The 288,358-nt window shown below is 37.2% G+C and overlaps 4 protein-coding genes across 6 annotated transcripts; 2 read left to right on the top strand and 2 right to left on the bottom strand.

Moving 5' to 3' along the window:
* Positions 1 to 15,227: 15,227 nt before the first annotated feature.
* On the bottom strand, positions 15,228 to 67,724 carry CARF (calcium responsive transcription factor). 3 transcript variants are annotated; one of them, XR_014297028.1, is made up of 17 exons: positions 67,634 to 67,724; positions 66,945 to 67,169; positions 61,289 to 61,409; positions 59,479 to 59,608; positions 58,462 to 58,546; positions 55,312 to 55,501; positions 50,631 to 50,751; positions 48,069 to 48,212; positions 46,171 to 46,404; positions 44,343 to 44,505; positions 43,292 to 43,355; positions 37,807 to 37,937; positions 37,050 to 37,419; positions 34,834 to 35,011; positions 32,275 to 32,303; positions 16,366 to 16,471; positions 15,228 to 15,255 (listed from the first exon to the last, which is right to left on the bottom strand). XR_014297028.1 is itself a non-coding variant. In XM_082658936.1 (14 exons), exons 1-14 carry the CDS (start codon positions 67,700 to 67,702, stop codon positions 34,893 to 34,895), a joined length of 2,166 nt encoding a protein of 721 aa, XP_082515062.1. In that variant the 5' UTR covers positions 67,703 to 67,724; the 3' UTR covers positions 34,749 to 34,892. The 3 variants fall into 3 exon arrangements, 1 of the variants encoding a protein (XP_082515062.1); XM_082658936.1 differs by lacking the exons at positions 15,228 to 15,255; positions 16,366 to 16,471; positions 32,275 to 32,303 and having other exon boundaries at positions 34,749 to 35,011; XR_014297029.1 differs by lacking the exons at positions 58,462 to 58,546; positions 59,479 to 59,608; positions 61,289 to 61,409; positions 66,945 to 67,169; positions 67,634 to 67,724 and having other exon boundaries at positions 50,631 to 50,768; positions 55,312 to 55,318.
* Positions 67,725 to 84,506: 16,782 nt separating this feature from the next.
* Positions 84,507 to 111,043, top strand: WDR12 (WD repeat domain 12). The gene is made up of 13 exons (XM_082657682.1): positions 84,507 to 84,727; positions 88,272 to 88,366; positions 91,425 to 91,519; positions 93,002 to 93,108; positions 94,023 to 94,138; positions 94,693 to 94,847; positions 96,187 to 96,232; positions 97,900 to 97,985; positions 107,494 to 107,634; positions 107,752 to 107,857; positions 108,019 to 108,151; positions 108,905 to 108,977; positions 109,821 to 111,043. The coding sequence occupies exons 1-13, from the start codon at positions 84,687 to 84,689 to the stop codon at positions 109,896 to 109,898; spliced, it is 1,272 nt and encodes a 423-aa protein (XP_082513808.1). The 5' UTR covers positions 84,507 to 84,686; the 3' UTR covers positions 109,899 to 111,043.
* A 20,053-nt stretch (positions 111,044 to 131,096) lies between these two features.
* On the top strand, positions 131,097 to 184,579 carry ICA1L (islet cell autoantigen 1 like; the record flags this gene model as incomplete). The annotated part of the gene is made up of 13 exons (XM_082658383.1): positions 131,097 to 131,113; positions 145,647 to 145,815; positions 148,194 to 148,266; positions 152,796 to 152,919; positions 154,082 to 154,280; positions 156,043 to 156,168; positions 157,646 to 157,744; positions 159,006 to 159,091; positions 161,741 to 161,784; positions 173,296 to 173,370; positions 176,273 to 176,527; positions 179,696 to 179,785; positions 184,464 to 184,579. Exons 2-13 carry the CDS (start codon positions 145,654 to 145,656, stop codon positions 184,577 to 184,579), a joined length of 1,449 nt encoding a protein of 482 aa, XP_082514509.1. The 5' UTR covers positions 131,097 to 131,113; positions 145,647 to 145,653.
* A 10,425-nt stretch (positions 184,580 to 195,004) lies between these two features.
* FAM117B (family with sequence similarity 117 member B) lies at positions 195,005 to 280,999 on the bottom strand (the record flags this gene model as incomplete). The annotated part of the gene is made up of 8 exons (XM_082658554.1): positions 280,387 to 280,999; positions 230,878 to 231,029; positions 221,696 to 221,788; positions 220,458 to 220,571; positions 206,010 to 206,153; positions 204,183 to 204,408; positions 201,482 to 201,602; positions 195,005 to 195,323 (listed from the first exon to the last, which is right to left on the bottom strand). The coding sequence occupies exons 1-8, from the start codon at positions 280,982 to 280,984 to the stop codon at positions 195,005 to 195,007; spliced, it is 1,767 nt and encodes a 588-aa protein (XP_082514680.1). The 5' UTR covers positions 280,985 to 280,999.
* Positions 281,000 to 288,358: the final 7,359 nt, after the last annotated feature.

Consider the following 288,358-nt stretch of genomic DNA (forward strand, 5'->3'; position numbering starts at 1 on the left):
GAAAGTAATCCCTTTCCATCATAAAGAACAGCTATCACAAAAACACAGCCTACCTTCACTGAAAGAGGAAAGGCATTCTCGTTAATATAATGAAGAAGACAAGAATGCAAGCAAATTGGGCTTCCCTGGTGGCGCAGTGGTTAACAGTCTGCCTGCCAATGCAGGGGACACGGGTTCGAGCCCTGGTCTGGGAGGATCCCACATGCCGCGGAGCAACTGTGCCCGTGAGCCACAACTGCTGAGCCTGCGCGTCTGGAGCCGGTGCGTCTGGAGCCGGTGCGTCTGGAGCCTGTGTGTCTAGAGCCTGTGCTCCGCAACAAGAGAGGCCGCGACAGTGAGAGGCCCGCGCGCCGTGATGAGGACTGGCCCCCACTCACCGCAACTGGAGAAGGCCCTCGCACAGAAATGAAGACCCAGCACAGCCAAAAATGAATAAATAAATAAATGGAAAAAAAAAAGAATGCAAGCAACTGCTGCTACTTTAGACTGTTATGGAGGTTCTAGCCAGGTATGATTTTCTTTTTTATTAAATTTATGTCTTTTATTTTTGGCTGCACTGGGTCTTCATTGCTGTGTGCGGGCTTTCTCTAGCTGCGGCGAGCAGGGGCTGTTCTTCATTGCGGTGCGCAGGCTTCTCATTGCGGTGGCTTCTGTTGCTGCGGAGCATGGGCTCTAGGTGCATGGGCTTCAGTACCTGCGGCACACGGGCTTCAGTAGTTGTAGCTTGCAGGTTCTAGAGCGCAGGCTCAGTAGTTGTGGCGCATGGGCTTAGTTGCTCCGCAGCATGTGGGAGCTTCCTGGACCAGGGCTCGAACCCGTGTCCCCTGCACTGGCAGGCAGATTCTTTTTGTTTTTGCGGTACGCGGGCCTCTCACCGCTGTGGCCCCTCCCGTTGCGGAGCACAGGCTCTCCGGACGCGCAGGCCCAGCGGCCATGGCCCACGGCCCCAGCCGCTCCACGACACGCGGGATCCTCCCGGACCGGGGCACGAACCCGTGTCCCCTGCATCGGCAGGCGGACTCTCAACCACTGCGCCACCAGGGAAGCCTCAGGCAGATTCTTAACCACTGCACCACCAGGGAAGTCCCAGGTATGATTTTCTATCTGGAAAATCCAGGAAAATCATCCAAAAATGTGTCATCTGCTTTGGCTCAGGTAAGTTGGATTTGCGTCCCTGGGAAGAGAGAATGCTTCGGCTTGGCTGAAACTGTTCAGTTTTGAAATATATTCAGGAGTCCCTGCCTCTGGGGAGAGAAGAAGCTCGCAGCTCGGCGGCTGTCAGCCACTGGCCTAAAACTTTTTAAATGGGCAAAATATTTGAATTGGTCATTCACAGGAAGGGAAATACAAATGCCTGACAAATATTGAAAAGATACTCAAACCCATTTGCAATTAACGAAATGCAAATTAAATCCACAATTTTAAAAAAACCATATACTTATCACTTCACAAAAATAATAAAGTCTAACTATCAAAAGTACTGTTGAAGATATGAAACAACTGGTATTATCACACACTCCTAGTGAGAGTATACTTTGGTACAATCAGTTTGGAAATGAGTTTGGCACTATCTGGTAAAAATAAAAATATGAATATTCAATGACCCAACAGCTACTTTGTATATAGGCTTGAGAAACTGTGCACGTGTACCAGAAGGTATGTACGACCTGTACCATTTGAATATGAATTTATGTATTTCACCAATTTACAAACTAAAGGAGAAAAATCATATAATCATCTCAGTATATGCAATATGTGACAAAATTCAACATCCATTCATAATGTAAACTCTTGGCATACTAGAGAAGATCTGAAATCTAAAGAGCTCCAAATGTGTATGAACTACAGAATGTAATTTTCCTTTCCAATTAAATATCCTCTAAACTATCTGGTATATAAAAGTCTAAGATAATACTTCAGGGACAAGGTTCCTTAAAGACTGTCCTTCTATTTACTACATCTTTATAACATCTTTTTTTAAAAAAAAATGTATTTATTTGGCTGCGCCAAATATCGTTGCAGCACGCATGTGGGATCTAGTCCCTGACCAGGGGTAGAACCCAGGCCCCCTGCATTGGGAGCATGGAGTCTTAACCACTGAACCAGCAGGGGAGTCCCTATAACATCTTTTTAATGAAAAATTTTGTTGCCAGGGATTTCAAAGATCAAGGTGGGTTGAAAATAAAATTAAAATGTTAATACTACCCTGGAAAAAAATTAGTCCCCACATTAATATATTAATGCATATCCTGCAGTCCCTTATCTGAAGGATCACCATTTAATTTATATATGGTAATTTATATACAGTAATTCTCTAGATTGGCAGGAAGCTTACTCTTTCTTATGGTGAATTTTGATAGTTCATGAATTGTTTAATTTGGGGTTAAATCTGGCTATAACACATACTGGAGTAAAACAATCTTAGGTTTAGAGCTTCCGTTCTTGGCTTCTTCGTTGTAAGGTAGTTAATCTCTCTGAGTTTATTTCTCTTCCATAAAATTGGGATAGTAATACCCAGGCCAGGGCTTCCCTGGTGGTGCAGTGGTTAAGGGCTTTGAGCCACCTGATACAGGCCAACCTCCTGACCTCTGGGAAAGAGAGGAGGGCTGGAGAATGACTTCAATCACAGGCCAATGATGTAATCAATCGCTTCTATGTAATGAAACCCCAATAAATGCTCTGGACACAAAGCTCAGTGGCGCTTCTTGGTTGAATACATTGATGTGATGGGAGGGTGAAGTGCCCTGATTCCGTGGGGAGAAGGCATGGAACTTCTGTATTCAAGACCCTCCCAAATCTTACCTTATATGTCTTTTATTTGGCTATTCCTGATTTGTATCCTTTCTGATAAAACGAATTGTAAGCACAGTGCTTTCTTGAGTTCTGAGTCATTCTAGGAAATTATCAAACCTAAAGGGGTCATGGGATCATCCCAGATTTGTAGGCAGCTGGAAGTGCAGGTGACCTAAGGATCCCACTTTTGACTGGTGTCTTGTTGGGGACCATGCCCTTTAATTTGTGTGGTCTGTGCTAACTCTGGATGTGAATTTTAGTATACCAGCTGTTGTCAGAATAAACACCAGTAATGTAAAATGTATTAAGAGATGCATGAAAGAATGGTTATCGAATTATTAAAGGTATTTATCTCCAAACTAATTCCAGGTGATTTTTATTGTTTTAAAACATCTTTCATGTCTTAATCAAATTTTTTATAATGATTATATGTTATATATATAATGGGGAGGAGCTTTTTATGCTGTGAGGGGAAAAGTAAGCTCTGGAAGACATACTATTAGGTGAAGAAACTAAGATGCTGAACAGTAGGTATTATAAGATCCATTTATACTTATATATGTATATATATATATATATATCCATGTATATTATGTATATTTAAAGAATATGGAGATATGTACATATTAACAGAATGAGAATAGGAATAATGTACTATAAAATGCTGTTGACAGTGGTTATCTATAAGGAAAGGTGTCAGGAGGGAGTCATTTGCTATGCATATTTCTATATTGTTTGAATCTTTTACAACTAGAATATTTATGTTACTCAACCAGTAAAAAAAAAAAAAGACAAAACAATTCCACAAAAATGTTTTTAAAAAGGCCAACAAAAATTGATTTTTTTAAAAAAGTAGATTGCATTTCTAAGAATTTGTCCATTTCTTCCAGGTTGTCCATTTTATTGGCATAGAGTTGCTTGTAGTAATCTCTCATGATCTTTTGTATTTCTGCACTGTCAGTTGTTACTCCTTTTTCATTTGTAATTCTCTTGATTTGAGTCTTCTCCCTTTTTTTCTTGATGAGTCTGGCTAATGGTTTATCAATTTTGTTTATCTTCTCAAAGAACCAGCTTTTCGTTTTATTGATCTTTGCTATCATTTCCTTCATTTCTTTTTATTTCTGATCTGATCTTTATGATTTGTTTCCTTCTGCTAACTTTGGGGTTTTTTTGTTCTTCTTTCTCTAATTGCTTTAGGTGCAAGGTTAGGTTGTTTATTCGAGGTGTTTCCTGTTTCTTAAGGTAGGATTGTATTGCTATAAACTTCCCTCTTAGAACTCCTTTTGCTGCATCCCATAGGTTTTGGGTCGTCGTGTCTCCATTGTCATTTGTTTCTAGGTATTTTTTTGATTTCCTCTTTGATTTCTTCAGTGATCACTTCGTTATTAAGTAGTGTATTCCTTAGCCTCCATGTTGTATTTTTTACAGATCTTTTCCTGTAATTGATATCTAGTCTCATAGCGTTGTGGTCGGAAAAGATACTTAATACGATTTCAATTTTCTTAAATTTACGAAGGCTTGATTTGTGACCCAAGATATGATCTATCCTGGAGAATGTTCCATGAGCACTTGAGAAAAATGTGTATTCTGTTTTTTTTGGATGGAATGTCCTATAAATATCAATTAAGTCCATCTTGTTTAATGTATCATTCAAAGCTTGTGTTTCCTTATTTATTTTCATTTTGGATGATCTGTCCATTGGTGAAAGTGGGGTGTTAAAGTCCCCTACCATGAATGTGTTACTGTCGATTTCCCCTTTTATGGCTGTTAGTATTTGCCTTATGTATTGAGGTGCTCCTATGTTGGGTGCATAAATATTTACAATTGTTATATCTTCTTCTTGGATCAATCCCTTGTTCATTATGTAGTGTCCTTCTTTGTCTCTTGTAATAGTCTTTATTTTAAAGTCTATTTTGTCTGATATGAGAATTGCTACTCCAGCTTTCTTTTGATTTCCATTTGCATGGAATATCTTTTTCCATCCCCTCACTTTCAGTCTGTATGTGTCTCTGGGTCTGAAGTGGGTTTCTTGTAGACAGCATATATATGGGTCTTGTTTTTGTATCCATTCAGCCAGTCTGTCTCTTTTGGTGGGAGCATTAAATACAGTACAGAAAAGACAGCCTCTTCAATAAGTGGTGCTGGGAAAACTGGACAGGTACATGTAAAAGTATGAGATTAGAACACTCCCTAACACCATACACAAAAATAAGCTCAAAATGGATTAAAGATCTAAATGTAAGGCCAGAAACTGTCAAACTCTTAGAGGAAAACATAGGCAGAACACTCTATGACATAAATCACAGCAAGATCCTTTTTGACCCACCTCCTACAGAAATGGAAATAAAAACAAAAATAAACAAATGAGACCTAATGAAACTTCAAAACTTTTGCACAGCAAAGGAAACCATAAACAAGACCAAAAGACAACCCTCAGAATGGGAGAAAATAATTGCAAATGAAGCAACTGACAAAGGATTCATCTCCAAAATATACAAGCAGCTCATGCAGCTCAATAACCAAAGAACAAACAACCCAAACCAAAACTGGGCAGAAGACCTAAATAGACATTTCTCCAAAGAAGATATACAGATTGCCAACAAACACATGAAAGAATGCTCAACATCATTAATCATTAGAGAAATGGAAATCAAAACTACAATGAGATATCATCTCACACTGGTCAGAATGGCCATCATCAAAAAATCTAGAAACAATAAATGCTGGAGAGGGTGTGGAGAAAAGGGAACACTCTTGCACTGCTGGTGGGAATGTAAATTGATACAGCCACTATGGAGAACAGTATGGAGGTTCCTTAAAAAACTACAAATAGAACTACCATACAACCCAGCAATCCCACTACCGGGCATATACCCTGAGAAAACCATAATTCAAAAAGAGTCATGTACCAAAACATTCATTGCAGCTCTATTTACAATAGCCAGGACATGGAAGCAACCTAAGTGTCCATCATCGGATGAATGGATAAAGAAGATGTGGCACATATATACAATGGAATATTACTCAGCCATAAAAAGAAATGAAATTGAGTTATTTGTAGTGAGGTGGATGGACCTAGAGTCTGTCATACAGAGTAAAGTAAGTCAGAAAGAGAAAAACAAATACCATATGCTAACACATATATATGGAATCTAAGGGAAAAAAAAAAAAAGGTCATGAAGAACCTAGGGGTAAGATGGGAATAAAGACACAGACCTACTAGAGCATGGACTTGAGGATATGGGGAGGGGGAAGGGTAAGCTGTGACAAAGTGAGAGAGTGGCATAGACATATATACATTACCAAATGTAAAACAGATAGCTAGTGGGAAGCAGCTGCATGGCACAGGGAGATCAGCTCGGTGCTTTGTGACCACTTAGACGGGTGGGATAGGGAGGGTGGGAGGGAGGGAGACGCAAGAGGGAAGAGGTATGGGAACATATGTATATGTGTAACTGATTCACTTTGTTATAAAGCAGAAACTAACACACCATTTTAAAGCAATTATACTCCAATAAAGATGTTTAAAAAAAAAGTAGACTGCAATATAAAAATGGTCTAGTGAAAAAAATTGATATTTCACACAAGAAAAAGAAATATTTGAAAAACACGTCACTAATAAAAAATGTTAATCTTAACAAAAGTGAAATATCATTTCAAATTAGAAAAGCCTTAAATTATCATATTTAATTCTCATGAAGACATGATCAGATGTACCATCAAAAATTACTTTGAAACAGCGTAAAACAACATAAAATGTACAGGAAGAAACTTGATAATCTTATCACTAGTGTGAAAATGCTTATGTTCTTTAAATAGTATTTCCAAATCTAGGAAACTAAACCAGAAAACATAGTAGTCAGAGATACAAAAAATGATTTTTATATAGAAAACATAGTAGTCAGATACAAAAATGATTTTTATACAAAAAATATTTGGCATTAAAAATACTGGAAATATCTAAATGTCCAAAAAATGTGAGGAATGAAATATATAGATATGAAAAACCTATATTATGCAATATTATGCATCCATTAAAATGACAATTTTGAAGAACCTTTAGGCAATAAAAAAATACAATGTAGTGTTCAGTTTTAATAAAGCAGTATTTATAACTGCTTATGATCTAAATTATGTTTAAAGAAGATACATTCCTCAATTTTAAAAATAATTATTTTTTCTTTTTCAAGGTTCCTCAATGAAAGCTATTTTAATATTTTTTATTGTTTTAAAATTATATTTACTCAGTAACATTTTAAGGCAATGTTTCAGACAACTGGTTGTCCATTTAATCTTTGGTTTCCTGATAGAACACTTACTCAACACAATAAAAATATTTTAATTTACTTGATAAAGCACTGAACCTTTAAAGTACACCTGGGGTTAAAGCTCTAAAGCTGACACTAACTGTATGATTCTGGGAAAATTATTTATTCCTTCTGAGCCAAATTCACTCATCTGTTTAAAGGAAAAAAAAAGACTGGGTCAGACTTTCAGGGTCTTCTCTAGGTCTAAAAATATTATGATCCACTATTATTTATTGATACCACTGATAAAGTATAAATCTCTTTTTTCTACTCTAGTTTGATGACTTATTCAAATGTGATAGATTTGTTCAGGAAGATTAATAAATTTGAGGAGGGCTGGATTAGGATTTTAGGGTTAGAATTAACTTTATTAACCATCTGCTATCGTACAATCATACAAACTGAGACCAGGGATGGCAGCTGACTAACCCATGATAATAAAATAGAAAAACTGAAAACCAAGCACCGAAAGTAAAAATCTCCCAGAGCTAATTATTAAGATCAATGGTTTCCCATTTAGACACTCTTTGAATAAAATACAGCAAATGCCAAGAATTAGTAATATTTAAAAATTAACACATTTTTTATTAATGCGGTTGAACAAACAGTCATATATACACTCGAATCACATTATTCATTTGTTTAGTGACAATGTTAGATTCTCAGATACCTCAGCAATTAATCTACAACACCTCAGGGGTTTCAGCCAATAGGAAGGGAACTACTGATAAAGACAACTAGCAAATACAAATAGGGAAGAAGCTAAATCTCAGTTCACAGTAAAATTCAAAGTGATATTTTATTTATTTTTTTGTTTGTTTTTTTGTTGTTGTTTTTGTTTTGTTTTGTTTTTATGCGGTATGAAGGTCTCTCACGGGTCTCACGAACCCGTGTCCCCTGCATCGGCAGGCGGACTCTCAACCACCGCGCCACCAGGGAAGCCCCAAAGTGATATTTTAAATTGTATCTTCAAATGTTTACTGATACTTGACAGAATTACCCTCTTTTGAGTCTCAATTTCTCGTTTATAAAGTGTGAACATTCACTGTTGCCAACAGGACTGATATAAAGACAGATAATTATGTAAAAACACAATGCATAGCATATAATAGCTATTCAATGTCAGTTCCTTTCCCCTTGCCCTTTGCATTCTGAAAATTATCATGATCAAATAGGACCAGAACCTGTAAAATTATATGTCAGGAAATTTAATGATACAGAAAGAGAAAAGAAATAAAATACTGCCTAGCTATGAAATCTGCATCATACCCATTTAATGAACAAATTGTTCCATTTAATAGCTTTTTATTACTGGTCTGCATCCAGTCCCTTTTTTTTTTTTTTTTCCCCCGGTACACGGGCCTCTCACTGCTGTGGCCTCTCCCGCCGTGGAGCACAGGCTCCGGACACGCAGGCTCAACGGCCATGGCTCACGGGCCCAGCCGCTCCACGGCATGTGGGATCCTCCCGGACCGGGGCACGAACCCGCGTCCCCTGCATCGGCAGGCGGACTCTCAACCACTGCGCCACCAGGGAAGCCCCATCCAGTCCCTTTTGATACCCATATTCATACCCATGTCATGAGAAATATCATCAACTCTGGGGCCTATGTGTATAGCTTCCATAAGCCATGGGCTCCATAGAGCCAAGATATTTCAGAGAACCACTGAATTCTAGCCCTCATTCTCACTCTCCCAGGTTGCAGATGAAGAAGTAAATTGATTCACCCAAGATTACTCAATTAAGTAAGGATCAGAACTAGTTCTCTGCTCCTATTATTTCACATATCACCCAAACTACTTATTCTACCAGCATCCATTGCTGAGTTTTCTACTGTAGTTTACTTCCTGTGAAAATACTTTTAGCCAAAGGGTATAGACAAAAATAGAAGAATTAATTGGCTACAAAATTGCAGGGCAGGTTTAGGTGAAATTAGAAATAATCAATATACAGCTACAGGTTGTAACTAAATGAAATTCATGACCATTTTAAACCATCTTTTCCTCCTTTATATTCTTAAAGTAGAAATGGGTAAAGCTCTAGCTCCTGTGCTTACTACTACAGAGTTAAAATCAATGGAACTGTAAACTCTAGTGTAATTAAAAATTAAAATGACTTCAGTGTTTCCATGGAAATAAAAAGACCTGATGAATAAAAAATCACTATTACACAACTGATATAGAAGTCTGTTACTCTGAAAGTCACACATTGTTTCTTAGCTACTACAAGCTACATGTTTTTGTTTTCTTTTATTCTTGCCTATATCCTTTGGTTAAATTCTTCTTGAAGGTCTAAATACACCCATATTTTGTATTAATATAATTCTGATATCAAAACATTTCAATGTATTTTCAAATGTTAATCGAACCTGACAAAAGAGGAAAGATCGTCTTAAGACAGTTAATATATTTACATAATTCTAATCACCTTCTTAAAGCCAGAATGTGTACTGTCACTTAACCATATTTTAGGTGAAAGCAAAATAAGTGAAAAAGTTTAATAATGTATTAAATATAAAACTGAATAAAGTATAAAAAGATAACAAAAAGTTGATAGTTTAAGGTAGGTAGTTCCAAAAAAAAAAAGAATAGAAAGCAGAAGACTAGAAAAAGACTTTTCTGAAATATTTTTATAATCAAGCCTAGAAATTCTGAATCTCCTCATGTGGGGGAGTGCTACATGTGAATATGGTATATTAAAGGGCATTTAGGCTGTAGTTACCTTATATTGCAGTGTCTCTTGGAGACCCTTGTTTATAATACACTGAATATGTATTTGTTGACTAAGGGACTGAAGAGATTGCTTCAATTAGCAACTAATCTGAGGTATTTCCTACCCCTATGTTCCTTCACAGGTTCCAAAGTGGACTCAATTGACCACTGTGAAGCATTGTTGGTGTTCCTTTTAATTTCTTAGCCATTTTTGCTGCTCTACCAAACCTAAGTATTGGAGGCCCCAGGGCTAGATCCTGGTCACTCTCTTCTTTATCTACATTTCTTCTCTGTTTTCTGTTTTTAAATACCATCCATATGTTGATAAATCACAAAAATGTTTATCTAGATTTGTATTTCTAAGTGCCTACTAAACACTTCCACTCAAACTAACCAGTCCAAACACAGCTCCTGCTTTTCTCTTCTGACTCTATTCAACCCGTCTTCCTCAACTCAGTAAAATTCACTATCATCCATACAGTTGCTCAAGGCTAAAACCCTGGAGACATTCTTCGCTCTTCCCCTTCTTCCACTCACCATCCCCACACCCCCTCCCCAACAGCCCCTCAATCAGCAAGTCTTGATTCTCTCTCTAAAATATATCGTGAATCTGTCCATTTCTCTTTGCTTGCTGTATCGCTATAATTCTAGTTCGAAGTCACCTAAGCTCTCAGTTGTGCAATTGCAATAACTTCCTAATTGCTCTCCCCATGTCCATTCATGTCCTTCTATAATATATTCTCCTACAACATATAAGGCAAGGTTCATCACTTCTCCACTAAAATTTTCTAGGGCTTCCCTGGTGGCGCAGTGGTTGAGAGTCCGCCTGCCGATGCAGGGGACACGGGTCGTGCCCCGGTCTGGGAGGATCCCACGTGCTGCGAAGCGGCTGGGCCCGTGAGCCATGGCCGCTGAGCCTGCGCGTCCGGAGCCTGTGCTCCACAGCAGGAGAGGCCACGACAGTGAGAGGCCCGCGTACCGCAAAAAAAAAAAAAAAAAATTTCTAATGGGTTTTTGCTGTACTCAGAATGAAATTGACCCTATGATTACCATGGACTTCAAGGCCTTCTGTACATGACTGACCTCATCTCATATCATTTTCCCTATTGCTCTCTAAGCTTATGTCACACTGACTTTTTTCAGCCCTTTAACACATTTTTGTTTTTTTTTTACCTCAAGGCCTTTGCATTTACTGTTGCTTTTACCTGTGAAGGTCTTCCCCCTGCTTTTGAATTTTGGCTTCTTTTCATCTGTTGAATGCTATCTCCCTGAAAATACCGCCAAATAACCTGTCGATAAAGTAAAACTAAATTTCCTGCTTACTGTAGTAAGGAAAAATACTACCTTGACGATCTTAACAGTGTCTCTGAGGGGGAAGAACAAAGGAGAGATGTTTGTGAGTTTTGGGGGGTCTAGTTTAAGTTGAGTTTTTCAATGCAAGGATTTGACAGGTATTGGGTAAAGTCTGCAGGGCTGACACGGAAACCTCAAGCCAAAGTTACCGATCAAAGAGTCCTTCTCACAGAAATGGGCCTGCTTTAGTACCTTTGCCATACTCAGCCACTGGCTGGGAGCAGCCTGTGAGAAGCATAGCCTCTGAACAAGCACCATGGTAGATCCAGAGCATAGCAGCTGGGGCCACTGGTCGATTACTCCACTTGAAGCAAAAGCTCTGAGTGGGTCATTTTCATAGCTGTCAAGGCTCACCTCTTGTGCGGAACAGACATCTCTACCCACAGCTTCAGGGTACAGGTCTTCTGTGGTTCTTGTGGGCCTGTCCTCCTGAGGGGAAACTCAGATGGGACCTCTGACACTGCTGTTGATCTCTGGGGTCATAAGTGGTACACATGCTCTCCGTCACCATCAGCTATCACCTCATCAGGTCTTGGTGGCTTACAGGTGGTGTGACTCAAATCTTAACTCCTGAAAGGTCTTAGCAATCATATTGTTCTCATGCTGACATTGCTGCATGAGTCTATTCACTGTTACAGTGGGACACAGGAGTACCAAAAGGTGCCCAAATGGATCATCTGGGTTCCACATGTAGTCCCCCTGCCCTACCTCCTCCAACTGATCAGGGTCCATCACCCCTGCCAGAATGCTGATGCCTCTTCTTACTTGCTGGGGCCTGGATACAAGGACTCCAAAATGTACTGCCATCAGCATACCTTATAGTTCAATAAAAACTGTGTTCCTCCTGGCAAGAGTATGCTCCCTTTGGGGACCAGGACCTCCAACCCTGCAGGGCTCAGAATTAAAGGGGTGGGAAGCACAAAACCTCCCAGTGTGTCATTGGGAATGATGGTAAATGGAGCCAGTCCTGCTTCTGCCCCTTGGTTATTAATTAATGTCCCATGTATTCTTCCTGTTGGGAACACAGCACCATAAAGAAGTCTCTGATTTAATGCACCAAGGATGGCACTCAAACTTTCAGAACGTTGCCTCTGAGTTAATGCTGTAGTTCTGCTTTTAGAAGCCCATTTCAGCATTCTATGAACTCACCATCTTACGTACAGCAATTTCTTCAAGAAACAAACCATATAAATTACTTTGCATACATATTCATACCTCTTTGAAATTATACTAAATACAGTCCTAATTGCTGCATTAACCTAGGTGACCAAATTTGTTTTCCCCCAGACAAAACTAGAAGACAGAAAAGCAGGAACTGTTTAGCTATTTTTCTAATGGGCATGCCTGCCATTTTATCTTTATACATTTTAAGGAGGCTATGTATATAACAAAATTCAAAGTCATTTTCACATCCTTCAAATCTATATCTATTTTTAAATGTACAGTAACAACAGTTAGATAAAACTATTTAGTGACCAGTGTTTTGTCTCTCATTTTTTTCTTTAGATTTTGTCTAATTATTCAAAGATTATGTATCAATTAACTCAGTTTAATATTTGTCTAACCTATTTAAGTTACCTAAGGATCTAGATATTACAATTTTAGTTAAATATAAAGTTCTTAAGAATTTTGATATTATAGAAATATCATAAGATAATAAATCTTTTTAAGATACCCATCATTATAAGTTTACCTAGTTAATCATGATTCTAATTTTTGTTATGTTAAACAATTTGTAGAAATAATAACTATGGGCTTCCCTGGTGGCACAGTGGTTAAGAATCCACCTGCCAATGCAGGGGACATGGGTTTGAGCCCTGGTCCAGAAGATCTCACATGCCACAGAGCAACTAAGCCCGTGCGCCACAACTACTGAGCCTGTGCTCTAGAGCCTGCAAGCCACAACTACTGAGCCTATGTGCCACAACTACTGAAGCCAACGCACCTAGAGCCCATGCTCTGTCACAACAGAAGCCACTGCAATGAGAAGGCCGTGCACCGCAATGAGGAGTAGTCCCCACTCACTGCAACTAGAGAAAGCCCATGGGCAGCAATGAAGACCCAGCGCAGCCAAAACAAAATAAATAAATAAATAAATAAATAAATAAAAGAAATATTAACTATAATGCTACCTCATCTGTCCCATCAAACCAATGCAAAAATACAGAAAGTTTAAATTATGAGATGTTCAATCTTCTTGTATAACCTAGAATACTGTGTTGGCAGTAATTTCACATATTAAAGTCAGGAAATAGATAAATGTTTTTCAGTCCTTCAAATCAGTACAATTAATTCACTCTAATTTGTCCAATGATTCAACTATTTATCAGGAATATTCTATTAAAATTTTCTATATAATATATAAACTTCATATTCATAAATAAAATTACAAAAAATCTTTAAATCGTGTTTCAAAGCCCTTCATCTTGGAACCAAGACCTCTTTTTTCTTTCCTTATAGTTTTAACCAGAAATATCTCTTAAAAGCAATTTTAAAGAAAAGAAACAAAAAGTTTCATTATTTTTCTTTCCATTTTATAAATTCTTCATTAGACATTCCTAGAGTGAGCACATAATGACAGAATAATTGTTTTCATCAACTAATCTTTAATGTTTCCCTACGGAGAGAAAAGGAAAAGAGGAACAGACAAAAAATGAGAGGGAGCCAGCTTTAGTCAAATACAAAATTATTATTGTAAAAGACTAATTATCTTTCTTTAATTAAGGAGAAGGGAAAACCAATTCAGGAAAATTATTTTGAATATGTGCATGGGGAGAGGGAGGGAGGGAGGGAGAGAAGGAGAGAGAGAGGGAGCAAGAGAAAGAGAGAGAGGGAGAGAGAGGAGAGAAAGAGAAAAGAGAGGGAAAGGGTCATTATAATTGATTTAAACATTAATTCAGATCCCTTGACAATCTGATTTGTATGATTAAAAAGCCAGTAGTTATTGATACTTAAAGTATAGAAATGAGAGGGAGGGGAGTTCTCATATTAAACAAAGTAATCTTTCTCTTTTCAATAAAGAAGACCATCTCCTCCTGAGCTGTTCTGAAGGGAAGAAGAAAAAGTCGAAGGTGAGACAGAAGAGAAGGAAATGGAGGAACACAGGATGAGGAAAGTAGAATAAAGGACATTACATTCAAATTGTGATTTGAAGGGATCTGGAAAAGATGGTTTTAATTTTTTCACATTTTCTCCTTGTCTTTGCCAAGGAATCTTTTAAGGAGGCAATTTCATAATCCCTTGAATATATTTTGGAAGTTTCCCCTTGCCTTAAAATGTAGACAATTGTATGTTTGGGATATTTCTTCTTTTTTTGGTTCAAAGTGCCTCCCAAAAGGAACAATTTTGTTCATAACAAAAGTTCCCCAAAGTAACCACTGTAATTCCAAACATCATTAGAAAGTTAAGATGACACATTCTGATCCTAGTGTAAATACAGACAAGAGGCAGGAGTTCAGCCCAGAGTGGGTACAGAACTAAAGATAAACCTATGAGTCTAGCAACAGTAAGTCAAATCTTGTGCACCTTGTATCTTGGGGACCCTCCCCTACAAAGAGAACTAGACTTCCAATGGACAAAATAAAACAAGAGTAAGTAAAGTTCTGATAAGATTTTCATAAATGACCTTGAGACAGTTTTTCCAAAGGATGCCAGTCTGAAGAGAAACCTTCTGAACATACAAAACTTACTCCCATCTTCATCCCTATGAACTTCCTCTTATAGACGCACAATGAAGAAACGACGAGGACAAACAGTAGTATTGTTAGTAATAATGCAGATTTCTACCCAAAATAAGAGTTTTTCAAACTGATCAATCAATGGATTTTTTAAAAGAGTTTCTAATTCCTAGATATTACTCTCAAACTAAACAAACTAAACTTAGCATTTGCATTTGGAGTGTCTGATTAAAAAAAAATAAGAAATCAGAACTCAAACCCAATATGAACTTACCTCACCGTCGTCATTGGACAGACCCTGTGCAGGAGGCTTAAAGGGCCTCAGTAAAACATGCTGTTTCCAAGTTGACCAGATTTTGATGAGACCTCCAAGACAGTCAAATATTGGCTCCTTTAAAATACCTCCAAAATAACCTGTTGATAAAGCAAAACTGAGTTTTTTGCTTACTGCAGTAAGGGAGAATACTGTCTTGATAGACTTAGCAGTGTCTCACAGGGAAGTCAGAGGTACAATATTTATGAGTTTTGCGGATCTGGTTTAAGATGCATTTCAAAGCAGAGGATCTGAGCGGGATTAGACAAAGGTTTTACATAGTATTTTTTTATTGGACAAAGGGAGGTAAGAGTTTAGAAGTATTTCACAGTCTTCTGCCTTTCTAGACTAATCTGCTAGTCCCTACACAACCTGAATTGTTCACCCACCTGGAAATTCTTTGATTTAAAATGGTTTTTCTTTTTTTACAATTGATAGTATCAATACTTATCACACCACTTTACAATTCATTGATTGCATTAACTGTCTGCCACTACACTGTGAGTCCCTGTAGGACTAAGATTAGGTTTTGTTAATCTTTCTTACAGCCAGCAGGTAACACAGTGTCTGGTTCTCAATAAATACTCAGTCACTGTTGCCCAGGAGTGGAGAAAAACACACAAACATGCTGAGGTTATTATGAACGTAACCTCAGATGAATCCTTAATCAAGTAGGGCTATTAATAATATTCTTGCCTAGTCTAATTACTCTCCTACTAGCTTTTCTCAACTCCCTAACACACTTCCCCCCCACACCAATCTCCACACTCCCCTAAGGCCCTTGCTTCTTTTTTCACTGAGAAAACTGAATTAATCAGAAGATAATTTCCAGATTTTCACTTGTACCCACCTACTAGCATCTTTACCCATGTAGTCTGTCTTGTCATCCATCCATGTAAGAGGTACCCATGCTTCTTCAGGCAGAGCAAGCACGTCCCATTCTTGCAGTTCTCTCTTACTGCACTACTCTTCATGTATCTGCATGACTAACTCTCCTACTCCCTAATTTGCTTACATATACCTTCTTAATGAGGCCACTCAGATTGCCCTATTTAAAATGGAAATTCTCTCCACACTGAATCCTATATTTCCCTTTCTCTGTTCCATTTTCGTTCCGTATTATTTATCAACCTAACATATAAGTACTTCATACACATATAATAATACATATAAGTACATACAATATACTTAATATGTTTATATATACTTACTTATTATGTTTATTAGTTATTGTCTATCGCCCCCTACTGGAAAGTAAGCTCCAAAAGGCAGGAAACGTGTTTTGCTGAACGTCCATCTTTAAGATTTTAGAGGGTTCTTACAGAACAGAAATGTAAAAAACACAAGAGTTTCTAAAAGCAATTACAAATGCAATAGTCACAGCCAGAAAATTGTTATACAATTTTACTATGGTATCCAGTAAATTATCTTACCACCTGCATTTGATCACCATATATATTTTCAGAAATCTGTGAAGCTTAATTTTTTTCATCCAGATTTTAGGAAAGCTTTTTGATTCAACAGTCTACTTTAATATATCATTTAAATAAGACTTTTAAACACACGCTAAGCAAAATGTAAAATTCTCAGCCTGGCCCTGTAGAATTATTACCATTTAACCTGTCTTATCTTTTTAATCTTTTCCCAGCTTCTTTCCTTCCCTGGATCCTAAAGTTCTCACCAAAATGAACTTACTAGCACCCCCAAATGTGCATACTTGCTCCTTGAATTTTATATATCTGCAGTTTAATCTCATGTCCATATCCTGTCATGAAAGATTCAACCTAAAGATCCTACCATGAAAAGATCACTTGCTTTTCTGGACTGTGTAGCAAAAGTAACGTGGAGTAGTATTGGTCAGACTTTGTTAATAATATGAGCTTTATCACTTAATAGTTTATGTAACAACCTCAGGCAAGTTACAGAATTTCTGAATTTCAGCTCTCGCATTTGTGGGAGACACCATTAGTGGCCTAAATGATATTCAATGAATTCTTTCTCTCTTATTAAAACACAATCTTGGGGCTTCCCTGGTGGCGCAGTGGTTGAGAGTCCGCCTGCCGATGCAGGGGACACGGGTTCGTGCCCCGGTCCGGGAAGATCCCACATGCCGCAGAGCGGCTGGGCCTGTGAGCCACGGCCGCTGAGGCTGCACGTCCGGAGCCTGTGCTCCGCAACGGGAGAGGCCACAACACTGAGAGGCCCGCGTACCACTGAGAGGCCCGCGTACCACAAAAAAAACAAAAAAAACAAAAAAAACACAATCTTTCTTGGGGTGGTAATGTACCCTTTAAAAAGAGCTGCAGTAAAAGAAAAATAAAATAAAAAATAAAAAGAGATACATTTCCTAGCATCCTTGTAACTAGGGTGATTATACAACACTTCTAAACAGTAAGTTAAAAGTAGAAGTTACTGTTGGATCTTCTGAGAAAGACCTTTGGCTTACTCATCTAGCTCAGACCTTTTGCCTATTCTATTCTTCCTGCCTGGTCTCTGATCAATGCTGGAGGTGGAGCAACCACCTCTGGCCAGTCTGGAAGACTGCCTTTGGACTTAGTTTCACAGAAAAAAAGAAAAACTCTTTATTTGGTTAAGCCAACATAATCATGTCTCTATTGTGACCAGTCAAAGGTGCTCCCTAACAGGACTTCCCTGGTGGTGCAGTGGTTAAGAATCTGCCTGCCAGTGCAAGGGACACGGATTCGATCCCTGGTCCAGGGAGATCCCACATGCCGCGGAGCAACTAAGCCCGTGCACCACAACTACTAAGCCTGCACTCTACAGCCCACGAGCCACAACTACTGAGCCCGCGTGCCGCAACTACTGAAGCCCACGCATCTAGAGCCCATGCTCCGCAACAAGAGAAGCCACTGCAATGAGAAGCCCACGCATTGCAACGAAGAGTAGCCCCCGCTCACTGGAACCAGAGAAAGCCCACACGCAGCAATGAAGACCCAACACAGCCAAAAATTCATTAATTAAACAAACAAAAAAGATGCTCCCTAACAGATACACCATCTTGAAAGTTAAGGATAATGCTTATGTTTCAGGATTTTAAAGCTCATTATTAATAAAGTTAATTATAAAAATTAACATATATTCAGAAGCACGTATCAGATTGTCTTTAAGATCTTAACATGGGTTAACTCACTAAATCCTCATAACAATTCAGTTAGGTAGCTACTACTACTATACCCTCAGATTAAAAAAATGAAAAACTGGGCTTCCCTGGTGGCACAGTGGTTGAGAGTCCGCCTGCCGATGCAGGGGGCGCGGGTTCGTGCCCTGGTCCGGGAAGATCCCACACGCCGTGGAGCGGCTAGGCCCGTGAGCCATGGCTGCTGAGCCTGCGCGTCCGGAGATTGTGCTCCTCAATGGGAGAGGCCACAACATTGAGAGACCCACGTACCGAAAAAAAAAAAAAAAGAAAAACTGAAAGTCTAGTAATCTGTCCAGCTAATAAAGAGGAAGTAGGATTCAAATCCTAGTGTATGCTCCTAACCACAAGTCCAAGCTATAATAAAAAAAAAAACACTTACTTTATGCCAGGCAAAATGCCAAGTGCTTTAACCAAAAAATATAAAGCACTAAGTCCAATGTCCAGTGCTCATTAAAATGTCAGTTCTTTTCCTTGTAAGTAATGTCTTCTTCCTCAGAATTCTTATATAATTTTATCTATATTCCTATTATCAATTTTACCATTTTCTATATTGTATAAAGTTAAATATCTCATGTAATAGACATTTAGTTCCTTTGAGGCAAACTTTTAAGTCATTCATTTTGGTATCCTAGATGGCACCTAACTCTGTCAGTGATGGTACACACAAGGTTGAGAGTCATTATGACTGGAGGAGCCATGACAGTGGGGACTGGAAACTATACCATCAAAGGTGTTGCTACACAAACAGGCTGTTCTTGGGAATTACTTTAGACCAATAATATACCCTAAGTCCCACAATAACATACATGTTTGTCTCACCCAATTTGTGATACCCTTTTCTGTCTCATAACCTATCCTTGCACTTCTCTTACATTCTCCTACTTCATCTTCCAACTTTATTGCTCCTGCAGAAACCCAAATGTGACATTATGTTGGAACTGCCTAGAGAACTTCCACATCTACTCAAAATGGAAAAAAAGTAACCAGATTTACCCTCCTGCTTGAAACAACTACAAAACTGGATAACTTCCCTGGTGGTGCAGTGGTTAGGAATCCGCCTGCCAATGCAGGGGACACGGGTTCGAGCCCTGGTCCAGGAATATCCCACATGCTGGGACACAACTAAGCCCGTGTGCCACACAACTACTGAGCCTACACTCTAGAGCCCGCGAGCCACATCTACTGAGCCTGCATGCCACAACTACTGAAGCCTGCACGCCTACAGCCCATGCTCCACAACAAGAGAAGCAACCACAATGAGAAGCCCCCGCACCACAACAGGAGTAGCCCCCACTCACCACAACTAGAGAAATCCTCCGTGCAACAAAGACCCAAAACAGCAAAAATTAAAAATAAATAAATATATTAATTAAAAATAAAACTGGATAAAATATATGAAACAATGATTCTCAAAACATTGGACATCGTGCAACAGAGGACAGAGATCCCTGAGAGATGGAAAACAAATGAGTTGAAGCTTATGTTACCCCAGATTACCACCTGAAGAGAGTTTTCAGGCTGCAGCACCTGGAAATGTAACGTAGGCCGAGCCTCTCTGGGTAGAGGAGATGGAATCTGATATTAAGGAAGACCAAAGCAGCCAGAGTTTGTAGGATCAAGTACTGGAGAAGAGAGAGCTACACAGATTTGTGAAAATGACTATACTACCCAAAGCAATCTACAAATTCAATACAATCCCTATCAAACTACCAATGGCATTTTTCACAGAACTAGAACAAAAAATTTCATGTTTGTATGGAAACACAAAAGACCCTGAATAGCCAAAGCAATCATGAGAAAGAAAAACTAAGCTAGAGGAATCAGATTCCCTGACTTCAGACTATACTACAAAGTTACAGCAATCAAGACAGTATGGTACTGGCACAAAAACAGAAATATAGATCAATGGAACTGGATAGAAAGCCCAGAGATAGGGCTTCCCTGGTGGCGCAGTGGTTGAGAGTCCACCTGCCGATGCAGGGCACAAGGGTTCGTGCCCCAGTCTGGGAGGATCCCACATGCCATGGAGCGACTGGGCCCGTGAGCCATGGCCGCTGAGCCTGCGTGTCCGGAGCCTGTGCTCCGCAACAGGAGAGGCCACAACAGTGAGAGGCCCGCGTACCGCAAAAAAAAAAAAAGTTACCAGGAATGCAAAGAAGCAGGAAAATATATAAAAATAATGAGAAGAAAAATCAGTCAATTGAAACTGCTTCAAAAAAAAAAAAAAAGAATTAGTTTACAAAGATATTAAAATAGTTCTGTAGCTTCATTCCATATATTAACCTAGAGGAAAGATGCAAAATATCAAATAGAGACATGGAAGATACAAAAAATTCCCATGTTAAATTTTTAAATATGAAAAATAGAGAGATCTCTGGACAAGATGGTGGAGTAGAAGGACCTGAGCTGACCCCCTTTCACGAAAACACCAAAATCACAACTAACTGCTGAAGAATCATTAACAAAAAAGGACTGGAACCTACCAAAAAAACCCTTCTACTTCCAAAGACAAAGAAGAAGCCACAATAAGACTTCCTTAGGCTCTAGTGCTGGGACACCTCAGGCCAAACAACCAAGAGGGTGGGACACAGCCCCACCCATTAGCAGACAGGCTACTTAAAGTCTTCCTGAGTCCATAGCTGCCTCTAAACACACCCCTTGACACAGCCCTGCCCACTAGAGGGACAAGACTCAGCTCCACCCACCAGTGGGCAGGCACCAGTACCTCCCACCAGGAAGCCTGCACAAGCCTCTTGGACCAGCCTCACCCACCAAGGGGCAGATACCAGAAGCAAGAGGAACTACAATCCTGCAGCCTGTGGGAATGCAAACACAGAAAATTAGACAAAATGAGAGCACAGGAGGATGTTTCAGATGAAGGAACAAAATAAAACCCCAGAAGAGTAACTAAGTAAAAATAGGCCATCTACCTGAAAAAGAATTCAGAGTAATGATAATAAAGATGATCCAAGATCTCGGAAAAAGAACAGAGGCACAGACCAAGAGGATACAAGAAATGTTTAACAAAGAGCTAAAAGATTTAAAGAACAAAGTTGAACAAATAAAATAACTGAAATGAAAAATACACTAGAAGGACTCAACAGCAGAATAAATGAGGCAGAAAAATGGATAAGTGAGCTGGAAGACAGAATGGTGGAATTCATTGCCACAGAACAAAATAAAGAAAAAAGAATAAAAAGAAATGAGGACAGTTTAAGAGACCTCTGGGACAATGCTAAGCAAACCTACATTCCCATTATAGGGGTCCCAGAACGATGAGAGAGAAAGAATGAGCCTGAGAAAATATTTGAGGAGATAATAGCTGAAAACTACCCTAACATGGGAAAGGAATAGTCACCCAAGTCCAGGAAGCACAGAGAGTCCCATATAGGATACAACCAAGGAGGAACACACCAAGACACACAGTAACCAAATTGACAAAAATTAAAGGCAAAGAGAAAATACTAAAAGCAACAGGGAAAAGCAACAAATACCAGGGAATCCCCATAAGGTTATTAGCTGATTTTTCAGCAGAAACTTTGCAGCCCAGAGGGGAGTGGCACAATATTAAAGTGCTGAAACGGAGAAACCTACAACCAAGAATACTCTTGCCAGCAAGGCTCTCATTCAGATTTGATGGAGAAATCAAACCCTTTACAAACAAGCAAAAGCTAAGAGAATTCAGCACCACCAAACCAGCTTTATAACAAATGCTAACGGAACTTCTCTGGGTGGAAAAGGCCACAACTAGAAACAAGAAAATTATGAATGGGAAAGCTCACCAGTAAAGGCAAACATACAGTAAAGGTAGGAGATCATCCACACACAAATATGATATCAAAACAAGCAATCGTGAAAACAGGGGAGTACAAATGCAGGATATTGGAAATGCATTTGAAATTAAGAGACCAGCAACTTAAAACAATCTTGTGTGTGTGTGTGTGTGTGTGTGTGTGTGTGTGTGTGTGTGTATATATATGTTACATATTGATTTGCTATATCAAAACCTCATGGTAACTGCAAACCAAAAATCTACAATGGATATACACACAAAAAAGAAGAGATATAGATATACAAACACAACACTAAATATAGTCATCAAATCACAAGAGAAGAGAATAAAAGAGGAAAGGAAGAAAAAGACCTACAAAAACAAATCCTAAGCAATTAACAAAATGGCAACAAGAACATATATATTGGTAATTACCTTAAATGTAAATGGATTCAGTGCTCTAATCAAAAGACACACACTGGATGAATGGCTACAAAAACAAAACCCATATATACGCTGTCTACAAGAGACACACTTCAGATCTAAAGACACATACAGACTGAAAATGAGGGGACGGAAAAATGTATTCCACGCAAATGGAAATCAAAAGAAAGCTGAAGTAGCAATACTCATATCAGACAAAATAGACTTTAAAATAAAGACTGTTACAAGAGACAAAGAAGGACACTACATAATGATCAAGAGATCAATCCAAGAAAAAGATGTAACAATTGTAAATATATATGCTCCCAACATAGGAGCACCTCAATATATAAGGCAATGCTAACATCCTGAAAAGGAGATATCAACAGTAACATAATAATAGTGAGGGACTTAAAAACCCCACTTAACATCAATGGACAGATCATCCAGACTGAAAATCAACAAGGAAACACAGGTCATAAATAACACATTAGATCTGATGGACTTAATTGATATATATAGAGCATTCCATCTGAAAGCAGCAAAATACACATTCTTTTCAAGTGCATATGGAACATTCTACAGGATAGTTCACAGGCTGGGCCATAAAGCAAGCCTCAATAAATTTAAGGAAATTAAAATCATATCAAGCATCTTTTCCACTACAATACTATGACATTAGACATCAACTATAAGAAAAGAAATGTAAAAAACCACAAACACAGTATGCTATTAAACAACCAAAAGATACTGAAGAAATCAAAGAGGAAATCAAAAAATACCTAGAGACAAATGAAGGTGAAAACATGATGTTCTAAAACTTACGGGATGCAGCAAAAGCATTTCTAAGAGAGAAAATTTCTGGCAATACAATCTTACCTCAGGAAATAAGAAAAATCCCAAATAAACAACCTAAACTTACACCTCAAACAATTAGAGAAAGAAGAACAAACAAAACCCAAAGTTATCAAAAGGAAAGAAATCATAAAGACCAGAGTATAGGGGCTTCCCTGGTGGCTCAATGGTGAAAAGCTGAAAGCGTTTCCTCCAAGATCAGGAATAAGACAAGGATATCCACTCTCGCCACTTTTATTCAACATAGTTTTGGAAGTCCTAGCCATGGCAATCAGAGAAGACAAAGAAATAAAAAGGAATCCAAATTGGAAAAGAAGAAGTAAAACTGTCACGGTTGCAGGTGACATGATACTATACATAGAAAATCCTAAGGATGCCACCAGAAAACTAGTAGAGCTCATCAATGAATTCGGTAGAGTTGCAGGATACAAAATAAATACACAGAAATCTCTTGCATTTCTATACACTAACAATGAAAGATCAGAAAGAGAAATTAAGGAAGCAATCCCATTTCCATCACATCAAAAAGAATAAAATACCTAGGGATGAACCTACCTAAGGAGGCAAAAGACCTGTACTCCAAAAACTATAAGACGCTGATGAAAGAAATTGAAGATGACACAAACAGATGGAAAGATATAGCATGTTCTTGGCTTAAAAGAATCAGTATTGTTAAAATGACTATACTACACAAAGTAATATACAGATTCAATGCAATTTTTATCAAACTACCAAAGGCATTTTTTGCAGAGAATGAACGTCTTAAAATTTGTATGGAAACACAAAAGACCCCAAACAGCCAAAGCAATCTTGAGAAAGAAAAACAGAGCTAGAGGAATCAGGTTCCCTGACTTCAGACTATACTATAAATCTACAGTAATCAAAACAGTATGGTACTGGCACAAAAACAGACTTAGAGATCAATGGAACAGGATAGAAAGCCCAGAAATAAACCTACGCACATATGGTCAATTAATCTACAACAAAGGAGGCAAGAATATACAATAGAGAAAAGACAGTCTCTTCAATAATTGATGCTGAGAAAACTGGACAGCTACATGTAAAAGAATGAAATTAGAACATTCTCTAACACCATAAAATCAATTCAAAATGGACTAAAGATGTAAATGTAAGACTGGATACTATAAAACTCTTAGAGGAAAACACTGGCAGAACATCCTTTGACATAAATTGCAGCAATATCTTTTTGGACTCATCTCCTAGAGTAATGAAAATAAAACAGAAACTAATAAATGTCACCTAATTAAACTTAAAAGCTTTTGCACAACAAAGGAAACCATAAACAAAACAAAAAGACAACAAAAAGAATGGGAGAAAATAGTTGCAAACAATGCAACTGACAAGGGATTAATCTCCAAAATATACAAACAGCTCATGCAGCTCAATACCAAAAAAACATAACAACCCAATCAAAAAATTGGCATAAGGGGGCTTCCCTGGTGGCACAGTGGTTGAGAGTCCGCCTGCCGATGCAGGGGACACGGGTTCGTGCCCCGGCCCGGGAAGATCCCACATGCTGCGGAGCGGCTGGGCCCATGAGCCATGGCCGCTGAGCATGCGCATCTGGAGCCTGTGCTCTGCAACGGGAGAGGCCACAACAGTGAGAGGCCCGCATACCACAAAAAAAAAAAAAAAAGGGCAGAAGGTCTAAATAGACATTTCTCCATAAAAGACATACAGATGGCCAAGAGGCACATGAAAAGATGCTCAACATCACTAATTATTAGAAAAATGCAAATCAAAACTACAACGAGAGGTGTGAGTACATCCTCACACCAGTCAGAATGGCCATCATCAAAAAGTCTATAAACAAAAAATGCTGGAGAGGGTGTGGAGAAAAAGGAACCCTCCTACACTGTTGGTGGGAATGTAAATCAGTACAGACACTATGGAGAACAGTATGGAGGTTCCTTAAGAAACTAAAAATAGAGCTACCATATGATCCAGCAATCCCACTCCTGGGCATATATCTGGAGAAAACCATAATTCAAAAAGATACACGCACCCCAATGTTCTTTGCAGCACTATTTACAATAGCTAAGGCATGAATGTAACCTAAATGTCCATCTACAGATAAATGGATAAAGAAGATGTGGTATATATATACAATGGAACATTACTCAGCCATAAAAAAAGAATGAAATAATGTCATTTGCAGCAACATGGATGGATCTAGAGATTATCATACTAAGTGAAGTAAGTCACACAGAGAATCTAAAAAATGAATTTAAATTGAATCTAAAAAAATGATAGAAATGAACTTATTTACAAAACAGAAACAAACTCACAGACTTAGAAAACAAACTTATGGTTACCAAAGGGGAAAGGTGGGGTGGGGGGATAAATTAGGAAGTTGAGATTAACATATACACACTACAATATATAAAATAATCAACAAGAACCTATTGTATAGCACTCAATTAGCACTCAATACTCTGTAACAACCTATATAGGAAACAGAATCTTTGAAAGAACAGATATATGTATAACTAAATCACTTTGCTATACACCTGAAACTAATACAACATTGTAAATCAATCATACTCTAATATAAAATAAAAATTTTAAAAAAAGCAAACTACAATGTCTTTGTTGAGAAATACACTGGGTCATTAATTACCAAGTTTTACTAAAAATCAGCCAATAACTCAATTAATAATTTGGCATTAAACAGATTAGACATTTCAGAAGATCAGTGAATTTGAAGACAGAGCAAAATGAAATATACAACATGAACACAGAAAAAAAGAATGAAAAAAATTAAAATGAGATATGGGATAACATCAAGCAGACATATATATATGTATATATATATATTTGGAATATATATATTTTTGGAATCCAATATATATATATTTGGAATCCCTGATAGAGTATAATGAAGGAAGACAAAGTTTTTTAAGGAAAAAAATGGTTGAATAATTTTCCAATTTGATTAAAACTATAGATCCAAGAAGATCAAGAAACCTAAATACAAGAAATGTAGGGGCTTTCCTGGTGATGCAGTGGTTGAGAATCTGCTTGCTAATGCAGGGGACACGGGTTCGAGCCCCGGTCTGGGAGGATTCCCACATGCCACAGAGCAACTAGGCCCGTGAGCCACAACTACTGAGCCTGCGCGTCTGGAGCCTGTGCTCCGCAACAAGAGAGGCCGCGATAGTGAGAGGCCCACGCACCACGATGAAGAGTGGCCCCCACTTGCCACAACTAGAGAAAGCCCTTGCACAGAAACAAAGACCCAACACAGCAAAAATAAATAAATTAATAAACTTCTACCCCCAACATCTTAAAAAAAAAAAAGAAATGTAAAGGAAACTACATCAAGGAATATCATAATGAAGTTGCTGAAAAACAGTGATAAAAAGAAAATATTAAAATCAGCCAAAGAAAAGAAAGACATATATTAAAGAACAAAGATTAAAATGATAGCAGATTTCTCATTGGAAACACAGTGGAGCAGCAATTGTAAAATAAAGGAAAAAACTATTAACTTGGAATTCTTTATCCAGGGAAAATATCATTCAAAAATGAAGGCAAAATAAAGACTTTTTCAGACTGATAAGTCTGAAAAATTCATAAGCAACAGATCTACCAGAAAAAAATGTTAAAGGAAGTTCCATTTAAAGGAATGTTAAAGGAAGTAAAAGGAAAAATGACTCCAGATGGAAACATGGATCTACACAAGGGAATGAAAAACAATGAAAATAATAATTATGTGGGTAATATAAAGATTTTTAATTATTTAAATCTCTTTATAAGATAACTGATTATTTAAGGTGTAAATGATAACAGTATACTGTGGGGTTGATAAGGTATATGGAAATAAATGTATGACAACAATAGCACAAAGGTGAGAAGGGAAAAAATGGAAGTATACTATTTTAAGAGTCTTACACTTATGTGAAATGGTGGAATAGTACTTGAAGTTACACGGTGATAGTTTAAGATGTACAGTATAAGCACTAAAGCAATCATTCAAATAATGAGAGTTACTGCTAATAAGTCAATAAAAGAGGTAAAACTGAATCATAAAAAGTTCAATTGCACAAAAAGAAGGCATAAAAAAAAGAAAAAAGGAACAAAGTATAGATGGGACAAATAGAAAACAAATAGCAAGATGGAAGACTTAAACCCAACCATATCAATAACAACATTAAATGTAACTGAAACCCAACAATATATAGAACAGGATAAGGCATCCTGATGAATGAGTACAATCTATTCCGGGAATGCAAGGATGCAAGGCTGTTTTGCCCTTTGAAATTCAAAGTCTCTCACCATATTGAGAAACCTAAAAAAGGAAAACCAAATAACCATCTCAATATATCCAGAAAAAGCACTCGATAAAATCAAAATCCGTTCTTAATAAAAACTCTCAGCAAGCTAAGAACATAAGGAATCTCACTCAATTTGATAAAGGACTTATGCAAAAATTATGGTTAACATCACACTTAAAGGTGAAAGATCAGAAACAAAGCAAGGATGTCCACTCTAGTCACTTCCAATTAAAATTGTACTTTAGGTTCTAGCCAGTGTAATAGTTAAGAAAAAGAAATAAAAGGCATCCAGCTTGGAAAGGAAGATATAAAACAGCATGACTGTCTATGTAGAAAATCTGATAGAATCTACCAAAGAGCTATTAGAACTAATATATGAGTTTAGTAAGGTTGCAACATATAAGGTCCATATAAAAAATCGACTGTATTTCTATATACTAATGCAAAAATCAGATGTTGAAATTAAAAGTAATACTATTTATAACATCTTAGTGATAAATCTGACAAAAGACATGAGACTTCTACACTGAAAACTCTAATACATTGCAGAGAAAAATTAGAGTCAATATTAAAATTTCGATTACCCCCAAATTGACCTATATATTCTACATAATTCCATCAGATTTTTTGCTTTTTAAGAAATTGACAAGGTGATTCTAAAATTCACATGAAAAACAAAGGACTTTAGAATAGCCAAAACAAAGTTGAAAAAGAAGAATAAGATTCAAGGACTTACACTACCTGACTTCAAGACTTATTAAAAAGCTACAGTAACCAAGACAGTGTATAAAGCTACAGTAACCAAGACAGTGTGATATTCAGTATCAAGATAGAACAGAGTTGTTCAATCCCAGTACTACTCACATTTTAGGCCAGATAATTTTTCATTGTGGGAGCTGTCCTATGTACTCTACGATGCTGAGCAGCATTTCTGGCTTCTATCTACCAGAAACCAGTGGTATCTCCCCTGTTCCGACAACTAAAATTGTCTCTAAACTTTGTCAAATGTACCCTGGAGGCAAAATTGCCCCAGTTGAGACCACTGAGATAGACGACAGATCAATGGACGAGAACAGAATCCAGAAACTGACCCACACATATGTGATGAATGGATTTTTCATCAATGGTATAAATTCAATTCAATGGAGAAAGTATAAATTCTTTCAAAAAATGATGCTGGAACAAACAGATATTCATATGCCAAAAACAGTCAATCTATGCCTTGCCCTACGTATACAAAAATTAATTCAAAATGGATCATGGATCTAAATGTAAACCTAAAGTTATAAAACTTGCAGAAGAAAACAAGAAAACCTTGGGCTAGGCAAAGATCTCTTTGATACAACATGAAAATATCATCCTTAAAGAAAAAAAAGATAAATTAGATGTTATCAAAATTAAGAACTTCTGTCCTTTGAAAGATTCTGTTATGAGAGTGAAAAGATAAGCTACAGATCAGGTGAAAATATTTGTAAATCACATTTCTAATACTGGACTTGTATCTAGAATATACTTTTAAAACCTCTATAATGAGAAAACAACAAATTTAAAAATAGGTGAAAGATTCAAACACTTAAAGAAGAAATACAGATGGCAAATGAAACATGAAAAGATGCTCAACAATACTGGTTATTAGAGAAATGGAAATTGAAACCACAATGAGCTACTACTACACACCTATTATAATACCTAAAATTTAAAAGCCTGTCCAGGGCTTCCCTGGTGGCGCAGTGGTTGAGAGTCCGCCTGCCAATGCAGAGAACACAGGTTCGTGCCCCGGTCCAGGAAGATCCCACATGCCACGGAGCGGCTAGGCCCGTGAGCCATGGCCGATGGGCCTGCGCATCCGGAGCCTGTGCTCCGCAACGGGAGAGGCCACAACAGTGAGAGGCCCGCGTACCGCAAAAAATAAAAAGATAAAAATAAAAAAATAAAAGTCTGTCCATACCAAGTGTTGCCTATTAATATAGAGCACCTGGAACTCTCATACACTGCTGATTGGAATGTAAAATGGTACAATCACTTTGGAAAATCATTTCAGAGTTTCTTAAAAAGTTAAATTTATACCTACCATATGACCCAACCATTCTACTCCTATATTTACCCAAGGGAAATGAAAGCATATGTCCATACAAAGATTTACACAAATGTTCATAGCAGCTTTATTTGTAATAGCCAAGAAACGTAAACAACCCAATGCCCATCAACAGCTGAATGGATAAACAAATTATGGTATATTCATACAATGGAATACTACTCAACAGTAAAAAGGAATGAACTATTCATACATCTTGTGACACAGATGAATCTCAGAATAACTATGCTGAGTGACAGAAGTCAGATTTTAAAAAGGCTCATACTATACAATTTCATTTTTATAAAATTGTAGACATAATAAATTGACCTCTAGTGACAGAAAGCAATTCAGTAGTTGTTTAGGGATGGTGGGGTAAGGGTGGAGGCAGGAAGAAGTGGGAATGGATTACAAAGGGGCACCAGGAATCTTCTGGGGGTGATAGATATGTTCCTTATTTGACTGTGGTGATGGTTCCATAGACATATACATACATCAAAACTTACCAAATTGTATACTATAAATATGTGCAGTTTATTTTATGTCAATTATATACTTAAATAGAGATATTTAAAAATTAAAACTCTGCTGGTATCTAACTCCCATTCTCTCCTCTGGTTTTAGAATTCTTTTGATAATTGAGATATAATTGACATATAACATTTAAGGTGTACAATGTGTTAACTCGATAATTTATATATTGCGATATGATTACCACTGTAGCTTTAGCTAACACCTCTATCATGTCACATAATTATTATTTCTTTTTTGTAGTGAGAACAATTAAGATCTAGTCTCTGAGCAACTTTGATGTTTATAATACAGTATTGTTGACTATAATCACCATGCAGTACATCAGATCTCCAGGAATTATGTATCTACTAGTTGCAGGTTTGTACCATTAAGCAACATCTCCCCTGCACTCTTACACCCATATCACATTCTCAAAGGTTTTCCATATTAATCATACAGTTTATTTTTCTCATGAATCAATTTAGGGTTCATTAACAAATGTGATTTTTTAAAAATTCTGAGTTAATTCCTTAAGTTTTTAGAATTCAGTCGGCAATGGATGTTATATTATTCAGCAACAGAATTCATAGCTAACATGTATGTGGCAAAAGTATACTAGGCTTTGCCATTACCATTATGTTAAATGAGTAGAATTACAGATATTTAGATAAAAATAATACACTATTTAAGATGTCTAAAGCCTAATCAGTTGATGGGGAAGAGACGATGCAGTCCCCCTCTGGAGAGAGAGTAAGATATTCTATGGTCCTGAAAAATAGGTAGAGTGGAATAAAGGAAAAAAAAAGCAAAGAGGGAAAAAATTAATGATTTTGTGACTTTCAAAAGTATGTGACTTTTTAAATCACATACTCCTGTCACTACTCCAAAAATATAAAACTGTACTTGAAGATGTTATAATGCCAAAATATGGGGGGAAAAAAGAATTACTTACACCCTATTAAACACATTGTTTTAAAATGTTGATAGTTGGCTGAGTTGAGAGCACTGAATGCATATATATCCCCAAACATAATGATAACAGGAGTTACTGGTAGTTATGCTTAAAAACATTCAGGTTCCAAATTGAACATAAATCTCTAGCCAAAATTCTCAGGTACTAATGTGTTTATTCAGCATCTTCAAGATGAACAAAATTACCACTATGCTCAGGAAAAGTATAAAAAGGAAACTAACAAGCTTAAGAAAAAAGTAACAGTATTTTTTAATGAAAAAAATTACATTATAACAAGGACAGTAAACATTAAGTTACTATATATATATATATACACACACACACATATACACACATTTTTTAATTTTTTAAAAAACCTGGTACAAAATTAAACTGCATCTTTCTCATATTCACATGATTAAGTATGTATTTTGACAGGATATAAAGATGAAACACAAGCTGGTAGGCCTCAAGATTAGAAACTCTAATGCAGGACCATATCACCAAGACTATTTTCTATCAGTTTTGTGACTTTTAGAAAACATTTACCTTGTATAAGACATAAAGGCTTTTTCTTTTAAGTATGTTAACTGCTTACACAGAAAATCAATATTGAGGGAAGGACCCACCATGCCTGTGTTTATCTATAATTCACTGTAGTATATATAATGTTCACTTGGAGGCTTAGTTATAATGATAACTACAATAAAGAAAGAAGCTCAGCTGTAATTATGAATTCTAACTGCTTGTTTTGAACATCCAACTTTCTACTACAGATATTACACCTTGTAATACATGACACAAAAGACCATATGTCAAACTTTGCTGCAGAGCTGTTAGGAGAATGCCAAATACAGATACTGAAAACTTTATGCGCTGTATTTAATACCCTGTGCATTTTAAAATTAACTGAATATTTAAAAAACGTAAACATACTTTTAAAAAAGCAACGCTAAGCACCTTTAAAATACAATACCAATATACTGTGACTGAACATGCATTTGGAAGACAAATTAATTTTTAAAAATTAATTTAGAAACCATTTTTAAAGAGCTACTCATTAAAATACTTACATGAAAATATTGATAGTTCCAGTTCCTACCTAAAAACCAAAAGAGTATACAATTAGGGATTTAAACCTTCACGCTCTTTTTTTTTCTTTTTGTTTGTGGGGAAGATTCACTGCAACTTTCTGTCCTCGTAAAAAAAGTATCAGAAGAGACATTCACATAGAATTAAGTGAGAAATGTTTTTAAACTATGTTTTGTGCTTGACCAAGTGCTAAAGTCTGGATCCTCTGACAGCTCTCATCCTCCTAGGTAACTGACTAGAGTTTGTATCTTAACAAGCATTTCTCCTTAGCAACATCAAAAAGGAATGTCTCCAAAGGAATATAGTTCAATAAACTATAATAAACTATCGTCATTAATGAAAGGTAAAGATCTATTATTTAAAATCTTGAAAAATGTTTCCATAAAAACTAGAAATAACAAACGAAATGAATATTACCCACAATGCAACACTAAACTATAAATTAATTGGGACTTATACCCTTTAAGTACACACAGACTAAGAGAAAACTGGGCTTGAGGTAAGTAAGAGTTGTGGGGGTTTTTTTGCTGTACGCGGGCCTCTCTCACTGTTGTGGCCTCTCCCGTTGCGGAGCACAGGCTCCAGACACGCAGGCTCAGCGGCCATGGCTCACGGGCCCAGCCGCCCCGCGGCATGTGGGATCTTCCCGGACCAGGGCACGAACCCGTGTCCCCTGCATCGGCAGGTGGACTCTCAACCACTGCGCCACCAGGGAAGCCCAAAAGTTGTGTTTAACTTAGCATAACATAGATTTGGCAGCCTGCCTCTATAAATGCTGACATCAAGTATTTTCAATTCTTAGGAAAAATAAAAGCAATTCTTATTAAAAAATTATATATGTAACTGAATATTAACTTTGCATTAAATATAGGTATAAATAACTTTTATGTTAAATAGGGTATAAATATAAAGAGCAAGGAATTTTATAATTCCATCTGCTTCTAACATAACAGTGCTTTATACTTAGATACATGTTGTGTACCTGAAACAATTAAAGTGAATTAAGAATGGGAGATTGAACTTAGAAAAGCCAAAAAGACTCATATTTATATGAAGTATTAAGGTTAAATTTCATATTCTGCATGCTTTGAATATTAAACATTAATATCCATTGGAAATGCTTATTACTTTTAAATAAAAATTTAAATATACCCACAAATGATCTCTGGGGGAAAAAAAGGCTTTAGGTTGATTTCTTGACAGCTATAATTGACATTTCCAGTTCGCCAGCCTTATAGAAACAAGTAGCTTATAACGAATATACTGATTAGTACTTATTCAGTATTTGAAGTAAATATACTTACAAAAAGACTCATATTCATGTAAAGTATTAAGGCTGAATTTCATATTATATTCTGTATGCTTTGAATATTAAACATTAAAATCCATTTGAAATTCTTATTTTTAAATAAAAATTTAAATAAACCCACACATGGTCTCTACAGGGAAAAAAAGCCTTTAGGTGATTTCTTGACAGTTATAATTGACATTTCTAGGTTACCAACCTTCTGGAAAAGAGAAGCTTATAATGAATATACTGATTAGTACTTGTTCAGTATTTGAAGTAAATATGCTTATTTAACAAGCAAATATAACACACCAGTTGTTTTAAAGTTTTAAATATGAACTAAAGTTTCAACTACAAATCTTTACCTTTAAATACTATAAATTTTAATACCATCAATTCATTAAGAACTCTGGCACAGAAAAATAAATACAACTCAAATTCTTTTCTAACCAGAGCTGAATCTTCAATACAAAATAGGGGGAAAAAAAAAAGAGAAAAATCTTCTGCTGATATCAAAAAGTTCCCCTAATTATCTGTTAACACCAGGGAATTCTATTATTCTTTCTGAATTCTCTCAATTTCTACATTTTTCAACCCATAAGTAGTATTTTAACTACAATACTGTATAAATTCATGCAAAAAACATTTATTTCTCTTGCTTATCTGATTCAAGTTAAAACTCTCAGTACTTACCAAGACACTGTAAATTTCTACTAGATGACCATTGGTATACTACTGGTTTGTAGTTTTAAGTATAAAAATTAGAATGGAAGAAGCTAAAATGCAACCACATAGTTTTCACAGATGTGAATGTTGGGCTTCATGTTATGATGTAAAATCTGTTGTTTTTCTTTCCAAATGAGACAGACCTCAGATATTCTCTCGTCTGCCAATTTAAAAATTTTCTTCACAACTTTAAAGAGGGAATAACTCTTTCAGAACTCAAAAAAATTCACCACACACACACACACAAACTCACATACTTTTTTTGTTGTTCTTTTTTAAGAACCAAAATTAATATCTAATTTCCAGAGGATGAATTAGATATGTGGATACGTTCAGATGACCTTTTGAAATACTGGCCTTATCAGATAATCAAAAACCATAAGAATTATACAAAATAAGAGGAATAAAATATCTCTTAAGGTAAAAATAGGGAGTTAGCAACAAATATGTCAGTTTTAAATTAAAGCTGCTCATTAAACCAGTCTTCAGTCCACTTATCACAATGCTGCGCTTTGATAATATTCACCTTCTTTTTTATGACATCAGAAGTCACCAGAGTTGTAAATTCTGAAAAGCTTCAATAATTTATGTAGCAGACAATTTCTTACAGTCCAATTTTTTTTTTGCTTCCATAGATAATGCTGGTTCTTTGGGTTCTTGCTTAACTTGGTTCACAGAAATGGTACCTTCTGGACTTTCTTCAACTTTAAAACCGAACATAAAAGAAAAAATCCTAAGGGTTAATATAATTTATAATACTGGAATCTTTAGAATTATATGAATTTAGAAGCAAGGCAAAAAAAAAAACAACAGTAGTTTGGAAAAAGAATCAAGTAATTTAGAAAATCAGTTGGTGTATTTGAGAACTCAATGCTTCTGACATCTTAACGGTCATTCATATTAAATTCCTTCAGTACGGAAAAAAAAGAGACCAAGAAAACTGCAAAGTTACACTCTTCAAAAGATTCTTTGACCAAAAATCAGTCCATAATTTGATAAAATTATGAGGAATATCTCATATTTAAACTCAACTGTCTTTAAAAATATGTGTGACTAAAAGTCAGGAAGCCTCTCATTATTTGAAAATGATTTTTTTTTTTTACAAACAGCAAACATATACTACAAATCCACTGATGTGTTACCATTCTCATATGGTCTCCATACTCACTCAATGTTGTCTCCCTAAAGAAACCACACTACTTAAATACTTCAGAAAAAATATGCAACATCTTAAATGATAGCTCTGACTTAGCTGCACGAGCTATGTGTTTGCTTATGTGAAACATTTCAGAATGTACTACCATTCTAATTTCAAAGTACTTATGACCAAATTAATGTAAATGTAGCAAACCAGCAACACTACTGTGATCTGGCAGGTGGGATACCTAAGATAAAATCTTTCTCTTTCTCAGGAATATCAGTTTTTCAGTTGCTATGGGGAACCAAGGTCAAGGGGACTATACTTGCTCAGAAAAGTGTGTTGAACACACCTAATGCTTGTCACATACAGGTGTGTTAGAGTTTAGCCTACACCATATCGAGAAAACCAGTAGAGGATGGATTTGAGTGATCCTGAGAATTCATATTTAGGTGAATTAGTCCCTAAAATCATGATCTAACTTGATAGATCACGCAAGTTCAGATCCAAAGAGGGTCTCCTTTAAGGCAATCTGAATTACAGCTCCCAGAAATCCTTGGCACAATGGAGGGACGAGAGATCTTAGAACTGGAAGAAGTTTTGGAGGCAGACAGATCCGGGTTTAAATGCCCTCTCTGTCACTTACTAGATGTGATTTTTTAGGCAATTACTTAACCTCCCAGAGCCTTGGTCTCCTCATCTGTAGAATGGGGACAATACTAGCTATTTCATGGGGTAGTTGTGAGGATTAGTTCATGTATATTCCTTTTCTCTCTCTTCTCCTAAAGTTCCTAAAGACAACTGCCACAGCCCTCTGGAGAAATTTTCTTAAAAGTATGCTTCCTATAAATTTAAAAGCCAATGATTTTTTTCTGGAAGGCACTATCTCACACATGGAGGGAAAAATATATGTTCTAAGGATAATTTCTATGAAGACTTTTGTTCTTCAAAGCAAACTGCAGATCTTTTCCCACAAAAACGCCCAATCCAGAACAATTTGTGTGAAAAGAAATGGCATAGGTCAAGTAGCAGTTAACAGAATTTATTACTATGTTGACTGGGTTCATTCTAAAGTGAAGGCAACAAAGTCTTGGATTAAAACCAAGTCCCCAAGTCTTACTAGTTCTCTTTCAATTTCTATAGAACTCAACATTTAAGTCTATAACTCAAAATCCTCCTTTTAACCTTTACATCTGCCAACTTCATCTCATTTTTCTTTGTGTGTGTGTATCAATTTTTCCATAATAACCTTTACACTAAATAGTTTTCCTTTTAGAGTTTCTCTAATATTTTTTTCATGCATTCAAAAATGACCTTCCTAAAAAAAAAAAAAAAATGACCTTCCTGATTTCACCTCACCACAGATTTTCCATGTAAAACTAGGTAATTAGGGAATGAATAATTTTGATAAAGAAAAACACTAAAATGTTTAAAAGTTATTAAATTCATGGTCACCAAATTTCTTCCCTTTTTCTCCTGGTTTTACTTGATTTATTAATATATTATAAACCCATTGAGTAGAAATGACAGTTTTTTTTCTCTAGTGTAATAGTAATGATAGTCCATAAAGGTTAAAAAAATAAAATCATGTGATTTTAACTTACTAAGAGCTGGGTGGCTGTCTATAATCTGTATTGGAATGGTCTGAACATTTCCCAGCAGAATCCGATGAACATTTCCTTCCAGATTCTCTGTATCCTCAACATCTCCAACTTCCACCAGCTGATCCACTGCAACCAGATTTTGATCGGGTCCTGGAAGGTTACCCATGGTAGAGGAAATACTATTGTTTTGGGTTAGGCATGTATCTGTTTGAAGGCAATGAGTTTGGCCAAGCAGCAGAGAATTATTATTCATTACAGCACTTCCTACTGAATCCAGAAGTCTTGAAGGACTGGAGGAGGGGTGATTATTTACTGATATCAGAGCTGGTGATCCATCAGAAGATGTGAATCTTGGTTGCAACTGCAAACCCTTTTGAACCGAAAAGAGTTACATCAAAATGTTTGAATTTACTATGTATGTTTTTCTTATCAAATATATTACTCTTTTGACACAAAATTGGAATAAAAGCTAAGAGTATAGCTAATAACAAATACTAAGTGAGGACAGAAACAAGAACCAAAGGAAAATTAGTACAACTAATTTTATCGCATGCATAGTCAATTCAAACTTTTCCAAAACATATTGTTTGAATTATCATCTTAAATCAAGAAACAAAGAAGTCAGAAAATTAATGATGAAAACATCTTTGATCATCTTTATAATTCTATAACAATTCTGTTAAATCCCTAAGAAAAGAGGGAAGATTGAGGAAGAACGATAAGGGCCCCAAATTTGGCTATTACACTGGATACTTACCTGTAGTTGTGTGAATATTTTTGGCTGAAATGAAGAAAGTGAGGAGAGCAAGTGCGCTGGCTCTGGAGACAAAGAACCCCTTGTCTGATTTGTTTCCACTTTGCTGGAAATTGCTTCTCCTTGTGAATTTCCTAAATTATATAAAAAATAAACTATTAAAACAAAGTAATTTTTATGGCTTCTAGGATATACTTTATTACAATCCTTACTATCAGAAATGGAATAGGAAATAAGGTCAAAGGTTTGAAACGGACTTTAAGAAGTTATCTAGTCTACTATTTCCAGAACCTGGTAGATCATCAGAATCACTAAACTTTAAAAAATAAGTTCCTAGATTCAACCTCCAGTAATTTTAATTCAGTATATCTAGGAAGGGATGTAAGAAGCTATTTTTTTCCTTAAAAGATTCTATACCTGTAGTTCTAATCTAGTCCATTTTTTTCATGCTATAATGCTGGACCTAAGCTTCTCCAGATGTGGAACACCTATTGAATATCTCAGTTACAAAGACCAAACTTAACTCATCTTTGATAACCCTAGTGCCTAGGACAATGCCTGGCATAAAGCAGGTCTTCAATAATAATAGTACTAAATTTCTTTCAATAACTCATTTTTGAATAAATGAAGAAGAGCAAAAATTTTTCTTTTCTAAATATCTCAATTTTAAAGTAATTGCCCTTTGGGAATTTGAGTCCTTCTCATGTAATTCTTATATGTTAACCCAAATATATTCATCTCTTTAAGGTAATCAAAAACCAATTAAAACCAATCATCAACAACTATTTATTGCTCTCATACTGCATATCGCATCCGTGTAACCGAGTAATTTTAAAAAATGGTCCTGGTGTCAGACAACGATGGATTTAAGTGCTGGCTTTTCTCTGTAGCCTTCAACATTCTATTTAACTCAGTTTCTAAACTTCAGTTTCCTCATGTGTAAAATCAGGATAATAAGAGAATTTTCCTCAAAGGATTAACAGTACTCTCACTTTTCTTGGCTGCTTCATTTCTAACTGTCCCACCTCACTATGCTGCAGTTACCTGCTACTATGATTATACCTGGGACTATTATTCCACATGTAAAATCTCTAATTCAAACATCCCATTCTCTGATCACAACCTCTATTCTTCCAGGGATTTTGCTCAGGTACTCTACTACAATTCTGCTTCAACTTCACGTGAACCTCCAGTTAACTAATTCCTCAGTTTTCTTCAGATCCATCACTGTCTTCCTTAATAAAATTCTCTCCCCATCCAGCTTAGAGTCCTGGGCTTATAATTTTAGTCACTCTCTTGCAAATACCTTAAACTCCCTTTCCTCTCTGTCCTTGGGTCATAACGCCCTGGTAAAATCCTAATTCTGGATGAAAATGGCTTCCAGGGCCTATACGTGTAAAGCTGAATGTCACTGAAGAAGAAATTCGCTGTCACTACTAATACCAATTCATGATCATCAGCCTCAATAGGACCTTCATGTATATGACAATCTTACAATGTTTCTCTCACTCTATATCAGGGATGATATTAAATCTCCATTTTCCTCAAATCTTGGTCACCCTTCCTGTGATCTTTTCTCATTCTTAACACTTACTTAAAGAGAAAAGAGAAGCTATCAGATAGAAATGTACTCAACTTCCCATCACCAAACCTATCAAGTACCTTCATCTTCATCTATCTCTTCAGGTCTCTCCTTTCCTAACATACCTTCCCTCAACCCCATACCCACTTCATAGCAAACTTTTTGAAGTGGTCCACACTGTCTCTGCTTCTTTATTCATCTCCCATTCACTCTTCAGCCACGCCAATATGGGTTCCTTCCAATCCACCTCATTGAAATGATTGGTACTCACACTTTTCCAAACTTGATCACAGGATCTTTTTCTCTCCCCTGCTACCAATACCCAACTCTTATGCCAGGATTGCTGAGCTCAGTAAAGCCACTGTCAGTCAGTTGCTCATGGAAGAAACTCAGGAGTCATCCCAGATCATTCCCACTCTTTCACCTCCTACACCTGTTCAATCAATAACCAAGGCCTTCGAATTCAATTTTTTAAATAACTCTTAAATCTGCCTAATTCTAGTATAAATGTCACCAACCGTAATCTATACCACTATCACCTTTCACTTGGACTGCTGAAAGGGCCTCCTAAAACTGTTTTGTTGAACCAGTTTTATCTCTAAGCATTGTCTATACTTTACACTAGCTTTCTTAAGTTCCTTGGACACAGCAAGCACTTTCTTGCTCAGCCTTCAAACATGCTATTCCTTTGATTGGCAAATTCCTATTCATTCTTCAGTTCTCAGTCTAGAGAATAGGGAAGGGACACTTGAGAAAGTAACTTTTAAACTAAGTTGCATGTCTCTATCACCATTCCCATACAATTTGGCACAATTCTCTCATGGCACAATTCATAAAGGTAATTCATTAGAATATACTGTAGTGCCTTTTTCTCTTGCTAAACTTTAAATTCAATGAAGCAAGAAACTTACTTTTTTTTTAGGCTCAGCATTTATCACACTGAGTTAATATACACAGAACAAATGAATAATTCTAAAGACTTTGTGAATTTTTTTTTTATGTTACAGTGAAGGTACTATGATTTTAATTAATTACATATTAAATGCTAAAAAAATGGAACTGAGGAGGGAATTCCTTATTTATAATAAAAGGTCAGTTACCAAAAATTCTATTCTTTTTTTTTTTAACATCTTTATTGGAGTATAATTGCTTTACAATGTTGTTAGTTTCTGCTTTATAACAAAGTGAATCAGTTATACCTATACATCTGTTCCCATATCTCTTCCCTCTTGCGTCTCCCTCCCTCCCACCCTCCCTATCCCACCCCTCTAGGTGGTCACAAAGCACCGAGCTGATCTCCCTGTGCTATGCGGCTGCTTCCCACTAGCTAGCTACTCTACATTTAGTAGTGTATATATGTCCATGTCACTCTCTCACTTTGTCACAGCTTACCCTTCCCCCTTCCCATATCCTCAAGTCCATTCTCTAGTAGGTCTGTGTCTTTATTCCCATCTTACCCCTAGGTTCTTCATGACTTTTTTTTTTCCCTTAGATTCCATATATATGTGTTAGCATATGGTATTTGTTTTTCTCTTTCTGACTTACTTCACTCTGTATGACAGACTCTAGGTCCATCCACCTCACTACAAATAACTCAATTTCATTTCTTTTTACGGCTGAGTAATATTCCATTGTATACATGTGCCACATCTTCTTTATCCATTCATGCGATGATGGACACTTAGGTTGCTTCCATCTCCTGGCTATTGTAAATAGAGCTGCAATGAACATTTTGGTACATGACTCTTTTTGAATTATGGTTTTCTCAGGGTATATGCCCAGTAGTGGGATTGCTGGGTCCTATGGTAGTTCTATTTGTAGTTTTTTAAGGAACCTCCATACTGTTCTCCATAGTGGCTGTACCAATTCACATTCCCACCAGCAGTGCAAGAGTGTTCCCTTCTCTCCACACCCTCTCCAGCATTTATTGTTTCTAGATTTTTTGATGATGGCCATTCTGACCGGTGTGAGATGATATCTCATTGTACTTTTGATTTGCATTTCTCTAATGATTAATGATGTTGAGCATTCTTTCATGTGTTTGTTGGCAATCTGTATATCTTCTTTGGAGAAATGTCTATTTAGGTCTTCTGTCCATTTTTAGATTGGGTTGTTTGTTCTTTGGTTATTGAGCTGCATGAGCTGCTTGTATATTTTGGAGATGAATCCTTTGTCAGTTGCTTCATTTGCAAATATTTTCTCCCATTCTGAGGGTAGTCTTTTGGTCTTGTTTATGGTTTCCTTTGCTGTGCAAAAGCTTTTAAGTTTCATTAGGTCCCTATTGTTTATTTTTGTTTTTATTTCCATTTCTGTAGGAGGTGGGTCAAAAAGGATCTTGCAGTGATTTATGTCATAGAGTGTTCTGCCTATGTTTTCCTCTAAGAGTTTGATAGTTTCTGGCCTTACATTTAGGTCTTTAATCCATTTTGAGTTTATTTTTGTGTATGGTGTTAGGGAGTGTTCTAATCTCATACTTTTACATATACCTGTCCAGTTTTCCCAGCACCACTTACTGAAGAGCCTGCCCCTTCTCCACTGTACATTCCTGCCTCCTTTATCAAAGATAAGGTGACCATATGTGTGTGGATTCATCTCTGGGCTTTCTATCCTTTTCCACTGATCTATATTTCTGTTTTTGTGCCAGTACCATACTGTCTTGATTACTGTAGCTTTGTAGTATAGTCTAAAGTCAGGGAGCCTGATTCCTCCAGCTCCGTTTTTCATTCTCATTGTTGCTTTGAATATTTGGGGTCTTTTGTGTTTCCATACAAATTGTGAAATTTTTTGTTCTATTTCTGTGAAAAATGCCAGTGGTTGTTTGATAGGGATTGCATTGAATCTGTAGATTGCTTTGGGTAGTAGAGTCATTTTCACAATGTTGATTCTTCCAATCCAAGAACATGGTATATCTCTCCATCTATTTGTATCATCTTTAATTTCTTTTATCAGTGTCTCATAATTTTCTGCATACAGGTCTTTTGTCTCCTTAGGTAGGTTTATTCCTAGATATTTTATTCTTTTTGTTGCAATGGTAAATGGGAGTGTTTTCTTAATTTCACTTTCAGATTTTCATCATTAGTGTATAGGAATGCCAGAGATATCTGTGCATTAGCTTTGTATCCTGCTACTTTACCAAATTCATTGATTAGCTCTAGTAGTTTTCTGGTAGCATCTTTAGGATTCTCTATGTATAGTATCATGTCATCTGCATTTGTGAGTTATTTTATAGGCAAAGAGACTCTTAAAGGTTAATAAGCCAAAGAATAAAAAAAAATTGTACTGTATATAATTATTAATTTATCCTAAAGCATCTATTTAGGTGTTAACTTTTTAGAAGCCATTATGCTAAGAACTAGGTATATTAATTTGAATAAAATATGATTCTCAAATCATAATGAAAGATACATATGCATAAACCAAGGATACCATGTTAAATGCAGAGATAAATACAAAAGAGTGAATATCCATCTGTACATAGGGGGTGAAGTTAAGAGAGCATTTAAAGCCAAAGAGATTGCTATGTGAGTAATGAGAGGAGTTCACCATACAGAAGAGGAGAAAAGACATTTCTAGAAGAGACATTTCTAGACAAAGACATTTCTAGAAGAGAGAACAAAAAGGTTGAAATAAGCTTGGAATATTGAGAGAGCAAAGGAGTAAGAACATATGAGAAAAAACAAACCATACAAAAAAAAACATACCAAAAAAAAAGGAAAGCTGATTATATAGGAGGAAATTTAAATAGCTGGAAGTATTTTCATAAATCCTAACATAGTTGCTCTTGCCTCTTTGGGACATGGTTTCCTTATCCATAAATTAGATGAGATAAATTAGATAACATCTTAAATGTCTTCCAATTTTAACACTGTTTGATTTTATATCTTAAAAGTATTCAAGATAACCTACCTTCTGCAAGTGTAACTGTCACAGTCTCTCTGAGAATATTCCCACTACCTGTAGTCCATTGAAGCTGAAATGGGAACATTTACTTCAGTAAAAAGAACAAAGCATTTATTCTGAAAACTATTTTAAAACAGCAATGCAACTGTCATATCTTATTCAGTCATAGTATAAATGTGCTTTATTCTGTAATTACTCTCTTTATTTGTTCACATTCTCAAAGTATTAAGTATATTTAACTATGCAAATAAATTAGCTTCCTAAGGTCAGATAGCAAGAATTTGGATAGCAAGTGTAGATGGCAAAGACTACTGCTAACTAAATCTGTTTTAGTTCCTGAATTTTGGATAGTGAATAACTAAGAGTTTTGGACAGAAAAGAATAGTAGCTCTAGCTTACAAAAGTCTCAATCTATTCAGTTACTGAATTTAGAGAGTAAAAATGTATAGAGAAAAGAATATTGCTACTTGAGATTTTAATGCCAAAATCACTGCTTGTATTACAATTAGCAGTTCCTGGGTAACTACATTAATCTCTTCAGATTAGGCAAAATTTTCATAGAAATGGCCACTTTTCTGGAGAAAGCTACAGTATCACAATGTGAGGTAAACTTTATATCCATAGACAGCATATAGAACCAACATCATCACTTTGTGTATTCAACTCTGAACTATTCTATTTAAACTTGCTTCTATTGAAATTTTAAAAACAGGTGGAGATATACACAGTATGTACTCAATAAATATCTGTTAAATGAATAAGATATACTTTTTACAGAGATAATATGTGTTGATTTTTAAGTGAAGATTACTATTGTTATTATAGTCAGGGTTGGAAATTCGCTGATATTTCTTCTTGTGAGAGTAATAAAAAATATTTTAGTCAAATCATTATCTGAGAGTTCATAGTGTTCACATTTTGAGAAAAAGATACTACCATTTTTCCTTATATCACAGTTATAAGGAAATAAGTTATAAGTTATATGGCCTAATAGCAATCATGCATCAGCTGAGAAGGATTGTTGTAATAAAACAAGGAATTACAGTTGTAATCATACCGTTGCTGGAATAATCTCTGAGTTATATACATTATCTCCATTTCTCAAGGATTTCTGTACCTCATGGATGTGATTTTTTATATCATTTACAGTTGGAAAAAAGGATAAATTATGTCTTTCAGGTATCTCATCAGGTTTGAACAGTTCCCTTTCCACAAATTTTCTATGGAGAATATAAAATAGAATAAAAACATAAACAATCTAGCAATCTAATTCAGCTCAAATGACAGAGTTCTCTTTTAGTATAAACTTCTAAGTATGGTTTACAGCTTTATAAGTAATTTATATTTTTCCACTTTTTTCCCATACATTAAGTCATGGAATTCATGCAGATTAAAGAAATGTAATATTTTCATTGGTTAAACACCTATATATCTTAGAATGAGCTTTGATATTTTTATGAATTTAACGAAATCACTATTTTCAATTTAAATATAATATGTTTTTGAATGCCAGGCACTGCACTGAACACTTCACATCTAGTATCTCCTTTAACCCACACTATAATCCTGTGAGGTAGGTATAATTATCATTCCTACTTTACAGATGAGAGAACAGAGGGCTACAGAAGTTAAGTATTGCTTTGGCCAAAAAGTTCGTTCGGGTTTTCGTAAGCTGTTAGGGACAAATCCGAATGAACTTTTTGGCCAACCCAATCATTTCCCCAAAGTTATACACCTAGCTAGTAAGTAAGAGAGACTGGGCCTATACCAAAGTTATACATATAAACATCATGTTTCATTGCTTTCAAAAGTCATCAATTAATATATGAAATACGTCTGCTCAAATTTTACAAGTAGACAAATGAGAAGATAGAAATAAAAGGCAGCATTGTCATACGATGATTATAAAAAATAAAGATGTAAAAGAAATGATAAAATTCAATATATATATTCTTTGTGCATTACATTCAGTAGACCACATTGAAGAGCTGTATTATACCTCTGTTTCTACAATATAGGTTTAGTAAAATAGTGGATGGCTTACCAAACTTTGGCTCTGTTCTAAGAATGCCCCAATGGAAATAAACATAAAATGTCTAAGAAAGCTGCTAAATAGAAAAGTCATGTATTAATTAAGAAATAATCCTGGGAAATACTCATTGTGTTGTTCAGATCAGACTACACAATAACCAGAAGGAATAAGGTCAATTAAGTAGCAGAAATCATGCTGGAGAGCACAGGCTGTAGTCAGACCTAGATTTCAGTTCTGCCTGTATATCTTTAACCACCCTGAGTCTCCATTTCCTCATCTGCAGAATGAGGATAAATACACAAACTTCATGAGTCATAAGAATAAATGAGATCATACCTATAAGTGCTTAGCACAATAGCTGGCACATACATACTAAGTGCCACCTAATAATTATTATTATATTCTGAGTATCAATAAAATTAGACCAGAGTACTATCTATAAAATTTCATTAAACAAAAAAACTATCCACATTCTTTTGTTGTAATAAAATTTAATTGCATTTCAAACAGGTTAAAACAAGTATCTTGGCCCACGTTTTAAAATCTTTTCTACAAATTTTTTTTCTGTAAAGGTATTTAGTACATAATTCAATGTATATATCATTTAGAAATAGTCCAATTTGCCAAATCTGAATATGGAATATCTCAAATGAGTAATTCGAATCATTACTTATGGCTTGCCAAGCATCTGCAGAAAAATGATCAGTTCATAAATAAGATTATTTTAATAAATTAATAAACTATATTCCTTATCTACTCTGATAGCCTATATCCTGGAAAATGTCTATAATATTAAGTGTATTATTTAAACCAACAAACAGAAATGAAAAAGAACAATTTGTTTCTACTGTACCTTAGCTGTTTCCTTACTGCATACACTTGTTGTATTCCCTGTGATACTAGTTCTTGAATTTTATGTGCTACTTGAGGATGTAGACGTGAGGGTAATGTACAGTTCTCATCTCTAACTGCAGCTTCCTCTTCTTCAAGAGAAGACATAGGAAAAGGGGAAGGTGATAAAGGGAGGCAGGGAGTCTCTAATTCGTGATACTGATGAGCTTGCTGAGTAGGTAACTGTACATACCACCTGACAAGAAAAAATATTTAAAATTATATTACTAGACAAAGGCAAGAATCAGGGCTTCCCTGGTGGTGTAGTGGTTGAGAATCTGCCTGCCAATGCAGGGGACACGGGTTCGAGTCCTGGTCTGGGAAGATCCCACATGCCACGGAGCAACTAGGCCCGTGAGCCACAACTACTCAGCCTGCGCATCTGGAGCCTGTGCTCCGCAACAAGAGAGGTCGCGACAGTGAGAGGCCCACGCACCGCGATGAAGAGTGGCCCCCGCTTGCCACAACTAGAGAAAGCCCTCGCACAGAAACAAAGACCCAACACAGCCAAAAATCAATAAATTAAAAAAAAAAAGCAACAATCATAGTTACTTATGTTAATACTCATCAGGAGAAGGAATCATCGTTTAAGAAAAATTATATGATTATATGATATTAAATAAATGTAAATTTAAAATTTTTACGTAAATTAAATAAAAATAAAATAAATATAAATAAAAGTTAAAATGTTCTGTCTTAACTCTTCTAAGATTGGCTTTATACCCAATTAAATAAAAATCTTTAAAAACCTTTATAGACTTTTACTATGTCCTTAAAGTTAAGGAGGGTGCAAGATTTAGGTATACATGAAAATGGTATTTAAAATTTCATATTAAGTAAACTTTACCTCAAAATAATGAGATTTTAAAATCATCTTTTGAATTGTGTATTTTCCCATTCTTCTACCATTTTGTTCCCAAATTACAACTTCTGTGTTGTACGTATAATCCTCCTAACCAAAGAGTGGATAAAATTTAGTGCCTACGAAGATCGAGCTATGTGAGGGAATGTTCTCAGACAGGAACTCAACATACTGCCCCCATAGCACTCCAGCTCCTTTTGCCCCAATGAGCAAGAGAATCAACTAAAAGGTGAACACAGATGTCTTACAGCCATGCAGTAAAACAGATTCTAGGAAAATGAACTTATCTGATAGGATACAGTTTTAATAAATATCTTTATACAAAATGCTTGCACTGTCTGATATTGCATGAAACGGAGCCTACTTAAAAATTATACAAAATGTTCTCCAAACTGAAGAGTCTAATTATTGATTGTATTTATTTTTCATATATCTGAAACTTTTTCTAAAGATCACATAAAAACTGTATTCCATACACTTAACCCCCTTATAAATTCTTCACCATTCTTCAGCACATAAATGAAAGTAAGAAAGAAAGCTAATATTTCTTATTTAAAACCTGAAGCATGAAAGATATAAAATGGAATTTTATATAGGGCTTAGAATTCATATCTGGCTGCCATAAGTAATCAAAGATGGGTTTTAAAAATATATGTAGGTGACTGCAAGTTCAGTTCCTAATAAGTATCTGAAAAAACGTACTAAATATATAATAAAATGTGTTGCTAAATATGTATTTATCATTTGGGGAAAAAACTTCCACACTGTATAAAGAATTCTTTGCTTAAAATTATCCACATTTGGACGATAAACTCAATGGCTTATACAGTGGTAAATCATTTTAATACCTAGGGAGCAACTAATAAGACATCTATCTACCTTATAAAAACCATTTCTTAATGAAATAATTGGAAAACATAATAATTTCTCTTATTACAGAATTCTTCCAAATGGAGCGAAGTAATTTGTAAAATAAAAGAACAATATAAATGTCATACCTAAGAACACCACCAGCATCTACCAAGTTCTTCTTTAGCATGTTAAAGGCTTTTTCCTGCTCCATTCGGATTATTTTCCTGTCAATTTTGGGGTCTGTAGGAACTCTATATTCAGGAAATTTCTGTACCTTTTTAATGTAAATCCTTTTTATAAGAAAAAGAAGAATTGTTTTCATTATACTATAACCTCAAGACTAACTTATCAACCACAAGTTTACTTTAGCATTAGTTTAGCAGAGTTTAGAGAAAATTCGATTAATCTAGAAAGCATTCAGATAATTATGTGAAAGATATGCCATATTTTCCGTGTATAATACTCAGCAAGTTAATAATCATTACTTTAGTAAAAATGTCTAAATATTATGAATATTAACTTTTTTTTTCTGGATCTGTCTCTTCTCCCTTCTCCCTGAAGCTGTAAACACCTCACACCTGGATTACTTTACTACCTGCCTTCTGGAGCCTCTAGGCCTCCAGTCTTCTATTTCTTAAATCCACTAGATATATCAATGCCACAATAATTCTTTGCATTTGTACTTCTCTGTTGAAGAATCCATCTGTTCTTTAATCAAGCACAAATTTCTTAGCATTCAAGGCATTCTATATGATTCTAATTTATTTACCCATCTTTTCATCACTTCAAATATAAAATTGCTTTTCCTGTTAAGTTTATCATCTCAATGTTCCTTCCTCCTCTGATACCAAATACACAATCATGCTATATCTTTCTTTATATCATTCTCCTACCCTACCATATCTTCCTTCTAATTCTCTATCTACCAAATTCAATCTAAACTTCAGTATCCAGGTTAAGTTCCATTTTCTTTCCTGTTAATGAGTTTGCTAGGATATATTCCTTCTCTGAAGACAGTTAGCTAATCCACATATTTAACATTATATACAATACTATTATGTTCTCTTATAGTTTGTTGCTTCCTGATCTACCCCAACAATATTTTAAGTTTCCCATGATTAAGTAAAATCATATACCTCTTTTAGTCTCCCCTCCTTCCCATGGCACCCAATGTTGTTGCTGGGCACAGAGCAGATACTCAAAAAGTACTTATAGAATGATAGAGAATAAAATTATCTCTTCACGTATAGATTTTCTCCCAAGTTATATCTAAAGTTCTACATTGCTCATATTTAAAAGCAATGTTTTGTTTAATGATCTACACTGCTTATATTTAAAAGCAAAGTTTTGTTTAATGGTCAGGTTTAAATATTGTCTAAAGTTATCATTATCAGATTAAACATGAAAAGTCTTCTTAACTGGCTTTAAAAACTTCTTGAGAATGCTGGGGTTTGTGATATGAGATGTAATGCTAAAATAAAATGTTTCAAAGCTCAACTAAATCCAACATTTACATGTTATTTAAAAATTTTATCTTATGATTTAAAACACTTTCAATGTGTGAAAAAATAATATTAGTAAAGAACATTACAAAAATCTTTAATTGGTGCACATTATTCATTCTCAGCCACAGCAATGACTACTCAGTAGTCCTATTCTACCTAAAACTTACTCTGCTGGTCTTCTACATTGCTGGTATGAATATAATTGGTAAAATCACTCTACAAAGCAACTCTGCAACACCTGTCAACATTTAAAAAGAATACAACACTTGCCCTAGCAATTTCATTTCAAGGAATTTATTCCATCAATATACTTACACAAGTGTACAAATAGGTACAATGTTATTAGCTGAAGCTTTGTATATAATAATAAAGAATATTTTCCAGAGCCTACATGTCCATTGTTGGAGGACTAATTAAGTAAATGATAATTCATCTATAAATGAAATATTATATAGCTATTAAAAAGAAGGAACCATGAAAATAACATAATTTGTATGTCAATTTTATCTCACTTTTTAAAATCAGTTGATCAATCAATAAAAAGAAGTAATCGGTTCATTTAAATATAGACATGGAGCCAACTTTGAGATATACTGAGAACGAAAAAAATAGAGTAAAACAAGGTCCTACTGTATAGCACAGGGAACTATATCAATATCCTGTGATAAACCATAATGGAAAAGAATATGAAGAAGAATATTTATACGTATAACTGAATCACTTTGCTGTACAGCAGAAATTAACACAACATTGTAAATCAACTATACTTCAATAAAAATTTTTTTTAAATGTAGAGGAATATATATCTCTACATTCACACTAGTATGAAGCATAATAGCTGTGCAGCAAATAACTACAATAGGCATTCAGAATGGAAATGTATCAATGTGAATTCATAGCCGGAAAGAAGGTATGCTACTACCCAAATTTAAGGAAAGAAAATATTAGTAATCTTTACTGAGATCTTCAACATTTATGACAGTAGAGTATATACCTATATGCATATACACAGAATATTTTTGCAAGGTTACTCAAGAAATTGGTAAGAGTTGTTGCCTTAAAGTGGGACACAGGAAGCAGGGGTAAGAGGAAACAGATTTCACTGTATGCTTTTGGCACTGCTTAAACTTAATAAAAATGTGCATATTAGCTATTCAAAAATAAGTACTTAATAAAAAAGAAATAAAAGAAAATAAAGCTTACCGGGCTGGACAAGTAGCTTTGTAGAGCTGACAAGACCTGCTTTCCTGCTCACTGATTTTTTTTAACTGGAAACCTTTTCTTCTTGGCCCATACTGACACTCCATTACCACAGCTCTACTCCCTGTGGGCCAAAACCAACTATTGATATTTAATTCAAGTATCCATCTGTTCTGGACACTAGATTAACAATAACTTGGTGGTGGCAATGACAAAATCTATACTTCCAATTATACAACCTTAAGGAAAGAAAACATCAGTAAGACTTACTAAGATGTACAAACACATAAATTTAAAAGTTTATTGTAATAGTTACCAAATGTACCGCATTATGGTAAGGAAATTAGCAAATACCACATTTACTGACTGTCAACTGGTATTTACATATGTATGGTTTTTAATAATAAAATTTACTACTTTATAAGTAGAAATTAGCAAATGCTACATTTGTTAGTAAATATTAGTATCATTTAAAATTTTATTTCCTTTTATAATTCCTTATTTCTTTTTGAGCTGTTAGAATAATGTGATTACCAGCCTCTAAGATGGCTCCCAATGATCTCTGCCTCTTAGTACTCATGTCCTTGGTAATCCCCTCCCCTTGAGCATGAGCTAGACTTACTAACTTACTTCTACTGAACATGGCAGAAGTGACAGGATGTTATTTTTGATATTAGGTTATAAAAAGACTGTGACTTCCATCTTGGGTACTTTCTTGCTCTTGCTTGGATTGCTCTCTCCTGGTGAAATCAGATATCATGTGGTGAGACAGCTCTGTGAAGAGGCCCACCTGGCAAGGAATAAGGCCTGCCAACAGCCACATGAGTGAGCGTGGAAGCAGATCCTCCCCCAGTCAAGTCCTGAGACGACGGCAGATCCAGCCAACATCTTAATTGCAGTCTTGTGAGAGAACCTGGGGCAGAACCACCCTGTTAAGCTGCTCTTGGATTCCTGACCCATAGAAACTGTGAGACAATAAATGTTTGTTGTTTTCAACCACCACATTTGGGGTAATTTGTTACAGTACCATAGATAACACAAATAAGCAGAAGTGAAAACTATACAATCTAGGATTTTAAGTTGGATATCCTAATCTATGTAGGGTACAGCAAACTTTTCAAATATAAAACCCAAAACCCCAGGGACTTCCCTGATGGCCCAGTGATAGAATCCACCTTCCAATGCAGAGGACACAGGTTCGATCACTGGTCGGGGAATTAAGATCCCACCTGTCGCAGGGCAAGCAACGACAGAGCCCACGTGCTCTAGAGCCCACACGTCACAACCAGAGTGCCCACAAGCCGCAACCACTGAGCCTACATGCTCTAGAGCCTGCACAGCAAACTAGAGAGAAGCCCACGTGCCACAACGAAGAGCCCGCGTGCCGCAAGATCCCGCGTGCCACAACTAAGACCCAATGCAGCCAAATAAATAAATAAATATATATTTTTAAAAACCCTGAAAAACACCAACCATGAATAAAAGTGTTGATAAGGCTGATAACTAACTTCTTCTAAATGATGGTAAAAGGAAAATCACAGTTTGAGAAACAATATTTTATAATACATAAAACAAAGAATATGCAGAATATAAAGAACCATAAATAATTTAAAAATAAAAACTAACTACCAAACAGAAAAATGGGCAAAGACTATGAATAGGCAATTCAGAAAGGAAACAAAAGGATATTAAATAAACAAAAAGACGCTCAACTTCACTAGTAAACAGGGAAATGCAAATTGAAACAATACTAAGGACTTCGCTGGTTGCACACTGGTTAAGAGTCCACCTGCCAATGCAGGAGACATGGGTTCAAGTCGTGGTCCGGGAAGATCCCACATGCCACGGAGCAACTAAGCCCGTGCGCCACAACTACTGAGCCTGCGTTCTAGAGCCCGCGAGCCATAACTACTGAGCCCGCGTTGCCACAACTACTGAAGCCCACACGCCTAGAGCCCGTGCTCCGCAACAAGAGAAGCCACCACAATGAGAAGCCCACACACTGCAATGAAGAGTAGCCCACACTCGCCGCAACTACAGAAAGCCCATGTGCAGCAACAAAGACTCAACACAGCCAAAAATTAATTAATTTAAAAAAATAAAACAATAGTAAGATACTCTCTCACACTCTTCAAATTGGTAAACATAAAAAATTTGACAATACTCTAAAACAACTGAATCCACTGATCAATCTTACAGTTAAAAATGCTACATAGGTAGTGATAAGAAGTACACAGCACATCTATGAAGTATTCTCGCAAAATACTTTAATCAAGATTAAATCTTCATTTAATCAAACTCATACATCTAACAGACTACAGGAAATACAGGAGATAAAAGAACATGTTAAAAAACACCAGAGATAGAATCAGCAAAATCCTGAATATGGCAAAGTGTACAGGACAAACTACCTGGGGGAAAAGAGGAGAGAAGTTTTTAGATGAGAAGAAACTTAACCAAATTTGATCCATAAACTTGGTAACTTAACCAAATTTGATCCATAAACTTGGTTTGCATGTGAATTTATACAAACCTCTGCAAAAAGAATTATGGTAAGTGGAGAAATGTGAACAATGGACAACTTATGATATTAGGAAACTACTGTTCGGACTCCTTTGGTGGTCCAGTGGTTAAGACTCCACGCTTCCACTGCAGGGGGCGTTGGGGAACTAAGATTCCACATGCTATGCAGCATGGCCAAAAAATTAAAAATTACAACATTAAAAAAAAAAAAGAAATTACTGTTAATTTTTTAAAGTGGGATAATGGGATATCCTTATATTTCAGATATATACTTTAATACCTTAAATACCTTATATACTTTTAGTAATTATTGATGAAACGATATCTGGAATTTCCTGTAAAATCATCTTTAGTAACTATAGATGAAATGATATCTGGAATTTCCTGAAGAAGTGGGTAGGGGTATAAATGACACAAGATTGACCACATGCTGATACTTGTTGAAGCTGGATGATGCATACACGGAGTTATGAGATTTCATACATTATTACCTCTACTTTGACATGCATATGAAAATTCCCATAGCATAAAGATTTTTAAAAATCTGACAATGTCAAATCATAGAATGAATGTGGGAAAGGGAAACTTTCATACATTGCTCAAAGGACTAAAAATTGATACAGGTTGTCAATTCCTCACGTATGATTCTCATATTTAAAAAGCATGGAAAACAAAAATTTTTGGAATACATTTGGCTGCAAAACCTGACCTGAACTTTATGAGGCTATTTATAGTCTTTATTCCTTTTAGTGTGGCTATGCATAATGAATTACTGTGTTTGATTATGTGATATTGTCTATGGAATACTTGCTAGGAGTATTCTGTAATATTACCATATTATAGTCCAAAAATACAGAATTCTGAAATACATTTGGGAAAAAAAAGTTTAGAGATTTTGGACCTGAACACCACCTTAGAGAGCAACTTGAGATAATCTTGTAAAGTAATTCCACTTTAATGCACACACTCTAGTAAACTACTTACAACTTTCCAACAGAAAACATGTATCATGGAGGTTAGACCATAGAATTCTTTGTAATATTGAAAAATTGGAAACAACCTAAACGATCATTAGTAGAAAAATAACTGCAGTTTGGTCATACGCTGGAATGACCAAATTTAAGTAATAGATTATTATATAATGTTAAATTATATAATAATTAAATTGCGTTAACTAGAATTTATAGTTATCAATATGGATAGATTTCAAAAATAAGAATGAGTGAAAAGTTTACCTAAGAAAATCTATAGTTTATTACTTACACATACTTTAAAATGTTCAAAACAATAAAATATATTATTATAAATACAAACATGTATGATAAAGTATAAAAATACACACCAAATTCATGTAGTAGCTGCCTGAGGGGAGTTAAGAAGGGATTTTAAACTGGGGAGGAGAATAAAATCTGGGCAGAAGGGGTTACATTTATCTCAGCTTCCTCTAAGTAGTTCTCTTTACCCTCAGAGGTCCAGGATGAGGCTGCAACTCTTCTAGTTAAACCAATGCCCCCATATTTCTCAAATAAATCACTTATTCTTAGGTTCTTTGGGGTCTGACTAGTCCTAGGGTGACTCTCTGGAAATTGTCTGAAACTCTACTGCTTTAGTAAACACTAGCCCAGTGTTTGAGAATGCTGTATGTAACATACCTGATACTTGAGAACCCTAATATTAGAATTCTATATAATAACTCCAGATTGTATACCAGTTCTATACAGTAACTCCTGAGTTATACACTATATAAAATGGACACCGATTTTTTTCCCAAAAGACAAATCAAGAGAGAAGGAGAGACTATCAGGATTGGATGGGAAAAAAAAAAAAAAACAACCAGCTATACATATTTAAAATAATAAAACTGCTCTATGGTTTGATTTTTATTAAATAGGTCTACCCGGAATTTAAATATTTTTTACTTTCTATTTTTCAGTATGAAGTATTATTTATTTACCCTAATATACTAAAATACAATTTTACAACATAAAATAATTGGTTATATTTACTGTAAGTTTTCTTTTTAGTTTAATATGCATTTTCACCAATTAACAGTCAGTTGTCATCTACCAAAATGAAAATGTTATCACCTTAGGAAAACCACATTTTCACAACAGATCATGGCTGCTGCTGAACTTTTTAAAATAAATCTTTAAAAAAGTACCTGCATTGACAAATGGGATTCCATCATATGGGACATACTGGGATTTCCACATCAAGCGTGTAGCTGGCTTGGCTGGGCTTGGAGATTGGCGGGTCCCCCAAACACTCTGTGTTTGCTGCTTGTGAAATGTTAGGACACTTTCTAATTCAGTCTCACTTACACAGTAGCCACGGTATGAATCTCCAATTTTCTGCATGTAGAAATTCACACACATATCACTTATTCAGATATACATTTCTTACTTCCATTTTATGGTTCCACTCTTGTTCTTTATTCTTTAGCTCCCACTTTTAACTTCCACCTTGCTAATATATTTTTAAGTATTTTTGTAAGCTGTCTTAAATTCTTCCTGAAATAAGGCAAGGTATAAACAAATCATGTAAATAAATTGATATTATCTATCCACAACCTTGTGAGTATCCCTCAACTAGAAGAAAAGCTTTTTCTATACCCAGAGAAATTTTTTAACTGTGATCTCTTAAACTGAAATGCATTTAGACCTAGAATTGATTCCAGGTATGTTTCTCCCTTATAGGGAATAAGAGCAGAGATGTGGAATAGAGATCTTTTTCCTCCTAATTAGACTAAACATTTCACCTGGCAAGAATACATTTAACAAAAGGAAGGTATCAACATACTGTTGTAGGTATACTTTGAGCCATAATAAAAAGAGATATTCTGATTCCAAACAATACATTATCTACAATTTCCCCTAAAAATAACGAAAATGTCTATGCTTATGAATTTTCTTCTAGTCTAGATATTTCCTCATCAAAATATCCCTACAAATAAAAGTAGGAACATTAACTCTAGCTATAGCATGTTTTTACAAATAAAATGAATACAGCATATAATGTTGTTAATGAAAGGAAAAAGTCAGAATTAGTACAATGCAGTCAGACCCATATCAGGAGATAAAAGTTTAATGCAGTATTGAAATTTGTCCAACTAACAGATTTTGGTCAAATCTAAAAAATGCCTATAAGAAAAACACCTTTAAATGGAAATTCAAAAAGTAAAAAGGACTACTAAGCAATATTTTTAAGCAAAATGCAGAAAATATTTCTTCAGCCATTAACCAAAAATGTTTTTCACTATTGATATAGCTTGGAGAAAAAGAATCCTTCAATCTTTGAGATAATTCAGGCTGCTGGACAGTTTTAACTAATTTCTTACAAGATATATGATGTTAGATTAGCTACACAATGTACCATGGTGTAAAATGAAGTAATTTGGCCACATAATTGCTAATGCTTTAATGTCCATAGCATTTCATAAAGTTTATAATAATGATGTTAAAAACCCTCATCAAACGACAAGAATAGTACCTTTAGGAAACCAGTGAAAAACTATGACTAACAAAAAGTGTGAAGGGAAAAAAAATCTTACTGTCTATACATACATACGTACGTAACACTTAGAAAAGCAACAACAGTGATGATGTCCTAACAAATGTAATACATCATTAGACTTCATGATTAGAAATTTTCTCAAAACATTAAAACTCAAGTAATGTTTTTCCTTGCCATATTTTAAGATTTGTTTAAAACAATGAAGCATTTTAATAATTAAATACTCATTACCATATATGGTTTATATGTAGAAGTGCATGGTCCTTTTCCACAAAAAGTGTATAGTCTAAAAGGTATATAATAGTGAACAACCCAAGCTAGCAAATAATTAAGAATGGTAATGGTAATAATTATCAAAGAATTTTAAGAGATAAATAAGGACTTCCCCAGTGGCGCAGTGGATAAGACTCCGCGCTCCCAATGCAGGGGGCCCCAGGTTTGATCCCTGGTTAGGGAACTAGATCCCACATGCATGCTGCAACTAAGAGTTTGCATGTCACAACTAAGGAGCCCATGAGCTGCAACTAAGGAGCCTGCCTGCCGCAACTAAGAGCCGGCACAACCAAATAAATACATAAATAAAATTTTAAGAGATAAATAGGTAAAAGATAAAGTAATCATTAGACTATTACAGAAAAGACATACAGGACTTGCATTGGGATTTGAAGAATAGTAGTTAGAAAGGTTAGTAGAAGAAAAAATAACATATTAGGAAATGGAAATAAACACAAGTGAAGGAGGAGATAAAGGAAGATTCTGAAGTGTGTTCCAAGTAGGAATACTTGGCTAACATGAATGAAAGATGAATTGGAGAAAAGCAGGAAATAAAAAAGGATAAGATAAGGTGATACCTGATTATAGAAGACCTTGAAAGCTAGTAACAAGTGGCTAAATGATGTGGAAAAATAACACTGAGCTTATTGGGCAGTGAGAAAAGACAATGAAAGTAATATTTAAAGATAAGTAGTTTTAGAAAACTACACAGTAAGGACTAGAAATGGAAAAGTCAAAGAGATTAATGGGAAGGCTGTTACCATAATTGAGTTCAAGATAACAAAGGTCTGTGGGAAAAGCTCCCTTTAAACCACTTTAAAGAAAAAAACTAAAAGAATCAGGTGACTATCTGAATATGGGAAAGGAAGAAATTAGTCTAAAACTTTGTATCTAAGGAGATGGTATTTGTTATTACACAGACAAGGAATTTAGGAAGTAGAGCTAGTTGTGGTATGGCAGATAATTTCTCTTTAGATACGGTGAATTTGAGGTGAAATCTAAGTAAAGCTTCAAGTAAGTAGCTAGAGATCTGGGACAAAAGCAAGGGCAGAATTAAAGAACTGGTGATAGAGATTTGGGAATCATTTTTATAAAACTGAGAATTGAAAGTCAACAAAGCTGTTAAGCTCTACAAGGGATAAAATGTAGAGAAATAAGACAAGGTCAAATGGTGACTCTTGAAGAATTTCTGCTGAGAATATGAAAAGAAATAAATGCCAAGCAAAGAAACAGAAGGAATGATTAAAGGATAAAAAGTAGAGAAACATGATAGTGAAGTTTTATGGAAGACAAGGGAAAAGAGTTGTAAGAGAAGAAATGAAATGACAGTGAAGTGTGAAGGGATTTATAAGATCTCTGCTTTAACAGAGCTTACAAGCTCTAAGGAATAAAAGAGTTAGCACAAACATGAACAAAATATTACAGATACAGCTTCTATTAGTTGTACTCAAAAGTGGACATTTTGGGATGAATTGTAGTTATAATCAACTAAGTGAATCTACATAAGGATTATTTTTTAACTCACCTCACAGCTCCTAAGACGACAGGCCCATATAGGTGTGTTAGAAGAAAGTGGCTGGAGTGGAGCCAAAAAGGGTTCTTCAAGTATTCTGGGATGGGGGGGCATATATAAATATATATTACAAGTTACACACACACACACACACACACACACACACACACACATACACACACACAGCATTCAGTTGCTTTATCCTCTTAGCCAGTCAAAGACAATACTGAGGTCATCAATTAGAAATTGTAATAATAATGGCAGATCGGTCTGATGGATGTAATTATGCTTTTTTTAATCATTACTATTTCATCAATTGCTAAAGCAAAAGTCTAACTTTGTTCTTCCAAATACCTGTAGTTTCAACAAATTCAAGTGTTTTATACATCTTTCTCAGAGCTTATTTTGTATTCTCACATAATTATTTTTCATTTAACAAAAAATGAGTCAATAAACCATCTTCAGGTGACTTATTAACAGTAACAAGATATTACGTCAAGTTCTAAAGTTAAATGTCACAAATATTATGTTACCTTTAAAATATTTTCATAGAACAATTAAAATATAATACAAAACCCATGTCTATATTTCCCTAAATTATTATAAACAGTGTTATTTTTAGGCAAAAGTAAAAGCTGAAATAGACATTAACAAAAAACATTTTAAACACTTTACCACAGAGGAATTAAATGCATAAAAATGTGATGAACCATTAAAAATTATAGGACCTAGAATGGATATTTCTTTTTTTAAAAAACTGTATTAGTGCCAGATGTTTACAGATTGCTTCAAAAGATAACAGGCAAATGTCACTGAGGAAAAGTAGCACGTTGGCCTTTTATAGATTCTAAAGTAGCTCCCTTATTGCCAAGATGTTATTAAAATGATTAAGGATGTATTTGATGATGGTTTATTCTATTTTCTGAATTTCTGATCTTTTCTATAGTCAGCCAGCTTTAAATGTGATAATGTAAAAAGAGATTTCCATGGTGATGTTCAAAGATGAGCTCCTCTTTCTCATTGACTCACCTGGTCACTGTCTTTTTGGGCAATGTGAGGGATGCATGTGGATGAAGAATGTAACTACTGTTATTGTCTGCTAGAGAATCCACTCTTACAGTTGGTAAGTTTCCGTCACTGGGTTTCTCTTCAGAGACATCTTAACAATAAGAACAAGAACAAAGCAACATCAATATCTTGAATAAGACCATGAGAATGTAATGAACTGGAACTAATACATTTGAAATAGGAAAGATATACTCTGAAGCTAAAGATAATAAAACTTATATTGAGAATTTCTCTGATAAACTTGTTTACTTTTAAACTGTAATACTGACTACTAAAGTTTTGGAACTTACATTGAACAGCTAGGATATAAAAGTGGTAGAAGTAATTGTTATATTAATAGTATCACAATATAATAGGAAAATGTAAGACTAATTCTTTTAGTTTTTATACCATGTTTGTAATGTTTTCTGCAAACTATGTTTTCTTTTCCTTAAGTTGTAACAACTGTTATCAAAGACAAAGAATCATAACACTAAAGTAAGAATTATTTGCCCTAAACCATTATCTATGAAAACATGACAACAGTGTAGCTATGATGTTAGAAAAGAGATTCAAATAGATGGAAAAGGAAGGGAAGAAAAAGGAAAAGAACGAATAGGGATAATATCAAATAGGTAGAAAAAGAATAAAATAAAAAGAAATAGGGGGACTTCCCTGGTGGTGCAGTGGTTAAGAATCTGCCTGCCAATGCAGGGGGCACGAGTACGAGCCCTGGTCCAGGAAGATCCCACATGCCACGGAACAACTAAGCCCATGTGCCACAACTACTGAGCCTGAACTCTAGAGCCCATGAGCCACAAGTACTGAGCCCACATGCCACAGCTACTGAAGCCCGCACGCCTAGAGCCCACGCTCTGCAACAAAAGAAGCCACCGCAATGAGAAGCCCGCACACCACAACAAAGAGTAGCCCCTGCTCGCTGCAATTAGAGAAAGCCCACATGCAGCAACAAAGACCCAACACGTACAAAAATAAAAAATAAATAAATACGGACTTCCCTGGTGGTGCAGAGGTTAAGAATCCGCCTGCCAATGCAGGGGACATGGGTTCGAACCCTGGTCCGGGAAGATCCCACATGCCGCAGAGCAACTAAGCCTGTGCTCTAGAGCCCATGAGCCACAACTACTGAGCCCACAAGCCTAGAGCCCATGTTCCACAACAAGAGAAGCCACTGCAATGAGAAGCCCGCACACCACAACGAAGAGCAGCCCCCGCTCGCCACAACTAGAGAAAGCCCATGCACAGCAACGAAGACCCAATGCAGCCAAAAAATTAATTAATTAAAATAAATAAATTTATTTAAAAAAATGGGGAGTATGATTCTTTCTGAATCTGAAGGAACAAAGAGGAAAAAAGCAAAGAGGATGAGAAGAATAGTTAAAAAAAAAGTGTCACATGTCTAACAACATTGATAAAAATATAAAATAAAAATTTCTCCAGTAGTTATTAGCACCATGTTCTTGTTATTGTTGCTGTCATTATTACTGTTATTAAAATTAAGAAGAATTTATTTTATGCTCACTGGTCATTTGGGAGGAAGCAAGAGTCAACCAGCTTCACAGAATTCCAAAATGAAATAGACAGCTAACCTAGACAGGAGTTGAAAAATGAACTTGAAATTTATTTGGGCTAAGAAACTTTTTCTAATCATTCAGTTCACAATCTTACCCAAAGAGATCAATTTTAGCACTGACTTTCATGAGGTGATTTTCTGAATATACGTTTGTTCTTTAAAACGTTCTTAAATCCCCTATATCCCATGATTACTCACCCTGAGGACTATTCACATCCACAAGCTGCCCCTGAGGTACAATCACTTGTGTCGTTCCTGTCTGGGTAGATGGAATTACACGCAGCACCTGTCCATTTTCTGATGGGCTGGCAACAATCATCTTGGAGGCATTTTAAAAAAATCAAATGCATAAGTCTACAATGATTCAAAAGAATCATTACTTAAAAAATTAGTAGACATGCCTACCTCTACAGCAGATACTATCATTTTCTTCGCTTTATAGATGAAAACACTGAGGTACCTAAAAATTTTTTCCCAAAGTCTCACAATTGATAAGTGGTAAAGCTAGGATTCAAAACAGGCAGTTTGATCCTATGTCCTATGATCTTAACCACCTATGATCTTAATCATTACATGGACGTGAGGTCTAATTACTTAGTAACCTGAACACGTAAGTCTCTGACTACACTAAATATATTTACTTTTTTCTACTTACTGTATTATCCACACGTTTGACCTATTTGTGTGATAATCACTGGTCTCATATTTTAAGTCATTTTCATTTAAAAACAGTAACTTAGATGTCTAATTAAACAGGATTTATTTTTATATCTCTGCATTTTTATATATCCTGTCTTGGTCTATAAGGAATACTACAGAGTGACCCAAAAGTCTGAAAACATAGGGGAATTGTATATTTATTATTTCCTTTGGTGTTTTTGTTTGCTTTTTTCAGTTTAACAAATGAACTTCTTGCCTCAAATTTAGAGGAATGTCAACTAAGAAAGCGTCTAAAGTTGAAGAAAAACATTTTGAGCCTATCATTTAAAAATATAACTAATATATTATTTAAAATTAAGTTTATCCTATATTTCCAGACTTTCTGGATACCTTATAAACTTTATTACCTAAAAACTACTCTTCTACTAACAGTTTTACTGTTTTACCTGAAATCCCCTGTCCTCAGTTTTCCCTAGGGCAAATAACTGTCCTTAATCATTCCAACCCACTTTCTCAAACTTCCCTTTTGCTATGTAAAACATGAAAACTTTGCTGATGGCCTGATAGAGACGGCATCACTTTTAGAGAGGGTCATTTGAAAAACTTTAAATTTGGGAAAAAAAAAAAACCACCCTTAAACCTCAACAAAACAGAAAGCTTTCTATAATCATAAACATTTCCCAGAAATTAAGAGTAGAAATTTTTTCCTTCCCTCAGTGTTTGTCAAGTTTCTTGAGATAAAAAAATCTTGCCATATCTCTTATACCTCTTATTACTTCAGCATGAAAATCAACTGTAAATTCTGAGGATGATAATTCCTTTTCATTTGTGGAGTTCATACTAAGCAGCAGGACTTTACATGGATCGGGTTGGCCAAAAGGTTCGTTTGGTTTTTTCTGTAAGATGGCTCTAGTAGCACTTAGTTGACTTTAACTTCATTCAAAACAATTTTGTTAGATTTTATGTGACAGCTGTCATATCAGTGTGCATTTAAAAAAAGACTGATCAAAATTGGTGAATTTTTTTATAAATGTTTATTGGCATCATAATTTTTTTTTTGTTTTTTGGTTGCGCCAGGTTCTAGTTGCTGCCAGTGGGCTCCTTAGTTGCAGCACGTGGGCTCCTCAATTGCGGCCAGTGGGCTCCTTAGTTGCAGAATGTGAACTCTTAGTTGCTTCGTGCATGTAGGATCTAGTTCCCTGACCAGGGATGGAATCTGGGCCCCCTGCAATGGGATCTCGGAGTCTTAACCGCTGTGCTGCCAGGGAAGTCCCAAAATTGGTGAATTTTTGTGTAGCCATTTTAATACTGAAGATGGAAGGAAAAAAACCCAACATTTTTGGCATATTATGCATTTTATTATTTCAAGAAAGGTAAAAATGCAACTGAAACGCAAAAAAAGATTTGTGCAGTGGCATGGAGAAGGCGCTGTGTCTGACTGAATGTGTCAAAAGTGGTTTGCGGGCTTCCCTGGTGGCGCAGTGGTTGAGAGTCCGCCTGCCGATGCAGGGGACACGGGTTTGTGCCCCGGTCTGGGAAGATCCCACGTGCCGCGGAGCAGCTGGGCCCATGAGCCGGAGCCTGTGCTCCGCGACGCGAGAGGCCCCAATAGTGAGAGGCCCGTGTACCGCAAAAAAAAAAAAAAAAAAAAAAAAAAAAGTGGTTTGTGAAGTTTCATGCTGGAGATTTCTCGCTGGATGATGCTCCACGGTCAGGTAGACCAGTTGAAGTTGATAGCGATCAAATCGAGACATTGAGAATAATCAACGTTATACCACACAGGAGATAGCCGACATACTCATAATATCCAAATCAAGCGCTGAAAATCATTTGCGCCAGCTTGGTTATGTGAATCGCTTTGATGTTTGGGTTCCACATAAATTAAGCAAAAAAACCCTTCTTGACCGTATTCCCGCATGCGATTCTCTACTTAAACGTAATGAAAACGTTCCATTTTTAAAACAAATTGTGACCGGCAATGAAAAGTGGATACTGTACAATAATGTGGAACAGAAGAGATTGTGGGGCAAGCGAAATGAACCTACACCAAAGGCCGGTCTTCATCCAAAGAAGGTGACGTTGTGTATATGGTGGGATTGGAAGGGAGTCCTCTATTATGAGCTCCTTCTGGAAAACCAAATGATTAATTCCAACAAGTACTGCTCCCAATTAGACCAACTGAAAGCAGCACCCGACGAAAAGCATCCGGAATTAGTCAACAGAAAATGCATAATCTTCCATCAGGATAACGCAAGGCCGCATGTTTCTTTGATGACCAGGCAAAAACTGTTACAGCTTAGCTGGGAAGTGCTGATTCATCCACCATATTCACCAGACATTGCATCTTCGGATTTCCATTTATTTAGATCTTTACAAAATTCTCTTAATGGAAAAAATTTCAATCCCCTGGAAGACTGTAAAAGGCACCTGCAAGAGTTCTTTGCTCAAAAAGATAAAAAGTTTTGGGAAGATGGAATTATGAAGTTGCCTGAAAAATGGCAGAAAGTAGTGGAACAAAAGAGTGAATACATTGTTCAATAAAGTTCTTGGTGAAAACGAAAAATGTGTCTTTTATTTTTACTTAAAAACCAAAGGCACTTTTTGGCCAACCCAATATTACGTTATTTAAACTTCATCACATGTATACAAACTATATACATTTTATACATGCGGAAATTGCAACACAGTATTTACAAAACTCATTCAAGGTAACTCAGAGCTATATAGTCCTGAGCTGAAATTCAAACCCAAGCAGTCTGACTCCTTTTAACCACTACTTTGTACTGTCTCCCAATATCTGATGATGTTACTTAACCTAAAAAAAGACAAAAATAAAACAATACGAAAACCCTACTGGACTTCAAAAGGCAATAGTAATAATACTGTTGTTAATTCTTTACTCCCTGTAAATGAGATTAAATATGTGTGAAAATTTTTCATTCATTCTTAGAAAATAAGAGTGCTGTGGTTATTTTTAAATCCAAATAAAACACATATAATAAAGGTATAATTTATTCAATCATATGAAAATTTCATAATTAAGACTGATCTGTGGAATATCCCCTTAATTTTGAAACTGTTTCCCAAGCACAGTGGAAAAGCATCTCCTCCATTTTCTGTTTCCTTAGCTTATTCCACCTGTTACCTAAAAACCTATTTTTAATTCATATAATTTGACAATGGTGATGATAATACTACTTTTTCTATTACCAAAAAAAGTAATTATCTTTAATCTTTGCTATGAAAATAAACATAGTTTTGAAGAGTCATCTGCTGCAATACATTTTCTTTGAGGCCGACCATGAAAATCACCAGAAAATCTTGGCTAATGAGTAGTTTTATATTTACTGTGCTCTTTGTGTACAATATTTCTAGTAAATGAAAAATATCATCCCTGCTTCACTCCAAAACCTCCTCTCATCCACTGCAGATTTACCCACTACAGAATCTTTACTAGTTCCGTGAAAGTTTCTATGTGAAAAAAATCATACTTCAAAACAAACAAACAAAAAAGTCATTTTTTACAAAAAGCTCCACTTGGTGGAGACTTTGATAATGGGAAGACTATGCATATATGGAGGCTGGGGGTATATGGGAACTCTCTGTATTTTCTTCTCATTTTGCTGTGAACCTAAAACTGCTCTTAAAATTAAAGTCTATTAAAATAAACAATAAAAACAAAAAATCTCCACTAAGTTTCCCGGAATATCACCACCTTCTGATCTTTGGTTCTTTGGAGAAGATAGCTTCTAACACTCCATGTTCCTTACATTTATTTTCATGCTCATGCCACATGTTTCCTATTTCACAACTTCAAGCAACCCTCTGTATCATCTCCTACCGCAAACAATGTAAAATCACCTTTATAATCACTTCAGATAGAACGTTTAATACAATTACAAAGAGAATGGGAACTCGAACTTTTTTCAGACCCAGACAAATAAGCAACTTTAACATGCTTTTTAGGAAAGGTACCATGTGTAAAATGATAACCCTTCATACATTTAGACTCTTTTATCCTTCCATTAGAACACACAGACTTTCTAAATGTTCTGATAGAAACTAGAATAAATGTCAAATAAGAGGGGAAATTACAGAAGTATTTCATTTTGAACATGAAATATTAAAATGTATTGGTTCACATCTAGATTATTTGTTGCATATTAACCTCTGCTGGTGATGCAGTATGATTACAGAAGCTTACCCTAACTTTGCATTTCAGTCCTGAAGTAAGCCCAGAAATATGTTGAGCCTGAACATACACACAAAAAAGTTGTCTACAGTCAGCCACCTCTCAACCAATTACTCTCAATGCCCAAATTTAGCTGAATTATAAGGGAGCAAAAGGACATAGATTAACTCTAGAATGCTCTAGACTAGAAACAAAAATAAGAATTTTGGGTTATATGCTTGCCTACTTAAGTATAATTTATAATTGAAGTTATGATTTTAAAAATAATTTTTATTATTGAATTAAAATTTGTTGTAGAAAATTTGGAAAATACAGGCAAACAAAGAGATACATTATTCTTCATATTATTACTGATATAAATATATTATTAGTCAGAGAGCAATTTAGAACTTTTTCTCATTAATTTTATTTGAATCAAAACCATCTATCACCACATCTATTCAACTGTGAACTTGGTCGTACATATTTTTGGCTAACAGTTTAAAGCAGCACTGTCAACTTTATGCATTGTTATTCACATGACACCTACATATCTACTTACAAAGATCAGTAAGGGTATGTCTAAATTCCATTATTCCACTGGTACTTCCATTGCTTTCTTTTTCTTCAAGAAAGCATACCAGCATGTGGCACACAAATCAGTAACTGAGATGTTGATAGAGCAAACAACACTGAGTTCAGTCAAATGTATATACAAAAAATAAATGTAAGTTATATGTAAGCTCTGGGACTTTAGCACTGGTGACAGATTATATTACATTTCCAACTGATCTCAAAGTACCAGTTTGCCTAGACATAGTAGCTGGGACCTACTGGTTTGAAGTACTCTGTAGTCCTGAAAGGAAATCTTTTAAAATCCTTATATAACTTAAAAATGAATGTCATGGAAACAGTATTTTCAAAGCAATGTAAAGCAATAGTGTCAAGAAATTAAGGTCATCTAGTAAAACTAATACATTTTGCCAAATAGCAGAAAACTGGTTATTTTAAAAACGTACTCACCATTTGCTCATTAGAATCCCCCAATGACTGCAGCTCATATTGAATAGGTTGCCCATTTTGGTCCACTAGGTGGAATTGCTCTGCAGAAAGAGTCTGCGTCTGAGTCAGGGGCCCTGGTATATTCTGTGATGTGAGTGAATTATCCACTGCAGTAGTAATGGGTAAAACTCTAGGGGAACCATCTTGTCCAAAAGAAGGCTCACTGGAGTCCATACAGCTTAGATGCTTTTGCAAAGAAAAAAAAAAATCACTTGAGTGTTTGTAAAATAAGTTACAATTTTTAAAAAATAGAATGTTTTTAATAAAAGATGGAGACACATTCATTTTTCAGTTAATTATTCACTTTACTTTTTGCAAGGGTTATCAATTCACAGACTGATATAGACAGAAGTTCTTAAGTGAAACTGTTGATTTTTATTATATTTTATTTCAAATAGTCCAAAGGAATACAATGTGAAATGATGAAATATTTATAATTCAATATGCAGATTTTTCTTTACATATAAACGTTCACAAATACATTAAAGCTCTATATTATAAAATTAAATGATAGAATTATTAAAAATTAAATGTTAAAATTCTTGAATACATTAAATATAACACTATTCCTTAAACATAAAAAATCCAATTGCATGCCGCTTTCCCTTTAAACGGAAAAAAGTTCCCAGTTGAATCCCTACTTCAAATACCTGAGAATCGGTTTTTGACTCTTCGGAATCATTATGGTTGACTCTTAATGAATCAACAGACTGTTCCATGCTGGTATCATATTCAATTCCATTTTCTTCTATTATTTAATACCTGAAAGATTTTAAATATCTGATCAACTAAAGCACTTAACATTTTAATAGAATGTTTGTCTTAAATAAATTTCTCATCTCCCCTACTGTGTTACCCTATACAATTTAGGTTAAATCATTTACACCCTATAAGATCAATAAAACGAACATTCTTGTTAAATAATTTGCAAAGGCACCAGAATAAATTCAAGACAGAGCAAAAAATTAGTGTTATGTAGTTTCCTCACCCTATCCTTAATTGCACTCATGTACTGGTTTATTAAGGTTGCTGCTATGTGACAGGTACTGTTGTTACACCCTTTCAAATTCTTCTAAAATTCTCATTTTACAAAGATGTAATCTAAATAAAAGCTTTTAATTTTATGAGGTGTGCCCTATCATAGCATTAGATAATTTTAAAAGAGATCTCTTGGTACAGGAGGAGATTATATACATACAACTCTTACCATAACATACAATTATACCACTTAATATTAGCATGACAAGCTTTGAAAATGAAGAAATATGTATTCTAAAAAGGTTGAGCCACTTAGGTCTAGTACAGTCGTTTTCCAGTGGTGGTGATTTTGCCCCCACACATACCCCCAACACCCCCTAGTCGCCTGGGGATACTGGGCAATGTCTAGAAACTTTTTTGGTTGTCACAACTGGAGGGGGTGCTACTGGTATCTAATGAGCAGAAGTTAGGGGAACTGCTAAACACCTTGCAACGTACAGGACAGCCTCCACATAAAGATGTCAATGGTGCTGAGGTTCAGAAACCCTGGCCTAGTATAGTATAGTGACTAATGAATTCTGTATGATCTAAAAAGAATGATGTTTTATGACTCAAAATTGGAGTAAAGTCAAAATGAAACTGCTGAAGAACACCACTGAAAAATTTATAATATAAAATAAACTTCATAAAATCTTTTTTAAGAACCCAACCCTATAATTTTATTTTTCGAAAGACAGCATAAATTATTTTTTAAAAATCTTTAAAATTTTATTTTTAAATTTACATGCATTAATTGAACTCTTTTTTTGATGTATAGCTCTATGAATTTTAACACAGATAACCGTCATCACAATCGGGATACACGATAATTCCATCACTCTAAACCCTAATTTACATTTATACCTGTATTTAAGACTTATTTAGTATATGTACTTGGATACAATGAAAACTTATTTTTCTGTGATAGCATCCAAACATATATTTGTAAAATTAACCATTTCAGAAAATCTGCAAGGTTTGCTATTTCATATCTTTAAGATATTATAAATAATTCTACTCAAATATAAATTGTAAAATGCTATAAAATCAGTCTTATTTTTAATATATAACTATAAAATATCTTAAAATTGCTTCTCCTTAAAGATTTTAAATTATCACTTGTATTCTAATTTAATGTATTACAAAAATTCCAAAAACCTGTAGTTACCTCTAGGGCTATAAAAGTAAGAGCAATTTTAGTTTATAACTTTCTGTTCTGTTTTGAATTTTTTATACTATACATATATTACTTAAGATTAATATTTTATAGAAGGGGTTTAAAAAATAGAAAGGAAGTTTCACTAATGCCAATACAGCAGATTAGACACTGTAGAAAGCTCTCTTGCTAGAAAACAAAAAAATAGAAAGTTGATGTAAAACAAAACATTTCGTGGCTGGGAGCTACTATAGGAAGTAACAAAAATGAGAGGCCACTCCCTGCCCTCTCCCACTCTGCCCACCCCCCCACTCCCCAAAATAAAAGCAAAAGCTGTGATCTAAAACCTAAGTGATGAGCACAAGCAAGGAGGAAAATTTCAAGGGCAGTGCTGCTAATAAACACTGTGCCTGGGAAATGGGCTTGGATAAACAGCTGGTAGGGGAGGAGAACTTAAAACTCCCAAGGTAAGACTAAGAATCTGAAAGATCCTGGTAAGCCAATAATGTACCCTGGCTTCTGGTGAGAACAAATGCAGTTATTATTTGGAGGAACACAAACACAGTTAAGACTTTAGTTTCCTTTCACATTAAGATCAATCAAATATAAGCTTACAATCAAAGAGTGCCAAAAACACAAAGAAATAAGCCATCATAAGAAGGAGTCAGCAGATTTAGATCCCCCTAAAAACTTCAAATATTGGAACCATGTAATACTGAATATAAAACAATTATTTAATATTCAAAGAAATAAAAGAATGAGTCATAGGAATAAGGAAGCAACAAGAGACTATCAAAAGTTTCATGTGAAAGAGAACCAAACAGAACTTTCAGCAATGAAAAATGTAATTACTGAAATTAAAAAGTCAATGGATAAATTAAGTAGAAAGTTAGAGGCAGAAGAAAGAATTACTAAATTAGAAGACAGGCTTTAAAAGTTACCCAGGGCTTCCCTGGTGGCGCATTGGTTGAGAGTCCACCTGCCGATGCAGGGGACACGGGTTTGTGCCCCCATCCGGGAAGATCCCATATGCCGCAGAGCAGCTAGGCCCATAAGCCATGGCCGCTGAGCCCGCGGGTCCGGAGCCTGTGCTCCGCAATGGGAGAGGTCACAACAGTGAGAGGGCCGCGTACCGCAAAATAAATAAATAAATAAATAAAAATTACCCAGAATGCATCATAAGTAAAACAGAATATTAAAAAATACAAAGAACACACTTCAAACTAGGAAAATAGAAGAAGAAAGTATAGCATACCTATAATTGGAGTCTCAGAAGAATAAAAAGAAAAAATGGACGAGAGACAATATGTGACGAGATAATGGCTGACCATTTTTCAAAACTGAAGACATGAATCTACAGATAAAGGAAGCACAAAATGTACCAAGATAAATCAAAAGAAATCCATACCAAATGTAGCAAAGTACAAAATTCTAAAGAAAAACAGAAAAAATCTAAAATGCAGCCAGAGAGATACGATCACCTACAGAGTATTAACATTAGATATACATCAGACTATTCAATAGCAACAATGGCCATAGAAGTCACAAGAATAATAAAAAACTAACTTTCAGTATATAATTGTATATGCTCAAAGCTACTTTTTCACAAGAGGGTGAAAGACATTTTTAAGATTAAAAAACTGAGTTTATAATGAACAGATCTTACACAAAAGCAATTCCTAAAGAAGTAGAAAATAAAAATGATACCAGAAGGAAGTCCTGAAATGCTAGAAAAATGGTAAGCAAATAAATTAATAACTCTAAGAAAAACCTAAATAAACACTGTCTGTATAAATAATACTATTACAATTTTGTGTATCTGTGTTTTAATGATAGAAATAAAATACTGGAGAACTAAATAAAATAATTAACTCAAGGGGGTGATGACAGATAAACACAATACATCAAAACTTATAAGATGGGGCTTCCCTGGTGGCACAGTGGTTGAGAGTCCACCTGCCGATGCAGGGGACAGGGGTTCGTGCCCCGTTCCGCGAAGATCCCACATGCCACGGAGCGGTTGGGCCCGTGAGCCATGGCCGCTGAGCCTGGGCTTCCGGAGCCTGTGCTCCGCAACGGGAGAGGCCACAAAAAAAAAAAAAAAAAACCTTATAGGATGCAGGGAAAGCAGCTCGTTCTTCACAATTTCAAAAATCACTATAAAGCTAAGGTTTACGAAAGAATGTGGTACTGACATAAGGATAGACATGTAGATCAACAAAATAGAATTGAGAGTCCAGAAATAAACTCATACATCTCTGACCAAATTATTTTCAACAAGGGTTCCAAAAGCATTCGATGGGGAATGAAGTCTCTTCAACAAATGGTGCAGGGACAATTGAATAGCCGCATACAACACAATTAAAATGCACCCCTACCTCATAATATATGGTTGACCCTTGAACAACACAGGAGTTAATGGCACCAACTCTCTGCACAGTGGAAAATTCATGTACAACTTTACAGTTGGCCCTCCATATCTGCAGTTCTGCATCTGTGAATTTAACCAACTGTGGATTGTACAGTACTATACTATGTATTTACTGAAAAAAGTCCAAGTATAAACGGACCCACACAGTTCAAATCCATGTTGTTTAAGGGTCAACTGTATACCAAAAATGAACAAAAAGGGATCAGAGACCTAATAAGAGCTAAAACCATATAATTTTTAGAGGAAAACAAAAGAATAAAAGCTTAATGACCTTGGATTTAGATATGACACCAGAAGGATAAATGTCAAAAGAAAAAAATAGATAAATTGGACATTAGCAAGATAAAAGCTTTTTGCACAAAGGATACCATGACATGAGTAAAAAGACAAGCCACAGATGGGAGAAAATATTTGCAAATCAAATATCTGATGAGGGTCTAGAATATACAAACGTCTCTTACGACCCAACAGAAAAAAGACAACCCCAGGGACTTCCTTGGTGGCACAGTGGTTAAGAATCCGCCTGCCAACACAGGGGACAGGGGTTTGATCCCTGGTCCGGGAATATCCCACATGCCACAGAGCAACTAAGCCTGTGCACCACAACTACTGAGGCTGCGCTCTAGAGCCCGCAAGCCATAACTACTAAGCCTGCATGGCACAACTACTGAAGCCCACGCGCCTAGAGCCTGTGTTCCTCAAGAAGAGGCCACCGCAATGAGAAGATTTCAAAAATCACTACAATGAGAAGACCATACACGCCGCAACTAGAGAAAGCCCGTGCGCAGCAACGAAGACCCAACGCAGCCAAAAAATAAATTAAATTAAATTAAATTAAAGATAACCCAAACACACCTACTAAAAAATGGGCAAAGGGGTTGAATAGACATTTCTCCAAAGAAAACACACAAATAGTCAACAATCATATTAAAGATGCTCAAGTTCATTAGTCATTAGGAAAATGCAAATCAAACCAACAATGAGATACTAGTTCATATCCACTGTAAAGGATTTTCTTTACAAAATAAAGAGAAAATAAAGGTTGGTGAGAATGTGGGGAAACTGGAATCCTTGTGCATTGCTGATGGGTAAGTAAAATGGTGCAGGTGCTGTGAACAATTTGGCAGTTCCTTAAGAATTTAAACACAGAATTACCAAATGAAAACAATTCCACTGTAGGTATATACTCAGAAGAATTGAGATGTAGAGAACAAATGTATGGATACCAAGGGGGAAGGGGTGGTGGTGGAAGGAACTGCAAGATTGAGATTGACACATATACACAATTGATACTAAATATAAAATAGTAACTAATGAGAACATCCTGTATAACACAGGGAACTCTACTTAATGCACTGTGGTGACCTGAGTGGGAACGAAGTCCAAAAGGGAGGGGATATACATATATGTATGGCTGATTCATTTTGCTGTACAGTGGAAACTAACACAACATTGTAAAGCAACTATACTCCAATAAAAATTAATTTACAAAAATAAAGTTTAAAAAAACAGATAAAAACACCTGAAAACAGGTGTTCAAACATAAACTTGTATACAAATGTTCATAGAAACACTACTCATAATAGCCAAAACTGGAACAACCATAATGTTCATCATGTTCATCAGCTGATGAATAGATAAATAAAATGTGGTATATCCATAAAATGGAATAGTATTTCACCATAAAAAGGACTGAAGTACTGATATATACCTCAAAAAAGTTATGCTAAGTGATAGAAGCTGGACACAAATGGTCACATATTGTATGGTTCCATTTATAAAACATATCCAAAATGGGTAAAATACAGACAGAAAGTAGACTGGTGGATGCCAAGGCTTGGGGGAGGGGAGAAGAGGGAGCTACTGCCAACTGGGTACAAGGTTTTATTTTGGGGTGATAAACATTTTTTGGAACTTGATAGGGGAATTAAGATTTTGCAAGCCACGTAGCACAGCCAAAAAAAGAAAGAAAAAAAGATATGCAGCTAGCAAATAAACAATGAAAATATGCTAAACAGCATTAGCCATTAGGGAAATGAAAATTAAAACCACAATTATATACATCTATATACCTATTAGAATATTTACAATTTAGAAGATTGATTATATCAAATGTTTATGAAGATATGGAGCAACTGGAACTCTCATGTATTCCTGGTGGTAATGTAAACAGTATATTCTCTTTTGAGAATCACTTTGGCAGTTTTCTAAAAAGTTAAACGTGAACCTAATTATGATCCAGCCATTCCAATTTATGTATTTACACAAGAGAAATTAAAGCATATGTGCCGGACTTCCCTGGTGGCACAGTGGTTAAGAATCCGCCTGCCAACGCAGGGGACATGGGTTCGAGCCGTGGTCCAGGAAGATTCGACATGCTGCAGAGCAACTAAGCCCGTGCGCCACAATTACTGAGCCTGCACTCTAGAGCCTGCGAGCCACAACTACCAAAGCCCACGCACCTAGAGCCTGTGCTCCACAACAAGAGAAGCCACCACAATGAGAAGCCCGCACACCGCAATGAAGAGTAGCCCCCACTCGACGCAACTAGAGAAAAGCCCACGCGCAGCAATGAAGACCCAATGCAGCCAAAAATAAATAAATAAATATTTTAAAAATCCTATTTAAAAATAAATAAATAAAGCATATGTGCCCATATATCCCATAGAGGATAGTCTTCTTTTTTTTAACATCTTTATTGGAGTATAATTGCTTTACATTGTTGTGTTAGTTGCTTCTGTATAACAAAGTGAATCAGCTATACATATACATATATCCCCATATCCCTTCCCTCTTGCATCTCCCTCCCACCCTCCTTATCCCACCCCTCTAGGTGGTCACAAAGCATGAGCTGATCTCCCTGTGCTATGCGGCTGCTTCCCACTAGCCATCTATTTTACATTTGGTAGTGTATATATGTCAATGCCACTCTCTCACTTCGTGTCAGTTTACCCTTCCCCCTCTGTGTCCTCAAGTCCATTCTCTACGCCTGCATCTTTATTCCTGTCCTGCCACTAGGTTCAGGAGAACCTTTTTTTTTTTTTGATTCCATATATATGTGTTAGCATATGGTATTTGTTTTTCTCTTTCTGACTTACTTCACTCTGTATGACAGACTCTAGGTCCATCCACCTCACTAGAGGATAGTCTTTTTAACAAATGGTGCTGAATAAAGGGACATCCACATGCCCACCCAAAAAAAAAAAGTGAACCTAGATACAGACCTTATGTTCTTCAAAAAAATTAACTCAAAATGCATCATAGACATAAATGTAAGATGCAAAACTATAAAACTCCTAGAAGACAACATAGGAGAAAACCTAGAGGACCGTGAGTATAGTAATGATGTTTTAAGTATAATATACAAAAGGCATGATCCATGAAAGAGATTATTAACAAGCAAGACTTCATTAAAATTAAAAACTTCTGCTCTGCAAAAGACAGTATCAAAAGTATGGGAAGAAAAGCCACAAACTCGGAGAAAATATTTGCAAAACATGTATCTGATGAAGGATTTGTATCCAAAATATGCAAAGAACTCATAAAACTCAACAATAAGAAAAAAACCTAATTTAAAAAGTGGTCAGGGCTTCCCTGGTGGCGCCGTGGTTGAGAGTCCGCCTGCCGATGCAGGGGACATGGGTTCGTGCCCCGGTCCAGGAAGATCCTACATGCCGCGGAGTGGCTAGGCCCGTGAGCCATGGCCACTGAGCCTGCGCGTCCGAGCCTGTGCTCTGCAACGGGAGAGGCCACAACAGTGAGAGGTCCACGTACAGCAAAAACAAAAACAAAAAAAAAGTGGTCAAAAGACCTGAAGATACACTGCAGCAAAGAAGATATACAGATGGCAATTACACATATGAAAAGATGCTCAACATTGTATGTCATAAGGAAACTGCAAATTAAATCATCACTGAGATATCATAACACACCTATTAGAATGGATAATATTTTTAAAAAACCCTCTATTAGATGTTGCCAAATATGTGGAACAACAGGAACTCTCATTGATTGATGCTTGGGATACAAAACCGTACATACAGCCACTCTGGAAGACAGTTTGACAGTCTCTTACAAAGTTAACCATAGGCATACCATACAATCCAGCAATTGTACTACTACGTATTTACCCAAATGAGTTGCAAATTTATGTTCCACAAAAACGTGCATGGATAGTTATAGCAGCTTTATTCACGATTGCCAAAACTTGAAAGCAACCAAGATGTCCTTCAATGAGTGAATGGGTAAAACAACTGTGGTATATCCATACAATGAATTATTATTCAGTGATTAAAAAGAAACAGGCTTGGGAATTCCCTGGTGGTCCAGTGGTTAGGACTCAGTGCTTACACTGCTGTGGGCCTGGGTTTGAACCCTGGTCAGGGGGCTAAGATCCCACAAGCCGTGAGGGGCAGCCAAAAACAAAAAGAAACAGGCTATGAAGGCACAAAAAGACAAGAAGAAACCTTAAATGCATACTGATAAGTGAAAGAAGCTACATACTATATGATTCCAAATATATGACATTCTTGGAAAGGCAAAACTATAGACAAAATATCAAGATCAGTAGTTGCCAGAGGTTGGGGATGTGGGAATTCATATAGGTAAAGCGCAAGAGATTTTTATGGTGATGAGATAATACTTTATGATACTGTTATGATGAATACATGACATTAATCCATAAACCTGTACAACACAAAGAGTGAATCTTAGTGTAAACTATGGACTTCTGTTCATAATAATGTATCAGTATTGGTTCATTAACTTTTAGAAAATGGACCACACTAATACAAAATGTTAATAGTAGAGAAAACTGCATGCTAGGATGGAGGGGAGAGAAGGTAGGGGAAGGAATATGGAAGAAAGGAAGGAAGAAATCTTTATATTACCTGCTCAATTTTTCTATAAATCTAAAACTTTCAGAAAAAGATAGTCTTAAAAAAAAAAAAAAGGAGCAAACAGAGTGTCTGTAAACTGAAGCCAGTAACAAATCATAGTATATGAACTCCAAAATTATCTTGAAATTTTAGGTTAAGTTACCATACTCTGAACAATGTTGGAGTTAGGGTGGACAAGAAATATATTATTTTTTCATCAACTTTTAAAACAAAAACTGAGAGGGTTTTGTCAGTAAAAATGTATAAAATAGCTGAAGACAGTGTTCTGTAGTCATATGCTCTGGGTTTGAATTTCAGCTTCATACTTACTTGTCAAATTAGTTAACTACTCTGAGCTTTAGTTTTTGTCATGTGCAAATTGGCAATTATACTGCATCTCCCTCAGAGGGTCGTTACATTAAACAAAATAATGTGTGCAAAGAGCTTGGTGCAGTTCCTAGTACAGGGTCAATACTCAATAAATTATTTCTGCTACTTATAATTATGCAAACTAAGATAAAAAATTCACCTATCTATAAATAAATTACTTGGTTCCTAAGGACAAAAATCTGTTAAATATCAGTCATCTCATTGATGTAATAAAAACTTACCTGGGCTTAGTATAAAGCTCCTAAATATACTTTTCTATACTGTCTTTGAAAAATTGCAAAAAATTTTACTTTCAGATGACTAACAAGTTCTATTTCAATATTACTGTTTAGTTTAAAAATTCACACATCTGATGAATGTAGTAGAAAAAGAACACAGGGTCAGTCTAGATTTGATGAAAAAAAACAATGTTAACTTCCCTGAACTTCAATTCCTAGTTTTTTAAAGATCCCATTCAGTTCTTAGATTTTATGTTTCTAATAGCTGATTATCTTGATGACTTTTAAAATTCATTTAACTATCATTTATTGACTGACCTCTAATGTACACTGAGTATAAAAATAAAAGAACTCTATTCAAGAAGAAAACTTTTACAGAGTTAGATCCAATTGAAAATAAAGTCCTACTGAGACACTTATTAAAACTGAAATAATTGCTGTCAAGAATGCAACTTAGGGCTTCCCTCGTGGCACAGTGGTTAAGAATCTGCCTGCCAATGCAGGGGATATGTGTTCGAGCCCTGGTCAGGGAAGATCCCACATGCCACGGAGCAACTAAGCCCGTGTGCCACACCTACTGAGCCTGTGCTCTAGAGCCCGTGAGCCACAACTACTGAGCCCGTGTGCCGCAACTACTGAAGCCCATGTGCCTAGAGCCTGTGCTCTGCAACAAGAGAAGCCACCGCAATAAGAAGCCCACGCACTGCAACGAAGAGTAGTCCCCGCTCGCCGCAACTAGAGAAAAGCCCTTGTGTAGCAATGAAGACCCAACACAGCCAAAAATGAATAAATAAAATTAAAAAAAAAAAGAATGCAACTTAATTTTTTAAAGTGTATTAAATACACTGAAATATTCACTGTCTAAACATGATCACATTAAGATTAGAAATATTTTTGAGACTTTATTTTGATTTTTAAATATAAGCACTATTATGATAGAATACATGACTATGAATTTAATTATCATAACTACAAAATAATTTGTTTATTGAACGCTTATTATACTTAATAATTATTAGCCAGAATTATTAACAATCACTCTGCTATTCTGTGATATAGGACCCATTAACAACATTTTACAGAAAAGGAAACTGAGGCTCACCAGTAAAGGTTATAAGGTTTTCATTTATTGAGCACTTACCATAGTAAAGCACTAGGCTCAGTGTTTTATACATATCATTTTATTTAATTCTTTCAACAACCCTGTGATTCAGTTACTTGCTCCAATTTACACATAAGGAAATAAGATTTAAGCAGTTAAGTAAAGCCAAAGATTACAAATATACTAGGTGGCTGAGCAAGAACTCAAACCTACATGCATTGATCCCAAAGCCCACTCTTTATCATTACAATGGGAACTCTTTCAAGGTACCAGACAAACCTCCCTCCTTCATTAGTCATGGCTTTAATATATTTTTTTTGGTAGGTTAACAAATTAAAGATGCTAAAAGAAATTCTTTGTTCATTTTTGTTCTCAACTTTTCCTGGTTGAAATTTAATTATAGGCAGTACCTAACACACAAAAGCCCTCCTGCAAGCAATCTAAAGATCTCTGACCTCCCGAAAAAACTAGCATTCTAACTATGCAGGAATTACAGCCCCTGAGAAAATATTCTGTAAACAGATCCAAAAATGGATCTCGGGACAGAAAGGTAAAAAGTGAAAATGGCTTAGGGGAAAAAAATTCTAAAAACTTACTCTCAGTTTCCTGGTAGGTGCCCTGATTCCATTACAAATTATCCCTACTGATCTAAATTTTTTTTCGTTTTATTTACTTTCTCTTACCCTATCTGAAATTTCATCAATGAAATTTTCATTGGAGTTATCAAGCATTTTTTCTTAAAAAGAAAAAATTCTGGAGAGATTATCAGTCATTATCAAATTTGTGTAAATTTATATAAATATAGCTTTCTTCCTTTAAGATGAGTTAAAAACAGTTACCCCGAAAAGTTTAACTTAGAATGCAACCTCTATCCATTCTAATAGGTGCATTTGAGGCTCAGAGCACTTAAAAGGGATTCTGCAGACCTGAGGTAGATGCTGCAGTGAACAGGGAAGGCAGGATGAATGCCCTGGGGAAGTTCACTAGTGAAGGGGTGGGATAACACAGGAAGCTTGCCAAATATAAACCACTTACTTCAGAACTTTGCCCAGACTGGGAATCTGCAAATGGAAGAAAGAGAACTTCTTTCCTACTATCTTCTGGAAATTCAAAACTCAAAATTTTCCTTTCAGTATGCAGTACCTCTATACTATGTGTTAAACAAGGTTTTAGTGTTTATTATATGGAAAGGTGGGTTTCAATATCTGTTGACCTAACTCATTGTTGAACTGGAGATTAAAAGTACATTTTTAAGTTACAGACATCCTTTTCAAAAAATAATTTGAATGAAGTGAAAAGTATTACTCCTTCCTCCCCTAAGTCTTCCATCAATTTGCATTACACTCCTCAATCCTGACAACTGTAGGGTGACTTAAAATACCCAGTTTTCCCACCTAACCTCAATGTCAGCGCATGCTATAAATTATTATCCCTAACTTTCAATTAACTATGTCAAAGTAAAGTTCCAAAGAATGTAGATATTAAGATTAAATAACTAGGTATAAAATGTTCTTTTCCAACTGGTACCCATAAACGGAACAAAGTACCTATATATAAAGTGTAACTTGACTTTTTCATTAATATGTAATAGACAATAGTTAACTTTTATAGAGCTGTTACTTTCTATCAGTTAAAAATAAAATTATTACCTTCATGAAGGAGCTTGAGTTTAAATTCAGGTCTCAAGCATTCTACTATCCCCAGAAATGCCCTCTCTTTTCCACTGAAGTTCTTCCTTTGGGGGGCACTAAATCATGATGGTTGGGGCTTCAGTTATGTGAAAGCTATAACTATGTCTTCACAGCAGCATTTTTTCTGTAATGAGAAGGTATTCAATGTATATTTATTTTCCAACACATAAAGCAAGCTACTAGATTTTGTTCTGCAGGTTTTACTATAAAATAGCCATTACCAGCCTGGTATAGTTTACCCAGCAATTGACTCGGTTAAAGTGAAGTAAAGACTAGGACTGTCTTTATGGAAGACTGCATGTGTCCAGGGGTTGGTGACTTAACCGGTGTTGGGGATTTGGACTAAGGCCTTGTTTCAACTCTCACATTCTGTAACTACTACAGAAACAAAAACATCCACAGTAAATTGCATTTTTCTCCACAATGAAAATATTTACTAACTGAACATATTTTGGAGCCACAGAAGCTTGAAAATAAGGGCTTCCCTCCTCATATCCCATCCCCTATAAAATCCTAGAATTAAATTGATAAGCTTATTTCTTAAGTAGTATTGGGATTGGATAAAGAGAACAGAAAGAAAAGAGAAAGCATTAAATATATAACCTAGAGGGTTAGTAATAATTGGAGTTCAGAAAACATACTAAGGCCATTAAATTTTGCTGGCAAACTGCTTTCTAGAATGTTTCACATCACATTTTAAAAAGTGAATTTTACCTTATACCTAAAGCAAAGATTAGGAAGAATTAGAAGTTCAATGTTTTAATTTATAGCAAAAAAGGGCTTTTATTGTTTATACATATTGAATACATGGCAGAGGGGAACACACTAGTCAGGCTGTAGTTACTCAAATCTCTGTAGACCAAGTTGGGGCTACTGCTGTTTTTTGATTTTGTTCAACAGCAAATCTATTTGTTCAAAACATTAAAGGTAATTCTCAGCTGTAATTTCTTAAAAACTGTCTTAATATTTGATTTTTTCTTTTTTTAGTTTTCCCGATAGACTTTTGTGTGGTAAAATTTATCTGTTAAAACCAATAATCTAAGAGTAAATCCCCAAACAGGCTAACTGAAGGATGAAGCCACTTGAAGTTTAGAGTTTCTCTTAATTCTAGGCACTTTGGTTAATGTCTCAAGATTTAAAGGATATTGAAATCTTATATTTAAAATCAGTGTCTGACCTTATTAACTACATTAAAAAATACTGCTCAAAAGTACTTTAGAAAATAAAATTTCCCTCATCTTTTAGGGTAGGTAAACAACACAATGTTCCTTCTATGATGTATACAAAATTGCTATGAATCAGTGGTGTCAAAAATTAAATGAAGACTCCTAATTCACAAATATTTTATAGAGTAATTTATTTCTTAAAAGATGGGTTTTGCAAGTTGTATTGTGTTAGTTAAATCACCATCAAAATGTTAAATGTATGCAAATATATATAAACAATCTATTTCAACTTTTCATTTTTCAGTGAAAAAAATTTTAAGCTAGTGTTCACAATGTCTCTTTTCCTTTATCTAAGGTTTGCCCTCTCTATAAACTTCCCTGTAATCTTGGTTTCTACCCATTTCTTACCCTGTACATACATACCTCTTTTTACCTCTTTGCTCTTTGAGGGATTTACAAATTATTTCATTTAATCCTCACAATGACTCTAAGGTAGAGCTTATTATCTATTTATAGATAAGAAAACCAAAGCTGTCTAGTAACTTGGTTAAGATCACAGAACATTAGAGCTCAGATTCAAAACTAAGTAGGAAAAAATCACCAAAACCAATTAGGACTCCAAAGCCCACACACTGTCTTTATATCATACTACATCATGCCATTACATACAGAAAAAAAAAACCTACAATAAAGAGAAACATTTTCCAAGCTGTAGTTCTCCAGATAATGCGTCTTCGTAAGAAACCTAGTAAATGAATCATGTAGGAAATCATTAGAACCAAAAGCTTGAAGTTAATATTCTAAGCAAAGTTAAGAAAAACACTCAGAGTAAAAATACTAATTACTCTTAGGTATTACATAGAGGGAACACGAAATACAACACATAAGCCACGGTTGAAAAAACACCAAAGCCATCATACTAGGTGTTCAGGTATCTTGGAATGCTTGTTAACTAATTTTCCCTTAACTAAAGGTCTCAGTCAAATGAAGAGTATTTTAGTGAATTCAACATTTCTGCTTTGTAAATTGAAGTTTTATCTTATTAAGCACATATTTAAGTTCTGTATCTTACTGATCATAGAAAATTTTTCCATTCGAATTAGGATCAACCTGTATTGAATATCAGGTACAGTATTTTCTTATTTTGATAAATTTTAAATTAATGATAGTTAAAAATGAATTAATCTACTGATTACACATTTAAAAATATATTTTAACCAATGATATATTAACAATTAAAAATTACCTGAAGAACCTATTAGAAGCTTTATTTCAGGTTCTATGAATTTTAATTCAGACAATTTTACTGCTGTAACTCAAAAATTACTTATGATTAAAAGCAAAGGATGTTTGAAACTGTCAAATTTCTTTTTACTTCTACCAGATTCAAAATATATGGATTAAATAACAAGACTTCAATTAAGAAAGAGAAAAAAAAAAGTGTTTCAAACTTCAGGTGGTCTAACTTATGCATACAATTCTCACAATTACAATGAATCACATGGTTAAATAACCATGGCTTCTATTTGCAAGCCCAATCCTTTCCTAGGCCCTCAGCACAGACGTTTTCTCTTTTTACTCCTCTAACCATTAAGCTAGTCTTTCTTACTTGTTCATGTTGCCATAGCTCCCAGTTAAACTGACATCTAAAGGATAACGATGGTAAAAACAGTTAACATCTACTATGTGGCACTTAATCTCACAGTTGACCAAGGTGTGGCACAGAGAGGCTAATAAATAAGCAGCTGAGGCAGGATTCGAACCCAGGCATTCGGGTTCCACGGCCTGAATTCTAAGAAGGTGAATAAACTGAAAATAGTCTTAGGTTCATTGTCACTGCGCACTATTAACAGATTATTTTACGTTTACAATTGTTTAAATCCCTTCTCATAATCTATGGTTGACTTAAATATCATATGTCTACTTAACTGTTGTACATCTTGAAGCAACGTAACAAAGGAAAGCTTTAGCTATCTTCACCTGCACACAGACCGCTTTGCCCCAAATTCTGCAATCCAGTTCTGCCTTACTCTAAACTGCCGTCTCTTTAAGAAGTCCCCCTCTTGAAAGATTTCTGGCGAACGCCTTAAAAAGCGACTAGGAGAGCTGAGTAGTATCTCTCCAACCAACCTCCCTCAGAAAAACAACTAAATTCCATTAGAATTATTCTCGGGACCTTTTGAGAATAAGACATAGGCCTTTGGGTAACTTCAAGACGAAAAAAAAAAAGTCAAAAAGCGTTGGGAGAAGGTGTGGGAGGACGCCTTTCCCCTTCTAAAAGGAAGGTATAAAGGGGCTCATAAAGAGAAAAAAGAAACCCTAAAATGCGGGGCGGCACACAGGACCACACAGCGAGCGCTCCCGGCCAGGGGGTCCGAGTCCTCCTCCGTGGTGGTGCGCCCTTGTGCTCAGCAGCCCTCCTTAAGACACCTAACCTCCACCTTCTCCAGCCTGCCGGCTCGGGGCCCACGGACCCCGTCCGGGCGGGGGACGGTAGGCCTCGTCAGGAGGGGCCCCGAATACAGCCCGAGGCGGGGCGCGAAAGGCGCCACCAAAGCCCGTCAGCGGCAAGGGGCGGGGGCCGGCGGTTGCTCAGGGACCGGGCGGGTCAGGAGGTGACGGGAGGAGGAGGCAGCAGGAAGAAAGGGGGATTGGGAAGCAGCGTCCCGTCCGTCGGCGCGGACAGCTCTGCCAAACCTCCGACTCCCCCAGTCCCGCCGCCGCCGAGCACCCTACAGGGCGAGAAGGGAAGTCCACAAAGTGCTGGAGCAGAGGGGAGAAAATTCAAAACGAGTCTACTCAACCTCGTCTTGGCTCCGAGGCCCCGCCATGGAGACCAGCACAGTGCGCACGCGCGCCCCTCCCGGAGCGCGCAGCGCAGTCGCTTGAGATAAGACCACTATCAGCCACCGTCGCTAGTTTCCCTTCTGATTCGTTCTTTTTTTCGTATCCCCGCCTCTCACCTGGATCTAAAGCCTGAAGCTAGTGTCGAGAACCCTAGAAAAATCTCGGTAGCCTGAGAGTCTGATTGGGAGTATGCTTGAAAAAGTAAACCTGGAAAGGCTTTAGTGAATTAGAGCTGAAGGCAGAGGAAATATAATAGATAATTTGGCTGGAGTCGGGAAGGTTTAATGCAAATAAGATAGCCTAAGGGCAGCGTGGGAAAAAAGACTACAATACCCAGTGGTTACAGTGTGTGAGAAGCGCTGCTTTCTGGGGGTTGTAGTATCTAGGAGCTGTGTTTGAATTATCGGGACTGAGGATAACCTGTTAAAATTAAAAAAGAGAGAGAGAGAGAGGAGAAGCCTATTTGAATCGGGCCTCTCTGTATCTTCACAATCGATTGTAAGCTTAAATATATTTTTTAAAAATACAGACAGATTAAAGGGACGCACCGCCTTTAAGACTATGCTTTACTAATCGATGACTCCTAAATCTAGGAATAGGTAGTTGATGTTTGTGGGCTGGGCCTTGTGGAAGAGAAGCCTCGTGGTGCCTCCTGGCTGAGGAGGCCCGAGGAAAGAAAGCGGAAGCCCAGTGTTCGACTGCTGCTTTTCTCTGACACGTGCGGTCTAACTTTGAGCTGCCTCTTTTTGCAGTCCTGAGAGTCCAAAGCGCCGGTTGTCTGTTACCCATACGTTTTCGTAGGCAAGCCATGGCTCAGCTCCAGACACGCTTCTTCACTGACAACAAGAAGTAAGTAAGCGTATTCCCTTTCTCTCCCCTTCTCTCCTCCCCACTCCCGCCTCCCGCCCCCCAGTCCCGGGATCCTTTCCACTCCGGTATGACCTTGTGCATCCCTGGTTATCTTTGCCATCAATTCACTTTTTCCCTTTTTTTGGCTGGATTCCTCGCTTGAGCGAGTTTTCGTTCAAATGGAAGCGGTACCTTGCGAGGATTTCTCAAGGATCACCGAGCCTTCTTGCCTAGACTCAGGCTGTATATAATTTGAATTGTGAGTGTAGAGGGACCTGAAGGGCTTCAGGTTTGCTTCCTGAATGAAGTGCATTATGTAATTGAACAGTGAACAACGGACCAAGTCGTTATAGGCTGTCTGCTTAGTGGTATTTCACAGTGTCTGAAAACACAACTTCATTTTCCTACGTGGGTGATAGACGATGCTTTTCTAAACCAGGCTAGAAGGTGGAGCTCTCAATAGGGAGTTGGTAGAACTGGTTTTTGATGAGTATGAAGTCAATTCAGTTACAGATTTGTGTATTTATATACATAAATCTACACGTATACGTGTGTATATATATGTACCTGTATGTGTATACCTATATGTATGTAAACATTTTACAAATGGTCCCCAGGTATGTAGCAATCATTTGAAACCTAATTATATTCTGCTTTGTGGCGTATATTACACTATTAATTAACTTTTTTTTGTTTCGCCTGGTCCCTTCAACTATATTGTAAGCCTCTTGATTGTAGAGATTATCTTATGCTTCTTGGATTGACTGAGTCAACAAATGTTTGTCAAGTTCTTCTGGAACTGATGATAAATAATAAATATTTGTTGTATTAACAAGCTAATGTCAGCTATAAACTAAAAAACTCCCACCTCAATTAAGATTATATTTTTGATTCTGTGTTTGTAGCTTTATGTGTTGACCTGGTACATCATATTCACTCCTCTTGTATTGTTGCTTACAGTACATTTAAATTGTATTATCAATACAGATGAGTATATATACTTAGTCGAAATGCTTCTAAAGGAATATGGTGATGGAATAGCATGATCACTGTATTTTTTCTAATTAAAAGTTTTATGGAGATTATTGTTGATTCACATGAAGTTTTAAGAAATATTAGAGCACTGTATTTTAACTCCTGTGATAAATGGATAAACATCATATGTGTGTATGTGTGTTTGTGTTTATATATTTAGGTTTTCCAAAAAGGTAACAAAACCTAGAAATTAAACTTCTCGCTTCTTCCTTTCACGCAATACGTTCTCATCAGTAAAATGAGAGGGGAAAGTAGATTTATTCATGTATATGTGTATAATTTACATATGCATGTATCTTCCTATATGAGTATGTAATTATGCTACTTTTCCCTACTCATCTTACTGGCCAAAATATCATAGTAAACCAAAACTTTAAATTTCTAGGCTTTGTTATCTTTTGGAGAACCTAAATAACTTTTTACTTTTTTCAGCATGATAAATATATAACTACAGCCTTACTACTCAAAGTGTAGTTTGCAGACCAGCAGCATTGGCATCACTTGGGAGCTGGTTACAAAAAGCAGAATCTCAGACTGTACCTCAGACTTGCTGATTTAGAATCTACATTTTAGCAAGATCTGAAACCTCCATCCCCCTCTCCCATTGTGACAAAAAGAGACTTATCATAGCATGTCTTGGTGAGCCCTGGAAGTTCTACCTTAACATCTTTTGAAACTTTTACATTCCCCACAAATATAGCCTAAATTCAGACCTTATGAAGACTTTTTTGGTTTTGTTTTTTGTAACAACTTTATTGAGATGTAATTCATGTGCAATAGAATTCACACATTTAAGTGTCCAATTCACTAGTTTTGAGTGTATTTGCAGAATTATGCAACCATCACCACAGTAAATTTTAGAACATTTTTCATCATCCTTTAGCTGTTACTCCCTCCCCCCACACCCAAATACTTCCAAATCCCCCCAGCCCAGGGCAATCACTAATTTACTTTCTGTCTCTATAGATTTGTCTGTTATGGACATTTCATATAAATAGGATTATACAGTACATGGTCTTTTGTGACTGGCTTCTTTCACTTAGTATGATGTTTTTCAAGGTTCATCCATGTTGTTTTATATATATATATACATATATATATATATATATACCTATATATATAAAACAGGGCTCATCAAGACATGTTGTAATAAATCTCTTTTTGCCACAATGGGAGCGGGGGTGGGGGGAAGGCTTTTATATATATATATATATATCAGTACTTCATTCCTTTTTACTGCTCAATAATATTCCGTTGTATGGATATACCAAGTTGTGTTTCCATTGTTCAGTTGATGGACATTTGGGTTGTTTTCACCTTTTAGCTATTAGGAATAGTGGTGGTGTGAACATTTGTGCACAAGTTTTTGTGTAAACATATATGTTCATTTCTCTTGGGTATATACTTACGAATGGAGTTGCTGGGTCAAGTGGTAATGCTGTGTTTAACTTTTTGAGGAACTGCCAGATTTTTCCAAAGCAATCATACCATTTTACCTTTCTACCAGCAATGATAAGGGTTTAATGTCTCCACATACTCACCAACACTTAATATCTGTCTTTCTTATTGTAGCCATCCTAGTGGGTATGAAGTGATATCTCATTGTGGTTTGACTTGCACTTCCTTTATGACTAACAGTGCTCAGCATCTTTTCATGTGCCTGTTGATCATTTGTATACCTTCTCTGGAGAAATGTCTATTTCGATCCTTGGCCCCTTTTTAAAATAGGGTTGTCTTTATTACTGAGTTATAAATGTTCTCTATATATTCTAGATACATGTTCCTTGTCAGATATGTGATTTGCAAGAATTTTCTCCCATTCTCTCTCACAAGAGTTTCTTAATCTGCCTCCTGCTGTGTGTACCTGTAATCCAGTCTCTGCAGTGCTGCCAAGAAAGATCTAACTAAACAAAATTCTGATGATGTTATTTGACTTGGACAGTGGTTCCTCCATTGCCTAGGGAAAGAAGTAAAAAGTACTTCACAGAGCATCTAAACTACTCCATGCACATCTCTTTAGCCTTATCTTTGGTCACTGTCTAGAGTAAAGTAACACTTTCTGGAATAAGCTGGGTGGGCAGCTCTTTAATAACTCTTAGCTATTTTTTTTGCTGCTCTCCCTGCTTTCCTGCACCCCTTCTTTCTGCCTCGCCACACTTCACCTGGCAGAAACTCACTTTTCTAGATGTAGTGTAAGAGTGATGTTTTTTATGCATCCTTTCAGACTCTGTTCTCCCAGCCCCCTTTTCTCTGGTTGAAATGACCTACCACTTCCTTGTTCTCCCATTTTATGTATTACTTATGACACTGTTCTTACATACTTCCCTCGTATTTGATTACCAGACTTTAACCCTTTCCAAGAACAGAGACCACAGGTTAATTCATTTTTTGTTAACCCCATGTAGCAAAATGTCTGGCATGTATTAGATACCCAATAAATGTTTGTTGAATGAATAAATGCACATTTGTTAAACATCTATAGACTTGATTTATTGTTTCCTTTTTGTAGATATGCGGTAGATGATGTTCCTTTCTCGATACCTGCAGCCTCTGAAATTGCTGACCTTAGTAACATCATTAATAAATTGCTTGAGGCCAAAAACGGTGGGTATATATACTCTGAAAAGTTAGGAGAAAGCACAGTGACACTAACTAGACTGAAATACATGACATGTTATTTATAGCCCTTTGGGGGCATTATTTTATAATATTGCATGGATTTTATCATGGTAAAATTTATAACATGGATTTCCCTACTGTATGATAGTTTGAAAAATGCTTTGAAATAAGTTTTCAGGAGAAAAGAAATTCAGTTTAATCTGCTTTTAAGGCAATATGGAGAGAAGGTGGTTGAGATTTAGGAGTAAAGATTTTAGTGTAAAAGTTGTGATGTAGAGGTAATGAAGACGTGAGGGCTAGATTGGGTAGGCATAGAACAAGCATCTTGGTGCTTCTACAAAGCAAAATTACAATATCTGAATTTGAGCATTTGTTTTGTATAATAACAAATGCCAGTATTAATACTAGTATTTTATTTAAGTATTTAAAATTCATTTTAAAATAATGGATAAAACAAACATAAATATGCTACAGTATCAAGTAAAACATTTATAAAGATATAAATTAAAATAAATTAAACGTATGTAAAAAAAATTATGGGCTATAAATTTATATGTAAATTTAATATAAAATTAAAATGATTTGAACATTGTAAAATTAATATGAACAATGTATGCAAAAATATTGATCAAACAAGATTGGTCATAAGATGATAATGGTTGAAGTTGGGCGATAGGTATAGGAAGGTTTATTATTCTCCACTTTTGTATATGTTTGGAATTTTCTATAATAAAATGTTTCTTTAAAAAGTAATGAAACCATATATATAGTAGAAGATTTAAACATGAAAAATGGAAAATAACATAAAGCATAATCTTTAAAAACAAAATTTGTCAATGGAGCCATCATTTAGAGGCAAGCTTTTTTTTTTTTTTTTTTTGCGGTATGCGGGCCTCTCACTGTTGTGGCCTCTCCCATTGCGGAGCACAGGCTCCTGACGTGCAGGCTCAGCGGCCACAGCTAATGGGCCCAGTGGTTCCGCGGCATTTGGGATCTTCCTGGACCGGGGCACGAACCCGTGTCTCCTGCATGGGCAGGCGGACTCTCAACCACTGCGCCACCAGGGAAGCCCTAGAGGCAAGCATATTTTTATGCAGATGTTTCTGATGCTTTTAAAGCTCTTTTGATTCTACCCTAGTTGGAGGAATGGGGAGGTGAGAATTGTAAACTATATTTTACACTTCCTCTTCCAAAAATCTTATAACTTTTTTGTTAAGCTTAAGATGTTTTTGAACAACTTTTTTGCAGGGGGACAAGGTCTTTTCATTGTTAGCAAGATATAGTTCTTGATACAGAGATATTCACATAGCATTTCCTATCGGTTCTTATCTTTCATCATGGATGTACAATAGTGTAGAGATTCTGATGCATAGTTAGTTTTCTAAACTCCAAAGATGTCATATATTCTACTTGTTGAAAAACTCTGAACTAGCATAAGAATTATTTTCTTGCAAGACACTTTGCAATATCAGTATATGGTTGGTTGTTGTTACCCAAATATTTGCATATTTTTCTAAACTTGTAGATGAACATTGATTTGTCTTTTTGTGTAAATCGATTAACTGAGTCACTGCTCTTGAGTTGAAGATGCAAAATGATTCAGATTTTTATTTTATTTTATTTATTTATCTTTGGTTGCGTTGGGTCTTCATTGCTGCACGCGGGCTTTTCTCTAGTTGCGGTGAGCAGGGGCTGCTCTTGATTTCGGTGCGCAGGCTTCTCACTGCGGTGGCTTCTCTTGTTGCAGAGCGTGGGCTCTAGGCACACGGGCTTCAGTAGTTTTGGCTCACGGGCTTTGTTGCTCCGCATCATGTCGGATCTTCCCAGACCAGGGCTCAAACCCATGTACCCTGCATTGGTAGGCAGATTCTTAACCACTGCGCCACCAGGGAAGCCCAGGTTCAGGTTTTTAAAAAAGTAACAAGCCAAAGAGTCAATGAGGGAATTTTTCTTTAAGAAGGATTTTATTATAGCTAATAAATCAGAAAGAATGAAGAATTTTTAGCATTTTGTAACTCCAAATGAAATAATGGATTTAAGAAGTGAATATCTATAGCTACTAAAGCCATTTATTAGGTAAAAGGCTAACAAAGAACGTTATGGTGGATGGGATCAGACTGACATCATCTGAACTCAGAGGTAGATCTTAATATCATAAAAGGAGACACAGTGAGATAGTGTGCTTTCTAATGTGATACAATAGGAAATACAATATGGTGTGTAAATATCTTGCCAGAAACAGACAGACCCAAAGTCTAATCAGGCATTTGGGTCTGCCTAATGTACAGGTTGTATGTAGGTGGTAGAGGAACATGTTAAAGGATACCTTGGAGATATAATCAACCAAAGCCAGAATGTAAGAAGTATTACAAGAAGACCCAGTTTCTTCAGCAAATAAAAGGCAATGGAAAAAAAGGACAGAGAACTGTTAAAGATATTAATCAAATATAATGTGAGGACTTCGGATGCTGATTCTAGAAAGCTCACTGTTAAAAGACATTTATGAAACAAGGAAATATGAACATTGACTGGCTTTATGGTATTAAAAGGAATAAGTAATGTTAAATTTTTAACATTGTGACTTTTTTAGTCTTTATATTTTAGAGATTACACACTAAAGCATTTACAGATGAAATTATATCATTTCTGAGTTTTGCTTTAAAAAAAACCAGCAGGAGAGTGGAGGGAGGAGTATAGATGATTGTCCATGAGTTGGTAAAAGCTGGGAATGAGGATTCATTATGTTATTCCTACTTTTGTATATATTTGGGATTCTTCTTAGAATACAAAGGTTTCCTTAATCAACATGATTACACCATCAACAATAAAAATACTATACCAACAGAACAAAGTATTTCTCTTCTTAAAAATCACATAATATACTGGAATACATGGTCTGATTGTGCCATGGAGAAATTCTGGAGAAACTTGGAGGCCACACTAGGATAATAGGTACCTGTTTGTTTTGGGGGGTCTCTCATTTACCTCTGCCAATACCACTTCAGGTCCTAACAATGATAATTTTATTATGTATTTTCTTTAGAGTTCCACAAACATGTGGAGTTTGATTTCCTTATCAAGGGCCAGTTTCTGCGAATGCCCTTGTTCAAACACATGGAACTGGAAAACATCTCATCAGTAAGTTCAAATGCTTACCTGCTCTATTTTACTTAAGGTATTACCAGATAATGTAGGAAAACTTCATTTAGAATCAGCCTGAATCTACAGGAACCAAGAACCTTTTGATTACTGTTTTTTCCTAGAAACTGAACCTCGGTTTCTATATCTTCAATGTTTAAATTCCCTCTTTTTTTCTAAGAGTATTATTCAAGAAATGCAGATGAATGAACAAGGAAAGATAACTTCATATTTGTGGAACAGTTGTCAAGAAAGGGAATAGCAAATATATGTTTACTACTAATAAAGGTATATAAAATGATTGTGTACATATATAAACTTATGGGTTAGGTTATTGTGAGTTATAGTGATTGCCCCTTCCTCTAATTTTCAAACTTTCCTTATTATTACTTCTATAATTTAAAATATTTATAATTGCTTTTATGATTAGGGGGCAATTTTTGGAACTGTGGTGAAATATACTGTGGCCTCTCCCCTTGCGGAGCACAGGCTCCAGACGCACAGGCTCAGCGGCCATGGCTTACGGGCCCAGCTGCTCCGCGGCATGTGGGATCTTCCCGGACTGGGGCACGAACCCGCGTCCCCTGCATCGGCAGGCGGACTCTCAACCACTGCGCCACCAGGGAAGCCCTTAACCATTTTTTTTTTTTTTTTTTTTTTTTTGCGGTACACGGGCCTCTCACTGCTGTGGCCTCTCCTGCTGCGGAGCACAGGCTCCAGACGCGCAGGCTCAGTGGCCATGGCTCACGGGCCCAGCCGCTCCGTGGCATGTGGGATCCTCCTGGACCGGGGCACGAACCCACGTCCCCTGCATCGGCAGGCGGACTCTCAACCACTGCGCCACCAGGGAAGCCCCAGCCCTTAACCATTTTTAAGTGTACAATTAAGTGGCATTAAGTACATTCACAATATTATGCAACCATCACCACTGTCCATTTCTAGAATTTTTTCATCATCCTAAACAGAAGCTCTGTATCCATTAAACAGCATGCTTTTATGATTTTATAAAGTTTCTTATATTCTTTTTTTTCTACTTTTAGCATAAGTTTTCCAAGGTCATTAATATTTCTTGATATTACTCTTAGCATATGATTAGGTCAAATAAAGTTTTTCACTTTTTATATGGCTCCAAATCTTCTGGATTCTGAAGGGGAATTATTACATGAAGGAGATAAATTACACCGGGGGTCCTTTATTTTCATAACGTACCATTTAAAAACTGCACCACCTGATTGATTTTTTTTTTTTTTTTTGACGATACGCGGGCCTCTCACCGTTGTGGCCTCTCCCGTTGCGAAGCACAGGCTCCGGACACACAGGCTCAGCGGCCATGACTCATGCGCCCAGCCGCTCCATGGCACGCGGGATCCTCCCAGACCGGGGCACGAACCCGTGTCCCCTGCATCAGCAGGCAGACTCTCAACCACTGTGCCTCTGGGGAAGCCCTCTCTTGATTGATTTCTGGTTTCTCTCTGTGACTAGGAAGAGGTTGTGGAACTAGAGTACGTGGAAAAGTATACTGCACCTCAGCCAGAACAATGCATGTTCCATGATGACTGGATCAGTGCGATCGACGGGGCAGAGGAATGGTATTGCCAGATGAATGTTTTTGTATCCATTTTAAGTGTACTATATGAATATTTTTCTCTGATTACTTGTTCTTTGTGAAAGTAATTTTGTGACATATATATATATATATATATATATATATATATATATATATATAGTGACCATGCCAAAGACCTTTAAATTAGTGTAGTCAAGAAGAAACGTATCTATTAACAGGTTTTCTTTTCTGTCTAAAGATGTTGTAGTGACATTTGTCTTCTGAATAGGTCGTGTGTCTTAGGGCATTTATTTGATTATGTTGCTTTTAAGACCAAGAATATAATTTGTTTCATAGAGGGAAAAAAACCTTTTCTAGCCACAGATCTCCCAGCCTACTACCCTGAAGATGCAGATCATGCTATTTTTAGGGCTGAAAAGGGCAGACTGGAATCAAGAAGGTATGAATCGTTCAGAGCAGACCCCCTCTGGCCTTATTGTAGAAAAACACCTCAAGAATGGATCTCAGTAGGAGCTTACTTTCAAAGAATGTCTCCCTGGAGTTATTACATAGTTATGTTTTTACTGGTTTTACTTTTACTTTAAATGGTTCTACTGGTTTTTTATTTAATGGTTTTCACTGGTTAAATACAAAGGACTATTAGGCTTTTCAAACAATTCATTTAGCTTCCCTGGGAGTGGTATTATTTTACAACAATCATAAAAATGAAATCTAGGGTTTGTCAGTTACATTTTTATTTTAGGAGGTCAGGAAAAGCCAAATGTAACATCTTCTGATTTATTCTAGTGTGTTTTGAAATCTTAATCTTTATATTAAAGAAGAGTTTAAAAATATAATCCTCAAGGTTTACTTTATCAGTGCTTTAGAAATATAATTGATTTCAGGATTTGAGAAAAGCTGTTTTTTGTGTTTCATAGGATTTTTTTCTCCTCACAGGATCTTGACTGGTTCTTATGATAAGACTTCTCGGATCTGGTCCTTGGAAGGAAAGTCAATAATGACAGTTGTGGGACATACAGACGTTGTAAAAGATGTGGCCTGGGTCAAAAAAGGTTAGGACTCTGCCTAAATGGAGAGGAATCCTGGATAGGGAATTGGAAATAAGCCATTTTCGATGCTGGGGCAGAATGGGGACAGGATAAGAAATGTCTCATGCCTCAGTTTTTAAAGGGTCTTTCAAAAATATACACATTAAAAAATCCGTAAATCAGTAGAAGTGAATCCTAAAATTATATCACATAATATACATTTTCAAGTTAATATTGAGTGTGTTAAATGCATGTCTTTTATAGTTTTGTTTTGTTTTTTGGCTGTGCCCTGTGGCATGCGGGATCTTAGTTCCCCAACTAGGGATCAAACCCGCTCCTGCAGTATAAGCACGGAGTCTTAACCACTGGACCTCCAGGGAAGTCCCTCTACTATTTTTGAAGAATCTTCCCTTTTATACCATCAGTTAGCTTCTTTTTTCAAAGGTGGCTATATGAGGTCTTTTACCTTTTTAACATCTTTATCAACAACTACAAAAAATTTTGTTCTTTAGTTTTGGAACACTATTTAAAATTTTTGTACTAATTTGTTTCTTATCCTTGTGTTCTCCTTTCTTCAGACAATCTGTCTTGCATACTACTGAGTGCCTCTATGGATCAGACTATTCTCCTATGGGAGTGGAATGTAGAGAGAAACAAAGTGAAAGCCCTGCACTGCTGCAGGGGTCATGCTGGCAGTGTGGAATCTATAGCTGTTGATAGCACAGGAACCAAAGTAAGTAGCTATTGTGTTATTAGTACTGTGTTCAATTAGAATTTGAGCTTCTTGTGCAAAAATGTCTTTTCTACATAAAGTTACTGTGATCGTCCTACTTCCATAACAATTGGTGACTTAAGAATATGATTTCAAACCAAAAGTAAATACTCATAATGAGAGATATGAAGAGTCACTCCCTGACTCTGGGTATCTCTGGTTTAGAATTTTATATAAATAGCAGAAATTTTAAGAACTCAGGTAAAAAAGTAATTTCTTTATGTAACCTCCTCAAATCATAGTGATTGACATTTTCAGTCCTTCAGCTACTCATAGTGCTGTCATTAATTGAAAATGTCTAGCTGATCCCCTAAAACTTAGCATGCACTAAAGTTAGCATTAATCGAGGTTGTTTTACTATTACTGCTGATCTACTCTGTATCACAACAAAATGGTAAAAGTTAGTCAAGCTATGAGGGCAACGCAGTATTTACTTAAGAGGGGTTACAAACTCCCTCACCATTTGAAAATTCTCCAAACCACATGAAGTATTCTAGATTTAAGAGTGTTTCTTCAGCATTTCTTTGCCAGTTAGTGTAACAGAGGACGTTTCTGCATTCAAAGTTAAAAATTTATGAGTATTCATATTGAGGCATAAAGAAGGTTTACATGTTGTTGAGTCCAAACTTAAGTGAACTAACTGTACCCTGTCCTTTGGCTATAAGAGATAGAAACTCATCCTGAACATTTTTTAGCTTAAAAGACCCAAGGAGGGAGTGATGCACCACATCATGAGCAGGGTGATGATGCATTTGGATGTCAGGAACCAATGGAGTAGAGGCTTGCATGTGGCTAGCACACCTCCTCCCTCTCGTCTCCCCAAATTGACTTCATTCTCTTACCTCAGTCTGGCTTTCTCCACATGGCAATAAAACCTGGCCTTCAGTATTCCCAGGTTTTACATCCTATACTGTCTGTCCCTGGAAAAAGATTAACTTCAGCTCTCTAAAACACAAGTTTTCAAAAAAAAAAAACACAGTTTTTTTCAAAAAAAACACAAGTTTTCTCTTTCCTCTGAAGGAGGAAGAGACCTACTGCCACAGTGTAGGTCAGTTGCCCACCCTGATCTAAGCAACCATGGCCAGGGTACGGGCCCTATAAGAATGGCAGCTCTTTCAGTTGCCATGAGATTGAGGGTACAACTTCCCAGAGACTAGGAAGACAGGCAGATAGGTGATGCCATAGTAGTAAGGATTTCAGGGCAAAGTAAAGATTTCAAGTTAAATAGCAGAAGAAAACCAGGCAAACAATATGATGGATTATATTGCATACTCTTTCGCTTCATATATTTTTTTTTTAGTTTTGCAGTGGCTCCTGGGATAAGATGCTAAAGATTTGGTCTACAGGTAAATGAAATGTTTCTTCTACGTTGACTTATTAATGATATTTCAAGAATTTCAGTGAAAAAAAGACTTTTTAGCCCATATTTTTCTATAAAAAATGGACCAGAGCTTTTTAGGTCACAAATAAAGTACTATAGTATAGAGAAAAATTAGCATATTTCTTTGTGTTTCAAAATGTTTTTCTGCTCTACCACCCCCTTATTTATTGGATGATGTCACTGAATCCCTGCAAGTACCAATAACACATCTGGTGCAGTGTGACATAACTACCTTAGTTCTCAGAGTTCCCTTATTCAGGAACGTGGAAATAAACAAATTACCTTCTGAGTCATTTTGATATACTTTACTATTAGAGACATTTCTTAGTTTAGCTGGTTTACTTTAAAAAAATTTTTTTTAATACAATTTTACCAAACTTAATTTTCTCACTTTGAAAACGTAGATTAGAAAGAACAAATAGAGGAGACAAGGGGACTCTTAGAGGAAAGTACCTTGATAATAGTAAGAAGACACTGCTAGAAGAAAAGAAGGGGGAAAACCCACATATTTTAAAAAGTAGTAGTACAGAACTATTTATTGCATGGGTAAGCAGATCAAAATACCTCTGTTGCTTCTGAGGAAATTGCTATATTACTGTACAACACCCTAAATACAGTTAAGCCCAGCTTAAACAGTTTTAAATAAATATGTGTAAAATGGCAGGAAATATAAATCCATTTTAGTTAAAGCAAACAGTTTTGAGGCAGAAAGTTGTTTGTGTAGGAATTTTTCCTTTTGTGAAATACTTTTTGATAGTGCTGGGTAGATGAGATATTATCTATGATTAGTTGTTACCCTTAAGGTGCTTATAGTCTAGTTTGGGAAAAGCACATGACATTTATAAAATAGTTACAAAACATTAAAATCTATGGTTTTTTTAATCTGGGTTTGCTACCTAGTCAAATGGTGGATAACGAAGATTTTAATCAAAAAATAACTATCGGGCTTCCCTGGTGGCGCAGTGGTTGAGAGTCCGCCTGCCGTTGCAGGGGACGCGGGTTCGTGCCCCGGACCGGGAGGATCCCATGTGCCGTGGAGCGGCTGGGCCCATGAGCCATGGCCGCTGGGCCTGCACGTCCGGAGCCTGTGCTCCGCAACAGGAGAGGCCACAGCAGTGAGAGGCCCGCGTACCACAAAAGAAAAAAAAAACTATCTATGAAACACTTTTAATTTATTGTTAGAAAAGTGAAATAGTCAAGAAGAATAAACATGGCTGGAATGTATGTCCTTTTAACATGTGTTTACTTACCATGTCATTCCCTTCTTCATAATATAAATGCAATCTGGTCAGAACTCTCCTACAACTATAATAGTAAGCAACTTTTCATAGATATGGTAAACTGATGAATAGCCATAATGATAATCTTAATAAGATACCAAACTGGGTAGGTTTTAGGATTTTAATGTATAACACTTTATTTTTTGCTTTCTCCTTTTCGAAGATTGGTAAGCCAGGTATTGTTTTTAGATAGAATTTCCATTAACCAAAATGAGGAGAAATGTTAACTCCCTAACCAGTTGAGATAACAGAGAAAGTATATACCTAGAAATATAAGAATTATTTGAGACTGTTTGTAATTAATATTTACCTTAAATTTTAACTCTACCAAATCTAATTCTCTGTGATATAGTCCCTACAGATGAAGAAGATGAAATGGAAGAATCCACAAATCGACCAAGAAAGAAACAGAAAACAGAGCAATTGGGACTAACAAGAGTAAGTATTTGTGAGAACTGACAGTATTGGGCTTAGGGTTTTTTTTTTTTGATAAATTGATTGATTGATTGATTGATTGCTGCAATGGGTCTTTGTTGCTGCACTCTGGCTCTCTCTAGTTGCTGTGAGCAGGGGCTACTCTTTGTTGCCGTGCGCGGTCTTCTCATTGTGGTGGCTTCTCTTGTTGTGGAGCACGGGCTCTAGGCACACAGGCTTCAGTAGTTTTGTCATGCAGGCTCAGTAGTTGTGGCTTGCGGGCTCTAGAACGGAGGCTCAGTAGTTGTGGCACACGGGCTTAGTTGCTCCGCGGCATGTGGGATCTTCCCGGACCAGAGCTTGAACCCGTGTCCCCTGCGTTGGCAGGCGGATTCTTAACCACTGCACCACCAGGGAAGTCCCGGCTTAAGTCTTTATTGACAAATATATGTTAATTTAATATAATTGTTCATACTTAGTTTCCTTTTGTCTTGTCTTGCTGCTTCAACCATAAGGCTTTCTTTCAGTAGATTTGTAAATTTTTATTATAAATACTCTGCTGCATTTATTTGAGTTATTGAATGTAGTTGCATTAAGCTAGGTTTACAGCTTGATAGGTTGATTATTTAGCTATTATATTTGGCCTCATGGTGAATTTTTTTTTTTTAACATCTTTGTTGGAGTTGCTCATGGTGAATTTTAAAGTAGGATCTTTTAATTGTTGAAGCTTGCACTAAGTTTAGTGAAATATCTCATTACCTGACTGTTTAATGATAATGTTGCAGACTCACAGACATAGAAAACAACCTTATGGTGACCAAAGGAGAGAAGGGGTTGGGGGGGAGCAAATTAGGAGTTTGGGATTAGCAGACACAGACTACTATGTATAAAATAAGTAAACAACAGGTCCTGCTGTAGAGCACAGGGAACTATATTCAATATCTTGTAATAAACCATAATGGAAAAGAATCTGAAAAAGAATAGATAACTGAATCACTTTGCTGTATACCAGAAACTAACACAACATTGTAAGTCAACTATACTTCAGTTTAAAAAATAGTAATAGTAATAATGTTTCATACACTGAGGATGTAATTCTAGTACATCTCCTAAATCAGTAGAAACCAAGAGTTTAATTGAGGTTTTGATTCTATCATTTTGCTATAGATCCAATTAAATCAAACTCAGAAAGTTAATCCAGATTCTTATTTGCTCTGTTCCATTAGAAGGATATTTATCATAATATGATCTGACCTGTATTAATATATTTAATGAGAAGAACAATACTGAGTCAGATTTAGGAAATCGTATGTTTCATTCATTTTCTAACAGCTGTAATGGATGTGCATTAAATCAGGCACACATTTGCACATTATTTCTTATAGTCACCAATAACAAGATAGATATCTTATAAAAACTGTTGAAAATGAAGAATAAGTGATTCCTCAAACTCACGTAAACTGCAGTAAACAATAGCACTTACTGTTTCCAACTGAAAGTAGTGGTTTATAATTTATACATTTAAACAGACTGCTGAATTGCAAGTTGAATGATCTGGCGGCAATTCAGCTTCCTTATCACTTGTCTCATAAGACACATTAAAGCTGGAAATGCCTTACCAATTGGATAATGTGCCAGTGGTAATTTATTGATGCATATCCCTGATCAACCTGTAAAGAATATATCTGAGTAGAAAAAGACTTCTTGAATTATCAAAATACTTTACTTACAAGGTAGCTTTTTTTTTTTAACCTTTATGTTAGTTGAAGTTTGGCATACGTATAATTAAGTATACAGCTCAATGCATTTTTGCAGTTGTGTATACCCAAGTAATCACTATCTAAATCAAAACATCAAGAATTACCGACACCCTAGAAGATGCCCTCTAGGCTCCCTTGAAATCAGTAGCCTCCTAAAAGTGATCACTGTTCTGACTTATCCTAGATTAGTTTCACCTAGTTTTAAGCTTCATATACAGGCATACCTCATTTTATTGCACTTTGCAGATAATGCATTTTTTTACAAATTGAAGGTTTGTGGCAACTGTGTGTCAAGCCTGCTGGTTCCATTTTTCCAGCAGCCTTTATTCACTTCGTGTCTCTGTGTCACACTTTGATAAGTCTCAAAATATCTCAGACTTTTAAATTATTATTATATTTGTTATGGTGATCGGTGATCAGTGATCTTTGATGTTACCATTGTAATTGCTTTGGGGTGCCATGAACCACGCCCATATAAGACAGTGAACTTAATCAGTAAATGTGTATGTTCTGACTGCTCCACCGACCAGCCGTTCCCCCATCTCTCTTGCTCCTCTCAGGCCTGCCTACTCCCTGAGATTCAACAATATTGAAATTAGGCCAATTAAAAACCCTACAGTGGAGTCTTAAGTGTTGAAGTGAAAGGAAGTCTCATGTCTTTCACTTTAAATCGAAAGCTAGAAATGATTAAGCTTAGTGAGGAAGGCATGTCAAAAGCTGAGAGAGGTCAAAAAGATAGGCCTCTTATGCCAGTTAGCCAAGTTGTGAATGCAAAGGAAAAGTTTTTGAAGGAAAAGTGCTACTCCAGTGGGCACATGAATGATAAAGTGAAACAGCCTTGTTGCTGATATGAAGAAAGTTTGAGTGGTCTGCGTAAAAGATCAGACCAGCCACAACATTCCCTTAAACCAAAGCCTAATCCAGAGGAAGGCCCTAACTCTCTTCAATCCTTTGAAGGCCGAGAGTGGTGAGGAAGCTGTAGAAGAAAAGTTTGAAGCGAGCAGAAGTTGCTTCAAGAGATTTAAGGAAAGCAGTCTTTATAACATACAAGTTCAAAGTGTAGCAAGTGCTGATGTAGAAGCTGCAGCAAGTTATCCAGAAGATCTAGCTAAGAAATTAAACGAAGGTGACTACACTAACAGATTTTCAAAGCGGATAAAACATCCTTCTTTTAAAAGAAGATGCCATCTAAGACTTTTATGAGAGAGGACAAGTCAATGCCTGGCTTCAAAGCTTCAAAGGACAGGCTGACTCTCTTGTTAGGGGCTAATGCAGCTGGTGACTTGAAGTTGAGGCCAGTGCTCATTTACCATTCTGAAAATCCTAGGGACCTTAAGAATTATGTTAAATCTACTCCGTCTGTGCTCTGTGAATAGAACAACAAAGCCTGGATGACAGTACATCTGTTTACGGCATGGTTTACTAAGTATTTTAAGCCCACTGTTGAGACCTACTGCTCAGAAAAAAGATTCCTTTTTAAAAACATTACTGCTCATTGACAGTGCACCTGGTCATCCAAGAGTTCTGATGGAGATGTTCAAGAAGATTAATGTTATTTTCATGCCTGCTAACACAGCATCCATTCTGCAGCCCATGGGTCAAGGAGTAATTTCAACTTTTAAGCCTTATTATTTAAGAAATATATTTCATAAGACAATAACTGCCATACTTAGTGATTCCTCTGATGGATCTGGGCAGTCATCTGAAAACCTTTGGAGGGACTTCCCTGGTGGTCCAGTGGTTAAGAATTCACCTTCTAATGCAGGGGACGCGGGTTTGATACCTGGTTGGAGAACTGAGATCCCACATGCTGCGGGGCAACTAAGCCCGCACCCCACGACTACTGAGCCCACGTGCTCTGGAGCCTGCGCACCATAACTAGAAAGAAGCCCGCGTGCTGCAACAAAAGACCCCGCGTGCCGCAACGAAGATCCCGCAACTAAGACCCGATGCAGCCAAAACTTAAAAAGAATTAAAAAATAAATTTTTAAAAAAGCTTTAAGAAAAAAAAAACCTTTGGAAAGAATTCATCATTTCTAGATGCCATGAAGAACATTCATGATTTATCGAGGTCAAAATATCAACATTAACAGGAGTTTGGAAGAAGTTGATTGCAACCCTCATGGATGACTTTGAGGGGTTCAAGACTTCAGTGGAGGAAGTAACTGCAGATGTGGTAGAAATAATTTAAAAAACTAGTACTAGAAGTAGAGCCTGAAGATGTGACTGAATTGCTGCAATCTCATTGTAAGACTTTAATGGATGAGGAGGTGCTTTTTATGGTTGTGCAAAGAAAGTGGTTTCTTGAGATGGAATCTACTCTTGGTGAAGATGCTATAAAGATTATTGAAATGATAACAAATGATTTAGAATATTACATAAACTTAGTTGAAGAAGCAGCAGCAGGGTTTGAAAGATTTGACTCCAATTTTGAAAGAAGTTCTACTATGGGTAGAATGCTATCAAACAGCATTGAATACTACAGAGAAGTTGTTCATGAAAGGTCAATCAATGTGGCAAACGTCATTGTCGTCTCATTTTAAGAAATTACCACAGCAACCCTGGCCTTCACCAACCACCACCCGATCAGTCAGTAGCCATCAACATTGAGGCAAGACCCTCCAAAGGCAAAAAGATTATGAGTTGCTGAAGACTCAGATGATGGTTACTATTTTTAGCAGTAATTTTTAATTAAGGTATGTACGTTTTTAATACATAACGCTATTGCATATTTAATATACTACAGTATAGCATAAACATAACTTTTTTTTTTTTTTTTTTTTTTTTAGTACGTGTGCCTCTCACTGCTGTGGCCTCTCCTGTTGCGGAGCACAGGCTCCGGACACGCAGGCTCAGCAGCCATGGCTCATGGGCCCAGCCGCTCCGCGGCATGTGGGATCTTCCCAGACCGGGGCACGAACCCATGTCCCCTGCATCGGCAGGCTGACTCTCAACCACTGCACCACCAGGGAAGCCCTAAACAATAACTTTTATATGCACTGGGAAACCAAAAAATTCTTGTGACTCACTTTATTACAGTGTTTGCTTTTTTGTGGTTGTCTGGACCCAAACCCTCAGTACCTCTGAGGTATGCCTGTAATATCTGTGAGATTTCATTCATCTACTGCATGTAATAGTTCTTTTCAGTAATAGATAGCATGCCATTACATGAATATACCAGAATTTATTTGCTCTTGTTTTGATGGACATTTAGATTGTTTCTAGTTTTAGCCACCATAAATAAAGTTGCTGTACTTGTTTTTTGGTGCACATATGTCGTCATTTCTGCATATGTAGAATTGCAGGAGTAGAATTGCTGAGTGACAGGGTACGCACATGTTCAGTTTTATGAATGTTTAATACTGCCAAAACATTTTCCAAGATGGTTATATCAGTTTATACTCCCACTGACAGTATGAGAGTCAAAGTTACTCCACATCCATATCACCACTTGATATGGTCAATTTTTTAGTACCATAACTGATTTTATTTTATCACATAACATGTTTACATTTACTTACTGTTAAAAGGTGTCTTATTTTGTGATTTCTGGTGGTGTGTAGTGTATTTTAAGTCCCAGCCCTTTGATAGCTAATTTTGAAGTGCCTGTTCATGTTTTTAGCACTTTTTTTTTTGCTGCACCACACGGCATGCGGGATCTTAGTTCCCTGACCAGGGATCAGACCCGTGCCCCCTGCAGTGGAAGCTCAGATTCTTAACCACTGCATTTTTTTTTAAGTGTGTTGCTTATCTTTTTCTTATTGATTTGTAAGAGATCTTTTTATATTTTGTTTTTATTTTTTATTTTATTTTATATTGGAGTATAGTTGATTAACAATGTTGTGTTAGTTTCAGGTGTACAGCAAAGTGATTCAGTTATACATATATATGTATCTATTCTACTTCAAATTCCTTTCCCATTTAGGTTATTACAGAGTATTGAGCAGAGTTCCCTGTGCTATACAGTAGGTCCTTGTTGGTTATCTATTTTAAATATAGCAGTGTGTACATGTCAATCCCAAACTCCCAATCTATCCCTCCCCCTTCTCTTCCCCACCCCCCAGAACCATAAGTTCATTGTCTGTGAGTCTGTTTCTGTTTTGTAAATAAGTTCATTTGTATCTTTTTTTTTTAGTTCTGCATATAAGCAATATCATCTGATATCTGTCTTTCTCTGTCTGACTTACTTCACTTAGTATGATAATCTCCATGTCCATCCATGTTGCTGCAAATGTCATTATTTCTTTATTTTTAATGGCTGAGTAATATTCCACTGTATATATGTACCACATCTTCTTTATCCATTCATCTGTCAATGGACATTTAGGTTGCTTCCATGTCTTGGCTCTTATAAACAGTGCTGCAGTGAACATTGGGGTGCATATGTCCTTTCAAAGCTAGTTTTTCTCCAGATATATGCCCAGGAGTGAGATTGCTGGATCATATGGTAGCTCTATTTTTAGTTTCTTAAGGAACCTCCATACTGTTCTCCATAGTGGCTGTACCAACTTACATTCCCACCAATGTAGGAGGGTTCCCTTTTCTCCACACCCTCTCCAGCATTTATTTGTAGATTTCTTGATGATGGCCATTCTGACTGGTATGAGGTGATATTTCATTGTAGTTTTGATTTGCATTTCTCTAATAATTAGCGATGTTGAGCATCTTTTCATGTGCCTCTTGGCCATCTGTGTGTCTTCTTTGGGGAAATGTGTATTTAGGTCTTCTGCCCATTTTTTGACTGGGTTGTTTTTTTGATATTGAGCTGCATGAGCTGTTGGGAAATTTTGGAAATTAATCCTTTGTCAGTCACATTGTTTGCAAATATTTTCTCCCATTCTGTGGGTTGTCTTTTCATTTTATTTATGGTTTCCTTTGCTATGCAAAAGCTTTTGAGTTTCATTAGGTCCCATTTGTTTATTTTTGTTTTTATTGCCATTACTCTAGAGATGGATCGAAAAAGATATTGCTATGGTTTATGTCAGAGTGTTCTGCTTATGTTTTCCTTTAAGAGTTTTATAGTATCCAGTCTTACAATTCGGTCTTTAGTCCATTTTGAGTTTATTTTTGTGTATGGTGTAAAAGGATGTTCTAATTTCATTTTTTTACTTGTAGCTGTCCAGTTTTCCCAGCACCATTTACTGAAGAGACTGTCTTTTCTCCATTATATATAATCTTGCCTCCTTTGTCTTAGATTAATTAACCATAGGTGCATGCATTTATTTCTGGGCTTTCTACCCTATGGGGCAATTTCTACCCTGTTCCATTGATCTATATTTCCATTTTTGTGCCAGTACCATACTGTTTTAACGACTAGCTTTCTTTTTGTATTTTGTATTCAAGGTCTTTGCTGGATATAGGTATTATAAGTATTTTCTCCCACTCAGTGCCTTGCTGATAACTTTTATTTTTAGGTGTGCACGTTCATAAGCTTGCTTCCACTGTTCATTTTATTTGAGAGAAATCACAATATATTCATTTTTTTCATTTAGGTTTTTATAAGCTTTAAATCTGTGCATTCATAAATTATTAATTGAAGTTATGCTAGAAACCCTTGAAGTGCTATTTGCAGTTGAAATTAGAAATAATAGGAAAAGTTGGGTTATTAAGACCAAAATAAGACAAATATCAAAAAGTTATTTTCTCTCTGGATTTCTTTCTAGTACCTGGCTTGTATTAATATGAGTAATGCTCTCAATCAGTTCATTTACTGGTCGTTTGTTTCATATATTAACATAGAATAAGGTTTTTTCCACATTTTCTCTCAAAATTGCTGTTTTTCCTGCAGTACTATTCTTTTTTTGAGCATTTGTTCTTTTTTAAAAATTCATTCATTCATTCATTTGGCTGCCTCAGGTCTTAGTTGCAGCACGCAGGATCTTCATTGAGGCATGAGGGCTTCTCTCTAGTTGTGTGCAGCCTCCAGAGCGCGGGCTCCTCTGTTGCTTGCCCCACGGCATGTGGGATCTTAATCTCCCGACCAGGAATCGAACCTGCATCCCCTGCATTGGAAGGTGGATTCTTAACCACTGGACCACCAAAGAAGTCCCCTCCAGTACTATTCTGCTGAAGTTTGTTTGCAGTAACAATGCCAAAGTTGACTTTTCTATCTTAAAAAAAAAAAAAATGTACATGTAGGAAAATTCACTCTTTTTGGTGTATAGCTTTTGAGTTTTGATAAATACATAGAATATGTAACTACTACGTATTCAAGATACGGGAGAGTTTGCCATCCCCTGAAACTCATGTTGCCCATTTGTAGTCAGCCTTTCCTCTCTATTTCTATCACCTGACAACTACCATCAGATCTCTGTTCCTGTAATTTTTCTTTTTCTAGAATATCATATAAGTGGAATCACACAGTATGTAGCCTTTTGGATCAAGCTTTTTTTTCACATATCGTAATGTATTTGAGGAGGGAAACAAAGAAAGATTCATCCAGATTATTGGGCATCATGGTTTATTCCTTTTAAATGCTGACTAGTAGTCTATTGTATGGATATACAACAGTTGGTTTAATCATTCACCAGTTGAAGGATATTTGGGTTGTTTCTAGTTTGACAGTTATAAATAAAACTGCTATAAACATTTGTGGACAGTTTTTTATGTGAACGTAAGTTTTCATTTTTCTTAGGTAAATACCTAGGAATGGGATTGCTTATTCATATACATTTACCCATCATTTTACATGCCATTTCCTATCCTGGAGCCTCTGATTGATTGTTACCTTACTTTTTGTTTTGGATCACAATAGAGGTTGTTCTGTTCCTCACTCCTCTATCACGTTCCTTTACTACTTCCAGGAAAATTTTAGGGCTGGAAGAGAGACCTTAGGGATCATTTGGTCCAGCAGTTGGCAAATAACAGCCCCACAGGTGATTTGGCTGTGGCCTGATTTTGTACTACAGAGTGCTAAGAATGATTTTTCCATTTTTAAGGGGCTTTAAAAACAAAGAACACGGAACAGAGACTGTATGTGGCCTGGAAAGGCTAAAATTTTTACTTTCTGGATCTTTATCAAAAAACTTTGCTGATCTCTAATCTAGTACAACCCCCTTAACATTTAAGAAGGTTAAATGTAACAGAGTTACACAAGTAGGTCAACTGTCCCCCATTTCAAGAGTTTTCCTTCCTTCTTTTACATGTTCTTTGTATTTAAGACAGACAGTATACCTAGTTTGATGATTTTAATTTGAGAGGGACATTAGAGATTTTGGAATTCTAATAAATGAGCCATGGGCATTATTTAAAGATTGGATGCTGAAGAAATGAGGTGGTGAGAATAACCTACTGCAATTAATTAACCTGGAAGATTTATGTAGAAAATAGCAGCACCTTACCTCAAACCTAGGTCTTTCTGACCCCAGAGCTTTTTCTTCTAGCTTCTACATATAACATCTTTGTCAACTGGGAGAATTTAATTAGTGTTAATATTCCTCAAAATGAAAAGTAGAGCAGAAGGGGAAGCAACAGAATACTGTGGAAAGACTACAAATTTTGGAGTAATATTTGGGTTCAATCTCAGATCTGCCATTTATAAACAGTATGACCTTGGGCAAGTTATCTTTCTCAACTTCAGTGTTTTCATCTATAAAATAAAAACAGAAATATGTCTTGGAGGATTGCTGTAAAGAAGAAATAAGGTAGGATGTGAAAGCTAAAGCACCTGACAAAATATCTGGCAAATCAGCTTTAAAAGTAATAACTATTATTATTGCTTCAATCACTCTAAACCAAAAATGCTTTCCCTTTTGGGTGTCCTTCATTTCTAGACTCCCATAGTGACCCTCTCTGGCCACAAGGAAGCAATTTCCTCGGTTCTGTGGTCAGATGCTGAAGAAATCTGCAGTGCATCTTGGGACCACACAATTAGAGTGTGGGATGCTGAGTCCGGCAGTCTTAAGTCAACTTTGGTAAGACAAATTCAGTGTTTCTCTGATTAAGTTTGAGCTTTTAAGCCCGGTAAACTTCTAGGAGATGGTTACTTTTCGCCCACCCTGGTTACATGTTCTTTCCTCTTTTTTTTTCAGACAGGAAATAAAGTGTTTAATTGTATCTCCTATTCTCCACTTTGTAAACGTTTAGCATCTGGAAGTACAGATAGGCATATCAGACTGTGGGATCCCCGAACTAAAGGTGAGTTGTGTAAACCTCTGAAGGAAAAATATGAGTGAGTAACATCAGTTTCTCTTCTCACTAGAGATGTGTATAAAAAGATACTTTTCTAGAAATTTGGGGGGGGGGTTCTGCCTACTTCTGTTTTCTAAAATTTAATAATGGTTGTCTGTTTTGTTCAGATGGTTCTTTGGTGTCGCTGTCCCTAACCTCCCATACAGGCTGGGTCACATCAGTCAAGTGGTCTCCTGCCCATGAGCAGCAGCTCATTTCAGGCTCTTTAGATAACATGGTTAAGCTGTGGGATACGAGAAGGTAACTCCTGTTGATGACTTACAAAGGAAATCTATCAATTGCCCCATTGTATACAGAGAAAATGAAATGAACACTGAAATGACTATCCAAAAGCAAAAGGGTTAAAAGAAAGGTCTGGGTCATATATCCTGAAATGATACATATTGATATCAAAAAGGAAGGCCAGGATCAAAGGAATTTTCTTAATGTTAATATGTTGGGGTTTTTTGCATTCTGAATGAATTTAATTGTGATAGTTTATCTTTTGCCAAAAACACAATTTATGAAATCCATCTTTCTGACCTTGTTATATAAAATAGGAAAAAAAACCCAAACCTTAATATAAATATGATAATTATAGAATTCGAAGGGGAGTGGCCTGAATGAATGGAACTGTGGTCAAATTGTAAATTATATGTTAATAGGCAATTAAGTAAAAATACAGAATTTTAAAGATAAAATTTAAAGGTTCCTTTCTTATTCATCAGTTAGTGTTGCGATACTAATATATGCAGAGGGCCCCCAAGAGAATGCATATACAATTTATTTACATATTTCTACAAGTAGAATGGAGAGGCAGTAACCAAAACCACAGTCTGCTAATGATACAGGAAAAACAGAAGTAGTCAAGTAAATGCTCAGAATTTTAAGATTAAGTGATTATTGGGGCAAGGATGGTAAACTAAAATTTGCAGAAAAGTATAAGTGACTAGTCATATATGTTTGTTTAATACTATGAAATGCATATAACATGTTAATATTTTCATCTTTTAGTTGTAAGGCTCCTCTCTATGATCTGGCTGCTCATGAAGACAAAGTTCTGAGTGTAGACTGGACAGTCACAGGGGTAAGAATTTATTAGTTATTTGGTAGAGAGGAAGAAACTACATTATGTTTTTAGAATAAATCTGGTATTTGTGTTTACAGAGTTACTAGTTTCAATATATCTGATATTTATAATTCTGTATTCTAAGTTCCATTAATATTCATAAAATCTCATATCTCATTTAAAGAAGAAAAACATTGTCCTTTAATATTAGGAGTAGTAAAATTTGAATATTTTGAAGCACTTTTTTTCTCATGAGTATTTTATTGAAATGTTTTAAGTCCCTAAACTTGCTACTTCAGACTAATTGGATCAAAGTATTTGCTACTTAGAAAAATCTTAGATAATATGGCTGTATTATAAAATATTCTTAAAGAATTACAATTTAATTATACACACACACACACGTAAAAGCTCTTATTGCCTAAGAACGCTTTCCAAATGCAGGTTTGAGGGCTATCTGAAAAATCTGTAGTATCCATTTACCTACAAACAATGTGCCATCTTTTAAAAACGTAATTTTCTTAAGCAGGTAAAACTATATTACCCTTCAAACTTTTAAATTTTATTACATTTCTTAGCAAATGCTTCATAGAAAGTACAGTAGCATATTATGCCTCAACCAAATTAAAATCACCACTTTTAAAGTTTTAATATAGTGTATATATATATAGTATATTTGTAATATAGTAGTGAAATTTGATGCAATTGGCCCGTTTTAGTATTAACTCTCAACGCAAGTTAATTGCTCATCCATAATTCCTTCTGTAATCAGAATCATCAGTATTTAATTAGGTTCAGCAGTCATATGAAATAATTGTATTTACTTCTGTGTTTATGTTTTTTTCCTCTCCCTTTACGCAGTTACTTCTGAGTGGAGGAGCAGACAATAAATTGTATTCCTATAGATATTCACCTACGACTTCGCACGTGGGTGCATGAAAGTGAATGATAAATTTGGCTACAGAGATTCCTTCTGTAACTGAAATTGATAGAGAATTCTCAGATTACATCGATGCAGATGCAGGAAGCAGCCTTGTAGATTAAAATTTATATACTGTTTCACCCTTGATGATAGTTATCACTCTCTTTTTCTTTATTTTGTATTTATTATATAACAGTTATGTTTATTAAATGTAAAACATGGCCTGCATTCTCTACCTTATGAAAACCCTTGAAATTAAACTGAGTTTTTAATTTATCTTTTAAAGGTATTGGTTTGAATTAAGAATTGCTTTTGAAATGCTATAAAAGCATTATTAAAAATTCAGTAATTGTTCAGATTTTTATCTCTAAGGGAGAAACTTCACTTTTTAAAAAGTTAGCTGTTTAAAAAAAAGCATCTAAAAAAACTAATAAATTTTAATAGAGAAAAAATTAGAAATACAATCTGTGTTTGGTAAAATAAGTTATGTCTAACTATAATAATGTTCTTTGTAGGTATTCAGGACATTAAAACATGTAGATATTGCCAGTTAATTAAGAATTTGTTGAAATGTTTTAAGTGAAGTACTTTGTATTAAAGATAAGTCAGGGAGGGGACTTCCTTGGTGGTCCAGTGATAAAGAATCCGCCTTCCAATGCAGGGGACGTGGGTTCGATCCCTGGTTGGGAAACTAAGATCCCACATGCCACAGGGGAGCTAAGCCTGTGCACAACTACTGAGCTTGTGCGCCACAACTAGAGAGCCTGCATGCCACAAACTACAGAGCCCACGCGCTCTGGAACCCACACACCACAACTACAGAGCCCACGTGCCCTGGAGCCTGTGTGCCACAACTAGAGAGAGAAAACCCACGCACCACAACTAGAGAGGAGCCCGCATGCCACAACTAAAGATCCCGCATGCTGCAACTAAGACCGGATGCAGCCAAAAATAAATAAATAAATAAAATATTTTTTTTAAAAGATAAGTCAGGGAATTCCCTGGAGGTCCAGTGCTTAGGACTCTGCACCTCCAGTGCTGGGGGCCTGGGTTCAATCCCTAGTCTGAGAACTAACAATCTGGCAAGCTGCGTGGTACAGCCAAAAACAAAATTTTTTTTTTAAATAAAGGGAAGTCAGACTCCTTTAAAAATAGCATATAGATTTCATGGTAACCAGGAATCTCTCTCCCACACTTATCCTTGTATATAGATAAAAATTAGATTCTTCAGACAAAACCTTTCAGTCAGTATTAGATAAAAATATTCTGGGCTTCCCTGGTGGCACAGTTGTTGAGAGTCCACCTGCTGATGAAGGGGACGCGGGTTTGTGCCCCGTTCCGGGAAGATCCCATGTGCCGCGGAGCGGCTGGGCCCGTGAGCCGTGGCCGCTGAGCCTGCCCGTCCGGAGCCTGTGCTCCGCAACGGGAGAGGCCACAACAGTGAGAGGCCCGCGTACCGAAAAAAATAAATAAATAAAAAATATTCTAAAATTTTTTTATCATTAGCATTTATCTAAATTCATATATACAAAATATTTAAAGTAAATGTCTTAAAATGTGACTTTAATGGATTAGTATTTCTCAAGCAGAGCACCTCAGCCTCTAAGTAATGTATGGGAAAATCAGTTTGGTCTCATCATTAGACTCTAATGCCATATATCTCACGTGAGGTTCCTATCACAGAGGTCTAGGAAACAACCGCCATAACTTCGCTGCAATTGAGAGCCAGATTAACAGTGGATTAAACCAGGTGGAAGATTAGTTCTCTTGTATGTAGAGGTCCAGAGGCAGTCCAGTGCTGGTATAGTGGTTTTTGTTCCATACTCCTTAGGGACCTGGGCTCCCTCTGCCCCTATGATACGGTCATCATAGCTCACAAGAGCTAGAGCTCCAGGTACATCATTTCTTAAAAGACAGTAATATTTTAATGCCCAAGAAGTGAATAAAGGTAGTTGTAAAATTCACACACAAAGTCTGTTTTTCCCATTTTGTGCAGAATGGTGTAGATTTCATCATATTTGCAGTCTCTGGAAATATAACTTTCAAAGGACAAAGATGAATTTATATTCCTGTTCTGGATGGTCCCTGAATGAATCTTAAGGGCAGAGTTATTTAAAATAACTTTCTTAATGCACCCAACCTGGACTGCTCACAGGTAGTATGCATACACTAGGTGGTTAAAGTAAAGAGTCCTATTTATTAGATGAAAGACTAAGAAGGAAGTGGCATCAAGTCCTGGTCCTTAGCCTATTCTTAACTCTGGTTCCAAGGCAGGATACATTCATGGTTCAGGTATTCTCCTTTGAGATGGATGTAACATTAGTGTCTAAGTCTGTTAGAGGATTGTCTGATTGATCTCTACCAAACTTCTCTTTTTGTGTAACACAAGTGATTAGATCTTATTCCCCAAACAGGAAGAACATGGGAGGCCAACAGAAGCCTAGAAGACTTAAGTCCTTTTAAAACAGTGCTCTCCTACCTCCCATCCTCCATCTTTTCTTCAAAAGTAGGAGTCTCCCTTTCAATAGTCCATTTTCCTCCATTTTAGTCACACCAGAGACAGGGGCCTTACATGGACTTATTTGCTCCTAAGATTTGCTTCAGGAAATGAGTGGAGCTGCTTTTCTCGTGCTGGGAGAAGTTTGGAACCAGACAGTGCAGAGTTCAGGACCTGCAGACCAGTACAGGGTTATTTATGCTGTCTTGCCATAGTAATGCAGTTAATAAACCTGTTGATATTTGTTCAAATTCCTTTTCTTACAGTTTAACAACAAACTTCCTAATTTTAAAATTAGGCCCAAAATGTACCCTAATTGCTGAAAAAGGCATTTAAAAGAATAAGGCTGACTTTCCACCATGTACAGGGTCTCTGCTGGGGTGGAGGAAAGGGAAAAAAAAACCCCAAATGTGTAAGACATGGAGACTACCTTCAAAAAGGTCACATTCTCACATGGGAGACATTCAATTAAAAATTGGTTACAACAGTATCCTAAGTGCAAAGAAAGATGTAAATCTAAGGTAGAAAGGAGCAATTAGCTTTGTGGGGAGCGAGTTGGCTGTCAAGAAAGGCATGTAGAAGAGCGACATTTGAGCCAGATTTGGATAGAAAATTGGTTGGGAAAGTGAAGATGCAGGTTATTTGTGGCAGGGGAAGCAGCACAGAAGCATTAGAAATGATAGCTCAGAAATACTGTGAGGAAGAAAGCATAATATTTCTTCATATGCTAAGTTTAATTTTGTTTTCCTCTTAAATAAAGTGGCCTTCCAGGTCTTATCTAAGACATGAGATCTTATATTGGAAAAAAAACCAAACAAACCTGGCTGTTACGATTACCTAGAGATTATTAGGGTAGAAATCTGAGTTACTTAAGATTTTTAGGAGTTCACCGGTGGCGCAGTGGTTAAGAATGCACCAGCCAATGCAGAGGACACGGGTTCGAGCCCAGGTCCCGAAAGATTCCACATGCCGCGGAGCAACTAAGCCCGTGAGCCACAGCTTCTGAGCCTGCGCTCTAGAGCCCGTGAGCCACAACTACAACTACTAAGCCCACGTGCCACGACTACTGAAGCCCGCGCGCCTAGAGCCCGTGCTCCACAGCAAAAGAAGCCACTAAAAGGAGAAGCCTGCGCAAAGCAATAAAAAGTAGCCCCCACTCGCCGCAACTAGAGAAAAGCCCATGCACAGCAACGAAGACCCAATGCAGCCAAAAATTTTTAAAAAAAGATTTTTATTCTACATAAAATGTTATAATAGCTTAACTGTCAGTAGCTGCCCAATGTTTGGTTTTTTTTTCATATTCTCCTTTGAATTTAGAATGACCATTTTGGAACTGTTGTCAACAATGCATAATAATATACTGGAATGCTTCCTAGCATTATCGGGGGAAAGAACAAATGAAAGTTTTAATTGACATAAAATACACATAATTGAACAAACAACCCTGCAAAATGAAACATACTATCTGGGAATTTCTGATAAGAACATTGAAATCTGTTTATAAAAATTCTTCTGATATATTTTTGAAAAATCAGTTGCTTATAAGGAGAAATATTAATCTTTGTGATGTACTACCATACCTCCTATTCTTAAAGGGGAAAAAATGACACTTTAACACTATGCATGTGCATGGGTATTCAATTAATATCTTTTTATTTAAAAAGCCACTAGTTGGAATCAGGTTTCATTAGACAAGTAATATCCAAACTTTGCTAATCAGAAACTGCCAGGTATAAAAATAGCAGGAATTTTTAAGTCACTTTAATACTGACATTTTTTGACTATCATAGACTTCTAGTAGTAACCATATTAATAATGTTAATTATTTTGTTATATAAGCCAAATATATCTTTAATATAACTTAGTAGAAAAGGAGTTTTTTGGTTTAATAGAATTAGATTGGCTATCGTTGGCTATTAGTTCCACTGGTTCGCAGGTTTGAGGAAGTATATTGTCTAATGGCAGTGTCTATAAAAACAGCAAAAAATTATCCCACCATAACAATCATCTGACATTTTATTTTATTTTATTTGGCCGTGCTGTGTGGCTTGCAAGATCTTAGTTCCCCCACCAGGGACTGAACCCCAGCCACGGCAGTGAAAGCACCCAGTCCTAACCACTGGACCACCAGGGAACTCCCATAAAAGATCTTTATTTTAAAGGAGAAGAATATATACGTTAGGTCAAGTTATTTGACCAGATTTCATGCAACCAGTAAAATGGCAGAGTAACAATCTGACTTTGGATTTATCTGAGTCTAGAGCTCAAGCTCTTAACCATACATATTCTGCCTATTCTTCAGTCATGCATGAGAACAATGATTTTATACATGCAAAGAATAAATGAGAAAATGTCTTCACCTACATGAAAGAAAGTTTATGTATAAATTTAAATGGCAGTTATTGGTACCAAACTACCATGTTATGTTCAACTTTGCACGTTTTTGCCTTAAAAATTAATTTCAATTTTAGTATACCACTAAATGTATTAGCATAATAATATGTAAATATGTACTTTAAAGATCCATTTCTGTATTTTCATATAGGAATCGTATATAAGCAGAAAGGAACTTTAGAAATTATCCTGTTATTCATATCATTTTAATTATCATGTTATTCATATTAAAGGAAATCACAACCCAAACAAGTTAAATACCTGATGTGAAGATATACAGTCCATTAGTGATAGAGATAGGAGACATGCTTCTGGGTAATAAAAGACTACAGAGAAATGATCTTGGTTAGGTACAATTTGATCGAAAGTTTAGAAACATGTCAAACAATTCTATGTACAGTCATATGCCTGGGACTTATTAATACCAAATAAAGTTCAGTGGTGGTTTCAGGGGGAGGAAATACTTTTTATATGTCTGTAACATTTCACATTAAAAAATAATCACTTCAATAATACTGTCTAATTCTAGCCTTACTTGAATAAACAAAACTGCAGTATGGGAGAGCCAGCACGCTTACCTTGTCACGTTTAAGTAATTACTAGTACGAGCACCTGGGAAGATAGCGTCTCCCTACTCTGACTGCCACTTGCTTGAAAAAATCAGATTACGGGGGGTGGCGGGGGTTGATGAATTGGGAAACTGGGATTGACATGTATACACTAATATGTATAAAATGGATAACTAATAAGAACCTGCTGTATAAAAAAATAAATAAAATTTAAAAATTAAAAAAAAATCAGATTACAAAGTAAGTGGAACACCTTGAAGAAATGGAGCTATTTCCATGACAGCAGGCTCCATGACATCAGGTTCAACAGATCCCTAATCCTTAAGAGTAAAACAGTACAAAAGGGTAGAATTATTAATATGCTTTCTAATATAAGTTGAGGTTTTATTTAGGATATTAACCAGAGGTTTGATTGATGGTGCAGAAATAAAAGTAAAGATCATTGCTCTAAGGAAATCAGGACTCCAGGTTGGGATACCAGATTTGCGGATCTCCACATTCCAAGCCACCTAATGGTCTTTTCTAGTTAGCTTGTGGAAGCCTACAATGGAGGAAAACACTGTTTATACTAGGATAAATCTAATAATATGTTGATAGGATATTAAACAGCAGTTCACTAAATGTTTGTACTTCTTAATGAAATTAAACCCTCCCATATAAAGTGTTTTCATGGTGTTAAATCCTTTCATTTTCTAAAAAAGTTTTTTTAAGAAAAACTAAATTTTAACTACTGCAGTTGCCTCATTTGTTAAGGGACTCGTACAATGCTATTTAAATAGTTCCTACCCATCCAACACCGTGAGTGAGAAGACCTGATTCTTGCCCAGGAAGTGTCAGTAGCTCTACCTTGTTTGCTGACTCCTTTCCTATACTGTGCCCCTACCTGCACACTTTTCTTAGTGACCTATGAAGGAAAGTGATTATGTGTAAATGCTACATTATGTGGCTCAGAGACATTGTATATCTCTGTTAATTTTCCCCAGTTAAGTGAACAAAACCAACAGGTCTAGCCCCAGAGTCATTACCCTGACTTCCTGCTGTGTTCCTTGGAGGCCCTTTCTCTGCTTCAGATTGAGTTAAACTTCATCCTGTTGGAAAAAGCACTTCCTAAAATATCCCAAGAAACTTACTATCCTGCATAGTAACAACTGGGAAGTTATCTTGCTTACCATATTAGAATAATTTGTTTTAGGTAATTAATACTGTATACTTCAGTTGTCAATTAGCTATCTTTTTTCTGTTCATTTATTGATTAAATAAACATTCATTCAGAACCGAGTATTAGGCACTGTGCCAAGAGATAAGGCTATGGAAATGCATACGAGGAAGCATCTAATGGGGGAGACAGGCAGGTAAGTACTTACAATACAGTACAGTTGTTGAATTTGAGAATAGAGGGACACCAAGCTTGGCATGAGTGAGTCAGGAAAGATCCTAGGAAGTACAGCAATCGTCATATTTGCCAAATATTAATTCTTACCCTTTTAACGATCTGGACTTTGAGACTCCGAGGAAAGCTTAGATTCTTTCCTCTAAAAAAAAAAAAAAAAGCCAAAATTTTGCATATTATTTCATGTATTCACCTTGACACCCCATATATCTCAGGGTAAGCATTCCTGGTCTACAGACTTAATATTTTCAGTCCAAATTAACTCTGTAGCATAAATAGCCTACCTGTTTCCCTATTCTAAACCTGCTTTTTTCAGATCTTTAAGTTAAATACTTTGTAATAACATTCTAGAATCTCACCACATCTTTATGTCTTTCATGTTATAGACTTTAGTTACCACCTCAAGCGTCGAAGCGTTTTTCTTTGCTAGCCCATGTCACAGTTGTGATTAATTCGTATTTTGTAAAATTTTAGTTGATAATTTTTGTGTCACCTTTAAAAAGAAAGCACTTTGGGGACTTCCCTGGTGGTCCAGTGGTAAGACCCCGTGCTCCCAGTGCAGGGGGCCAGGGTTCAATCCCTGGTCAGGGAACTAGATCCCATATGCGTGACGCAACTAGGAGTTCGCATGCTGCAACTAATAAGTCCACATGCCGCAACTAAAGATCCTACATGCCGCAACTAAATATGCGGCAACTAAACATGCCGCAACAAAGATCCCCAGTGCCACAACTAAGACCGCGTCACAGCCTAAATAAATAAATTTTTAAAAAAGAAAGCACTTTGGGTTTAAATTATCTTCCACCAATAACATAATTTTACTTTTGCCTTATTTCCAATTTTTTTCCGAGGTTTTTAGGTGCAAATTTTACTTTTGACTCGAAGATTCATTTATGACAAATTATGCTTATGTAAATGTACACTTGAGGTCAGTTATTAACAGTTATTAACTTAATCCTCTTTAAACCTTTAAAATAAGTTACATACAGCACGTGAACGTTTACCGCGTGCGGCCACTGGTGCTGGGAAGCGCCTGAGAGTTCAGGAATGACCGAGGCTCAGAAGCTTCCGTCCTCCGAGGGGTGGCAGCCCAGGGCCCGGCAGGTGCGGTGGGGCTGGGAGGAGGCGGGGGACCCGGGCTCCGGGCTCGGGACTCAGAAGAGGAGCCGAGAATTCCCCCCACTTCCCCACGCCTCGGAGGTCTCCCACTCAGTACCTTATACCGATGTTCTGACCGGTTTGGTGTTTGTCATTAAATGAAGAGGAATTCGGGAAAGGAGGAACAGAGAGGGTCCCGGAGTTTCTTCAAGAACCGGCCGAGAGCCGTGGCTCCCGCGGGGTTACGCGAGAGCCTGAACGGAGTGAACGCGGACGCCGGGGCAGAGGCGCCGAGGGCAGCGCGGCTTTTGCGCTCGCCAAGCCGCGGGGTTTAAATCTCCCGCCTTCCGCAGCCGGAGCCCGACACCTCCACGCTCTGGTGCGGAGGGGCACCGGCTGCGGGTGCGGCTCGGCAGCGGCGCAGGGCTCGCGAGCGGCGGCAGCGGTAACGGGCGCCGGGACCGACCTCCGAGCTGCCGAACGCGACCCGAGGGGGCGGAGGACCGGCGCGTCGCGGCTCCGGCGTCGAGGTGAGTGTCTGCGGCCTCCTCTGGCCCCCTCTCTCCGGGCGGAGGAAGGGCCGCGCCCTCCCCGGCGGAGGCTGAGAGGCCAAACCCTTGGTTCCCATGGCGACGCCCCAAGGTGGAGGGGCGGCGGGAAGGGACCGCCACGCGCGCACGCGGTCTCTCGGGGCTTCTCGTCGGCCTTCACGGTTCCCTTGGGGACCCCGGCCCCTGCGGCCTCCGCTCCCGGACGAGGTCCTGTCCGAGCTCCTCCGGGCTTACCCTGGGCAGATCGGACCAAGAGTAGTTTTAGGCGTGGCAGCGTCCCCTCGGGCCGAAGGGAGCTTCCACCCACGCTCGCCCCGGGTAGCGAGCGAACGAGCGCAGGGGCCTGAGGCTTGTTTGGGTGATTTCTCTCGAAGGTGCGGATCGCTTCCATTAGAAGCAGATGCTCACGGCCTTTAGGTGCTTTCCTGCTGACCTCCTTTTTATGTTGTGCTTATTTTCATGTTATTATTTTGTAGTGGGAATGTCTTCCTTACAAACTAAATGGCTAGCAATGGGTAAAAACAAAACACAAGTAAATATGCGGTTTAAGACAAAGTGCAGAAGGCGCGAGCTCCCGAGAGGTTCCGCGCACAGATCTCTCTGCCTGAGGCCTTTATCCCAGCGCCACGCACCGGTCCGGCTCATGGAAACTGGATCATCTGGTCAGATGCCCAGATGATGTCAGCTGTCAGATACCTGATGCTCTGAGAAAGATGGAGAGTGGAAAAAAAATCCATCCTGGCAACTAACCCGCGATGCTGTGGATTTGCCAGTAGAGGGTGTGGGATTATTTTTCATGTAATAGATGATTTTGATGCACAGAGCATGAAAGCAATCATAAACTCTGGGTCACTGTGAAATAGCTTATTGGGAAGATAACGTTTATCCATCGTTTGGGGTTTTTTCTAAGTATTTATGTATTGATTTATTTGGTCACGACTCAGGCAACGTACTGTAAGGTGATATTACTTTAATCATCTTCACATCAATATTTATGGAGTAACCACAGGTGCCCATCCTTTAGTAGGAGTTAATTATACATTTATTGGCCAAATAAACATCCAATAGTATGTATATATTTTTATATGACCAGACTTTTTAGTCGTTTTATATTCGTTGTGTATGCCTAATGTACTCAGTATTCTTTGAAATTTCTGTGTTTATTTAATAGTGCAAAATGATTGTACATCTTGACATTAAAACAGTTATGTGCAAGACATTGTTCTAATTACCAGTAATTAACATTAGAGTTAGGTGGTTGCTCAGAGATCAGCCAGTCCAAAGTGCAAAAACTACAAACATTAAGACTGGTGGAAAAACTAGGAAGCCATATTTTTATTAGAAATATTTATTATAAAAATAAAATTTATACCAATGACTGAACTAGGACAAAATATCAAAATATTAAATATCAGATATTAAACAGTATTGTTTTGTTCTACTGTGCTGTCAAACTTTATTTCATTGTGTGGTACATACTATATTAAAATTTTTCCCCTTTCCTTTATAGTTTACCTTTCTCAGTACTCACTGTGCCTCGTTTAAATTTTTATTATTTAACAACAACAGGTGAGGTGTGTGAAGGACTTTTCAGTATGTCTGTGACTGGAAAGATTTCCTCATGTGAACTGGCTTTTGTTATTTAATAACATCCTTATTCCCCTTTTCCCTTGTTTGTTTTTCATTCATCTGTTAGGTTTCTTCCTTTTTTCTGAAGTCAGACTTTTCAAACTTCTTGCATCCAATATTCACCTTCTATGTAATTATTATTATTTTCCTATTGTAGACTCATTTGCAGATAACACTTTAGGTTTTAAAAGAATTTTTTTGTGTGGATTTAGTTTAGATTAAAAAAAAAAACCAAAGCCCCAAAACTGAATTACCACAATAAATAGTTACAACAGCCAACATTAACAACTGTTCACATTGTGTCATATTTCTTTCAAATATTTTTTAAATAAAGAAATAAAACATTTCCAATAAAGCTAAAGTTGTTTTTGTATCATACCCATTCTCTTCCTGCCCACTATATATTGCTCATTTATATTATTCTTTTTTTCTTAATCTTGCTAGAAGCATGTAAATTTTAGTAATTTTTTCAAATGAACCAACTGATTTTCTCTATTTGCTTGTTTTCTATTTCACTGGTTTCTACTCTTATTTTTATTATTTTGTTTCTTCTACTTTGGGTTTACTGTGCTCTTCTTTTTCTAACTTCTTAAAGTGGAAGTATAAATAATTGATTTTGTACCTTTTTTACTTTCATATATTGATAGGTATTTAAAGCTATAAGTTTTCTTCTAAGCATGCTTTAGCTGCATCCCACAAATTTGGGTGTTTTCATTATCATTTAGCTTAAAATATTTTAAAATTTCTCTGTCACCTGTTATTTATTTAGATGTGTTACTTTACTTCCAAATATCTGGGAATTTTTTTTTTAAATAGATCACTGCTATTGATTTCTAAATTAGCATTGTTGGTGTCAGAGGACGTACTCTGCACTATTTCAAAACCTTTAAATTTATTGAGATTTTTTGTTTGTTTGTTTTCTGCCTATCCTAAGGTTTGTCTTGGTGAATGTTCCAGTTACCCTTGGGGAAAAAATTTGTATTCGGCTGGTGGTGGTGGTGGAGTGGTTTATATAAGTGTCAGTTAAGTCAAGTTGGTTGAAAGTGTTGTTCAGATCTTTTAAATCTCCACATGTTTTATGTCTCCTTATTCAGTCAGTTACTCTGGGGGGAGTGTTAAGTCTCTAATTATGATTGTAGATTTGTCTTTTTCTCCCTTTAGATCTGTCAATTTTTTTTCTCATATTTCGTGGCTCTGTTATTAATTACATACATATTTAAGATTGCTATGTCTTTTTGATAAATTGACCCTTTTATTATTATGAAATGGTCATCTTACCTCTGAAAATACTTTTCACCTGGAAGCCTGTTTTGTCTGACATTAATATAAGCTTAATGTTTGTCTCATATCTTTTTTATCCTTTTCCTTTTAACTCATCTGTATTTATGTTTAATGTGTGTTTCTTATAAACTACATATAGTTGGGTTGTACTACTTGTTATCTAGTCTTACAGTCTGCCTTTTAACAGTATTTATATCATCCACTTATGTTTTTGTAATTGTTTTCTGTGTTTGGATTAAGCACAAAATATTGGTGTTCTTTTTCTGTTTTCCTACTTACTCTTTGGTCCTCTTTCCTGCCTTCTTTCTAGTAAATTGAGTTTTTTTTTTAATATATTCTACTTTTTCTCCTCTCTTGACTTTTTAGTTTTACCTCTTTGTGTTATTTTTTTTTATTGATTGTGCTAGAGATCACAATATGCATCTTGAATTTATAAAGCCTATTTTCAAATATATTCTAGTACTTCATGAACAATGTAAGAGTATTACAACTTAGACTTCCATTTATCATCTTTTTATCTTTTCTTCTGTTATACATTTTACTTCTACATATGCTTTATATTTTTTATTTTTAAAGAATCAATACTCTTTTAGTGAAATTTAAAGATGCACATGTATATTTTTGAAACTTGCTTTGTGTTTATCAGTATATATTTACCCTTTTTGATTTCTCTCTTGCTTCCTATAGAACTGAGTTTCTATATATTATCATTTTCCTTCACCCTAAAGAATATTTAGGATTTTTAGTACTGTAGGTCTGTGTGGGACAAAGTCTTTCAGTTTTTATCTGTCTGAAATTTTATTTTCCTTTCATTTTTGAAGGATATTTTTATTGGGTATAGAATTCTTGGCCAGCTTTTTTCAGGACTTAAAGATGTAGTTCACTTGTCTTTTGTCCTCTTTTTTTTTTTTTTTTTTGGTCAAGCAGTTTCCTTCTCTTCCTACTGTTCTGCCAAAGATGAAAGGAGTCATGAGTCCTAGGCAGGACTATTCACTTTCTGGATTTAAGTTCATTAGCTTTTTTTTTTGGCATCCTCAGCTCTCTGATTGGCTTTAAGAAAACACATAATTTTGTAGGTTATCTATCAATAGTTTATTCTCATTGTTAGGATGGGAGTTCTCTTAACTTTCTGAAGTAGAAGTGGAATACCAGTACAATACTGATTTAATTAATATTACTTAAAAATCCCTTTATTACTCTTATTTTCCAGATTTTTGAAAATTGGTGAGTTGTAGTGAACAAGCACTTTCCTACATTACTGGTACTGGGCATAAAAATTGGTATAATCTCTATGGAGGACAATTTAGCAAAATGAGAACAATTTAAAATGCATAAACGCTTTGATTCAGCCCTTATGCTTCCAGGAATTTATTTTATAGGTGTACTTGCATGTATTTAAATATATATATATATATATTTTTTTTTTTTTACTAATTTTAGCATGGTTTGAAATAATAAAATTCTGGAAGCAATCTAAATATCCATCAATAATAGACCAGTCAAGTAGATTATTGTACATCCATACACATGGAATGTTATATATCCATTAAAATTGTATTTCAGCTACGTAGAAAATTCCATGTTATATTCTTTTTCCTTTAGTACTGTACAGTCTCACTTTTATCCATTCTCTAATGTGGCTGAAGAGATGCCTGAGGCCAGGATAAACTATTTAATTTGTAGGTGGCCCTCTTTTTTTCTGTCTAGATGCTAGTAGCATTCTTTCTTTACCCTTAAAATTCAGCAACATTCCACAGCATGTCTTTTTTTTTTTTTTTTTTTTTTTTTGCGGTATGTGGGCCTCTCACTGTTGTGGCCTCTCCTGCTGCGGAGCACAGGCTCCGGACACGCAGGCTCAACGGCCATGGCCCACGGGCCCAGCCGCTCTGCCGCATGTGGGATCCTCCCGGACCGGGGCACGAACCCGTGTCCCCTGCCTCGGCAGGCGGACCCCCAACCACTGTGCCACCAGGGAAGCCCCCCACAGCATGTCTTATTCTTGATCATTCTCTATTAATTTTTCTTGGAACACGGTGAACCCTTTCAATTTTCAGTTTTTTTTTTGTTTTGTTTTGTTTTTTTTCAATTTTCAGCTTTATATTCTTGAATATTTTGGCTGTTCCATATGTCTGTCCCTCTCTAAGAATATTTCTTATGTTAGATCTCAATTGTTTATCTTCCAAATCTATACATCATATTGTTCCGTCCAACCACTTTGTTTGAATCTAACCACCTTTATCTTGTAATCTTCATTCTGAATGATTTTCCCAGGCTCGTCATCCGTGTTATTCACTTAGTTTTCTGAAGTATCTATTCTACTTGGAATTGTTTCTAATGCAGTTTCAAGTTCTGTGGTATTTTTTTCCTCTTCTTTTTCTTTATATCTTTTGCTTCCTTCAGCTCTTTTTTAAAAATCTCTTTTATGGAATATTATTCCATTTATCTACAGGCAGAGCAGTTTTTCTTTAAACCTGTTTTATGAAGCAATTTTTCAAATTTATATATAATTTTCTCTTTCTCACGTTACGGTCCCTCCTTTTCTTATAGTGCTACTTTTTCATGTTATTTATTTTTCATGTTATTTATTGCTGAAAGGAGTAGTTCTATTTTGCCCTACTTTTTGCCCAAGAGTAGTATAAGTAGTTTTATATAACCCTGTACCATGGAATAACTAGCCCTTGGAATAACTGCCTTAGAGGCTGAATAGGTAGGTGACTGGGTACATTATCTTGATCTCTTCTTTAACTGGCTTCTTGGTGACAGTTTTTGGGTTTTTTTTTTTGCGGTACGCGGGCCTCTCACTGTTGTGGCCTCTTCCGTTGTGGAGCACAGGCTCCGGACGCGCAGGCCCAGCGGCCATGGTTCACGGGCCTAGCCGCTCCGCGGCATGTGGGATCTTCCCGGACCGGGGCACAAACCCGTGTCCCCTGCATCGGCAGGTGGACTCTCAACCACTGCGCCACCAGGGAAGCCCTTGGTGACAGTTTTCATATGCTCTCTTGTAGCAGTTTCCCACAGCATATGTTAATCACTGGTTCCAGAGGCAGGTCAATGCTGATATATCTCTGATTTTTCTAGGGTACTTTTGTCTACTATAGAAGGTTGACTACCAGCTTGTTGTTTCTGTTTCCCTACAGCCATGCCTTGCCCCTTGGCAGGGAAAATTAAAACTATCCTGGCCATTCTAGGTTTTAGGGAGCCCAATACATAATACCTCTCACCTTTTTGTTCCCTCTTGAGATTGAAACCAATTCAGATGTAGTCAAAGACCTAGGCAGATGGAAATAAAATATCAGCTTTATTATTGAGAGAACTGTTAGAGGGTGTGTATCATGTCAATGGTCTTTTAATATTTCTGTCCCCTAGTCCAGACCTGGAAGAGTCCACTCAAGGGAAAGTTTGGGTCTTCATACTAGACACACTTACCTAAGACTTTTGCCTCACACTGATTAGGTCACAAGTGATGAGTAAAAGGTTAAAAAAGGACTAAATTCACTAATTTTATGACTTGATACATTAGCTCTACCCAGTCAAGAAATGTGGACCAATGGTTAATTCACCCGTCAGGCTTCTCGCTGTAGGGGAGAAAGGGCAAGAGGCTGGGAATATTTATAGAAAATTTCTCCTCACAGAAACCAGAAGAGCTTAAAACGAAGCATTCCCCGCCTTAAACATAATGATCTCTTCTTCAGTAGTCTTCTTTGCTAGCCTGTGATAATATAGGCACCAAGTAAACTGCCTACCTCTTCCTTAAATCTGGCTGCTATGCCTTTAAGAATTCATGTTTTCAAGTTAATTAATTATTGGAATTGCTCTTCAGGACCTAATCTATTTGCCAAAACCAAATCTGCTTCAGTCTAGATGAGATGCATGGTCATCCTCTTTGAATCTGATGCAAACTTCATTGTATCTGACATTTACTCATTGGCATCAGTGCTATGAGATGTGGCAATTTTTTCCCCATGGGGGACCTGATTTAATGAATAGAAGGTTTTATTTATTTATTTATTTATTTATTATTGAGATATAGTTGATATAGAATATTATATAAGTTACAGGTGTATTATATAAGTATTCTATATGATATAGAATATAAGTTACAACAATTTTTAAAGGTTATACTCCACTTATAGTTATTATAAAACATTGGCTGTATTTCCTGTGTTATACAATATATCCTTCTAGCTTATTTATTTTATAAATAAATATTATTTTATTTTATAAATAAATACCTCTTAATCTCCTACCCTTATTTTTCCCCTTTCCCCTTCCCTCTCTCTACTGGTAACCACTAGTTTGTTTTCTGTATCTGAGTCTGTTTCCTTTTTGTTATATTCACTAGTTTCTTTTATTTTAGATTCTACTTATAAGTGATATCATACAGTATTTGTCTTTCTCTGTCTGACTTATTTCACTTAGCATAATAACCTCCAAGTCCATCCATGTTGTCGCAAATGACAAATTTCATTCTTTTTTGTGGCTGAGTAGTATTGTATTTATGTACACCACATTTTCTTTATCCATTTATCTGTTGATAGACACTTAGGTTGCTTCCATATCTTGGCAATTGTAAGCAATGATGCTATGAATGTTGGAGAGTACATGTCTCTTTTCAGATAGTGTTTTTCTTTTTTTCTGATATATACCCAGGAGTGAAATTGTTGGGTCATATGGTAGTTCTATTTTTAGTTTTTTAAGAAACGTCCATACTGTTTCATAAAACAGAGGGAGAGAGACAGAGGGAGATTAGACACATACACAGAGGAGAAGGTGATGTGAAGACAGAGATTGGAGTTATGTTGTTATTAGCCAAGGACTGCCAGCAGCCATTAGAAGGTAGAAGAGGGAAGAAAGTATTCTTCTCTAGAGTCTCCCAGAAAGTACAGCCCTGCTAATACCTTGATTTAAGACTTCTGGCCTCAAGAACTGTGAGATAATAAATTTCTATCCTTTTAAGCCACCAAGTTTGTGGTAATTTGTTACAGCAGCCATAGGAAATTAGTATATTGATCATACCACTACATTCTTTTATATTTTCTTATCTCTTTGTGGATTTCTTTTCATTTGTTCCACTGCTCTATGGTTCTGGTGCCAGTACCATTCTGTTTTAATTAGTAAGGTTCACATTCAGGCTTATTTTTTCAAGATAATTGTCATTTTGTTAAAGTACATGTCCATTACTTTTAAAAGTCAAATATTAAAGGATTATAATGTTTAAAAGCAGTTCTTCCAATCCTGCTCCAGTTCCAATCTCCAGTGTCGTGTACCTTCAACCCTTTTGCTTTCTCTAGTATTTTCTAAATCACATGTTTATGTGCTACGTTTTGATTTATTAATTTAAAGCATTATCTACTAGGACTTAGCTCTCCTTCACCATCACAATCTAACCCCATATTACAATTTTTATTAAATCAAATAAGTGTTTATGTTACTGTGAACTAACAAGTATTTTTAAAACTTAGTCAAAAAAATATTACTGAGACTGATGTCAAAGAGCATACTGCCTATATTTTCTTCTGAAGTTTTATGGTTTCAGGTCTTATATTTAACTCTTTAAATTTATTTTTGTGTATCATTGAGAAAGTAGTCCAGTTTGATTCTTTTGCACATAACTGTCCAGTTTTCCTAGCACTATTTATTAATGAGGCTGTCTTTTCCCCAATCTATATTCTGCCTCCTTTGTCAGATTAATTGCCCATGTAAGTGTGGGTTCATTTCTGGGCTCTGTGTTCTGTTCCGTTGATCTGTGTGTCTGTTTTAGTGCCAATACCATACTGCTTTGATGACTGTAGCTTTGTAGTATAGTTTGAAATTAAGGTGCATGATACCTCCAACTTTGTTCTTTTTTCTCAAGATTGTTTTGGCTATTCAGGGTCTTTTGCGTTTACATACAAATTTTAGAATTATTCTAGTTCTGTGAAAAATACCATTGGTATTTTGTTAAGATTGCATTGAATCTGTAGATTTCCTTGAGTAGTATGGTCTTTTTAATAATATTAATTCTTCTAATCCATGAGCACAGTTTATCTTTCCATCTGTTTGGGAAGTCTTTGGTTACTTTCATCAGCATCTTACAGTTTTCTGAGTACCAGATTTTTACCTCCTTAATCAGATTCATTTCTATGTATTTTATTCTTTTTGATGTGATTGTAAATGGGATCATTTTCTTTCTTTTTTTTTGGCTGCATCGGGTCTTAGTTGCGGCAGACAGGATCTTCATTGAGGTGTGCGGGATCTTCCATTGCAGTGCGCAGGCTTCTCTCTAGTTGTGGCATGCGGGTTTTTTTCTCTCACTAATTGTGGTACATGGGCTCCAGGGCGCACGGGATCTGTAGTTGTGGCGCATGGGCTCCAGAGCACATGGGCTCTGTAGTTTGTGGCACACTGAGGCATGCTAGTTCAGTACTTTTGGTGCATGGGCTTAGTTGCCCCACGGCATGTGGGATCTTAGTTCCCTGACCAGGAATCGAACCCATGTCCCCTGCATTGGAAGGTGGATTCTTTACCACTGGACCACCAGGGAAGTCCCTAAATGGGATCATTTTCTTAATTTCTCTTTCAGATAGTTCTTCGTTAGTGTATAGAAATGCAACAGATTTCTGCATATTAATTTTGTATCCTGCAACTTTACCAAATTCATTAATGAGTTCTAATAGTTTTGTCATGGTATATTTAGGATTTTCTATATATCGTATCATCTTACCTGTAAACAGTGACAGTTTTTCTTCTTCCTTCCCAGGAATGATTTGGATTCCTTTTATTTATCTTTCTTCTCTGATTACTGTGGCCAGGACTTCCAATACTATGTTGGATAAAAGTGACAAGAGTGGGCATCCTTGTCTTGTTCCTGATCTTAGAGAAAATGCTTTCAGCTTTATAGGCACATGAAAGGATGTTCAACATCACTAATTATAGGGGAAATGCAAATCAAAGCCACAATGAGATATCACCTCTAAATAACAAGTGTTGGTGAGGATGTGGATAAAAGGGAACCCTTGTACATTGTTGGTGGGAATGTAAATTGGTGCAGCCACTATGGAAAACAGTATTAGGGACTTAGATAATTCCTCAAAAAATTAAAAATAGAATTACCATATGATCTAGCAGTTCCACTCCTGGGTATTTATCTGAAGAAAATGAAAACACTAATTCAAAAAGATACATGGACCCCTATGTTCATTGCAGCATCATTTACAATAGCCATGATCAGGAAGCAGCCTTAGTGCCCTTCAATAGATGAATGGATAAACAAGATGGTATACACACACACACACACACACACACACACACACACACTGGAATATTACTCAGCCATAAAAAAGAATGAAATCTTGCCATTTGCAAACATAACAAAACAGAAACAAAGTCATAGATACAGAGAAGTAGGTGATTGCAAGAGGGGAGGGGTTTGGGTGGAGGAGAGATGAAGGAGGTGAGGGAGATTAAGAGATACAAATTTCCAGTTGCAAAATAAATGTCACAGGTATGAAATGTACAGTGTGGGGAATATAGTCAATAATTATGTAATGTCTTTGTATGGTGACAGACGATAACTAGATTTATCATGGTAATCATTTTGAGATGTATAGAAATAGCAAATCACAATGTGTGTAACATAGTGTCGTAGGTCAATTATACTTCAAAAGGAAACAAACTCATAGAAAAAGAGATCAGGTTTGTGGTTACCAGAGGTGGAGGGTGGGGAGAGAGAAGATGGATGAAGGCAGTCAAAAGGTACAAACTTCCAGTTATAAGATTAAAAGTACTAGTAATGTAGTGTACAACATGATAAATAAAATGAACACTGCTGTATGCTGTCTGAAAGTTGTTGAAGAGTAAATCCTAAAGAGTTCTCATCACCAGGAAAAAAGTCTTTTTCTGTTTCTTTAATTTGTCTCTATATGAGATGATGGATGATCGCTAAACTTGTGGTAGTTATTTCACGATATATGTAAGTAAAATCATGCTGTACACCTTAAACTTATTCAGTGCTGTGTGTCACATATATATTTATATATATATAAAACTGGAAGAAAAAAAACCAACTTAGTTGGTTTAGTGCCCTATAACCATTCCTCCTTTTTTGAATATCATGTCCCTTCATTTTTATTGGAATTAATACTGGCTTTTTTTTTAACCTAATTTTCTGAATAACCATTGATTTTTTTTCCCAATTGCTCTAACATTTCTGCTATATGGCTATGAGTAATATGCTCAAACATATCAGTTATGTTTCCTAGTGATCTGCTTTCTAGAGTCACTTAATCTTCCTGCTTGAATTTGAGCTGCTTGTTCTGTGTAGCTGTCATCTTAGGCCTTCCCTTCATTGCTTTTCCAGATTTGATTTAGTTCTTCTCATCATGCATTGCTGCTTTTGAGAAATCTGCTCTTATTCTGACTCCCAATGCTTTGTATGTGATCTAATTTTTATCTCTTAGAACTTTCAGGATCTTTTTATCCCTGCTTTTCTGAAAGTTTACAGTGATGCATTTGGGAGCAAATCTCTTTTTGTATGGAGATTTGTGTCCTTCAGTTACAGGAAATTTTCTTCAATTATTTCTTTCCTTAGTCAATCTTTACAATACTCTTTAGACAAATATTAGACTTCCAGGACTGTCTTTAATTTCCTTAACTTTTTTTTTTAATGTATTTATTTATTTTTGGCTGCATTGGGTCTTCGTTGCTGCGCAGGGGCTTTCTCTAGTTGTAGCGAGCAGGGGCTACTCTTCGTTGTGGTGAGCAGGCTTCTCATTTCGGTGGCTTCTGTTGTTGCGGAGCACAGGCTCTAGGCGCGCGGGCTTCAGTAGTTGTGGTGCGTGGGCTTCAGTGGTTGTGGCTCGCGGGCTTTAGAACGCAGGCTCAGTAGTTGTGGCGCACAGGATTAGTTGCTCCGCAGCATGTGGGATCTTCCCCGACCAGGGATGAAACCCGTGTCCCCTGCGTTGGCAGGCGGATTCTTAACCACTGCCCCAGCAGGGAAGTCCCTAATTTTTTAAACTTTTTTATGGTTCTGCTTTCTGAGATATTTCTTATATTTTTCAACCCTTTTATTAATGTTTTAAAATTTTCAACTATTCTATTTTTTTCCCAATGATTCTTTTTTATTCCTTTCTAAGTGATAGTCTGTTCATGGAAGCAGTAGCTTTACTTATCTCTCTGATAAGATAATATTTTATAAGACAATATTTGAGGGATATTAGTTAGAGAGTTATTTTTTGTTTTGTCCCCCCCCGCCCCGCCCCCCCCGCAAGCCTCATATTGTCTTTGTTTCTTTTCATATATTTTCTTTTTTGTTGTTGTTGGTTTAGGTCAGAGGTCTTTCTTGACGGAGAGTTTCCTCAGATATCTGGCTACCTTTGGCTCTCTATATTTAAGATTATAACAAAGCTAATTGGAAGCTTAGTATGTGGGAGTGAGCTTATCAGCTGGTGAGTTTCGCCCTAGGGTGAAAAGGCAAAGATCTGTCCTTTTAGAATGTCCAAATTAAGTACTCCTTTTCTCTGGAGCTTTTAATTTTTTTCAGAGAAAAGAATGTTCCAGTCTTCTCTGAGGAGTGGAGAGGTGTGTGTGTAGTGTTTTGCTACTGGTGAGCAAGGAAGGGGAAGAGAGCTTGAAATTCAGTGATTTGGCATGTAAACTTCCACTTAATCATTTTGTTTTCAGGCCAAGCCCTCTGCTGTGTTAGCTTGCCAAAGACCAGAGCTTTCCATGTTTAATTTCTTCAGCTTCCATTTAACGACATAGATTAAGGGGGCGGGGAGGTGCCTCAGGGTCCAACCTGCTGTATACAGGCTTCAAAGAATCCTCCTTCCACTTCTAAATGGTGAGTCTTTCAGATAATCTGCAGGGTAATTGACTCATTCCTCATTAGCAGTCCTCTGTTAGTTGCTTAGGATACTACTTTCTCTGCCTTCTTCTAAAAATTTATTGAAATCTCTCATATGCTCTAGTCACTATGGTTATTTTCTCTATGCTTATCAGTTAATAGATAACTTTTTTGTTTTGTACCTTTACTGTTATTTCGGTGGGTTTGGGAAGGGAACACAGATAAGTGCATGTAGTCAAGGGCACCCTTGTAATATATTTTGTATTATATATATATATATGTATATATGTATATATATATAAATATATGTAATATATTTTGTATTTTATATATATATATATTACAATATATTGTAATATATTTTAATACCTGAAAGGGCAAGTTCTTTCAAGTTTTTCTCAGTGTTGAGTTTTAAAATTATGTCAGTCAAATAAAAAAAGTTTAGGGTTTTAAAGTTTTACATCCTATGCATTCTTGTTTATTGAGAGGCTGTATGTAATAATGTGTTATACTTATATACAACTTTATATTTTTAAAAGCAATTTTGGGGCTTCCTTGGTGGCGCAGTGGTTGAGAGTCCACCTACTGATTCAGGGGACACGGCTTCGTGCCCGGTTCGGGAAGATCCCACATGCCGCAGAGCGGCTGGGCCCGTGAGCCATGGCCGCTGAGCCTGCGCGTCCGGAGCCTGTGCTCCGCAACGGGAGAGGCCACAACAGTGAGAGGCCCGCGAACCGCAAAGAAAAAAAAAATCACTGGTAAAAGCAATTTTGTATGTGTTATCCCATTTGAGCTTCATTTTATGAGAGGTTCTGCAGTTGGGAACATTGAGCATAGCAGAGGATTGGGAGAGGTGTTGGCCTGAAATTTGCAATAAAGTTGGGAATATAATACTCAAGTTTTATAAGCAGTTAGCTTTAATATCATTAAAAAAATTTTTTTAAATTTATTTTTGGCTGCGTTGGGTCTTTGTTGCTGTGCGGGCTTTCTCTAGTTGCAGCGAGTGGGGGCTACTCTTCGTTGAGGTGTGAGGGCTCTCATTGCGGTGGCTTCTCTTGTGGAGCACGGGCTCTAGGCGCATGGGCTTCAGTAGTTGCAGTACGCGGACTCAGTAGTTGTGGCACACGGGCTTAGTTGCACCGAGGCACATGGGATCTTCCTGGACCAGGGCTCGAACCCATGTCCCTTGCATTGGCAGGCAGATTCTTAACCACTGTGCCACCAGGGAAGTCCTAATATCGTTTTAACAGAAGAACTTAGTGTGATACTTTAAACTATCAAAAACTTTTGAAATATAGTTTTTCAGCCATTCTTTCAAAAAGATAAAATATTTTCTTCTCTAGTTCACTTCCTCTAATATATTGTTTATATTTTGAATGGTCTTATTGATTTTCATCAACATTTTTCAAGTCTTATTTTCTTTTTTTTAAAAACATCTTTATTGGAGTATAATTGCTTTACAATGGTGTGTTAGTTTCTGCTTGATTTATTTATTTAAGTATAGTTGGTTTACAATATTGTGTTAACTTCAGGTTAGTTTCAGCATAGTGATTCAATATTTTTGTAGCTTATATTCCATTATAGGTTATTACAAGATAATAGGTTTAATTCCTTGTGCTATACGGTAAATCCTTGTTGCTTATCTATTTTCTATATAGTAGTTTGTATCCATGAATCCCATACCCCTAATTTGTCCCTCTCCCCCTTCCCTCTCCCCTTTGGTAACCAGAAGTTTGTTTTCTATGTTTGTAAGTCTATTTCTGTTTTGTATATACTATCATTTGTATTTTTTTTAGATTCCACATATGAATGATATTGTATAGTATTTATCTTTGTCTGACTTATTTCATTAAGCATAATATTCTCTAGGTCTATCCACGTTGTTGCAAATGGCAGTATTTCATTTTTCTTTATGGCTGAGTAATATTCCATTGTTTATATATGTGTGTGTGTGTGTGTGTGTGTGTGTGTATCACATCTTCTTAAGTCAGTCATCTTTTGATGAGCACTTGGGTTGCATCCATGTCTTGGCTATTGTAAATAGTGCTGCTGTGAACATTGGGGTGCATGTAGCTTTTTGAATTAGTGTTTTTGTTTTTTCCCGTTATATACCCAAGAGTGGAATTGCTGGATCATATGGTAGTTCAGTTTTTAACTTTCTAAGGAACCTCCATACTGTTTTCTGTAATGACTGCACTGATTTGCGTTCCCACCGAAAGTGTACGAGGGTTCCCTTTTCTCCACATCCTCTCCAAAATTTACTTGTAGTTTTTTGATGGTAACCATTCTGACTGGTGTGCGGTGACACCTCATTGTGGTTTTGATTTACATTTCTATAATAATTAGCAATGTTGAGCATCTTTTCATGTGCCTGTTACCCATCTGTATGTCTTTGGAAAAATGTCTGTTCAGGTATTCTGCCATTTTTTGATTGGATTGTTTGGTTTTTTTGATATTGAGTTGTATGAGCCATTTGTATATTTTGGATGTTAACCCCTTGTTGGTCGCATCATTTGCAAATATTTTCTCTCATTCCACAGGTTGTGTTTTTGTTTTGTTGATGGTTTCCTTTGCTGTGGAAAAGCTTTTAATTATCTAATAATCTATTTTTTTAATTAAAAAATTTTTTTTAACATCTCTGTTGGAGTATAAGTGCTTTACAATCGTGTGTTAGTTGCTGCTTTATAACAAAGTGAATCAGCTATACGTATACATATATCCCCATTTCTCCTCCCTCTTGCGTCTCCCTCCCACCCTCCCTATCCCACCCCTCTAGGTGGACACAACACACAGAGCTGATCTCCCTGTGCTATGTGGCTGCTTCCCATTAGCTATCAATTTTACATTTGGTAGTGTATATATGTCCATCCCACTCTCCCACTTCATCCCAGCTTACCCTTCCCCCTCTGCGTGTCCTCAAGTCCATTCTCTACGTCTGCATCTTTATCCTGTCCTGCCCCGAGTTTCTTCAGAACCTTTTTTTTTTTTTTTTAGATTACACATATATGTGTTAGCATACAGTATTTGTTTTTCTCTTTCTGACTTACTTCACTCTGTATGACAGACTCTAGGTCCATCCACTTCACTACAAATAACTCAATTTAATAATCTATTTTAAATGTTACTCATATCTTCTTTATGAAATGATATGACTAAAGTGGCATAAGTAAATTAATTATATCTCTATAGTAAATTCATAATATGTCAGTCTAAAAAGTAAATAACAATCCTGAAGCATATCATTTTTTGAAAAAAATAACATCTAATTTGTTTTTTTATGTAACCTCTTCTCTATAGACTAAAATTATGCTGATTAATAAAAGTATAGACTACTTATAAAAAATAAATTTTATTGTGACTAGAAATTCAAATACAGTTTGCAGAATTGACTTTCTGTTTTGTTAATGAACTTTTTCTGTTTTCATTCTTATAAGCAACATTCTTTCTTATGTACCTAACTAGTTCTTGGAAACCTATAGGTTTTTGGAAGCAGGTTACCTGAAAATTAGGAAACTAATATTGTATGTTTCAGTTAACTCACTATAAAACAGAAGATAACTTTAATCATACTTTCCTCACCTTCAAAATGCAAAAGAACACTGCTTCTGGAGTCAAAGTCTTGGATGTGTGCTAAGTATCAATATGTTCTTAATGTATGTGTATCCTTGAGAAAGTTCCCTTAATTTCACAATGCCTCGGTGATCTCCTTAAAAAACTGGAATAATAAAATCTGCCATTTCTAGTTGTCAGGGTTGTCATGAAGATTGAAGGAGATAAAATGTATGAAAATGTTTTAAAAATTGTCAAGAGCTCTACAAGTATAATGATTACTATTTTAGTCAGTAGTAATACCAAGATTATCAGGAACTTTTAAATATCTTAAGCCCCCTCTAAGACTTTACCTTTTACATAATTTTGAATTATTTTTGAAAAACAATTAAGCTCTAGTCATGTTATAAGAATATTAGGTGGACATTGTATCCTCTCTGTGGGCAACTTACTTTCTTAGTATGGGATTTTGGGGTGTATGATTGAATGGCTGTAAGTAATTACCATATTCTTTCTGTTTTAGATAAAGACAGGTCTGCATCTAATTTTCTCATTCAGTGTCTTATTGGTGTTATGATTGCAGTGTCAAGTGTAGCACCCAGAACAAAGCTGGCATTTAATATGTGTATGAAACTGACTTCCTTATTGGGACTCTTTGGAAATTTCAGCTAATTATAATTCTGCCTACTTCTATTGTCTCAGAGTATTTGTAAATTTCAACTGCCCTAGTCCGGTTTTCATCTCTCAGTAACCAAACCCACATTTGGCTAAACAACAGTTAAGCTCACCTATCTGAAAGGATTGGTATTTATAACCTGATGCAATTCTAGTCTAATATTAAAGCTGGTACTTTATAAATATATCCTTTAGGAAAGTTCGAGGGGCGATTCTCAATCTGTGACTTAAAAGTTTGTCTTTCATATCAGTAACCCCTAATGATTCCAGTAGGCTTCAGTTTGTCTCCATCTGTGCAAGGGGACATACAAATCACCCTGTAACATAATCTACTCATTGATTTGCCAGAGCCAAAAGCTATTCCTGAATTAATGGACAATTGATGAAAGATTAGTCAGGCAGTACCTTTAAAAATTACATATATGGGGCTTCCCTGGTGGCGCAGTGGTTAAGAATCCGCCTGCCAATTCAGGGGACACGGGTTCACGAGCCCTGTTCGGGGAAGATCCCACATGCTGTGGAACAACTAGGCCTGTGCGCCACAACTACTGAGCCTGTGCTCTAGAGCCTGCATGCTGCAACTACTGAGCCTGTGTGCCACAACTAATGAAGCCCGTGCGCCTAGAGCCTGCGCTCCGCAGCAAGAGAAGCCACCGCAATGAGAAGCCCACACACCACAGCAGAGTAGCCTCCACTCGCTGCAAGTAGAGAAAGCCCGCGTGCAGCAACAAAGACCCAACACAGCCAAAAATAAATAAATAAAATAAATTTATTTTAAAAAATTACATATATATGTGTGTGTGTACATACGTATGTATGTATACATACATATGAACAAAGAGTAAACATTAGCTTAAAGAGACTTATGACCCTTCAGACTATGCTTTGAGAGCCATGATCTAGATCAGAGTTCTGTAAACTTTTTCTGTAAAAGACCATGATAGTAATTTTGGCTGTGTAAACCATGCAGTCTGCTGGATTTACTTAATTCCGCTGCTGTAGCAGGAAGGCAGCTAAGAACTAATTTGCCAGAGGACCATAGTGTTCGCCCATCAGCCTAGATCCCTGAAATGCAGTGGAGATGTGATCTTGGTTAGGCACATCATTTACCCACAAAGCACTTTCTTCTGAGGTGAGTTGTTTGAGTTCCTTTTTTTAGGTTGAACCATATGAAATTGCTGATTTTGTAGGTCAGAAATGATCTAATGTTGGCAGTTTCATATTGGTCAATCAAAGACAAAAAGCTATTTTACTTATAAAAACTGTTTAATCAGCACACATAGTCTGTATTGCTATTGCTCTGGTGAATGATTTTATGGCAAATGAGGATAAATGACACTTTAATCTCTTTATAGCAGTCTTGTTGGGTGATGGAGTTCGTATAAGCTTTTCACTCTAACTCTATATCGAATAAATTTTCTCTGTGTAATTGTTTTATATTCTCTCAGTTATGATTAAGATTTTTAAATTTCTTTTATTGGTCTCCATTGTATGGAAGTCTCCATCCCTTTTGAACTAGATAACAGAAATAGAAAGTTGAACTAGGTAACCTCTAAGGTTCTTTTCAATTTCTTTCAACTATGGGATTGAAGTATCTATTATATATAGAACATATTTCTCATTAAACTATTATTCTTATTATGGTTAATCCATAGCACAATACTAAGAACCTAGTACAAATTTGATTCACCTTCTTCAAACCTTCAAATTTTACCACCTTTCTGCTTTCTTTCTTGAAGTTCTCCTGTGTTCTCACTGCTTAACTATCTTCATATAGTTAGCTCCCAAATCACCATTTCCAATCTAAAAATTAAAATGAAAAAGCATAAAATAATATGCTTCTTAACTGCCAACAATTTTTGTTCTAAGTGCTCTACATGTATTTTCTCTTTTGATTCTTATAGCAATCTATTTACTTCATTATTCCTATTTTACCGATGAGAAAACTAAGGGTCAGAAAGATTAATGTAACTTGCACAATGTCCCACGGCTAGTAAATAGTGGAGTTGTTGGCTTCAAACCTAGGCAGTATGACTGGAGATCCAAGCTTGAAACAACCTTTGCTACTACGGTTTTAATTGGTTGTTAGATATTTCTGTAAACTCAGATGTCCCTTATCATTTCAAATTCAAAATTTCACACATCAAATGCATAGTGTTCCCACTTAGATAGCTTCTCCTAATTGCCCTTATTTTTCAGGGGCAAAACTTGAATCATTATTAACAAGTTCTATAGATTCTTCCTTCAGATATATTCTTATGCTAATGTCCTTGGTCTAGACTCCTATTAGATTATATCTGGAATATGGAAAGATTTTCTAAACTCTCTGTTTAGTCTTTCTGCTGCTCCAAAACCTTCATTGGCTCCACGTTACCTATTAGGCTGTACAGATAAGAATCCACCTGCCAACACAGAGGACATGGATTCGATCCCTGGTCCAGGAAGATCCCACATGCTGCGGAACAACTAAGACCGTGCACCACAGCTACTGAGCCTGCGATCTAGAGCCCGCAAGCCACAACTACTGAGCCCACGTGCCACAACTACTGAAGCCCGCACGCCTAGAGCCCGTGATCCGCAACAAGAGAAGCCACCACAATGAGAAGCCCATGCACCACAACAAAGAGTAGCCCTGCTCGCTGCAACTAGAGAAAGCCCACGCGCAGCAATGAAAACCCAAAGCAGCCAATAAATAAATAAATAAATGTTCCTTTAAAAAAAGAAAAAAGAGAAAATTCATGGCTTAGGAGCTAGAGTAATCAGGAATACTACATTAATATTAAACAGCAACCTTGTCTAATGTATTTTCTTAATTACATCAAATGGTGATGTTGTATTTAGTCAAAAGTCTTCACAGTTTATTTTTCTCAAGGGGATTTCAGTGCTTCAGTTTGCACATTACCATCAGTTTGTTTTGCTTGTTTCTCTGTGATGTCATAGTAACGAGATGTTATAAGTAAAGTGAGTATAGAACTACCTCTAAAGAGAATATTGATTTGTTTTAATATTTGTATTCCATATCCAAGAGATAGCTACAAATACAAATTTAAATATTATATAATGCAAAAATGAGTAAAGTGTTCCATGTGATGACTGTGTTCAAGTAAAAAAAATATTGTACTCTTTCTAGAAATAAAGGAGATTATGGACTTCCCTGGCGGTCCAGTGATTAAGACTCTGTGCTCCCACTACAGGGGGCAGTTTCGATCCCTGGTTGGGGAACTAAGATCCCACATGCCGTGCAACACGGCCAAAAAAAAAAAAAGAAAGAAAGAAAGGAGATTTCTAGTTAAGATGGCATGGTAAGTTCTGCTCCAAATTCATAGTAATCAAAAAAAAAAAAAACCCAGAAAGTTTATCTTGGCTAAATAATAAGATAAACATGGACTAGAAACAAAATAGACAAGAGAGGTGAGTGGACTGAAACAGACGTCTTGAGCTCTCAGTATAGAAGTAGGTCCTAGCTTCTGGGAGTTCAGGTTCTGCAGGTTGGTAGAAATTAAAAGTGTTTCACATGCAATGCTCCTTCAACACCCTGAATAGATCGGTAGTATTTCAGATACCACTATATCAGGGTCCCTAAAATATCAGTATATGACACTGTGAAAGTAGCAACCCTGAAGGTGAAGTGGAGGCAACTAGATTATAGATCTAGTGATCTATAATCACTAGATAAGGAGGAATAACCAAAGAGAGGAAAAAGGAAAAGTAAAGATTTTATACTCAAAATAAGCTTACAGAATTCAACCAACAAAATCAATATTTGGAAAATGAATTTACTCCAGATAAAAAGTCTAAGAATTCTATATATTTAGGGTGCCAAAGAGAAAAATTATGGAATGATGTCATTAAAAAGGATAAAAAATTAGGAGAATATTAAGAAGAACCAATTGGTAAACTTGGAAATTAAGAAAGAAAGAAACAGGCACTGGATTAAAAAAAAAAAACTCAATAGGTATGATGAACTCTAGACTGAACAGAGTTGAAAAGAGAATTCATAAACTGGAAGATTGTACTGAAGAACTTATCCAAAATATAGGACAGACAAACAGATAAAAAAATGAGCCATTAAGACATACAAAGAATAACACCCAATAGAAGATTCAGATAAAAAGAAGAAATTATGGCTGAAAAGGAATATTTGAAGGGATTACAGCTTAGAATTTTTTAGAACTGAAGGAAGACATGAACCTCCATAAGGAAAATACACTCTACTTAAATACATCTTAGAGAATCTCAGGACATCACAGATAAAAACTCTTTTCTAAAAGATTCAAATAGAAAAAGGAGGGACAGTAGGAGCCCAGACTTCTCGTTGACTGCAATAGACGACCTAAGGTATTAGGGCTTCTATCCTCAGTTAAGGAACACTAAGGAATGTTATATAATGGAAACAACAAAACAGACACATACATAGCAACATACATAGAACTTAAAAACAGAGGACTGGGGACTTCCCTGGTGGCCCAGTGGTTAAGACTCTGAGCTGCCAATGCAGGGGGCCAGGGTTCAATCCCTGGTCAGGAACTAGATCCCACATGCTCCAACGAAGATCCTGCGTGCTGCAACTAAGACCCGGCACAGCCAGGTAAATAAATAAGTAAATAAATAAATACTGAGTGAAAGAAAAACAACAAAAAATCAGAAATGGAATCTACAGCACAGTGTTATTTGTGTAGATTAGCATATGTACATAACACATTTTACAAGAACACATTCAAATAAAAAGGTACACATCAAACACATTGAATGATTGTGATGAGAGATGGATATGAGGAAGGGGTTAAAAAGGAATGAATATACAAATAAATGAACAAACAAAAGAATGAGTCTTGCATGGACCAATAATGATAGCTTTAAAAAGAGGAGAACTGTTGCCAGTCTATACTTTTATATACAATTAAACTATCATTTATGAATGAAGGCAAAATAGAGTGTCATAGATACCAAAACTGAGAGTATTTCTATCCACCGGATTATTTAGGATTGACAGGATTTATTTAGGATAAGACCTAAATAAATGGAGATACATGCTATGTTCATGAAGTGGAAGACTCAGTATTATTAAGATGCCAGTCCTTCACAGATTGATCTGCAGATTCAGTGCCATCCCAATCTAAATTCCAGAATTCTACAGCTCAATACTAAAAAAAAAAAGACAAACAAACCAATTTAAAAGTGAGCAAAAGACTTACAAACACAACAATGGAGGATATACAAAAGGCCAGTTGGCACATGAAAAAGTGTTCATTATCAGTTGTCAGGAAAATACACATTAAAGCTGTAAGGAAATACCACTACACAACTAGAATGGATAAAACTAAAAAAGTCTGCCAACCTTAAGTGTTATTGAGGTTGTGGAACAATTATAACTCCCATACATTGCTAATGGGAATGTAAAACAGCAATTTTTTATAAAGTGTACACCAATCCTTTGATAGAGAAAAATCCATTTCTAGGTTTTATTGAAGAGAAGTGAAGACATTTGTCCACAAAAGACTTGTATAGGCACATTCATAGCAGATTTATTTACAGTAGTGAAAAATTAAAGCATACTGTTAACACTCATACAATGGACTACTGTTCAGCGATAAAAAAGAACAAACTAGGAAAGGAAAAACTAAGGTGAAAAAAAATCAAAACATTTATTATTTATGGTAGGCTAGGCATTGGCTGGAAAGGGATACAAGAGAACTTTCTGGGGAGTTGGAAATGTTCTATACCATAATACCTATTTGTCAAAAGTATACAGCTAAAAATTGTACATTTCATTGTATGTAAATATTATCAAAAATAACCATATAAAATGTTGATGATGATAATGATTATGGAGTAAGGTGGTAGGGAATAGGTGAAGGTATAAATGACACAGAAATGACAGAATATTGGGATGATTGAGCTATCATTTTATTGTTGTCTGCCTATGTTAAACTATATATAACTTTTGAAGAAATTAAGAAAGAAAAATGTCCTATGTTTACCCAGACATTTACCAGTTCCAGTCATCTTCATTCTTTCCTATAGATAAATTACTGTTGTAATTTCCCTTCAGCCTGTAGAGTTTGTTAGCATTTCTAATAGTCCCCTGGCCATGAATTTTCTCAGTTCTTTATCTGAAAATGGCTTTATTTTGATTTCAGTTTTAAAGGACAGTTTCAGTAGAGAATTATGAGTTGATAGTTTTTCTTTCTTTCATTCAACACCTGAAATATGTCCTTCCATTGTAATCCAGCTTTTGTTGTTTTTGTTGAGAGCTTCCATCTTATTTATATTTTTGTTCCCGTTTGTGTAATATACCATTTTTCTCTGCTTTCAAGATAGATTTTCTCTTTATCTTTGAATTGAAGCAGTTGGTCTATGATGTGCCTATTTGTGATTTTCCTTGTGTTTATCAGTCTATAAGTTAATGTCATTTACAAAATTTAGGATTTTTTTTTTTTTTTTTGTTGTTGTTGTTGTTTTGTTTTTGCGTTATGCGGGCCTCTCACTGTTGTGGCCTCTCCCATTGCGGAGCACAGGCTCCGGACGCGCAGGCTCTGGACGTGCAGGCTCAGCAGCCCAGCTGCTCCACATGTGGGATCCTCCTGGACCGGGGCACGAACCCGTGTCCCCTGCATCGGCAGGCGGACTCTCAACCACTGCGCCACCAGGGAAGCCCTAGGATGTTTTATTCAGATATTTTTCATTCCCTTTCTATTCCTCCTCTCCTTCAGAGTCTTTTTATTTTTCTTCTCTGTTCTTCAGATTAGGTAATTTTTATTGATTCATCTTCAGCTTCACTTCTTATATCTCCCATCTTCTGTTTATTCTTAAGAGTATCCAGTCAGTTTTTAATTGCATTTATTGAACTTTGCAACTTGAAATTTTCACTTGTTTTCTTTTGATATTTTCTGTCTATTCATTTATTGTGCACATATCCTACTTTAAGTCTTTTACATGTTTATAATAGCTGGTCTAAAGTGCTTGTCTGATAATTGTAATATCTGAGAAATCTTTGGAATCTATTTTACTGACTTTTTTTCATGGAGTATGGGTCACATTTTCCTATTTCTTTGCATGTCTAGTGTTTTTTAGTTGGATACTTGACTTTTGTTTTTGTTTTTGTGGGTTTTTTTTTTTTGCGGTACGCGGGCCTCTCACTCTTGTGGCCTCTCCCGTTGTGGAGCACAGGCTCCGGACGCGCAGGATCCGGACGCGCAGGCTCAGCGGCCATGGCTCACGGGCCCAGCCGCTCCGCGGCATGTGGGATTTTCCCGGACCAGGGCACGAACCCATGTCCCCTGCGTCGGCAGGCTGACTTTCAACCACTGCGCCACCAGGGAAGCCCGATACTTGCCTTTTTAAATGATGGATTTTAGAGACTCTGAATTCTGTTTTGCTTCTCTGAAAAATAATTTTTATTCTAGAAGGCAGTTAACTTGACTGAATTCAAATTCCAGACTCTTGTCTCCACTGTAGTGGTAGCAGTTGAAACCTTTACTTCAGTTTCTACCTGCTGATTTTCTGCGAGGACCCCTAGGGTCCCCTCCTTCACTTCATGATTAGTTTAGTGAACAGCACAGGTCTTGGGAGCTCTTTGTGTACAGAGATCGTCTCCTCTTTGGCTCCCTCCCTTCCATGATATTCTTCCTAAATTTCTGGTAGTTCTCCAGCCTTGAGCTCTGTCATCTGATGATGTCAAGCCAGTAAGACTTGGCTTTCTACTCAACCTACCCCCAGTGGCAAGCAGATTTAGCAGTGCCCTCCGCCAAAAATTGCAAATGTACAAATCTCACCTTTTGCAGTTTTACCCACCCAGTCACTGTCCTCCCCTTGCCAGGGAATGTGTGCTCTCTGCAGGCAGGATAGATTTCAGGGAGGCAGGGGAGGACTAAGTTTATTGCTCTCAAATCCAATCAGATAAATTACTCTTCCTTTTGTATGAAGGAGCTAGTGAGGGAGTGGAGAGAGGCCAGGAGTATACTGTTCAAGCTACATCAGCAAGTGAGTTGAGGTGGGGAAGAGATGTTCTCTTCTGATACTCCTAAGAAGTTTGTTCTCTTAACTGATTGGGCCTAAGCCTACGTCAGCTTAGTAGAAGAGATCAGCAGTTTGTCATACAGTTGGACTGACCCTCATGCTGATAACAATCTGGAGGGGAAAACTAATTGAAAACCATCAAAAGCAAGCAAAAGCAGACAGAAATTGGAGGGGAAAGATAAACTGCAAGTTTTCCCGCAAGACTTTCTGTCAGATGGTATAATGCTTACATCAAATCCATTACCCCCCTGTACTATTTTCTATGCCAAATTATGTCCAACCCAGTTACCAGCATAGCACATGAGAGGTGCTACAGTTAAATGATAATTAATCTATACTGTCCAGGAATCCAGGAGGATATCCAAAGGAGAATATCCAGCAAATATCTGGAAGAGTGGCCACCTGTGGACTTTACATTTTGTCTTTGTTCTATATAATGCTTTTTTTTTTTTTTTTTTTTGCGGTATGCAGGCCTCTCACTGTTGTGGCCTCTCCCGTTGCGGAGCACAGGCTCTGGACACGCAGGCTCAGCGGCCATGGCCCACGGGCCCAGCCGCTCCACGGCATGTGGGATCTTCCCGGACCGGGGCACGAACCCGTGTCCCCTGCATCAGCAGGCAGACTCTCAACCACTGCGCCACCAGGGAAGCCCTATAATGCTTTTTATTTAAACCTACTTTGTCTGATATTAATGTGGCTACCCCTGCTTTCATTTTCTTTCTACTATATTTACCTGGTATATCTTCTTTTATATAAATTTATTTTATTTATTTATTTTTGGCTGCACTGGGTCTTTGTTGCTGCATGTGGGCTTTCTCTAGTTGCAGCGAGCTGGGGCTACTCTTCATTGCAGTGCGCAGACTTCTTATTGCGGTGGCTTCTCCTGTTGCAGAGCATGGGTTCTAGGTGCACGGGCTTCAGTAGTTGTGGCTTGTGGGTTCTAGAGCACAGGCTCAGTAGTTGTGGCGCACGGGCTTAGTTGCTCCATGGCATGTGGTATCTTCCTGGACCAGGGATCGAACCCGTGTCCCCTGCATTGACAGGCGTATTCTTTTTTTTTTTCTTTTTGACCGGCGTATTCTTAATCACTGAGCCACCAGGGAAGTCCCTACCTGGCATATCTTAACCCATAATTCTTTATCATTTTGTTTTAAGTGGATCCCAAATAGCATATAATTGTATATACTGTTTTATTTTTTATGATTTGAGATTCTTTGTATTTAAGAGGAAGTTTTCATTTATTATAGTAAATAATATAATTGTTCTTATTCTGTCATCTTAGTTTACACAATTTGTTATGTTGCCTTACTCCTGTTTTTCCAGTCTTCTTTTGCTTTTGCTGGTTTTTCTCGTTCTTTTGTTTTGCTCCTAATAACTTAGAAATTAGACATCCTATTTTTATTTGATTAGTAATTTCAAAATAAAAAGAAAGTGAACTTCTATTTCTTTACCAACATTAAGAATACATTAGTTATCTATTGATTCCCCTGGAAATGAGTCACATATTTTAGTACCTCCCTTTGTTCCTACCTCCCACCATTTATTGGAATAGTCTGGGCTTTTAAAACTATTATTATTATTTCTTTTTTTTACATTTCATTAATGAACACTTTTCACATTTGCATTTCCTTAATGTAGCCATGTTAACCATGTTAAGAACAATTACTTAGACATTAATTTCTAAGTTTACAAAAGGTTACAATTTTCATCTCTATTTCTTTTATAACATATCTCCCTTATACTTAAGATCTTTATTTTTGTTAATTTATTGGATACTAAAGTATTTCTTTAAGTGATTTTTAAAGAAGAGTATATATCTGAATCTTTGCATATCTGAGGGTATATATTAAATGTGTATTCTTCTGACATAGCAGTTAATCCGTAGGAAATTTTCCTAAGAAAATGATAGCAGGATGCAAAGATGTGTGTACAGGTTCATTTTTCAGTATTATTACAAAAGCAAAAATCAGAAACTAATAAGTGTCTACAAATAGAGATTGGTCGAACAAAATAAAATTATTTCCAGCCATTACTGCAAAATCATAACAGTTTTATCACTTTGTCACCTAATTAATGTATCATTAATCTTTTTGCCTGTTACTTGTGCAAGTTATAATTAAAACATAAATTTAGACCATACAAAGTAAACATTAGCATGTTTAGCTGTCAACATTAATATTCAATTTAGTATCTTTTTCAGTTTTTCAGTTAGATTAAATATTGGCTAAATAGATATTTATTATTGAAAATATTTTTTAAGAAATTTAATTTTAGTTATTTCTTGTAGTCACTCCATGGATTTTTTTGGGCAACCCAGACCAGAAGATAACCAGTCAGTAGTCAGCAGAATGCAAAAGAAATACTGGAAAACCAAACAGGTCTTCATCAAAGCAACCGGGAAAAAGGAGGATGAGCACGTAGTGGCATCTGATGCTGAACTGGATGCTAAACTTGAGGTAAATTTTAGGATTCTGTGTACTGCATATAACTTGTTATTATCTAGGATGACTAAGAGGACTATGACAAGCTTTCATACTGAAGAACTTATCGGGATAAATGCAAAACTTGATAATAGAATAATTGTATCCATTTATCAATCAGATCTTCTGGATAGATCATAATTCTCACAGATTGAGGATTGGCAGAACTGGTGTTCATAAATTAGATAAATCATGAACTAAGTAATTTCTCTGGCACAAATATTGTAATTTTTATGCCATGTTAATGAATTAATTATATTTCTAATTGGGACCATATACTCATTATGTATCATGTCATAATATTTTGTACTATTTTATCTGAAGTCTATAACTCACTGCAATACATTAACTGAAATCAAATAGTGAGTGAGGATTTTACAAGTTGGAGTTTTTGTTTCTATTATTAAGGGGTGGAGTTAATTGAAGTATGTCATATGCATTTTTGGTTCTGTTTTTCATTTTAAATAAAAGGACTAATTACCAGGAAACAACTTTAAACTTTAAATGCTTTTAAGTAATTAAGCTAATTAGAAGGAAGTTCTCATGTACGTTAATGAAAAAAATCTAGATTTTTAAATGCAGATTTGCTAATTCCATGTACATATACTAATGTAACTTTTACAAACATTTCCAGGCAGGAGTTCTGTTACGCTTGGAATGTAGTAATCTGTTGGGATTCTTAAATATTCTTAAATATTTTTAAATAGAGGTCTAATTAAATAGGTCTTAATCTACTAAGTAATTTTATTCTGCAGAAAATAAACTTTCGTAATTGCCCTAACAAATATGGAAATAGAAATTACTTCTATTTAACAAACTTTTTGTGTTGAAAAGTACAATTTGTGTTGAAAAGTATTCTTCTTAGGATTCAGTGACAAATATGGAAAAAAAATGAAGGGACTTTAAGTAATATGTTTTAGCACCAGGGGAACTCTTCACTGTTGCTACATATATTCCCACAGATGTATATTTTTTTGTATTGTTTCACATCATTAGGTAATGTGTGGGTGACATTTTATATTCAGTGTAATTCTTGTCCATTAGACAAATATTTGGAATCAATCAAGAACTTTCTCCCACAATTGTACTAATATTTTTAAGAATGAGAAATAGTTTCATTTTAAGTATACCTACAAGTATGCATACTTAAATTATCATGTTGTACACTTTAAATATATTACAGTTTTGTTTGTCAAATTATATCTCACTAAAACTGAAAAAGATATTTTTATTATAACAGTGAAAAGCAATAGTATGTAAATCTTCCAAGGACCCATGGGAAAAAAAATCATAATCACTTCATCATAACAGAACTATCATTTTTGTATTCTTTTCTAATCCCCTTCCATATGGATTTAAAATGGCTTTTTAGATTGCCAAATCCATATACCAAGTGTAATTCAAACATACTTAAACTTACGTGGAAAATTGATGGTTGCTCCTCCACTTAGATTTTAGTGTCTGTTATCAGTCTTCCTTCGATCTGATCAAACATCAAAATAACCACAAAACTACATCAGAGATAGATCATTCAGGCTTAATGGTGATATTGGAAGTTCATTTGATAATCTCAAAGGATTAGGGCCTAATATTGTACCACAGTGCCAAGGTCTTTTTGAACTAAAGTCTCATAGCAACTCTTCAGCGAAGGACTTTGTGAGTTTTCTTTAGGCTGCACCCTAAAACCCATGCTGGCTTGTTTCTCTGGGAAAACCTAAATGTATAGATATGTGTGAAGAGTTACCTCACGTGTATGTGTCCTGATCTCAAATTTTCACTTGCTTTGAAATGGGAGCCTACTGGATATTTTATTTTTTTGTTAGCTATTAGCAGCAGTGATAATGAAGGGATTAATATTCATGGAAAATTCTAAACAAAAATAATCCAAAAGTAATTTATTTTTGATGTTGTAACACATTATTTAATTTTTATGGTAAACTCACTGACCTGTTTTGCTTAGACCAGTATTGGAGAAAAGTCAGACTCCGAGTTAGTTAGTGTTTTCTAAGGCTATCTATACTCTTTTCATCAGTGGTAAGCAATGTTTGATGTAGTTTATATTAGATTTACATTTTTGCTATTTAGACAGTTTGGAGCTGAGGGGAGGACAAATTCCACAGTTATAAATTTTTATTAGTTCCCATGTATTTATCACCATTTCTTCCAACCCTCATGGGGGAAATCTAAATGTGCTTTTTCTACACCTGAAATAAAACCGAAACTGAAGTATATCACAGTCAAGGAAAATAGACATAATACTTATAAGAAAATGTTTTGCTTTTGAAGTGCTTTTTAAATATTTTATATTTGTTTATGGTTCTTTACATTGTCCTAATAAAATTTATATTTCAAAGGTTTTTCACTCCATTCAAGAGACATGCACTGAACTTCTGAAGATAGTTGAGAAATATCAGCTAAAACTCAATGGTATGAAATCATAGATATCTATCTGACAATTCCCATTTAAAATAAATATTCATTTGCATTTTTTTAAATGAAAGGTTTAATGTAAAAATAGTAGTTTATTAAATTATTTTGTGGACAGTTTCTAATGACAAAAATGAGTATTTACAGTGACCTGTTCTCAAATCCCCCAGTGTCCTCAGTTCATCAGATCCTCTGACAGACTCATTTTGCTGAGTTTAGTTTTCCTTCCCAGAGTCTTAAGTGGATTTGCTTCCATCATTTAAAAGCTCTCTTTCTCAACCCCTACTTGCTCTAGCAGTTGCCATCCCATTCCTCTGCTCCTTTCACAGGGAATTTCGACATAATTATCTGTAGGCACAGAATCCATTCCTTTCCTTCCACTTCTCATTCTTTAACCTTATTCCTTGACTCCAATTCCCTTTCTTCCCACATATTCAACATCTATAAACCTTTTAGGTTTTCACTCCCACCAGTCAGGTTTTCACTCCCACCACTGCACCAGATTGCTCTTGTCATAGTCATGAAGCAATAAATCCAGGGACCAATTCTCGGTCCGTGTCACATTATTTAACACAGTTGATTATCCGCCCCCTCCTTGAGACACTCTCTGTGCTTGGCTTCCAGTTACCACATGTCCCTGGATTTCTTTTTAATGGTCATTCCTTCTCAGTATCGTGCCACTGCTGGAATCTCCTCTCTTCTATTTTTTTTTAAATAAATTATTTTATTTTATTTATTGCTGTGTTGGGTCTTCGTTGCTGTGCCCGGGCTTTCTCTAGTTGCAGCAAGCGGGGTCTACTCTTCATTGCGGTGCGCAGACTTCTCATTGCGGTGGCTTCTCTTGTTGCGGAGCACGGGCTCTAGGTGCGTGGGCTTCAGTAGTTGTGGCACACGGGCTCAGTAGTTGTGGTGCACGGGCTTAGTTGCTCCGCGGCATGTGGGATCTTCCCAGACCAGGGCTCAAACCCGTGTCCCCTGCCTTGGCAGGTGGATTCTTAACCACTGCACCACCAGGGAAGCCCTCTCCTCTCTTGACCTCTTCTGATTGGAACTCAATCTTTGGATCTCTTCTCCTGCCTTAATTACAGTTCCCTACTGGACATGGCCACCTCTCTGATTCTGTTACTTCTCTAATCTCATCTCCTCTTGAGCCATGTTAATCTCCTTCACAGTAGGCATATCTGCATAGTCGGCTCCTGATCTTCTTTAGGTATGTGGTCAAGTGTCATCTTTTTAGTGAGTCCTTCCCTGACCCCCATATCTAAAATGAAATACCCCTCTTTCTCATAAGTCTGTCTACTTAACAATAGAACTTAACAGTATTCAACATTCTGTATATTTTATCTGTTGTTTTTCTTACCACCACTAGAATATGCCCTCCTTACGGACAGGAATTTGTCTGTTTATTTCTGGTCTCCTAACCTAGAAACAATGTCTAGCATACAGTGCATACTTAATATATATTTGCTCAATGAATGGTTTTCTTGTGGAGCTGTGTAAATTGGTCTCAAAATTTTACAATCAAAGTTCATGTGTTGTCCCGTTAAAGCAAGAAATCCATTATAGCATGGTAATTTTTTGAGTGCCTGCCATGTGTAAAACTATGTCCTTTTCCCAAGGCAGTAGTTTGAGAAACAACTTTTTGTAACAAAATAAGAGACAAGAATAGTGTGTAATTGAATTCAGGATAGTGATACAGACATACCTCTGAATTCTCTTGGAGTGAAAAATAACTGTGTATTAGAGTGATTGGTAAAGGCAACTCCATAGATGGGAATTGAGGTAAAATGTAAAAGGTTTATAGATGTTGAATATGTGGGAAGAAAGGGAATTGGAGTCAAGGAATAAGGTTAAAGAATGAGAACAGTCTGCATGATGGAAGAGTTTGTAATTGGGACTAGTAGGGTGATACAAGAGCAAAGGAAGATTCGAGTCAGATTGCTAAGGACCTTAAATATTTTACCAAGCAGTAAAAAGCCATTGCAATCATTGGAGCAAGGGAGTCCTGTGACAGAAATGTAAAGAAACATTTGCAAGTTTGTGCATACTGCATTTTGTCCTGGGATCACCAGATCTTTTAGCATGATGGTGGAGCATTTCAGGGTAAGGAAGGGATATACATATATATATTTCATCATGTACTTTCTCTTCAAGGTTGTGTTTGACTGTGTGATTTCTTGAAGACTGTTTTATTAATAGATCTTCTGTTGAGACTAACATTGGGCAATTGCAGTAGATTCCTCCATCACTATAAAGCTTTATGAGAATAACTTGGCTGGGGAAGAACACATAGGAGTAGGGTCTCTGTAGTTTTTGGCAGCAGGTCCCAACACAGAATTAGCACAGATTCAGCTTCATCTCCTCCCCTTTCTGCATTGATAAGGATGAGGCTCAATGATGGTTCTTGTTCAATTGATATTTGTTAATGAGATAGTCCAAGTTCTCAGAGAGCTTTCTGGATCATCTACAAGTTAATATTTTTTTTCTAGTAGTTTTCATTGAGGTATATTTTATGAAGTTCTGATTCAAAGGAAATATGTAATCTGTACATCTTTGAAGTAATGAGAATATTAAATTAAGCAGATTCCTCAAATCCAATCCACTCTTAATCAGGTTAATTGTTCATAAAACAGCACTTGGTTTTATTAAAGATGATACTACAGAATGTGTAGACACCCTCTCCCAAACACCATCGTGCTCTCCTAGGGCCTCCCTTGTAGGTACTACAGGGAGGACCAGGCGGGGGGGGAGCAGCTAGCAAGTGAGAAGGCCTGAGTTCCCCTGCTGCCTCAGAGGTATTAAAAGGGACTTCCCTTTCAGTTTTTAACTTCAGTTTTTCCATCAGTAAACTAGGGTGAAATTAAGCATGACATTTGTCCTGTTTTTCACTTTTTTTTATAGAATTCTTTTTGAAATTAATTTATTAATTAATTGATTTTTGGCTGCATTGGGTGTTTGTTGCTGCACACGGGCTTTCTCTAGTTGCGGCAAGTGGGAGCTACTCTTCGTTGGCAGTGCACGGACTTCTCATTGCAGTGGCTTCTCTTGTTGTGGAGCACGGGCTCTAGGAACACAGACTTCAGTAGTTGTGGCATGCAGGCTTCAGTAGTTGTGGCACACAGGCTCAGTAGTTGTGGCTCGCAGGCTCTAGAATGCAGGCTCAGTAGTTGTGGCGCACGGGCTTAGTTGCTCTGCGGCATGTGGGATCTTCCTGGACCAGGGCTCGAACCCATGTCCCCTGCATTGGCAGGTGGATTCTTAACCACTGTGCCACCAGAGAAGTCCTTGTTTTTCACTTTAAGCTCACAATTTGAACACTTTATGGGCTTCCTCACCTGTTTGTCTTATTGTGATTAAAGGGTCATCTTCCACTAGATCAGCGCTTCTAAAACTGTGGTGAAGGGCCATTTTCTGTCTTGTGTTTTACTTTCAATCTGTTGTAAACTGACACTTTTGAAAATACAATAAAAATGAATTTTCAGAAAAATGGAATTAAAGAAGACATGCAAAATATAGGCACACTTTTTTATTATTAGACTCAGATATAAAACAGTCAAATTGGTAAAAGTTTCTAAATAGTTTCTTAGTTTTGATATCTGTCACAAGCTGGTAGCAAATGGTTCTGGACCGACATTGGTCTACGGACCACACTTTGAGTAGTATTGTACTACATGACAACTTTAAGGGTTTTAGGAACCAAATCGTGGACAGTTGTGGGTCTGAGATACTGAGCATAGGAAAATGAAGCCAGGATGGGAGACAAGAATAAGTTAAGTTTAAATAGAAAGCCAGGGGCTTCCCTGGTGGCGCAGTGGTTAAGAATCTGACTGCCAATGCAGAGGACACGGGTTTGAGCCCTGGTCCAGGAAGATCCCACATGCCGCGGAGCAGCTAAGCCCGTGCACCACAACTACTGAGCCTGCGCTCTAGAGCCCGCAAGCCACAACTACTGAAGCCCGTGTGCCTAGAGCCTGTGCTCCACAACAAGAGAAGCCACTGCAATGAGAAGCACACGCACTGCAATGAAGAGTAGCCCCTGCTTGACGCAACTAGAGAAAGCCTACGCACAGCGACGAAGACCCAGTGCAGCCAAAAATAAATAAAATAAAAAAATAAATAGAAACCCCCAAATACTTTGTAAGAGGCAATGATCCTAAAGTGCACGTTTGAAAATGCGTCATCTGTGGCTTTGTTTTATTATTTTGGAATTTTTTTTTTCACTAAAGATCAGTCTTTCCCGAAGTGAGGTCCATGGAGTCAGTGCATCAAAATCATCTGGAGTGCTTGTTTAAAAAAAAAAAAAACAGATCCTCAGACCTGTAAAATCAGAATCTCTGGAGATGAAGCCCAGGAATTTGCATTTTAAAAATAAGTGTCTCTCCTTCCACCCCCAAGTAATTCTTATGTATAGAGAGTTATTGCTGTGAGAATTTTATTCGTGTGTGTGTGTGTGTGTGTGTGTGTGTGTGTGTGTGTTTTAAACCAATGATGAAATGAAACAATGAACTATACTGTCATTTTTTCCCTAGTTATATCGGAGGAAGAAAACGAACTAGGGCTCTTTTTAAAGTTCCAAGCAGAACGGGATACAACTCAGGCTGGCAAAATGATGGATGCCACTGGCAAGGCACTCTGTTCTTCAGCCAAGCAAAGGTTTATCATGGTTTTGCATCATCCTTAAATTTGTAGTCAGTATGACAGTTTTGATGTGTGTAGTTAAATTTGCATATTTGTAAAGGTTTCTCTTCATTCCATTAGAGGATTAAAAGAGAAGTATATTGCAGTATATAGTTGTTTTGATGCCTAAGTCTTATTTATTTTGAATTTAAAATAATTATTTAAAAATTGACATTCACAGGTTGCTTAATTCCTAGAAATAGACTTTAGGCCTGTACTTAAATTTCTTAAGTGGTTTAATGTAACAGAGGCACAGAATGGCTAAAATTTAAACATGTATATATATTTTTTTCACTTTTTGGATATTATACTATCTATGAGTACATTGGAACTTTTCCTCTTTTTAGGCAGAGGAAATTTTGTCTTCTTAATTATATACTTTGCATTCATTATTTTACAACTTTTTAACATAAAGATACCTGCTGCAAAGAATCTCCTACAATTACTAAATAAAGCCAAAATCTTTGCATTTTCTAGAGAAAAATAAAAATAGACTTTATCGGATCTGTAATGACAATGTATAACTTAAGTGGCTTTATTCTGAAACACCATATTAGTGCAAAAGTCCACCTTTAAGGAGGTGACAAAGAGACAGCCAATAAAAGCCCCTCTATTGCCACTAAGTCAAAAGCAGACCAGAGGAGCTGGGTTTGACTTGTGTTTCTTAAATCCTTTTTTCTCTTGTTCTCATCCTCAGCTGCTAAGAATTTTATCCTCATTCCTTCATCTAGCATTTTATCTGCTTTTCTATACCCAGGTTTTCCCTAAATTTGTCAAAAGAAAGGCTTTCTGCTTATAGGATTATGCTTTATAAATATAGGATCGCTTTACTCAAGGAATTCTTTTCTAAATGGCAGATTTACTTGGCAGATTATCTATACATGGATAAACATCTAAAATGTTGCAAAAATGATATATTGATATTTCCTGAAACAAGAAAGGGAGAGATAGAAACACATCTTTATTAACAGTTCAAAGTTGACTGTATGATCCTTATTTGCTTTCCGATTTTCGTAGGCATCTTAATAATTTCCTGTTTAAAGACTCATCTTGATAGCAAGTTATGCTTTATGGTTGTTTTTGTTTTATTTTGCTTATGGAACGTACATGCCTCTTATTTTTACCTCTCTGCCATTAGATTGGCTCTGTATACTCCCCTGTCTCGTCTTAAGCAAGAAGTAGCAACATTCAGTCAAAGGGCAGTATCTGATACCTTGATGACTGTCAATCGGATGGAGCAGGCGCGCACAGAATATAGAGGAGCTCTGCTGTGGATGAAAGACGTGTCCCAAGAACTGGACCCAGACACCTTAAAACAAATGGAAAAGTTCCGAAAAGTATGAAAATACATCCCTTTTTTATGTTTTCTTGAAGCTCTACAGAATAATTTAATCAAGAGTATAAAACGTCAGACTATTTTTGGAAAATGTGTTATATTATAAATTCTTGGTTGCTTGGAAATCTTCAGTTAACGTACAAAAGGTTGTCACACTTTTTTTTTTTTTTTTTACTCTTTGAGTGGCATAATAGATCTACCTTTTAAATGTTGCCTACCTGGACTTTTAGGAGTTGTTTGCAGGAGGAAAACAGTTCATTAGTCAGGAAAAAAAACTTAAGTAAAAACTCATGTAAAATGATTATTAATTATAAGTGAAGGTTATCAGATTTTTCATTCTGCCACAATACATAGTTTGACCACAAACTGTTAAAGCAACTATATGTGTGAACATATATTTTGCTAAGTAAACTCCTTATTATAAATTGTATTCCCTGAATTTACCATACATAAATAGTAAAATTCACTCACTCCTTCATAAAGTGCCTATAATAAAAATCCATATTTATATTTAGTATTGATGGAGTCTTTTTACTAGCCGTTACAAGTTCTTTGCCTCAATGATTACTCCAACAGACCTGGGCAGTAGTAGCTGGACACATGGCCTCAGGCAACCTGTTATTCTGTCCCCTTTATAATCCTTGACAATTAGAATACAATCCAAGGGAGTGGTTACACAACATTGTCAATGCACTAGTGTCACTGAATTGTACAGTTTTAAAACGGTTAAGTATATGTTATGTGAATTTCACCTCAATTAAAAAAAAAAGAATATAATCCACACCTCTCATCTAGACCCAAATAGCCCTGCACAGTCTGATCTCTGGTCCCTCTGCTGCCACATCTTGTACAGTACTTACTTTCTGTGCTCCAGCCCTTTCTATGCTTGAGGAAGGAATCGGCTCTACCCTATTCCTTCCTGCTCTGGAAACACTTCCCACACCCAGGACTTTTGTCCTTCCTTTTCCCTGGGTCTAGAAGGCTCTCCTCAGGGTCTTAGCAGGGCCTGCTCATCATCTTCCTATCCCAGTTCACACATCATGCATGAACTCACCAAGGGCTTCCCTGACCATCTAATCAAATGTTGTCACCCATTTCTGTTGCATTTATATGTTATCTTTGTGACTTGAGATTATGTTATATATATTTTTTCTTTTTTTCCTGGGCCTCCTCACTCAGGGATGGTGAGGAAGAACATTGTTCACCACAGCATCCCAGTGCCTGGACCAGTGCCTGGCACATAATAGATACCTCATAAGTATTTGTTGAATGAATGAATAAGTATATTTAAAGTTGAGTATTCACACTATTTGGTGATAAATGATTCATTTGTAAGAAATATAATAAGCCTGTATTTAAGTTTATAAATATATCTGTATGGTTCAGAACTATTATTAATGCTTCTCAACACTTTTACTATGTCCTCTTTCCATTTATTCTTCTATTCTTTCTTAGGTAAATATTATCCATCAGTAGTTTTGGATGTTTGTTTTTATTTGGAATCTGTTTTTTTTTTTTCTTAACTATGTACCTTCTCTCTTTCATCACATAGTTTCTCAGCATAAAGATATCTGCTGGAAAGAATCTCCTACAGTTTCTAAAAATAGCCAAAATCTTTTCCATTAATTTTGAAATAATACAGGGAAAGGGAATTAGTCTTCTTTATTACAATTTCATGTGTCTGAAAACATGTATCATAAACCTGTGTGGTATATTTATTTCTGTATTATAAGCAATAATAACTAACATTTTTGTGGTTGCAGGTACAGATCCAAGTGAGAAATAGCAAAGCTTCTTTTGACAAGTTAAAGATGGATGTTTGTCAGAAAGTGGATTTACTTGGAGCTAGTCGCTGCAATATGTTGTCTCATTCACTCGCTACCTACCAGGTACCCACCTCCATGGTCAGCATGTCCTTGCAGTAAAGATGAGTGGTGAGATTCCTTTTTAAAAGTTGTCTAAAGAGTGCAAAAAAACTGTATAATTGATCAGATTCCTTTGACTTTGCTGAAATTGCTTATTGAGTTATGACATTCAGAATCATGAATGGAAAAGACTTTTCCAGTCTTTTCAGACTGGAAAAGACCTTAGGGTCTTTCTTTGTCTACTCCCATCGCTTCACATTATTCCCCTTGGTATCCTAGGAGAGACAGACAGACACTTACAGACTATCTAGGGTTGAGGAGGGGAATGTGGAGAGGAGGCAGGATTCAAGGCCTATTAGCCTTGGTTCATTCAGAGTTACTCCATTTTAAACTAGTTCTACATACAGTTTCATTTGAAAAAATATGCTGTGGCCCCGAGCTGTGGAGCCTGCTCTCTGGAGCCTGTGAGCCACAACTACTGAGCCCAAATGCCAGAGCTACTGAAGCCTACATGCCTAGAGCCCATGCTCTGCAACACTTTTCTATCATTTTACGGATGAGGAAAGTGAGAATTAAATGAGAATTAAATGGCAATGTTGGGCTTAAAAACTTAAGTTTTCTAATTCTAGGTCTTGTGTTCTTTTCATTCTGCCAAATTGCCGTTCCACACCACTTTAATCTCAGAAGTCTCATTTGTGCTTACTTTATTCCAAATCATACATAAATAGCATACAATGAGTAAGTTAGATATTAACAGGTAGCAGTTAACTGATTTTATCAGGTATTTGTAAATGGCAAAATAGGAGAATACATTTTTTTACATGAGAAAACAATACAAACTAAAGGAAATGGGTATTCACTGCTGCTTTTAGGGAATCTACTTAATTCAGTTCAGTACTGTGGAATGCAGAAATCAAGAGAGGATGCACTTGAAAATAAAAGTATGTGACAGGACTTCCCTGGTGGCCCAGTGGTTAAGACTCTGTGCTTCCACTGCAGGGAGAATTACTTGAGTTAGCTTCATAGCACATTTTTTTGACAAGTCTTTCTTGAACTCTAAATGAAAGTCCAAATTTAGTGGTACAAGTTATTTTCCTCCAGTTAATAAAGGTTTGTATTATATGCTTACCAACATAAAGATTTACACATATACTTCTAATGCAAATATGATATTTTGGTGCTTTTACCATTTTTCTTTTGGATTCCTCAGAAGGTGTTCTAATCTGCCAGTTGCATTCTCTTGGCTGCAATTACACTCTAGCTGGCTCCAGTGTACATTTCAGTGCTGTATACAGATAGGCACACATACATGCAGATACAACGCCAATTCTTATGGAGAATTACTGTTTACAGTGCTTGCTGGTTCACCAAACTTGGGAATTGATTTTAGTTCCTACTTCTTATTATTTGACAACTATTCATCTACGATAGTGAGGAAAAATAGCACTGAAAAAAGAGGAGAGGAGGGAGAACTGTAGTGTCACCTTTTCTTTTTCTGCAGAGGACACTGCTTGGATTCTGGGAGAAAACAGCTCGAATGATGTCCCAAATCCATGGGACCTGTACTGGCTTTCATCCGTGTGATTTTGTAGCTCTCAAGGTACATTTCTTTCAATGGTCTTTTCTTAGATTTATCACACTTCATTTGGATAATAACTTTGAAACTACTTTTTGCTAAGCCTAATTTCAACTTTACAAAACACTGGGAAACATTTTTCTACACTCTTTCAGCCATTTTTCTGAAGTTCCCTGATTCCAGATTCTACCAGCAGCACTAAACAAATACATGGAAATACTGCTGGTGGGCTCAAGATATTTGTAGGGTGGGGGGAAGGGGGAATAAAAGAAAGAGAAAGTGAAAAGAAAATTAAAATACAAAAGAGAGAAAAGGTTATGGAAAGGAAAAACTTAAGAGGAACAAGTGATGGGAAGTGGTAATGTGTTTTCAAAAATGACCACATCACCCACCTGACAATTTTAGGAGTTAAAGAAGAATCTCCTTGCTTTACTTTTACACTCATGTCATAGATGTGATTCATGATACAAAAATTATGCCAGTTTTGGTCATTATGTATGTGTGGTTGCCTCTGAAGAGACTACTGTATTAGGTCAGCTCTTTCTGTAACACCTACGTGAAAATGTACCCTTCCTGTCAACCTTCTGTGCATATGCCTTATCCAGCAGAGATGCACTGTGTTAATCATTTCTTCAGTTCTGGTAAGCTAGGTTTCAGTACCTTTGAACTTATCATTCTGCTTTATTTTCAGTAGAGCTTGAAAATGTTGAGTGTGCCTAAGTTGGATGTGATATCTGTGATGGGTTCATATCCTGCAACTGTATATTACAGGGGCTTAGTATGGATTTTTAAGTCAGGTTCTGACATAGCATCTTCTGTTTTTGGTAGATACCCTTGAATTTGTTTTTTGTTGTTGTGTATGTGTTTTGTTTTTTACTTTTTCTATGTTAATGCTTTACTGTATAGCATACTGTCTATTTAGGGAAATTTAACATCCAATTTCTGCTCAGACTAGACTTGAAGTTGAAAATCTTTAGTTGTATTTAAAACGTTGCAGTACCGGCTGGCGACACAGTGTAAGTCTTCTTTTTCTTTGGCATATCACAGAGCGGTGAACCCTGTGGCTGGCCCATGGTGTGCATAGTGGCTACAGGCTGCCAGGATACAAAGGACACAGGGCTCGGGTCAAATTACATCAGCATACATCTCCCATATCTCACGCTCTCTACTTTAAAACTCTTCCTGTTTTATATTGTTCTCTAGAATTTTTGTTCTCATTTTCGTTTGCACAAAGAGAGAAACAAGATTCTTTGCGTCTACTTAACATTGAATTTCTTACCCTTAGCAACTACAAGGCACTCCAGTCAAGCTTACTGAAGACCACAAGGAAGAACGAATAGAAGACAGTTCTCTCCCGGAAAACCTCAATAAGTAAGCAGACAAAAGTTATAGATCATGTTATGGAAGTCCTGGATACCATTGTACCATATATTTGGAAAGAGTTGCTGCTTCTTTGGTTTACCGAATACTTATTTCTCTGTCAATTTTCCAATTAACGTTAAACATTTGTTTTGAAACCTACCACCCCCCTCCCCCATTTTTAACATGGTAGGCAAAGTTGATGATAGGAATACAGAACAGTTTGGGTGATAAACCCAAATTCTATAGTGTGGGAGACTGAGCCTTGTATTAAGAGCCTTTACCTAGTGAATCCCAGAAGGGGCAGCTTGAAAAAGAAAGGGACAGGTGTCAGCAGCTATGAGACAGAAGCTACTGAAAATCTGTCTCCAGAACAACACAGATGGGACTGGGATTGGTTACCTGAAAATGGAGGCTCTTGCTGTGCACATCTTTCATGTCGCCTCTTTCCTTCCCTTTAATTACATCTTACCTTTGTTTTCCTTTCAGAACTGCCACTTGTCATTTTAACCAGACTGCACTGAGTATAGTAGCGAACCCAGAAATAGGCCCAAACAATGACAACCATATATTGTTGAGTGGAAGGTGATCTGAAATATAAGTATTTCACCCTTTTCTCTAGGGGGAAATACAAATTATTTTACTAACTTGGATATATAAATGTTTTAGTATATAGATTACACAATCAAATGTATAGATATGAATTAAATGTATTAACTTAGTTATACATTGACATTTAAAATTGTACATTAAGCATATTAAATTGGTAAATATTTCCATTATCACATTTTATGAAAGTTTTATTCAGAATCTTCTCATACATCTTCAGCATTATGAAAGCTACCTTTTAAAAAATTTTTTATTTATTTATTTTATTTTTGGCTGCATTGGGTCTTCGTTGCTGCGCGCAGGCTTTCTCTAGCTGCGTCAAGCGGGGGCTACTCTTTGTTGCGGTGTGCAAGCTTCTCATTGCGGTGGCTTCTCTTGTTGTGGAGCACGGGCTTTGGGCACGCGGGCTTCAGTAGTTGTGGCTCGGAGGCTCTAGAGCACAGGCTCGGTAGTTGTGGTGCACGGACTTAGTTGCTCCTCGACATGTGGGATCTTCCTAGGCCAGGGATCAAACCCATGTCTCCTGCATTGGCAGGCGGATTCTTAACCACTGCGCCACCAGGGAAGTCCGAAAGCTACCTTTTGAGTTAACTAACAGATTCCAAAGCACTTCACCTTCTCTTCCATTCAAAGTGTTTAAAACACCATCTATGTATTCTGTCGTTGGAAACTTCATCCCAAATCAAAGTATCTGTTTCCTCTGTAGGCTTATTTTGTAGTATTTGCAAATAAATACTATATTGCTTTTTAAGTGTCTTTAAAGACTTATTTTTAAAAACCCTCCAATACTAGAGTTGTGAGGTTATACCCCTGGAATAATAACTAAATCTGGTTCAATTTCTTTATCTCATTTTTTTATTATTACACCAGATGGATGATATAAATTTCCAAAATTAGTATTGGTTTGGAATGTTTTAGGCAAATGTGCCTTCTTTTGTAAACATCACTTTGTTGTTCAAAATAGAGTACTCCATTTTTTCTGCAGTTCTTCATTCCCTCTAGTTCCCAAGTATTCTTGAGCAAAACCTTTTTTTTATACATCTTTATTGGAGTATAATTGCTTCACAATGCTGTGTTAGTTTCTGTTGTACAACAAAGTAAATCAACCATATGCATACATATATCCCCATATCCCCTCCCTCTTGAGCCTCCCTCCCACCCTCCCTATCCCACCCCTCTAGGTCTTTGCAAAGCACGGAGCTGATCTCCCTGTGCTATGCAGCTGCTTGCCACTAGCTATCTATTTTACATTCGGTAGGGTATATATGTCAATGCTATTCTCACTTTTCCCCAGCTTCCCTCCCCACCCCCGTGTCCTCAAGTCCATTCTCTATGTCTGCATCTTTATTCCTGCCCTGCCACTAGGTTCATCAGTACCATTTTTTTTAGATTCCATACATATGCATTAGCATATGGTATGCGTTTTTCTCTTTCTGACTTACTTCACTCTGTATGACACACTCTAGGTCCATCCACCTCACTACAAATAACTCAATTTCGTTTCTTTTTATGGCTGAGTAATATTCCATTGTATGTATGTACCACATCTTCTTTATCCATTTGTCTGTCGATGGACACTTAGGCTGCTTCCATGTCCTGGCTATTGTAAATAGTGCTGCAGTGAACATTGTGGTACATGTCTCTTTTTGAATTATGATTTTCTCAGGTTATATGCCCAGTAGTGGGATGAGCAAAAAACCTCTTAATGCTTGAAAACTAAACTTCATACTTGATGGCGTTGGTGACAGATGTTCTCTGTGGTATAGTATTTAGCACAGCGTTTACCATGCTGAACGCGGTGCTTGGTGCTTGATCAATACTCAGTAAATATACATTGAAAGAATAAGAGGTGAAGGATTATTTTTACAGTCTGTGTAGCTCTAGAGAAGAAGATTTGTCTCAGACAGATTTTAGGAGATCTACCGGACAACTATTTTATATGTCTCCACAGTTTAAAAAAAAATTTTTTTAAGCCACATAAAACTGTTTGTAGAGTATGAATCCCAAATGTATTTTAACCAAAACCTTTGGATTTTTTTGTCTTTACTTTAGGTTAGTTTTCTCAGATGAGGAAGTGAGCTTGGGAAGTGAACCAGGTAAGATGGTAAATTCATTAAAATGTGAAATGATCACATTTAAATGTCAAAACAGTTTGTTACAGCCTTTGGGGATTGTGTTAATATCCATTCAATTAAAAAATGTTAAGTCCCTTTGTAAGTCTCTTCTGTACAAACTTGAGTTCGCCTTTTTTTCCCAGCTTTATTGAGGAGCTGTAATTGACATGTAACACTGTAAGTTTAAGGTGCACAGTGTGATGATTTGGTATATTTTAGTATTGCAAAATGATTTTCACCATAAGATTAGTTAACACATCTATCATCTCACATAGTTACCATATTTATTTTGGGCATAAGAACATTTAAGATCTACTCTCTTAGCAATTGTTTTTAACTATAGTTACCATGCTATATGTTAGATCCCCAGAACTTACTCTTCTTATAACTGGAAGGTTGTACCCTTTGGCCAATCTCCCCATTTCCCCCATCCCCCAGGCCCTAGCAACCACCAGTCTACTCTCTGTCTCTAGGAGTTCGGCTTTTTTAGATCTCACATTTAAGTGAGATCATAGTGTCTTCCTCTGTCTGACTTATTTCACTTAACATAATGCCCTCTTGAACAGTAGTGAGCCAGTGCAGCAATGAACGTGAGGGTGCAGATGCCACTTCGAGATAGTGATTTCATTTCCTTTGTATATAAACCCTGAAGTGGAATTGCTGGATCATATAGTAGTTCTATTTTTAATTTTTTGAGGAACCTCCATACTGTTTTTCATAATGGCTATACCAATTTAGACATTCCCACCAACAGTACACAAGACTTCCTTTTTTTCCACATCGCCACCAGCATTTATCTCCTGTCTTTTTTATACAGCCATTCTAACAGGCGTGAGGTGATATTTCATTGTGGTTTTGATTTGTATTTGATTTCGTTAGTACTGTTGAACACCATTTCATGTCCCTATTGGCCATTTATATGTCTTTGGTTGGAAAAATGTCTACTTTGCCTATTTTGAAAATCAGATTACTGTTGTTGGTTTTTTTAATATTGAGTTATATGAGTGCATTATATATTTTAGATATGAACCCCTTATCACGTCTGTGGTGTGCAGATATTTTACCTATTCTGTAGATTGCCTCTTCATTTTCTTGATCTTCTTTTTTTTCCCAGAGATTTTTAGTTGGATGTAGTCCCACTTTTTTATTTTTGCTTTTGTGTCTTGAGCTTTTTGTGTCATATACCAAAAATCATTGCCAAGACCAGTGTCAAGGAGTTTTCTTTTTTGTTTGTTTGTTTGTTTTTGTGGTACGCGGGCCTCTCACTGTTGTGGCCTCTCCCGTTGCGGAGCACAGGCTCCAGACGCGCAGGCTCAGCGACCATGGCTCACGGGCCTAGCCGCTCCGCGGCATATGGGATCTTCCCGGACCGGGGCACGAACCTGTGTCCCCTGCATCGGCAGGTGGACTCTCAACCACTGCGCCACCAGGGAAGCCCTAAAATGTCTTTTGATTGGAGAATTTAATCCATTTACATTTAATTATTGATAGGTAAGGATTTACTAATGCCATTTTGTTCATTGTTTTCTGACTGTTTTGTAGTTCCTTTGTTCCCTTATTCCTTTCTTGTATCTTCCTTTGTGACTTGATGACTTTTTGTGGTGGTATGCTTTGATTCTTCTATCTTAACTTTTTATGTACCTATTACAGTATTTTTTTGGTGATTACCATGAGGCTTACAATAAAATGTCTTATATTTATAACATTATTTTAGGCTGATAACAATTTAATTTGATAGCATACAGAAACTCTATACTTCTACTTCTCCTTCCCTCACATTTTAGGTTATTGATGTTACAGTTTACATGTTTTTTACATTGTGTGTCCAATAACAAATTACTATCGTTTTTTTTTTTTTTTTTTTTTTGCGGTACGCGGGCCTCTCACTGTTGTGGCCTCTTCCGCTGCGGAGCACAGGCTCCGGACTCACAGGCTCAGCGGCCATGGCTCACGGGCCCAGCCACTCTGCGGCATGTGGGATCTTCCCGGACCGGGGCACGAACCCGTGTCCCCTGCATTGGCAGGAGGACCCTCAACCACTGCGCCACCAGGGATGCCCACTATAGTTATTTTTAATATGGTTTTTTTTTAACTTTTAAACTGGAATTGAAAGTGATTTATGCACCAATGTTACAATATTACAGAATCTGACTATGACTATATATTTACCTTTACTGATGAGTTGTACACATTTCATGCATTTTTACAAGGTTAATTTGCATCCTTTTATTTCAGCTTGTAAAGTGCCCTTTAGCATTTCTTGTAAGGCAGGTCTAGTGGTAATGAACTTTCTCAACTTTTGGTTGTTTGAGAAAGTCTTTATCAGGTCTTCATTTCTGAAGGACAGCTCTGCTGATACAGTATTCTTCATTGACAGTTTTTTTTTTTTCAATATTTTGGATATATCGTCCCACTCTCTCCTGGCCTGCAAAGTTTCTCCAGAGAAATCTGCTTATGGTTTTATAGGGTTTCCCTTGAATGTGACAAGTCACTTTTCTCTTGCTGCTTTCAAAATTCTGTCATTGACTTTAGACAGTTTAACTATAATGGGTCACAGTCTCTGGTTGGGTGAAGTTGCTGCCCCTGCTCTCAGGTGGCGGAGGTGGGCAGGCTGCTTGCTGGGCTCTGTGTTCAAGCAGTTCTGCTGGCTGGGCTCTGTGGTAAGGTGGTGCTGTGCTCTAGGGTCAGACAGTGTTACTAGCTGGGCTCTACAATCACCTCCAGTCAGGCAGGGTCACTGGCTGTGCTCCCTCACCAGATGCTGCTGCTGCCTGGCCTCTGCATGCAGGTGGGGCTGCAGCAGGGCTTCACAATCTGATGCAGCCTCAGCCTGTACTTTGTGATCAGGCAGAGCCACAGGCTGAGTTTCATAATTGGGCAGGACTATGGCTGTGCTCGGCTTTTGGGCAAGGTCGCTGGCCAGACCTCCTGGTAGGGTGGGGCCTCATACTGTACCCCACAGTTGGGGGGTGTCATTGACTGGGCTCCCTGCCTAAGTGAGACTGCAGGACGTGCCCAGCAACTGGGCATGGACGTAGGCTGGGCTCTGCTGCCAGGCAGGGCTATAGACTGGGGTGTGCTGCTGGGCAGTACTGTGAGCTAGGCTGGGAGGCTCCCCAGGGTCCCTTTTAGGGCATCCTGGTCAGGTGGGCTGGGGCCATGCGCCCCTGTTGGGTGGGGCTGCTGACTTGCTTCCCTGCCTGGGCAGGCAATAGGATATGCTCTGCAGCTGCCCCAGGTCTCAGTCCAGGCTTCCTGGTCAGGCAGAACTGGAGGCTATGCTCAGCAATGAGTTAGCTTTCAAGCAGTACCTAATTAGAGGGTCCAGTTATCTTCTTTAGGGAATTCTGGTCTTCTCTAAGATAGGTGTTTTAGTGTAGCTATTCATTTCACAGGGTTGTATGATTGTTTCAAAATTATCCTCATATTTAAATTTGTGTTCTTATTTTTTTTTCGTGTTCTTATTTTTTAATAAATATATATTATATGTACAGTCAACATATATATGAATTACTCTAGCTTTGGAGCCAGAAAAATCTGGGTTTGAATGCTGGCTTTTTTTTAAAACAAGTCATTTATGCCTCTCATTTTTCTTATCTGAAAAATGAGTCATACAGTCCTGCCTTGCAGGACATTAGGGCTAGATATATTTATCAACTATATAGCACACAGTAGGCATCCAATAAATGTGATAGGTATTTTTAAGTATACACGTAAATACAGACCATATTGATAAAAGAAACTAAGAAGCTGTAATAATCATGAGCTCATATATCTAACATACCTTCAGAATTATGTTAGCTAATTCCAAGGTTAGCTAATTTTGCATGCATAATCCTGTACCTAAGTAGAGAACATTTTTTTTTAACAGTCATAAGTGAAATATAATGGACATTGTTGTAGTTTCACCATCCATCTATAGTATTATTTTGTCTTTTAAAGCCTGCTGTATCAGCAGTTATATCCCTTCTTTTATTGAAGTATAGTTTATGTACAATATTATATGTTACAGTGTACAACGTAGTGATTCACAATTTTTAAAGGTTATGCTCCATTTATATTGGATTGGCCAAAAAGTTATTTCGGGTTTTTCCATAACATCTTATGGAAAAACCCAAACGAACTTTTTGGCCAACCCACCAGTTATTGTAAAATATTGGCAAAAAAAAAAAAATATATATATATATAGGCTATATTCTCTGTGTTATACAATATATCCTTATAGCTTTTTTACAAAGCTATATAGCTTTTTTACAATATATCTTTATAGCTATTTTACATGTAATAGTTTGTACCTTTTAACGTCATACCCCAAACTTGCACTTCCCTCTTCCCTCTCCCTACTGGTAACTACTAGTTGGTTCTCTATATCTGTGTGCCTGGGTTTTTTTGTTATGTTCACTAGTTTGTTGTATTTTTTAGATTCCACATATAAGTGACATCATAGTATTTGTCTTTCTCTGTCTGACTTATTTCACTTAGCATAATACCCTCCAAGTCCATCCACATTGCTGCCAATGGCAAAAATAAACTCAAAATGGATTGAAGACCTAAATGTAAGGGTGGAAACCATAGAAGTCCTAGAGGAAGACATATGCAGAACACTCTTTGACATAAATCATAGCAATATTTTTTTGGATTCATCTCCTAAAGCAAGGGAAATAAAAGCAAAAATAAACGCGTGGGACCTAATCAAACTTAAAAACTTTTGCACAGCAAAGGAAACCATCAACAAAATGAAAAGGCAACTTATGCAATAGGAGAAAAAATTTGCAAATGATATGACCGATAAGGGGTTGTTATCCAAAATACATAAACAGCTCATACAACTCAACATCAAAAAAACAACCTAATTTAAAAATGGGCAGAAGACCTGAATAGACATCTTTCCGAAGAAGACATACAGTTGGCCAACAGGAACACGAAAATATGCTCAGCATTGTTGATCATCAGAAAAATGCAAATTAAAACTATAATGAGATATCACCTCACACCTGTCAGAATGGCTATCATCAAAAAGACCACAAATAACAAATGTTGGTGAGAATATGGAGAAAAGGGAATCCTCGTACACTGCTGGTGGGAATGTAAATTGGTGCAGCCACTGTGGAAAAACGTATAGAGGTTTCTCCAAAAACTAAAAATAAGGCTGCCATATGACCCAGCAATTCCACTCCTGGGTATATATGCAAAAAAAAACCCAAAACAGTTATTCAAAAAGATACATGCATTTCAATGTTCATAGCAGCATTACTTACAATTGCCAAGATGTGGAAGCAACCTAAATGTCCATCAATAGATGAAAGGATAAAGAAGATGTAATGTATATGTACCCAGTCATAAAAAAGAATGAAATTTTGCCATTTGCAACAACATGGATGGACTTAGAGGGTATTCTGCTAAGTGAAATAAGTCAGAGAAAGACAAATACTGTATGATGTCACTTATATGTGGAATCTAAAAAATACAACACACTAGTGAACATAACAAAAAAACCCCAGGCACACAGATATAGAGAACCAACTAGTAGTTACCAGTGGGGAGAAGGAGGAGGGGAGGGGAAAAATAGGGCTAAGGGATTAAGAGGTACAAACTACTGTGTATAAAATAAATAAGCTACAAGTATACATTGTACAACACAGGGAATATAGTCAACATTTTATAATAATTATAAATGGAGCATAACCTTTAAAAATTATGAACCACTATGTTGTACACTTGTAACATATAATATTGTACATCAACTATATTGCAATAAAATTTTTTTTTAATTAAAAATGGTCCTGGGGCTTCCCTGGTGGCACAGTGGTTGAGAGTCCGCCTGCCGATGCAGGGGACACGGGTTCATGCCCGGGTCTGGGAAGATCTCACATGCCACGGAGCGGCTCGGCCCGTGAGCCGTGGCCGCTGAGCCTGTGGGTCCAGAGCCTGTGCGCTGCAACGGGAGAGGCCACAACAGTGAGAGGCCTGTGTACCGCAAAAAAAAAAAATGGTCCTAATAATAGTTGAAGATGTAAAAATCTTGGATTTTTTTTTCTTGTCATTCTTTTTTTTTTGCCACACTGCATAGCATGAGGAATCTTAGTTCCCCAACCAGGGATCAAACCCTGGCCCCAGCAGTGAAAATGCCAAGTCCTAACTCCTGGTCCACCAGGGAATTCCCTACCTTGGAGGGTTTTTTTTTTTTTTTGGTCTCTGTCTATACTGGGTTGCAAATTAGGTAGAGATGTGGGAAACAGACTCTAAGAAACTGGCTCCTAGTGTAGTAATAGGGCATAATTTATCCCAATATAGGCCCAAAACTTAGAGATAATTTTTTAAAAAAATGTTTGCCTATGGGTCTTTTGTTTGTATGTTTGATTTTTTAATGTTAAACATTAAAAAAATATGCTATCTTTTAAGTACGTACGTTTGATCTTTCCCTTCATATGAAATCACTACTCTAAATGAGAAATGTGGAGATGCTGCTCACAGCTATGCACAGCTCTTAGAAGAATAAAGCAGCCTTTGAATTAAAAGTACAACATACCCTGTTAGGAACACAGATTTGAGCCAGGCTGTCTGGTTTGAACCTGAGCTCCACTGTTAATTAATTGTGTGACCTTGAGCAAGTTACTCGACTTCTTGCCTTACTAGTGCCTCATCTGCAAGGTGGGGATGCCATGGTTATGGTGGCATCCGGTAGGGTTTTTATGAGGATCACCAAGGTTAACGTGCACCAAGCCCTGAGAAAAGCGCCAGGCACTCAGTAAGCTCTGTAGCCACATTAGCTGTTACTAGTTTCCAGGTCCCCAAACCATGCAGTATAGGATATGGAAGTTTGGCACAAAAATTGCATCAACTTCACAGTTTTGCCAAGTGTCAGCTCGTCTTAGAGCATCTGTCCAAGGCCTGTGCTAGGCCCAGGGAACACAGAGATGACCAGCTCCACTCCTCCACCAGGAAATCCTGAGTCTGATACAGACATGAGCAAATAAACCAGTAGAAGGCAGCATGGGGAATATTACCCATGTGTTATTAACTTGAAAAATAATAATCCTCAAGGAATAACCTCAAGTAATAATGTATTGTTAAGTGTATTTGTTTTCTATTGCTATGTAATGAATTATCACGGATTTGAAAAAAAAGCACAACATATCCAATCATTTATTCATTCATTCAACATAAAATGAATACCTGGGGCTTCCCCAGTGGCGCAGTGGTTGAGAATCCGCCTGCCAGTGCAGGGGATATGGGTTCGTTCCCTGGTCCAGGAAGATCCCACATGCCGTGGAGCAACTAAGCTCGTGTGCCACAACTACTGAGCCTGTGCTCTAGAGCCCGTTAGCCACAACTACTGTGCCTGCGTGCCGCAACTAAAGCCCACGCGCCTAGAGCCCGAGCTCCACAACAAGAGAAGCCACTGCAATGAGAAGCCTGCGCACCGCAACAAAGAGTAGACCCCGCTCGCCGCGCGCAGCAACGAAGACCCAACACAGCCATAAATAAATAAATAAATAAGAATATCTGTTGTGTCAGAGACGTGGAGAGCAGGCAGAACAAAATATAGTTGACCCTTGAACAACGTAGGGGTTAGGGACACCAACCGCCTCCCCACCCCTACCCTCTGGCCCCCATGCAGTCGAAAACCCACATGTAACTTTTGACTGCCAAAATTTAGCTACTAATAGCCTACTGTTGAATGGAAGCCTCACTGATAACAATCAATTAACACATATTTTGTATGCTATATGTATTGTATACTGTATTCTTACAATAAAGCTAGAGAAAAGAGAAAGTTATTAAGAAAATTATAAGGAAGAGACTTCCCTGGTGGAGCAGTGGTTAAGAATCTGCCTGCCAATGCAGGGGACACGGGTTCAAGCCCTGGTCCAGGAAGATCCCACATGCCACGGAGCAACTAAGCCCATGTACCACAACTACTGAGCCCTCATGCTGCAACTGCTGAAGCCTGCGCACCTAGAGCCCATGCTCCACAACAAGAGAAGCCACCGCAATGAGAAGCCCGTACACCGCAACAAAGAGTAGCCCCCACTCGCTGCCACTAGAGAAAGCCCGCAAGCAGCAATGAAGACCCAATGTAGCCAAAAATAAATTAAAATTAAAAAAAAAATTATAAGGAAGATAAAATACCTTTACAGTACTGCGCTGTATTTATGAATACAGTACATTTACGTTGTTTACAAGATGGGTCATCTATTAGTACCTACATCAATATTGTCTTACATAATAGAAAACACTGTAGATATTATATGTATTACTAACACTAGACATCAAAAATAAAAAGATAATGTGAAAAAGATTCATATTTATTTACAGGTGTAACGATTCATGTGTCTCTAACAAAGAAGCAGCAATATGATTGCATTATTGTAGCCTAGTGTAACTGCTAGACTGTTTGGATGCCTTCGGTGTTAACTCTGGGGCTCTGGATGGCCAGGGGCATTGTCCAATTTCAAAAGAACTTTAGAAGTCAGTCCCTTCCTGGCAAGGAACTTCCTGACTTCAGGGACAAAGCATCAGTGAAACCGATTCAGAAAAAGGGTTTTCATGGTCCAGTCCTTCTTGTTGTACAGCCAGAAGACTGGCAGCTGGTGTTTACCTTTTCCCTTCAAGGCTTGGGGGTTGGCAGCTTTATAGATGAGGGCAGTCCTGATCATGCATCTGACTGCATTTGCACAAAACAGAAGAGTTAGCCTATCCGTTCCTGCCTTAAATCCTGGTGCTCACTCCTCTTCCTTACTAATAAATGTCCCTAGTGGCATTTTTTTTACCAGAATAGGACAGTTTTGTCTGTATTAAAAACCTGTTCAGGCAGATATCCTTTCATATCAATGATTTTCTTAATGTCATCTGGGAACTCGTCTGCTGTATCTTTTTCAACACAGTTTCTCCTGTTATCTTGACCTTTTTTAAGCCAAACCCCTTTTTAAAATTATCAAACCATCCTTTACTGTCATTGAATTCTCCAGCATTAGATCCATCACCTTCCTTTTGCTTTATATTGTCATATAATGACTTTGCTTTTTCTCAAATCATATTAGTCTATAGGTACACCTTTCTTATAGCAATCCTGCACCCACATAAAAGCTGCATTTTTTTTTTTTTTGCGGTACGCGGGCCTCTCACTATTGTGGTCTCTCCCGTTGCGGAGCACAGGCTCCGGACGCGGGCTCAGCGGCCATGGCTCACGGGCCCAGCCGCTCTGTGGCATGTGGGATCTTCCCGGACTGGGGCACGAACCTGTGTCCCCTGCATCGGCAGGCGGACTCTCAACCACTGCGCCACCAGGGAAGCCCAAAACTGCATTTTTAATACGAGATAAAAAGGTACTTTACCAAATGTGCGAGGTTTTTGCACCTGCTGGCACAGCTGCAGTGATGGCTTCATGAATTTCCTTTTGTTTTTTTTTACAATGGTCCTTACCCTGGATTCATTTATCTTGAAATGGGCAACTGCAGCTGCATACCTCAATCTATGATACATACCAAGCATTTCAACATTTTCTTGTAATTTTCTGTGCTTCTTGGAAACACTTCCAGCATCACTAGTGGCACTTCCTATGGGTCCCGTGGTGTTATTCAGAGTTTACAGTATTACCGTAAACATGAAAAATACGCAAGACTTGAGAGATCAGTTTTTACTGTGATACACAATTTATTGGAGAAAGGAAATGGTCGTGTGGCGATGATTAGTGTCACACGGCATTTTAAGCTGATACTCCCAACACTTGAACTCACTGCAGTAGCAACCGGAGGTGGCTATGAAATTACTACAGTTAATTTTATGCAGTTATGATTTAATTACTGCATCTTTACGTTTGTTTACATTTCTCTCAGCTGCAAATTGTGCCATATCAATGTTTGTGTGCATAAGTTTTGATAAATTTTAACTTTTTATAATAGATTTGTGTGTATTTTATGGTAGTAAATGATAAAAATAGACTAGTATGTACATATATTTTATGCATTCATGACATACCTAACTTTTTCTTAATGATTTTGATATTTCTTGACTGTGAGGTTCTTCTGTGAGTTTTTTCAAATTGTCACAAATCTCCAAAATTTTTTCCAGTGTATTTATTGAAAAAATCCACATATAAGTGGACCTGTGTAATTCAAACCCTTATTGTTAGGGTCAGCTGTATAAAATGGCCTTTCGGAGACTACAGAATGAGAACAAATCCACCAGGGAAGGAATAGGCTTTGGAATGTGAAAAACTTTATTTAATTGAGGTATAATTGACATATAACATTGTGTTAGTTTCAGGTGTACAACATGATGTTTGGCTATATGTATACACTGCAAAATGATCACCACAGTAAGTCTAGTTAACATCCATCCTCATACACAGTTACAAATTTTTTCTTGTGATGAAAACTTTTAAGATTTACTGTCTTAGCAACTTTCACATATGCACTACAGTATTAACTATAGTCGACATGCTGTACATTACATCGTTATGACTTATTTATTTGGAAGTTTTGTGCCTTTTGACTCCCTCCGCTCATTTTGCCTCCACCCCTGCCTCTGCCTCTAGCCTCCAGCACTGTTCTCTACATCTGTGAGCTCGGGTTTTGTTTGTTCTTTAGATACCACATATAAGTGAGATGGTACAGTATTCGTCTTTCTCTGACTTATTTCACTTAGCATAATGCCCTCAAAGTCCATCCATGTCATTGCAGATGGTAAGATATCATTCATTTTTTTATGGCTGAATAATGTTCTATTGTATATATGAACCACATTTTCTTTATCCATTCACCCATCGATGGACACTTAGGTTGTTTCCATATCTTGACTATTGTAAATAATGCTGCAATGAACATGGGGGTGCATTTAACTTTTTGAAATAGTGTTTTCATTTTTTTGCATAAATACCCAGAAGTGGCATTGTTGGATTATATGGTAGTTCTATTTTTAAATTTTTTGAGGAACCTCCATATTGTTTTCCATAGTCACTGCACCAATTTACATGGGATATGAAAATTTTTAACTTTCAAGAGGGCATAGATATAACAGAGGACCTGAATACCTGTGGGTATTACAAATTTATTTGTGTATATATATATATATATATATATATATATATAGTGTTATATATATACATATGTGGTTTTTATATATGGTTCTTTAAATTTTTAGATATATGTATTATAATCTGATGTGGTCAATTGAACAGTTTGGTCACATCATAAAATACTATAGTAGGGGGGCTTCCCTGGTGGCGCAGTGGTTGAGAGTCCACCTACTGATTCAGGGGACATGGGGTTTGTGCCCCGGTCCGGGAGGATCCCACATGCTGCGGAGCGGCTGGGCCTGTGAGCCATGGCCGCTGAGCCTGCGCATTCGGAGCCTGTGCGCCGCAACGGGAGACGCCACAACACTGAGAGGCCCGCGTACCGCAAAAAAAAAAACAAAAAAAAAAACTATAGTAAATAAGCATGCTAAATTTCTTCTTGTTCAGCTATCTTTTATGTGCTTTTGTTTCAGCAACTGAAGATCACAAGGAAAAACATTCTGGAATAAGAGAATTTGGAGCACCTCAGTTTTCTAACTCTGAAAATGGTAAATTATAATTTCACTATATATATGGATAATTTATTATTTAAAATTCTTTAGTTTTTATTTAATATTTATTTCCATAACATGAAAATCTGTATAGGTCTCTACACAGGAATGCAATCCTATACTTCTACTTTGTAGCACATGCCAATGGAAATTAAATAATTGCTTATTCTGTATGTTTCGGCCCTGTGGAATGTATCTCTGTAACTGTGAGGACATGTGGCACTGTGTTTATCTTACTGTCTCATGTGTCTCTACCATCCAGCAATGTAGGTACTCGGTAAATACTACCTTGAATGTCTCTGCCAAGCATTGCAAACATTTTCTCCTAGTTTGTCTTTCGACTTTTCCTATAGTTGCTTCTTGCCATGAAAAAGTTTTAAACATTTTATGTAGTCAAATTTATTAATCTTTTATTTTATTGGATCTGGTTTTTGTCATATGCAAAACCCAGGTTAGAGGAGTTCGTTTATGTTTTCTTCTAATATTTGTATAGTTTTATTTTTTATATTTAGATCTCCAATTCATTTGGAGTTTATTCATGCAATATGGCATTAACAATGGATTAAATGTTATCTTTTTGCAAATGGCTATCCTTTATATTATTTTTTTAAATGCCATGTTTGCCCCAGTAATTTGAAATAACTTCCAATCATATGCTAGATTTCTATATGTATTTGAGTCTATTTCTGGACTTTCATAGAAACTTTTTTGTGTGTTTTTGTATCTGGTGGGACTAGTATCTTCCTCTTCGTTTCATTATTTTCTTAACTATTCTTGCAGTTTATTTTTCAATATGAGTTTTATATCAAACTGTCTAGCTCCATAAAAAAACTCATTGATACTTTTATTGTGATCACATTAAATATGAAAGCTGACAGCTTGCTGATGTCAAGACATCCTAAGCAGAAACAAAGGGCATCTTTCTATTAAAGTTTACTTGTCTATCTTTCAGATATAGTTTTTTCTTAGAGGTTTTGAACATTTCTTGTTAAGTTTATTTCTGAATATTTTATTTCTTTTATTGCCATTATAAATGACATTTTCTTTCCATTTTATCTTTTAACTGGTTATTATTTTGTGTATTGATACAATTTTTGCATGTTAACCATATATCCTGCTACCTTGCTGAACTTGCTTATAGTTTGAGTTAGTTTTATCATTGATTTTCTGGAACATTCCAGGTATACCATCATGTCTTCTGCAAATAGAGATAGTCCTGTTTTTTCTTTATCAATTCTTGTGACTGTAATTAATTTCTTTTGTTTAATTGCATTGGTTACTACCACCAGAACAATATGAAATAGTATTGTTCCTGATCTTAGTGTCAATGCCTGTACTGTTTCTGAATTAATTAAGACGCTAGCTTTTGGACTGAGGTATATATTTGACAGTGTTAAGTATCCATACATTCCTGTTTTCTCAAGAGTTTTTATTAGGAATGATTGTTGAATTTTGCCAACAGGTTTTTCAGCATCTATGCCCTGTGAAAACATCTAGGCCTATGATTTTTTGTGTTTTCTTCTCTATGGAAATTGATCTGTTTAAGCTTTCTATCTGTACTGGGACCAATTTTAGTAAATTATATTTTTCTCAGAAATTATTCATTTTGTCTAGGTTTTCTAATTTATTTACATAGAGTTGTACAAAATCTCTTGATTTTTTAACAGCTTTATCAAGGTATAATTTAAGTACCATAAAATTCACCCATTGTAAGTATAAAATTCAATGACTTTTAGTAAATTTATAGAGTTGTGCAACCATCACAATTGTCTATTAGACTATTCCCATTACCCCCAAATTCTCTCATGCTTGTTTGCAATTAATCCTTCTCCTACTCCCCCACTCCCGCCAGGCTAGAGCGAATTTTCATCTGGCTGAATTGAGAAGTGGGTGGAAGAGAGTAGTTCTTAGTTCAAGTCTTTCATTCTTTCTAAATTTTAATAGATTTTCTTGAGTAAATATTTCTACACTTGGTGTGTGTCCTTGGAACAACTTCCAGAGACTTTAAATGGTTGTTTTTAAAATCATTTTCACCAGTTACTTAAAACTGACGTGCGGGTCCCTAGACCTCATCATTCTATCATGCTGGAAGCCCCTATCTTTCATTTTTATTGATAATGATAAATATTTATTTATTAATTATATTTTATTGATATTTAGGGTCATGATTTTTCATGTTAGTTGTTATTTAAATATCCCATGGATTATGATGTGAAATGTCTTCTTTATCATTTTTCTGAAATTCCATTACCCTTCCAACCAAGAATTGTTTAATAGAAGGTATAAAAATGTGCAAGTGGAAGAGATTTTTATCTTTCTGGTTTCATTAAAAAAGTTGTCTCATTTTATTGCATTATAATCAGAGTATGTTGTTCGTAATATTTCTATTTTAAGAAACTGATTTGTGTGTGTGCCTTAGTTGTAATTGATTTCTGTGAATTTTCAGTGTGTGCCTGAGAAAAAGGTACATTTTCTATTAGGGTTTGCTTATATTCAGAAGTAACTACCGTGTTTTTTTATGCTGTTTAGATCTTTTATATCTTTACTTTTGTCCTCTTGGCCTGTTTTTTTACTGAGAGTAGTATATTAAAGTCTCCTATTTTTAATTTGTTTCAGTTTCTCCTTGCATTTCCTGTTTCTGTCTTACATAGATGGTTGCTTAATTATTTTATACATAAATACTCATAACTATTAATATTTTCATTGTGAAATGTCATTTTGATATGTAGCCTACCTAATTAGAAATTATTTTCACATAAACTCCTAATCAGTTTAATTGTTCATTAAAAATTATGTTAATAAAGTATGAGAACAATGAAACAAACTTGATTTGCCCTATATCCTACTCTCATTTCCTCAAAAAGAAAAAAACCATTCTGTTTTTATATTCACTCAACAGTTGCAAAAGATGTACCAGTAGATTCATTGGAAGATGATTTTGAGAAGGAATTCTCATTTCTGAACAGCCTCCTAAGTCCTGGTTGTTGGAGTGCTAGTGAATTTTCCCAGGAATGCCAGGCTGTCTTTGGGAGCCCCAAGGCCAGTCTTACATCCCAGGAGCCTTCTGGGGGGTCTGAGCCTCTTGCTCACTCCTCAGGATTCCTTCCTTCACAACTCTTCGACCTTGGCCTTCATGCTGCTGGAGCTTTCAACAGTAAGTGTCTATGCAACCTTTGGATACCCTTGAATTGTTGTATCTTTTTTTTTTTTTTTTTTTTTTGCGGTACGCGGGCCTCTCACTGCTGTGGCCTCTCCCGTTGCGGAGCACAGGCTCCGGACGCGCAGGCTCAGCGGCCATGGCTCACGGGCCCAGCCGCTCCGCGGCACGTGGGATCTTCCCGGACCGGGGGACAAACCCGCGTCCCCTGCATCGGCAGGCGGACTCTCAATCACTGCGCCACCAGGGAAGCCCGAATTGTTGTATCTTTGTGAAGCAAAAATATGTGCCTGTGGATGCTGAAATCAACAAGGAGATTGAGTTAGCTTCTGTACTACTAGATAAAATCTGCAGTCACACCAGTCAACGGGAAAAATAACAAATATCATTGGAGTCTGTCAACGAGAGTGAAATAAGGGCTGCTTTCCTGCCACCTCCACTAAACCCCACATTTTTTCATTGACTTTCCCAGGTGTCTTCTCTACATAGAAAATCAGTGTCTTGTTTAAAACTCTTGACCTGCTAAGTTACCCTGCCTAGGGCAAGTGATACTGTTTGTTCCACCTAGCAAAACTCGATGTGTTCTCTTCCTATGGGCTCAGAGTTAACAAGAGCAAAAGGAATAGGTCTGGAGCTGGTTCCACAGCAGCCTTCAGGGCAAGGCAGCGGGGATGGAGGACTGTGGTGGAAAGCTGGGAGCAGGAAAGGGTCACCTGCTTTGCTTATATGTCAAGGACTCTCTCCACTCACCTGCTATTCCACCATCCTGTGTCCAACCCAACACTTTGGGAATCATTTTGCTCCCCACTTCCATATTGGTTCCGAAGTCCTGTCAATTCTGTTTCTAAAACGTGTCTCAAATTTCCCACTCCTCCTCCTCTGCCCTTTAGAACCTCATTTGGTTTCCTGGGTTACTGTGACTCCTCCTAACAGGTCTCCCAAACCCCAATTCGTCTTCCATGTTTCCTCCAAAGTTCTCTCTCTATGAAGCAGATTCAGATGTCAGCACCCTGCTTACATTTTTCAAAAATAAAGCACCATTGGCCCCAGGATCAAACCTGCCTGTGCCTGCATTTCCACCCTTATCTCCTACCTTATTTCAAAATACCTGCTATTTTCGGTAACCGTACTGTTTCCAGACCCTTCTGAGGCATCTTTGTTCATGCCCCTCTTTGGCTGTAATGTTCTCTAATAGAGTGTGGACTTGGGCCCAAATATTAGGTTCCCATCCAGTGTTTCCTCCGCCACACCAACCTTGAGGACTCCCTCAGTACTGCCAAGTGGAAATGCTTTCTCCCTCCTCTGGCCTCCTGCAGTGCTTTACTGGTTTTCATGGATGTGATCATAGTTCTTTTTTTTAATATAGATTTTATTTTTGTTTATTTTTGGCTGCATTGGGTCTTCGTTGCTGCGCTAGTTGCGTCGAGCAGGGGCTACTCTTTGTTGCGGTGCGCGGGCTTCTTTCTCATTGCGGAGACTTCTCTTGTTGCGGAGCATGGGCTCTAGGTGTGCTTCAGTAATTGTGGCTCATGGGCTCAGTAGTTGTGGCTCACAGGCTCTAGAGTGCAGGCTCAGTAGTTGTAGCGCATGGGCTTAGTTGCTCCGTGGCATGTGGGATCTTCCTGGACCAGGGCTTGGTGTTGGCAGGCGGATTCTTAACCACTGCACCACCAGGGAAGCCCTGCAATCATAGTTTATCCTGCCTTATATCCCTGTCTTTCAGCCTCACGGCACCTCACGGTGTCTTAATGCATTGTACTTTGTATTAAAATAATTATGTTCATACTTTATCTGCAAGACCATCATGCTTTATCCAATCTTCAAGCACCTCAAGGGCACATGATCTGTGGGGTGATTTATCTTGGTGCTTTCTATGACAGCAGCATAAAAGTTAGCTCAATAAATAAAATAAATATCAGTTAAATAATGACTCAGTTAAGAATTGGTTAAATAACCTAAAAGTAAGAATGGACCGTACTATTTGATAACGAGTCCCCCTGTCTAGGATAATTCAGATGTTTTGCTTGTGGTAAAATTTTAGACAGCAGCTATTCTCGTGTGGCATATCGATGGCCCAATAGTTATAAAGATTTACAAACTGATTCACTGTCTGCTATGAACTCCTGCTCTCTCTCCTTCACTTGCCACATCACCAGCAGCTCTGGACTCTTCTCTTATTTTCTGGCCGTACAATATCAACAGGATTTCTGCACTAGTCAGAACGTCTGTCTTGGTTCCTGCCTGCAGGCTGATGGGATATTCCCACGTAATAGCCAAGGCAATTGTGTTTGAGTGTCTTGCTGAGTCATCAGGCAGTTTAAACTGTTAAAACTTCTCCCCGCACAGGACTCTTCCTACTTCACTAGTCTCTCCTTTATGTCTACCTCTTTTTCTCCTGTGATGTAGACCAGGAAGATGAGCTGCCCTGAGGGTTTAAAGATCTATGTTCTAGGAGCCCCAAGTAAGAACTTGGGCCTCAGATGACCTCTACTGTACAAGGAAGGTAGTAGGCCAGATAATCTAAGTTCCTTTCTAGTGCTGTGTTTTAATTATAGTATAAATACGTTTTCATGTTACAGTAGACATTGCCCTGTGTTACTAGTATTCATAATGATACTTTTTAAGGAGTATATCATATTTCATCACATTTGTCCACCATAATACACTTAATTCCTTCCTTATTGTTTCTACTTTTTCATGTTATAGATAATGCTGCAATAAACAAAATCATGCATGTACTTTTTCCTTCAGTTAAATTATTTCCTTAAGATAAATTTCTAGGAATGGGATTACCAAGTCAAAGGGTATAAACCTATTATTCATAGGTTTCAGGATTCTAATTGTCATGTTTATTTCCTCTCTTCCTGACTCCTTACAGCTTCTCTTTCTACACCTTATCCATTTGCCATTGTTTTAAAGAAAAAAGGCTTATATATTTATTTCAGAACCACTTTGCAAAATGTAAGAAAGTCTAACTCTAGCTGGGACTAAACTTAGATGATTTGAATAAAATTCATAATAGCAGATATATGTCTTATACTGTGGAATATTGCCCTGGTACAAAGATTGGAGGACTTTTATTAGATATTTTCCCCTTTTCCTGTTTTGCTGATGCTACTTTCTACTTGATTAATAATGGATAATTCATTATTTCTCTTTCCCCAGGCTGGGCCTCCCAAGGGGGATTAGAACTTCCTCTTTCACACATTGATAACCAGTCAGTGCCTTCACAGAGTCCAAAGAAATTAACAAAATGTAAGTTATTTACTTATATTATCACAAGTAATATGCCATCATATTAACAATCAGTCAAATTCAGGTAAATTTAGAAAAGGACCATGTTACAGTCTTCACCTCATATTGTCCAGAAAAGTACTTTGTTAATAATGAATTAAAATGAAAGCTGTATCTAGCTATCCCTCACTGTGGAAAGAATTGAACAGAAATTGTGAGCTGCCATAGTAAACTCAATTCTGTACCTTAATCTTTTATATTTTGTGTTAAGGTTTGTTGATAATGGATAATACCATTAGGGATAGAAGATGCCCTTTGTTTACAGAATGCCTATTGACAAAGAACGCGCCCAGGGTCTTAGCATAAGGCCTGGTACGTAGTAATTGCTAATATATATTGAGTACTTACTATATATATTTTTAAAATTTATTTATTTTTGACTGTGTTGGGTCTTTGTTGCTGTGCCCGGGTTTCCTCTAGTTGCAGTGAGTGGGGGCTACTCTTCATTTTGGTGCGTGGGCTTCTCAATGCAGTGGCTTCTTTTGTTGCGGAGCACGGGCTCTAGGCGTACTTACTATATTTTGTCTGCAGAGCTGGTCCATGTTGTAATTACCATGTAGGATATACATAGAAAATTGACACATTCTCTGTCTTGCAGGATCTTAGATACATATTAATCTTAGTCACTGATGCTGATTTACCTTTTTAATTGGACATAATTTCAGATGTACAGAAATATTTCATAAATGAAAATGGCACAAAGAACACATGTATATCCTTTACTCAGATTCACCTGTTGTATTTTACCCCGTTTGCTTTATGCAGGCTTGTGTGTGTGTGTGTAATGCGTGTGTTATTTTATCTGAACCACTTGAGGGTAAGTTACATACACCATGACCCTTTACCCCTTAATGCTGCAGTTTGTGTTTCCTAAGAATAGGTATATTCTCTTGCACAACCATAGTATGGCTGTTAATATTAACGTAATCCTTTTCTATGATCCACCATGTATGTGTATTCCATTTTTGTGAGTTGACTCCATAATGTCCTTTATGGCACTGTCCCCCTCTGGGACAGAGAGTCTAGGGTCATGTATTGTATTCAGTTGCCATGTCCCTTTAGTCTCTTTTAATCTGAAACATTTCCACAACTTCTCTTTGATTTCTGGACATGGGCATTTTAAAAGAATATAGCCCCTCTGGTCCACTGTTTTTTGTTTTTAATAGACTGCTCCTTATTTCAGTTTTATTTGAGGTCTCCTTATAATTAAATTTAGGTTATTCGTTATCCTGAATATATCTAGTCAGGTTGTCCTGACTAGAATACACATAGGTGATGCTCCTTTCTCAGGGTTTCACATCTCAACGTTATTCCTCTCTCCCTCATGGGTGTTGTTAATGTTGACCACTCTATCAAGGTGTTGTCCAGTTTTTCTCCTATACAATTACTATTTTGTTTTATTTGATCTTCCCTTGCAATTACTAAGCAGTCTGTGGGGAGACACTTTGCGACCTTGTACACGTCCTGCTCTTTGTCAGAATTTCCACATAGATTTAGCATCCATTGTTGCTTTTTGCCTCATTCAGTCTTTATTGTGATGGATGAAAAGTGATTTTTCCAACCCTAGCACTCCCTCCACTTTTGTTTATTGTAAAAACACATAACAAAATTTACCATCTTAACCATTTTTTTTAACATCTTTATTGGCATCTTAACCATTTTTAAGTGTACAGCTCAGTAATGTTAAGTATATGCACATTGCTGTGAAACGGATCTCCAGAACTTTTCATCTTGCAAATCTGAAACTCCACCCATTAAACACTAACTCCCCATTCTCTCTCCCCAGCCCTGGTAACCACCGTTTTACTTTCTGTTTCTATGAATTTGACTACTTTAGATACCTCATATAAGTGGAATGTATTTGTCTTTTTGTAACTGACTTATTACACTTAGCATAATGTCCTCAAAGTTCATCCAGGTTGTAGCATGTGACAGGATTTCCTTTCTTTTTAAAGTTGAATAATATTTCATTGTATGGATATACCACATTTTGTTTATCCATTCATCCATTAATCACATTTTTAAAACATCCTTATTGACATATAATTCACATGCTATACAATTGGCTCCTTCCACCATCCATCAATACCCTGCTGTAAACAAAAAAATACCTTCTTCCCCATTTACGAATGTATTTATTGTCAGAATAGATTCGTATTTTTTCGATGGTTTATAATCACTACTATACTTAATCATTTTGGTGCTCAAATTGCCCCTGTGTTGACCAGTGGGAGCCCTTTCAGGCTGACTTCTGAATCCTTGTGGTATCAATATTTTAAATTTTTCAAATAATTTTAGTCCTACAGAAAGGCTTGCAAAAATACAAAATATTTCTATATGTTTTCACCTAGATTTCACCATGTTCACCTTAGTCTCTCTCTATGTGTGTAATATGTATGTAATTTCTTCTGAACTGAAATTATTCTGAGACTAAGTAGCAGGCATAATGCCCCTTCACCCCTAAATACTTAAGCATCTGTTTCCTAAAAACAAGGACATTCTTTCACAAAATCACAATTCAGTGATCAAAATCAGAAATTAACATTGCCACACTGCTATTATCTAATCTATAGACCTTATTCATATTTTGTCAATTGTCCCACTAATGTATTTTGTAACAAAGAAGATTTTTTTCCTAGTCCAGGATCCAAACCAGGATCACACATTGTATTTAGTTGTCAAGTCTCTTTAGTTTCTTAATCTGGAAAAGTTCCTCAATCTTTGTCTTTCATCGTTTTGGCTTTTTTTGTGGTGTACAGGCCATTTGTTTTGTAGAATATTCCTTGAGTTGGGTTTATCTGATGTTGTCTCATAATTAGACTCGTGTTATGCATTTTGGCAAGACTAGCAGCACAGGAACGATGTTGTGTGTTCTTAATAAACCGTATCAGGAGGCACATGATGTCTATTTTGTCCTATTGCTTATAACGTTAACTCTGATCACTTGGTTAAGGTGGTGCCGGCCAGGTTTGTTCACTGTCAAATTACTATTATATTTTTCCCTTTGTAATTAATAATTATCATGTGGAAAAATATTTTGCAACTGTGTGAATGGCTTATTTCTGAGTATCAAAGTTGCACCCGCTAATTTAGCATTCGTTGATAATTCCTGCGGTGGCTGTTGCCAAATGGCGGTCTTCCATCTCCTCTCCCCTCCGCCTTTATTAGTTACGTTCTACTATATGGAAAAGCTTTGTCTTGTCCCTCATTTTTTACTTATTTGTTGGTATGTATCATTGTGGACTCCTGGAACCCTATTTTAATTCTTCCTAATGCTTTGGGATAAATCGATTGGGGAATCCATCAATTCCAAGCAAATCACAGATTCACAGCAGCCACTTCTGAATATAGCCATCCCTTAGGGATTCAGACTATTCATAATTATAGTTTTCTCTTCTTAAACTCAGTAAACTGAATTGTGCTAAATTATTAAAAATAGAGACTATAAAAGTGAGTAAATTTCAGAATTGAACACGAAAAGGCTGAGGTATTGGGAAAGCTGCTATTTGCCTATAATCCTTTGCTGTACAGTAGAAACTAACACAACATTGTAAAGCAATTATACTCCAATAAAAATTTAAAAAATAATAAATTATATGACCATTACTTTACAGATGAGGAAGCAAGGGCCCCTGAAGTTAAATGACTTGCCCATTATTACTTATTAGTAGGTAGTATACCCAGGACTCAAAGCCAGAATTTGTGTGGGTATCACTGACACTACCTTGGGGTTCCCAGAAGCAGAACTGGACACACAATGCAGCCTTTCACTCTGTCCTGATCCCTGAGGCTTGGGATCCCCACAGCCCAAACTCCAGCCCTCTGATCCGTGGAAATTGGTAACCATGAGTGATTATAAGAGAGGGTTGCCTTAGACTCTTCTGAGCAGGACTGCCTTCCATCCTTTGCCCACTGCGTCCCTGGTCTTAGGTCTTTAGATTGTCCCCTGGCTCTCAGCCCTGCTTTCTGGACGCCCTGGCCTTCAAGAGCCTAGCTTTCTGAGATGACCCACTGTCTGCGCCCTGCACAGTTTTTTACTAGTCCCAGCCTTCAGTATAGATGTGTATCCTTGACTATCATCTGCCACACAACTTGTACACTATCGATATATGCAATTTTCCAGCCAGGTAACAAACAGGAAGTCGTATCCGAGACATAACCCGCTCCATAATATATATATATATATGTATTTTTCCATAATATATTTATCAAAAATTTTAAAGTACACATGGAAATGTGATAGGATTAGGGGATTTTCCCCCCTATGTCTAGTATTTTAATATTACTTTTATAATAAATATAGGTTTTAAATACTAAGTTTACAAGTGTAATGTTCCTACTTTGTAGGAACAAAGGTTAAATTCTGAACTTACCTGAGAGCCTTCTACTTCCTGCCTTTTCACTTTTAATCAAGTCCTTTCTCAGAGCAACATGCAATTACTTAAATAGCCTCAGCAAAGCATGAGGTTATTTGCATTAGCTTTTCAAAATTATCCTCAAGGAGACGTAATTGATGTTTATACTTGTCAACTTCTTAAATTTGATTCAAAAGAAGCATCTACTTTAAAATCATAAAAGTGGTACAATAATGTGATTTTTAAAATCTGAGACTCTAATGTGTTTTTTTCTTTTTTAATAGCTCCCAACAGTGGTAACCAAGACATGTCAGCCTGGTTCAATCTATTTGCAGACTTGGATCCGCTTTCAAACCCAGATGCTATTGGACACTCAGATGATGAACTTCTTAATGCTTGACTGAAGTTATGATGCCACTTCGATGGCCTTGAGACACCAATTTTGCAACTTAACTGCCTTTGTGGAAAGGAGTTTATGTTGTCACCCATATACGAAAACCTTGTGTTTGCAAGGTTAGACAGATGGAAAGGACCACGTTTTAATACATTAAGTATCTCTTTAATATCTTGGATTTGCAGCTGTTGATAATATATGGAAAATATTAGAAACTTTTGAGTCTGAAATACATACCAAAAGTTAGTTCAAAAATAACAGCTAGGAATAATTATCAGTAGGAGTTGCGTTTATCTGTTTGGAAAGCCTTTTATGTATAAGTTGCCTTGCTGGCTGTGAGAATTCTGTATCTAGAGAAAGGACAGCATGTAAACTGGGTTGTGATTGGGGGTTGGTTTTTAAATAAAACGGTGGCAGGGGGAATTCTCTGTTGTGGAAAATAGCACTAGAACCAGACCAGTTTTTTCTTTAGTTAGAAAGGTAGAATAAGATTTGAGAACTCAATTTGCTTCAGTGAAATCACAGAGAAACTTGGTGCTTGTTTTCTCCACTTGGAGGCTAAAATGTAATATTCCTTAGTTTTTTTCCTTCATACAAAATCATGGACACCCCCCGATTTCATTATTGAATTTTCTTGGGGAAGTAGCAGGATGATTTATTTGCTAAGAAGTCCATCCTTTGCATAAACAGAAAAACCTCTCTTCCCATTTTATAAACCACAAGAATGTCCATCCTATGGTGGTACTTCAGACATTGTCCAAGTGTCTTCAGGCTTGATTCTTCACACATTGCTACTACAATGTACTGTATTCATATGCTTCCTGAAAGAAAATGAGGGGAGGATACTCCCTGAGCAACTGGCAGTAGTGTTCCTGAAATGACCCAGAAACTTCTATCTGAATGAGGAAAAAGAATTCTAATTAACTTACCCTCGTACAGATTTGCAATACTTACTACCCCACATTTCTTGACATGATTTAACCCAGAATGCTTTCTGGCAAAGTTACAGAAAGCTCTATACCATCAGTAAGGGAGTGTTTTTCCACTTTTCTGTGGGTGACATCATCTGAGGCTCTATTTGATTACTAAGGACAAACTTACCCTTAAAAGGTTTAGAGTCTAAGTATTGGAAGGAAGGCTATTTAATGAAGTTAGCATAAGCTAATGAAAACATAGCCACTGTATACACACAGTCACTCAGTTTCCTATTCTTTTTTCCCATCCACCCTTTAGTTCTGAGGCAGTTCACCAAGTGTCTTGTTTCGTCATCCAGTCCATTGCATCTGCATAAGAAAACATTTTAACTAAGACGTTCACAGTAGTTTTCATTGTACTCCTAGTTCTAAACAGGCTTAATTATTATTTACAAGAGAACTGCTTGTAATCTCTGAGTCTCTGTATACAGAAAAACATTTTTTAGGAATGGACTAGGGCAGATAAAATGCAGTCCACTTCCCATCCACAACAGTCTGGCCTAACTACAGTCTGAACTGCCCACAAGCTATTTAGAAAACCACAACTGTGGTCAAGTAGTGTGTAGGCTGGAAAGACCGTATCTGAGGGTCAGAAACATGGACTTAAGGTTATGTAAATCCTTCCTTAAAATATTTTCACACGCTTATTCCTATTTCTTTACTTGGTTAACCATTAAGAAGCATTTTGTAACTCTCCCTTTTTATTCAGTTTAATGCCCCAGAATGCAATACTGTCTTTGTTCCACCAAAATTCAATCACCAGGGGTTATAATTATGAATCACTATCTAAATTCTATACCCATGGTTGCTCTGTGCTTTCAACTTTGAAGTATCTCAGAAAATGTTAATTTTATGTCTTGCGTTTTTGCCATTTTTCTTTCATTTTCACTAATGCATTAGTTCAAAAATATTTGTATCGCTTCCTCACATGCATGCAGAGCAGTCCTTGTTATTTCATGTAAACAAAGACACTCAACGCAGAGGAAAATCACTAGTCTCTCCAGGCCCAAATCCCAGACCATGAATGTGAAGGGGATACTAACCCCAATTTTCCAAGAGCAAAGGTTATCAAAAAATAGAAACATACAAGGATTTTTATTCTTCAGTTCTTAATTTCGCTAACATTTTCGCTTTCAACAGAGTATGTAGTTGCTTGTTTAGCCTCAGAGCAACATTAACTGCCTTAGCAAGTCTAGTTATAATTTCAGCAAGTCTGACTGCATTTTTGAAGTGCACATTTAAAACTTTGCTATTAAAATGAAGGTAACTATTCACATTTTCTCAAGATTATTTGAAGCTCAGTCATTAATTTAAGGTCCAGAAACAGAAATTTGGCTATATTATACCTAAAATAGGTATAATAGGAAAGCTAAAATAAAAGACAAACTAAAATAAGAAACCAAGCACATATTCAGTAGGGAGTGACAGGAAGGACAGGATAAACACAGAACAGAAAAGTGATCAGTTGCTTCCTGGTTAAATCTAGAATAACCATTCAATAAGAAGTATATTAATTAACCTTAACCAAGGGTGGGCTGAGAACAACTCTTTCAAATAGATGGATGCTTTTTATATTAAATGGGGGGAAATAGCTATGTTATACTTTTTAATACCAAATAAGAATGCATTTAAACTTAGAAGAGCCCCAGAAGAACTAAAAATTTGCCTAATCTTTCTTCAGCCACTTTATAAGAGAGGCAGGAATACCAGGGCAGATTAAGATCAAATTGGTATAACTTTGTATTTTTTGAAATCTTTCATTAATTGTAAAACATAACTGTATGTGATTAGAAACAAACTGTATTTTAACGAAACAGGTTTCAGTATTTGCACAATGAAAAAGTGTTTGTATTTCAACTATGGATATTTCACATAACTATCTTTATAGACCATCTGGAAGTGTAGAGGTCTTACAGCATATGAACAAAGGAAGTTTGAATGTGCTATTTTTCTGAGCCTCTTTTAATAAAGATTACAAGATGGCATAAAGCAAAGTTTATTTGCTCAAGTGTTCAATACAATACAAATCCAGTTATTGTTTCTCTATTCAAAAACTTGGGTTTTACCTCAGGACCATAGTAATAAGAAAGTAGTTTGAATGATACAGATACCACAGAATGAAAATAAAACCAGGGCAATTAATATCTTTGTGAGACTGATTCTTTCTAATTTACTTCATGCAGGAGGGACTTCGTGGCGTAAGATATGGGAAACAACAGGATGTGTGTTCTTTGTGTAAATACTCTCAGTAACAAAATACAAACAAATAGCAGAATTTTGAGCCTAGAAGCAATAACCAGTGAAATATAAGCCATAACATTTAACCTGATTTGTTGAAGGGAGGAATAAAAAGCAAGGCAGGATTGATTGATCCAGTTATTTCTACCTTCCATAGCACGGGCAGAGCCCTGCATTTCCTTACCTTGAGCAATGAAGCAGACCCAGAATCTTGGCATATAGACATTAAACTAGGAAGGAAACACAAACTTTAAAATATTAACTAATTCAGCAGTATTGAAAGTAATGCATTTAAAACACAACAGTAAGGTATTTAAATATAGCAAAGAAAACCTATAGAACAGGATAGGAAGAAAAACGTTTGTTCGTTAGGATGGGTCACATCCATAAGCCCAACATAAAATTTCTTCCATGTTTTATGTGCCATTTAAAAGAAGACTAAAGAGTTCAGCAAGAACTGTCCTTGGCATCTAAAGTCAAGACATGGTTCTCTAGTCAGTGGTGTAAATAAACCAATGTCCAAAAATAAGTACAACCTGGAGATAAAGGTCTGAGTGGTGTCATCAGGTAAGATTTTGAAGGGCATGTTTTTACATTAAAGAAAAAAGAGTTGTTTTCTTTATCCCAATTCAAAGTAATACTCTCATTTAAAAGTCTGTAAAAGTAGACGACAAAGAAATGATCCACCAACCTACCAAACAGGAATAACTACTGTTAATATTATATATGAACTAAATTGTGATCCTAGGTCAGGGGTTCCCAACCCCCTGCTGTTAGGAACCGGGCCACACAGCAGGAAGTGAGCGGCGAGCCAGCGAGCTAGCGAAGCTTCATGTGCTGCTACCCTTCGCTTGAATTACCTACCGCCTGAACCCCCTACCCGCTCCGGTCCATGGAAAAACTGTCTGCCACGAAACCGGTCCCTGGTGCCAGAAAGGTTGGGGAGCCCTGGTCTAGGCGATTTCATTTTATAGTCTGTCTGAAATGGGCATACCAAGTAACTGAGGTTAAAAAATTACTTTCATTAAGTCTTTACCTCAAAAAGTCAGTTAAAAAAAAAAAAATCCACCAAAAATGTGAAGTTGCTACTTTCTGCCTCTCTAACAGACGTGCTCCCCAAATTAAAGAAAATATTTCTTTTGAATTTCTGCAGCTATAGCAACGTTAAAACCCAGAGCTTGAGGATTTGTGTCACTACCTACCTTGGTCAGGAAGTGGTGTCTAACCAGGTTACTTTGTTTTCGCCCTCTGAACCAAGATGCCAGCAGTTGAAGCAATGAAGAAGACCACAAAGAACAAACAAGGCTATGACCCAAGGGCACAGAATCTGCGATGATACCAAACACCTATACTTTATTAATGTCACTGTCATAGGAGAAGTAGCAGTAAGTCTGAGTTCTAGAATCAGAATTGGTTCAAAGCCAGATTTTGACATTTCCCAGATGTATGACCATGGATAAATTAATCTAATTCCAATTTTGCAATGTATAAGACAGTAACTAGCAGTACCTGGCTTCACAGGGTTAATGTAAGCACCAAGCCTGGCACTTGGAAAGCCATCAGTCAGTGTTACCTATTTTTATTATGATTCAGCCTAACATCCTTGACTATATTATACTTTACAAGGTAAAATGAATTTTATGGGATCATTTTCCGTGACCAGCAACTTGTGGCTTTCCTAAGGGATGAATAAACTTACCTAACAAAATAGAAAGGAGATGATCACATGTGTCTGCTTCCAGATTTTTAAGTTATTTTCACACTCACTAGCCATTTAACTGACAGCACTGGCATCAGCATTTCCTAAAATCACATAAGAAAACTAAAGTTCAGAGATGTGATTTCTTTGCCTAAGATCCCATGACTATTAAGCGACAGAGCCAGAAGTAGTACCCACATTGTGGCTTTACCTGCACCTCCTCTGAATCATCCCAGTGATCTCAAAAACTAACTGCTTAAGGCATGGTACTGAGATGAATGGTCATACTACTGGGTTTCTGGCCATCAGAGCTCCATGACAGTCTTCTCTAAAACACAATGATTAAGCATGACTCATCCATGCTACTGTATAAAATCAAAGAGTATATGGCAATAAATTCTCAGTTTGAGGAAGATGCAAACTGCTGAAAAGACAAGAATTTTTAAAAATAAGCCCAGCAATTTGGAGATGCTTAGTAAAGAGAAGTAGAAACAATGTATTTAAAGAGTCCAGTATCTGTGTTAAGATACCAGACCAACTCCAAAACACAGATACAGAAGTTGTATCTACAACAGTATTTTTCAAATCATTTTGATTACAACTCACAGTAAGAAATATATTTTACTTCACAACCTAGTACAAATATATCCCTATGGCTAGCAAAAGCTTTACATACAAATACTATTTCCCTGATGTCTTCAATATACTTTTGTTTCCTGTTCTGCTTCATTAAAAAAAAAATGTTGGCTGGACCCACTTAATTCATTTCAAGACCCAAACAGTTTGAGAAACACTGAACCGAAGAGACACAAAGGCTATCTGTATTATCATACCATGTTCTAATAGAGGTTTAAAATATTTAAAAAGCAAACATAATCTTAGCAAGGGAAAAAAATGATATTGATATACATTGGCAGGGAACTCCTAGGAAGAGGATACTATTTCACATCCAACCACTGAAAAGCAACTAAGGAAAGCAACTGAAAGGTCTATAATGATCTTTTAAGGAAAGGATCATTATAGACCTAAAAACTTTTGGGGGGGAGGGCGTATATTTAATACTAATGAACCAAAGCAAAAAAAAAAAAAAATCAAATAAATGGGGGAAGATGGGAACACCCAACTTGAGATCTAACTTTGCTCCTCTCAACCTCTTTAAAGGTGGAAGGAAAAGACTGAGAGTAAAAAGAATGGGAGAAAATGTTACGCCAATTTGAGAGATTCTCTTCACGTTTGCTGCTGTGTTTAATTATAATGTTATAGATATAATCTCCAAATTCTGGTTAACATTTACCCCCAGAAATAATTTTAGAATTTCTTGCAAAGTAATTTGGTGACCACTTTTTATGACAGGCAGCTATGGTGACACTTTTATTTCACTTAAAAGATGACCCTGCTTTCTAAATGATTATACTGCATGCAGGCTTCATACAGATTAAACCCTTCAGCCTAAACAACTGTCTTGCATTTATAAACCACCAACACAAAGGAAGCAGAAAGAATGAATTACCAAAACAAACGGGGGGAAAAAACTCCTCTATCTGTACTTTAGAATGAAATTAAGTGACTGCCCCCAGCTAACTCTCTAACAACCTGTAAAGTGCTGAATTATCTATAAACAGGTACGTCTTTCAGCATGCTTGCTTATATTTTAACATTTGCTTAGCACTTAACACAAAGATCAGGTGCTTTCAGTTCAAGAGCAAGTTAAGGAGGTAGCAAGGAAGTAACAACTGACAATATTTTATATCCTGCTACCTAACACAAACACAAATTCATTTTTCTATCTGTGAAAAAGAACATACTAAAGTTATTTCAAGCTAGAAATGTCTGAAAAGAAAGAAATTTGAATTTGAGGCAACATTCATAAAAGTACACAGAAAAAGATTCAAGAAGAACAGACTTTATTTTTAACATAAAACTTCTATTTTCTTGTGAGGCAGCAACAAGTGTTCAGGTATAGGGAATACATAAGTACACAGTAACAATATTTATCACCATTGGAAATGCTGTTTTTTGGGAGAATTTTGTTAGAAAAACGAAACTTTAAAAATTGCATTTTAAAAAGATTTACACAGCTTCAACAGAGATGAAAAATAAAGACTTTTAAAAAACATAAATTATATTCTTCAACAGGATTGTATAGACAAAATATTTTTCAGGGCTGCTCTGCTTATCATTAATTTAGGCAGAGTAAAACATAAACCTTAAAGTGCGAAGTTAAGTGTTTTAGCTTTCTTAATGCAAATTCAGCACGTCCACTGGTCTGGTCTTGAGACACTGAAATTCTAAGCATTAAGGAATGAATCTTTAGAATAGTAAATTCAGTAGTGGCAATTTTTCTTTTATTTCCTTTAACAAAAGAAAACTCTGACAACCCACTCTTAATCTTGGACATACAGAAAGCTATAAATTCTGCTATTTTTTAAATACCTTCTTCCAGTAAAAGCCAACCATTAAAAAGAAAGAAAGAAAGAAAGAAAAAGGCTTCCTTGTTGCCAGTTATTCCACAGTTAACAATAGCACCTTCTAAAACTCTGATTTGGCTTGTCACAAATATAAGAAATATTTAAAACAAAATGAAGACTCTAGTTAAAAAATAATTTTGGCATCCATGCTCACCATATTAATCAAAGAAGCAAAACAGGTATTTTTAAAACATAACTGCTCACAAAAGCCATGACAAGTCATATAGACTTAGTAATGATCAGAAACCGTAAATTCATGTTATCACCGCAAGGAAAAAACCGTTTAAGAGTAAAAATAACTTAACACTGACAAAGTTTATAACCAGAGAATAGCTTTCTTTTGCTGAAATATACAAGCCACCTATTTCTTTCTTTTACCACAATGGAAGTAAATTTATTTAAAGTTTTTAAAAATTTAAATTATATTCCCATTGAAGCTATTCTAATTTATTTACCTTCTGTACAGTTTTCTACAGAATAACAAGATAGTTATGGAATGTAATTTTAGAAAACAATGTTATGCATTCTATTGAGAGTAGACCCATTTTTTAAAAAAAGTCAACCACCTGTGAACCAAGGTTACATAAAAGCCAAGTAGACTATGACCAATATTTTTGCAAGACTGCGTAAAGCTCAGATACTTAAAAATTAGCCCTTTGGCACTGGCAGTTAAGAGTTTTTTATACCTTGTACCTTGCCCCCCTCCTCAAATCTCAGGCTCTATTTCTCCCAAACATGAGGACTATGTTTAGTTGCCATATAATTCATTTACCTGCAAATTCACATTCTCCTTACAACCAGACATTAAAAGTTCCACCTCTAAGACCGTAAATAATACTATCTTAAACTTGTTCTCCCATTCTGATTGTAAATTACTTTAGTTTAAGGATATATGAAACTCTACAGAAAGATGTGAGTTAGATAAACATGCACAACAGAGTAAGAAGGAAAACTGTTTACAAAGTGGCATTCTAGTTGTGAAACACCCTTGTGACATGTACAGATGGAGAGGGAAGTAAGTGTAAGGCAAGGAAAAGAACACAGAATTAACAGAATTCAGGTAATCCAAAAACTGATTTTGGATTTTTCTGAAACATTATTTTTTAACTTCCTACCATCGATACCAACTCACCCGATTTCAGCTTTACCTTTGTTTTGTACTTCTGACAGAGCAGTTCTCAGTGGTGAAATGGTACATAGAGGCAAAGAATCAAGGTTCTCAAAGGACCTACTGACCAGGACATTTAGACTTTGAATAACTTAGCTTTTCCTGATTTAGAAGCCACAATGTACTAATTTCAGGAAAATTAGTTTTGGACAGAAAGGGTACCAAAATTCATCAATGCCACCAACTGAAACCTGACAGACTTATTCAAACGTTTGAGTTTATCTAATTTGCCTAACTACATCTCTGTTTTCAACTTAACAGGGCAAAATTTTTAATTACTTCGATGTTTTAAAGGTACATGAGTATAAGAAGTCCTTTCAGAAGATTTATTGCTACCACTAGCTTTTCTTTGATGGGATATATCTGGACATACTGACATATTAACCTTCTAAACTATATCCCTTTTACAAGTATTTGTTCTCTCCCTATAATATGTATAGGAACATTAAATTATTGCATCATAAGGTAGTTTGTGAAGATCTTAGAAGGATGCTTTCTATCAACAGTTTGCTATAACTTTTCAAAAAGAGCTGCTCCTCAATTTCACTACCACATACCCAGACATGAAATACTGCTGTCATGTGATACTGGCAGTGACTGTATTAGGATGAGCCTAAATCCAAAACCATGTGGATTCTTCAAAGGTTCCTGTTCTTTATGCTCCAAAGCTCTCCTTGCCTGTTTTCCCCACCGTGTGGAATGCTGGAGGGAAAACTAGCAAAACCTATAGGCAACATATCTCAGTGCCAACCACCATAAAGGAAACGTCAGTCGCAAGATTGTGACTAAGGATTGCTATTCAACGGATTACACTCCTGGCAAACTACTAACCCTGACCAAATCCACAAGACAACAACATCACAAAAGCAAAGGAGGAAATCCATGCACAGCCATTTTAGGATCTCGTGGGGCTATGATACAGTGACGGTTAAAGGTAGAACGACACCTGTGGGAAAGAAAGGAGATCATGTGATAAATATTGAGCAGAAAACCCAAGGGGCTCCTTACTCCTAGCTAGCAGTCGACACTGGGTAGTTAGTTTCCTTTTGGCTCACTGACTTTTAAACCAAGTTCCAATGATGTGTGAGAACATATTAAAGCACTTGTCTCCAGATTATAATTTTTCTGACCACATGGTGAAATGTGTACAGGAGTAGTGAGGAAAAGAGCAGTTTTACAAGTATTTCACCCAAAGCACAAACATCTGACATCAAAAAACATAAATCACATAATGTACTAATATTGCTTTTTTATCTCTTTTATATATACTTGTTCAATGCATTTACCTATCAATTCTTGTTTGGGAGAAGAACACAGTCATGAGATTAAGATTGCTAGGAAAATGTCAACAATCCCTTTGGTCCCAAAGCTGAAAACAGCTGAGAAAAGCACACACCTAGAAAGGGAAACAAGAAACAGAGGCCAAAGAATCGTCTGAACATCCTGTTTGCTATGTTTTCAGAAAACGTAACATTGGTATTATAAAATAGTCATTTTCATATAAAAGATGGTTCTTGCAGCATCATTCACGTCTCCCTTCAAGAATCATGTTTGCAGGGATCAGTTTTTTATCTGTTTTTACCAAAGAAGTCTAATTTGAAAGCAAAAAACAATGTGATATCAGCCCTCCAAAAGGAAAGAATGAAACCTTTTTCTTCTTTCAACCGGTGCTTTAAGAAAAAGCAGGCTAAGCACTGAGGGCTGGCCTTCAGGAGTGAGCAGAGCCATCAGAGGGGCTGCTTTCTTCCAGAAGCCGCACTGTGACACGTCAGCGTGGAAATGCTGGAGCACGACACAGCCAACTGGGAGCGCACGATGCCATCGCTGCCAAGGGATCGAGGAGATTCTCAGTTGACCAGAACAGTGGCCTCACAGCACTGGGGCCTATCCTTCAGCTTCCTCAATGGGTTCTGGTGGTGGGAGGAGAGAGGCTGGTGGCGGGACTGTACTCGTTCCTCGAGAGACTCGCTCTTGCTCTGTGTTTGTAGACAGGGAGGCCACAGCAATAGGCTGCAGAAGAGTGGTTGTCATGCCAGTGGTGACTGTCAGACTGTGGCCAGAGCCCTTGAGGGTAAGATCTGGTGTGGGGAGGAGTGGTTTAAGGATGCTGACGAGGCAGAAAGCAGAGCCGCTTTTAGGAATGAAATTCACCTTGTTTTTGTCAGGGCAGTAAAAGGCCGGGATTTCGTGAAGTTGTTTTGGCCTAGACATAGAATAAACAACCCAATACTTTTAAGTCACAGAACATCAGAAGTTCTTTTCTTTTTTTTTTTTTTTTAAAAAAGTAATAACTTACAGACACAAAAAAGGAAAACAAAACTCAAGCTATGTCCAAAGCTTCAAATGCTATTGACCAAGGACACATGATTCAAATTATTTATCTCAGAATGCTGGAAGGACACCAGATTTTGTTGCGCTTTCAGTTCCCTGGCGAGCCCCGGGCACCACATAGGATGATGCTCAGACATCTAAGTGAAGATCTAAGATAGCCAATTTGAATACAGAATTTCCTAAAGCAAAAGATATTCTAGCTGTTTAAAGACAAAAATATGTTCCACTATGATTTTTCCAAAGTCTGCACTATTTTGAAGGGAAAAGGCAAGGAAATTAATGACATATATTGTCTATCTTTTACTGAGTTCCACCACTGCGTGACTAAACTTCGGTGGGCATGAGTTCTCCAAGTGCGCTTAAAAATCTCTTTGAAACAATTCTCTAAGTTAATAGCCATGATGGTTTTCTGAATAACGTAACATAAATGTAAAATCAAAATAAAACTAATGACAGTCCTCTGTTCTGAAAGTTTTTATTGAAGCCAAATCCTTCCCTGTCCCTAGTTGCTCCTGCAAATTAACCCAAAGAGTTGCAAAAGGATACGAGTGTTAATGGTATTCCCTGAAAATATAAAAAATTAAACTGTTAACGTAACATGGAAGTGACACAAAATTAAAAAGAAATTCAAGTGGAAGAACCTAAATAAATCAAGATTCAGGTGGGAAAAGGTAATACGATATGACAAAGTATGGTTCTCATCTCTCCTAATGAAATGAAAAAAAAAAAAAAATCCAAATGTGCCAAGTCTGCACTAGATTCTGGAGACCCAAAGACGAAATGAACTACAAGGAGATAAACATGTAGTTCTTGGGAAGAGGGAGGTACTGGAGACAGACTGTATTTCAATATCATTAGTCTCCTTTCTAATCTTTAATTTGTTTTTAAAACATTATTCAGAGAAGCTACGAATTACTTCAAAGGATCCATAAGCTTTACTGGACTGCCAGAGGTGTCCATAGCACAAAACAGCTTGAGAACTCCCGCTAGCGGGACTGACAGATGTGATAAAAATGGTTTGTAAAAGGTTTAGGGGTAGAACAAGGGAGTGGATAACCTGTGGCACAGAGAAAGAGGGGGAGTTTGGTAGGAAGGTAGCTTCTAGAGGAAGTAACATCTGAACTGGGTTTTAAAGAATGAATAAACAACAGACCTGGGGAGTAGGTGCAAAAAAAAAAAAGTTCCAAGTACAACATTTTTGGGTGGGCATATTTTGGTTTGGGTGGGTATATTTTATTAATAGTGAATACTACCCATGGATAGCTTTGGCAAGTATAATAATTTAAGAAGAAAAAAATTACATTGTTTAAATTTGTTTTTCTTGTGTATTGTTCTTTCTTGGATACAATGGAAACTTAATACTTGAGTACATCTAGGGCCACATGTGTATTTGGATATATTATGATAAGAAGAGCACACACACCCCTGTTTTTACTGACAGCATGGATTTCAATTCCTTAAAGAAGATAGGAAGTTGAGATTATGTTTCTTATTTTTTTTTATTTTTTTTTTTTTTGTGGTACGCAGTCCTCTCACTGTTGTGGCCTCTCCCGTTGCGGAGCACAGGCTCCGGACGCGCAGGCTCAGCGGCCATGGCTCACAGGCCCAGCCGCTCCACGGCATGTGGGATCTTCCCGAACCAGGGCACGAACCCATGTCCCCTGAATCAGCAGGCGGACTCCCAACCACTGCGCCACCAGGGAAGCCCCATGTTTCTTTTTCTTTTAAATAAATTTATTTATTCATTTATTTATTTTTGGCTGTGTTGGGTCTGTTGCTGAGCACGGGCTTCTCACTGCGGTGGCTTCTGTTGCAGAGCACAGGCTCTAGGTGCGCGGGCTTCAGTAGTTGTGGCACATGGGCTCAGTAGTTGTGGCTCGTGGGCTCTAGAGCGCCGGCTCAGTAGTTGTGGTGCACAGGCTTAGCTCCGCGGCACATGGGATCTTCCTGGACCAGGGCTTGAACCCATGTCCCCTGCACTGGCAGGGGGATTCTTAACCACTGCGCCACCAGGGAAGTCCGAGATTATGTTTCTATAATTAAATAATGTTTGTATTTTCTTTTGAAGAATTATTAAAGATAGCTTTCATTCTTATATTAGGAAAAAAAGGGCTAATCATTTTATACCCTCCTCCAAATGAGGCCTAGATTTTTAATTAATTTATTTATTGTTTGAGGTTATCTTATTAAAAAGATAAAATTGTCTTAAAAATCACTTAAGACACATGGCTGCTAATGGATCTTGAAGATGAAACCACACATTTCTGAGATACAAACTTCTGACTTGGACATTTTTTAATGACAGAATCTAAAATCAGTTTAACTTCCTTTCTGCTTTTACGAAAACAGACTTATGACAGATCTCACACAAAATAACGTAAACAATAACAACTTGTCTAACTGGCACCCAGATCAAGAAACAGAACACTAACAGTAAAAAAAAAAAAAAGCATCACCACCTCTCCTTCAGTCATGACCCCAACCCACCAAAAGGAATCATTTTTCACTCCATTTAACTTCGAGGAGCAGATTCCCCAAGAAACTCGTTACCCACCCCTGGGGTGTGTGACCAGTATTATACTTATGCTACTAGAAACTGCAGGTACTAATACTACTTCAAAGTTTTCAATTTAAGAACCATACATATCAAAAAACCAATACACACACGTGTACACAGAAACCCTCAGAACTAGTTTAAATATTTTACTTTTTCCTTAAGAAGTTATTCCAAAAGGATTGTATCTCAAAATAAACATAACGGCTTGCTAGCTGACTTTCTGAGAAACAGATGGTCAGGATGGATAATTATTATAGGTATTTTCATACTGATGTGAGGAATTCTTTGGTATTTTTTTAAAGGCTTATGTATTTTCTTTTTAAATTCAGGAATAAATTAGTAGCTAAGAAATGGTGATTCCAAATTACTTATAATGGGAGGGATGGAAAGAAAGGAAGAAAAGAAGGGGTTATGTCATATTTTTTAAAAAATCTCTATACTGAAAAGGAGCCAAAATATCTAGGAATCTAAGGTAACTAAGGTCAAGGAGTTCATTAATTGGGATCAGGAAACAGCATATGTGACTTCATTAAAAAGGACTTGCTGGGACTTCCCTGGTGGTCCAGTGGTGAAGAATCCGCCTTCCAATGCAGGGGACGCGGGTTCAATCCCTGATCGGGGAACTAAGATTCCACGTGCCGTGGGGCAATTAAGCCCATGTGCCTCAAACTACTGAGCCCGCGTGCTCTGGAGCCCCCACTCCACAACTAGAAACAAGCCCTTGTGCCACAATGAAAGATCCCACATGCCACAATGAAGATCCTGCATGCCACAACTAAGATCCGACACAGCCAAAAATAAATAAAATAAAATAAATAAAAGACTATGCCTCTAGTGCCATATTAGCTATAAAAAAAAAAAAAGGACTTGCTAAGTGCAACTGGCATGGCTATGGCCTGTGCTGTATCCAAAAAAAAAAAAAAGAAATGCAAAATCTGGTCTTGCCCTTTCTGGGCCCAAATCCAACTACCTGTTTTCTTTCAGGTAAATAAACATACATTTCTAAAAACCAGAGATCAACCTCTCACTGACTCCAACCCCTGGTTCAGGTCAGAGTTATTATCTTTAAACCAAAATTAAGACTTGGAGAGAAAAGTATACTTTAAAGAATGATTAAGATAAAATTTAAAAATTAGGACCAGGGGCTTCCCTGGTGGCGCAGTGGTTGAGAATCCGCCTGCCGATGCAGGGGACACGGGTTCGTGCCCCGGTCCGGGAAGATCCCACATGCCGCGGAGCGGCTGGGCCCGTGAGCCATGGCCGCTGGGCCTGCGCTCTGCAACGGGAGAGGCCACAACAGTGAGAGGCCCGCGTACAGCCAAAAAAAAAAAAAAAAAAAAAAATTAGGACCAATAATCTACCCTTGCTTTAATGCTAGTGCATCCAGCTTTGCTCTAATTATGACATAACTGGGGCAAAAGAAACCAATTTTTTAGACTTTGAGTAACTTGTTTTATTGATAGGTTAAAATTACCTCTAAGAAATCCACTATTGGGTTACTGCTGTTAATTTCTTTTTGGAATATAATTAAGATATTTAAAAATGAATAGATTTCCATGTGCTATACATCCTTTATATCAGTAAAATTTATAATAAACTATGTGCATTTAAAAAAGACTAGGTTTACCTTCTAATAACAGATGGATGTACCATAAAACATTTTATATGTCAGAGTTTACCTTATGTTTCTTTGATCTATCTATCCATCCACACACACACCCCATCCTTTCTTCCTTCCCTTTAGAAACAAATAACATTTGTTTGTTGTATGAATATAGTTCAGTTATTGAGAAATTTTCCAAATGTAACAGTCTAAGGCAGATACCACAGGACACCAACCCACACAACCAATATTCACTCAAAGTCATTTACACAGAAATTCAAACTGCTTTTTAAGTCCATCAGCCATTTCTCTGCACTTAGGCACATCTGAATTACCCATACGTCAATCAAAGATTTCAACTCCATAAGGTTCCATGTGGACCATTTGATTTTTACTTAAAAGAATGACTCCATTTCTTAAGAACTCTCATGAAAAGGTCTAAGCCAGCATTTTCAAGTCAAGCATAAAAATCCTATGAGGTTTGTTAAAGGTGTATAATCTAGGTCCTACCTACGTCCATATTTTTACTCATTAGGCCTGGGATGGGACCTGGGAACCTGCAGTTTTAACTAATAACCCAGATGATTATGATGCAGGGATTCTATGCACGTGGAGAAATACTGCTTAAACTCTCTGGCACCAGTCAAGTTTTTAGACTTACATGGTGAAAAAAATAAGCAGTTGCTAAAATGGAGTTTTTAATTACTGTCACAAAAGCAGATAGGAGACTGACAGCTGGGATCTCCTAGTAGAGAAGGTGAAGGGATTAAAAAACAATGCTCTTTGTGTGGCAAAATTACTCAGAATTTAGATTAAAGGAAGCACTGACGGAGGGGGAACAGAGAGGAACAAAAGGATGCCATATTTCAAAATGATTCTAGGATGTTCATGATGGAAGAAAAAGATACATTATGTGATTCAGACAAGGCTGGACAATCTCCACATTGTAGGTTTGGTTTCATAGTGAGAAAAAGCCAGAGGATGGCTTTTAGACTTGCAGCGATAGTGAGATTGGAAGGTGAGGTTTATATAAGTACCATCATCCTCTCCTCAAATAATGTTCATCAGCTAATTTGCTCAGTTTCATACATACCTGCAACCCTGTAGCCACCACTTCCAAAGCAAGGGGGCATAGCTACTGAAAACACAAAGCTGCAATACTTGCTGAGCAGACTCTGAGTCTACAACTATGAGTACCTGACTAGAGTACTAGCCAACAGAAATATATGAGCACAGAAGATCGCATACCAAGGGTACCAGACACGGTTTAAAATTCTGCTTCTTCCGTGATCTTCATCACAGGAACATGTTTCTGCAAAGTAATAGGATTCTCTTCCCCACGTTGGCAGGAAAATATTTTTTTTAATTGTTTAGAGAACTAGAGACTATAAGTAGTTAAAAACTGGAGGGAATTTGATCCTTGAAAGAAGGAAACCCACCCTGCGTTGAGATCCGTGGTTTACCTTGAATAAATACAATGCTAAATTCAATGTGTGGAGCTGACTGTTTACAGGTTCAAAACTAACCACGAGTGATACGTTGGGGACAACTGAGGAAACGTGAATAACAACCGGATATTAGTTCATATTAAGCATAACTGTAATTTTCTTTGGTATGACAATGGTATTGTGGTTATGTAGGAGTGGTTACTTTTACCGTGGTTACTTTTAGGAAATGAATATTAAACTGCATTTGAGGTTAAATGTCATGTCTGCAACTTACTTTCAAACAGTTCAGCAAAAACTAAGCAAAATGTTAACTATAGAATCTAGCGGTGGATCTATGGGTGGTCACTGTACTGTTCTTCAGCCTATTTGAAAATTCTCATAATAAAAGTTTTTTGGGGGGAGGGATGATGGGGGATACTTACGAGCATTCCTCAAAGACTTTGACCCTCTCACAGCCCTCAGGAGGTTCCCTTTTGAACATGTAACTGTTGTTAGGTTTTGGTGAGGTTGCGTATTTGGGCAAAGGAGAGTTGTTCCCATTATCTGCAAGAAACGACATGCTGGATTACTGAGAAACACTAGCACATACGTGCGGAGTCATACTGTATTGGATTGTTCTTGGCCTCCCCCTACACCATGAACAACTTGAGGGTAAGGAATAGTGCTTCATTCATCCACATCACCCCACTACCTAACACAATTCCTGGTAAAGAGGAGATAATGTTTGTTAAATAAAGGTATAAACAAGTAAGAGATTTTTATTTTTCTTCTACTTACCATCACCACAGCCTAGGTAGGTTATTATTTAACCTACCATCACTTACTCCTCAGCACTGAACACTGCCATATTTCTATTCTGTACACAGCATATTGGGCTCAAATGCCACTTCCATTCTTCCCAGGACAAGTAATTGAAATGGTTCTTTACTGGTTGTGTATCATTCACTCTTGGTCTGCCCCTCAGAATCGCTCTATTTGATTCCTCTGTGCCTCTGGCCACAGTCTCTGCTGCAGGTGGTCAGATCCATATGCACACTATATGCCGAAGACGTTCTTTTGCCTACAAACTTCTCTATACCTAAGAGGTCCTTCTCCATACATTTTCCCAAACCTCCTTCAAAGTCTGGCTCAAAGTTTTTGAAATCTTTCTAAATTAACCCTACCAAAGGGAACACTTCTTGACTCTGGTATTCCCGTCCAGTGCTGATGTCCTCAGTTTCTATTATATTAACTTGAAATTCTAGACATGTTCCCTAAGTGTCCTAAATGTAGAGTCTGACCGTGCCAACTAAACTACAATTCCTTGCTGGCAATATAGCACTGTAGCCCTTTCTCATAAAAGAAATCAGAGGAGCTAACCAGTCGCTAGTCTCCTAAAGTCAAATACAGCAGGACATAAAACTTATGGAGTTCCTATATGTTATTGAAGTAAAAGTAGAAAGTATGGGAAATCAAGGGACAGATTACAATAGCCATGGTTTAGTTTGTGAGGAGAGGGGTACATCTGATTGAGCGCTAAGTACCAGGGGCTGCATTCACTATCCCCGTTTTTTTTTTTGTTTTGCTTTTGTTTGTTTTTTTTGCGGTACGCGGGTCTCTCACTGTTGTGGCCTTTCCCGTTGCGGAGCACAGGCTCCAGACGCACAGGCTCCGCGGCATGTGGGACCTTCCCGGACCGGGACACGAACCCGTGTCCCCTGCATCGGCAGGCGGACTCTCAACCACTGCGCCACCAGGGGAGCCCTCACTATCCCTTTTAATCTTCACAATAAGTATCAGAAGTAATTATGGCGACTCCTGACAAGAAACACATGGCCCAATCAAAGGATTTAGTTCAGTGGGTGTCAAACTTCTGTGCAGGTGAATCACCTGGGGGCACCAAAAACGCCTAGTGCCTGTGTCCTGTCCCCAGGGGTTGTGATTTAATTGGTCTGGGGTGTTGGTCTGGAATAGCCATGTTTTATTTAACCTAGAAGATGACAAAAAAGGGTCCAAATAATAAAATTTTACAAGTGCCCACTGCCTGAAGTGACTTCTTCAGAAAATCTTATGTCCTCTGTACTTGCTACAGTCTAAGTACTTTAGATGACTGGCAGTAATGAACAGTTGTCATTGGACATGGAACATTTCAGGACATTCAACACATTGCAAGTAGAAAGTTCTAAATGAATGACTACTAAACTAAGCTGTAGAATGTATTTAGTAATAAATATCTTATTATTGCTCTCAAGTTCATGTAATAATAACTATGATTAGGCTAAAAAAACACTGCCCTGATACAGAGAGATGAAAGACCCTATTTGTTTTAAAAGGTAAGAATATTATTAGTAACTAATATGCAAAGTGCTATGTCTCCAATTACTTTCTGAGTCGGGCAAGTGGTTTAATACTGTAAGTAGCCCACCACCACCACCTTTTACTCCAGGCTTGCCTGGAATACTCATCTTGCATTGATATAAGTCAGCTTAAATCTTGTTAGAAATATCACAGGGCTTCCCTGGTGGCGCACTGGTTGAGAGTCCACCTGCCGATGCAGGGGACACGGGTTCATGCCCCGGTCCGGGAAGATCCTACATGCCGCGGAGTGGCTAGGCCCGTGAGCCATGGCCACTGAGCCTGCGCGTCCGAGCCTGTGCTCTGCAACGGGAGAGGCCACAAAAGTGAGAGGCCCGCGTACCGCAGGAAAAAAAAAAAAAAAAAAGAAATATCACAAATACAGATCCTAAAACACACTACTGTAACTTGAAGGTTTCACATTCAATTAAAAAGTAGTAAGATTGTAAAAACATGACAACTAAGGTGATAGAGAACAAATGCTTATCAGGACAAATGTTTATCTCATTTATACCAAAAAGAATGTCTCTCACTAATAAGGAACTTGTATTAGTAAGTGCAAAAACGGAAAAAAAGAGGTACAAACAAAAGCCCATAAACCTACCCAACTAGACCATCACCTGAGCACCACAGTAAAACCTACTGTTTTGTACTCCAATTTTTTTAAATCTATGTTTTGAACACATCTCAAAGTAATTATCTTAGTAGCCCTAAGTGTGTGTGCTCTGCTAGAAAATGAACAGAATGCATGATACAACAGGTGGTATTCAAACTCCTCCTGCACTGTACCTTTATCCCTGGGATCAACAAGCAGGTCATCAGCCGAACAAGGGCTCTCCTCGCTCCCCTCGTTGGAGATAGTGAGGAAGGACGTGGGGGACACAGACTGGGAGCGGCTGCTGCTGTTGCTCCCCCGCTCTGCCCCGCCGGGGGTCTGCGTGTCGATGCTGCGCGTGCTGCTGCTTCTCTGCACAAGGGGCGGAGGTGCACGATGGCCGTCTGGAATATCTTGTGGCTGTTATGAAATTTTAAAAACATAAGTATTTTTGTCATTGATTTTGCATATAACCTATGCACATCCTCCTGTATACTTTAAATCATCTCTAGGTTTCTTATATACCCTAATACAATGCAAATGCTATGTAAATAGTTGCTGGTGTGTGGCAAATTCAAGTTTTGGATTTTGGAACTTTTTGGATTTTTTTTTTTTTTTTTTAATTTTTTGACCATGCCGCATGGCCTGTGGGATCTTACTTCCCCGACCAGGGATTGAACCAGCGCCCCCTGCAGTGGAAGCACGAAGTCTTAACCACTAGACTGCCAGGGAAGTCCCTGTCATTGATTTTGAAATGCACCTAACGTCACCCTTCCCCTGTTGTTCCAGAAGACTCAAAAGTCAGAAACCCTCTCATCAGGCCTCGCAAGAAAGAAGCCTCTGTGTTGCTCTGTGGGAACACCCCTGTCTCATCTGTCCCCCGCTGGACACTGAGCGGCAGACAGAGCCTCTGTATTCTCAGGGTCTGGCACATGAGTGGTCAGTGCTTGCTGAAGAAGGAACTGCACTGAATTACTTATCATGTGCTATTATTTTTAAAATTATAAAAAACCAGGCCATTATAAAAGAGGAGAAATCTAGGTGTAACTCTAGGTTCCACGTTAGAAGAAAAGGTTATCCATTGTGTGAACTAGTCATAGTTGATGACAGGCCCTGCTACTTTCTACCCCTGCCCACTTCCTCCAAGAACACGGTTTTCAAAGAAACCTTCCTAAGTGAGAGAAAGCTTAATCACAGCAGTGCTAATTATACAGGGAAATCAAGGAGAACACTCAGAGGGAAGCTTGTGTGACTCACTCAGCAGGGAAACCAGCTCCCTGTATACCTTTGGTACATTTACCTTTATTACATCAAAGAAAGTTTCCCCGTCATTCAGTGGAGGAGGGAAGGAGGAGAGGGTGTGGGCAGTTGCGTTTTCTCTAAGCTAAACCAACCTGTAATCTTAAGGGAGAGAATCTTAGGCGTCAATAAAACACTACTTTAAACTCCCCAATTTCTCTTTCACTGAAGAATGAAAGCTTAAATATACTGTGACATGGTTTTAAATATAAACAGGAAATTTTATCACTGTCTTATATATGAACCACTCTTATGCATGTCATAGTTAATAGAATACACATTCTTATGTGTATTATAGGTAAGCAGAACTTCGAGATACAGTCAACCAAACAGTAACTAACATAAGCAAGAGGTAGATTCATACTTTAGAAAGTATTCCATGTCATATCCCTCCCTCCCCAACAAACTCATAAGCTAAACGTCTGTTAAACAGAGTTATAGCCAATAAGAAGCATATCACCTGTCTAGGGGTTTTTAAATACAGAAAAACAAAAAATAGTTTCTGTTCAAGGATCCAAATTTAAGTCACATCAGTTGCTTCTATGAGATGCAAAGAAATGAGAACTTTTCATTCACTTGCAAAGGTCAAAGTTTTTCAAAAGAGAAAATTTTCATTCTCAACAAGGAAGAAACCCATGTAAATACAGAAACCAAAACTGTGAATTTCCTTAATAATTAGAAAAGTTAATGTATGAATGATTTTAAGATACAAGAGTACTTACTATAAGTTGTTCTTCCTTTTCCCCAGTCTCTTTAATTATTATTTCAATCTCCTGATTCAATCCTTCCACACTATTCCGGAACCGGGAGCCTGTTGATTTGGTGATGGGAATTACTGGAATAAGTGCACTCTTTGGAACAGGAGCCTTAAGAAAAAGTGGTGGAGGCGGGAGAAGATACACTTAATACTCCCTTTAAGTTCTCTAGATGGAAGCATACTTCCATTTGACATGGTTAACTCTAAAATAAATCAAAATAAAATTTAAAGGCCTCACAAAAACTGTGAAAAACCAAACCTGCTCCTTGGTATACATGAAATATAATTTAAAGCCAAAACCCCAGACAATCAAGGGAGAATTTCAGAAGTTTATTCACATCTATGAGGGACTATAAAGGGTATAGACATAAAGGAAAATACTAAAAGAATGTTAACCTCAGATATTCCTTTATAACAGAGTTCAGGTTTTAGAACATAACTTTAAAGTCCTCTAGTGCCATAATTATATATATTCCAGGAAATAAACAACAAACAGTAATTTATCAAAAAAAAAGAAAAAATATTTTGGTGGAAAAATAAAATCACTTCCAAAGTCCATACACAGTAGCAAGATTACAGTATAACTTCCCTGTGAAATTTATTTGTACTGTCATTGTAATGATATTAATATGTTTTGCTCCAAAGCCTATCTCTAAATTTTTTTAAAAAAATTTCCCACTGGCACAGTATTACTTTTGAAAAGAAATATCTGACTATATTACAGGATGTCACTTGGTTTCCTGACAAATACTCAAAATAAAATATGAAACAAGAATTGCAAGGTATCTGCCAAAGTTCATAGCAACAGTGTGCCAGAAGATCATCTTGTATTGTCCTGCTGTCTGGTAAAGAAATGTGATTAATCCACCCTTCATTTAGGGAGGTTTCTTTGGAAAACCTCCCTCTCAGAGAAAAGTGGAAGCAAGGAAACAAAGGTAGTAACAGGGCCTCTAATCAGTTACCACTAGTTTCATTTGATAACCTTGTTGTCTGACACAGAACTTAATGTTAAACCTGTATTTCTCCCTTTTTATTCCTGCACACCTTTGTAATTAAAAAAAAGAGAGAGAGAGAGAGAAAAGCACAACACAAAAATCCTGGGAAACCAAAGCAAGACATTTGTTAGAAAAAAAGTCAAAGGGAAATCAAAGGGAAAGCTTCAATCTGGAGTGCTGAAGCAGCACTTCTTCATTGCTTAGTTATGTTGGGCCCCTGAGTCTCACCTTCCTCACGTGTAATATGAGAACACGGCACTCCACCTCAGAGAGTGATTCTGAGAATGAAACGAGAGGACAGGGGTGCAGTGCCTGGCCCAGACGGATGGATCCTCAGTGAACAACAGCTACAATTTTTATTTTGTGTTTTCGCTATGATGTATTTGTGTTTTCCCTATTTTATTCTTCTCTTTCCATAAATTTTTTCAAGTACCATTTATTTTCTTCTACATATGGAATCTTCTAACTTTCCCGCTTTTCAATCCTTCTGTTCCCCAGTCTTCTCCCCATACCCTCAAGCTTCTCATATTACTTATTTCCTTTTCACTTCCATCTCTCTTCTTTCTGTCCCATCTTCTAGTCTCAATATCCACTATCAAAGGAAGGAATATGACAAATCTTAAGTTTAGATATTCTATAGTGTTTTATAGAGAAAATTTATATAATTAAATTTTTTTCAAGTCCACATCTTTGAGTCATTCTCTACATGGTAGATCTTTGGGGCACTGATATACCATTTCCAAAATTGTTTGTTGAGGAAATCTTTGCCATGTCTTTGCCATGAAATCAAGGCCATATGTCTATTCTCTTGGTCTACTTCCTTTTCTCTGAAAACTTGTCCTGGTTAGACGCCTTCAGATTCCATGAGTGGTAACAACTCTCCACCCAACTTGGCAGGTGGCTAAAGCACAACAGCATCACAGATCAAGTACTGGTTGGAAAACAAAACCTGAACTCAATGACACTCTATACTTAACAAAATTTAAATTTCACATCACCTCGCGTCAACTAAACTATAAATTCCAAGTAACAAAGAGTGGCCTATAAGAACAATGAGATTTTTAAAAGGTGAATGAGAGAATTATTTTGCAAATTTACAAACAGAAAATCATGGGAGTAAAACTTGATTAAAACTATTCATATAGGTCTTCAAAGGTTTAGCTCTCATATTTCTTTTGATTCCCTCTTTCTTCAAATAAAAACATAAATACTGCCTATATGGGAAAAGAATCTGAAAAAAAAGAGTGGATATATGTATACGTATAACTGATTCACTTGCTGTACACCTGAAACTAACACAATAGTATAAATCAACTATACTCCAATAAAAATAAAAAAAAACCAAAACACAAATACTATGTTCAGGGGAAAAAAAGCAACTAATTTCTCAGCATTTTCTGTTCTACCTATTGGAACAAAGTCTCATCTATCCCAAATATTTCACAAAAGTGGAGTTAAAGAACACTCTTCCTTTATCTCTGAAAGTTTATCTGACCAAAAGCCAATATATACAAATGCAACACACACACATTTATATTTCACACACACAAAAAGACAATTCTTCCAAAATGTCTAGAGTAAAAAGCTACACTCGGGTAGAGGAATCTCAGGTGATATATTTTTCGTTTAGATTATTTTTCTACAACCAACCTGAGAGGAGAAACTATGTCTTACTCATCTCCTTATTGCCACTGCCTAACAGAATCTAGAACAGACGTGATGCTTATTCGACAAGGCTGGTGTTATGAATTGAATATCTGTATCCCCCTAAAATTCATATATTGAAGCCCTAACCCCCAATGTGGCTATATTTGGAGATGGGGGCTGTAAGGAAGTAATTAAGGTTAAATGAGGTCATAAGAATGGGGCCCTGATCCAGCAGAATTGGTGTCCTTGTAAGAAAAGACACGGGAGAGCTCACTCACTTGTGCTCTTCTTCCTCTCCCCCTCCACACACACGCACCAAAGAAAGGCCATCTGAGCACATGAGAGGGCAGCCATCTGCAGCCCAAGGGGACATCTCACACCAGACACTAACCCTGCTGGCACCTTGATCTTGGACTTCCAGTCTCCAGAGCCATGAGTAAGTTAATTTCTGTTGTTTAAGCCACTCGAGCTTATGGTATTTCACTATGGTAGCCCATGCTGACTGATACACTCACCCTTAGTTTTATTCTTCATTTTCAGTTTTCAACACTCTAAAGAGACTACTTAAACATAATCCTGAGATACAGTAGTTTGAGAGAACTTGAATATGGCCATAAAAACTTTACTCTGAAACACTATTTTTAAATGGCATTGTTTTCTTTATTGCAAAAGTAATAAATATTCACTGAAGAAAAATAAATGGGATTGTTACTAATTTGATAAATATCCTTCTATCTAGCCCTTTTCTTCTGTGCATAGACACTTTTAACCAGAAATAGATTGTAACTTGTGCTTTGTAACTTATTTTTTTACTTCCTATTTCCCTAATTTTACTTCCCAATTCCCTAATTCCTATTTCTTTCTATGCTTTAAAACTCTTATTTACCAAATCATTTTCATAGCTGCATAGTATTTCATTGTATAAGTGTATGAAGAAGTCAGTGTCCTGTTATTGGCCAAATAGTTTCCAATTTTTCACTATTCAAAAAAAATACTGGCAATTCCCTGGTAGTCCAGTGGTTAGGACCCTGCACTTTCACTGCCGACGGCTTGGGTTCAATCCCTGGTCAGGGAATTAAGATTTCGCAAGCCACGCGGCCCAGCCAAAAATAAAAAAAGGAAACAAAAAAAAAATGCTGCCATAAACATCCTCTTAGGTGAGTATTTGCACACATATGTAAATACTTCCTTAGGATACAATCCTGGAAGGACTAATGGCTCAAAATGCAAGAAAGATTTTCAGGATTTTGATTCATATTGCCAAACTGAACAGCAAAATATTTTTACTCCTTACAATATCTGCACCTCCATGTTCATTACCGCATTTATAATATTTACAATAACTATGACATGGAAACAACCTATGTGTCTGTTGATGAATGAATGGATAAAGAAAATGTGGAACACACATAAACGATGAAATATTATTCAGCCATGAAAGAAATCCTGCCATTTGCGACAACATGGATGGACCTTGAGAGCATTATGCTAAGTGAAACAAGTCAGACAGACAAATACTGTATACTGTATGTTCTCACTTATATGAGGAATCTAAAAAAAACCACAAACTCAAAAAATAAATTAAAAAAATTTTTAAATAAAAATAAAAGTAAACCAAACTCATAGAAACAGAAGTAGATTGGTGGTTGCCAGGGGCAGATGGGTGGAGGAAATGGGTAAAGACAGTTAAGAATACAAACTTCCAATTACAAGATGAATATGTTCTGGGGATCTAAGGTACAGCATGGTAACTATAGTTAACAACACAGTATTATATACTTGGAAGTTGCTAAGAGAGTAGATCTTAAAAGTTCTCACCAGAAAAGAAAAAACAGGTAACTACATGAGGTGATGGGTGTCTTAACTAATCTTACTGTGGTAATAATTTCACAATATATACATATACCAAGTCATCACACTGTATATCTTAAATACACAATGTTATTGTGTCAATTATATTTCTATAAAGCTGGGGAAAAAGGAAAAGAATGATACACAATTTCTTCAAAATTGCTTTTTAAAAAAACTTTTGCCCTATGAACAACACTGTCAAAAGAATGAAATACTAATTCAGACTGGGAAAAAATATTTGTAACTCACATAGTCAACAAAGGACTTGTATTCAGAATATATAAAGATATCTCAAAACTCAGTAATAAGAAAACGAACAGCCTGATTTAAAAATGGGCAAAATATTTGAACGTACACTTTACCAAACATGATATACAGATGGCAAATAACCATATGAAAAGATGTTCACTAGGGTAATGCAAATTAATATCAAGATGTAATGTCACTACACACCTATTTGAATAGCTAAAATAAAAAATACTGACAATACCAAGTGCTGATGAGAAAGCAGAGCAAAGGAGATACTCAAACACTGCTGTTGGGAATGCACAATGGTACAATCATTCTGGAAAAGTTTTACAGTTTCTATTAAGTTCAAGATACAATTACTATATGAACAAGCAATCCCATTCCTGAGCATTTTCCCTAGAAAAATGAAAATTAATGTTTATGCAAAATTCTGCAAGGAAACGATTATAGCAATTTTCTTCATAATCTCCAAAAACTCCTCAGCAATAAAAGAGAATAAACTATTGATATACACAACTTGGATAAATCACAAAGGCACTACTGCTGAGTCAAAGAAGACAGTCTCGGGCTTCCCTGGTGGCACAGTGGTTGGGAGTCCGCCTGCCGACGCAGGGGACGCGGGTTCGTGCCCCGGTCTGGGAAGATCCCACATGCCGCGGAGCGGCTGGGCCCGTGAACCGTGGCCGCTGAGCCTGCGTGTCCGGAGCCTGTGCTCCGCAACGGGAGAGGCCACAGCAGTGAGAGGCCCGCGTACCGAAAAAAAAGAAAAAGAAAACAGTCTCAAAAGATTACATACTGTACGAGTCCATTCACAGGACATTCTCAAAAAGATTTAACACTAGAGTGATGGAGAACAAATCAGTGATTACAAAGGTTAAGGAGGGGTGTGTGTGTATAAAGGGATAGCATGAGGAAATTTGGGGTGAGTGGTGGTGATGGAATTATTCTCACACAATATCCTGTGTCACAGTATCCTGACTGTGGTGGATGGTTACATGAATCTATACATGTATTAAAATTCATGTAGCTGTATGACAACCCCCCCAAAAAAGTCAATTTTACTATATGATAATTGACAAACAAAAAGAAAAGTTACTAGCTAACAGAATCATTCTGAATCATGTTCTTTCTGTCTAATATTGTCTCCTTAGGTCTTTGCCTAGAGAGAGCTATATGCTGAAATGGATGAAAGGTGGGAAGAATATCTTTTAAAAAGCAGTCCACAAATGACTTAGGGACCCCTCAAAAGTTAGGTATGTCCCTTTTAGGTGAGGTCAACTGAGTATTGACCAGCCCTGTCAGCTGCCTTTCACACACCCTATTCTTCAATCCTTCCATCTTAGTGCTACAAAGCCAGTAACTTCCCTTGCTTCCCGAAAGCCTCATCAGCAATCCAGCACTGGTTCACCCTGTGACAGAACTGTGATAAGGACAGGACAGGAAGAGGAAGGCAAACAGCAAAGGCCACTACTCCGTTCCATTCTTGTAATAACTTGTATTCTCCACCCTCTGCCTTACTCTCATTCCAAGGTCTTCACTTTCCTACTTTTAACTTCAGTGAAATAATGCCTAAGAGAGTCACTGAAACTGGTTATTTCTCATCGGTCTTTTATATCACTAAGACCTATCACTAACACCTTGAAGGAAAAAAAAAACTTTTAAAAACCTATTCTCACCCTCGTTTCCTTAGCAACAAAAGTAAAATCCCAAAGTATAATCTAACAAAAGGCTTAAAAAAAAAAAACCCTCTCCGATTAGATATGTACTTTCTGCAGGGATAAGAGTGGGAGAGTAAAGCTAAGAATATGTTTTGGTTCATGATGGGTCAAGGAAGGAAAGAAACCTTTCTTAAGGTAGTGGCAATAGAAAATAGTGAGGTGACAGGAAACTGATTTGGACTAAAGCACCTAGGGGTTAAAAGAAACCCACAGCTCACTAATCTGCAGTGGAGGGCACATTAGAACATTTCTGTCAGGCAGTCATCCTTCCTGTGCCTGGACTCTTCCTGTGTCAGGAAACAATGAGGAGACAGGGAACTGGTACAGACTAAGAAAGATCTCAGGAGTTATTAGTATATATACTAGAAATAGAACTTTTACTTTATTTTTTATACTGAGCGAAAGGTACTAAATTCTAAACTTAATTTCCTCTCCTAAATGTCACAAAACAACATAAATAATGGCTTGCTCTGGATGCCATTTTCAGGCTGCACTTGGTTTACAACTGTTAAAGTTATAGAAATGAGGAAGGAGAAGACTAGAAGGGGAAGAGGACCTGTCAAGGTTTCCGCAAAATGTTGACCATCCTGGATTTTAGAATCATAAAGATCTGTTAGTAAGCTTGCTGAGAACAGAAAGCTTAAGTTTCCTGGGTGTCATGTTGAGAAATGCACATAAGAGGAACCCACCAGTATAGTAACTAACTGTACATCTTGTTACTGCCTTTCCAGGCAGCTACAGAAGTCATAACCTACTCAATTGGTAAGAAGTTTTTCTCAAATGTAATCTAAATAGCAGCAAGTATTTATCAACAGTTTAATCTATTTAAGGCAAGAGAAAGGAAGGAAGGAAAAGAAAGAAAGAAAGAAAATGGCCACTTCCCTAAGGTCAACACACCATTTTAGATAAATGAAGCAAAGGTTCAACTGTAATTCATTTAACTAGCAAATAGCTATATGATTAGAAGAAAAAAAATCTACCCAAGCTGCCAGGGAAAGATTTTCTTCATTAAGCATACTGTTATTGTTCCAGAAATAAAAGATAATAATAGGCCTTTGATTTTACTCCTTACATAAACTATATTCTAAAATATCTAAAAATAACAAAAATGACTATACTTTAACTTTTATGCTTCATTTCAAGGGCTCTTAAGGAATTTTATGTGTGTGTATATAATTTATTTTTCCCATATCCACACAGCTTTCTGTAATAAAATCTACATTTCTAAATATAAATCAGTGTATGCAAATATAAATGGGCTATCATATTAACTGAGAGGTCATCCTTAGGTAGCTCTGAAAGGTTAAAAATCTTTCAATGTACTAAAGCAAAATCTACCTCTCCTAAGATCTATCCTTTGGAAACAACAAGGATCTCCTATTTTCTCAATTTTTGATTCTTTCTCCTCAAATCAGAATGTTTTCCATTCAATTAAGATTTCAATTAGGTGAATCACTGTTTTAATGTTTTTTTCTATTTACATTCTCCATATATCTATATACATTACAGCTTAAAGATCAAATTCTGCAACAAAGCTGAGAAGTAACCAACAAAGAAAGAACCCCAAGAGAAGGGTTGGCTAATCCTGAATCTTCATTCAAGGTCAATCTACATTATAACTTAAGTTTCTGTTTCAAAGTGTGGGGATAAGACTGTGGTATGACACAGAGAGTCAGGAAAGATGGGAAGAACACCTACTGAAGCAGTAGCTGAGCAGGAAAAAGAAATATACAGTTAAATTTTCAAAGGAAGAAAAATGTGCCTTGATAGGCAAGTAGGATGGAAAAAGGTCTGTTCAGCAATTCAACAGAGATCTATGAGAGAAACATGAGCCAGAAACCCTAATATAACAACAGGGAGGTCAAAACTGATGTTTAGAATGGTTTTAAAAAAATTAGAAAGCACTGGAAAAAAAGCTTTCCAATCTTAAGGGCTTTTGTAGAGGGCCTCCATGTGGCCTTGATTCCTCCTGTCCTGTCAGCATTACTTTATTTCTGTCCTCCAGCAATCACTGTCCTTTCATCTGATATCCCCCTCTTAGCTCTTCTAAGCTACAAACTATACACTATAATAAAGGTCACAGCTGAAGCACCTACTCTTGATTACTAAGTAGCAAAATCTTAAAACTTTCAAGAACAGCAATCATGTCCTGGACTGGCATACAAAGATTATACTGCAGAGCAGCAATTTTCTCTTGAAAGTGCAACGCCCCTCTCACTTCTCAGATGAAAATAGGTTTTTATCCCTTTCTACCTCACTATCCCTTTGCTCTCAAACCCTCCTAAGCTACTACAAAACTACAGCGTCCCAGCCCAGATAAAGAAATAAAAAAATCCTATGGGAGGGCTTTCTTGCTTGAGGCTATAACAACCAGAAACACCTGCATGATTTTTAAATTCTCACTCTTAAATTAGTTTAAGCAACTGTGAAGATGCTGCATCTCCCACTCCTCTGTTACTAATATCTGACTCTAATCATCAATCAAACAATCCTGAAATGTATTAGTTACATCTTCTAATGAGAATATTTCTTGAAATACTCCTTAAAAATATGATACCGTAAGTATCCGAGGGCTCTGTCAATTCTGGAAACCACTGACATGTGAAAAGATTCTCTCTCCTAAAAAACTTGGCAGCATTTATTCTTCATAACAAATAGTTCCCCACCCCCCAAATTTCCAGGGAAAGAACCACTCAAAAAGGTATGTGAGAATTCTTTTCTAACTGCAAAAATCCATTGTAAGCCCAAGAAAAAGATCTTTTGTTAACCAGTGGTTATAGACTATGAGCTATCAGCAGAGCAATACTGTCCTTGATCATTAAGGGATACTAAAGGAATTTCCCAATAATCTTCTCCAAACAAAAAAACCCCTCCAAACCAAAAATCTGTAATAACTTGGAAAGGCTCTGAAGAGAAAAGTTAAAGAGCCCCCCCAAATATTCAAACTTCTTAACCAAATAATGGAAAATGTACCCCTAGGAAAGTATAAATATATAAAAAGTTTTAAGCACACAGGAACTGGACCCAACTAAATAGCCAAAATTAGGGAAATGCTCTACAGAATCTGAAACATTAAAAATGTTCCTGAAGCATCTGTAATAACAAACATTTTTCCACATTAAGTAAAATTTTTTAAATATATAAAGTCTAACATATGGTAGGATCTCAACAAGGAATGAGAAAGGAAAAAGAAGAAAAAATGTAAGGAATAGCTGTCTTTAAAGAGTGAGACTCTGGATGATATTTTTCCTATTTGATTTAAAAAAAATAACACCTTGATTGAGACAATCTTCTTATTTGACTTTTTTAGTTTCTAAAATTTTTGTAATAAGCATGTAAATATTTTTATGATAATAAAAGCTTTAGAAAATAACTTCCAATATGAAATTGGCAGAGAAGCCTAGTGAAAAATCCAACTGGAAGCGACCTAAGATCTACTGAGCAGTTATTATGGGTCAAGAATTGCATTAACTGTTTTATAACATTCTATCGCATTTAAACCTCAGTATAACACAATAACAAGTAATACTATAACGCAGAGAGAACCCGAGGAACTTCATACAGCCAACAAGAAGCAGGACTCAGATTTAAACTAAACAGTCTGATCTCAGGGCACCTGTGCTCATCCTCTAGCTACATGATCTCCCAGGTTACTTTTGGGTTCTGTGTTAGCATCTAATCTATTATTTCCAGACAATTATATTTGTACTTTATCTACTTATTTTTTATGTTGGTTGGTAGATTTTTTTTGCAGCAGCTTATTGAAAAATAATTCACAATACCATACAACTTACTCGTTTAAAGTGTACAACTTTTGCTTCTGAATGGTTATTGAACAGAGTTGTACAACCATTACCACAATTGATCTTAGAATCACACCAAAAATAAGTCCCTCACCCATTACCAGTCACTCTCTATTTCCCCCCAACTTTCCCAGCTCTAGGCAACCACCAATCTACAACCTGTCTCTATGGGTTTGCTTATTCTGGACATTTCATGTAAGTGAAATCATATAATATGTGTTCTTTTGTGCCTGGCTTCTTTCACTTAGCATAATGCTTTCAAAGTTCACCCATATGGTAGCATGTACCAGTACTCTATTTCTTTTTATGACTGAATAATATTCCATTGTATGGATATACTGCATTTTATTTATTTATTTTTTTTATTTTTTTTTTGCGGCACGCGGGCCTCTCACTGTTGTGGCCTCTCCCGTTGCGGAGCACAGGCTCCAGACGCGCAGGCTCAGCGGCCATGGCTTACGGGCCCAGCCGCTCCGCCGCATGTGGGATCTTCCCGGACTGGGGCACGAACCCGTGTCCCCTGCAACGGCAGGCGGACTCTCAACCACTGCGCCACCAGGGAAGCCCTACTGCATTTTATTTATCCATTCATTGGTTGATGGACATTTGGGTTGTTTCCAAATTTTGGCTACTGTGAGCCACACTGCTATGAACATTTGTGTCCAAGTTTTTATGTAAACGTATGTTTTCAATTCTCTTGGGTACATACCTTGGAGAGCAAGTGCTGGGCTATAAAGGAACTCTATGTTTATTTAGCCTTTTGAGGAACTGCCAGGATGTTTTCCAAAATGGCTGCACCGTTTTACATTCCTATCAGCAATAAGGGTTCCAATTTCTCCAAATCCTTACTAACACTTGTTATCTGTCTTTTTAGTTTTAGCTATCCTAGTGGGTATGAAATAGTATCTCACTGGAATGTGTATGCATTTCCTTATTGACAAATAATGCTAAGTATCTTTTTCACATACTTACTGGCTATCTGTATATCTTCCTTGGAGAACTCTCTGTTTAGATCCTTTGCCCATTTTCAAATTGGGTTGTTTGTCTTTTCATTATTGAGTTGCAAGAGTTCTTTATATATTTTAGATACAAGTGCTTTATCAGATATATGATTTATATATATTTTTGCCTATTTTGTGGAATGTCTTTTCACTTTTTTGATGGTGTCCTTTGAAACACAAAAGTTTTCAATTTTGATAAAGTGCAATTTATGTACTTTTTCTATTATTGCTCGTGCTTTTGGTGTCATATCTAACAAACCATTGCCTAATCCTATGTCACATTTATGCCTATGTTTTCATCTAAGAGCTTTTAGTTTTAGCTCTTATATTTAGGCCTTTGACCATTTTGAGTTACTTTTGTACATGATGTGAGGAAGGTAGATATATTTTTTAAATCATGTTTTAAAGGCTAGAATTGGCCTTATCTTTTACTCCTATGTCTCCATCATTCCCATCTCATCAACCATCAGCTAACAAAGTTTAAAAACTCAGACTCTGAAGTCAAAATGCCTAGATTAGAATCCCAGTTCTGTCTCATATGACCTTGAACAAGATACTTGATCTCTCTGGGGCTTAATTCCTTGCCTGTAAATTGGGGATAATAACAATCTCCACCTCAAAGATGAGGATTAAATGCTAATAATATACACAAAAGTAGAGTAGACTGCTTCCCATATTGTAAGCACTTAATAGACTTCAATTATTAATTATTAGTTTCTAAATATCACTCAGGTTTGTCCACTCTCTCCAGCTCCACAATTTCTCCCTTACTTTAGTTCACCATCATTTCTTACGTGGATTATAAATCTATTCTCAAATGGTCTCCTGCCTCTAATCTTGTCCTCTTGCAAATTCATTCTCTACTCTGAACCCATAATGATCATGACAAAATGTGTATCTGATCACCTATCAACCCCCTGAATTGTAGAAAATAGTTCTCTGGTGCCTCAAGGACAAAGTCCAAATTTCTTAACAACTGAGACATGAAGACTTTCAGATCTGGCTACTATTTACCTCTCTAGCCTAATCTCTTACTACCACCCCTACCTGAAGCCATGATTTCTTATACGTCCAGAAAATTGGCTAAATTCTACTTATCCTTCAGGGACCACTTAGACACCATTTTCTCTAGAAGTCTTTCTAGATGGCTCATGGCCAGTCCAAGGATATATCCCTTCTATAGCACTCTGAACACTCCCTGATCAACACACTCAATACACTGTGTAAAAATTAACTGTTTACTTACATCTATTTGAGATTTGGTGGGGAGAAAGCCCCAATATTTCATTTATCACTGCATCCCCTTATAAGTACTACAGTACGAGTTATATGGCAACATTTAATAAATGTTACGTGGATGGAGGAATAGCCTCAAAGCATACGTATCTCAAATTGGTACTTTCTCCACGAGAGACAGAACCCACTAAACAAAGCCACACCCATGACTTACTGAATGATATTTTCATGTTCACAGTCTCAAAGTTTCAATTAAATATGAATACTACTACCATAGCTATCATGATGCACACGTGCCTGATCTCTGATTGGCTATTAACACTAAAGCAAGTCAAGTAGTCAAAATGTTTGTTGTGTCAAGTGTACAAAAGTCAAGCTACATGAATTTATTTTTCAAGTTACTATATTTTCTAGTCCTCACCTTCTCCACAGAGACATTTTAGAATTAGACAAAAATGAAGTTCATGCAAACTTCAATAATCTTTATGAAGCAAATTCAACTTGCAAGGGAAAAAATGAAGAAAATTTTGGATAATTTTATTGCTTTAATTGCTAATTTTAATGCAACTTTAAAAAAAATCACTTCAGAAAGTTATAAACTGCTAAAACCCATCACTTAATTCAATAAAACTCAATCTTAACCTCTATTCTACTTGGAGTAAAAATATGGATTGGAAATAAGAATTGGACTTATCTCTTAGAAACACATCTAAATTATTTATGGATGAATTAAAGAGAAAGTGGAAGGTTGGCAAATTCACCTGTAAAACCATGTGGGTCTGTAGCCTTTGAGAGTGAGCGGAATAATTAGTATTCCAATTTTGACAATTATTAATCTATTCAAACTTTTCATTTCTTGTTTTGTCAATTTTGCATTTTCTATTTCTCCAAATATAAATGCAGTTTGTTTAGGTTTTTAAATGCATTAATGTATATTCGTATGTTATAACTAAAAATGCCTTATATATGGAAAAAAGCTATTGGAAACTACAATCAAACTATAAATTTGTGGAATCAAATTTGACCCATGGGGCTTCCCTGGTGGCACAGTGGTTGACAGTCCGCCTGCCGATGCAGGGGACACAGGTTCGTGCCCCAGTCTGGGAAGATCCCACGTGCCGCGGAGCGGCTGGGCCCGTGAGCCATGGCTGCTGAGCCTGTGCGTCCGGAGCCTGTGCTCCGCAACGGGAGAGGCCACAACAGTGAGAGGCCTGTGTACCGAAAAAAAAAAAAAAATTGACCCATGCATCAATATTTTAAGACACAATTAATTTGAAAAAAATATGTACCTCTACCCATACCTTCTCTTGAAAACAATCCACATACACTTGACAATCATCAGAAGCTATCAACCTGTAAGTGGAGCTGGCAAACTATTTCTTGCTCTCTCCTTGCTAAGGGACCTCATCTAATTTCAATTCAGTTTAAGAGAAATGCTCTGTGAGTGAGCCATCAGGAGCAGTTCATAGAGTTCAATTAAAGAATCAAAGCAGTTAAAGATTTTCCCTACTAAAAGTCTTTATGCTCCAGGTATCATCATTATCCTCTCTCTTCACATGAGGAAACTGAGATTTAGAACAGGTTACTTATCCAGGGTCTGGTTCCACAGCCAATGATTATGTCTATTATTCTGCCTCCAATATACTAAACTGATAAAGACGAAAATATAGTAAACTAAAATACGTAACTAGCTATAATTATTAGAAGTCATATCACAGATCACTAAAGGAAAATATCATTTTGTCAACTTAATATTCTGGTTTTTTTTTAAATGAAGGCTGTGATTCAGTATTTAATCACTGTTTCAAATATAGTTTTAGACATTTTTATCCTGAACAGTTACCTATGAAATAACGTATCACCAGGAAAACAACAAATCCCTTGTCTGGATTTTATGGTATCTGTGCTCCTACCTGACACTGGTTAATAGCTGCATGGTTGCCATGGAATGGAGACTGTCTTTCTTTATCTCGATGATGCCGACTGCTGTGTTTACTTCTCTGCAACTGCTGGCGTAATTTTGCAATCTGAAAAAGGGAAAAATAACAAGTATGTCAGAGTGTTTTCCACATTACATAAAACATACCCATGCTTAATAAGAACCAGTAAAATTCAGCCTTAATAAATCTCTTGAGTTTTTAAACCATCCCACAAAAATCTGATTTATTGTAAAAAATTTATATATATATATCTATATACACATATAGATATACACACACACATCTGTATATGCATAAATGTATATCTTTCTTTCAAAGAAAAAATTATGTTCCAACACTATTTTGAGCCTTTAAGCTTCCCAAGTACTAAACAAATGAAATTTTTAGCATTTAGAATAAATTATATTATACATTATAGCTTTCACAAAGAATTCAAAAATAAGGATAAGTATTCTCTCATTTTACTTACGAGTCACATTTTATTTATAATTAGATTTCTTTAACAAACACCTAACCTTCAACAGCTCCAAAAAGTAAACAGTATTATTTAAAAACCAACTCAAGCTCCCCAGGCTCTGGGAGGTTCCTGGAGATGTGCTGTCCACTGAGCATAATCAAATTATGAATAAACATAATAAACATCAGCTCTGTTAAAAAAAATCAACTCAAGCCATGAAATGCATTCAGATACAATCTGTAAATAACAAATACAATTTCTATCAATATCCTATATTATTCTTTGACTGAATTTTTCTGTTTTATTGCTACATTATGTATAAAATGCAAATGTCCTAATTATAGGCACAAAAAATGTTAATCATAGCACAGGGCCATAATCAACTTGGTTATACTGGGTTACTGAAATTCAGAAATACTACCACTGTATATAGAAATAGTAAGTGTGAATTTGTTGTATCACTGCAATCTTATACATTTGACATTTATATTAACAGCTATGGACTCTCATTAAAAATAAAGAAAAACATATAATCAAGCAACTTATGCATACATTTCCCCATTCAAATCTTTATTCAACATAATAACTGTTTTTCTGTTATTTCTCAAGTAAACAAAACCACCAACAAAAAACCAAAAAAAAAAAATTAAAAAACAATGGAAACTGACAAATCTTTGCTGCTCACAACTTCAAGGAACTAGTCAACGAAGGGATCAAATTTCCACACCCACTTCCTTGGAACCATTTCTCTGACCTCCTTAAGTTGATCTGTGCTGCCCCACGACGCTGAACGCTTGTGGGACCCTTTCTTCTTTTCAGAGTACTCTTCAGCCCATGCACTCTCTGTCTATAATGGGAAAAAGAAGGAAGAGGTTTTAATAAAATAATTAATCATTTAACAATAATGAATGCCACATTTGCAACAACACAGACGGACCTTGAGGGTATTGTGCTAAATGAAGTCAGACAGAGAAAGACAAATACCATATGATCTCACATGTGGAATCTAAACAAACAAACAAACAAACAAACTCATAGAAAAAGAAATCAGATTTGTGGTTACCAGAGCTGGGGGTCAGCAGAGGGGGAATAGGATGAAGGTGGTCAAAAGGTACAAACTTCCACTGAAAGATAAATAAGTACTGGGGATGTAATGTACAACCCAATGGCTATAGTTAACACTTGCTGTATCGTACATCTGAAAGTAGCTAAGAGAGTAGATCCTAAAAGTTCTCATCACAAGAAAAAAAAGTTTTTTGGTAACTCTATGAGGTGATGGATGTTAACTAAGCTTATTGTGGTGATCATTTTGCAATATATGTATGTCAAGTCATTATGCTGCATACCTTAAACTTATATAGTGCTATATATCAGTTATATCTCAATAAACCTGAGAACATTTTCCCTTTCTAAAAAAAAAGGTATACCATATTTTTCTATTACAAAATACATTCCTATTACAGAAAAATTAGGTATTAGAAAATATTTTAAATAACACAAATTACCCATAATTTTTAGTATCAGTTACTTAATTGCAATATTTTAGCCTATTTCTTTCAATTCTCTAATAAAAATTATTATTATTATTTTTTTTTTATGTTTTTTTTTTGTTTGTTTTTTTTTTTTTGCTGTACGCAGGCCTCTCACTGCTGTGGCCTCTCCCGTTGTGGCGCACAGGCTCCGGACGCGCAGGCTCAGCGGCCATGGCTCACGGGCCCAGCCGCTCCGCGGCATGTGGGATCTTCCCGGACCGGGGCACAAACCCGTGTCCCCTGCATCGGCAGGCAGACTCTCAACCACTGCGCCACCAGGGAAGCCCAAAAAATTAGTTATTATTATATAATTATAAGCATAGCATTTTTTGAACAAATGCATACTAATAAGAGCTAACATTCCTGTGATCTTACTATGTGCTAGGCACTGTGCTTTATGAAAGTACAGTGAAAGGTCTTCACTGTATTATCTGATTTAACACATACAAAAAGTTCTACAAGTTCTGCAGATAAGGAAGTTGTGACAATGAGAGGTTAGATAAGTTGCCTAAGGTCTCACAGCTGGGAAGTGGCAAAGCCAAAGATATAAACCTAAGACTCCAGAGTTTCTAATCTTAACCTCTAAATTTCGTCTTTTCTTGCTTTAAATATCTGCAGAGTACAGCCTCAAAAATGTTAAATTCTTAGTGGTTACACAAAATCCAGCACTTAAAAACACTGTATCAGAAAAAAAAAAATTATTCTTGGCATATGAAAATATGCTCAACCTCACCCCATAATAAGAGAAATGCAAGTTAAAACTTCACTGAGACTGGGCAATTTGATCACATACACCCTCCTCCATTGTTGGTGGAATGTAAAATTAGTACAGCCTTTATGGAAGGTGATTTCGTAACTGCTGTCAAAGTTACAAATGCACATACTGTTTGACACAACCACCCATATTTTGGTAATTTATACTGCAGATGTACAAATTTACACCTTTATGTACAAAATGACACATATTATTCCCTGTAGCACTGTTTTTATACAAGATTAGAAAAATGTAAATAGAGGATTGGCCAAATAAATTATGGCTTATCTTTACAACAGAATAATACACAGCTATAAAAATGGATAAGGAAATCTACACTGTACTAATACAAAATAATCTCCATGAGATACTGTTAAATGAAAAACTAAAGGCTCGGACTTCCCTGGGGGCACAGTGGTTAAGAATCCGCCTGCCAATGCAGGGGACACAGGTTTGAGCCCTGGTCTGGAAAGATCCCACATGCTGTGGCGCAACTAAGCCCGTGTGCCACAACTACTGAGCCTGTGCTCTAGAGACCACGAGCCACAACTACTGAGTCCGCGTGCCACAACTACTGAAGCCCACACACCTAGAGCCCGTGCTCTGCAACAGGAGACGCCACCGCAATGAGAAGCCTGTGCACCCCAACCAAGAGTAGCCCCTGCTAGCCGCAACTAGAGAACGCCTGCGCACAGCAACGAAGACCCAACACAGCCAAAAATACGTGTAAATGTAAATAAATAAAATTTTTAAATACTATTAAAGAAAAAGAAAGAAAAACTCAAGGCTCGGTACAGTATGTATAGCAACTACCTTTATATATAGGAGTGCTAGAAAGAATATACACACGTGTAAAGTACATCTGGAAGAATACACATGGTAACAAAAGAATCTGTTATCAGTGGCTGCCTCATGGGAAGAAGATACCTCTCAAATTTTGTACTTTTATGAATGAATGTAAAGCCTATTCAAAATAATACCTCTTTATATATAAGATGGAAAAAAACTTTTAAGGGGAAATTTTTCTATATGGATAGAATGGTGTCCTTAAGTGAAAACAAAGTTGCAGAAGAATGTATACAATATGCTATCTTGTGTTTAAGGAAAAAAAAAATCACCTTTCTGGGGGGCAACCTCCAGGGAAATAAGTGATTTAGGCAAGGATCATCAATGGACACTAAAACCATTAAGTGAAAGGTACTAGGGAACAGGATATTCACATAATGCAAAAAAGTATTCTACAGTTACTTGCTAATTCAAAAAGAATAAAGTATCTCCTTTACAAATATGTAGTATAATTCATAAAATAACATAAAATAACAATGTTTTTAAGACCAAAAGAAAGTATGAGATGAACTGTGCTAAATTAAAAGGAAGTGGGCTTCCTGGTTGCACGGTGGTTAAAAATCTGCCTGCCAATGCAGGGGACATGGGTTCCAGCCCTGGTCTGGGAAGATCCCTCATGCTGCGGAGCAACTAAGCCCGTGCTCCACACTACTGAGCCTGCACTCTAGAGCCTGTGAGCCACAACTACTGAGCCCGTGTGCCAAAACTACTGAAGCCCACATGCCTAGAGCCTGTGCTCCGCAACAAGAGAAGCCACCACAATGAGAAGCCCGCTCACCACAACAAAGAGTAGCCCCCACTCACTGCAACTAGAGAAAGCCCGTGCACAGCAATGAAGACCCAATGCAGCTAAAAATAAATATAATTAATTAATTAATTAATTAAAAGGAACGAAGAGAAAGCAAGTACAATGCATGAATCTCAGATTGGATCCTGGTGAAAGGAAGGAAGGAAGGAAGAGATCTTGGGTAAACTTTAACATGAACTGGATTTGGGTGTTACATGATATTATGTAATTATTAATTTTCCTAGGTAAGCTAATGCTACTGTGATTATATAGGAAATACCCTTATTCTTAGAAGATATATGCTGAAAGATTTAGGGATAAAGTGTCATGACATCTGCAACACACTTTCAGAAAGCAGAGAAACACACACATAAAAATACAAAGATTGGTAAATCAAATATGGCTATGTTTAAAACTGTTGAATCTAATGACAGCTGTCATACCCTTCCAATTTTTTGGTATGTTGAACATTTAATTAGTAAAAAGTTAAAACGCGGGAAAAACCCCAGAATCTTAAGTCATATCAACTGACGTTTTATAAAATCCACTTAGGACAATTCCATACAGAAATAATTCTATCAAAAAGTATTAGACCTTTAATCCATTTTGAGTTTATTTTTGTGTATGGAGTTAGAGAACATTACAATTTCATTATTTTACATGTAGCTGTCCAGTTTTCCCAGCACCACTTATTGAAGAGACTGTCTTCCCTCCGTTGTATATTCTTGCCTCCTTTGTCATAGATTAGTTGACCATAGCTGCGTGGGTTTATCTCTGGACTTTCTATCCTGTTCCATTGATCTATCTTTCTGTTTTTGTGCCAGTATCATACTGTCTTGATGACTGTAGCTTTGTAATACAGTCTGCAGTCAGGGAGCCTGATTCTTCCAGCTCCATTTTTCTTTCTCAATATTGCTTTGGCTATTTGGCATCTTTTGTGCTTCTATACAAATTGCAAAATTTTTTGTTCTAATTCTGTGAAAAAAATGCTATTGGTAATTTGATACAGAATGCATTAAATCTGTAGATTACTTTGGGTAGTACAGTCATTTTGACAATATTGATTCTTCCAATCCAAGAACATGGTACGTCTCTCAACCTGCTTGTGTCATCTTTGATTTCTTTCATCAGTATCTTATAGTTTTCTGAGTACAGGTCTTTTGCCTCCTTAGGTAGGTTTATTCCTAGGTATTTTATTCTTTTTGATGTGATGGTAAGTGGGATTGTTTCCTTAATTTCTCTTTCTGATCTTTCATTGTTAGTATATAGGAATGCAAGAGATTTCTGTGTATTAATTTTGTATCCTGCAACTTTATCAATTCATAGATGTAAGACCAGATACTATAAAACTCTTAGAGGAAAACAAAGGCAGAACACTCTCTGACATAAATTGCAGCAAGATCTTTTTTGATCCACCTCCTAATGTGAAAATAAAAACAAAAACGGGACCTAATGAAACTTCAAAGCTTTTGCACAGCAAAGGAAACCATAAACAAAACAAAAAGACAACGCACAGAATGGGAGAAAATATTTGCAAATGAAGTGACTGACAAGGGATTAATCTCCAAAACATACAAACAGCAGCTCAATATCCGAAAAAAAAAAGGAAACCCCATCTAAAAATGGGCAGAAGACCTAAATAGACATTTCTCCAAAGAAGATATACAGATGGCCAAGAGGCACATGAAAAGATGCTCAATGTCACTAATTGTCAGAGAAATGCAAACCAAAACTATAATAAGGTATCACTTCACACCAGTCAGAATGGCCATCATCAAGAAATCTCCAAACAGTAAATGCTGGAGAGGGTGTGGAGAAAAGGGAACCCTCCTACATTGTTGGTGGGAATGTAAATTGGTACAGCCACTATGGAGAACATAATGGAGGTTCCTTAAAAAACTAAAAATAGAGCTACCATATGATCCAGCAAAACCAATCCTGGGCATATATCTGGAGAAAACCATAATTCAAAAAGATACATGTACCCCAGTGTTCATTGCAGCATACAAGCACTATTTACAATAGCCAGGATATGGAAGCAACCTAAATGTCCATCAATGGAGGAATGGACAAAGAAGACGTGATACATATATGCAATGGAATATTACTCAGCCATGAAAAAAGAATGAAATAATGCCATGTGCACTGACACAGATGGACCTAGAGATTGTCATACTGAGCAAAGTAAGTCAGACAGAGAAAGACAAATATCATATGATATCGCTTATGTGTGGAATCTAAAAAAATGGTGCAAACGAACCTACTTACAAAACAGAGTCACCGATATAGAAAACAAACTTATGGTTACCAAGGGGCATGGGGGGGAGGGAAAAATTGGGAGATTGGGATTGACATATGCACACTACTATATACAAAACATAACTAATAAGAACCTACTATATAGCACAGGGAACTCTACTCAGTACTCTGTAATGACCTATATGGGAAGAGAATCTAAAAAAGAGTGGATATATGTATATGTATAACTGAGTCACATTGCTGTACAGCAGAAACACAACATTAAAAATCAACTATACTCCAATAAAAATTAATTAAAAAAAATAAAAATGGTTAAAGAAAAAAGTATTAGACCAACAAATAAATGCAGGAAGTATGACAATAGAGTTAGAAAATCATCATTTGGAACTACTACAGTAATTGTTGATTCAAGCAAGAATCATCAACGAATGCCAAAACCAATGCATGAAAGCTTGTTGGGGAACAGGATATTTACAGTCTCAAATATTTCCCCACAGACTATGTACATACAGTTACAAAGATAATCTGGTGGGTCAGACTTAACATTACTGACATCGGGCACCTCTTGATGCACATGCACAGAGAGGAACACACAACACATATAGTACTCCTGCCAAAAATGTTATTACTGAATCTAACAGTTTAAAAAACAGATAAACACAGGCTAAGAAGATTCAACAAAAATACTAGCTTGCATTCTTAAAAATATCAATGTCATGAAAGACAAAGAAAAGCTGAGAAACTGTTCCAGATTAAAGGATTCTAAAGAAACATGATATCTAAATGCCACCTGTGCTCCTTCACTGGGTCCTAGCTTACGGGAGAAACTGCTACAGATAACATCATTGGGGAAACTGAAAAAAAATGTGTCTATGTATCACATATTAAATAGTAGCATTGTATCAATGTTAAATCTCCTGAATTTGATAATTACTTTGGTAATAGTTTTTAAGTCTTTGTTCATATACATCCTGAAGTATTTGAGAAGAGTCAGAATTTCTGTAAATTATTAACAATTAGCAAATAATAACAACAGTAATAATAACAATTATATATACACAAAGAAAACAAAATATGCAAAAATGTTTATTGGTAAACATAGGTGAGGAGTATAGGGTGTTCAATCTACTACTCTTGGGACTCTTCTATAAACTTGGGACTTTTTCCCCAAATAAAAATTTTAAAAAATTAGAGAAATTACTAAAGATATTAATTTTAAGTATAAAAATTCAAGGAAAAGCAAAGGAATATAAAAGTCTCCTATAGATTTAAGAACAAATTAAAGATGAGGACAAGAATATTAGTTGGTAAGGTAAAAATAAGCATAAAGAGCAAAAGACAGCTTTGTTAATTTCAGTGATAAGATGTTCAGGCAGGAAAAAATACTCGGCAAAATCATTAATTTTACTTAAACTGCTACTTCAAAAGATAATTGCTTTCTTTGTTCAACTAAGAAGCTGTGCCTTTATTATAAGACACTCAGGTATTAATAAAAAGTAAAATTGAGTTTTAATTAAGCATGTTTCAATTTTGTTCAATTTTACATTGTATACTGGAAAGCTATTATGCACCTTCTAATGTATCAGGCACTAGACTAGGTACTGAAGTTAGAGAGTTTTTATTCTGAAAGAGTTTTTTCTAGGACAGAAGGAATAAATAGCCAATTATAATATGTGATGACTGAGGTTCCCTAAGAAAGGCACCTAATCCAGACCTGGAAGGACAGGGAAAGTAGGTAGGCAAGGTTCTATAGGATCGGGGGAGGCTGCTATAAGCATCAGAGTGTAAGCTGTCCAGGCAAATGGTGGGAAAGCATTCCAAACAAAAGAAAAAAACAGGAACACCAGTCAAGTGGTAGCCAGAGCTAGGTCACAGCAACTTGTCCACAGCTGTGGTCACAGCCACAGCTGGGTCACAGTAACTCGAAAGACTTACTGAACTGCTTCTACAGATCAAGGGGCTCCCAACGGCTTATAAGAATGTATATTCTTACCGGTAAGACAAAATATCTCAACACACTGAACCTGAAACTACAGAGCAAAGAAAGAGGGTTGCAGAAATGTTCAAGGAAATGCACCCATACTAATTTAAACACGACCTGTGGATTAAGCAGAAAGCAAGTAGAGACTGTATTCATTTCCTTTTTTAAAAAAATTTTATATTGGAGCATAGCTAATTAACAATGTTGTGTTAGTTTTTAATTTTATATTGGAGCGTAGCTGATTAACAATATTGTGTACAGCAAAGTGATTCAGTTATACATATACATGTATCTAGTCTTTTTCAAATTCTACTGTATAGCACAGGGAATGCTGCTCAATATTCTGTAATAACCAAAGTGGGAAAAGAATTTGTATTCATTTTCTATACAACGTGTCCTAATCTCAGCAAAGTTACAGATTTTGAATAAATGCAGAGTTCTACAGAACTCTTCGGTTTAAAAAGTCACAATTTCAGAAAAGATTCATTACTTTTAATGAGTATGGACTCTGCATTTTCATTTCCGTAGTTGCAACTGGAGTATAACCCTCAAGGTAATTTCGAATCCCAAGCATCTACCCTAACAATGGGGCTCAGTTTCAAGAGTATCAGAACAGAAAACAAACTAAGTCCACCAGGAACATCTGGAATTCTAGAAACCAGTATGTAAATCCAAAAAACACTGCAAAGTGTATTTACTTGGTCTTGTAAAAGGATATTCTCTCACAAAGTGCTGAGATCAAGCAACCATCAGTGATGTAAATTTGAAGGCTAAATCAAGATGTACCTTAGCTGATTTTCAACAATCAGTATAAAGAGTCTTTTAACTCTTTAAATGATTTTCTTTCTTCACTAGCCATAAAACTTTAACTGTTCTGCTCATTCAGTCCTTTGCAAATATTCCTTGAGTGCTTATTCCATCAGGTACAGTACTAAGTCCTGAGGATGAAAATACAGAAATGAACAAGCCAGACACAGTTTCTGCCTTCATGGGAGCACCATCTAATGAATATGAGAAACATTGAATAAATGACTAGACAAATATTTAATATTTAACTGAGACGCATCATCAACTGGCTCTATGATTTTGGACTTCAGTTTCCTCATCTGTAAGACTAGGAGGTACATCAAATGACCTCTTAAGACTTTTTTAATTAAAACTTTTTATAAATTTAAAAGTACAAAACTTTGCTTCCAGAGTCCCTTTGTCGGATATTTACATTTACAGACTCTACCAGCAATAGCATATAATCCCCATCTTGCAACACACGAAGATTTTTGAGCACAAAAATATAAGGTTGGACGGAAACTAAAGTAATCTTTACTGTAACAGATTTTTAAGTCCAAATTCCGTATATTAAATATCTTGTGATGTTCTGAACTGACTATAAAGAGTAAGTGGGAGGGGAATTCCCTGCCAGTCCAGTGGTTAGGACTCTGCACTTTCACTCTCGGGGCCCAGGTTTGATCCCCAGCTGGGGAACTAAGCCACAGGCAAAAAAAAAAAAAGTAAGTGGGAGAAAAGTATGTGCATATATTATCTGTATGTATCGGAATTACTTTGGGTACTGTTTAAAATGCACATTCCCAAGCCTCAACCAAAACCTACTAGAGAATATGTGAAGGTCAAGCCTGGGGATCTGGACTCTTGATAAGCTTCCCAGATAATGCTAACACACACTAATATTTGACAAATTTGAGCACAGAGTAGAACAAATAATATTATGAAAATGGTTTCAGAGTGAAACACTTCAAGATAAGAACTGTAATAACCCTACCTGTGTGGCCTTGTCCCGCATGCAGGGAGCAGCTTGCCCATGACCATCACGAGGCCAGTGCCCTGCAAGGTACGGCGCAGCAAGTGTATCCAGGGAAGAGGTACGGCGGATGATGCTAGAGGGGCTGGAGGAAGGCGGTCTTGCTTTGTCACCTAGAATTAAGACAAATACATTTATTTTAAAAATAGATTAGGGGCTTCCCTGGTGGTGCAGTGGTTGAGAGTCCGCCTGCCAATGCAGGGGACACGGGTTCGTGCTCCGGTCCGGGAAGATCTCACATGCCACGGAGCGGCTGGGCCCGTGAGCCATGGCCGCTGAGCCTGCGCGTCCGGAGACTGTGCTCCGCAACAGGAGAGGCCACAACAGTGAGAGGCCCGCGTACGCAAAAAAAAAAAAAAAAGAGAGAGAGAGATAAAAATAGATTAGGAAGGAAACAAAGTAGAAACTAAGTAGAGGCTCTCTAACTTAAATACAAAAAGTGAGTAATAAAAAGAATAAGCTCTTGATTCACACAAACTTTGATGAATCTCCAGAGAATTATACTGAGTAAAAATAGTCAATCTCAAATGGTTACCTGCTGTATGACTTCATTTGTACAACATTTTTGAAATGAGGAACTTTTAGAAATGGAAGAAAGATCAGTGGTTGCCAGGGGTCCACTAATAGATAGGGGAGGGAAGGTGAAGTGGCAGGAGAGAAGTAGGTGTTATAAAAGGGCAACATGCAGGACCCTGGTGATAGGGAACTATTCAATATCTTGACTGTGGTGGTGAATATACAAACATACAAAGGAGATTAAGCAGTATAGAATTCAACACACACACACAGAAATAAGTACAACTGAAGAAATCTGAATAAGAGCAGTGGATTGTACAATGTCAAAATACTATAGAGTTCTACAAAATGTTATCAGTGGAGAAAAAAGGGCGAAGTGTACAAAAGATCTCCACATTATTTCTTACAACTACAATCATCTCTACAAAAGAAAAAAAGAAAATAATACAAATGTATATCTATCCATTTAAAAAATGTTCATCTTGGTTTTAAGATTAAGTAGGTATAATATGTAAAATACTCATTTATCGTTATACCACCTATACTCAAAAGGATATAAGGCACCTAAGATAAAGTTACAGGTGAAATTCCATTTTAATTAGCTCTGTAAGGCACATATCTTAATTTTTGTTATAATAAATAGACTGTAAGAAACCATACTAACCAGCCTATAGGAGCTATACTTAAAGCCACATATGCAAATATATTTTCCATTTCAAGCTACAGGATATGTATTTAGATATAAGCCAAAAATAAAAACTAAAAACAAAACAAACAAAAAAGTACTAGAGGTAATGGGAAGTTAGAGGTGATGTATAAAAAAGAGTCTCATATCTCCATTTTTTTTTTTTTTTGGAAGGGAGAAGGCAATAGGCTTAGGTAATTTATGCTTTAAAAATTAAAAAATTAAGGGACTTCCCTGGTGGTCCAGTGGTTAAGACTCCATGCTTCCACTGCAGGGGGCATGGGTTCAATCCCTGGTTGGGGAACTAAGATCCCACATGCCGTGCGGCACAGCCAAAATAATAATAATAAATTAAAATAAAAAATTAAGGGGTTTAAAAATATCAAATATATGCATGAGTAGGATTATATTATAATACTATCACTCTAGCTTTATATGGTAACAAATACCTTGTTCTTCTTAAGGCCATATATGAAAACACTTTATGACACCTCTCTTCTACTTATTTCTTAATAAGGGTCTTATATAGTTACAAGTATAAAAGTTCAGTTGCTGGTTATGTGACCCAAATAACAAAAGATTCAATTCCACCACGATAATACTTTTAGCAGCTGTGTCGCTGATAATCATAAAAGTTGTTTCACAAGATGTTCCTCAGATACATAATTTGCTTTCAAAATGGCACAACTATTTCACTACAACAACGCCTAATTGTTTCAAATGTTAACCATCTCTGCATACAGTCTTCCTCTTATAGTTAAACACAAAATAATTACAGTACATACCCATAAGTTCAAGGAAGCATGTACCCACATTATTAACTGTGACAAGTGAAAAGCAATAAATATACATGTTCACTATTTTTCCTCTAACTAAAAAATTAATCTCTACTGGGACAGTCACAAGAAGATTGTTCTTGGGCACACACAAAAAAAAGCCACACACACTATGTAAACTGGTGTACATTCATTAAAATCAAATTGTTAAAAGCTGTCTGACACTTTTCTTCCCTGACTATAACATTGCTTCAGCCACCCACCAGTGCACTGATAAGATAGATCTTACTAACAGGTCTGATTTCATTTTCAAGATTTTAAATTATCCAAGTGCCGACTTTTCAACCAGGCCTCCTAAGACCATTAGATTTTCTATAACAAAATGGAGAACAGAAAAGTTATACATGGTCACATGTAAAAATACTAAACATTTTCTCTTTTGAACTCCCTTCATTTAGACATTTTTAAGGGTCTGTGAGCCAGCACTAAGCCCTAGAAATTAAAAACACTAAGTTACAGCCTGCCATAAAGAACAGAGTGTACATCTAGCTTGTCATCATTCCACTTCAATCCAAGTTCCCAAAATTGACAAGATTTGGTGCCTAATTATGAGGGAGTTTAAGGGAAGGGAGGGAGCCTCAAAGAGTCAAAGATGACTCAAAGAATCCCAACCTACATGAACAAAGGCTGTATTTACAAGGAAGTCCAGAGGAAGAAACTCATTGACAGCTAACAAGATCCTTCATGATCTGACTTCTCCAGGCTTCCTTTCTTGCCTACACTGCCTCAAATCCCGATCACGCTGAACGACTTGCAGTTCCCAACATGTACCAGACCCTGCATGCCTACAGGCTTTTGCCTCTGCCTACATAATCCTCATATCCCTTTCCTGGGTTTGGCTAATTCGTGTTTAATCTTTCAAACTGCAGTCTGGATGTCTGAACTGAAATTGAAAATTCAGTACAAATGTTTCCTCTGGAAAATCTTACTTGAACAGCCACTCAAACCCCCAAGAAACACATCAACACCTGGGTCAAAAGCCCTCCTGTGTGCTGCCATAGCACGGTTCACTGAAATGGTCTCTTGACTGTCCCAGTGCTCTAGGAGACAGTGAGATTTTGAAGAGCAGGAATTTTACTTCCACCCCCAATTGAATGATTAAAATAATACCTGACATATATGAAGAGAATGACTTCTAATGTTTCTACCAGCAAGGGCAGGTGCATGCAATAAATTCAGATACTCTTTTGTTAACCCAAAGTAAATCAACAAAAACTAATACTGCATGGTATCACTTATATGTAGAATCTTTTTTCAAAAATCAAACTCATAGAAACAGAGAGTAGGAAAAGTGATTGCCAGGGGTATGGGAAAAACAGGGAAAGGCTGATGAAAGGGTATAAAGTTTCAGCTATAAGATGAATAAATAAGGTCTGAGGTGTAAATGTATAACATGGTGACTACAGTTGATAACACTATATTGTGTAAGGGAAATCTGCTAAGAGAGCAGAACTTAAATGTTCTCTCACACAAACAAAAAAAGATAGATATGTGCGGTGATGGATGTGTTAATGAACTAGATGGGAGAAATCTTTTCACAGTGCTTACATATATTAAATCCTTATGAGGTATGCTTTATATATCTTACAATTTTATTTATCAATTATACTTAAACAAAGCTGAGAAAAAGTAAATCAAAACAACAGAAGTTGGGCTTCCCTGGTGGAGCAGTGGTTGAGAGTCCACCTGCCGATGCAGGGGACGCGGGTTTGTGCCCCGGTCCGGGAAGATCCCACATGCTGCGGAGCAGCTGGGCCCGTGAGCCATGGCCGCTGAGCCTGCGCGTCCGGAGCCTGTGCTCCGCAACGGGAGAGGCCACAACAGTGAGAGGCCCGCGTACCGCAAAAACAAACAAACAAAAAAAAAAGCAGAAGTTTAAACTTGACTTTGTTCTTTAAAAATCAAGTCTTAAAAGAAGTTAGCTACAGCTGGGTGTGGCATTAAAAATTTCAGTCAATGCCCTGGGCTCTGGAGTTCAGAACTCCCCAACCATCTGCACCAGTTCAGCTAGTTCCTGGATAACTTCAATGGCAGTAGTAGAGCATCCCAAACCATGGCCCTTAGGTATTACATTACAAAGGTTCTACAGACCTTGTTAGATTTAGGTATTTGCAGAAATTGATCAGGTACTGGCTTAAAAGCTATATTTCTTGCTATCCACAAAGTCATTTAACAAGCAGAAGGGATAAACTAGACATATGCATTTGTTCGGAAAGGGGAAAAAAATCTTTCCTTCTTCATGTATAAAAATGATAAATACTTAGTATAAAGAAAACTAACAGTATTTAAAAAAAAACACACAAAAAATCCCAATAGGCCACCACTCAAGAGATAACCGTTTTAATGAGTATTTATTTTCCAGAAATCTGTCTACACTTACACAGACGTACAATTTTATATAAATGAGGTCCCATTAGGCATGCTATTACTTATTGTTCAGAAAGAAAAAGGGCATGTCGAGGACCTATTGCCACTGTAATAAATATGAATCTACAATACATCACCATTTTTAAAAATTAATTAATTAATTTATTTATTTTGGCTGTGTTGGGTCTTCGTTGCTGCGCACCGGCTTTCTCTAGTTGCGGCAAGTGGGATCTACTCTTTGTTGCGTTGCGTGGGCTTTTCATTGGCGGTGCTTCTCTTGTTGTGGAGCACAGGCTCTAGGCGCACAGGCATCAGTAGCTGCGGCACGTAGGCTCAGTAGTTGTAGCTCACGGGCTCTAGAGCGCAGGCTCAGTACCTGTGGCGCATGGGCTTAGTTGCTCCGCGGCATGTGGGATCTTCCCGTACCAGGGCTCGAACCCGTGTCCCCTGCATTGGCAGGCGGATTCCCAACCACTGCGCCACCAGGTAAGTCCCCACATCACCATTTTTAATAGCTGAATAGTATCCTATTGAATGGATACATCATAACTTAATCCCATATTGATGGACATTTTCAATGGCAGATATATATCCTTTTATGTTTACTTAATTATCTCAATTTTTTTTTCCCCAAAAGGATGTAGTTTATTCACATTCTGGCAAAAACATTTCAGGAATAAAATAAGTGGGTAAAAAGAAGAGCCAAGGGCTTCCCCGGTCCATGTCCCCTGCATTGGCAGGCAGATTTGTAACCACTGCGCCACCAGGGAAGCCCCCTCTGAAGTATATTTTGTCAATTTTTTCCAATCTTCCCAAAGATTAAAAATATCATTTTATTTGCATTTCAATTATTGACTTCTATAATATTAATTTTACTGGCAATTTATATTTCTTTTTTACATTACTAGTATTTTTAAAATATTAATCATAATCTCTTTTCTTAATCTTAAAGAGATCTTTCCTTCTGATGAAGAAAATTTTTTTGGCTGTGCTGTGTGACTTGTAGGAGGGATCTTAGTTCCCCGACCAGGGATTGAACTCAGGTCCTCCACAGTGAAAGCAGCAGTGAAAGCACAGAGTCCCAACCACTGGACCACCAGGAAATTCCCAAGGATCATTTAAATTGTGGGAGATTCCTTTGATTTCATTTTATCTTCCTTTTCTTTTATTAAATTCTAGTAAAATTCAATGTAGCTGATTTTTATCTTAATTAGCACAAACAGTATGATTAAATTCTTATAAAAGTATATGCCTATTCATCCACTGTCTAAACTTCCTCCTCCTACACACACACTTAAAATGTCTCTGGAAAGAAATATAAAAAACCAATGACAACGGCTACTTCCAGAAAGGGGAACTGGATGGCTGGCAGACAGAGGTACAAGGGAGATATTTCACTGTCTTTCTAATTATACCTTTTAAATTTTACATGTGAACTTATTACCTATATTTTAAAAACTCATATTCTTTGATTCAACAACTCTCTATCTAGGCATGTAAACAGAATAATTAAATGTGGAAAAGGGCTTTAAATTCAAAGACATTCATAACATTTGCAATAGTAAATACCATAAATAATATGTCCAAAATTGGAGGTTAAGGAAATGGATGGAAAATATATAATGGAATATTAAAGATATTAAAAACTATGCTTTGAAATGATAAACTTACATGACAACTTATTTATAATCTATTAAGAGAAATATAGGAAAAAAAGTATGTGTTTCCATAATTTATTTCTAACTTCGTATCTTCTTCGGTTATTTCCATGTTTCTTCTTCAGTTAACTTTTCAATTAAGTTTTCAATGAAACATTAACAGATAGCATAATGAATAACTGTTGCAGGCATAACAGTACCAAATTAATAAATTAACCCTAATAAGAACTAAATGATTAATTTAATCAAACTTATTTCCTATAGACATGGTATCAGAAAAGGTCTAGGCATTTAAAAATCTAATTAAATTTAAAAATCTAATTTACAATAGCCAGGACATGGAAGCAACCTACATGTTCATCGACAGAGGAATAGATAAAGAAGATGTGGCACATATATACAATGGAATATTACTCAGCCATAAAAAAGAATGAAATAATGCCATTTTTAGCAACATGGATGGACCTAGAGATTGTCATACTGAGTGAAGTAAGGCAGACACAGAAAAGACAAATACCATATGATATTGCTTGTATGTGGAATCTTAAAAAAGGGTACAAATGAACTTATCTACAAAACAGAAATAGAGTTACAGATGTAGGAAACAAACTTATGGTTACTGGGAGTAAGTGGGGGAGAGGGATAAACTGGAAGATTGGGATTGACATATACACATTACTATATATAAAATAGATAACTAATAAGGACCTACTGTATAACACAGGGAACTCTACTCAATACTCTGTAATGGCCTATATGGGAAAAAGAATCTAAAAGAGTGGATATATGTATATGTATAACTGAGTCACTTTGCTGTACAGCAGAAACTAACACAACATTAAAAATCAACTACATGCCAACAAAATTTTTTTAAAAAATCTATTTAGTAATTATTCTTTTGTTAAACATGAGGTTTAATTTACGTAAAATTAACCCTTTTTTAGTGTACAATTTTGAAGAGTTTTGAAAAATAAATATACCCATTTAATCACCATTACAGTCAAGATCTAGAATATTGCCATTACCCTAAAATGATTCCTCATGCTCCTTTGATGTCAACCTCTCCACCCTTGGGCCAAGGTAAACTCTGACCTGCTCTCTTGTCAGAGGTAAGTTTTGCCTTTTTTAAAATGTCATATAAATGTAATCATATAGTATATACTCTTTTGTGTCTGACTTCTTTCACTCAGTACAATGCCTGTGAGATTCATCCTTTTGTGTATTAGCAGTTCATTCCTTTCTACTATTGCTGAAGAGTACTTCATTGAATGGAAATACATGATGGTTACTTTTTTTTTTTTTTTTTTGTGGTACACGGGCCTCTCACTGTTGTGGCCTCTCCCGTTGCAGAGCACAGGCTCCGGACGCGCAGGCTCAGTGGCCATGGCCCACGGGCCCAGCCGCTCTGCAACATGTGGGATCTTCCCGGACCGGGGCACAAACCCGTGTCCCCTGCATCGGCAGGCGGACTCTCAACCACTGTGCCACCAGGGAAGCCCCATGATGGTTACTTTTATGTCAACTTGACTGGGCCATGGGGTGCCCAGATAGGTGGTTAAACATTATTCTGGGTGTGTCTGGGAGGGTGTTTCTGGATGAGACTAATATTTGAATTGCTGGACTAAGTAAAGCAGATTGCCCTCCCCAACATGTATAAGCCTCATCCAATTCACAGGAGACCTGAATAGAAAAAGGTTGGGTAAGGGAAAATCTGCTCTCTCCCTGCATGACTGCCTTCAAGCCAGGACACTGGTCTTCTGCCTTCAGACTCAGACTCAGACTCAGACTCAGCACCAGTTCTCCTGGTTCTCAGGCCTTTGGACTCAGACTGGAACTATATCACTGACACTTCTGGGTTTCCAGCTTGCAGACTGTGGATGGTGGCACTTCTCAACCTCCATAACCACGTGAGCCAATTCCTTATAATAAATCCCTAACTATCTATCTACCTACCTATCTCTCTATCTAATGTGTCAATAGGATGTAAATATATATTGATATATATATATGATACATACAATATACACTGTATATCCTATCAGTTATGTTTCTCTGGAGAACCCAGACAAATGCAATATACTACAATTTGGTTATCCAATTGCCTGTTGATGGACATTTGGGTTGCTTCCTGTGTTTCACTATTAAAAATAAAGCATTCCTGGACAAGTCTTTTTGTTGATATATGTTTCCACTTCTCTTGGAGAAATAGTGGAAATGCTGGGTCAAAGGATAGCAGGGTCTCACTTTTTATTTCACTGCCAAAATGTTTTCCAAACTGGTTGTACCATTTTACATTCCAACCAAGAGCACATAAGAGTTGCAGTTACTCACATCAACATTTAGTATTGTGAGGTTTTTTTCCATTTTAGTTATTCTAGTAAATGTGTAAAGGTATCTCACTGTGGCTTTAAATTACATTTCCCCAATGACTAATGAGATTGAGCACTTTTAAGTGCTTTTTGGCCGTTCATATGTCTTCTTTGGTGAGGTGTCTGATCAAATCCATTGTCCCTTTTTTAATTTGGTGATTTGTCTCAAACTGGACTCATGTATTCTGGATGCAAGTCCTTTGTCAAATATATGTATGTGAGCATTTGTGCCTAGTCTGAGGTGTGTTTTAATTTTAATAATGTTTTCTGAAAAGCAATTTTTAATTTCAATATTATACAATTTATCAACTACTTCTATTAGTAGTTTGTGTGTTAATAGTTCTTTGTGTCTTAAGAAATCTTTGCCTACCCCAAGATCAAGAAGATTTGCTCCTATGTTTTCTTCCAGACATTTACCAATTTTAGCTTTCAAATTTAGATCTTTGATCCATTTAGATTTCATTTTTGTGTATAGTTTGAGGAAAGGGCCAAAGATTACCCCCTCTACCATCTGTTTCAGAACCATCTGTTGAAACTTTACTGAAATGTGTGGGCTATTTCTAGATGTTCTGTTCTACTGATCTCTCTGTTCACAGGCAGTAGAGTATAAGCTTGTCAACTGTAATTATTATTTTTCACTATTGTTTTGACTATTTGCGTTTCAACATAAATTTTAGGTCTTTGCATTTTCATGTAAATTTTAGGTTTAATAATAAAAAATATATGTATACATATTTTTTCGTATAAATTTTAGGACCAGAATGGCAGTTATGAGAGCTGAATCCTTGGTTTGCTCTGATCTTATGAGTGTAAGATATTAGCTGTAGGCTTACATTATACATTTATATATAATATAATAAAGCTGTCTTTTGTTCCAAAGTTCTCTTCTAGTCCTAGTTTCCTGAGAGTTTTTAACAGGAAAAGATGATGAATTTTGTCAAATACATGTTCTGCATAAACTGAGATAATCACGGTTTTCCTTCTTTGCTCTTAGATAACAGGCTGAAATACAGTTGATTCTCATTACTCATGGTAGTTATGTTCTGTAAAGTTGTCGAGAACTCTGAAACAACTGCTCCTGGGAGAAATACAGGGTTAGATCCCTGAAAGCTTCTGATCACGTTTTCATCAACCAATCAATACATAAACTTGTTTTATGTGTGTTCTGTTTAAAGACGCCTTATTTAATATATATGACTGATTCATTAACATTGAAATCATGGCCAACAGCACTATAATTCAGGCCTGAACAAAATTTATCTAATGTATATTTTCTCCGTAAGACACATAATCATCTTCTTGTGTTTAGGAACAATAGACAGCACTTCAGCACTACAGTTGAAAGCCATTTTAAAGAAAAAAATCAACAAAAGGAAAAAATGAGAAAAATATGGCACTAAATAGACTGTGAAAAGGGTACTTGTTTACAGTATGAGAGCTGAAAGAAAGCAGAGTGCTTTGTTCGACCCCACTTGAGAATGTACACGTTGGGCCACTCAAACTTCTCATGAATGTCTGTGAGTGATTGCACAAATATCGTGAGTTTTGATTTTGGAATTACAAATAAATTTTCACTAGTGGGAACATTTTCAAATATGGATTTGCAAATAATAAGGATTGATCGTATATAGCTAGGTTTGGGGTTTTTTTTTTTTTACTGCTAAACCAAACTTGTACATTTGGCAGAAATTCCACTTAGTCATGATCTATCATCGTCATATTTACATTTATATTGCTGGATCAACTTGCTGTATTTTGTTAAAGAGTTTTGTATTTGTATTCATGAAGGATATTGTCATGTACTTTTCTTACAATGTATTTGTATGGCTTTGGTATTGGGGTAATAATACCTCATGAAATGAGTTGGGAAATGTTATCTTCTATTTTCTGGAAATGTTTAAGGGCAGTTAGTATTATTTATTTCTTAAAAGTTTGATGGAATTCACCATTGAAGCCATCTGGCCTAGAATTTTCTTTATGAGAAGGTTTTAAATTATGAATTCAATTTCTTCAGTAAATATAGGGATAAAGGGACATTCAGATTTTCAATTTTATCTTGTGTCAGCTTTGGTGGTCTCTTTTAAGGAATTTGTCTACTTCCTCTAAGTTGTTGAATTTACTGGCATAAAGTCCACAATGATCCTTTACTATGCTTTTAATTTATGTAGTATCTGTAGTAATATCCCCTCTTTCATTCCTGGCATTGGTAATTTGTATCTTTTTTTCCCTTAATCAATCAAACTAAAGGCTTATCATTTTTATTTATCTTTTCAAAGAACCAGATTTTGATTTCACTGATTTTCTCTATTTAGCAGTTTTCTAAATTCACTGATTTCTGCTCTTATCTTTATTTCCTTCCTTCTACTTACCTTGGGTTTAATTTGCTCATCTTATTCTATCTTTTTAAGGTAGAAGCTTAGAAAATTATTGACTTTAGACTTTTCTTCCTTTCTAATATAAAGCATCTTTCAAAGCTATACATTTCCCTTAGCTATATCCCCCAAAATTTATGGTATGTTTTCATTACCACTCAGTTCAAAATATTTTTTAATTTCTCTTGTGATTCTTTGCCCCTTGGATTATTTAGAAATGTTTTTTAATTTCCAAATGTTTTGGAGAGTTTCCATATATCTTTCTGTTACTGATTTCTAATTTCACTCTCTTTTGATAAGAGAACATATTCTATATGATTTCATTCCTATTAAAGTTAATAAGACTTATTTTATGTCTCAGCATATGGTTTATCTTAGTGAATGTTCCATGTGCAGTGGAAAAGAATGTGTACTATGCTGTTGCTGAGTGCTCTAAAAATGCAAATTAGGTTATATTTGTTGATAATGTTGCTTAAGTCTTCTAACCGCTTACTAATTTTCTGTCTACCTGTACTATTAGTTCTGGGAAAGGAATGTTGACCTCCATTTCATGAATTTTGAAGCTTACTAATGAAAGCATACGCTTAGAATATACCTTCTTGATGAACTGACCCCCTTGCCATTATGAAATGTCCCTTTTTCCCTTATTTTTATGTCTACTTTAAATAGTAATCAGTACTCCAGCTTTCTTATGTTCAGTTTTGTACAGTACATGTTTTTCCATCATTTTACTTTTAACCTACCTGTTTCTTTATAAAGTCTTTAGCCCACATATCCGGATCTTGCTCTTTCCTAAATCCAGTCTGACAATCTGCATTTTAATTAGTGCTTAGACCACTTAATATTGATATAGTCATAGCAATCTACCATCCTGCTATTTTCTATTTGTCCCACCTGTTTTATTTTCTTTTTCCCTCTTTTCCTAAGTAATTTTGGCTTGAGTATTTTTAGTGACTCATATACTCTATTGATACATTAGCTATACTTCTTTTACTTTTTGCTTGGTTGCTCTAGGGTTTCACAAAGTGCATCTTATCACAGTCTACCTTCAAATAAAATTACATCACTTTACATATAACATAAGACTCTTAGGAAGGCGATGCTTTCATTGCTGCCTCCTGTCCTTTGAGCTTCTGCTGTCGTATATTTTATGTATACATTTAATATTAATATATGTTGTTACTATTTAGCTTTAACCAATTATCTTCTAAATAAATGATGACAAAAAAGTCTTTTATTTACTCATTTACTATTTCTGGTGTTCTTTATTCCCTTGTGTAAATACAAGTTTTGATCTGTTATCATCTTCTTTCCACATGAAGAACTGCCTTCAATATTTCTCGTAGTTCAAATTTGCTGGCAAAGAATTCTCTCAGATTTTGATGTGTGAAAAAGTATTTGGCCTTCATTTTGAGGGATATTTTTGCTGGGTATAAAATTCTATCTGGGTTTACAGTTTTATCTTTTAGTACTTTAACGATATCATTCCATTATGTTCTGTAATATATTATTGATATTTCAAGCAAGAAATCTGCTATCTCTTGTTTTTTTTTTTGCGGTACGCGGGCCTCTCACTGCTGTGGCCTCTCCCGTTGCAGAGCACAGGCTCCAGACGTGCAGGTTCAGTGGCTATGGCTCACAGGCTCAGCCGCTCCGCGGCACGTGGGATCTTCCCGGACCAGGGCACGAACCCATGTCCCCTACATCAGCAGGCGGACTCTCAACCACTATGCCACCAGGGAAGCCCTATCATTTTTTGTTCCTCTGTACTAAAATATTTTTTCCTAGCTGCTTTAAAATTTTTTTTCTCTAACACTGGTTTTCAGCCATTTAACTATGATGTGCCTTAGTATGGTCATCTTTGTGTTTATTCTGCTTGAAATTATTGAACCTCTTGGATTGGTAGGTTTACAGTATTTATAAAGTTAGGAAATTTTTCAGTCACTATCACTTTAAACTTTTTTTTTTTGCCCTCCCCCTTCTTCTGGGAGTAGAATTAGACCCACACTGTCTCCTAGATCACAAAAGTTCTGTACAGTTTTTTTTTTTTAGTTGTTCTTTTCTCTGTGTTTAATTTTTGGGTAGTTTCTTGCTATATCTTCAAGTTCATTGATCTTTTCCTCATCAGATAAGAAACCGCTGTTATCTCCTGTTAATCACAATCAGTGAATTTTTCATTTATTGTGTTTCTCATCTCTGCAAATTACATTGTTTTTAATATTTTCATTTTCTTCTCATTACATTCATATTTTCTTTTAAATCTCTGAGCATTCTGATCATATTTATAATGCCCATTTAAAAGTTTTTGTCTGCTAAGTCTATCATCTTTGTTATTCTTAGCCTGTTTTCGCTGCCTTAAGTTCTCCTGGTGTTCACATTTTCCTGATTCTAGTAATTTTTTATTGCAAGCTGTACACAGTGTTATACATTTAAGTGTCTGGATTTTGTTATTTTCTTTCTTTTTTTTGTGTGTGTGTGTTACGCGGGCTTCTCACTGCTGTGGCCTCTCCGGCTGCGGAGCACAGGTTCCGGACGCGCAGGCTCAGCAGCCATGGCCCACGGGCCCAGCCGCTCCGCAGCATGTGGGATCCTCCCGGACCGGGGCACGAACCTGCGTCCCCTGCATCAGCAGACGGACCCCCAACCACTGTGCCACCAGGGAAGCCCCTGTTATTTTCTTTTAAAGATTGTTGAGCTTTGTTTTGAAAGTCACTTAAGTAATTTGTGGATCAGCTTGATCTTTGAAGTCTGCTATAAGTTTTAGGAAAGATTGGGGGTAGACATTACTTCAGGCTAGTTTACTCCTACTACTAAGGCATGGACATTTGGGGGTCTCTACTGAACATACTGGATGGTCAAAAAAGGTCTCACCACTCTGGTCAGTGCTTGAGCAACTCCCCAGCTCTAGAAATTACTCAACTTGTGGCTCCTCAGGCAATCCCTGCCCAGCTTCAGAGAGTTCCATTCTATATACACACACTCTACACACTTGTTTAGCAAAGGCTAAAGGAAATCCCTATGCAGATTTCTAGAACTTTTTTCTACTGAGCTTCCTCTCCTCTGCAACTCTGTGCAGCAATTTTCAGCCACTTCAACCTCTCTGAACTACAGTCTCTCTCTCTCCAATTAAACAAGACACCATGCCCTGAGATACCCACTGCCTGCACCATGATCTGAAATGTGTCTTTTAGCAGAAATCCAGGGCAATTATAGCACTCACCTTACCTGTTTCCTTTTTCTTAGGAATCACATTCCCACACTGCCTGTTGTCCAATATCTAAAAATAGGTATTTGATATCCTGTGTCCAATTTTCTAATTGTTTACCATAAGAGGTTAAGTTCAGAAACTGTTTCTCCTCATGGCAAGAAGTAGAAGTCATTTCATGTCCAAGTAATCATACTTTAAACTCAAGTGATTCCTGATGTATCATCCAGGACTATAAACAAATCTTTTTTTTTTAATTAATTAATTTATTTATTTATTTATTTATTTATTTATTTATTTATTTATTTATGGCTGTGTTGGGTCTTTGTTTCTGTGCGAGGGCTTTCTCAAGTTGCGGCAAGCGGAGGCCACTCCTCATCGCGGTGCGCGGGCCTCTCACTATCACGGCCTCTCTTGTTGCGGAGCACAGACTCCAGACGCGCAGGCTCAGTAATTGTGGCTCACGGGGCTAGTTGCTCCGCGGATGTGGGATCTTCCCAGACCAGGGCTCGAACCCGTGTCCCCTGTATTGGCAGGCAGATTCTGAACCACTGCGCCACCAGGGAAACCCCTAAACAAATCTTTTGCTTAGCAAGTTGCCTTATGCATGGAACAGCTTTTAATGCATATAGAATTACATAATGAGGAAAAAATGAAAATGAAAAATAATAAAGAAAAAATGAAAAACCTAAATAAAATAAGCATTTGTTGAGCAATTAATATACATCAGGCACTGTGCTAATTGCTACCATGTATTACCTCATTTAAACTATACAATAATGCTCTGAGATAGAGATACTCAATTCATAGATTCAATAAATCTTTATTAAGCATCTATTATGAGCCCAGACTCTTCTAGGTACTGGTGATATAGTAGTGAACACAAAAGTCAAAATGCACAATCTTTAGGAGTTTATTATTAATCCCACCCTCTAGATGAGGAAACTGAGGTTTAGAAAAGTTAAGTAACTTACTACCATTACACAATAAGAACCAGAGCCAAGACCTGAGTGTAGATCTCTTTAAAACTAGACTGGCAGTCTCTCCAATCAGGAAACTTGCACAAGCCTCTTAGATAGCTTCATCCACAGAGAGCAGACAGCAGAAGCAAGAAGAACTACAATCCTACAGCCTGTGGAACAAAAACCACATTCACAGAAAGATAGACAAGATGAAATGGCAGAGCGCTATGTACCAGATGAAGGAACAAGATAAAACCCCAGATAAACAACTACATAAAGTGGAGATAGGCAACCTTCCAGAAAAACAATTCAGAATAATGACAGTGAAGATGATCCAGGACCTCGGAAAAAGAATGGAGGAAAAGGTCAAGAAAATGAAAGAAATGTTTAACAAAGACCTAGAAGAATTAAAGAACAAACAAACAGAGATGAACAATACAATAACTGAAATGAAAACTACACTCCAAGGAATCAATAGCAGAATAACTGAGGCAGAAGAAAGGATAAGTGACCTGGAAGACAGAATGGTGGAATTCACTGCTGCGGAACAGAAATAAAGAAAAAAGAATGAAAAGAAATGAAGACAGCCTAAGAGACCTCTGGGACAACATTAAAGGCAACAACAGTCGCATTTTAGGGGTCCCAGAAGGAGAAGAGAGAGAGAAAGGACCAGAGAAAATGTTTGAAGAGATTATAGTCAAAAACTTCCCTAAAAAAAAAAAAAAAGAAAAGAAAAAAAAACACTTCCCTAACATGGGAAAGGAAATAGCACCCAAGTCCAGGAAGTGCAGAGAGTCCCATACAGGATAAACCCAAAGAGAAACATGCCGAGACACGCAGTAATCAAACTGGCAAAAATTAGAGACAAAGAAAAATTACTGAAAGCAGCAAGGGAAAAACAACAAATAACATACAAGGGAACTCCCATAAGGTTAACAGCTGATTTCTCAGCAGAAACTCTACAAGCCAGAAGGGAGTGGCATGATATACTTAAAGTGATGAAAGGGAAGAAACTACAACCAAGATTACTCTACCCAGCAAGGATCTCATTCAGATTTGATGGAGAAATCAAAAGCTTTACAGACAAGCAAAAGCTAAGAGAAATCAGCACCACCAAACCAGCTCTACAACAAATGCTAAAGGAACTTCTCTAAGTGGGAAACACAAGAGAAGAAAAGGACCTACAAAAACAAACCCAAACCAATTAAGAAAATGGTAATAGGAACATACATATCGATAGTTACCTTAAACGTGAATGGATTAAATGCTCCAACCAAAAGACACAGGCTTGCTGAATGGATACAAAAACAAGACCCATATATATGCTGTCTACAAGAGACCCACTTCACACCTAGGGACACATTCAGACTGAAAGTGAGGGGATGGCAAAAGATATTCCATGCAAATGGAAATCAAAAGAAAGCTGGAATAGCAATACTCATATCAGAAAAAACAGACTTTAAAATAAAGACAATTAGAAGAGACAAAGAAGGACACTAAATAATGATCAAGGGATCAACCCAAGGAGAAGATATAACAAATATATATGCACCCAACATAGGAGCACCTAATACATAAAGCAACTGCTAACAACTATAAAAGAGGAAATCGACAGTAACACAATAATAGTGGGGCATTTTAACACCTCACTTACACCATTGGACAGATCATCCAAAATGAAAATAAATAAGGAAACAGTAGCTTTAAATGACACAACAGACCAGATAGATTTAATTGATATTTATAGGACATTCCATCCAAAAACAGCAGATTACACTTTCTTCTCAAGTGCGCTCGGAACATTCTCCTGGATAGATCACATCTTGGGTCACAAATCAAGCCTCAGTAAATTTAAGAAAATTGAAATCATATCAAGCATCTTTTCTGACCACAACGCTATGAGATTAGAAATGAATTACAGGGGAAAAAATGTAAAAAACACAAACACATGGAGGCTAAACAATACGTTACTAAATAACTAAGAGATCACTGAAAAAATCAAAGAGGAAATAAAAAAAAACCTAGAGACAAATGACAACGAAAACATGATGATCCAAAGCCTATGGGATGCAGCAAAAGCACTTCTAAGAGGAAAGTTTATAGCTATACAAGCCTACCTCAAGAAACAGGAAAAATCTCAAATAAACAATCTAACCTTACACCTAAAGGAACTAGAGAAAGAAGAACAAACAAAACTCAAAGTTAGCAGAAGGAAAGAAATCATAAAGATCAGAGCAGAAATAAATGAAATAGAAACAAACAAAACAATAGCAAAGATCAATAAAACTAAAAGCTGGTTCTTTGAGAAGAAAAACAAAATTGATATATAATTAGCCAGACTCATCAAGAAAAAGAGGGAGAGGACTCAAATCAATAAAATTGTAAATGAAAAAGGAGAAGTTACAACAGACACCACAGAAATACAAAGCATCCTAAGAGACTACTACAAGCAACTCTATGCCAATAAAATGGACAACCTGGAAGAAGTGGACGAATTCTTAGAAAGGCATAACCTTCCAACACTGAACCAGGAAGAAATAGAAAATAGGAACAGACCAATCACAAGTAATGAAATTGAAACTGTGACTTAAAATCTTCCAACAAACAAAAGTCCAGGAGCAGATGGCTTCACAGGTGAATTCTATCAAACATTTAAAGAAGAGCTAATACCCATCCTTCTCAAACTCTTCCAAGAAACTGCAGAGGAAGGAACACTCCCAAACTCATTCTGTGAGGCCACCATCACCCTGATACCAAAACCAGACAAAGATACTACAAAAAAAGAAAATTACAGACCAATATCACTGAGGAATATAGATGCAAAAATCCTCAACAAAATACTAGCAAACAGAATCCAACAACACATTAAAAGGACCATATAGCATGATCAAGTGGGATTTATCCCAGGGATGCAAGGATTCCTCAATATATGTAAACCAATCAATGTAATAAACCATATTAATAAATTGAAGAATAAAAACCATATGATCATCTCAATAGATGCAGAAAAAGCTTTTGACAAAATTCAACACCCATTTATGATAAAAACTCTCCAGAAAGTGGGCATAGAGGGAACCTACCTCAACAGAATAAAGGCCATATACAAAAAAAAAAAAAAAAAAAACTAGACTGTGAGCAAGATCTAAACTCTCACACTGAAAGGCATCTCACAGAACTCACAGCCTAGTGAGAAATAAAGATAATTAAGTACATACAACATAGTAGATAAATACTAGAAGATAGGACCTAATCAAACTTATAAGCATTTGCACAGCAGAGGAAACCATAAGCAAGACAAAAAGATAACCTATGGACTGGGAGAAAATATTTGCAAACAATGTGACTGACAAGGGATTAATTTCCAAAATATACAAACAGCTCATATAAACTCAATCACCAAAAAAAAAAAAAACCTTAATCAAAAAATGGGCAGAAGACCTAAATAGATATTTCTTCAAAGAAAACATACAGATGACCAAAAGGTACATGAAAAGATGCTCAACAATGCTAATTATTAGAGAAATGCAAATCAAAGTACAATGAGGTATCACCTCACACCGGTCAGAATGACCATCATTAAAAAGTCTACAAATAACAAACACTGGAGAGGGTGTGGAGAAAAGGGAACCCTCCTACACTGTTGGTGAGAATGAAAATTGGTGCAGTCACTATGGAAAACAGTATGGAGATTCATTAAAAAACTAAAATAGAGTTACTGTATGATCCAGCAATCCCACTCCCGGGCACATATCCAGAGAAAACTATGATTTGAAAGATACATGCACCCCAATGTTCATAGCAGCACTACTTACAATAGCCAAGACATGGAAGCAACCTAAATGTCCATTGACAGATGAATGGGTAAAGAAGATGTGGTATATATACATAATACTACTACTACTCAGCCAGGAAATAAATGTCATTTGCAGCAACATGGATGGACCTAGAGATTATCATACTAAGTGAAGTCAGAAAGAGAGAGACAAATACCATATGGTATCACTTATATGTGAAATCTAAAATATCACACAAATGAACTTATTCACAAAACAGAAACAGACCCACAGACACAGAAAACAAACTTACCAAAGGGGAGAGGAGGTGGGGGAGGGATAAATTAGGAGTTTGGAATTAGTAGATACAAACTACTATATATAAAATAGATAAGCAACAAAGTTCTACTGTGTAGCACAGGAAACTATATTCAGTATCCTGTAATAAACCATAATGGAAAAGAATATGAAAAGAATATATATACACATATATATAGATATACGTGTAACTGAATCAATTTGCTGTACACCAGAAACTAACACAACATTGTAAATCAACTATTACTTCAATTAAAAAAAAAAATACGAGAAGAGTGGTAGGTCCACAGTGTTAAGAGGTCACAGGGCACCTCACACATTTTGCTGTAAGCAGCAAAAAGAAACCTGTTGGCACCTTCAACTCTTTGCTTAGAAATCTCCTTAGCTAGATCACCCAGTTCATTAGGCAGTTCCTACTTTCCACACTACTAATGTCAAGAGTGTTGCTAAATTTCTGTCTCAACATAACAAGGATCCCCCCCCTTCCTCCAGTTTCAACAATACCTTTCTCATTTCCTTTTGAGCCCTCACCTACAGCTTCCTCCAAGTCCGAATTTATAGTCTGTTCAAGGCAATTTCTCCATCATTCACAGAATTTTCCAACCTCCACCCACTGCCTGGTTCCAAAGTCACTCCCACATTTTTACATATTTGTTATGGCAGCACCCACTTGGAGGTACCAAGATCTGCTACATAACAAATTACTTTAAAACTTAATGCCTTAACACAACAAACATCTCACAGGTTCTGTGGGTCAGAAATCCAGCTGTGATTTAACTGGGTGTCTCTGACTCAGGGTCTCTCACAAGGATGCAATCAAGGCATCAGCTGGGGCTGCAGTTACCAAGGCTCAAGTAGAGGAGGATGTGCTTCCAAGCTCATTCATACAGCTAAGAGCAGACCTCAGGTCCTTGCTGGATACTGTTAGCAAGAGACATCAAGTTTCTTGCCACTTGAGCCTCCCTATAGGACTACTAAAATATAGCAAGTTGCTACCCCAACAAACAGAGCACGTGAGTGAGGAAGAGCAAGGTGCAAATGAAAATCTTTTGTTAACCTAATCTCAGAAGTGACATCCCATCACTTTTGCTGTATTCTTTTGTTAGAATTGAGTTAACAGGTCCAGCTCACACTCAAGGTGAGGATATTATACAAGGGCAGGAAAACCAAGAAGTGGGACCAACTGGGAGCCATCTCAGAGGCTGCCTACCTACAAGAGGTCTTACCTATAAGAGATCTGACCATGGTACTAGTGATCACAAATTAGGATACCCAAGGGGAGAGGAAATATCTAGAAGATCAGAGGTTTTGTGAAAAAGGTGGCATTTTATCCAACTCTTAAAAATGGGAATTTGATAGTGATGGAACAAGGAAAGGACATGCCAAAAGAACAAAAAAGACTGGTGAAATACAGCTCAAGGACCTAAATGCACATTATAATGGCTGAAACAAAAGGACCATGTAACATGACCATGAATTGACCAGAGAAGGTCTTGAATGCTCTGCCAAGTATTTTATCCTGAAGGCAATAAGGGAAATGACATAATCGGATTTGCATTTTAGAAGAAATTTTTTGACAGCAGTATGGATGTAAAAGAAGACCTATCAAGTGACTATTGCAATAATCTAAGTAAGCAAGGCAACCAGAATCAACGAACATGAAATATTTCAGAGCTACTCAAGAGGTCAGCAGTACTGGGTCCTCTTCAGGGTGTCTGTGTGTGTTGTGTTCATGTTGAAGGGAAGGGGACCAAAAGTGCAGCAGAATGGATAGAGTTCAGAGTTTGCAACTATACATACTCTGTTCAAATCCAACTCCATCCGTTGTACTGCCAACTGGTTAAGTTCCTTAACTGTTCTAAACCTCTCTTAGTGCACCTGTAAAATAAATAGGTTTGTTGTGAGGACTAAGTGAGAATATTTATGTACACAGCCCAGACATAGTAAATGTCATCTAGCATTATGATGATTTCCCCAAGTTTCAGGCTTAGGCAACCAGGATATAATTCAGTTTTGAACTCACGGAGTTTGATACAGCTGTAGGATATTAAATTGAGACTTAAGAGACAGTTTTACACTCTAGTGTGTGCATAAGAATGTATCTAGAGTTCTGTTCCAGAAGCAGAAATTTAGAAGTGATCTGTGTATAAACAGGTTAAAGCCATTGATGCATGAACAACTGATGAAGCCTAAGAGAAGTGGGTACTGAATGGAATCTTAGGAAACAAGAACATTTCAGGGTCTTGCAAAGAGAAATTTGGGGAAAAGGCTGCCTCTGGATTACTATGAGGATCAAATAGAAAAAAAAATACATAAAACACCTAGCATGTAGAGGACACTGTACTCCCTTTCAAGAGCCATGTCAGTAAAGTCAACAGGCAGAAGTCACACCATATAGTCTGAAACATGAACAGGAAGTGAGAAGTTAGACATGACTCTTTAAAGAAGGTTCCTCGTGAAGGAATAGAAAGTAAAAGCTTTAAGAAATGGAGTAGAAGGTATAATTGGCCTTTAATTCATCACCCTAAAGCAGGTACTAGCAACTTTTTTACACTAAAGTCAAGTCCAAAATAAACAGTAAGAGGAAATGCTTTGTAATGAAGCAAGGACTTAGCCCTCTAGCATTCACGACATCAGCCAGCTGTTACCAAAGTTTATGCTACCTTAGTTCAGAAGCATGCCAAGGCTCCTTTCTGGGATTCCACTGCAGTCTTATACTTTTCTTGCAAACAATTTTTATAAAAAACTAAAATAAACAGATCCTTTTGTAACCAATAAACACATGTCAATATTAGTCTTCAAAGAGCGACAATAAAGGACTAAAACACAAAAAGCAAACAGAACTTAAGTTTTACTCAGCCATAAAAAAGAACAAAATAATGCCATTTGCAGCAACATGGATGGACCTAGAAACTGTCATACTGAATGAAGTAAGTCAGACACAGGAAGACAAATATCATATGATATCACTTATATGTGGAATCTAAAAAAAAGGGTACAAATGAACTTATTTACAAAACAGAAGTAGAGTCACAGATGTAGGAAATAAACTTATGGTTACCAGGGGATAAGGGCAGGGGGTAGGGATTAACTGGGAGATTGGGATTGACATATACACACTACTATATATAAAATAGATACCTAATGAGAACTTGCTGTATAGCACAGGAAACTCTACTCAATACTCTGTGATGGCCTATATGGGAACAGAATCCAAAAAAAAAAAAAAAGTGCATATATGTATGTGTATAACTGACTCACTTTGCTGTACACCTGACCTGAAACTAACACAACACTGTAAATCAACGGTACTCCAATAAAAAATTTATTTAAAAAGAACTTAATTTAAGTTTCATATTTCAAAAGGTACTTGGAATTTTAATACCAGTCACTATATACATCACGTTTTATTTAACATCCACACCATTAGCTTCAATTCTCTATCCCTTGCTTAAGACATAACTTTAGAAGTGCCTGCCATATGTCTAAAGAGGTGAGTTACAAAGCAATTCTAAACCTATCATTTCTATTACCTTCTCTATTCATCCTCTTGTGTTTTTCCTACCTTCTATGGCATTCACTCAATAAACATTTATTGGAGAGAGGGGGAAGATGGCGGAAGAGTAAGACACGGAGATCACCTTCCTCCCCACAGGTACACCAGAAACACATCTACACGTGGAACTTCTCCTATAGAACACCCACTGAACGCTGGCAGAAGACCTCAGACCTCCCAAAAGGCAAGAAACTCCCCACATACCTGGGTAGGGCAAAAGAAAAAAGAATAAACAGAGACAAAAGAATAGGGACGGGACCTGCACCAGCGGGAAGGAGCTGTGAAGGAGGAAAGGTTTCCACAGACTAGTAAGTCCCTTCGCGGGTGGACACTGCGGGTGGCGGAGGCGGGAAGCTTCGGAACCGCAGAGGAGAGGACAGCCACAGGGGTGTGGCGAACAAAGCGGAGAGATTCCCGCACAGAGGATCAGGGCCGACCGGCACTCACCAGTGCGAGAGGCTTGTCTGCTCACCCGCCGGGGCGGCCGGGGCTGGGAGCTGAGGCTCAGGCTTCGGTCAGAGCGCAGGGAGAGGACTGGGGTTGGCGGTGTGAACACAGCCTGCAGGAGGTTAGTGCACCACGGCTAGCTGGGAGGGAGTCCGGGGAAAAGTCTGGACCTGCCGAAGAGGCAAGAGACTTTTTCTTCCCTCTTTGTTTCCTGGTGCGCAAGGAGAGGGGATTAAGAGTGCTGCTTAAAGGAGCTCCAGAGACGGGCACGAGCCGCGGCTAACAGCGCGGACCCCAGAGACGCCGCCACCAAGAAGCCTGCATGCGAGCACAGGTCACTATCCACACCTCCCCTCCCGGGAGCCTGTGCACCCGCCACTGCTAGTGTCCCGTGATCCAGGGACAACTTCCCCGAGAGAATGCACGGCACACCTCAGGCTGTTGCAATGTCCCACCAGCCTCTGCCGCCGCAGGCTCGCCCCGCATCTGCACCCCTCCCTCCCCGCGGCCTGAGTGAGGCAGAGCCCCCAAGTCAGCTGCTCCTTTAACCCCGTCCTGTCTGAGCGAAGAACAGACGCGCTCCAGTGACCTACACGCAGAGGCGGGGCCAAATCCAAAGCTGAGCCCCGGGAGCTGTGAAAGAAGAGAAAGGGAGATCTCTCCCAGCAGCCTCAGGAGCAGCGGATTAAATCTCCACAATCAACTTGATGTACCCTGCATCTGTTGAGTACATGAATAGACAATGAATCATCCCAAATTGACAAGGTGGACTTTGAGAGCAAGATTTATTATTTTTTCCCCTTTTCCTCTTTTTGTGAGTGTGTATGTGTATTCTTCTGTGTGAGATTTTGTCTATATAGCTTTGCTTTCACCATTTGTCCTAGGGTTCTATCCGTCTGTTTATTTTTTTTTAACTTAAAAAATTTTTTTTTCTTAATTATTTTTTATTTTAAAAACTTTATTTTATCTTACTTTATTTTATTTTATTTATTTCTTTTCTTTCTTCCTTCCTCTCTCTCTCCCTCTCTCTCTCCCTCCCTCCCTCCCTCCCTCTCTCTCTCCCTCCCTCTCTCTCTCCCTCCCTCCCTCCCTCTCTCTCTCCCTCCCTCTCTCTCTCCCTCTCTCTCTCTCTCTTTCTCTCTTTCTCTCTTTCTTTCTACTTTTTCTCCCTTTTATTCTGAGCCGTGTGGATGAAAGGCTCTTGGTGCTGCAGCCAGGAGTCAGTGCTATGCCTCTGAGGTGGGAGAGCCAACTTCACGACACTGGTCCACAAGAGACCTCCCAGCTCCACATAATATCAAACAGCGAAAATCTCCCAGATATCTCCATCTCAACACCAGCACCCAGCTTCACAGTGCTGGACACCCTATGCCAAACAACTAGCAAGACAGGAACACAACCCCACCCATTAGCAGAGAGGCTGCCTAAAATCATAAGAAGTCCACAGACACCCCGAAACACACCACCAGACGTGGACCTGCCCATCAGAAAGACAAGATCCAGCCTCATCCACCACAACACAGGCACTAGTCCCCTCCACCAGGAAGCCTACACAACCCACTGAACCAACCTTAGCCACTGGGGACAGACACCAAAAACAACGGGAACTACGAACCTGCAGCCTACAAAAAGGAGACCCCAAACACAGTAAGATAAGCAAAATGAGAAGACAGAAAAACACACAGCAGATAAAGGAGCAAGATAAAAACCCACCAGACCTAACAAATGAAGAGGAAATAGGCAGTCTACCTGAAAAAGAATTCAGAATAATGATAGTAAAGATGATCCAATATCTTGGAAACAGAATACAGAAAATGCAAGAAACATTTAACAAGGACCTAGAAGAACTAAAGATGAAACAAGCAACAAAGAACAACACAATAAATGAAATTAAAAATACTCTAGAAGGGATCAATAACAGAATAACTGAGGCAGAAGAACAGATAAGTGACCTGGAAGATAAAATAGTGGAAATAGCTACTGCAGACCAGAATAAAGAAAAAAGAATGAAAAGAACTGAGGACAGTCTCAGAGACGTCTGGGACAACATTAAACGCACCAACATTCAAATTATAGGGGTTCCAGAAGAAGAAGAGAAAAAGAAAAGGACTGAGAAAATATTTGAAGAGATTATAGTTGAAAACTTCCCTAATATGGGAAAGGAAATAGTTAATCAAGTCCGGGAAGCACAGAGAGTCCCATACAGGGTAAATCCAAGGAGAAACATGCCAAGACACATATTAATCAAACTGTCAAAAATTAAATACAAAGAAAACATATTAAAAGCAGCAAGGGAGGGCTTCCCTCGTGGCGCAGTGGTTGAGAGTCCGCCTGCCGATGCAGGGGACACGGGTTCGTGCCCCGGTCTGGGAAGATCCCACATGCGGTGGAGCGATTAAGCCCGTGAGCCATGGCCGCTGGGCCTGCGCATCCGGAGCCTTTGCTCCGCAACAGGAGAGGACACAACAGTGAGAAGCCCGCGTACCGGAAAAAAAAAAAAAAAGCAGCAAGGGAAAAACAACAAATAACACACAAGGGAATCCCCATAATGTTAACAGCTCATCTTTCTTTCAGCAGAAACTCTTCAAGCCAGAAGGGACTGGCAGGACATATTTAAAGTGATGAAGGAGCAAAACCTACAACCAAGATTACTCTACCCAGCAAGGATCTCATTCAAATTTGATGGAGAAATTAAAACTTTACAGACAAGCAAAAGCTGAGAGAGTTCAACACCACTAAACCAGCTTTACAACAAATGCTAAAGGAACTTCTCTAGGCAAGAAACACAAGAGAAGGAAAAGACCTACAATAAGGAACCCAAAACAATTAAGAAAATGGTAATAGGAACATACATATTAATAATTACCTTAAATGTAAATGGATTAAATGCTCCAACCAAAAGACATAGACTGGCTGAATGGATACAAAATCAAGACCCGTATATATGCTGTCCACAAGAGACCCACTTCAGACCTAGGGACACATACAGACTGAAAGTGAGGGGATGGAAAAAGATATTCCATGCAAATGGAAATCAAAAGAAAGCTGGAGTAGCAATTCTCATATCAGAAAAAATAGACTTTAAAATAAAGACAATTAGAAGAGACAAAGAAGGACACTACATAATGATCAAGGGATCAATCCAAGAAGAAGATATAACAATTGTAAATATTTATGCACCCAACATAGGAGCACCTCAATACATAAGGCAAATACTAACAGCCATAAGAGGGGAAATCGACAGTCGCACAAACATAGTAGGGGACTTTAACACCCCACTTTCACCAATGGACAGATCATCCAAAATGAAAATAAATAAGGAAACACAAGCCTTAAATGATACATTAAACAAGACGGACTTAATTGATATTTATAGGACATTCCATCCAAAAACAACAGAAGACACATTTTTGTCAAGTGCTCATGGAACATTCTCCAGGATAGATCATATCTTGGGTCACAAATCAAGCCTTGGTAAATTTAAGAAAACTGAAATTGTGTCAAGTATCTTTTCCGACCACAACACTGTAAGACTAGATTTCAATTACAGGTAAAGATCTATAAAAAATACAAACACATGGAGGCTAAACAATACCCTACTTAATAATGAAGTGATCACTGAAGAAATCAAAGAGGAAATCAAAAAATACCTAAAAAACAAATGACAATGGAGACATGACGACCCAAAACCTATGGTATGCAGCAAAAGCAGTTCAAAGAGGGAAGTTTATAGCAATACAATCCTACCTTAAGAAACAGGAAACATCTCGAATAAACAACCTAACCTTGCACCTAAAGCAATTAGAGAAAGAAGGACAAAAAAACCCCAAAGTAAGCAGAATGAAAGAAATCATAAAGATCAGATCAGAAGTAAGTGAAAAAGAAATGAAGGAAACAATAGCAAAGATCAATAAAACTAAAAGCTGGTTCTTTGAGAAGATAAACAAAATTGATAAAACATTAGCCAGACTCATCAAGAAAAAAAGGGAGAAGACCCAAATCAATAGAATTAGAAATGAAAAAGAAGAAGTAACAACTGACACTGCAGAAATACAAAAGATCATGAGAGATTACTACAAGCAACTCTATGCCAATAAAATGGACAATCTGGAAGAAATGGACAAATTCTTAGAAATGCACAACCTGCCAAGACTTAATCAGGAAGAAATAGAAAATAGGAACAGACCAATCACAAGCACTGAAATTGAAACTGTGATTAAAAATCTTCCAACAAACAAAAGCCCAGGACCAGATGGCTTCACAGGTGAATTCTATCAAACATTTAGAGAAGAGCTAACATCTATCCTTCTCAAACTTCCAAAATATAGCAGAGGGAGGAACACTCCCAAACTCATTCTAAGAGGCCACCATCACCTTGATACCAAAACCAGACAAGGACATCACAAAGAAAGAAAACTACAGGCCAATATCACTGATGAACATAGATGCAAAAATCCTCAACAAAATACTAGCAAATAGAATCCAACAGCACATTAAAAGGATCATACACCATGATCAAGTGGGGTTTATTCCAGGAATGCAAGGATTCTTCAATATACAAAAATCAATCAACGTGACACACCATATTAACAAATAGAAGGCGAAAAACCATATGATCATGTCAACAGATGCAGGGAAAGCTTTCAACAAAATTCAACACCCATTTATGATAAAAACCCTGCAGAAAGTAGGCATAGAGGGAACTTTCCTCAACATAATAAAGGCCGTATATGACAAAGCCACAGCCAACATCGTCCTCAATGGCGAAAAACTGAAAGCATTTCCAATAAGATCAGGAACAAGACAAGGTTGCCCACTCTCACCACTCTTATTCAACATAGTTTTGGAAGTTTTAGCCACAGCAATCAGAGAAGAAAAGGAAATAAAAGGAATCCAAATAGGAAAAGAAGAAGTAAAGCTGTCACTGTTTGCAGATGACATGATATTATACATAGAGAATCCTAAAGATGCTACCAGAAAACTACTAGAGCTAATCAATGAATTTGGTAAAGTAGCAGGATACAAAATTAATGCACAGAAATCTCTGGCATTTCTATACACTAATGATGAAAAATCTGATAGGGAAATCAAGAAAACACTCCCATTTACCACTGCAACAAAAAGAAAAAAATATCTAGGAATAAACCTACCTAAATAGATAAAAGACCTGTATGCAGAAAATTATAAGACACTGATGAAAGAAATTAAAGATGATACAAATAGATGGAGAGATATACCATGTTCTTGGACTGGAAGAATCAACATTGTGAAAATGACTCTACTACCCAAAGCAATCTACAGATTCAATGCAATCCCTATCAAACTACCACTGGCATTTTTCACAGAACTAGAACAAAAAATTTCACAATTTGTATGGAAACACAAAAGACCCCGAATAGCCAAAGCAATCTTGAGAACGAAAAACGGAGCTGGAGGAATCAGGCTCCCTGACTTCAGACTATACTACAAAGCTACAGTAATCAAGACAGTATGGTACTGGCACAAAAGCAGAAAGATAGATCAATGGAACAGGATAGAAAGCCCAGAGATAAACCCACGCACATATGGTCACCTTATCTTTGATAAAGGAGGCAGGAATGTACAGTGGAGAAAGGACAGCCTTTTCAATAAGTGGTGCTGGGAAAACTGGACAGGTACATGTAAAAGTATGAGATTAGATCACTCCCTAACACCATACACAAAAATAAGCTCAAAATGGATTGAAGACCTAAATGTAAGGCCAGAAACTATCAAACTCTTAGTGGAAAACATAGGCAGAACACTCTATGACATAAATCACAGCAAGATCCTTATTGACCCACCTCCTAGAGAAATGGAAATAAAAACAAAAATAAACAAATGGGACCTAATGAAACTTAAAAGCTTTTGCACAGCAAAGGAAACCATGAACAAGACCAAAAGACAACCCTCAGAATGGGAGAAAATATCTGCAAATGAAGCAACTGACAAAGGATTAATCTCCAAAATTTATAAGCAGCTCATGCAGCTCAATAACAAAAAAACAAACAGCCCAATCCAAAAATGGGCAGAAGATCTAAATAGACATTTCTCCAAAGAAGTTATACAGACTGCCAACAAACACATGAAAGAATGCTCAACATCATTAATCATTAGAGAAATGCAAATCAAAAGTACAATGGGATATCATCTCACACCAGTCAGAATGGCCATCATCAAAAAATCTAGAAACAATAAATGCTGGAGGGGGTGTGGAGAAAAGGGAATCCTCTTGCACTGTTGGTGGGAATGTAAATTGATACAGCCACTATGGAGAACAGTATGGAGGTTCCTTAAAAAACTACAGATAGAACTACCATATGACCCAGCAATCCCACTACTGGGCATATACCCTGAGAAAACCATAATGGAAAAAGGGTCATGTACCAAAATGTTCATTACAGCTCTATTTACAATAGCCCGGAGATGGAAACAACCTAAGTGTCGATCATCGGATGAATGGATAAAGAAGATGTGGCACATATATACAATGGAATATTACTCAGCCATAAAAAGAAAGGAAATTGAGCTATTTGCAATGAGGTGGATAGACCTAGAGTCTGTCATACAGAGTGAAGTAAGTCAGAAAGAGAAAGACAAATACCATATGCTAACACATATATATGGAATTTAAGAAAAAAAATGTCATGAAGAACCTAGGGGTAAGACAGGAATAAAGACACACACCTACTAGAGAATGGACTTGAGGATATGGAGAGGGGGAAGGGTAAGCTGTGACAAAGCGAGAGAAAGGCATGGACATATATATACACTACCAAACGTAAGGTAGATAGCTAGTGGGAAGCAGCCGCATAGCACAGGGAGATCAGCTCGGTGCTTCGTGACCGCCTGGAGGGGTGGGATAGGGAGGGTGGGAGGGAGGGAGACGCAAGAGGGAAGAGATATGGGAACATATGTATCTGCATAACTGATTCACTTTGTTATAAAGCAGAAACTAACACACCATTGTAAGGCAATTATACTCCAATAAAGATGTAAAAAAAGAAGTAAATAAACATTTATTGAATAGCTATTACAGAGAAAGGTCCCTGCTACTGGAAAATTTATATTCTAATAGGGGAAGTGAGACCATAAAACCAACATATGTTAGGTGCTAATAATAGGGGAAAAGCAGGGCAAAGGAGCTGGGGAGCGAGCTGTATGAGGTTGCCACTTTATACAGAAGTTAGGGAAGGCCTTTCTGGCCGGGTGACATTTGACTTTGGACCTTGAACAGACAACAGGAGACAGGAAAGAGTATCTGAGGAGTGACCCAGCTGGAGAAAAGAGCAACTTCTGAAAAAGCCCTGAGGTAGAAGCCCTATTGGCTTCCCAAAATCACTTAACCTTTTCCTCTCCTGTAAACCCTCTCAAACAAAAACTGTAAGATTCACCAGGACAATACCTTTCTCATCACTCCTTCCTTTCCATACCCATTACTACCATCCTAATTTCAGGTTTCATCACTTCTTGCTTTGACAACTGCATCAATCTAGTCTGCCTTCAGCTTCTCCCTCCCACCATCCCATCCTACACTCTGCTACCATTTGTTCATATAGAGTAAATTACCCACTGGAACAACCCTTTTGAAAACATATACCAAGTGGTGCCAAAACTTTAGTTAAAGAGGAAATTAAGAAATTCTGCTGCATTTCTTTGCTGGATACCAAATTAATGTTAAGGTAACAATCTTCAATTTTGTGAATAACTAAATAACTGCTCTTTATTTTTACTGTCTGTGATATATCCATCAATAAAGGAAACAGCAGTTAACTGCATATGCTCAATATACAATTAAGGAAGAAGAAATGTGATTTATGGGTCTCAGAGACCACCATTAAAATAAATGAAACCTTGACAGCTGAGTGAAAATTCTTCATTGCCAGATGAGTCAGAGACAGTGCCTTCCTTCTAGTTAAGCTGCAGCCAGGTAACTGGTTCTGGCCATGCGCTATGATTGAAGTGACATGTTCAAAGCTGACAGTAAGAAGCTTTCTCCTATCCACATAGTGGAAAGTACTCTGAGACAGTGGAATTTCAGCTTGGGTCTCTGAGTCATTGGAGGAAAGCTCTGCCGGAAAGCCACCAAAGCTACACTGGCCATGATAAACCTTTGTTACGTCACTAAAATTTCTGGGCTGTATTTCAGCAGACACTGTTAACTATCATAATGTAGAGCAAATGAACTGAACTGGGGTGGGAGGTAAGTGTAGGTACGTATGTTGTTCTAGCACTACATGGGAATTTTGGTGAAAAATCAAAGGAAAAACTCACCTATTTTAAAGATATACAATATCTCTCACCATTTATACCTGAATCTATCAATGCACTACCTATATCCATTCACAGCCACTATGGAGAGCACTTGCAGTTTCTATGGACAGCTCTCTGGACAGTTCTCAAGTATCTGTCCCTCTCTGCCTAAGAGCTTTCTCTAACTGAAGGAGCACACTCAACTAGGCAGCAGGCCAAGCAGAAGTGGCTAGAAGTTAACATCCCTAAAACCTTCAACCACTGAGGGACAAGAGGTGGTGGATAAATACCCCAGCTTCCTTATCCCCTCAATGAGACAATCCTGAGGTATGTTCTACATGATCTATCAGAAGTGCTTAGCAGGATTGAGTTCCAGTTGCCCACTGTGGTATTCTCCTTATTAATGCATTCTTATTGGCTCTTGTCCCTTCCCTGTCTCTTCACTACTTCCTCAACACCCCTTCCTAGATTCAAACAAACAAATCCTTGTTGCTGGATCTTCTTATGGAGAAACCCAAACTAAAACACCATGCAACATTAACTTTCAAAACTATGTCTTTATAATCTAGAAGACTACAACTTTCCTAACAATATGGTAAATTATGTGGGAAGCAATACATTAAATTATTTGTCTGGCTCTTCACATATCAAACTGAAGATCACAATTACCTTAGATTTAGAAATGAGGAGAAAGACCAACATTTTTAAGTTTTCAAAATTAGTAAAGCATTGGCATATGTGCTAAGTTTACTTGAAGCATTGAATACAAGAAATCAAACTTCAAAATACAAACACCAAGGAAGAGCTACTATCTTTGCCTGTCTTTACACATCCCTTCCCTTCTTTCGGTAACAGACTGGTTCCTGAATACTGTGTGTAAATGACCCAGGCTTAGTTAATAACAATATCTCATCCTTCTGGGTGCAGTAACTGATTCTAGAATGGGCACACAACCTAACACAGTCCTTCCCTGGAATTTTTCTAGCTGGAGTTGGTGGAGGAAAAAGCCCTCTTGCCTCATGGATCTTGCAGATGAAAATAAAGTCTGTAATGGTCTCCAGCCTTGTTCCCTGCTATGTAGAACAAGTCCCTGACTAGAAAGAATGCTCCTTGAGGACACAGACTTAAGTTTGTCTTATTTCATCACCTGTTTCTCCAGCAACTAAAATCATGTCTAGCACATAATAGGTATTCAATAAAGGCCTACTGATTTGAGACAGAAGGACAGAATGAAACTAACAGATAGACACAAATGAAAAATTAAAGGATTTTGAGAATCTATCCTGAAAGCATTTCATCCTTGGACAGACCTATCCAAGATCTTGGTTATTCAGAATTTCACCAATTCAAATGTCATTCTACTTAGTTTAAGCTGGGTTGTCATTTACAACCCAAGAGTCTAGAAAAACCCTACCTCAAGCAAACAAAGGAAAAATCCAAAAACTGGATAAATCAAATTGGTGCTTTAATATTTCTTCATTTTTGACCCAATAAAACACTCAAAAATAAGGATTTCAAAGAAAAAAAGCAATACTCACCTGGTATTTTTTCTGAAGGATGATTTAAGGAAATACTTTTACAATGACATGTCTGAAAATTCCATTTGAAACAATGTGAGGAACATTTCTTTAGTTACGTTCCCTCTTGGCCAAAATATCTCCGAGGATAGTTTTTATAATTTAAGCTTGACTCAGTTAACAAAGTAATTTTGAAAAAACAATCTGGAGGGGACTTCCCTGGTGGCGCAGTGGTTACGAATCCACCTGCCAATGCAGGGGACAAGGGTTTGAGCCCTGGTACAGGAAGATCCCACATGCTGTGGAGCAACTAAGCCTATGCGCCACAACTACTGAGCCTGAGCTCTAGAGCCCGCGAGCCACAACTATCAAGCCCACGTGTCCTAAAGCTCGTGCGCCGCAACTACTGAGCCCACACGCCACAAGTACTGAAGCCTGCACGCCTAGAGCCTGTGCTCTGCAACAAGAGAAGCCACTGCAATGAGAAGCCCACACTCAGCAACAAAGAGTAGCAACAAGAGAAGGCACTTCATCGAAGAGTAGCCCCTGCTCACCACAACTAGAGAAAGTCCGTGTGCAGCAATGAAGACCCAACGCAGCCAAAATTAAATTAAAAAAAAAAAAGATGTTCCTCTTGGGGTGATGAAAATGTCCTGCAATTATATAATGGTTATGGCTGCATAACTTTGCATATGCTATAAAAAAAAAAAACAATCTGGAGAATTTCAGGGGGAAATGTCTTCTAGTTTGCTGCCCAAAAAATAAGCAAACTTTGGGCTTCCCTGGTGGCCCAGTGGTTAAGAATCCTCCTGCCAGGGCTTCCCTGGTGGCGCAGTGGTTGGGAGTCCGCCTGCCGATGCAGGGTCCAGGTCCCGGTCCAGGAATATCCCACATGCCGTGGAGTGGCTGGGCCCGTGAGCCATGGCCGCTGAGCCTGCTTATCTGGGGCCTGTGCTCCGCAATGGGAGAGACCACGACACTGAGAGGCCCGTGTACCACAAAAAAAAAAAAAAAAAAAAAAAAAAGCAAACTTTATCCTCTCTTGATAAGTTATTTTACAAAGCTCATATTTTTTATTGTACTTCTGACAATAAAATCAGGTTTCCATAAATAAAAAAAACTCAGATTCCACACTATGTGGGATTGGCAAGCCTACTGGCAAGTAAGCAGACCCATGTACACTGATATTACATGATTGATATAGAAAAGTATGCGTTTTTTAGGAATTACAATTTTTTTCTCCTAGAATCACCACTGCTCTATTTTTTAAACTATGTTTGCTTTGAAATTTCTAACAACATCACAGCATAATATTTGTGTTTACCAAATCAAGATGTGAGTTTAAAAGGCTGAAAAATATTTCTACTTAAAATGCCCTTTTTTCCAACCTGTTCTAACCAATTTTCCCAGATCACTCCATCCACTGATTTATCAGTGCATTTATTCTCTATCCTTCCCTTAAGACTAAAGGCAATCCTATACTAGGCAGTCTTAAAGGCTCTACTTGATACTCCTCCAACTAGAAGCAAGAAGGGAGGAACATCTAGTATATATTGTGCTTTATTTTTGTGTTCTTTCAAACCATCCAGGTTTGTATGATACCTATTCATAATAGGTACTCAGTGTTGGCCAAATATGTAAGTAATATTACATAATACTGTGACAAGATTTATAAAACAGAGGCCTCAAAACTAAATATCCATTAGTCGAAATCCCACACTTAGTAACTCTTTAAAACACTACATTACTTAACTTCCTGGGCCTGAGTATCCTCATTTATGAAATGGGAACAAATACAGCCTAATTTTGAGGCATGCATCCAATGCATGGTGCATGAATTCAAGTATTACTTCCTTTCCTTTCTCTTTGCTGATACAGAAAAATAATGAAAATCAGATCCAAAATTCACTGCTCTATACTACACATTATAACATTCTTTTAAATAAATCCTTATGTCAGAAGAGAATTACTATTACTCATCTCTCTTTAGAAAGATAAAACAGATTTTTTTTTTAAATTGTGCTTCCTAAATGTTTACATTCTAGATAAACCAAAGTTTATGCGTGTAGGGTAGTTCTGCCCACTGATGTGACAGGTGCTTCTCAAGAAAAGTTTTAGAACCTAGTTGTTTTGACCAGGCATATGTATGCTGCTTTGAAAGTGGTTTTACTTCTAACATTACTACTATCTTCCTTACTATTATTCTATAACCTTATCCACTATCCTGTGGCTGAGCCATGCCAGATGTCCACTTCACTACATATCCGTTATCTCCTCACCAGCCACTATTCCAAACACTAATCAAAGTGGACTTCAGAACAAAGAAAATTACCTAAGCCAAAAGAAAATGCATAATGATGAAAGGGTCAATTCCAAAAGACATAATTCTTAAATGGTCCTGCACATTAAAAACAAAAACAGGGACTTCCCTGGTAGTGCAGTGGTTAAGAATCTGCCTGCCAATGCAGGGGACACAGGTTCGAGCCCTGGTCCGGGAAGATCCCACATGCCACAGAGCAAATAAGCCCATGCGCCACAACTACTGAGCCTGGGCTCTAGAGCCTGCAAGCCACGACTACTGAGCCCACGTGCCTAGAGCCTGTGCTCCTCAACAAGAGAAGGCACTGCAATGAAAAGCAGCCCCCTGCTCACAGCAACTAGAGAAAGCCCATGCGCAGCAACGAAGACCCAAAGCAGCCAAAAAAAGATAAATAAATAAATAAATTTATAAAAAACAAACAAAAACTTCAAAATACACAAAGCAAAAGCTAACAGGAATGAAAGAAAAACCCACTCTGATATTTGGAGAATGCAGCACTCCTCCTTCAGTAATTGATAAAACAAATAGAGAATCAGCAAGAATATAGAAGACCTAAAAACCACTATCAATCAAATTTATCTAACTGACATTTATGGAACTCTCCACCCGGCACATGAACCATTTGTCAGGGTAGACCATATCCAGGGATTAACCTTAACAAATTTAAAAGAAATGAACTCACAGAAAGTATGTTCTCTGACGTGGAATCAAACTAAAAATCAATAAAAGAAAGCTATCTGGAAACACTCAAATACTTAGAAATTGAACAAAATCCTTCTAAATAACCCACAAGTCAAAGAAGAAGTCTCCGGGAAACTAGAAAATATCTTGAATGAATTAAAATGAAAATAAAACACATTAAATTTTGTGGGATGAAGCTAAACAACTGCTTAGAGAAAGATATACAGCATTAAATGCTTCTATTAGAAAAGGTCAAATCAATAATTTAAACTTCTGTCCGAGAAACCAGAAAAAGAGCAAACTAAACTCAAAGCAAGTGGAACAAAGAAAATAATAAAGACAGGAACAGCAATCAATGAAACAGAAATACAACAATGTAAATTAAACCAAAAGCTGATTCTGGGATAAGATGTATAAAAATCATACACCTCTAGTCAGACTGTCTAAGGAAAATAGTGAAGATACAGATTTCCAATATCAGGAATGCAAATCCCCAAATATTCTTCAACTGGTGAATGAATAAACAAACTGGGGTACCGCTATATTATGGAATACTACTCAGAAATAAAAGTAGTGAACTACTGATACATTCAACAACATGAATGAATCTCAAATGCATTATGCTAAGCAACTGGAGCCAGACTAAAGAGGCTAAGTCCTATACATCTCACTTACATGATATTCTGAAAAAAGTAAAACTTAAAGGAACCATAAACAAATCAGTGGTGGCTATGGCCTAGCAACCCCTGAGGGGAATGACTTTAAAAAGCATGAGGGGCCTCCGTGGTGACGCAGTGGTTGAGAGTCCGCCTGCGGATGCAGGGGACACAGGTTCGTGCCCCGGTCCAGGAAGATCCCACATGCCGCGGAGCGGCTGGGCCCGTGAGCCATGGCCGCTGAGCCTGCGCGTCCGGAGCCTGTGCTCCGCAACGGGAGAGGCCACAACAGTGAGAGGCCCGCGTACCACAAAAAAAAAAAAAAAAAAAGCATGAGAAAACTTTATGGGTGATAGAAATGTTCTATACCTTGATGGTGGTTGTGATTATACAACTGTGCTCTTTGTGCTCTTTGTCAAAATTCATACAACAGTATATCGTAAGAATGTCTATATATGTATAACTGAGTCACTTTGCTGTACAGCAGAGATTGGCACAGCAGTGTAAATCAACTATACTTCAATTAAAAATAAAATAAAAATTTTAAAAAAAACAGTATATTGAAAAGGATAAATTTTAGTGTATGTAAATTATACCTCAATAAACCTGACACCCCACACACCTGCCCAAATAAGGCAAACCTTTTAAAAACAGTAAGAGCTAAAAAAGTTAATTACATCCTCAGTGAGTAAAATGGTGAGTCAACAGATACAAACAGAATTAACATACGTCACATAAAGAGTGAACAAGCATTTAAAAAGAATATTCAGGAATAACCTGGCAGTCCAGTGGTTAAGACTAGGTGTTTTCACTGCCGTGGCCCAGGTTCAACCCTGGTCAGGGAACTAAGATCCCACAAGCCACACAGCGTGGCCAAAAATAAATAAATAAATAAAAAGAATATTCAACCCTGTTATTAATAAGAGCTATTATTTCTTATTAAATTGTATTACATGGCTACTATATGAGGTAATTAAATATATTATCTTAAATACTCTCTATGACCCCAGGAAATATGTAAGGAAATACAAATGAAAACAATGATGTACTCTGTCATACACACTGAATTGATAAAACTAAAGAAAAGGTATGAAGTCTAACTGTGACAAGGCTTCACAGCCATCCATTCATTCATCTGAACAATGTTTTTATTGGGTCTCATTTAAATCTTGCATTTTACCCCAACTGAGGGGAGACAGTGACACATTTAATTACAAGGGAGGTACTGGGTAGGCAATACATATTGGGGGGGGAGTTTAATTGGTAGGGAGATTGTCCAAAGGTGTGGGTCCTAATTCTTCCTTATACAATGGAGACATCTCTGAAGTCGGATAAAAGCATTCCTGTGACACTAAATCTATTTCCAGTAGACTTTCCAGGAATTCCTAGGGATAGCATTAATGGCAACTGCTTTCTAGAGAAGTGAAGAATGTCTATCCTGCAAGTCACCTAGCAATTCCTGACTGCACACAAAGCACTCAGAATCTCGACAGAGTCCCACAGGGCCATATCAGGCTTTTGCACTTAAGTACTACTCTTCTTAGTAATACTATATATTTTCTTATTTTTATTATTAACCCTTGAATATTACAAAAATCCATATTGTCTCTCTAATTCTGAAGTCCATAAGGTCAGGACGCCTTCTCAATGCCTTTTGAGTTGCTCTGCACAGAGTGAGCATGGGTTCTAAAATAATGTAAACAGACATCACTTGTCCTTACCTTTAAAAAATATCAGTATACATGCACAATGGAAAAACATAATTAATGCGAAATGGTTTTCCAGAAAATACCAGATAGATCTCAGTAAATCCCAGTAGAACAGCAAGTAAAATAACAATTATAAAAATTTTTTTTTAAGATTTTTTAAAAGATTTTTTTGATGTGGACCATTTTTAAAGTTTTTATTGAATTTGTTACAATATTGCTTCTGTTTTCTTTTGGTTTTCTGGCCTCAAGGTATGTGGGATCTTAGCTCCCTGACCAGGGATCCAACCCGCACCCCCTGCGTTGGAAGGCTAAGTCTTAACCACTGGACTGCCAGGGAAGTCCCCAGCAATCACAAAATTTTAAGTATAGTAAATTGGAAGGGTATATACAGGGAGGAAAAAAAAAGACTTTTTTTTAATCTTCCAAGTTTTCCATATTATTATTATTTGTTACTTCTGAAGTGTTAAAAATTTTAGTGCATTATGCCCCGAGTCCATGGCCTACTATGTATGCATATGGAATATAACAGCATTTATGAAACCAGGTAATAACAACAACATTATTAACTCAACCACCCAGGTAGGTTCAAAATCTCAGCCATGGGCTTCCCTGGTGGTGCAGTGGTTGAGAGTCCGCCTGCCGATGCAGGGGACACGGGTTCGTGCCCTGGTCCAGGAAGATCCCACATGCCGCGGAGCGGCTGGGCCCAGTGAGCCATGGCCGCTGGGCCTGCACGTCTGGAGCCTGTGCTCCGCGGCAGGAGGGGCCACAGCAGTGAGAGGCCCGCGTACCACACACACACACAAAAATCTCAGCCATAATTATGCTCTCTCATCTTCCTCACCCCTCAAATCTAATCAGTTAACAAGTCCTATTAATTCTTTGCTTCTCAAATAATCCTTTCTTCATTCACACTACAACCACCCTATTTCATACAAAGAAATTAAGTGTGGTGAAAATGAGAATAAAGATAAAAGATGTTTTTCTTATTCTTAATTGCTTTAAAACATAATTAACCATCTAAAGTAAAAAGAATAACAATGCACTGTGGAATTTATAACAGAAAAGCAAAATAGTGGACAACAGCACAAAAGATGGGAGGTGGGAAATGGAAGTATATTAATATAAGGTTCTAACATGAACTATTAGATAACACAGATACAGAACATTTCCATCACTGCAGGAAGTTCTTTTGGAAAGCGCTGCTGTAGCACAAACACCAAGAGTATAATGAAAAAAGATGTAACTGACAACTAATAGTAGAGATAAAATGAAATATAAAAAATAATCCAAAAGAAGACAGGGAAAAAGAAACAGGATCTTGGAATTAAAGTCTGAACTGATATCAACTCCTGAAATATATTTTACAATAGAAAGAAAAATGTACATCTTTGACCAAGAAATTCATTTCTAAGAACTGATCCTACAGATAAGCTTATTTATAAATGCACAAAGAAGTATAAATAAGAATGTTCAACACAGGACTATTTAACAGCAAAAGACTGGAAATGATCTAAATAACAAAACAGAAGCCTGAAGAAATAACATATGGTCCATAATATACCTATATGTAAAGTCACATGTGCATACATTTGTATGCACAGAGAATAAATGTGGAATAATGCAAAAGAAACAGCTAACTGGATTTCTCTGAGAAGAACGAATTTAAGGCAAGTAGGGGGAGAGTGCATATTGTATTTTCTTTTACCACTTATAATTTTTATCATGTGCATATATTACCTGCATAGAAAGAAAGAAAGAAGGAAAGAAAAAAAGAAAGAAAGAAAGGAGGAAGGGAGGAAGGGAAGAAAGAAAAAAAGGAAGGAAGGAAGGAAGGAAGAGGGAGAGAGGGAGGGAGGGCAGGAAGAAAGGGAGGCAGGGGAAGGGGAGGAAAAGAGGGGAAGGAAGGAAAGAGGAATACATGCTGGTAGGAAAACTGTAAAGCATACAATTCCAGAATCAGCTCCTTGGGGGCAAGAACTCCCCTCAAAATTTAAATTTACTTCCGAAAGAACTTTACACTAGCTCATAAAGAAGCATAGGTCAGTTAAAAATGCTATATAGATTTTTATTTTAATAAACTATAGATAATTTCACCTTGACTGCATGCTAGCTTTATAAGAAACAGTAGCAAAGACTTCCCATTAAAATAATACTGGGGCTTCCCTGGTGGCACAGTGGTTAAGAATCCGCCTGCCAATGCAGGGGACACGGGTTCGAGCCCTGGTCCGGGAAGATCCCACATGCTGTGGAGCAACTAAGCCCGTGCGCCACAGCTCTGAGCCTGTGCTCTAGAGCCCGCGAGCCACAGCTACTGAGCCCGCATGCCACATTTACTGAAGCCCACGCGCCTAGAGCCCGTGCTCCGCAACAAGAGAAGCCACCGCGATGAGAAGCCTGTGTACCACAATGAAGAGTAGCCCTCACTCACCACTACTAGACAAAGCCCGCCCACAGGAACGAAGACCCAACACAGCCAAAAATAAATAAAATAAATAAATTTAAAATAATACTGAAGGAATAAAAACGTGTAACTCACAAGGACAACAGACAGGAAAGGAGGCAACAGCAGAAAAGAGGTTTCAACGAAGTTTTGAAAGCAGATGTCTAAGCGGTACCAGTCTAAATGCAGTCCGATTATAAACTCAAATTAAGATTTCCTGATCTGCCCTGATACAAGTCCCAGACTTCTGTGGAAAGAAAAGTATCCTGTCATTCACAGGAAAGCAATGAATAACTTGCTACATTTTCAACTTCTTATATGAATAAAAAACTTTTTGTTTAACAAACATCAAGAGCTAGGAAAGAAAGGTTTCATTTCATTTGAAAACGAAATGTGGGTGTGCTTATTTCAAGTTCAACTCAGAACTGACTATATGTACAGAAAACACACACACACAACCCAAGAACACGTTTTACCTTAAAGAGATAAATTTCTTAAATATCAATTTTTATGTACAGAGTACAAATGAGGTCAAGAAATCAACATATGTGCACAATAATTCTGCTAAACCTATATTTGAGACATGGCAATTTACTCAAGGAAATTTTTCAAACTCTTAAACAATGGCTTATGGCTTTAGTAGCTTGACTGTACAACCTTGCCAATAAATTTTCACACTGTAAAAAAATAACTTTACTAACTTTATTTAAATTAAATCTACTGAGCCTACCTTTAGAAAACTTAAATCCCATTTGGCTTAAGCCAATTATTTAATCACAACATACTGTGGTTGCCTTATGAGTTATAAAAGAAAATCTACAAAAAGGAATTAATTTCAAGAAAGGTAAGCTAAGCTTAACTATGTTTTTGTCCAAGAAGGGTAGAGGTGAAAACTATACAAAATGAATAAGCGTATAAATTGGCCAAATAAAAAGATCCACAGAGAAATCAGTCTGTACTCAGAACAGCACTATTACTTGATCATATCTCAACTTACTGATCACTAATGCAGAGGTTCCCTGAGAAACGGAAATTATTCCAAGGGTTTCTCCAGAGCAAAAAGATTGGGAGAAACTGCGTGAGAGAGATTAACTAGACAGGCTCTGTATTTAAGGGCACAAGACATATCCTCAGGCCTGATATTGTAGGACTCTACCCAGGGGAAACTGGCCCAAGAGAAGGGAAAAAAAACTACATTTGAGAGACCCAGCATCCTTGTTCTACTTTAAGATATTCCAGTCTACCAGCCTGACCCAGACAGACTGAAAACCTAATGAGCAATTTTGTGTCTTATTTAAATATTAACAGAAAACTAAGGAAAGGTTCTAACATGAAAGACAAAGTTCAAGACAAAAAGGGCTCTGAGGACAATGCAGAAAGCAAGAGAAAACTTTGAGGGTATTTATACCCGTGCACCACAACAAAGAGTAGCCCCCGCTCACTGCAACTAGAGAAAGCCCACGCACAGCAACGAAGACTCAACGCAGCCAAAAATTAATTAATTAATTAATTTTAAAAAAGGAAATCCTGAATCATATCAGTATGTTATTTAGAAATATGTAGGTAAACAACAGAGGAAACCACTAAGACGTGAAAGTGGCTGTCTCTAGGAGGCAAAAAGTGGGAGTGGAGAGAGATGTGGCAGGGAAACACTTTATTTGATTATAAGTTTAGTGCCATATGACATTTTAAATTACATACATGTACTTTGATAAAAATAGAATTTAAATTTTAAAGTACAGTATTTGACAAACACGCTATTTCTTTAAGTAGTTTGGAGATGGAAGTAGCTTACTTTCTCAATTCCCCTCTTATCTATTGCTGAGTTATCTTAACCCACCCTTACCTCCTCTCCATCCTCAGAGAAAGAAGTGACCTTAGTCGTTTCTGAGACTTCCTGACTACACCATGTGCTGGATTCCACTGCCTCTCACATTTTCCATGACCTTGCTCCATCTATTATTTCCTTCTCTTGAATCTGCAATCGTTCATTCTCCTGTGAATCCTTTCCCCAAACCTATAAAACATGCTGAAGTTCTCCCCATCCTATAAACAAATGAACTTAGCTCAATTCTTCATCCTGTTTTGTCACATTCCTTCCTTACAGTGACATATGGGTAATTTATACGCCATAAGAGTAATTTAGGGACCTCCCTGGCGGTCCAGTGGTTAAGACTTCACCTTCCAGTGCAGGGGGTGTGGGTTCAATCCCTGGTCGGGGAGCTAAGATCCCACATGCCTCGTGCCAAAAAACCAAAACATAAAACAGAAGCAGTATTGTAACAAATTCAATAAAGACTTTAAAAATGATCCACATCAAAAAAAAATCTTAAAAACAAAAAAGTAATTTATAATCATTACCTCTACTTCCTCACCCACCACTTTAATCTGATTTGTGCATCCAACATGCTACTCAAAGGTCAGCAATGGACCGAAATGTCAAATTCCAAAGTCTATTCTCCAGGCTCAGCATACTTGTTATCTTCAGAGAATCTGAAAATCTTTATCATCTCCTCCTTGAAATCCAAATCTTTCTTTTGGCTTTCTCAACACTATTCTACCACCACATTCTCAGGCTTATTCATTGACTTTTCTTTCTACCCTTAAAATGCTTGTTTTCTCCCAGAGTTGTATCCTCAGCATTCTCCTATCATCTTATCCATCCTAGTGATTAGTCATTTCAAGTATCGCCCACGTGCAAATGCTTAGCATAAAGTATGGGTTAAACGAATGTTTACTGAGCTGAAATAAATGAGTGCCAATTTTCTGCCTCCAATCTGTATCCCCAAGTTCTAAAACTATACTTGCCACAATTTAGAAAATTATCTGGATGTCCTGAGAGCACAAACTAAGTATGTCCAGAACTGGACTCACTGTTCTCTTCCCAAACCAGCATTCCTCACTGTGTCGCTTATCTCAATTAAGATAAGCAACTATTATCCTCAACTCCTCCTTTCTCAGTCCCTACATCCAACAGGTTACTGTACTGAATCCAGGTCTCCTCAATCTCTTTTATCCTTGCCATTCCCACTGCCATAGCACTTAAATTCATGTGCTCGATGCTGTTGTGAGTTACTATCCTACAGTCTTCTCCATGTCAAATTCATAGCCTATTCATTCTAAATATTTATCAACACTATGCATTCCAAGAATATAAATACCACTAATATAACAAATTAACTTTTAATATCTCAACTCTTGCATGATGAGGATGATAAAAATGATGTGAGGGCTTCCCTGGTGGTGCAGTGGTTGAGAGTCCGCCTGCCGATGCAGGGGACACGGGTTCGTGCCCCGGTCCGGGAAGATCCCACGTGCCGCAGAGCGGCTGGGCCCGTGAGCCATGGCCGCTGAGCCTGCGTGTCCGGAGCCTGTGCTCCACAATGGGAGAGGCCACAACAGTGAGAGGCCCGCGTACCGCAAAAAAAAAAAAAAAAAAAATGATGTGAAAATAGCTAATATCAAGAGATTCCTTCCTACACCCACAAAGAGATTACAAAGATTTTATCTTTCTAACAATCCTCTATTGTAAAATATTAATAGTTGACCCTTGAACAACGAGGGTTTAAGGCCACCGACTCTGCATAGTAGAAAATCCGCATATAACTTTAGATTCAGCCATCTGGTCCCACAGTTCCGCATGTGCAGATTCAACCAACTTTGGATCATATATATTGTTGTACTATTTATTTTTTAAAAATCCACATATAAGTGGACCAGGGCAATTCAAACCTGCTTTGTTCAAGGGTCAGCTGTACTATTAGTCAGCATTCCCATTTTACAGGTGAAGTGAATTTGCCTAAAGTTAAATAGCTACTACTAAGTAAGCAGTAATGCCAAGATTTGAACTCCGACAATCTGGCTCCAGAGGTATTATCCATGGGATACATTCATATATTCTATTCAAGGCCATTCTGAAAACTTACCTTTCTACTCTCTTTCTTGACTGCTTGCTCTCTTTTCTCCCCAACATCCTATACTCTACGTTTTAAGACACAGGACTGAATATGATATGTATATTTTCACACTTCTATGATCCAGCTGTAAAGTTCTGTTTCTCTCTTTCCAACCCAAAGCAAAAGCCATCTCCTCTGACAGAACTTCTATACCCACTCCCCACAGAATTACTCACTTCTCTATGAGCCCAAAGTACTCATATTATATACTTATGAACCTATCTTACATGGCTGGTTTGTGAGTCTCTGGAGTTCTCTCTTTTACATTCTTCAATCAAAGCTTACAGAATTGAACTTAATTCAATACAAACTCTACTAGCCAAGATGCTGAATTAATAGTAAGTTTCTACTTGCCTCAACTTCAGTGTTTGTAAAATACAAATACTATAAACCAAAAGGATTCCCCTGACTGTGTGAAGTTACCAGCAATCCTTCAAATGTTAGAGAAACACCTAATTCTTAAAGTTATGTACTTCACAAAGTACTAGAAAGCAGAAGTCTAAGATGCTGCAAATTTGAAGGTCTGTTATACTACTTCCTGATTATTAGTCCAGAGAAATCCATCTCTTGTTGCTGCTCTTGCCACACCCCCACCTCAATAAACAACCAAATTCATACACAACATAATACATCAAAGTAAGGGGAAAATTAGCAAAAACACAACTTGCTATCTACCTATCAGCCAGCCACACTGCAAAAATAACTTTTATACACACTGTACTAATGCCCTTTTCTCTAATGAGGAGTTTTCAAACTATTTCCTTTCAGTGCTTCTAGTGACTGTTTTTCAAATTTAGAGTTCAGCAAAATCAACGGTGTGTGTGTGGGGGGTACTTTCAAGGTCTGGAGTAGGGTCTGGGAACTTGCATTTTTAACAAAGACCCTGAGTGAATCTGGTACAGATAAGGCACAGACCACACGCTGAGAAACAGTTCTGGATGTTCTTTGCAACTCGAAATTTCATATGACCATGAAAACTAAGCCTACACTGGCAATTTATGTTACATCCACTAAAACTAGAAGCAAAACTAGTATGATACACAATAGCTAACTTTTATACTGAGGTACTGTGCTGAGTATTTCTCAATTTTCTTTCATTTAATCCTTAGCACCATATGAAGTAAATATCATTATCACCTTACAAATGAGAAAGTTAAGGGTTAGAAAGTTAATCGCTTCCCCACATGACATGGCTTCTAAGTGGTGGAACACAGTATTAAAACCCAGAATGTCTACCCAAAGCCTATACTCCTATCCTCTTTATGCCACCTATTTGTAATATATCTATTTGACACTGTATAGAGTAAGACAAAGTCAGGTAAAAGGAGGGAAGGCATAAAAACTTTGTCTTCTTCACCATTTTATCTACAGTTAACACCGTTGCCTAGTTACCTTTTCTAAGCATATCTCAGTTCCTAACGACAACGACAAACCACTTCCCGTGGAGATGGCAGGCACTGAAGGTGGGAATTTTAAGATACGTGTCAGGAATGGGTGCTTGGATTAACTTATATTGAATACTCTGGGGGTTTTCTGTTTTTTTTTTTTAACATCTTTATTGGAGTATAATTGCTTTACAATGGTGTGTTAGTTTCTGCTTTATAACAAAGTGAATCAGTTATACATATACATACGTTCCCATATCTCTTCCCTCTTGCGTCTCCCTCCCTCTGCCGTTTACCACCTATGTAATATTAGGCAGGCTCCCTGTGCTCTTTTACAAAATGGGATGATAATCCTATTTTAATATATAACATACGTAAAGCACCCAGCACATAGAAGATAAAATGTATTGCCCTCCTCCACCTTTTATTCTATTTACTAACATTTCTAAACGCCACTTATTTTCACTGGGCTTGAAACTACTTCCAAAAAGTGATAAATCAAGTGAAGGAAGTTCTCTATTAGCTAATGATTAGCTGTAACCCTGGGTAAATAAAGCAACTGGGTAGGGAGCTGACTGAATAGGGACACCCCCTCAAAGATCCTGAGATCTTCAAATAGGGGACTTTCAGACTGGATTCCTAACAAAGATTAGGGCATCCAATTCATCCTATAGACACCTAGAAGCTGACAACCTGATCCAGATGGACCCTGGAATCTGAGTTACATGAGGTTTACTTCATAAGGTAGGCCCTTGCTCTCTACCAATAAGCATGTCTACATTTCATTGAGGCTGCAAACTGGCAGTAATCTCCTTCAGTCAAAAAGGGAGTCTCAGAGCTTCCCTGGTGGCGCAGTGATTAAGAATCCTCCTGCCAATACAGGGGACACAGGTTCGAGCCCTGGTCCAGGAAGATCCCACATGCCACGGAGCAACTCAGCCCATGCACCACAACTACTGAGCCTGCGCTCTAGAGCCTGCGAGCCACAACTACTGAGCCCGCGAGCCACAACTACAGAAGCCTGCATGCCTAGAGCCCATGCTCCGCAACAAGAGAATCCACCACAATGAGAAGCCCGCGCACGGCAACAAAGAGTAGCCCCCGCTCTCTGCAACTAGAGAAAGCCCGAGTGCAGCAATGAAGACCCAACGCAGCCAAAAATAAATACTTAATATAAATATTTTAAAAAATAATGTTTTAAATTTTAAAAAGGGAGTCTCTGCTGTACACCTGAAACTTTGTAAATCAACTGTACTTCAATTAAAAAATAAGAAAAAAATGTTTTTTAATGTTTAAAAGGGAGTCTCATAATTAAAAAGATTCTCCTTTTCTTCCAGATTGAGTCTGAGAAAAACAGCAAATGGTCTAGTTTGTGCTATGAAGACAAAATCAGAAAACATTTGTCCCACTCTGCATGGAAGTTCACTAGAGTGAAACAAAAACACATTCCTGGGAAGGAAGCGATCAGACATTCACTTCAGTATAACTTAGTAACAGGCAGTATCCCTTTTCACACCTAGGTGAGAGTGCTGCGCTGGAGAAAAAAGAGGTTTTATTTTTCTGGGGTTTTTTTGGTGGGGGGAGTGAGAGGGCTAATGAGAAAATCAATTTTACAGCATGAATACTCTATAGAATGACAGATCTGAGGGAAAGAAGCTTTGGAAAACATGAGGAGTGGGCACAGGAGGAGTCCGAGATCCCAGCAAATAAAGCCCTTCTAGCGTTGAGAAGAAAAGAGCACCTTCCTCCACACACTGCTAATACTTAACCCAGGTTTCATCAGGTTGCTGCTTCTTTAAAGGTCAAATAGTTGAGAGGGTAGCCAGATTCTGTTATCAGACTGGGGTCACCACTTCCTTCCTCCATCTTAACTGCCCACTTAAGTAGCTCTCCTTCCCTTCCACCTGCCACACAATGTCAGCTCCAGAAGGTTGAATGCAAACTGAAGCAATTATGTCCACCAGATACCTCTAAGAGTTGCTTCAAAACCTAAACACATATGTCACTTTGGTATGTTATGTATTTCCCAGGTTATATCTTACACATCAAGCTACTACCTCCTTGATATAATGTAAAAGACATGGTTTTGGAGTACCTAATATCCACTCCACCACTAGTTACTTCACCTCTCAAAACCTCCTGTGAGAGTTAAAATGAGATCCTGTAGGTAAATCATCCACCATAAGGAGGAGCTCAGTAAGCAATAGCTATTATTTGAGGAAGAGGGGGTTCTTTTAACAAAGTTTAAAAAAAGCATTTTGCATTTTCAGAAGGTTTAAAACAGCATTCTTTTTCTAGTCAGAAAACACTATTGATCATTCTTCAGGGCAATTCTCTTCCCAGAAAATATCCATTGTCTAAAATCTTTGATAAAATAAACAGTAGAAAAGACTCATCCCACTCCCTGCATTTTTTGAATGAACCCTTGAAACCACTTCATCTGTTCTATTTCGTTAGGAAGTACTGTACTAAGTTTCCTGAAATATCCAGCCATTCTGCCTAAAGATTCTAACAGAAATTCCCGAGACAGTGAAAGACAAAGGTATACGCTGGCAGTATTAATACGTAAGCTAAAAACCACCCATTTCTCTTTTCAGTGGATTCTAACACGAAGGCAATCAGATGATAAATTTTTTCTCTTTCCATTTCCACAATATGAAGTCCTCTTTTGAGTTCCTCTTTATGAATGACTCCCAAGGAACCCAAGAGCTCCATTCAGGACTTTCCCCAAAAAAAGCTCCCAAGTCTAGAGAAAAACAATTTTTAGGTCCCTAAAGTAATAACAGGGAGACAAATCTTGGATCTTGTTTTAAAAAAAAAATGGTTTTCATCCTAAACAAAATCAGTGTAACAGACATACACCAGAGCCTCATACAAAGCCCATAAACCCCCCAAAGGAATCTTGCTTAACTTACTTCTCACTTCTTGCTACCCACTTAGCAAATCTTAGTAAATGCTAACATGCTCCGAGCCTCATGTCTGTTCAGGGACCCCCAACCAAACCTGCTATGCTAGTGCACTCAAATCCCCCAAATCTGAAACTGTTCTGTGAAAGACAAATACTTAGCAGCAGATATGTGCCATACTAACATTAACCATGTCACTGAAGTGACAAACCACTCAGCCTCACCCCCAAGGGAGGGTAAGCAGTAACCAGCGGGCGGCCAGAAACCCAGGTTTATCATTAACACATCAGGCCAAGCACAAGGTTAGCGGCTGCACCTCCAGGGACGGGCACCAACGTAGGGCCGACTGAGGCGTGAATGAGACGGCCGGGGAGGGAGCGGCGCAGGAGGCGCGGGGATGGCCCGGACAAGGCTGGGCCGCACCTCCCAGGCCCCGCCCCGGCCCCGCCCCCCGGCCACCCCGGCTCCGCGGCAGCGCCGCAGTCCCTGCGCGGTAGCGGCGCGCGCCCGGGACCCCTTCCCGCCGTCGCCTTCCCCTCTTCGCGCGGCCCCCAGCACGTACCTGCTTTGCAAAGAGGGGCGCTCGGGCTCCTCCTCTCCGGGGAGCTTCGGCTCTGCTCCGGGGACCTCCTCCGGTGCCGGACGCGGGCTGCGGGTGGGGCCGCGCTCACCTCGCCTGTCCACAGGTGGGTGGGCGACGAGGAAGGCGACGACACGGTGCCCAGCAGCGCCGGCGGGGGCTGCGGCCGTGGGGGGCTCCCGCGGGCCCCGGGCGCGGCGCCGCGCGTGGGGCTGGTGCCTCGCGTGGACGTCGAGGACGTGCTCGTCTGCGTGGCCACCGTGGGGCTGGTGCGCGCGGCCGCACTCCCGCCGCCCCGCGTGGGGCTTGTGCTGCGCGAGGCAGTGCGCGGGGCCCCGCTGCTGCCGCCGCCGCCCGAGGGGCCTGAGGCGCCACCACAGCAGCCGCCGTTGTTGCCGCCGCCGCCGCCGTTGCTCCGCGTGGGGCTGCCATGTTGCTGCTGCTGCTGCTTCAGCTGGAACGGAACCGTCGCCCTCATGGGCTGCAGGCGGCTCCCGGATCCCCCGGCCGTGGCGACCGCACCGCCCCCGAGGGAGCCGGCCGGCGTGGGGGACCCATTGCGCCTCACCCGCTGGGACATGGTTCCCCCCCTCCCCGGTGACTGGGCGAGACGTGGGGTTTTGTTGTTGTTGGGTTGCAAGGGGAGGATTCTCGAGACCGGATGGAAGGCCCCCGCGACCGGGTGACGAAGCCGGAGTTCGGGGTGCGGGGGGCGCCCGGGCCGCGACCGGCAGCAACGAGGTGGTGCAGCCGCCGCCGCCGCTGCCGCTCCTCCTCATCAACAATAGTGTCTCCTCCACTGCCCCCGCCCCCCGCGAGCGCCCATTGGTGCAGCGTCAGCCGCGCTCGAGCCGCTCCACCGCGCCGATTGGCTGCAAGCAGCTCGGGCCCCGGGCCCCCGGGGCCTTAGAGAGCCTGGGTTTGCGAGGAGACCTTCTGCTCTTTAAAGAGAAAGAGACCCGCCCCCCGGGGGGAGGAGGCGCGGAGGAAACAGGCTGAGTGTATGTGTAGGGTGCGCGCGCGCGTGTGTGAGTGTACACGTGAGTGTACACGCGTACGCGCGCGCCTGGCCACGCGCATCTTCCCCTTCCCACTGGGGGGAGCCCTGGGGACTCAGATTCTGGAATATTGCCAAAGGGAATTGTCCCGAAGCAAAGCGGTCCCCAGGGAAGTCTGAGGTCTTTCCCCCAAAACTCACTTCCTTACCTCAATATTGACTGGCACAGTCCGTGTACGTGCGTCTCTTTCTGGCTTTTTTTTCTTAATCTTTGTGTTCTGTCCTAATTCCGTGAACGTTTGGACAGGGCTCAAAGGAAAAGAAATTTAATTAATCTTACTGGCATTTTACGCCTCGTCTTTTTTTTTTTTTAAGCTCTACAAAGAGCCAAATCTCAGAAAGATTAAAATTGCTGGTTTGAATGCGGTTTTAGATCATATCTATGAAGTCCAGTTACCAAATGCTACTGCTATATCTCCTGTATCTCAAGTAATCAAGAATTTATTTTAATCAGCTACTTCACAGTTCCCTGATACCTTGGAAAGATGCTGCTGCCTAAAAGTTTTAAGTGCCATAGTTTTCAAAGGGCCTTATTTTATCCTCACGATCATTATTTGAGACAAAACTGGACCAGCCATTCGTATTTTTGTCTAGTGGAGAAAACAGGTCCTTGTACTATGGGCAAGAACTCAGTAACACTAGTTCTAAAATAACCTTAGAGACTTCTTATCAAGACAAAAAAAATTTTTTAAGGTGGACCCGTAGCCCACATACTCACTTCTCAGGCTATAAACTGCCTGTCCATGACCTGTTTTCCCTTTACTACTTTATTAGATATACATTCTAGACAGATTTTGTCTTGTAAAAACATGGGAGTGGCGGGCCCAGTATAATTTGCTCTGGACCTGAAATTCTAGTGGGCCCCATGCACTGTGGTGGAGAGCCTTTGAGGACGTAGAAAACAGATTCATATCTCAGATCCACCACATACTCTGTGGCCTTGGATAAGTCACTAGGCAGTTTCCTTATCTGTAAAATGCAGTTAAACAATACCATCTCCTTCATACAACCGTTTATCAACCAAGGGTTAAATGAGAATGTGGTGCGTAGAAAGTACTCAATACTTTGAGTCTCCATGTGATTCAGAGGCCCGCATCTCTGCTTATCACGAATTCCTCCTCTCTCCTCTACCACAAAGAGAGTCCGCAAGCCCTTATCCCAGGACCTTCCTTAAGCTAGCTGGTGCTCTAGATAGACCTGACATCACTACCCATCCACACAACCTGGAATGAAGACAAAAGCAGCTTCTCCCTAGACAGGAAGGAGGAAACTGCCAACAAGATCCGTGCAGAGAGCTAAAGCTAGTCTTAAACAAAGGGGTAAGAGAGAAGATAAGCCTTTAAATAAGGATGTCCTAGAAGCTGTGTCTAATGCTTTGTCCTGCACAAAAGTAGGAACTCAACACAGATTTATTGAGTTAAACTGAGGGAGTTCAGCAGCCCTAGAGTCTGAGGCTTCCAGATCAATTACTTTTTCAAAAAAATTTTGTTGAAGTATAGTTGATTTGCAATGTTGTGTTAATTTCTGCTGTACAGCAAAGTGACTCAGTTTTATATATCTATATATATGTATAATATATATATATATTCTTGTTCATATTCACTTCCATTATGGTTTATCACAGGATTTTTTTTTTTTTTTTTTTTTGCGGTACGCGGGCCTCTCACTGTTGTGGCCTCTCCCATTGCGGAGCACAGGCTCTGGACGCGCAGGCTCAGCGGCCATGGCTCACAGGCCCAGCCGCTCCACGGCATGTGGGATCTTCCCAGACCGGGGCACGAACCCGTGTCCCTGCATCGGCAGGCAGACTCTCAACCACTGCGCCACCAAGGAAGCCCTATCACAGGATATTGAATATAGTTCCCTGTGCTATAGAGTAGGACCTTGTTGTTTATTCATACTACATATAATAGTTTGCATCTGCTAATCCCAAACTCCCAACACTTCCCACCCATGCCCCCTTGGCAACCACAAGTCTGTTCTCTACGTGTGTGACTCTGTTTCTGTTTCGTAGATATGTTGATTTGTGTTGTATTTTAGATTCCACATATACGTGATATCATGGTATTTGTCTTTCTCTTTCTGACTTACTTCACTTAGTATGATAATCTCTAGATCCACACATGTTGCTGCAGATGGCATTATTTCATTCTTTTTAATGGCTGAGTAATATTCCATTGTGTGTGTGTGTGTGTGTGTGTGTGTGTGTGTGTGTGTGTGTATCTATATCTATATCTATATACTACATCTTCTTTATCCATTCATCTGTCGATGGACATTTAAGTTGTTTCCATGTCTTGGTTATTGTAAATAGTGCTGCTGATCAATTACTTTTGATGTCACCAAACTAGAGACCTGTTTGTTGGTGACAAAAGACGTTTAGCTTTTCTGAGCTAAAGTACTGATTTCAGCACAGAAGTTCATTAGATCAAAGAAATAAAATGTCCTTGGCTCAATCACAAGTTCACGTTTTGCTTCTGTTATATTTCCTACAGAAACTCAAACACTGCAGCTCCAGAAAATCCCTCTTTTTCGTCTTGTTTGATAGCTTAATCATTAATTTAGGGCTAATCTTTAAACAAACAAATGAGACCACTTCAACTAAATCAGGTCTTAACCATTTCTGCCCCCTTTGTACTATAGGATTTTTATGATGACATAAATGAAACTCTGAAGGTATGAAGTCATCAAAGAATACTTAAAAAAAAAAAAAAACTCACTTGGATACCTTAGAACTCTTCAGTCCATTTTTAAGTCTTAACGGCAATACATAAAAGCATCATTTATTCTTGCCCTTGATTTCATTATCTGTTGGTGAAGATTCAGAACAATGTGCGTCAAGGTGATATATTGATCTTCAGTTTGCTAGTTTAAGAAGAAAGTCCAGGCTTCCCTGGTGGCGCAGTGGTTGAGAGTCTGCCTGCCAATGCAGGGGACACGTGTTCGAGCCCTGGTCTGGGAAGATCCCACATGCCGCGGAGCGACTGGGCCCGTGAGCCACAATTACTGAGCCTGCGCGTCTGGAGACTGTGCGCCACAAGAGAGGCCATGATAGTGAGAGGCCCGCACACCGCGATGAAGAGTGGCCCCCGCTTGCCACAACTAGAGAAAGCCCTCGCACAGAAACGAAGACCCAACACAGCCATAAATAAATAAATAAAGCAAACTGTCAACAGGTAAAAATAAATAAACACTATTAAAAAAAAGAAAGAAGAAAGTCCATGTATTTCAAGGATCAACGAAATAAATATGTCTCTCTGTGGTTTAACCCTGTTCTTCTTAGGATATAATCAAATTTTCCGTTATCTCTCCAGAGTTGAAATGTGACCGTATGAAGTTGAAGAAGCAACATATTGGCATTGGTTTATATGTATTTAAACTCCAGAAGACAAAATTATTGATTGATAGGCTCATTTGCTTCTGTGCTTCTTTAACTATTTTAAATGATCTTGTTAATGGTAAAGGAGGATGGGTTGTGAGAAAAAGTTTATCTTCCTGTAGTTTTTTTTCTTCTTCGTATAGTTTTAGTAGAACCAGCCATATCTTTTTACAGATCTCTAAAATGTCATTGAATGGAATATTAAACAGCCACTAAAATGATAATTATGAAGTCATTAAGTTCCTTTCACTTTAAAATGGAAAAATAAAAATTATGCATCCATTGTAGCTACAACAATGCAAAAATGTTTATGCATTATAAATACATACTGGAAGATAAAATACTGATACGAAAATAAAATAGTAATTTTAAGGTGCGAGTTGGGGAGGTGTTTTTTCCCTAAGATATGTTGATATACAATTTCCTAATAAAGGGGGAGGATGATCAGAACTTAAATTGCTGAGTGATGTTCTCTGCTTAAAATCTGACTGCTAATTCACTGAGACATTTGTCTTAGACCATTTCCTAAAGGCCTTCCATAGCACCACACATTCCAGTGTTACTTTTACCCCTCTGACTACTCCTTGGTCACTCTTCTTTTCTTTTCTTTTTTTTTTTTTTTTTTTGCGGTACGTGGGCCTCTCACTGCTGTGGCCTCTCCCGTTGTGGAGCACAGGCTCCGGACGCACAGGCTCAGCGGCCATGGCTCACGGGCCCAGCCGCTCCGCGGCATGTGGGATCTTCCCGGACCGGGGCACGAACATGCGTCCCCTCCATCGGCAGGCGGACTCTCAACCACTGCGCCACCAGGGAAACCCAGGTATTGTATATTTAAGAGTCAAGTTCAGAAACGTCAGTCCAGGAGTATAAATTTGAGAGTTTTCACATACAGTTGTTATTTGTAGCTATGTGAGCAAATAAGACCACCAAAGGACTAACCACTACTTCTCAGCCTTAGCACAGAGCCTGGCACACAATAAATGCTCAAAAACAATTTAAGTGCCTGTCTGTCTTGTTCACCCTTATATCCTCTCACTTAGGATAGTGTCTGGCAAACAGCAGGTACTTAGCAACTATACCATTCATAGCTTCAAAACAGTAATTTCAGACCTATGTTTCTTAGACTCCAAAGACAATTTGCTTTCACGTTAGGATGGTACTCTAGTTCAGTATATGGTCTCAAAACCTGGTAAGAAAGACAAGTACGTGGTATCCCCATTATAGAAATAAGGAAACTAAAGCGGTTATATGGCTTGCCTAAAACTAGAACCCAGGTCTTTTGACTCAAATTCCAGCGTGCTTTCAACATAGCAGGGATGACTTTCAACAGACTAGCAGCTGCTCTGGATATATTGTACCCACCAATTAACATATGCTGTGAAGAAAGAAAAAAGAAAAACCAAGAAATTAGGTTTGGGATTGGTGCGTATTACCACTTAAAACAATCTTCTAGTGTAATACTTTTCTGCCATGCGAGCTTTTCCATCAAGATTCAGCTGAAACTTCATATGGCCTTTTCCATTTCCCAAAAGCAAGGTATTCGCTCCCTCCTCTCTTTGTTCACTGATGTTGTGCTGTCAGAGATGTGATTCCCACTATACCAGCAGTTTTGTATCTTTTCAGAAACTCTTTGATCTGTGTATTAAAAGAAACATTAATGAACAAAGGCATGGTATAGAACAGTGTGCGCTGCCAATAAGGCTTTCCTTTTCTTTTCTCTTTAAGGGTTATAGTTATGCACATGCTTGTATGTGCATGCATAGAGTATTTCTGGAAATTCTCCCAAAGAAACTGGCCTCTGAAAAGAGGAACTGGGAGGGGTAGGGGTAGGAAGAAGATGTTCTTTTTTATGCATACTCTTTGTACTATTTTTGAAGTTTTTAAAGCATGTTTATGTAATAGTTTTAGCAAAAAATTTTTAATATAAAAAATATCAGAAACCAGATTATCTTGGTGAGGACTAAAGTTTGAAATTAGGATTTATAAATGATAATTGCAGTCTTATATAAGCTTCCGTATCCAAAACATTTCTGTAGTTTGTTTAGATTGAGTAACACTGAGGAAATCCTGATCAACAAAGATAAGTAATTACAAATGGTAACGACGTTTTTTTGATTGCTCTTCAACTGGACAGATTCAGAAACTTGAAACAAAAGTAATGGAAAACGTTTATTGGAAAAAATAATAATCAAGTAGGGAATCAAGATCCCTTGTGTCAGTCTTGGATGACACAAGAATGGCAGAATATTGACAACTGTTGAAGCTGGGTGATAAGTATAGAGTTGTTCATTATTCTATTGTTTACTTTGTATCTGTTTCAAAGTGTTAATAATAAAATGTTTTAAAAACTGGTTCACAAAAATAGCCAAAAACTGCTCACACGCTTTATTATAAAAGTCAGACAAACAATGAAATCTTATAAAGCTTTAAATTTAAGGATCTGCAAAATCCTCTCTACCTGTTATACATTTATCTGTTATTGCACATAAAATGTACATCAAGCAGATGAACTTGAGCTTTGTTGTGTATTTAATCATGTTTAGCACATATATGCAGTGGTTGCATAATCACATGCACATTATTCTATAAAAACCTTACACAGATTAGATTTTTTAAAGACCAATATAAAGCTACAACTTTCTAAGTAATGACATGTTTACAATAAATTCAAATATATGCTCAGAAATAACAGGAAAAATTTAATGCTGATAGCTACACACACAAAATACTAGTTTACCTGACAGTAGAAATTAACCAGTGGTGGTCCCAATATACTAAAAGTTATTATATTAAATTAATTTTATTACAGGTGTTTTAATATTTTAAATATATTTTGAAACAAAATTCAGATCAAACATTTATTCCACCCCTGAAGCACCAGGCAGTTTAAAAAACATTCCATTAGACTGTCATAAAATTGAAGGCAGGAGCATAGCACAGGGAGATCAGCTCTGTGCTTCGTGACCACCTAGAGGGGTGGGATATGGAGGGATATGGGGATATATGTATACGTATAGCTGATTCACTTTGTTATATAGCAGAAACTAACACAACATTGTAAAGCAATTATACCCCAATAAAGATGTTAAATAAAATAAAATAAAATAAAAACCATAGCTTAATCCAAAAAACAAAAAATTGAAGGCAGGAAATATATTTTATTCATCTCCGTGTCTCCAGTACCAAACACAATAGTTTGATGAATGAATATTGTTAACTGAAGGTATGGAAAAATTGATTTCTAAGCCCCAAAGTAATCTTATTAAAAATTCATCTGAAACTATTATATATAGGATGAATAAACAACAAGGTCCTATTGTATAGCACAGGGAACTATATTCAGTATCCTTTGATAAACCATAATGGAAAAGAATACAAAAAAAAAGAATGTCTATATGTGTATAACTGAGTCACTTTGCTGTACAGCAGAGATTGGCACATTGTAAATCAGCTATACTTCAATAAAAATAAATTAATTAAATTAAAAATTAATCTGTGTTGATTTTTCTGAGTACATG

This window comes from Grampus griseus (assembly GCF_964374135.1).
Source record: "Grampus griseus genome assembly, chromosome: 7".
Classification (NCBI taxonomy): Eukaryota; Metazoa; Chordata; class Mammalia; order Artiodactyla; family Delphinidae; genus Grampus; species Grampus griseus.

Excerpts from the sequence above, each read along its gene's own strand:
- WDR12 (XM_082657682.1), top strand. The coding sequence starts at position 84,687 with ATGGCTCAGCTCCAGACACGCTTCTTCACTGACAACAAGAA. Across the intron at positions 96,233-97,899 it reads GCTAAAGATTTGGTCTACAG|TCCCTACAGATGAAGAAGAT; the intron begins GTAAATGAAATG and ends TCTGTGATATAG. Across the intron at positions 97,986-107,493 it reads AGCAATTGGGACTAACAAGA|ACTCCCATAGTGACCCTCTC; the intron begins GTAAGTATTTGT and ends CTTCATTTCTAG.
- CARF (XM_082658936.1), bottom strand. The coding sequence starts at position 67,702 with ATGGAACAGTCTGTTGATTCATTAAGAGTCAACCATAATGATTCCGAA. Across the intron at positions 59,609-61,288 it reads GGATGTGAATAGTCCTCAGG|ATGTCTCTGAAGAGAAACCC; the intron begins GTGAGTAATCAT and ends CTTATTGTTAAG. Across the intron at positions 48,213-50,630 it reads AAAGCTACTTGTCCAGCCCG|GATTTACATTAAAAAGGTAC; the intron begins GTAAGCTTTATT and ends TCTTATAAAAAG.